At 38.3% G+C, this 255,466-nt stretch overlaps 1 protein-coding gene and 1 long non-coding RNA gene across 4 annotated transcripts; one reads left to right on the top strand and one right to left on the bottom strand.

Moving 5' to 3' along the window:
• The first annotated feature begins 52,921 nt into the window (after positions 1–52,921).
• On the top strand, positions 52,922–57,988 carry LOC120878098. 2 transcript variants are annotated; one of them, XR_005724457.1, is made up of 3 exons: positions 52,922–53,004; positions 55,489–55,569; positions 55,892–57,988. It is a non-coding gene; the product is annotated as an uncharacterized LOC120878098 (long non-coding RNA). The 2 variants fall into 2 exon arrangements; XR_005724456.1 differs by lacking the exon at positions 52,922–53,004 and having other exon boundaries at positions 55,105–55,569.
• A 1,563-nt stretch (positions 57,989–59,551) lies between these two features.
• RUNDC3B (RUN domain containing 3B) lies at positions 59,552–230,769 on the bottom strand. Of its 2 annotated transcripts, XM_040260685.1 has the most exons (11): positions 230,651–230,769; positions 206,015–206,130; positions 162,170–162,303; positions 152,928–153,013; positions 143,474–143,563; positions 141,648–141,728; positions 121,407–121,575; positions 113,394–113,551; positions 87,500–87,646; positions 78,935–79,056; positions 59,552–61,903 (listed from the first exon to the last, which is right to left on the bottom strand). In XM_040260685.1, exons 1-11 carry the CDS (start codon positions 230,767–230,769, stop codon positions 61,758–61,760), a joined length of 1,368 nt encoding a protein of 455 aa, XP_040116619.1. In that variant the 3' UTR covers positions 59,552–61,757. The 2 variants fall into 2 exon arrangements, with proteins under 2 accessions (XP_040116619.1, XP_040116620.1); XM_040260686.1 differs by lacking the exon at positions 87,500–87,646.
• Positions 230,770–255,466: the final 24,697 nt, after the last annotated feature.

A 255,466-nucleotide genomic window follows, 5' to 3' on the forward strand; every position in this document is an offset into this window, starting at 1 on the left:
AAAAAAAAAAAAAGGCTAGGAAATTGCAATGCATCTGGCTAAGACCTTCAAACCCTTGGGGTATTTTGGCAAAAGTAGTCAAGATGATAAAACTCAAAGAAGCTAGACAATGCTCTCCTCTCTTCCAACTAAGCTTCTCATAGCCCACTATGTCACTGGAAAACAGTCATCCAGACCGCTGAGAGGATTATTTTCAATGACTTCCTGAGTTGGGTTAAAAATGTTCCACATTAGTAATTGTCAATAAGCTTGTGTTCAGGGTCACAAGGAATCTTAGGGCAGTAATTAAATTCATCAAAGACAGTTGAGTTTTCTTCAGTGTTGGGATATCTGAAGGGGAAAGTGGAACAGTCACCATGAAACTGAGGACATGAGAACAGTAACGGCCTAGGGTATAGTTTTTGATCTTTAAAATTTTTTATTATAAATTCAAACTTACAGAAAAGTTGCAAGTAAGGAACTCACATATACTCTTCACCCAGATTTATTAATTGTTTTTATTTTGACCTACTTGTCTTATTATCATCTCTTTCTTACTGCATGTTTGTGTGCATGTATAAAACACAACACAAACATACATACCAGTTTTTTTCTGAACCTTTGAGAGTAAGTTAAGGATATTATGGCCCCCTGACCCTTACATACATTAGAATATAATTTCTTTTTTTAAAATAATGTTATTGGATTGTAGGTTGCTTTACAATGTTGTGTTCATTTCAGGCGTATAGAAAGCAAAATGTATTTTCTAAGAAGACAACATTCTCTTACTTAATCACAAAACAATTATCAAATTCAGTAAATTTGACATTAATACAATAGGGGCCCACAGTCAATATTCAAATTTCCTCAGTTGTACTGACTTGCGAACGTTGAGTTTACCTGACATTGAAATGTATTATAATTATTAAAACAGAAGTTTACAAGTTACACAGAAAAACATAAAAACACAAAAAGGCATTAATATAGGACAGAGATTCTAGGATAAACGAATTATTTACTTTCTTTAATAAAATTAACAAAATTTCTTTGAAAAATCTGATACACCAAGTAGGAACATGGGCCCCTTCTCATTTCCTAAAGCAAACTCTAGGTTGGTTGAAGTATAAACAGTTGTCTTCATTTTTAAAAAAGAACCTAGTAAATGCTTACATTGAGGATAAACATTTGAAAACATTTTTAAAATTACTATTGGAATAATACATTTTTAAAAGAAAATACATGTCAGCAGGAAAAAACTCTTCAGAAATTCTGTAACTCAGAGATATTAACTGTTCACATTGTGATTTAACAGTTTTCTTACTGCTGAAATAATGAAAAAATGCCTAGTGGTACAGTTGATTGCTTCAATTTCCCCTTAAACCTCTCTCCAATAAAAATCAGTAAAGCTATAGTTTAAGAAAGAAATAAACTGCAATGAAAAATTTATGATATATGGTAAAACTATTATATTACTATTTTATAAATTAATTATCTATCAGAGGCTATGAACATGCATATCTTTTGAGAATAAATGTAGATTTGTTAAAAAAGAGTCAAGAAATGCTCAATTTCACTTATATATAAATTAAATATAAGCTACACCATACACTTATTGATTAGAAAAGACAGATTAATATGATAAAAGCCAGTAAATTACAGTGAAGAAAATGTATATTTATATATTCCTGCTGCCACTGTAAATTATTAAAAATCTTTCTAGAGAGTTTGTTCAACCTTTATTCAGCAAATAATAAATACCCAATATGTGCCAGTCATTGTATGAGTTAAGCAATTATTATTGGAGAAGAAAAAATAAAACATACTCTTCAGTCTGGTAATTCTGTCCTTCTATTATGATTGTCCTTCAGTGTTCTTTGCACGAAGCCAAATAAGAGTACTCAGCAGGTGGGAAATGCTGAAGTACATTATGGTATTGATATGTAGAGTAAAACATCATAATGCCATCAAAGTGATATGTAGACTAGGTAGGTAAATGGAGAGTTAATTCAGATTTAATAATGGTAAGCAAATATCATCAGTTCAGTTCAGTTCAGGCATTCAGTCGTGTCCAACTCTTTGCGACCCCATGAATCGCAGCACGCCAGGCCTCCTGTCCATCACCAACTCCCGGAGTTCACTCAGACATCCATCAAGTCAGAGATGCCATCCAGCCATCTCATCCTCTGTCATCCCCTTCTCCTGCCCCCAGTCCCTTCCAGCATCAGAGTCTTTCTCCATAGAGTCAACTCTTCTCATGAGGTGGCCAAAGTACTGGAGTCTCAGCTTTAGCATCATTCCTTCCAAAGAAATCCCAGGACTGATCTCCTTCAGAATGGATTGGTTGGATCTCCTTGCAGTCCAGGGGACTCTCAAGAGTCTTCTCCAACACCACACTTCAAAAGCATCAATTCTTCAGCGCTCAGCTTTCCACTCAGTCCAACTCTCACATCCATACCTGACCACTGGAAAAACAATAGCCTTGATGAGATGGACCTTTGTTGGCAAAGTAATGTCTCTGCTTTTGAATATGCTATATCGGTTGGTCATAACTTTCCTTCCAAGGAGTAAGCGTCTTTTAATTTCATGGCTGCAATCACCATCTGCAGTGATTTTGGAGCCCCCCAAAAATCAAGTCTGACACTGTTTCCACTATTTCCCAATCTATTTCCCATGAAGTGATGGGACCAGATGCCATGATCTTCGTTTTCTGAATGTTGAGCTTTAAGCCAACTTTTTCACTCTCCTCTTTCACTTTCGCTTTTGGGTTCCTCTTCACTTTCTGCCATAAAGGTGGTGTCATCTGCATATCTGAGGTTATTGATATTTCTCCCGGCAATCTTGATTCCAGCTTGTGCTTCTTCCAGCCCAGTGTTTCTCATGATGTCCTCTGCATAGAAGTTAAATAAGCAGGGTGACAATATACAGCCTTGATGTACTCCTTTTCCTATTTGGAACCACTCTCTTGTTCCATGTCCAGTTCTAACAGTTCCTTCCTGGCCTGCATACAGATTTCTCAAGAGGCAGGTCAGCTGGTCTGGTATTCCCATCTCTTGAAGAATTTTCCAGTTTATTGTGATCCACACAGTCAAAGGCTGTGGCATAGTCAATAAAGCAGAAATAGATGTTTTTTCTGGAACTCTCTTGCTTTTTCGATGATCCAGCGCATGTTGGCGATTTGATCTATGGTTCCTCTGCCTTTTCTAAAACCAGCTTGAACACCTGGGAGTTCCCAGTTCATGTACTGCTGAAGAGTGGCTTGGAGAATTTTGAGCATTACTTTACTATCTTGTGAGATGAGTGCAACTGTGCAATAGTTTGACCATTCTTTGGCATTGCCTTTCTTTGGGATTGGAATGAAAACTGACCTTTTCCAGTCCTGTGGCCACTGCTGAGTTTTCCACATTTGCTGGCATATTGAGTGTAGCATTTTCACAGCATCCTCTTTTAGGATTTGAAATAGCTCCACTGGAATTCCATCACCTCCACTTGCTTTGTTCGTAATGATGCTTTCTAAGGCCCACTTAACTTCACATTCCAGGATGTCTGGCTCTAGGTGAATGATCATACCATCGTGAATATCTTGGTTGTGAAGATCTTTTTTATATAGTTCTTCTGTGTATTCTTGCCACCTCTTCTTAATATCTTCTGCTCCTATTAGGTCGGAGAATATTCCATCCATGAAAAACAGTATATATAAGATAATAAAATCAAAAGAGAGAATAGACTTTATTTTTAGCCTTGCACATTGCTCTTTATTTCCAATTCTGATTTCTAACCACTGAATTAAGTTAAATATTAGCTAAGGTTTTTTTCTTTTTTTGTCTTGTCAGCAAACAGATTTTATTGAGCTATATTCTAAAAATAATATGTAAAGTTCTGATAAAGATTATTTAAAAGATGGTTTTACCAATGTTGGAAACACCCCAATTAAAATAATAGATTCCAGTGTATAAATTGAATGGTAATAATTTAAATAAAAGATTAAAGCATTCAAAATATAAGATCTTTGTTAACACAGCAGCAGAAATAGCTGATAATCCCATTAAAGTGTCTTTTAAAAGAATAAAGATATAAATACTGCTGCTGACTAAGGTTCGTGACATTGTAAGGAGACAGGGATCAAGACCATCCCCATGGAAAAGAAATGCAAAAAAGCAAAATGGCTATGTGGGGAGGCCAAACAAATAGCTGTGAAAAGAAGAGAAGCGAAAAGCAAAGGAGAAAAGGAAAGATATAAGCATCTGAATGCAGAGTTCCAAAGAATAGCAACAAGAGATAAGAAAGCCTTCTTCAGCGATCAATGCAAAGAAATAGAGGAAAAGAACAGAATGGGAAAGACTAGGGATCTCTTCAAGAAAATTAGAGACACCAAGGGAACATTTCATGCAAAGATGGGCTCGATAAAGGACAGAAATGGTATGGACCTAACAGAAGCAGAAGATATTAAGAAGAGATGGCAAGAATACACAGAAGAACTGTACAAAAAGGATCATATGACCCGGATAATAATGATGGTGTGATCACTCATCTAGAGCCAGACATCCTGGAATGTGAAGTCAAGTGGGCCTTAGAAAGCATTACTATGAACAAAGCTAGTGGAGGTGATGGAATTCCAGTTGAGCTATGTTAAAGGCTGTAGCATAGTCAATAAAGCAGAAATAGATGTTTTTTCTGGAACTCTCTTGCTTTTTCGATGATCCAGCAGATGTTGGCGATTTGATCTCTGGTTCCTCTGCCTTTTCTAAAACCAGCTTCAACATCAGGGAGTTCACGATTCACATATTGCTGAAGCCTGGCTTGGAGAATTTTGAGCATTACTTTACTAGCGTGTGAGATGAGTGCAATTGTGCAGTAGTTTGAGCATTCTTTGACATTGCCTTTCCTTGGGATTGGAATGAAAACTGACCTTTTCCAGTCCTGTGGCCACTGCTGAGTTTTCCACATTTGCTGGCATATTGAGTGTAGCACTTTCACAGCATCATCTTTCAGGATCTGAAATAGCTCAACTGGAATTCCATCACCTCCACTAGCTTTGTTCATAGTGATGCTTTCTAAGGCCCACTTGACATCACATTCCAGGATGTCTGGCTCTAGATGAGTGATCACATCATCATGATTATCTGGGGCATGAAGATCTTTTTTGTACAGCTCTTCTGTGTATTCTTGCCACCTCTTCTTATATCTTCTGCTTCTGTTAGGTCCAGACCATTTCTGTTCTTTATCGAGCCCATCTTTGCATGAAATGTTCCCTTGGTATCTCTAATTTTCTTGAAGAGATCTCTAGTCTTTCCCATTCTGTTCTTTTCCTCTCTTCCTTTGCACTGATCGCTGAAGAAGGCTTTCTTGTCTCTTTTTGCTGTTCTTTGGAACTCTGCATTCAGATGCTTATATCTTTCCTTTTCTCCTTTGCTTTTCACCTCTCTTCTTTTCACAGCTATTTGTAAGGCCTCCCCAGACAGCCATTTTGCTTTTTTGCATTTCTTTTCCATGGGATGGTCTTGATCTCTGTCTCCTGTACAATGTCACACACCTCATTCCATAGTTCATCAGGCACTCTATCTATCAGACCTAGACCCTTAAATCTATTGCCTACTTCCACTGTATAATCATAAGGGATTTGATTTAGGTCATAATCTGAATGGTCTAGCGATTTTCTCTGCTTTCTTCAATTTAAGTCTGAATTTGGCAATAAGGAGTTCATGACCTGAGCCACAGTCAGCTCCTGCTCTTCTTTTTGTTGACTGTATAGAGCTTCTCCATCTTTGGCTGCAAAGAATATAATCGATCTGATTTCAGTGTTGACCATCTGATGATGTCCATGTGTAGAGTCTTCTCTTGTGTTTAGTGGTCCATCTGAAAACAGTTCAAAATACTTGCCTTATTTTGTAGCAGTACATCATCTTTATCTGTTCATAAAAGTGAATGGGTGCTTCTCTGGAAATAAAGTTCAATTTGTGTGTGTTTCTTTAAGCATATAAATAAGGAACATATTTCAAGGCTGCTGAACTCATGGGCCTGGCTCAGTGTTTCTAAATCTCTCACTATTGTCTTTACTAAGGTGAAGCTTCACAGGATGAACCTTATCTTGGGACACTTTCAAGGTTAGTGCTGATGTCATCTGTCATAACAACACAGTATAAAAACTAGTCAGATGACTCTATGTAAATAGATTTCAAACACACAAATATCATAATCATTTTTGACTTCAGAAAGTTTAGTCATAAAATGTGCAAGTTACTTAACAGTCTATCCAAATTGCCTCTTGAAATATTTTTTGAATTGACCTACTTTATTTTTCAGTTTTTATTGAAATATAGTTGGTTTACAATATGGCATTAGTTTCAGGTGTACAGCAAAATGATTCAGTCATACATATATATGTGTATGTATATATATTATATATATATCTGATATATATATATATATGTCCTCTTGAAATTATATAGATGAGCTATATGAACCTTATTTTCTCAGGCAAATGTATACTTGAATCCTAAGTAAACACAACTGCCTTGTATGCTATAAACTGTACTTAATTCAGGCTTTGTGGTTTATCATATTAACATTTTGGCTTATTTTATATAATGTAATTTAATAATTAATGAGAGAATATGATAATTATTCCTCATAAATTTTTGTACTGACTTACATTGCTTTCTTGAAAGTGAAGTCTCTCAGTCGTGTCTGACTCTTTGTGACCCCATGGACTGTAGACTACCAGGGTTCTCTGTCCATGGAATTTTCTAGGCAAGAATACTGGAGTGGGTTGCCATTTCCTTCTCCAGGAGATCTTCCTGACCCAGGGATTGAACCCGGGTCTCCCGCATTGTATACAGACGCTTTACCGTCTGAGCTACCAGGGAAGTCATATATTAAGTCTCAAGGAACCAAAATATAATACATAAGGGACTTATAGTTGGTTGGTTAATTAGAGGTGACTTAAATCAGGAAATCATAAAAACAAATACATGCATTCATTAAACAATTGATTTAAAACGTGTCAATATAGATTTTTTTTTTTAGCATAAAGTTACATATGATAAGGGATATTTATGAGGAAGAACTCCTAGTCAGCCCTAGGACCGAGGTCCCAAAACTTTCTAGGATGTGTACATTCAGGATAGTAGCCCTTGCTGTGCTAAACAAACAGAATTACTGACAAGTGTTTCATGATGTGAATTCCTTGCAAGTTTTAATTCATATTTGGATGCATTCTTCTTCTTCTAAGTCGCTTCAGTCGTGTCTGACTCTGTGTAACCCCATAGACGGCAGCCCACCAGGCTCCTCCGTCCCTGGGATTCTCAAGGCAAGAACACTGGAGTGGGTTGCCATTTCCTTCTCCAGTGCATGAAAGTGAAAAGTGAAAGTGAAGTCACTCAGTCATGTCTGATTCTTAGCAACCCCATGGATTGCAGCCTACTGGGCTCCTCCATCCATGGGATTTTCCAGGCAAGTACTGCAGTGGGGTGCTTCTTTCAATTTTAGCAATTTGTGTTGTCAAACACAGAAGCTGTAAGGCCCCTTGAAGTCTATGCTTTGGACATTGAACAAGCATTCATTCCTTCACATCTTTTGCTTAAAACTAGTCATGTGTCCTGCCCAGATTTGAGGAGGTGGAAAAACACAGTCCATCTCTGAATGGGAATAGCCACAAAGTGCTTGTGGCCATTTGTTATCTACATAGTTGCTACAGATGGTTTATAATCTACCGAATTGACTCCATACATTGCAAGATAACTGATATGTTTTTCAGACAATAAACTATGTCTTTAAGAGGGAAGTCCTTCATTATTGCACTCTCCCCCCCGTGATACTGGTCAGTCAGTCGGCTGGTCCATCTGGTCAAAAACCAACTGTCTTTTAACAATGAAAGTTGAGTTTTGTAATTCTCTGTCCTTTGAGGAGCATAAGGATGTAACACTATTACTGTTTCTCCTCTCTGATTACCTAGCCTGGAAGCATAATATTTTCCTTTTGTAGCCCCTTTCTACATTTATCACTGTCTCTTGTCTGGCACCATGTTATTGTACTTAGCTATTTATTTATATGCTTTCTCTCTCTCTCTCCTAAGAGGCAAAACTAATAAATGGCTCATGTTTACTCTATAACACCCACTCCAGTGCCTGCACATAGTAAAGCCTGAATAAATTTTTACTGAATTGATTACCATGGCCTAGCTCATTGAATAATACAGTTCTACATTAGAAACAAATAATTAATGACCATATCCACTTTTGGCTGAATAGATAGCAACTGTTCTTCAAAATAAATAATAGGTTTTCAGTATAAAATTTTAAAGAAGAATAGAAAAGCCGACTTGATATTTTGATTTTTTTAAAGAAAGTCAATAATCACAAAGTTTTGTACCTATGTCCCTCTTCTACTCATAGTGTTTCCATACTGGAGGGGCAGGAAAAGAATGAAAATAGTGATTTAATGAAATGATCCCTCAAAGTTTCCATTTATGCTTTTTCCTCCCAGAAGTCAAAAAGTCTAATAGATGAGTGCTTCCTCTGCTTGGGCCTACCTTTCATTCCTGTGCTGTGAGCTTAATCACACAGTCATGTCCAGCTCTTTGTGACCCCATGCACTGCAGGCCGCCATGCACTGTAGCTCCCCCAGGCAAGAATACTGGAGGGGGTTGCCATTTCCTTCTCCAGGGGATCTTCCTGACCCAGGGATCAAACCTGGGTTTCCCCCATATTTGGCAGATTCTTTACCATCTGAGCTACGAGGCTGTTTTATATTTATTGAAACATAATTGATTCATCTGGTTATTAGTATAAGGCCTGAAGAAGAAAGACCACATTTTTTTTCCCCAGGTGGCTACACAATTGACTTGGTACCATTAATCTCATAGTCTGCCTTTTCTCTACTGATAGACAATGCATATTTATCACACACTAATTCTTAAAGGAGATCAGTCCTGGGTGTTCTTTGGAAGGACTGATGCTAAAGCTCAAACTCCAATACTTTGGCCACCTCATGCGAAGAGTTGACTCATCGGAAAAGACTCTGATGCTGGGAGGGATTGGGGGCAGGAGGAGAAGGGGACAACAGAGGATGAGATGGCTGGATGGCATCACTGACTCGATGGACGCGAGTTTGAGTGAACTCCGGGAGATGGTGATGGACAGGGAGGCCTGGCATGCTGCAGTTCATGGGGTCGCAAAGAGTCGGACACAACTGAGCAACTGAACTGAACTGAATTCTTAAAAATGTATGTCTATTCTGGACTCTCCGTATGGTGCTGTTGATCAAGTTGTCTGTTCATGTGATAGCTTCCCGTGGATTTTATTGTTTTAATTGCTGTAGCTTTTTATGTTTTAGTATCTAGTAGAGCTATTACCCAGATATTTATTAATTTTTTCAGAATTTTTGTGAATGCTTTTTTTAAGAAGATTGATGAATCTTTTAAAAAGATTCATATACCATGAAGTTCACCCTTTTTAAATGCACAGTCATTGGTTTTTAGTATTAATATATTCACAAGATTTTGCAACCATCTGCATGATCTCACTGCAAAATATTTTCATCATTCCAAAAAAAACAAAACCCTTGTACCCCATAGTACTCACTCTCTATTTTACCCTCACCCTTGTGCTTGGCAACCACTAATCTTTCTCTCTCTCTGTATTTTCCCATTCTGGATATTTCCTATAAATAGAATCATACAAGGCATGGTCTGTTTTAACTGACTTCTTTAACTTAGCATCATATTTGCAAGGTCCATCCATATTGAAACACGTATCAAAATCTCATTTCTTTTCCTGGCCCAGTGCTATTCCATTGTATCGATATACCACCTTTTGTTTATCTTTTCATCAACTGAACATTTGGATTGTTCTCACTTTTTGGCTATTATGAATCTAGCCTTTCATTTTTATGTTTTTAACCACTTAGGTGATTTGGGCCACACCCTACATACCATGCTAACAATGTGGTTTTATTGCCTCAGAGTAGGTAGGTAGTGGTCTTAAGAAGTTGTTAGTCTAATAGGATAATGAATATTAAAAGAATAACTATTGTTAATGACATAATGTGAATAATTTGATGGACATTTTCCAGCCCATTCATAAACCCATCAAGCTAATGACATGTGAGTTCACTGAACTACTTAGGGGGTGATTTGTAGATTTCAGTATCCATAAAAACCACCCAAAGTATTTGTTAAAAATCACAGTTACTGGCCCCACTCTAGAGTTTGTGATTGAGATGGTCTTTGAGCCATAATTTAAACCATCCAGACCTCAGGATATGTTTTCACCTAAGGTGCCTGCACATAGTCCATCATAATTACAATCACAGTAATTACAGAATTCTAGGCAGTTCAGAAGAAATCATACAGAAGTGCTCTGGAGAAGGCCTTATGTGGCAACAACTTCTGAACATGCTTCTGCTAAAGTCTTTAGCATATCATATAACTCAGAAGCAGGGCTCCTCACATGGTGTGAAAACATTAGAGAAACTCCAGAGTTATCCATCTTCATCCTGGGGGATTGGCCTCCTGCCTGGTCCAGAATTTAAGTCCCCTTGGCTTCCCTGGTGGCTCCGCGGTTAAAGCATCTGCCTGCAATGCAGAAGACCTGGGTTCGATCCCTGGGTTGGGAAGATCTCCTGGAGAAGGAAATGGCAACCCACTCCAGTATTCTTGCCTGGAGAATCCCATGGACGGAGGAGCCTGGTGCACTATAGTCCATGGGGTCACAAAGAGTCGGACATGACTGAGCAACTTCACTCTCACTCTGTATCCATTCACATGTGAGTGATGCCTTTGTGCCCTGATCACACAGGGATGGTAAGCTGCTCTCCATCAACCACAGACACCCCCATCTGCGTGCTTCACTGTGTGTTGATCAACAGTGCAAGGATGGTATAACCTTGCTGCCCTTCATGCCTGTCCTCTTCCCCTCTAGGCCAGGGAAGGCCGGACCACCATAGTGATAGCACACCGACTGTCTACAATCTGAAATGCAGATGTCATCGCTGGGTGTGACGATGGAATCATTGTGGAGCAAGGAAGCCACAGAGAACTAATGAAGAAGGAAGGGGTCTACTTCAGGCTTGCAAACGCGCAGGTATCTGCTTCTTGGGAAGTTTTTCTGTTGTTTTTTCTTTAATATAGTATTCTTTCTTTATTAAAATATCACATAGCTAATGCTGTACTGAGAAATGAGAAGTATCAGAAAGATGCCAAGTATACATCTGAGACTTTAATTCAGAGTTGTTGAAAGAATTTTGAAAGAGAAAGGTGGGCAGGAGGGGAAATAAAACGCCAAAAACATTTTGAACTTGTTGTTTAGGACAGTGATTCTTAATTGCCTGTTCAAACTAATGGGTCCTTCCCCCAGTAGATTAAGGATGGTCAGAGTAGTGGTCAGGGTAAGAGACTGATGCCAGGATCTCTGGTAGTTGGGAGAGGTCCTGTGAGACCTTAAAGTACTTCCCAGATCATCCTAATGAAGCCAATAGCAAGACTCATGGCTCTTGGAAGTGAATAGTTCAGTGTTTTGTTTTTTGTTTTTGGCTTGCGAGATCTTAGTTCCCTGACTGGGGATCAAACCCTGGGCCCACAGGAGTGAAAGGGCCAAGTTATAACCTTTGGGCCTCCAGGGAATTCCTGAGTTTGGTTTTCCTTTAAAACAACAACAACAACAACTATTCACTCTATTTCCTAAAGCAGGTTCTATTGATAATTATTGATTTGCCTTATTATTGAAATTAGTCATGAGCAATTTTGCAAAATAAATAATTGAAAAATATTTATCCTGCAAACACAATTCTTATATTCATTGAAGTTAATACATTTGCTTTGATAACTGTAACTAATGTGTACATATTTTTGTTAATTTTTCTTCACATTTCAGATACACATCATCTAAATACTATCATTTTATGTGTCTTCAGCAGTAATTACATTAATGTGTAATAAACTGCTTGATCATTTCTCTAAAGTTGACTACATGGCTTGTTTCTAGTAATTCTCTGTTCTAAATATCGTCCTTTGGGAGCACATGGCAGGGAGGGGGTGAGGGTGGGTTCCAAAAAAGTTAGGGCAAAAATTTATTTTGTTTTCTGACAAGTAATTTAATTTAACTCCTCTGAGTCTCAGTTTCCACATTTGAAATACAAAACCTACCATGTGAGGCTGCTACAAGGTTAAGAAATAAGCACCTGTTTAGCTCAGTTCAGTCGCTCAGTAGTGTGTCCAGCTGTTTGCAACCCCATGAACTGCAGCACGCCAGACCTCCCTGTCCATCACCAACTCCCGGAGCTTATTCTGACTCGTGTGCATTGAGTCAGTGATGCCATCCAACCATCTCATCCTCTGTCGTCCCCTTCTCCTCCTGCCTTCAATCTTTCCCAGCATCAGGGTCTTTTCAAATGAGTCAGCTCTTCACATCAGGTAGCCGAAGCATTGGAGTTTCAGCTTTAGCATCAGTCCTTCCAATGAACACTCAGGACTGATTTACTTTAGGATAGACTAGTTTGATCTCCTTGCAGTCCAAGGGACTCTCAAGAGTCTCCTCCAGCACCACAGTTCAAAAGCATCAATTCTTCCGTGCTAAGCTTTCTTTATAGTCCAACTCTCACATCCATACATGACTACTAGAAAAACCATAGCCTTGACTAGACAAACCTTTTTTAACAAAGTAATGTCTCTGCTTTTTAATATGCTATCTAGGTTGCTCATAACTTTTCTTCCAAGGAACAAGAGTCTTTTAATTTCATGGCTGCAGTCACCATCTGCAGTGATTTTGGAGCCCAGAAAAATAAAGTCAGCCACTCTTTCCACTGTTTCCCCATCTATTTGCCATGAAGTGATGGGACCAGATGCCATGATCTTAGTTTTCTGAATGTTGAGCTTTAAGCCAACTTTTTCACTCTCCTCTTTCACTTTCATCAAGAAGCTCTTCAGTTCTTCTTCACTTTCTGCCATAAGGGTGGTGTCATCTGCATATCTGAGGTGATTGATATTTCTCCCAGCAATCTTGATTCCAGCTTGTGCTTCTTCCAGTCCAGCTTTTCTCATGATGTACTCTGCATAGAAGTTACATAAGCAGGGTGACAATATACAGCATTGACATACTCCTTTTCCTATTTGAAACCAGTCTGTTGTTCCATGTCCAGTTCTAACTGTTGCTTCCTGACCTGCATATAGGTCTCTCAAGAGGCGGGTCAGGTGGTCTGGTATTCCCATCTCTGAAGAATTTTCCAGTTTGTTGTAATCCAAACAGTCAAAGGCTTTGGCATAGTCAAGAAAGCAGAAGGAGATGTTTTTCTGGAACTCTCTTGCTTTTTTGATGATGCAGTAGATGTTGGCAATTTGATCTCTGGTTCTTCTCCCTTTTCTAAATCCACTTTGAACATCTGAGAGTTCACAGTTCACATATTGCTGAAGCCTGGCTTGGAGAATTTTGAGCATTACTTTACTAGCAGAGATGAGTGCAATTGTGCGGTAGTTTGAACATTCTTTGGCATTGCCTTTCTTTGGGATTGGAATGAAAAACTGACCTTTTCCAGTCCTGTGGCCACTGCTGAGTTTTCCACATTTGCTGGCATATTGAGTGTAGCACTTTCACAGCATCATCTTTCAGGATTTGAAATAGCTGAACTGGAATTCCATCACCTCCACTAGTTTTGTTCATAGTGATGAGTACCACCTGAATATACTAGAATAAAAGCACTTTAAAAGGGCGAATTTCATGGTATGTGAATTTTGTCTCAATAAAGCTGTTATATCATTTTTTTTTTTTTTGAAAAGCACCTAACACAAAATAGATCCCTGACAAATGGTAGTTACTGGCTCTAAACTTGAAGGTTACATCCATCTGGACACACAGCTCAGCATTTTGTTCTTCCAGATTTCAGGAAACCAGCTCCAATGAGAAGAATTTAAAGTCTCTGATGAAAGGCCTGCCGTGGGTTTGACTCATCCCATAGTTAGGCGTTCTCTTCATAAAAGCCTGAGGAGTTCCCAACAGTATCAGAACGGCTTTGATGTGGAAACCAGTGAACTTGTAAGTTGTTTTTCAATTATCTTTCATTGTTTGGTTTTGCTGGTAAAGTCCGTAGCCTTGCAAGTACATTGTAGGCACAGAAGATTCCCACCATGAGCCATACCCTTCTTAAAAGAAGGAAATATCCAACAGTAATTGTACTTGTCAAAATTTGAAATCAGTTCCAATTAACAATGGATTTTCAATGAAAAGGGATCCTGAAACATAGTCTTTGTGCTTAGATGCTTAAAATTAAAACGAGATATTCCATTCATTTTTGAGATCCAGAGTAATACAAGGCTGGTCCAAAGCAAGAGACCCTAATATTTGCAAAATCTATTATGTAGGATTACTTTTGATTGACTATGCTAGGAAACCCAGAGTAATATCAGTTTAAGAAAAATAAGCTTTTATTTCTCTTTCACATTTAAAAAAAAAAAAAAACTTACAGGTGAGAAACCCAGGGTTACAATTGTAACTCCACCATGGTTACCATGGACTCAAGCTTGTTTCATATTTATTCTCATTATCCTGGCATGTAGCTTTCATTCTCAGTAATCTAAAATGACTCTGGAAGCTCCAGCCATCACATCTATGTTCCAAGCAGTAAGAAAAAAACAAAGATTTTCCAGACATCTCATACAGTACTTTAAAAAAAAAAACAACTATGTCATTGGCCATAACTTGTCCATACTTAATATAACATGTCCATACTTAGCTACAAGGGAAGGTAGAAAACTGAACCTTTTTGCTGTATGCATTGCTATTCTGAGTGAAACTGGAATTTTCTTACTAGGAAAAAGGACAGAATAACCAGAAATAGCCAAAGTGTACATTCTTTAATATTTCTCACCTGAAACCTTGGGGGTTTTGTTTTTTTTTTTTAGATCAACATCTTGCACTTTACAATACAAATTTTTACACAAATCTCATGTTTACAGTACAAAAGGCAAAGGACCTCAAGAGAAGTAACTGGGATGTTATTAATTCAAGTTAACAGAAGCTTTTATAATAGAAAGGGAACACGTTCCAAGAAAAGATATTTTATGATTTTAAGAAACGATATAGGAGTGTATTTTGATGTTACTCCCTGATAGCTTAGTTGGTAAAGAATCTGCCTGCAATGCAAGAGACCCTGGCTCAGTTCCTGGGTCAGGAAGATCCCCTGGAGAAGGGAAAACGTACCCACTCCAGTATTCTTACCTGGATAGTCCCATGGACAGAGGAGCCTGGTGGGCTACATCCAGTCCAAAAAGTCACAAAAGAATTAGACTTGCCTTAGCAACTAAACAACAGTTAATAAAAGCTGAGTGTATTTTACCTCTTGTGTAGGTCTGAAGAAACTGATCCTACTGAGAGTTCATTGCGTCTGTTTTTCTCTACCCACAATGTTATTCACCTCAGAGATAAGAAGGGCTCTTTTAGCAGTCTCAATCTTGGTGTATTTATGGAAAGAGAATAACATTGTATTATTGTGGTACAATATTATTGTAAGTAAGATAATCAGTTTCTCCCTTTTTGGCTGTGAAGTATTTGCTTCTCATTTTCTCATTTGTCTGGATAGTTACACTGTTACATCTTTAGGGTCTGGTATTTTAGAGGAGCACTTCTCTTGGAGAAATGCAAAGAGAGGTAGACAGAAAATGCCACAATCAATACGACTCTTTGGTGCCATCATAGAGGGATAAACGGTGTGCCCAGGGTGAGGGGGAGATTAAATCTGATTAGAAGGACCGTTTGCTTGTGAAAAGCAGCTGAGCTCCTTTTTCAGGCTGGAGGCCAGGTCTAAAAGATAGGGCTAACTAGGGAGGAAAAAAACCCCTAAAAATGCAGAGGAGAGGGGTGGTTTGAAAGCAAAGGGCTGAATAGAAACTATTCCTATGTCCGCTATTTCATAGAGACACAATTGTGACCTATTTAAACAACTGTAAGGCCACGGGTTTCCTTGGGCACATATGGTATCTAGTTTACTGTGAAAACACCTCTATAATCAAAATATTCTTTTTATTTATTTATATATATATATATATATATATTTTGTCACCCCACATTCCAGTACTCTTGCCTGGAAAATCTCATGGGCGGAGGAGCCTAGTAGGCTGCAGTCCATGGGGTTGCTAAGAGTCAGACACGACTGAGCGACTTCACTTTCACTTTTCACTTTCATGCATTGGAGGAGGAAATGGCAACCCACTCCAGTGTCCTTGCCTGGAGAATCCCAGGGATGTGGGAGCCTGGTGAGCTGCCGTCTCTGGAGTCGCACAGAGTCGGACATGACTGAAGCGACTTAGCAGCAGCAGCAGCAGCAGCACAGCCTGTGGAATCTTAGTTCCCTGACCAGGGATTGAAAACAGACCCTTGGCAGTGAAGGTGCTAAGAGAGTCTTAACCACTGGACTGCCAGGGAATTCTCTAGAATATTCTCCTTTATGTGACTTAAATCCCTCATGCTTGACCAAACATCAGGTTCAACACTTGCTGAGAAGCTGGTATGTGCCAGGCATTGGGCTGTTCCTAAGGAGATAAAGTGTTGGTCATTCAGTTAGTCTCTCAGTCGTATCCAACTCTTTGTGACCCCACGGACTGTAACCCACCAGGCTCCTCTGCCCATGAGATTTCCCAGCAAGAATACTGGAGTGGGGTGCTGTTTCCTTCTGCAGGGGATCTTCCTAACCCAGGGATCAAACCTGGGTCTCCTGCATTGCAGGCAGAGTCTTTTCCATCTGAGCCATAGTGAAAGCCAAGACATGAGCCAAGACATCTTAAAACAAAGCCACAGAGATGTGTAAACAAACAAATGGGGGGAAATCAAAAAACAAGTTAAGCTATGAAGCAGAAGTCTGTAGCGAATGCAAAGTAAAGGTAGTCTGCCCTACCATTAGTAGCGGTGAAAGAAAAGGGCGTGGGTACTTTAGTTTTGTGAGTTAGGACATGACACGGATAAGGTGTGAGGCAGGGTTCTGGGGTGAGGAGACCAGGCCCAGGTCCTCAGATGAATCACGGTGCCTTGTGTTGGTGGGGACGCTTAACTCATCTATTCGTGGGTCTTACCTTGTGTGACCCCAACATCATGACTTGAATTTTAGGGCATCTGGTGCCCAGATCCTGCTTCCGCTCACTTGCTGAGGCTGGGATAGAGAAAGGCTGGTCACACGGCGAGGACTGCTTCTTGGGTGATGGACTCCCCCAGCTCAGGCTGTGCAGTCCATTTGCTGTCGTTCAGTCACTCGGTCACGTCCGGCTCTTTGCGACCCTGTGGACTCCAGCATGCTAGGCTCCCCTGTCCCTCACTATCTTCCGGAGTTTGCTCAAACGCATGCCTATTAAGTCAGTGATGCCATCCAACCATCTCATCCTCTGTCGTCCCCTTCCCCTCCTGCCTCCAGTCTTTCCCAGCATCAGGGTCTTTTCCAGTGAGTGGACTCTTCGCATCAGGTGGTCAAAGTTTTGGAGCTTCAGCTTCAGCATCAGTCCTTCCAGTGAGTGTTCAGGGTTGATTTCCTTTAGGATTGACAGGGACATAGTTAGCATCTTGTCACACCCTGTCTGACCCTCCCATGGTCTGCTGTGGCCGAGGCGTTCCCTCCGCCCAGCTTGTAAGTTCCTGGAGGCCAGGCCAGGCCCCCTCCGGGTCCACGCTCTGGTGCCTGTGGTGTTGCTGCCTGTCCGTCTTGATGTGTGTGTGTTCTAGGACGAATCTGTGCCACCGGTGTCTTTTCTGAAGATCCTGAAACTGAACAAGACAGAGTGGCCCTACTTAGTGGTGGGAACCCTGTGCGCCGTTGCCAACGGGGCGCTCCAGCCGGCCTTCTCGGTCATCTTCTCAGAAATGATAGCGGTGAGTGTGGGAACACCACTGGGTGGCCTGAGTGAAATCACTTAATCACGAACTCCGTTCTCATGCCCACCCGGTCCCCTCCGCAGTAAGGCAGCCTCCAGTGAACTTAAGCCAAAGGCTTTCATTCCCCGTGGAGGAAAGCTGCAAGGCAAAAGAAAAAGCCGGCCAGTTACGCTGTCAAGGAAATTGGAAACTGTAAGATCCCTGGAGAAGGACATGGCTACCCCCTCCAGTAATCCTGCCTGGAGAATCCGATGGACAGAGGAGCCTGGCAGGCTACAGACCATGGGGTTGCAAGAGTCGGACACGACTTAGCGACTAACCCCCACAAAAGACCCCTGAAGGAGGCATTCTATTCGCTCTCCTCGTTCGGGTAACTGGTGTCAGGCTGTGATCCTCACCCTGTTTGTGGAGAGGAGATGCTCACCTCACAGGGTGGTTGGGTGGTGGAGATGGGGGAAGAGTTCACATCTCAAGGGTTGAAGAGGCCAGGCTCTGGGCTCAGACCGGCCTCGCCATTTAATTGCTGTGCTAAGTCGCTTCAGTCATGTCTGACTCTTTGCAACTCTGTGGAGCCCAGCAGGCCCCTCTGTCCATGGGATTCTCCAGGAAAGAACACTGGAGTGGGTTGCCATGTCCTTCTTCAGGGCACCTTCCTGACCAAGGATAGAACTTACGTCTCTTACGTCTCCTGCATCTTAAAGGGGTCTTTACCATTAGCGCCACCAGGGAAGTCCCCAGCTGCTGCGCAAACTTGGGCAAATGCTTCACCTTGCTGTACCTCAGTTTGTTCATCTGTAAAATGAACCTACCTCCTAGGATGGCTGATGATTAAGAGATGATAAAAACTATACTCCAATAAAAACTTTTAAAAAGAGAAATGATATAAGTAACGATTAATATACAGAAAGCATTTAAGAGTGTCTACCTCAAAGTAAGTATTAAAAAGTGCTATCCACTACATCATTGTTCAGTAATCCTTACAAGGCTTGGAGAGGCTGAGACACAGAAGGAAAACTCCTACAATCCAGTTGTTAAATTCCCTGAGGGATGTTTATCAGAAGTGATCAGAAATATCTAAGGCTCCATAAAATCCAACATTTATATTTTATGCCCTTAGTTAATCTCTAATGTTATTGGAGAGAATTTTTGTTAGAGTTGAATTATTCCTCATCATATAAAAAATTTATTATGCTTCTGAATTGGAAAGTTGGTCTACCATTAAGACCACAAATTTAAAAATAAATGAATTAGGGAGAACCCGCCAACTGTTTTTACAGTACAGAATAAGGCAATCCCTGACTCTCTTGCAATTCAAAAACAGTGTGGGCTGTATTTATATGGTGGGGGGGTCTCTCCTTGGTGTCAAATGGAGCTTTTAGAGATTGAGTAGAAAACAAAATAAACCAAATCCTGCCCTCAAACAGTTTACTTTCTATTGGGACAGATGCATAACACACACACAAAAAACAAGTATATTACATGTCACAGGATCACAGCCATTTTAAAAGCAGTCAGGCAGTGGAGGGGCTGGCACTGGGGGTGCTGTTTCGTGCAGTTTGGTCAGGAGAGACCTCTTTGGGCCGAGGCCCTGTGGGGTGGGGGGAGGCAGGTGAGGGGCGGAAGAGTTCAGGCAGAGGGAGCAGCAGGTGCAGAAGAAGGGGAATAAACATGGCGGTGCAGCCACACACAGTCCACGTGCAGCGTTCCAGCCCATGGCAGTAACCACGCACAGTGAATCCCCTACATACGAACCTTCAGGTTGTGAACTTGCAAAGGTGCAAACTCACATGCCAGGCCCCGTATGCCAGCTGTTCCACTGCTGTACTTTACAGGGTTCTGTACTATAAGATCAACAATATTTCCTTTATTTTTTGTGTTTGTGTTTTATGTATGCATTATTTGTACAGTAATTATTATAAACCTGTTACTATGCAGCTGATTGTGTTTGTTGGAGTATCTAGACTAACTTTGTTGGATTTACAAAAAAAACAAATAATTTGATTTAAAAATGGATAGAAGACCTTAATAGACATTTTTCAAAGATGAGGTACAAATGACCAACAGTATGTGAAAAGACACTGAGCGTGACTAATCATCAAGCAGAAGAAATCAAAATCCCAAGGTTATCACTTGATACTCTTGTTAATCGCTCAGTCATGTCCAGCTTTGCAAGCCCATGGACTGCAGCATGCCAGGCTTCCCTGGCCTTCACTATCTCCAGGAGTTTACTTAAACTCATGTCCACTGGGTCCATGCACTGAGTCAGTCCATCGTCCATCCAACTATCTCATCCTCTGTCTCCCTCTTCTCCTGCCCTCAGTCTTTCCCACCATCAGGGTCTTTTCCAGTGAATTGGCTCTTTGCATCAGATGGCCAAATTATTGGAGCTTCAGCTTCAGCATCATTCCTTCCAATGAATATTCAGGGTTGATTTCCTTTAGGATTGACTGGTTTGACCTTGCTGTCCAAGGGACTCTCAAGAGTCTTCTCCAGCACCATAGTTTGAAAGCATCAATACTTCAGTGCTCAGCCTTCTTTATGGTCCAACTCTCACATCACATCCATACATGACTACTGGAAAAGCCATAGTTTTGACTATATGGACCTTTGTTGACAAAGTAATATCTCTACTTTTTAATATGCCAAGTTTGTCATAGTTTTTCTTCAAGGAGCAAGCGTCTTTTCATTTCAAGGCTGCAGTCACCATCTGTAGTGATTTTGGTGCCCAAGAAAATAGTCTGTCACTGTTTCCATTGTTTCCCCATCTATTGGCCATGAAGTGATGGGACCAGATGCCGTGATCTTAGTTTTTTGAATGTTTAGTTTCAAGCCAGCTTTTTCATTCTCCTCTTTCGTCTTCATCAGGAGGCTCTTTAGGTCCTCTTCGCTGTCTGCCATTAGGGTGGATCTGCATATCTGAGGTTATTGCTGTTTCTCTTGGCAATCTTGTTCCCAGCTTGTGATTCATCCAGCCTAGCATTTCACAGGATGCACTCTACATGTAAGTTAAATAAGCAGGGTGACAATATACAGCCTTGACATATTCCTTTCCAATTTTGAACCAGTCCTATGTTCCATGTGTCCGTTTCTGACTGTTGCTTCTTGACCTGCATTCAGGTTTCTCAGGAGGCAGGTAAGGTAGTCTGGTATTCCCGGGTTTTTAAGAATTTTCCACAGTGTCGTAATACACACAGTTGAAGGCTTTCGCATAGTCAGTGAAGCAGAAGTAGATGTTTTTCTGAAATTCGTTTGCTTTTTCTATGATCCAGCACATATTGGCAATTTTATCTCTGTTTCCTCTGCCTTTTCTAAATCTAGCTTGTATGCCTGGAAGTTCTTGGTTCACGTTCTGTTGATGCCTACCTTGAAGGATTTTGAGTGTTCCCTTGCTAGCATGTGAAATGAGTGCAGTTGTGTGGTAGTTTGAACTATTCTTTGGCATTGCCCTTCTTTGGGATTGGATTGAAAACTGACCTTTTCCAGTCCTGTGGCCATTGCTGAGTTTTCCTGGCATACTGAGTGCAGCACTTTAACAGTATCATCCTTTAGGATTTGAAATAGCTCAGCTGGAAGTCCATCACCTCCACTAGCTTTGTTCTTAATAATGCTTCTTAAGGCCCACTTGACTTTACACTCCAGGATGTCTGGCTCTAAGTGAGTGACCACACCATCATGATTGTCTGGGTCATTAAGGCCTTTTTTGTATAGTTCTGTGTATTCCTGCCACCTCTTCTTAATTGCTTCTGCTAGGTCCATACCATTTCTGTCCTTTATTGTGCCCATCTTTTCATGAAATGTTCCCTTCATATCTCTAATTTTCTTGAAGAGATATCTAGTCTTTCCTATACTTGTTATGATGGCCATAGTTAAACAACCAAACAGGTGCTGGTGAGGCTGTGGAGAAATCAGAACCCTGTGCTTTGTTGGTGGGAATGTAGAATGATATGCTATGGAAAACAGTTTAGAGATGCTCAAAAAATTTAAAATAGAATAGCTATATGATCTAGCAGTCCCTCTTCTGGATATTTATCTAGAAGAACTGAAATCAAGATCTTGAGATTTGTACTCCTGTGTTCATTGTAGCCATCTGCACAGTTCCAGAGGTGGAAACAACATAGATGTCCCTTGATGGGGAAATGGATGATTAAAATGTGGTATATACATACCATAGGGTATCATATACTCCTCCTGAAAGAGGGAAATCCTGTCAGATGCTGCAACATGAATTACCTTTGAGGGCATTATACTGGGCAGAATAAGCCAGTCATAGAAGGAGCAGCACTTCATGATTCTAATCATAAAAGGTTCTGAAGTAGTCATATTCTTAGAAGATGAAAGCAGAATGGTGGTCGCCAGGGACTGAAGAAAAGGGGAGAGGGTTGTTAGTAATGAGTATAGAATTTCAGTCACAAGATGGAAAAGTTCTAGAGATGTGTAAAATAATGTGCATATAGTTAACAGTGCTGTATTGTACACTTAAAAGTTTGTTAAGGTAGAGTTCATGTTGTGTTTTTTACCGTAAAAAATAATGAAGAACTTTATCAAAAAGATGCTGTAAAGAATGTAGAAAGATAAATCATAGACTCAGAAGAGAGAAGTCACACAACCTGCAAATAATTTGTACTAAGAATAAAAAAGTCCTTAAACCAGTAAATAATGTAAATACACCAAGAGAAAAATGGACAAATGGGACTTCCCTGCTGGTCCAGTGCAAGGGGTGTAGTTTCAGTCCTTGGTTGGGGAACTAAGATCCCACATGCCATGGGGGCTGGCAGTCAATCAATCAGTAAGAAAATAAGACAAAAGATATGAATGGACATATTACAGAAAAGGCAATACATACTGCTAATATTAATAATATGAAGAGATGTTAAACATCATTAATTATCAGAAAACATAAGACGGTAATAAGATAGCATTTAGCACACATTTGTGGAAAATTTTTAAAGTTCTGATGATAGTAAGTATATATTGATTTACTATCTTCTGACTTGGATATTGCTATAATCCTTTTACTAAATCATCTCCGTTTATTGCTTGGTTGAGTAGATGTCATCAGGTAGCTTTCATTTCTTCCCCCAAGAGGAGCTCATTGATTACTCATGTTTGAGAATGTTTACTGCCAGAGTCCAGCCCCGGTGGATCCAGGGAATTCAAAGCAGGGATGGAGTCGGCATCCTAGGAAAGAGCTATTTAATTAGAAATATAAAGAGAGATTAGAAAAAATAGTATAGTAAGAAAATTAGTGGAGAAAAGATGCTGAATAACTTGGTTTATGTGGAAAGCCAATAAAACTCCAAGATAAGGAGTTTGCACCACCTATGTAGGCCACCAGCGCCCACTTGAATAGCAGAGGGTAGCCCACCTTGGGCTCCCTCTCGCGTGGGTCTTAGAAGCCAGGGCAAGTAAGTAGACATGGCGAGCCTCCATGGTCCAGATGGGAATTCAGCCAGAAAAGAAGAGAATAAGAAAAGACCACATGGGGGAAGCCAGTGTTTCCAAGAACTGGTCCCGTTTCTTTATTTTTCAGGTCCACTTATATACTTTTAGTTATACATAGAGATAAATGCAAGAAACAGAGTCCCGGTCAGCTGCTCAGACCCTTATCAGCATATCTTTGTTCTTACAAGGGTCTTACATTTGTTCACTGATATCTTCTGGTCTGATTAACATTTTATGGCTCCACCTTTCTTTCTATTGATAAAGGTTAATCAATCAGAAAACTTGTTTCCCCTTAAGATCTATTTAGTCTTAAGATAGTGATAAAGTTACATTTTTACATAGCAAGGACACTGTGATTTATAACAAAGAAAGAGGAGTACAGTGATCTATAACAAAAGAGAAAATTCATTAACTCAAAAAGTCTAGTATTGCTAACATCAAAACTACTATATTTCTTTTTCTACATTCCAGTTACATTGATTAACATACTCCCAGGTGCCTAAGGATATGGAAGCCTGGCAGCAATCAAACTCAGCAATGAAACCCTGCACCAACATGATTTTTATCTTTAGAAAAACCCTATGCTAACTAAGACTTTCAAAATACTCCAAACTCTCTGTGCTGTTTATGGTTGAGAGGTTGTAAACAATCATGTATGTAGTAGCAAGAGTGTGGATAATCCTGTCACAAAAGCTAGTCTGACAGCAGAGAGGTTTGACCTGAGACACCCTTGTCACACCCAGGAGATTTATTATCTGGAGTCCTAAGTTAACTCCTTTACAGAGAGAGGTGGTGGGGGATAGCCCCCCGTAAAGTCAGAGGTGTAGGTGAGAGCATAAAGCAGTAAAGTAGGCAGACTCTGGTTTTGGGGGTAGATGCTTGGGAACAGGGGGTCTCCTGAGGCTTGATCCCGCCTTTGCGTATGCCGAGCCTCCTTCCTCATGACCTTTGCCACAGGCAGAGTTTCTCATGCTGGCTCCCAGCAGTTTACCATTTATACTTGAAGACCACCTTGACCAGGTAGAGTAAATCATTAATACTAACTTGAGTACAGAATGCAGGGAAAGTATAGAAAAGAGAATTTTTATAGGGAGTTGAGGAAGGAAGCTATTCCTGTGGAACATTTGTTTGTGACTCCATAAGTTAAAGGAGACATTAATGTCATCTTTCCCACTAGTCCATGTGGTCCCTGAAAAAGGGATGGTACCTGCCATATAGAAGAGCAGATACAACTAAAACTGTAAGTTGGTTGATTAAACTGGAGGAATTTACAGCACTAGAGAATACGTTTTAAGTTCTTGACAGTCCACTAAGATTATATTAATAACTTCTCATTTTTTCTTCATATTTTCTGAATCTTTGGGTTTCTTATCCATTTGACCCCCAGTATTTTGAAAAGGAGACTGATTTTTCAGATATCATAAGTAGATTCATGTTATAATCTTTAGAGATGGCTGATAATGACCTTTTTCTGAAATATATATATGTGTGTATATATATATACACACACACAAATATATGTTAAGAAATGAAAGTTCAATGACTTTAATTTTTGGTTCTAAAAAGTTACATCTAAACTTTGGATTTTTTCCCCCTTACATTCTAAACAATTGGTAGAAATATATAAATTATTTTGGCTTTAGTTTCAGGTGAGAATATGCAGGTTGCCATCTTGCAGGATAGGTATTAAAGCATATAGGTCTTTTAACCTTTCAGGAGGAGGTGTATACCCGAATTTTAGCGTATGTATGTTATTTTTCTACTTAAAAGACCTGTGTTCAATGTGAGAAATAGATTCTTAGATTTGAAGATTCTACATACATTTTGGGAATTAAAAAAATTTGTTGTGTGATGCTTAAATTATCTTAAGATACTTAAGTACTTAAACTTAAGATACTTAAGTACTTAAACCTAGACTTAATAGATTATTAACATGTTAATATATTTATTTTTTCTGAAGTAGTGTAAGCTACACCTGTTACAACATTTTAGCCCTTGGTATGTCAGTATGAACCTCTTTTAAAAGTTTCTTTTTTAATATTTGAATATCTTCTTTTTTATTGGATTATAATTAATTTACAATGTTGTGTAGTTTCTTCTGTACAATAAAGTGAATCAGCTATATGTGTACATATATCCAAACCCTCCTGGACTTCCCTCCTCCTCACCTCTTTCCCACCCATTTAGGTCATCACAGAGCTCAGCTTCCTGTGGTTTATAGCAGGTTCCTACTAGCTATCCATTTTACACATTTGTTGTTGATGTCCAGTCACTCAGTTGTATCTGACTCTTTTTGACCCCCTGGACTGCAGCACACCAGGCTTCCCTGTCCTTCACCATCTCCAGGAGCTTACTCAAACTCATGTCCATTGAGTTGGTGATGCCATCCAACCATCTCATCCTCTCTTGTCCCCTTCTCCTGCCTTCAATCTTTCCCAGAGTCAGTGTCTTTTCCAGTGAGTCAGTTCTTTGCATCAGGTGGTCAAAGTGTTGGAGCTTCAGCTTCAGTCCTTCCAGTGAATATTCAGGATTGATTTCCTTTAGGATGGACTGGATTTATCTCCTTGCAGTCCAAGAGACTCTCAAGAGTCTTCTCCAACACCACAGTTCAAAAGCATCAATTCTTCAGCACTCATCTTTCTTTATGGTCCAATTCTCACATTCATAGACAACCACTGAAAAACCATAGCTTTGACTATATGGAGATTTGTTGGCAAAGTAACATCTCTGCTTTTTAATATGCTATCTAGATTGGTCATGACTTTTCTTCCAAGGAGCTTTTCTTTTCATTTCATGGCTGCAGTCACCATCTGCAGTGGTTTTGGAACCCAGGAAAATAAAGTCTCTCTGTTTCCGCTGTTTCCCCATCTGTTTGCCATGAAGTAATGGGACCAGTTGCCGTGATCTTAGTTTCTTGAAAGTTGAGTTTTAAGCCAGCTTTTTCACTGTCCTCTTTCTTTCTTCAAGAGGCTCTTTACTTCCTCTTTGCTTTCTGCCACAAGGATAGTGTCAACCGCATTTCTGAGGTTATTGATATTTCTCCCGGCAATCTTGATTCCAGCTTGTGCTTCATCCAGCCTGGCATTGCTCATGATGTACTCTGAATATAAGTTAAATAAGCAGGGTGATGATATGCAGCCTTAATGTACTCCTTTCCCAATTTTGAACCAGTCCATTGTTCCATGTACGATTCTAACTGTTGCTACTTGACCTGCATACAGATTTCTCAGGAGACAGTTGAGGTGGTCTGGTATTCCCATCTCTTTAAGAATTTTCCAGATTTTGTTGTGATCTACACAGTCAGAGGATGAGATAGTTGGATGGCATCACTGACTCACAATGGACATGAGTTTGAGTAAACTCCGGGAGTTGGTGATGGACAGGGAAGCCTGGCATGCTGCAGTCCGTGGGGTCACAAAGAGTTGGACATGACTGAGCTGACTGAACTGAAGTGAACACAGTCAAAAGATTTAGCATAGTCAATGAAGCAAAGTAGTTGTTTTTCTGGAATTTCTCTTGCATTTTTCAACACTTGCCAGCAGTTGTTGGCAATTTGATCTCTGCTTCCTCTTCCTTTTCTAAAACCAGCTTGAACACAAGGAAGTTCACGGTTCATGTATTGCTGAAACCTGGCTTGGAGAATTTTGAGCATTACTTTACTAGTGTGTAAGATGAGTGCAGTTGTGTGGCAGTTTGAGCATTCTTTGGTGTTGCCTTTCTTCGGGATTAGAATGAAAACTGACCTTTTCCAGTCTTGTGGCCACTGTTGTTTTCCAAATTTCTGACATATTGAGTGCAGCACTTTCACAGCACCATCTTTTAGGATTTGAAATGGCTCAACTGGAATTCCATCACCTCCACTAGCTTTGTTCATAGCGATGCTTCCTAAGGCCCACTTGATTTCACATTCTAGGATGTCTGGCTCTAGGTGAGTGATCACACTGTCGTGGTTATCTGGGTTATTAACATCATTTTTGTATAGTTCTTCTTGTATTCTTGTCACCTCTTCTTAATATCTTCTGCTTCTTTTAGGTCCATACCGTTTCTGTCCTTTATTGTGCCCATCTTTGCATGAAATGTTTCCTTCATATTTCTAATTTTGTTGAGATCTCTAGGCTTTCCCATTCTATTGTTTTCCTCTTTCTTTGCACTGATCACTTAGGAAGGCTCTTTTATCTCTCCTTGCTCTTTGGAACTCTGCATTCAAATGGGTATATCTTTCCTTTTCTCCTTCACCTTTAGCTTCTCTTCTTTTCTCAGCTATTTGTAAGGCCTCCTCAGACAATCATTTTGCCTTTTGCATTTCTTTTTCTTGGGGATGATTTTGATTACCACCTCCTATACAGTGTTACAACCTCCATCCATAGTTCTTCAAATACTCTATCAGATCTAATCCCTTGAATCTATTTGTTACTTCTACTGTATAATCATAAGGAATTTATGTCATTTCTGAATGGTCTAGTGGTTTTCCCTACTTTCTTCAATTTAAGTCTGTATTTTGCAATAAGGAATTCATGATCTGAGCCACAATCAGCTCCCAGTCTTGTTTTTGCTGACTGTATAGTGCTTCTCCATCTTTGGCTGCAAAGAATATAATCAATCTGATTTCGGTAATGACCATCTGGTGATGTCCATGTGTAGAGTCGTCTCTTATGTTGTTGGAAGTGAGTGTTTGCTATGACCAGTGTGTTCTCTTGGCAAAACTCTGTTAACCTTTGCCCTGCTTCATTTTGTACTCCAAGGCCAAACTTGCCTGTTACTCCAGGTACCTCTTAACTAACTACTTTTGCATTCCAGTCCCCTTTGATGAAAAGGACATCTTTTTTTGGTGTTTGTTCTAGAAGGCCTTGTGGGTGTTCATAGAACCATTCAACCTCAGCTTCTTTGGCATTGGTCGTTGGGGTATAGATTTGGATTACTGTGATATTGAATGCTTTGCCTTGGAAACAAAACAAGATCATTCTGTCATTTTTGAGATTGCACCCAAGTACTTCATTTCAGAGTGTGTGGTTTGTTTTTTTTTTTTTTCCTGAGTGTGAGGGCTACTCCATTTCTTCTGAGGGATTCTTGCCCACAGCAGTAGATATAATAGTCATCTGAATTAAATTTGTCTATTCCAGTCCATTTTAGTTCACTGATTCCTAAAATGTCAATGTTCACTCTTGCCCTCTTCTGTTTGACCACTTCCAATTTACCTTGATTCATGGGCCTAATCCTTCAGGTTCCTATGCAGTATTGTTCTTTATAGCATTGGACTTTATCTCCATCACCAGTCACATCCAGAGCTGGGCAGTTTTTGCTTTGGTTCTGCCTCTGCCTCTTCGTTCTTTTTGGAGCTATTTCCCCACTCTTCTTCAGTAACAGTTAGGACCTACCAACCTGGGGAGTTCATCTTTCAGTGTCATATCTTTTTGCCTTTTCATGCTGTTCATGGGGTTCTCAAGACAAGAATATTTAAGTGGTTTGCCATTCTCTTCCCCAGTGGACCATGTTTTGTCAGAACTCTCCACCATGACCCGTCCATCTTGGGTGGTCTTACGTGGCATGGCTCATAGTATCATTGAGTTAGAGAAGGCTGTGATCCATGTGATCAGTTTGGTTAGTTTTCTGTGACTGTGGTTTTCAGTCTGTCTGCCCTCTAATGGATAAAGGTAAGAGGCTTGTGGAAGGTTTCTGATGGGAGGGACTGGCTGTGGGTGAATCTGGATCTTGCTGTGATGGGTGGGTCAGTAAATCTTTAATCCAATTTTTTGCTGATGGGTGGGACTGTGTTCCCTCCCTTTCAATGCCATGACCCCACAGCAGGTCATTGTTGACCCATGCCTCTCCTGGACACTCTGGGATGCTCCTAGGCAAATTTGGCTCACTCTCTTATGGGGTTACTGCTCCTTTCTCCTGGGTCCTGGTGTGCACAAGTTTTTGTTGTACCCTCCAAGAGTCTGGTCCCCAGTCCTGTGGAAGTTCTGTAATCAAATCCCACTGGCCTTCAAAGTCAAGTTCCCTGGGGATTCTCAGTCCCTTTGCCTGATCCCCAGGTTGAGAAATCTGCTTTGGGCCTTAGAACTTTTGCAACAGTGTGAGAACTTCTTTGCTATAACTGTTCTCCAGTTTGTGGGTCATCTGCTTGGTGGCTGTATGGTTGGGCTAATGGCAGCCTCCTCCAAGAGGCCTTAGGCCACATGCTGTGCCTCCCAGGTCTGTTGCAGCCAGAGCCCCTGTCCCCTCAACAGGCGACTGTTGACCCATGCCTCCACAGGAGACACTCAAACACTCAGGCAGGCATGGCTCAGGCTCTTGTGGGGTCTCTGGGTCCTGGTGCACACAAGGTTTTGTTTGAGCCCTCCGAGAGTCTCTGGGGTATGGGAATTGATTCTGAACGTGATTTCTCCCCTCCTACCATCTTGTTGGGGCTTCTCCTTTGCCCTTGGATGTGGGTTATCTTTTTTTTGGTGGGATCCAATATTCTCCTTTCAATAATTGCTCAGCAGCTAGTTGGAATTTTGGAGTTCTTGCAGAAGATGAGTGCATGTCCTTCAACTCTGCCATCTTAGAGGTCTGTTTTGATGCCTGGAGTTTTATAATGTGGTTTGGAATCAGGGATAATGATAACCTCTAGTTTTGTTTTTCTTTCTCAAGATTGTTTTGGCAATGCAGGATCTTTTGTATTTCCACACAAATTTTAGAATTTATTTGTTCTAGTTCAGTAAAAAATGCCATTGTCATTTTGATAGGAATTGTATTGAATCTATAGATTGCCTTGTGTAGTATGGTCATTTTAACATTATTCTTCCAATCAAAAAACATCTGTTTGAGTCACCTTCAATTTGTGGTCTTATAATTTTCTAAATTCAGTATTAATATTTTACCACCTTGTTTAGTTAGATTTATTCCTAGGTATTTCATTCCTTTTGATATGATTGTGAATGGGATAATTTCCATAGTTTTCCTTGTTGATAGTTTTTAGTGTTTAAAAATGCAGTAGATTTCTGTATATTAATTTAGCATCTTGCAACTTTATTGAACTCATGAGAAGCTCTAGTAGTTTTCTACTGGCATCTTCAGGATTTACTGCATTTAATATCATGCCATCTGTAAATGGTGACAATTTTACTTCCTCCTTTCCAGTTTGGATTCCTTGTATTTTTTTCTTCTCTTCTGTGGCTAGGACTTTGAAAACTATGTTGAATAAATCATGTTGAGTGATGAGAATAGGTGTATCCTTGTCTTGTTCCTGATCTTAGCGGAGATGCTTTCAACTTTTCACTGTTGACTGTGATGTTAGCTGTGGGCTGGTTGTGTATGGCTTTTAGTGTGTTGATGTATGTTCCCTCTCCAGTTAGTCTACACTGAGCTTACAGCCGTTTGTCAGTTATAGCTCATAGCATTTCTGTTGGTGCTGGTTCTAACTTCAGCCTTCTGCTCTACTGTGCAGTCCGTGAGTCTCTGCATTTGACAGTCTCTCTAGGCTCAGACGGTAAAGCGTCTCGATCCCTGGGTTGGGAATATCCTCTGGAGATGGAAATGGCAACCCACTCCAGTACTCTTGCCTGGAAAATCCCATGGATGGAGGAGCCTGGTAGGCTACAGTCCATGGGGTTGCAAAGAGTCAGACACAACTGAATGACTTCACTTTCACTTATCAGTATTCAAGGTAGCAGTTTGACCAGTGACCTCAATTCTCTGATTATTCTAAGAGGAATTGATTTTTCAGTTTATTCACATTTTTTTCTTGTTGTGAGGATGGAAGTGATGCTTTCAAGCTCTTTACATGCAGAACCAGAAATCAGAATTATTCTTTGGATTTATTTTGGTCATTGCATGCTACTTAGGTGGAAACATGAATTATTGATTTTAAGCCTTTCTTTCCTCAACTCCACATTTAAAGCTGTGAATTTCCTTCAAAGTACTAAATTAGATATGTTCCAAAGATTTTGATGTGTTTTCATTATCAGTTGAAATATTTTCTGATTTTCTTTGTAATTTCTTTTGCCATGGATTATTAATTTTCCAATAATTGGATATTTTCCTAGATACCTTATTGTTCCTGATTTCTAATTTAATTCCAATCTAGTCAAAGGAATATACTCTTAAGTTTTCAGATTTTTTAATGTATTGAGTCTTTTTTTTTTTTTTAATGTACTGAGTCTTGTGTAATGGCCCTATGTATCATCTGCCTTGGTGACTATTTTGTGCTCTTTAAAGTCTATATTGTATTCTGCAATAGTTGGGTATAGCGTTCTATGAGCCATTAGAATGTCAGGGTGGCTGATGCTTTGTTTAGATCTGCTGAAGTCTTAGAGATTTTTAAAAATTATTCTATTATTCTCTGATAGAGGATACAATAATCTTTAGATAGGATTGAGGATATGTCTGTTTTCCTTTTTAGTTCTCTCTGGTCTGCCTCATAGGGTTTTGAACCTCAGTTATTAGGAACATACACATTCACTTGATATGTTTTTCTGATACATCTTTATTATCTTGAAGTCTTTTATCTGAATGTAGTATAGCCACCTTTCAGCTTGCAGCTTTTAGCTTTCTCATAGTAGTGTTTATGTAGCCTGTCTTTTTCCATTCTTTTACTCAAAGATGGTGATACAGTTCTGTCTTGTTCTGTCACCCTCTGTGACCCCTTGAACTGCCAGGCTCTTCTGTCCATGGGATTCTCCAGGCAAGAATATTGGAGCAGGTTGCCATTTCCTACTCAGGGGATCTTCCTGACCCAGGGATCGAACCTGCATTGGCAGGTGGATTCTTTACTGCTGTCGCCACCTGGGAAGCCCTAGAGACTCCACAGATAGGATGCAGATGGCTGTTAACGTAGTAACTTTTAATCAGAAAGTTTAGTCCGATTAAAGTTTAATATAACTTTTCATATGGTTGGAGTATTAATCTATTTTTGTATATTTTTCTAATTGTTCCCTTTTTTCCTCCTTTCCTGTTGTTGGTTTGAATTTTAATAACGTTTATTGATTCCTCAATTCCCGTTTCTAGGCAAACGGTTCTTCAAAAGTGTTTCACACTGGGCATATCTCATGTGCGTGGCATTGTCTGTCCTTTGTTCCTGATCATCTTTTCAAGGCTGTTCGAAGAGTGAATGACTTTGGAAGATACAGGCATCCTTACTCCCCGTTGTAAATGATTTGGTCCCCTGCGGTCAGGTTTCTTCCCCTAGAGTGCATCCACTGTGTGTTCAGGTGTCATCTAGCTGTCTTCACACTGCCTGTGGAAACTGGGGCTCAGGATACAGGGATCAGAATGCCGAGACTCTGGCTGCTGCTGTTGCTGTGACGATGAACTTTATGTCTCACCCCAGAGAGTTTCGTCCTTACCTGTGCTCTCATGATGCCATGCAGGCCGACTTGCTGACTCGCAAGTGGAGTGGATCTCGGGCCCCTCATGTCCTGGTACCTTTACCCCCTCCTCTTCGTTTGTGTTGTTGCCTCACAGATGGCACATCCTCGTACTTTACAGATGCCACGGTTCACAGAATTTTCAATTTAAATAGTCTTATGTCTTTTAAATAGTTAAGAAAGAAATACATATTTTACCTGTAACCATATATTTACCACCTCTTTTGTCCTTCCTGCCTTTCTTAAGATGGTAGTTACGTGGTGCCACCATGACCCTTGATCCTAAAGAACTTTCCAGGATTTCTTTAATGAAGGTATTTTGGCAGTGTAATCCCTAAGTTTTTGTTCTATAGAAGTGTCTTTATAAAGCATTTTTGACAAGTGTTTGGCAGCATACAGAATTCTGGCTTGCTTTTTTTTTTTTTTTTTTTTTTTAGCACCTTAAATGTGTCATTACATTGTCTTTTGGCCTTTCATGTGTCTGCTGAGAAGCTGGTCTTCATTTAATCATCCTTTTCCTATATGTATTTTGTCATTTTCCTCTACTGTTTTTTGTTTTGTTTTTTACTCACTTGGGGTATTTTTTTGCGGGGGGACCCTGTCAACTGATACCTTTCACTAATTCAGGGAGGTTTTTGCTCATCATTTCATCAGGTAATTTCCTATTCTGTTTTCTTTCCTTTTCTCTGTGACTCTATATTTCCCCTCAGGTCTCTGAGCCTCTGATCATTTTTCCAAAGTTTTGTGTTTTTTTTTAATTTGGCCATGCCACATGGGTTGCTGGATCACAGTCCCTGACCAGAGACTGAACTGGACCCTCGGCAGTAAAAGCATAGAGTCTTAATCACTGGACCATGGAGAAGTTCCCATTTTCCTTCATTCGTTTTCTCTTCCTTCTTCCAATTTAATTTTAGATTTGTCTTCAGTGACTCCTTGATGTTTCCTTTCTGCTGTTAAGCTCACTTAGTTAATTTTTCATTTCAGTTTCAGAATTTTCACTTGGCAGTTTTAACAGTAATTATTTCCTTGCTGAATTCCAAATTTGTCCATGCACTATGGACCCATCATCTTTGTAACCCTTGCACATGTTTATAATAGGTGTTTTGGAGTTCTTGTCTGCAGATAGCATCATCTTAGTCATCTCAGTGCTGGTTTCTGATGACTACTTTTTCATTTGTTTCTTTTTATGTCTAATGAATTTTGACTGGATAGTGAACATTATGAAGAATGCTTTGTAAAGACTCTGGGTTCTTTTATATTCTTCCCAAGAGTCTGTTCTGTTCTAAAAGGCAGTTAACTTTGGCTAGATTCAGACTTCACACTCAGGCCCCACTGGGGGGCGGGCTGCAGCTGAAATTCCCACCCCATCTGCCATCCACGGGGTGTCTGGTTTGTTTTTGTTGTCTTCTCCTGGGGCTGCACAATTGAGTGGTGAGCCACATCTAGGGGCTGACTTTGTCTCTAAATTCAAGGCCTTAGGTCCTCTCTCTGGAGAAGAAAATGGCAACCCACTCTAGTGTTCTTGCCTGGAGAATTCCATGGACAGAGGAGCCTGGAGGGCTACAATCCGTGGGGTCGCAGAGTCAGACGACTGAGCGACTAAAATGGTAACAACAACATGTCCTCTGTAGCCTCTTTTCCTAGGATTTCCCTTCTAACTTTCTGATTAGTCCACGAGCCTGAACTCTGGTGTTTGCTATCTCAAGCAAGTAAATGTACTGTTCCTTGCAGCTCCCATGGGCAAAAAGCTGTAAATGTGCAAACCTCATTCATGGCACTTTGACTTTTAACAGAAGCTTCCCTCTAGCTTCTACTTGCTTTTTGTTCTTCCTGAGAGGTTTCAAATATTGGGTTTAAATAATGTTCTCTCAGATTTCATAATTGGAGAGGAGAGTTATTCTAACTTTATGCCATCCCTCCACTTCCTTTTTATAATAATCTTCAAAACACATTGCTTCTTAGCCCTAAGTAGAACAATCCCAAGCTGAGTAATTTTATTTTGTAATTGTTTATTTTGTAAGCAGGAACTGTCATTTAGAAATACTTTATTTGTGTCTGAAAGTTGAAAAAAATTCTTTTTTCCTTTTTAAAGAATGGGTATATATAAATCTAGGAAGCTTTTATTTTAGAAGTAAATGCTTAAAAGAATCAAATACCAATTATCACTATAAGCTTTTTTGTATATTTTGACCACTTTTTTCTATTACAATTTTAGGATGCTTTTTTGAAAATCATTCTAAATGAGAGCATTAAATCCCTATGGAGTGGCCTTCCTCCTACATTGTAAGTTGAAATTTAGTATTTTTCTTACTTAGTGATGGTGGTGGCTTTGTTTTGCCTTATCAGTGTGATGGGACAACATTATGCATTTTAATATCAGAACTTCTCATTTTCTAGAGCATTGTTTTGTGACTTTCACAACTACCCCACATTTGATGAGTTGCTAGAAGGACTCAGAGGATGTATACTAATGTCTGTGGTTTATTACTGCAAAAGGCATGAAGTGGAATCAGTAAGGAGAAAAGGCAAGAAGTGGAATCAGTGAGGGGAGGGGCCCAACAGGAGCTGGCCGGGTGGAGTCCTCCCAAGATCCCGCTTGTGACATGCAGGGCGCATGCTGCCTCTCCCAGCCCAGGGCCGCCGCGGCAAGTGCAGGGGTTCAGCCTTACCGGCACTTGAATCTGAGTCTAGGGTTTGCACTGGGGGCTGATGATATAGCGTGCTGTGTTCATGACTGGCTGTGGTTACTGAAACTCCAGCCCCCCAAAAAGAAGTAGATGTTTACCAAAACTCACATCATTTGCACAAATCAATGCAGGCAAGCTGGTTTAGTGCTCTAGACATACAGAAAAGCCTTGTTACAAGGAGTATTTCGAGGGCTAAATTTCTTGAAGATGACCCAAGGTCAAGTAGACAAATAGGCCCTCCTGAAGATAGTGGATTTGGGGCACAAGCATTCTTTATTTTTTCATGTTCAGAAATTAAGAAATTAGTGTTCATTTGAGTTTTTATGTTACTAAAATAATGAGAGGTATTGTGTTATTTATACCTCTTTTCCATATAATTAAATTCTGTACTAACTAGCTATTACATGAATTCATATGACAAGCTGCTGCTGCTGCTAAGTTGCTTCAGTCGTGTCTGACTCTGTGTGACCCCATGAACGGCAGCAAGCTAGTAAGGCTGAATGTAAAAATTCCAATTAATACCTTGCCTTTCTCTGCCTCGTTTCTTTCTGATTTATCTTGTTATGGAGCACATTAGTCAGTTTTGAGGCACATACTCTAAACAGTGCCTAAGGTTGTAAGGTTGATGATAGATCCAGGAGCAGCAGTCAGTCCTGTTCCTAAGTTCTCATCACCACACTTCACTGTCAAGTATTAGGCGTTCCCACGTGTGGTCTGTGATAGTCCTTTGGTTAGACCAGAAACAGAGACTGGTTTCTTGTTGCGTTAAATCTTTATGACATGATAGTACCTTCGACTTTGTGTTTAATTAATAACTCCCTCTTGATATTTTCATTTGAAAGAATGTCATTGGAATTTGCTTTGAGTATATATAATTCTGGTGACATTATTTTCCATTATAAGCAGGTATGACATGGTCCACAGTTCAAAAGTATTTTATAATTTTATATATTTTTTACAAGGAACTTTTACAAGATTTTTTACTTTAGTGATTTTCATGTTACCGTAATGTATGTAGTTGGGAATGAAGACCAGACACAGAATAAGTCAAGATGACTTATTTGTCTTTTCATATTTATGACCTGACTGGATGCTCTAAACTTACCTTCTCTACTACATTACAAATCTCTGGAGAGCAGAAACCTACTTTATATCTTTTTGTTGCCTAAGTTCAGTTCAGTTCAGTCACTCAGTCATGTCCGACTCTTTGCAACCCCATGAATTGCAGCACGCCAGGCCTCCCTGTCCATCACCAACTTCCAGAGTTCACCCAAACCCATGTCCATTGAGTCGGTGATGCCATCCAGCCATCTCATCCTCTGTCATTCCCTTTTCCTCCTGCCCCCAATCCCTCCCAGCATCAGAGTCTTTTCCAATGAGTCAACTCTTCACATGAGGTGGCCAAAGTACTGGAGTTTCAGCTTTAGCATCATTCCTTCCAAAGAACACCCAGGACTGATCTCCTTTAGATAGACTGGTGGATCTGGTGGACTGGTTGGATCTCCTTGCAGTCCAAGGGACTCTCAAGAGTCTTCTCCAACACCACAGTTCAAAAGCATGAATTCTTCAGCGCTCAGCTTTCTTCACAGTCCAACTCTCGCATCCATACATGACTACTGGAAAAACGATAGCCTTCTAAGTTAAACACTGCTAATTCTTAAAGAAAAATTGATCTCATAGCTGATTTGGTGTGGTTTTCAGCTTCTGTAAAATAGAAGCATCTTCATTTTGTACTTCCCAGGTGGTGCAGTTGGTAAAGAACCCACCTGCCAGTGCAGGAGACATAAGAGATGTGGGTTTGATACCTGGGTCAGGAAGAGCCCCTGGAGAAGGAAATGTCAACCCAGTCTGGTATACTTGCCTGGGAAATCCCATGGACAGAGGAGCGTGGCAGGCTGCAGTCCATGGGGTCTCAGAGTCTGACATGACTGAGCACCTATGCACTATGGCTGTCTCTTGTGCTTCATAATAACTAAGAGTATGTTTCTGCCTTTTGATAGTGTTGTACCAATCTTCTCGTTTGTTCTAACAGAGTGATGGCAGTTCCTGCCACCGTTATTTATTTTACCTGCTATGATCAATTAACTGGTCTTCTGAGATCTAAATTAGGAGAAAATGAAAGCCACATACCAATTGTTGCTGGAATCGTGGCTAGACGTAAGTAATAAATTCACAATATTTTCATTCTGATTTCTACTTAAAGCTTGCTTTAAAATGTTTACATTCGTGGAGAATTTCAAGTAGAGTATTGGTGACGGTTTGTTTTGCATCGTAGTTTGTCCTCATATGTCGACACCTATGCTCTAGCGGTCACATTGTGTGGAACTGCCATCAGAACCGGACAGGATCAACCTGTCCCATTAATTCTTGGACAGAGTTTCAGATTTGAGATTGTAGACCTTAGATTCTAGATTTTAGGATAATAACAGAGTCTAATTAATGCCAGAGTCTTTCATCATTTTCTGTATACACTTTGAGATTCAGAGTTTAATCAGAAGGACATTTTTCTCTGTGTAGTGGGAGTGAGGTTTATAATAGTTCTGGTTGATGTATAATGGCTGTGGAACTGCTCTTGAAAGAGTAAGGTATGTGAAATACCTTTATCAAGGAAAAAAATATGAGCCAGTATGTTGCCATCATGAGATACTAGACACAGTTTGCAGACATTTCAGAATAAAATTTTAAAATATAAAAATGCATGAAATATTCATTTCTGCATGCATGTTTTCGTAATGCATGGCTTGCTTTTGTTGTTTTCGCTTGTTTTGTACCAGTTGGCGCAGTGACTGTAATAAGTCCACTGGAATTGATCAGAACCAAGATGCAATCTAAGAAGTTTTCTTACGAGGAACTGCATCGATTTGTCAGCAAGAAAGTATCTGAAGATGGTTGGAATTCCCTCTGGAGGGGCTGGGCTCCTACCGTTCTTAAAGATGTACATTCCCAGGTAGGACTTATCTGCTACATTTTAAGTAGCTTTGTATATGCTACTTTTAAATCAAGTAAATTCTAGACTCTTTAAGGCTAAAGGTAAATTACTGTCTTAGGTGATCCCACACACCTCGTTCAGTGTGGCTCTCAGATCTTGATGAGTATTTATTTAATGGACGGTTTCTGTTTCAAGCCTGGTTTTCTTTTCTCTTTGTGTTTTCTTTCTTTTTAAATATCAATTGGTGAGTACTCACATTTGGGTAATGCAAGCTACCTTTAAAATTATTGTCAAGAAGTCATAATTAGTAAGATATGTAAAGTACTACAAATCAAAATATCATAACATTTAAGACCACCTGTGAATTATATTGACACCTACTTTTTTCAGTTATTAAAAATCTCCCCCACTTGAGTGAGTGTCTTATAGGGACTATTATAAATCATTTCAAGATTGTGCTAATCATTGAATTATGAAGAGGGAGAAAATCATGAAGAAATACAAAATTAACAACTTATAGAATGTGCATACTTCAGTAGTACTTCTCTTGTGAAACTGATGTTTCCATTTAAAACCTGGAAGAAATAATTCTTGAGAACTGTTGTATTAACATTCCACATTCTTTTTTTTAATATAAATGTATTTATTTTAATTGGAGATTAATTACTTTACAATATTGTATTGGTTTTGCAATACATCAACATGAATCCGCGTTCCCCATCCTGAACTCCCTCCCACCTCCCTCCCCATACCATCCCTCTGGGTCATATCAGTACACTAGCTCCAAGCATCCAGTATCATGCATCGAACCTGGACTGGCGATTCATTTCATATATGATATTATACATGTTTGCATGCCATTCTCCCAAATCATCCCACCCTTGCCCTCTCCCAGAGTCCAAAAGACTGTTCTATACATCTGTGTCTCTTTTGCTGTCTCACATACAGGGTTATCATTACCATCTTTCTAAATTCCATATATATGCGTTAGTATACTGTATTGGTGTTTTGCTTTATGGCTTACTTCACTCTGTATAATCAGCTCCAGTTTCATCCACCTCTTTAGAACTGATTCCAAAGTATTCTTTTTAATGGCTGAGTAATACTCCATTGTGTATATGTACCACTGCTTTCGTATCCATTCATCTGCTGATGGACATCTAGGTTGCTTCCATGTCCTGGCTATTATAAACAGTGCTGTGATGAACACTGGGGTACATGTGTCTCTTTCAGTTCTGGTTTCCTCGGTGTGTATGCCCAGCAGTGGGATTGCTGGGTCATAAGGCAGTTCTATTTGCAGTTTTTTAAGGAATCTCCACACTGTTCTCCATAGTGGCTGTACTAGTTTGCATTCCCACCAACAGTGTAAGAGGGTTCCCTTTTCTCCACACCCTCTCCAGCATTTATTGCTTGTGGACTTTTGGATAGCAGCCATTCTGACTGGCGTGAAATGGTACCTCATTGTGGTTTTGATTTCCATTTCTCTGATAATGAGTGATGTTGAGCATCTTTTCATGTGTTTGTTAGCCATCTGTATGTCTTCTTTGGAGAAATGTCTGTTTAGTTCTTTGGCCCATTTTTTGATTGGGTCGTTTATTTTTCTGGAATTGAGCTGTAGGAACTGCTTGTTTATTTTTGAGATTAGTTGTTTGTCAGTTATTTCATTTGTTATTATTTTCTCCCATTCTGAAGGCTGTCTTTTCACCTTGCTTATAGTTTCCTTTGTTGTGCAGAAGCTTTTAATTTTAATTAGGTCCCTTTTGTTTATTTTTGCTTTTATTTCCAATATTCTGGGAGGTGGGTTGTAGAGGATCCTGCTGTGATGTATGTCGGAGAGTGTTTTGCCTATGTTCTCCTCTAGGAGTTTTAGTTTCTGGTCTTACATTTAGATCTTTAATCCATTTTGAGTTTATTTTTGTGAATGGTGTTAGAAAGTGTTCTAGTTTCATTCTTTTACAAGTGGTTGACCAGTTTTCCCAGCACCACTTGTTAAAGAGATTGTCTTTAATCCATTGTATATTCTTGCCTCATTTGTAAAGAATAAGGTGTCCATAGGTGCGTGGATTTATCTCTGGGCTTTCCATTTTGTTCCATTGATCTATATTTCTGTCTTTGTGCCAGTACCATACTGTCTTGATGACTGTGGCTTTGTAGAAGAGCCTGAAGTCAGGCAGGTTGATTCCTCCAGTTGCATTCTTCTTTCTCAAGATTGCTTTGGCTATTCGAGGTTTTTTGTATTTCCATACAAATTGTGAAATTATTTGTTCTAGCTCTGTGGAAAATACCGCTGGTAGCTTGATAGGGATTGCGTTGAACCTATAGATTGCTTTGGGTAGTATATTCATTTTCACTACATTGATTCTTCCGATCCATGAACGTGGTATATTTCTCCATCTATTATGTCCTCTTTGATTTCTTTCACCAGTGTTTTATAGTTTTCTGTGTATAGGTCTTTTATTTCTTTAGGTAGATATATTCCTAAGTATTTTATTCTTTTCGTTGCAATGGTGAATGGAATTGTTTCCTTCTCTTTCTATTTTCTCACTATTAGTGTATAGGAATGCAAGGGATTTCTGTGTGTTGATTTTATATCCTGTAACTTTACTATATTCATTGATTAGCTCTAGTAATTTTCTGGTGGAGTCTTTAGGGTTTTCTATGTAGAGGATCATGTCATCTGCAAACAGTGAGAGTTTTACTTCTTCTTTTCCAATTTGAGTTCCTTTTATTTCTTTTTCTGCTCTGATTGCTGTGGCCAAAACTTCCAGAACTGTGTTGATTAGTAGCAGTGAAAGTGGGCACCCTTGTCTAGTTCCTGACTTTAGGGGAAATGCTTTCAATTTTTCACCATTGAGGATAATGTTTGTTGTGGGTTTGTCATATCTAGCTTTTATTATGTTGAGGTGTGTTCCTTCTATTCCTGCTTTCTGGAGAGTTTTTATCATAAATGGATGTTGAATTTTGTCAAAGGCTTTCTCTGCATCTATTGAGATAATCATATGGCTTCTTTTTATTTTTCAATTTGTTAATGTAGTGTATTACATTGATCAATTTGTGGATATTGAAGAATCCTTGCATCCCTGGGATAAAGCCCACTTGGTCATGGTGTATGATCTTTTTAATGTGTTGTTGGATTCTGATTGCTAGGATTTTGTTAAGGATTTTTGCATCTATGTTCATCAGTGATATTGGCCTGTAGTTTTCTTTTTTTGTAGCATCTTTGTCAGGTTTTGGTATTAGGGCGATGGTTGCCTCATAGAATGAGTTTGGAAGTTTCCCTTCCTCTGCAATTTTCTGGAAGAGTTTGAGTAGGATGGGTGTTAGCTCTTCTCTAAATTTTTCATAGAATTCAGCTGTGAAGCTTTCTGGACCTGGGCTTTTGTTTGCTGGAAGATTTCTGATTACAGTTTCGCTTTCCGTGCTTGTGATGGGTCTGTTAAGATTTTCTATTTATTCTTGGTTCAGTTTTGGAAAGTGGTACTTTTCTAAGAATTTGTCCATTTCTTCCACATTGTCCATTTTATTGGCATATAATTGCTGATAGTAGTCTCTTATGATCCTTTGTATTTCTGTGTTGTCTTTGTGATCTCTAATTTTATTGATTTGATTTTTCTCCCTTTGTTTCTTGATGAATCTGGCTAATGGTTTGTCAATTTTATTTATCCTTTCAAAGAACCAGCATTTGGCTTTGTTTATTTTTGCTAAGGTCTCTTTTGTTTCTTTCGCATTTATTTCTGCCCTAATTGGTAAGATTTCTTTCCTTCTACTAACCCTGGGGTTCTTCATTTCTTCCTTTTCTAGTTGCTTTAGCTGTACAGTTATGTTATGCATTTGACTTTTTTCTTGTTTCTTGAGGTATGCCTGTATTGCTATGAACTTCCCCCCTTAGCACTGCTTTTACAGTGTCCCACAGGTTTTGGCTTGTTGTGTTTTCAGTTTCATTCGTTTCTATGCATATTTTTGTTTCTTTTTCTATTTCTTCTGTGATTTGTTGGTTATTCAGCAGCATGTTGTTCAGCCTCCATATGTTGGAATTTTTAATAGTTTTTCTCCTGTAATTGAGATCTAATCTTACTGCATTATGGTCAGAAAAGATGCTTAGAATGATTTCAATTTTTTTGAATTTACCAAGGCTAGATTTATGGCCCAAGATGTGATCTATCCTGGAGAAGCTTCCATGTGCACTTGAGAAAAACATGAGATTCATTGTTTTGGGGTGAAATGTCCTATAGATATCAATTAGGTCTAACTGGTCTATTGTATCATTTAAAGTTTGTGTTTCCTTGTTAATTTTCTGTTTAGTTGATCTATCCATAGGTGTGAGTGGGGTATTAAAGTCTCCCACTATTATTGTGTTATTGTTAATTTCCCCTTTCATACTTGTTAGCATTTGTCTTACAGATTGTGGTGTTCCTATGTTGGGTGCATATATAATTGTTATATCTTCTTCTTGGATTGATCCTTTGATCATAATGTAGTGTCCTTCTTTGTCTCTTTTCACAGCCTTTGTTTTAAAGTCTATTTTACCTGATATGGGTATTGCTACTCCTGCTTTCTTTTGGTCTCTATTTGCATGGAAAATCATTTTCCAGCCCTTCACTTTCAGTCTGCATGTGTCCCCTGTTTGAGGTGGGTCTCTTGTAGACAACATATATAGGGGTCTTGTTTTTGTATCCATTCAGCCAGTCTTTGTCTTTTGGTTGGGGCATTCAACCCATTTATGTTTAAGGTAATTATTGATAAGTATGATCCTGTTGCCATTTATTTTGTTGTTTTGGGTTCGAGTTTATACACCCTTTCTGTGTTTCCTGTCTAGAGAAAGTCCTTTAGCATTTGTTGGAGAGCTAGTTTGGTGGTTTTGAATTCTCTCAGCTTTTGCTTGTGTGTAAAGCTTTTGATTTCTCCTTCATATTTGAATGAGATCCTTGCTGGGTACAGTAATCTGGGCTGTAGGTTATTTTCTTTCATCACTTTAAGTATATCTAGCCATTCCCTCCTGGCTGAAGAGTTTCTGTTGAAAGATCAGCTGTTATCCTTATGGGAATCCCCTTGTGTTATTTGTTGTTTTCCCCTTGCTGCTTCTAATATTTGTTCTTTCTGTTTGATCTTTGTTAATTTGATTAATATGTGTCTTGGGGTGTTTCACCTTGGGTTTATCCTATTTGGAACTTTCTGGGTTTCTTGGACTTGGGTGATTATTTCCTTCCCTATTTTAGGGAAGTTTTCAACTATTATCTCCTCAATATTTTCTCATGGTCTTTCTTTTTGTCTTCTTCTGGGACTCCTATGATTCGAATATTGGGGTGTTTAACACTGTCCTGAGGTCTCTGAGATTGTCCTCATTTCTTTTAATTCGTTTTTCTTTTTTCCTACATGATTCATTTATTTCCACTTTCTATCTTCTAATTCACTAATCCTATCTTCTGCCTCCATTATTCTACTATTTGTTGCCTCCAGAGTGTTTTTGATCTCATTTATTGCATTATTCATTATTGATTGACTCTTTTTTATTTCTTCTAGGTCCTTGTTAAACCTTTCTTGCATCTTCTCAATCCTTGTCTCCAGGCTATTTATCTGTGATTCCATTTTGATTTCAAGATTTTGGATCATTTTTACTATCATTATTTGGAATTCTTTATCAGGTAGATTCCCTATCTCTTCCTCTTTTGTTTGGTTTGGTGGGCATTTATCCTGTTCCTTTACCTGCTGGGTATTCCTCTGTGTCTTCATCTTGTTCATATTGCTGTGTTTGGGGTGTCCTTTCTGTATTCTGGCAGTTTGTGGAGTTCTCTTTATTGTGGATTTTCCTCATTATGGGTGGGGTTGTCAAGGTTTCTTGGTTAGGGACGCTTGTGTCAGTGTTCTGGTGGGTGCAGCTGGATTTCTTCTCTCTGGAGTGCAATGAAGTGTCCAGCAATGAGTTATGAGATGTCAGTGGTTTTGGAGTAACTTTGGGCAGCCTGTATATTGGGGCTCAGGGCTGTGTTCCTGTGTTGCTGGAGAATATGCATGGTATGTCTTGCTCTGGAACTTGTTGGCCCTTGGGTGGTGCTTGGTTTCAGTGTAGGTATGTAGGCGTTTGATGAGCTCCTGTCAATTAATGTTCCCTGGATTCAGGAGTTCTCTGGTGTTCTCAGGATTTGGACTTAAGCCTCCTGCTTCTGGCTTGCAGTCTTATTTTTACAGTAGTCTCCATACTTCTCCTATACAGCACCATTGATAAAACATCTAGGTTAAAGATGAAAAGTTTCTCCACAGTGAGAGAAACCCAGAGAGGTTCACAGAGTTACATGGAGAAGAGAAGAGGGAGGAGGGAGTTAGAGGTGACTCGAATGAGATGAGGTAGAATCAATAGAGGAGAGAGCAAGCTAGCCAGTAATCACTTCCTTATGTGCACTCCACAACTGGACTTCTCAGAGATGTTCATGGAGTTTTACAGAGAAGAGGAAGGAAGGAGACAGAGTGGCCAGGAGGATAGAAGGGGGAAATTAAAGGAGAGAGACAGATCCAGCCAGTAATCAGTTCCCTAAGTGTTCTCCACTGTCTGGAACACACAGAAATTCACACAGTTGGGTAGAGAAGAGAGGGGGTAGGGAGGAGACACAGGCGACCTGGTGGAGAAAAAGGAGAGTTCAAAGGGGGAGAGAGCAGTCAAGCCAGTAATCTCACTCCAAAGTATTACCCAAGTAATAATGGGTACTGAAGATTGGGTTCTTAAAGGTACAAAATTGATAACAAATACCAAAAAGCAAAGATTAAAAATCTAGAGTTTGGAATTTCCAAAATACAATATTGAAGAAAAGAAGAGAAGAAGAGGAAAAAAAAGTCACAAAAAGTATAAATATATATATATATATATATATGAAGTTTGCTTTTAAAAAATAGGGTCCTTTTATTTTGCAAAGTAATAGTAGGTTATAAAAGTGTAAATTAAAGGAGTAATAGAGGACTTAAATTTTAAAAACTTAAAAAAGATAATGATCATAAAAATAGTAAAAATATATCTAGGACTTTCTCTGGTGGTTTTGTGGGTATTGTGGGGTCAGTTCATTTTTGGATAGTTCCTTGGTCTGGCTTATATTTCTCAAGATCTATAGGCCCCTTCCTATGTAGTCAGTAGTAAGGACAGGGTTTTAATCTATTGCACCTGTCACTTCCAAGGCGGTTCCCTCTGTTTTAGCTTCTTCTGTTTGCTGGTTTCTTCAGTGTCTGATTTCCGCCCTGACACAAAGGGGGCGGTGGTGCACACATTTTTAGGCTCACTTGTTCAGTCACGCTGGGGGGAGGGAGGGAGGGATGCTGCAAACAAATAACACTGGCGAGTGCTCACAGTGCCTCAGCCACACTGGGCCTGCCCCTGCTCACAGCGCGTGTACCCTCCCTGCCCACACTGCTCAGGCTCTAGGTTGCTCTACCAGGAACTGACCGAGGCCGGCCCTGGGTTGCATCCACCTCCCAGGTCTAAGCCGCTCAGGTTCAGGCATTCCAGTAGTCCTCAGAGGCGCAGACTCGGTTGGGCCTGCGTTTTGTGCCCTTCCCAGGTCCGAGCAGCTCAGGTGATGAGGTGTTTGGCAGGCGCAGTCGCTGCAACTTATCGCCTCCCGCATCCCTGCCGTTCGGTTTTCTGGGTGTACAACCTGCACACCTTCTCAGGCAGATGTTGACCGTCCAGAACCCCAAGAAGTCTTAGTTAGGAAAGAAGCCTGCTAACAGTTTTGTAGATAATGTCTCTCTGGGGCTGTGATTGCCCCCTTCCGGCTCTGGCTGCCTGTCACCGGCAGGGGATGGTCTGCAGCCAGCTATCTCTGTTCAGTCCTTTGCTCTGTGCACTGGCCTGGTGGTGTCTTAGGTTAGGGCTGGCTTTTTGCGTGATAGTTATCCCACAGTCTGGTTTGCTAGCCCAAGTTAGTTCGCTCAGATTGCGCTCGGGGCATTCAGGCCAAATCCTTACTCTAAGCAATGCAGCCTGTGCCTCCCTGCCCAGCCCCCGCTTGCTAGTGGCAGGTGCAGGCATCTGTGCTGCTTCTCCACTGGGGTAGTTACCGCTGGGCTCATAATCTGTGGGTTTTGATTATTTATTTATTTTTCCTCCTCGTTGTGTTGCCCTCTGTGCTTCCAAGGCTCGCCACAGACTCGGCTGTGAGAGTGTTTCCTGGTGTTTGGAAACTTCTCTCTTTATAAGACTCCCTTCCCAGGATGGAGCTCCGTCCCTACCTCTTTTGTCTCCTTTTTTGTCTTTTATATTTTTTCCTACCTCCTTTCGAAGACAATGGGCTGCTTTTCTGGGTGCCTGATGTTCTCTGCCGGCATGCAGAAATTGTTTTGTGGAATTTACTCAGCGTTTAAATGTTCCTTTGATGAATTTGTGGGGGAGAAAGTGGTCTCCCCGTCCTATTTCTCCACCATCTTAGGACCGCCTCTCATTCCACATTCTTTCTCCCTTTGATTTAATCCTTTCTTTGGACTCCTGTTCACAGTCCTGTATCGTTCCCTTTCCATTAGTATTTTTCTTCAACTTTTGTGTTCAGCTATGCTTTTTAGAAACACCATGGACTCCTAGACTAATACTTTTTCATTTTAGTTTTGATGTTTTATACATAAAAAGTAGTAAGAATATAAATTACCAAGTGCACTAATACACACCTGTGACATCACCACCTCTGTATATGAATTAGAACACTGCAGTTTTTAAAATCATGAAACCACATATGTCCGCCTCCACTGTCACATCCTTAGTGGTAACTTCTTACCTGAATTTTTATCATTTGATTTTAAATGGTAGTTCTACCACGTATGTATTATTGCTTAACAGCGGTATACAGTTTTGCCTATTTTTGAGGTATAAAATTTATCTTACTTGGAAATACTCCTTTTGTTTTATATGTGCAACTGTTTTGTTTTCAGTCTTCATTATACATGAATAAACAAGTAGGGAAAACCACTAGACCATTCAGGTATGACCTAGATCAAATCCCTTATGATTATACAGTGGAAGTTAGAAATAGATTTAAGGGACTAGATCTGATAGACTGCCTGATAAACTATGGACAGAGGTTCATGACATTGTACAGGAGACAGCGATCAAGACCATCCCCATGGAAAAGAAATGCAAAAAAGCAAAATGGCTGTCTGGGGAGGCCTTACAAATAGCTGTGAAAAGAAGAGAAGCGAAAAGCAAAGGAGAAAAGGAAAGATATAAGCATCTGAATGCAGAGTTCCAAAGAATAGCAAGAGGAGATAAGAAAGTCTTCTTCAGCGATCAAGGCAAAGAAATAGAGGAAAACAACAGAATGGGGAAGACTAGAGATCTCTTCAACAAAATTAGAGATACCAAGGGAACATTTCATGCAAAGATAGGCTGGATAAAGGACAGAAATGGTATGGACCTAACAGAAGCAGAAGATATTAAGAGGTGGCAAGAATACACAGAAGAACTGTACAAAAAAGATCTTCATGACCAAGATAATCACAATGGTGTGATCACTCACCGAGAGCCAGACATCCTGGTATGTGAAGTCAAGTGGGCCTTAGAAAGCATCACTATGAACAAAGCTAGTGGAGGTGATGGAATTCCAGTTGAGCTATTTCAAATCCTGAAAGATGATGCTGTGAAAGTGCTACACTCAATATGCCAGCAAAATTGGAAGACTCAGCAGTGGCCACAGGACTGGAAAAGGTCAGTTTTCATTCCACTCTCAAAGAAAGGCAATGCCAAAGAATGCTCAAACTACTGCACAATTGCACTCATCTCACATGCTAGTAAAGTAATGCTCAAAATTCTCCAAGCCAGGCTTCAGCAATACGTGAACCGTGAACTTCCAGATGTTCAAGCTGGTTTTAGAAAAGGCAGAGGAACCAGAGATCAAATTGCCAACATCTGCTGGATCATCAAAAAAGCAAGGGAGTTCCAGAAAAACATCTATTTCTGCTTTATTGACTATGCCAAAACCTTTGATTGTGTGGATCACAATAAACTGTGGAAAATTCTGGAAGAGATGGGAATACCAGACCACCTGACTTGCCTCTTGAGAAACCTATATGCAGGTCAGGAAGCAACAGTTAGAACTGGACATGGAACAACAGACTAGTTCCAAATAGGAAAAGGAGTACGTCAAGGCTCCTGCTTATTGTCACCCTGCTTATTTAACTTCTATGCAGAGTACATCATGAGAAACACTGGGCTGGAAGAAGCACAGGCTGGAATCAAGATTGCCAGGAGAAATATCAATAACTTCAGATATGCAGATGACACCACCCTTATGGCAGAAAGTAAAGAGGAACTCAAAAGCCTCTTGATGAAAGTGAAAGAGGAGAGTGGAAAAGTTAGCTTAAAGCTCAACATTCAGAAAATGAAGATCATGGCATCTGGTCCCATCACTTCATGGGAAATAGATGGGGAAATAGTGGAAACAGTGTCAGACTTTATTTTTTTGGGCTCCAAAATCACTGCAGATGGTGGTTGCAGCCATGAAATTAAAAGACGCTTACTCCTTGGAAGAGAAGTTATGACCAACCTAGATAGCATATTCAAAAGCAGAGACATTACTTTTCCAACAAAGGTCCATCTAGTCAAGGCTATGGTTTTTCCAGTAGTCATGTATGGATGTGAGAGTTGGACTGTGAAGAAAGCTGAGCACTGAAGAATTGATGCTTTTGAACTGTGGTGTTGGGGAAGACTCTTGAGAGTCCCTTGGACTGCAAGGAGATCCAACCAGTCCATCCTAAAGGAGATCAGTCCTGGGTGTTCTTTGGAAGGAATGATGCTAAAGCTGAAACTCCAGCACTTTGGCCACCTCATGCAAAGAGTTGACTCATTGGAAAAGACTTTGATGCTCGGAAGTATTGGGGGCGAACAGAGGATGAGATGGCTGGATGGCATCACCGACTCGATGGATATGAATCTGTGTGAACTCCGGGAGTTGGTGATGGACAGGGAGGCCTGGTGTGCTGCAATTCATGGGGTCGCAAAGAATCGAACACGACTGAGCAACTGAACTGAACTGAATTTAGGCATAGTGTGTGACTGTTCATGAAATACTTGTTTTTCTTCTTTTGGAGTTTTACATCAGTGTTCATGAGATGTGACTCTCTCCTTTCCTCTCGTGTTCTTTTTGGGTTTTGAGATCAAACTCCTACTTTTTACTGATGTATAGTTTTGTTTATAAGACTCAGAATATTACTGAGAATTTGGTTACTATTTTTACAAATTTCACCTAGTATTTGTCTAAGCAGCAAGCAAAGTGTGTCAATACTAGAATTCTCTTTTCCTTTAATATATATTCTTCAACTATTTTCCATAAAGTCCACATTTCATTTCTAAATGTGTTCATTCTATTCTGTTTTTGTAGCAACATACTGGAATAACTATGAAGTCTTAAAGAAGTGTTTGTGTGCAAAATCTGGCTTATATGAACCAACATTTATGATCAACTTTACCTCAGGGGCATTGTCTGGTTCTGTAAGTTTATTCTTTTGTTGTTATATTCCAAAATAGTGATAATTGTCTTACTAAAACAGAACAAAATATTATGTAGCATTTCATGTCTATTGAGATAGAACAGCTTTAGGGTAGTGCATCCTCAAAATGCTAAGTATTTACTACCCGATTTTGAAGATACATTATCAGTACTACCCATTAAATATTTTAAAATGCATTTTATATGTCTTTATTATATTACAAATATATCTTTCTGAAACTTTTGAACTTGTTAGATCATTAGTTATGATAATGAGTTTAGATAGTACTTTATTACACAAAGTATTTGGCAGTTTGGTCATTAAATACCAGTAGATCTTGTTAGTTGATATCCCTGATGCTGGGAGGGATTGGGGGCAGGAGAAGGGGACGACAGAGGATGAGATGGCTGGATGGCATTGCCGACTCCATCAACTCAAACTCCATGGACATGAGTTTGAGTGAACTCTGCGAGTTGGTGATTGACAGGGAGGCCTGGCGTCCTGTGATTCGTGGGGTTGAAAGAGTCGGACACGACTGAGCAACTGAACTGAAGTACCCAGTGACCATTTTTGGGTAGTAGGGAGTTCACCTTTGGCCACTCCTCCACATAATGAAAACTCATGTAGTGGGCCTTTATGCAGATTCTTATCACCATGATCTTGGACACACAGAGCTTTCTTATCCCCACATAGTTAGAGAATGAATTTGTGATGACACAGTGTTGTGCTGACATATTGGAACCAGATAGAGAGAGTGAAGGAACACAGTGCAGTCATGGGGACTGGCAGAAAAATACTGGAGTCACTGTCAGAAAACCTAGGCACACTCTCAGAGATTGTGAGATTGTGTTCAAAATTGAGACGTGAAGATTCTCGGGTCTGGTATATGTCAAATTAACCCTAGTGGGGTATAAATATATTGAGGCTAAAGAGCAATTCTTTGTAGCAATTTGAGAAGTTAGAATACCAGCAAAATCTTTATGATTCATTATTTCTATTTGTGAGGTGATTAAAAGTACCTTACAAATTTTATTTATATCTTAATCCACCATGAGTGATGCAAAACAAGTACCACTTTATGTTTATCCATAACAATTGTAGAACCAATTCTGTACTTAGTGCTTTATGTAAAAAAAAAAAAAAAAAAAGTTGGATGGCTGTAGGGTGTTGTCCCAGCTTTCCAGTAACGAATGTTGTTTTACTATTTCTTACCTAACAAAGAAAAAATATTTTTTAAATCTTTAATAATTTAGAAAATATTACTGCCTTTTAACTGTTAAACAAATAAAAATGTGTCTGCAACAGGAAAAGCACATCAGTGGGATAATGTCCAGGCTTTCTGTTAGAAAACCGAACAGCCTAACCCTGTTATTCTGCAGAGTGTCAGGCTCATCCCGCATTGTTGCTGCCTTTGATACTCCCATCAGCCCTCCCTATCCAGGGGTTCTGCATCTGCAGATTGAACCAATTTGATTCTTGGCTGTTGAATCCACAGATGTGGAACCACAGACACAGAGGACCAACTGTGCTATGCCATTTTATATAAGGGACAGATACTCCGCAGGTTTCAGTATCTGCAGCCAATACACCTCAGATACTAAAGGACAACTATATGTGTTAGATTAGGGAGAAACGATAATTGATTTTATCTTACCTGAGATGTTTGAAACTGGTTTCAAGAACTGAAATCTCCTTACATTGATGGGTGAAATAAAAATAAATGACTTTAAAGGTTATTTTATGAGCATAAGTTGGGAAACAGAAAATAGAGACTGTTTTACTTTGTATGACTGTTATATAAAATATAAGACATTCTTAAGGGAATTTGTTTTTCAGAAAACCTTTCTTGCTTAATTAAGGCATTATGGAAATAACTGTTAAATTGATTAATTTGAAATTTTTTGTTATTTTAACTGGAGGCTAATTACAATATTGTAGTGGGTTTTGCCATACATTGACATGAATCAGCCACTGGTATACATGTGTTCCCCATCCTGAACCCCACTCCCAATCCCATCCCTCAGGGTCATCCCAGTGCAGTGGCCCTGAGCACCCTGTCTCATGCATCAAACCTGGACTGGTGATTTACTTCACATATGGTAATATACATGTTTCAGTGCTATTCTTTCAGATCAACCCACCCTCGCCTTCTCCCACGGAGTCCAAAAGTCTGTTTTTTACATCTGTGTCTCTTTTGCTGTCTCGCATATAGGGTCATCACTACCATCTTTCTAAATTTCACATGTATGTGGTAATATACTGTATTGGTGTTTTTCTGACTTACTTCACTCTGTATAATAGGCTCCAGTTTCATCCACCTCATGAGAACTGATTCAAACGTGTTCTTTTTAATGGCTGAGTAATACTCCATTGTGTATACGTACCACTGCTTTCTTATCCATTCCTCTGCTGATGGACATCTCGGCTGCTTCCATGGCCTGGCTATTGTAAACAGTGCTGCAATGAACATTGGGGTACACGTGTCTCTTTCAATTCTGGTTTCCCCAGTGTGTATGCCCAGCAGTGGGATTGCTGTGTTGTATGGCAGTTCTATTTCCAGTTTCTTAAGGAATCTCCACACTGTTCTCCATAGTGGCTGTACTAGTTTGCATTCCCACCAACAGTGTAAGAGGGTTCTCTTTTCTCCTCACCTCTCCAGCATTTATTGTTTGTAGACTTTTTGATAGCAGCCATTCTGACCAGCGTGAGACGGCACCTCACTGTGGCTTTGATTTGCATGAAATGTGTTTAAAATGATTTGGGAACTACATTTGATAAATACGTTGAAACCCACAAAGAAAATCTGTGTAGCACTAAAAGTTCAAAAGTCCATTTTCTTTAATTTTTTAACAATTTTAAAAACATTTGGAAAATTTTAAATGCTAATTACTAAGTAATTTCTGCTTTAAAATACATATGCCTTCATCTGTAGTAAAGGAATAGTGGAACACACAGGAGAATCAGAAATTGTGAATACTGGTTTTGCAGTCAGAGGTCTGGTTGGAATTCTGCCTGCCAACTAGTGTGGTGTGACCTCAGGAATATAGGGGGACTGTTCTCTTAGTCCTGAACTTTGGGAGAAATGCATAAGACTTTATCTGTTCTCTTCAATAGGAGCTTCTCTTTAAACATCTCTGGTTTCACTTTCTCAGTTTAGTTATGATTTTATTACTGTCTTTACTAAGTAATATGCTAATTAGAGTATAAAATACTTTGGGAAAAATTTAATCAATTTTTGTTTGCAGCTGTTGTAACTTTGCAATTTGATGTGGTAAAAACATAAGAGCAGATACAACTTTGGATATATGAAAGCCAGAAAAGTAAGTTTAATTTAAAATGTGTCTAAGATGCCATGAAAAGTATTTTCTTTCTAGATAGTTAGGAATAGCTAAGATAGGGAAGACAAGATTCCCCCTGCCCCTTGGTTGCCTTCCTCTCTATTTAACTCAAACTAATGTACTGCTAGAATGGAGTACCCAGAAAAACCTCTAAACCTAAGCAAAAATTTTAAGAAAATTTAAAGACTATATTAGTATGCATATACATATTCTTTTTCTTTTCTATTTTTTAGCTTCCCTTTTGATGTGGTTTTTTTTTTCCCCTTGCCTGTTATCCCATCTACTACTATATAACCTGTAATCTCGTCTAGAAAAATTGTCCTGGGGACTTCCCCTCTAATGCAAAAGGTGCAGGTTCGATCCCTGGTTGGCGAGCTAAGATCCCACCCACATGCCTCCTGGCCAAAAAACCAAAACGTAAAACAAGCAATACTGAACAACATCACTAAAGAATTTAACAATGGTCCATATTTTTTTAAAAGTACTATTAGTTGCTTCTACTAGATTCATTCTGTTTTTATTATAGAAAGTGTAGCAAGCCCACTGGAAATAGGGCTTTGTTTCTGAAACATAAAATTGTTAGGATTTGATCAATTGGATGGTCAGTAGAAGACTGTTTATTGTTGTCTGTGCTTGAAATATTAATATCACACAGTGTTTCCTTACAGTGTATGAAGCTGCTTTTCCCCTGTAGAAAGAGCTCTTGGACGTTGGATCTTTAGGCAGGGCTCTGCCATGGCTTCCCTCCAGTTGAGAAGTCTTGTTCGTCTTCTTTTACATTCATCTCATCCTACTGTTAAAATACAGATCAGTTTGGAACTTGAGGAGAAGGCAATGGCACCCCACTCCAGTACTCTTGCCTGGAAAATCCCATGGACGGAGGAGCCTGGTAGGCTGCAGTCCATGGGGTCGCTAAGAGTCGGACACGACTGAGCGACTTCACTTTGACTTTTCACTTTCATGCACTGGAGAAGGAAATGGCAACCCACTCCAGTGTTCTTGCCTGGAGAATCCCAGGGACAGCGGAGCCTGATGGGCTGCCCTCTATGGGGTCGCACAGAGTCGACTCAACTGAAGCTACTTAGCAGTTGGAATCTGAGCTCCATAAGATTAGAAATACCCAGCTACTTAGCCTCCTTTCTTTACTAGTTGTTTCCAAAACTGAAAACATTTAAGAAAGGAGTATAAGTTGTCAACATGCAGTGTAAAGCTTTTGTCACTGTTTTAGAGGGTTAAATTTCAGTCATAAATACTTTGTTCTTGGTTTTAAAATGTATCCTTTCTGTTTGGTTGCTCTAATCACTGTAGTTTTACTTACACTATTTATATAGATAGTTTAGCTTCTTAAATGACAAGGCCTCATTTATCTTCATAGAGAATCTGATATGATAATGAGCCCCTCTTCATTAAGTTGCAAATTCTACAGAGCTGTTACTGAATGATCCCTTTCCCTAATTTTCCCTTTTCTCCCTAGGCATACGTACTAAAATGTACTTTAATCCTAATGACTCAGAGTTGTCATCACTGTACACACTGATTACTGTAGTTTCATAACGCAGCTCTCAGAAACTAGTGAGACACTTAGGAGTGTTGGCCTATCACACACTGGGCTGGGCAAGACTGAAATCTTCAGCTGTCACAGTGCTGAAGTGTTAGGATGGTAGTGGTAGGATGCCCACCTTTTAGCAGATTTTTTTCACCTTTAGTGTCTGTAGTCTGCGGGCTAAGCCAGCTGCTTAGAATCGTTATGTACAATGAAGCTGAGTGAACTTTGTATGTACAGCACATTCATGAGGTTTATATTTGAATCTGAGTAACATCTATTTTTGCTGTTTTCAATAGATGTATAAATCTGTTTCTTTACTGTGTTCCAGACACTTGAGCAGTTGCAAATAAGTGAGATGTTACTGTTAGCTACAGGAAAACTCTTCCCTTCAGAGGAGACAGGACTGATTTATTTCAAGATTAGCACATCTATTCAGAAGGATTCTAGTAAGGTGGAACCTCCCTAGGGAGAATGAGCTATTTTCCTTAAAGCTTCTCTTTGGGAAAAAAAGTTTTTTTTAATGAATGCATAAAAGTACAATGAAAAATGGCTTCACTTGGGGAACCCCATGAAAATTCCTGTACATCTTAAAAATTTTTCATTATGAAAGATTTTTAAGATATGGAAAAATGTATAAAAGATACACACCACCAAGCTTAAACATCAGTTCAGGAGAGACTTTCTGTATATTCCTCCTTGATTACATCTAGTCCTATGTACTTTAAAAGTGCCTTTAAAATTTCTTTTTAATGAATCCAACTATTAAAAATAAGATTTAAAATAGTTCTTTATGTAAACAGATCTGTTCTTATTATAATGAAATGATATATCCCAAAGCCCATAAACACGCTTTGATGTGTATTTATCTATATTAGAAATTAAGTGGTAATTTTTAATAGCATTATTTCTTTAACATTTAGTTTCTATGCCTTTGCAAATGTCGACCTGGAGTATAATGAAGAACACTGTTGCTAAGAATGGATTTTCTGGATTATTTACAGGTAAAAATATTTCCTTTACCAAACTGTTGACTAAAATATTTACTTTTCCTTTTAATTGCCTTTCAGTAGAAAATTTTTGAAAATATTCCTCATTTACTATTTCCTCCTAAATATCACTGCTGTAAGTTTAAAAATTTTAAATACCAGTTACTTTTGAAGTAATTTGGAATTAAAGTGAGGAGTGAACAGTTTGGCTTGTTCTTTGACACCAGTTATGGGACAGTGTTTTATTATGTTACTTCACTTAATTTGATAACTGTCAGAATGAAAAAATAAATTACATTTTGAAATGTAAGGTAAAATTTTTCTCTTCCCTTTTTAGGACTGATTCCTCATTTAATTAAAATTGCTCCTGCTTGTGCTGTTATGATCAGTACCTATGAATTTGGAAAGTCTTTCTTCCAGAAACAAAATGCTCAAAGACAGCAATACTAGAGATGCTGTTTCAACCTGAAATAACCACCATGACCAAATAATAAGAGCAGACTCTTAGGCAAGAGCTTTTTTCACCTTTTTTGCTATTATCTTACAGTGGTTTTCTATCACTCTAACTTCAATTTTTTATCCTACTTTTTGAGAATTTGAAAAAGGTATTCCAGAAATCATAACCATTGAGCATTGTTGTAAAGAGAAAAAATTATTCTACACTGAAAGCAGTAATCTCAGAGTTTGGTACAGATTTCTGTGTAACTTCATCCTGTTGGGAGTGTCAGAGATGTCAAACATTTTTGCAGTTGTGTGCTGAATGATGTACAGAGTCTAAGAGAATTCCCAAGTCTTTTATACACGTTTAAATCATGGACTTAGATACTTAAGTGAAAGCAATCTTTAATTATTCACATCATTTACCAAATATTGCCTATCAGTTATTTTCTTTAATTCACATATATTTGGGTTTTTTTTTCTTTCCCACGTTGTTATTGTTTTAAGGCCTCATGTGTATTAAGATTTCTCTGATCTGAGGTATGGCTATCTTATGTTCATGAACCAAAAATATAACTTGTGTGATATTGCTGCTATTTTTGATGTCTAAAGACTCTGTATTATCTACTGTTTCTGTGAGAGAGAGTGTGCAGTGACCGTATTCAGTGCTCACTTCAGTCACACCTGGGTGTGCAGTGGGAAAGCACGTTGTATTCAGGCCAGCGAGAAAGCCGTTTCAGCACAAGAAAGGCCTCTGGTTTCAGCTGTCTTGTCATCAGGCATTACCATTTGTGAAGTGCTCTCGGTCACGTCTGTTCACTTGTTCTAACACCACTGAGACAGAGTATGTTCAAGATGTCCCTTTACTTTACACATCTCACACGAGAGTGCTAGACCAAGAACTACCAAGCCAATTTCCTTGAAGACAGAGCTTTTGGTCACTGGAGGCGAATGCCTAAGAAGTTTAGTTTATGAATGTAAGAATGAAAAAGAATATGATTTCAAGACAATATTTTTAAATATTTTTGTTTTTCCTCAGTATCTGTATACTCTAAGAAAAATGACTTTATTGCAGTCTATCTGTATTTTATGAAAATGTGAAACATTTTTCCCCTAAAATAGAGTAATATATATTTAAGTGACATATCTCTAGTGTTGGTACGAATTAATGTATTTTCTAATATAGTAGAAAACTATTTGTGTTTCACCAGAAATAAACTATATAGGGTTTATATTTAAGTTTTTTGTATTTTATCCTGTGTTGATTTACCTTAAGTTTGCAACATATATATCCATAAAAATATAAATATTTATATTTTCATTGAAATATTTTGTGCTTTCTTAAAGCTACCACTGTGCTTCTAGCTAAATACTTTCATATAAAATTATGTTAATGCTATACTATCAACATATATATAAAACACAATGGAAGTTTATCTTGAACACTGAATTTAACAGTATTAAATTTAAATTTACCTTTGTTCTGCTGTGCTTCTTTTGGGTAACTAGTAGAAAAGGGCAGAAAAATTTAGGTTTTGAACAACAGTCTCAAAAAACAGTTATGTATTTCAAGTTAATGTCACTTATAAACAAACAGAAGGGAAACTTTCATCCTCTCCTTACCCCACTACTGACTGCATTGTGGAAAATTCTTGTAACTAAAAGAGCTTAAATAAATCTAATTCCCTGTAGTTTTTGTAACATACATTAGATGCAATGTATCTGAAAGAAAAGAAGTCTGAATTTAGGCTTTGTCTATACTTAAGTGGTAAAAAAGCATTACTAGTAGGGACTAAAAAAGGTTTGGCTACAAATTGTATTCTTGGTAATGTTTCTAAATGCATTCTGTTAATGTTAAAATTTCTAACATACACATTTAATTTCTTATGTGTGTAAGTTTTTTAAGAAAAATGTCTTATTCAAGTATTACATGTTTGCTGCCTTTCATATAATTCCATATTACTTTTTTAAAATAAAGTTATTTCTAGGAAAACTATTCACTATGTTTATTTAGCCACATTTGACTCCTTTAATTCTAGCCTCTTTTTTTCCCCTAGGGCACAAATTCCAGGGATATGGGAAAGTTTGATGTATTACTTTTTAATTTTGTCCAAATGAACTTTTAAAAGTAAATAACAGCTGTTATGTTTTAATCCATCACTCCACATTTACTGAGATGAGTCCTTTTACATGGTAGGCAGTATAAAAAGCACTGGAGGTAAGATACTGCAGCTACTCTCATTGGTCTTAAGGTTTCAGCTGTGATTGTCAGGAATAAACAAAGGAAGTAATGGAAAAGCTGAAGAATTCTCCCCTGGCCTGGGGTGCACAGGCTGGTCAGGAAATGGTTCTTAGGACAGGCAGTCCAAGGCAACATACCTGGAGGCTGGGAGTCTTCAATCAGGCAGTGGTACTTAGCACCAGTGGCTTGAGCAGAGTGTACATGCCCCGTGGTAGATCAGATGGGAAAAGGAGTCCAGGGGGCCTCGTCTGCCAAGGAGGAACAAGAAGGCAAGAGAAAACCAAGGAAGTATTTTGGGCCCAGCTCTGAAAAGTTAACAGAGTTGTGTTTTGTTTTTCTCTCAAGACCTATTTTTTTTTTAACTGAAAGAAAATAGGATAGCATAGGTTAGCCTAGAATTAAACAGAAAACACCAGAATGTGTCACATATTATGACCAAGTGTTGTATAGTGAAGCTGGTTTTAGAAAAATCACTGGCAGGATGAAAAATGGGACTTATGATCAGGTGACCTATTTAAAAACAAAACTTTTGGTTCATACTAAAGTATATTTTTAAAAGGTACCACCATGGCATTGGTATAATTTTATCTTCCCCCTCCTATCTGTGGGGAAAAAAAGCTAAAGCAAAATAGAAGTTGCTTTGCTTAAAGAGCAAAGTGGACTAGGTAAAAGAAATTAAGGGCCCTGATGTTCAAAGCAGTCATGTGACATTTCCAGAGTAATCCAGTGTATGAGTTTATCAAAACCAGAAACTGTAACCAAGAATGGGAAATTTAACAAAGAATTTACATAAGTTGTAAATCTGAGAAACATTTTTAACCACTTGAAAACTTGTATGTACATCTAATAAACAGGACGTAAAACCAACTTAGTCTACTTGGATGTTTAAGGTTCCTGTCAGACACGGTTAATAGTAGTTTGCATTTGGTACTTACCACTTCAGAACTTATAGTTTTATTTAATGTTGACTTTATCCTGATGCCATCACATAGGTGCTGAGAGGATGGTGGTGGGTCCATTTTACACGTCAAAAACAAACAGGGTTGTTACATAATTAAATCACAACTCAGCCAAAACCACTACTATCCTGTACCACTTGAGTGAATGTTGTCAATTTTAAAGCATATTATGTCATTTTTTAGAAAATAAAAAGTAATTTGAAACAAAATGAAGATTTCTCCAAAATCATTTTCATATTAGTATTTGAGGTGTTAATATACACTTACCATATTTGTTGAAACAAAAATTCAGTGTATACCTTGAATCAAATAACATTCTGTCAAAAAAAAAATAAGACGACTACTGCATGGTACAAAATGTTTAATATACATGCAACAAGTATCGTACATCAGGGCAACAAAATACGCATGGAAATAGTAGCATACAGTTCAGCATTCTATTTAGGGGAGGGTGTGTGAACAATGAACACTACTGAAGATCGAGACATACCTCATGCAAACATTAACAGATTGCCTCTATAACTAGCATGGAATGAACTCTGTAGAAACCTGAAGTCACGTTAGCAGCTCAGTTTTATACCAAGAGCTCCAAGAAAGGAGGAAAAGTCGCTGTCCTCAGATGCCATGTTTCAGTCTGCGTTCAGCAGCGTGTTAAGATGCACAAGATTCGGTACACGTTAGAACAAATCTGAAAATTTTGATCAATTATGGAATCCTGTATTTCCTTTCTATACTATAAAAATGTATGGAAAATGTAACAATGATTTTCTTTAATTATTGAAGGATAATGTCATTTGAGAGTGGACCATGAATGAAAGCATTTAAATAGTCTGTTAGGAAAGCAGCAGCAACAGTGCTTAAGGCTAGCCTAAAATTTTCGAAGTTCCTCCCGCCCTTAATCGTCTCTCATTCGCTCCTCCCAAGGTTTCCAGTAATCTTGTTTTAACCTTCCTTCCATTCCCCATGCTGAATTACAAATTGCTGTAGATACATCATTCACAATAAGGTATATACAGAATTAAGACTAGATTGATGGTACCATTTCTCAAGAATATGTGCATTACTACAAGTACCAAAGACTTAAGCTAAAGGAAGAAAGCTCTGAGTATGTTCTGATACATCTAAATAATTTTAGGGCTTCCAGGTCTTCTTTAGCCCTGAAATGACATTGTTTGAACTTATGACTAGCCTTGTTACTGTTTATTATCTTAAATTCCGAATAATGAGAGTCAAGTATTGCAGAGAACCACCACACTCCCACGTTTCTAATACACAGAATGACTGTGGTGAGTGCTGCTTTTCTCTCAATATTTTAGGAGGAATGTTCTTTCAATAGTCAAAGTTACTAAGTTTGAATGTAATGTTTTATTAACAAATAAAAAATAGCATACAAAGTCCCAGATAAGTATTATAGTAGCCTCTCCATGTAAACAATGTATAAGAGATCTTTGGCACAATTGACCATGTTTTCCTGATATTACTCTAGAAAATATACTTCATACATTTCCTCTTTCAATATGGTAGAATTTGGGGGGACCAAATGACATCTCAGAGCTTTTTAAGAAAACTAATTTTTAACTAGTAATTTCTAAGGTCAGTTTTAAAATGAGATTATGGCATGATTAATGACAGAAGTTGTTAAAGCACATGAGACACAACTCATTCTTGCACACGAGAGAAAACAGTACTGGATGTCAGGCATGCTGTTAAGTGTGGTGATTAGCCTGCTGATCCTTATCTTAAGGCTTCTCAAATCCTTAAATGAACTTGATATCTTTCCTGATAAAACTGTTTTCAACATCTGTTCTACATTTTTCAGTTTTTCCAATTTATGGGACATAAATGTGATCAATTTTAAAACTGGTAAACTTTAAAGGAAATTTTGGAAAACAAAGTGTTATTCATTTTACCTAAATGGCCTAAAATAGTGTAAAATACTTTCCTTGTGCCCCAACAAACTTAGTAACTGCCTAAATGCACATCCTACAAAATTTATAAAATGCTGAATGGAATGTTAGGTTGATGCTAAATGGTAACTTACAGACAAACTGAATAAATTGCTGTGAAACTGCAGCTGAGAACCTTTCTCCTCACTTCAAAGACAAGGCATTTAAACATCAGAACCTGGGAAGGAGTTCATGAAGTATGAAATAAGTCATTTTTAGAAAATGTAATCATTGAATAAGAGAGCAAAAGAAAATACTTAAATATCTAGAATAAAACCTTGAACTCAGTCTCTGGCAACTATGATACATTTAAATATATGAAAATCAGCTGAATAATAAATATGTACAATTTGCAATGGATTATTAGAGGATATCTGAAAGTTTTTTAAGCCTATTTTTAAACTTCAGTGACAAATATAATCATTTTTAAATGAAAAATGGCAGCATTTTTTTTTCACCCAGAAGTTTACATGGAATGGACTGAATTCTCTAATATAAGCAACAGAATTCCAGACATGTCCCAGAACAATATAAAATTCCAAAGATTTTCCCAGCAGTCAAACTTACATATGTGGAATATTTGCAACATAAAAACTTCTGGCTTTTACATACAAATTTTCAGGATGGAGTCAGACCTGGGCTTGTCATCTCTGTTGTAGGACTCGCAAGGTAGTCATTCGATTTTAGGCTTGTTAGAGATTTGTAACTTGCCACTGATGTTAGAGACCCACAGAGGCCAAGTAATGAGGGTGTATCTTCTTTACCTGAAAATTAGGATAAGGTAACAAATATTTAATTGCTCTTGAAGCTTGATACTAGTAAGATCCTAAAACCATTAAACTTTACATATTGTATAAAACAGTGCAAACATACTGTAAAATCAAACATCTGTATGTTGACTTTTGATCTTCCAGTAGTTTCAATGCTACCCCTTATAGAAACATTACAATGGGATTATTTGTGCTTCTTTTAAGATTCTAGATACGGAAGCTTGAGATATTCTGGAACAAATATGGAATTCACCTTTTGGGGGGAGAATATGGTCATATCCAATTAGTAAAGAATAACAAAAAACTATAGCAACAACACAAGTGCCCAGGTGACAGAAATACCAGGAAATCCACATGTGGGTAAAGGTGAAGTGATGCAGAAGCAGCAGAACTGCTTCAGTTCAGTTGGAGGCTTGACCTGGGGAACATCTGTCCACTGACTGAATAAACTTATTCAGCATCTACTCTGCACCAGGAATACGGTTACCTGCTAGAAGTCAGTCGGTCCCTGAAGGAGGAGAGGCAGAGGTCTGTGTCCATGCCTGGGGAAAACACGTTCTCTCCCGAGCAGAACAAGTTTCAACCCCCACTGTGCACATGCTTGCTCTAAGAGGCCGGCCTAAGGCTGTGAAAGGCTAGTAAGGTGAAAATCAGTTTTCCAGAGAAGATGGAAAGCTTAGGCTTCACTCACATGGTTACAGAAATGTAAACTGACCCAGATGCCAGAGGTTTCTGAATATCATACACTGTTTCAAACAGCCCCTCTGCAGTGCCTTCACTGTCATGCTATATGATCATTGTGGGGCACTCTCCTTTATTAAAAAATCACAGAGTGAGAAAAGACATGGAGTTTGTTGTAGTTGTCATATTCCCAGTGCTAGCACACAGGAGACCAACATTACATAATTATATAATGAATGACTCAGTAAGAACTGTGCTGGGACATGAAAGAATGCCTGTGTTCTTTACAGCCATGTGACCTGAGGAAAGGCATTTTCTCTGAGCCTGCTCCTTCCTTTGTAAAATGAGGACACCAAAAGATGACTATGTTCACTACATGGTTTCGCTAATAAAATACAGGAAGATACAACACTGTTAGGAAAACATATGGAAGAATAATTGTTACATTCGGGTTTTAAATGTTATCATATTTTGATGAAGGAATTCCCTGGTGGCTCAGATGGTAAAGCATCTACCTACAATGCAGGAGACCTAGGTTCAATCCCTGGGTTGGGAAGATCCTCTGGAGAAGGAAATGGCACCCCACGCCAGTACTCTTGCCTGGAAAATCCCATGGGCGGAGGAACGTGGTAGGCTACAGTCCATGGGGTCGCAAAGAGTCGGACACAACTGAGCGACTTCACTTTATTTTGATTATAACATTTGTTATCATCAAAAGATACAGATGTTCCTTTTAAGGTCTAAGCTTAGAGACCTATTTCAGGCCATTTAGAGTTCTTGCTAAATGCTCCAAGAACTCAAATGCTTGAATGGTTTCTCCCAAATTCCTAATTCATCATTGACCTATAATATTGCAAAGATATTTACTGCTAATTACATACACACACACAAAGGTGCAATTCAGTGGCATTAATTACATTCACACTATGTGCAACCATCACCAACCACTATTTCAAAAAATTTTCATCATGCCAAACAAAAACTCCTTACCTCTTTAAACAGTAACTTTCCTTTCTCCCCTTCCCCTCAGTCTCTGGAAACCTCTAATCTACTTTCTGTGAATTTGCCTGTCCTAGATTCATTCTTAAAAGTGGAATCATACAGCATTTGCCCTTTTGTGTCTGGCTTATTTCACTTAATGTAATATTTTTTTCAAGGCTCATGCATGTGGTATGTATTCCTTTTCCATGGCTCAATAACATTCCATGGTGTGTATATATATGACATTTTGTTACTCCACTCATCTGTATGGACATCTGGGTTGTTTCCACCTATCAACTACTTAAAATAATTCTGCTGTGAACACTGGCATCCAAGTATCTGTTTGAGTCCTATTTTCAATTATTTGAGAGTATATACTTAGATTACACATATTTTTAAAATATACAGATTATAACATAGTAATTGCAAAGACTAAAAGTCTAACATAAAGATATAAAAATACAAAATCAAGTAATGGAAACCTTTTATGTATGAATTACAAAGTAAAATAAATTTAAGGTATATTTTTCTTTTAAAAACTTCTTAACTCACTAGTGAAGAGGCTAGAAACAGTGACCAGTCCAGTCATAACAGGGACCTCTATGGCCCAGATTATGTTCTCCAGTATCATTTTCTAGTGTAAGGAAACAGGACTTCTTGGAGAAGCAGCTAATCCTGAGTATGGGCATGAAATGTACCAAAGAAACTCAGAACATCTTGTTTTCCACAAAGCAAGGAAGCTGTGACAGACTACCAGGATGTCGAAAGGAACCGTCTTTTAAAGGGTCTCTCAGTGTGCAAAGAGGTCAGTGACCTCCTAATGCTGCTGCTGCTGCTGCTAAGTCGCTTCAGTCGTGTCCGACTCTGTGCGACCCCATAGACGGCAGCCCACCAGGCTCCCCCGTCCCTGGGATTCTCCAGGCAAGAACATTGGAGTGGGCTGCCATTTTCTTCTCCAATGCATGAAAGTGAAAAGTGAAAGTGAAGTCGCTCAGTCGTGTCCGACTCCTAGCGACCCCATGGACTGCAGCCTACCAGGCTCCTCTGCCCATGGGATTTTCCAGGCAAGAACAGTGGAGTGGGGTGCCATTGCCTTCTCCGACCTCCTAATGAGTGTACTAAAAAAGATGCATTATTTATACTGTATTCTTCCCAATGAAATTAAAAGACACTTACTCCTTGGAAGAAAAGTTATGACCAACTTAGACAGCATATTAAAAAGCAGAGACATCACTTTGCAAACAGGTCTGTCTAGTCAAAGCTATGGTTTTTCCAGTGGTCATGTATGGATGTGAGAGTTGGACTATAAAGAAAGTTGAGCACTGAAGAATTGATGCTTTTGAACTGTGGTGTTGGAGAAGACTCTTGAGAGTCCCTTGGACTGCAAAGAGATCCAATCAGTCCATCCTAAAGGAAATCAGTCCTGGGTGTTCATTGGAAGGACTGATGTTGAAGCTGAAACTCCAATACTTTGGCCGCCTGACGAGAAGAGCTGACTCACTGGAAAAGACCCTGATGCTGGAAAAGATTGAAGGCGGGAGAAGGGGACAACAGAGGATGAGATGGTTGGATGGCATCACTGACTCAAAGGACATGAGTTTGAGTAAACTTGGAGTTGGTGATGGATGGGGAGGCCTGGCATGCTGCAGTCCATTGGGTCGCAAAGAGTCGGAGACGACTGAGCGACTGAACTGAACTGACTGATTTTTCCCAAATATATGTAACCAGAATATACTAAGAATGAATGACTAGAGAAATCTAAATTGTCAGGGATTTAACAAAACAGTTGGCTGGGTGCATAAAATACATAAATTTTAAATGAGAGAAAAAGTTGGGGGGAGGGGCATGGTGCTCTGCTAGATGAAAGGACACCAAAGAGATTGAAAACTAAATGCTTTGTGTGATCCTTGACTGGATAAAAAAAAAAAAAAAAGCAATAAACAGTCAGAAAATTAAGAAACATTTCCAGTTACAGTAGCATCTAAAAGAGTAAAATACTTAGGAATAAAGCAAAAGTATGAAGGTGTGTACACTGACAACTACAAAGTAGTTCTGTAAGAAAGTTGAGGTTAAAATAAATGGAAAAACATCCCTTATTTTGATGGACTGGAAGATAATATTGTTAAGATGGCAATGTTTCCCAAATCTAAATGTAATCCCCATCAAAATTCTAACTGCCTTTTTTTAGAAATGACAAGTTGATTCTAAAATTCATATGGGGGCCTCCCTGGTGGTCCAGTGGTAAAGAATCTGCCTGCCGATTCTGGAGACATGGGTTCAACCCCTGATCCAGGAAGATCCCACGAAACGACTGAGCATATGCACCACAACTACTGAGCCTGAGCTCTAGAGCTCGGGAAACACAGCTACTGGGGCCTGAGTGCCCTAGAGGCCGTGGTCCACAGCAAGAGAAGCCACTGCAACGAGAAGCCCGAGCACTGCAACTTGGCAGTACCCCCACCCACCCAAACTAGGGAAAGCCTGCATGCAGCAATCAAGACCCAGTAGGGTCAACAATAAATAAGTGAATACAAATTATATTTGAAATAAAGTCATAGGAAATGCAAAGGATCCCAAAGTGAAACAATCTTGAAAAAGAACAAAGTTGTAGGACTCACGTGTCCTGATTTCAAGCTTACTGCAAAGCTACAGTAATTTAAGGCAGTGTGATATGGACTAAGGATGATGTGGCGCCATAACAGACACACAGACCATCAGAACAGAACTGAGACTCCAAAAATGAACACACACACGTACGGCTAACGGATTGCAAGAGTTCTAGGACCATTCAGTGAGGGAAAGAAGAGTCTTTTCAAAAAATGGTCCAGGAACAACTGACTACATACAAAAAGAATAAAACTAGAACCTTAGTTCACACCATATACAAAAATACATATACCTTGGATACATAGTTCAGTTCAGTCACTCAGTCGTGTCCAACTCTTTGTGACCCCATGAATCACAGCACGCCAGGCCTCCCTGTCCATCACCAACTCTCAGAGTTCACACAAACTCATGTTCTTCGAGTCAATGATGCCATCCAGCCATCTCATCCTCTGTCGTCCCCTTCTCCTCCTGCCCCCAATCCCTCCCAGCATCAGGGTCTTTACCAATAAGTCAACTCTTCGCATGAGGTGGACAAAGTACTGGAGTTTTAGCTTTAGCATCAGTCCTTCCAAGGAACACCCAGGACTGATCTCCTTTAGAATGGACAGGTTGGATCTCCTTGCAGTCCAAGGGACTCTCAAGAGTTTTCTCGAAAACCACAGTTCAAAAGCATCAATTCTTTGGCACTCAGCTTTCTTCACAGTCCAACTCTCACATCCATACATGACCACAGGAAAAACCATAGCCTTGACTAGATGGACCTTTGTTGGCAAAGTAATGTCTCTGCTTTTGAATATGCTATTTAGGTTGGTCATAACTTTCCTTCCAAAGAGTAAGCGTCTTTTAATTTCATGGCTGCAATCACCATCTGCAGTGATTTTGGAGCCCCCAAAAATAAAGTCTGACACTGTTTCCACTGTTTCCCCATCTATTTCCCATGAAGTGATGGAACTAGATGCCATGATCTTCGTTTTCTGAATGTTGAGCTTTAAGCCAAATTTTTCACTCTCCTCTTTCATCAAGAGGCTTTTGAGTTCCTCTTTACTTTCTGCCATAAGGGTGGTGTCATCTGCATATCTGAGGTTATTGATATTTCTCCCGGTAATCTTGATTCCAGCTTGTGCTTCTTCCAGCCCAGCGTTCCTCATGATGTACTCTGCATATAAGTTAAATAAGCAAGGTGACAATACACAGCCTTGACGTACTCCTTTTCCTATTTATAACCAGTCTGCTGTTCCATGTCCAGTTCTAACTGTTGCTTCTTGACCTGCATATAGGTTTCTCAAGAGACAGGTCAGGTGGTCTGGTATTCCCATCTCTTGAAGAATATTCCACAGTTTATCATGATCCACACAGTCAAAGGCTTTGGCGTAGTCAATAAAGCAGAAGTAGATGTTTTTCTGGAACTCTCTTGCTTTTTCGATGATCCAGCGGATGTTGGCAATTTGATCTCTGGTTCCTCTGCCTTTTCTAAAACCAGCTTGAACACCTGGGAGTTCCCAGTTCATGTACTGCTGAAGCCTGGCTTGGAGAATTTTGAGCATTACTTTACTAGCATGTGAGATGAGTGCAATTGTGCGGTAGTTTGGGCATTCTTTGGCATTGCCTTTCTTTGGGATTGGAATGAAAAATGACCTTTTCCACTGCTGAGTTTTCCACTGCTGAGTTTTCCACATTTGCTGGCATATTGAGTGTAGCACTTTCACAGCATCATCTTCCAGGATTTGAAATAGCTCAACTGGAATTCCATCACCTCCACTAGCTTTGTTCGTAGTGATGCTTTCTAAGGCCCACTTGACTTCACATTCCAGGATGTCTGGCTCTAGGTGAGTGATCACACCATCATGATTATCTTGGTCATGAAGATCTTTTTTGTACAATTCTTCTGTGTATTCTTGCCACCTCTTCTTAATATCTTCTGCTTCTGTTAGGTCCATACCATTTCTGTCCTTTATTGAGCCCATCTTTGCAAGAAATGTTCCCTTGGTATCTCTAATTTTCTTGAAGAGATCTCTAGTCTTTCCCATTCTGTTGTTTTCCTCTCTTCCTTTGCACTGATCGCTGAAAAAGGCTTTATCTCTCCTTGCTATTCTTTGGAACTCTGCATTCAGATGCTTATATCTTTCTTTTTCTCCTTTGCTTTTCACTTCTCTTCTTTCACAGCTATTTGTAAGGTCTCCCCAGACAGGCATTTTGCTTTTTTGCATTTCTTTTCAATGGGGATGGTCTTGATCCCTGTCTACTGTACAATGTCACGAACCTCTGTCCATAGTTCATCAGGCACTCTATCTATCAGATCTAGACCCTTAAATCTATTGCTCACTTCCACTGTATAATCATAAGGGATTTGATTTAGGTCATACCTGAATGGTCTAGCGGTTTTCCCTGCTTTCTTCAATTTAAGTCTGAATTTGGCAATAAGGAGTTCAGGATCTGAGCCACAGTCAGCTCCCGGTCTTGTTTTTGCTGACTGTATAGAGCTTCTCCATCTTTGGCTGCAAAGAATATAATCAATCTGATTTCGTTGTTGACCATCTGGTGATATCCATGTGTAGAGTCTTCTCTTGTGTTGTTGGAAGAGGGTGTTTGGTATGACCAGTGCGTTCTCTTGGGAAAACTCTATTAGCCTTTGCCCTGCTTCATTCCATATTCCAAGGCCAAATTTGCCTGTTACTCCAGTAATACATATAGCTATACTTAATACATATACCTTGGATTAGGCAGCATTTTCATAGATGTGACACCCAACAAAAACACAAGCAACCCAAAGAAAAACTAGATAAACTGGACTTTGTCAAAATCGACAACTTTGTAAGTTAAAGAATATTAGCAAGAAAGTGAAAACACACACCTCAGAAAGGGAGAAAATACCTGCAATTTGTATTATCTGATACAGATCTACAATCCAAAATAAGCATAAAGAACTATCACAACTCAACAATAAAAAGACAATGCAATTTTCAAATGGTCAAAGGATCTGAGTAGACATTTCTCTGAAGGTGATATACAAATGGCCAATAAGCACATGAAAAGATGTTCAACATTATTATGCATCAGCACAGTCCATGTCAAAACCATGAAATTCCACTTCATACCTACTGGGTGGCTATTTTAAAAGACAGACAATAAATGGTGTGGGTGAGGAGAAAATGAAATCCTCCCTGCTGGTGGGACTGCAAAATGCAACTGTCTGTTCAAAAAAAAAAAAACACAAGTTTGGCAGTTCCTCAAATGGTTAAACATATGATCCAGCCAATTCTGTTCTTAGATATATACCCAAGAGAAAAATATAAATTCACTCAAAAACTTGTACATGAATGTTCATGGCAGGAGCATTCATCAAAGCCCCAAAGTGGAAACAACCCAAATGTTCCAATGGCGAATGCACACACTGCGGTGCAGCCGTACAACGGAAGGTTATTTGAGCATAAAAGGAAATGAAGCAACTGATGGATGCTGTGGCGTGGAAGAACTGTGAAAACATGCTAAGTCAAAAAAAAAAAAAACAGGCCCAAAAGAAGCCACACTTTGTATGATTTCATTTTATGAAATGTTCAGAACAGAAAAATTTAAAGAGAAGATAGATTAGCAGTCACCAGGAGGAGTGGGAAGGAGGAATTGGGACTGAACCCTAGTAGGTACAACAGGGCTTCTTTACTAGGTGATGCCCATGTTCTGAAATCAGACAGTGGTGATGGTTCCACAATGCTGAATATGCTAAACACCATTGAATTGTATGCTTTAATATGGTGAGTTTAAAAATTTTGTTTTATAAAATGATAGATTTTATGTTATAAGAATTATAATGAAACAGGTTTTTATTTTTTAAGTCTAAAAGAACTTTTAAAATGAAAGTGCTAAGAGATATGGACAAATGTGTTATAGTTTAATTGTTGGCATTCTATTTTTTTCGGGGGTTATTTTTTTTGGTTAGACTTGATGAAATATGTAGCTGTTAGCATAATAGCAGTCACATATGAAAGGCTTAATACATGCTTCCTAAAAAAAAGACAACTTTTCAATCTTCCTATCAACAACTGTGGTACATTTTTAACTTATAAATTTTTTTAAAATTTAAATAATCAGTAGGAATGTAGTAGAATTTCCTTTTGTTTTATACCTCTTTACTATATCATTCATTAAAATAAATCCTTGAGGAATGTAGGGGCCTATACAAAGGCATAAAAGGTTCTTCTGTTTGAATAAAATTTTAGAATACAAGCACATATTTCTTTTCTCCAAGTAATAAGTAACAAATCTCTATTTCTTAAGACTTGTCACATAGAGATGTTAATACTTTTAACTAAAAATGTGAAAAATAAGTAAAAGTAATGGTCATTTACAGTTCTATCACTAAATTAACCACTTCAAACAATACATTTGATGTATTTAATTTCCAGCATTTGTTTTTAGAAGGGAAAAACATCTGTTTGAAAAAATGACATATTCATTATAAAAATTTAATCAATGCAGCAAAGCACAAAAAGAAATTTTAATGAACTTACCATCCAGCTTACATTCAACAAGAAAAGTAGGCATAAGGAACATTATAAAATTCGGATGATGTCATGAAAGTCTTTAAATTAAAAATTGTTCATTTTTACTGTGATGCAATGTAAGGAACAGCCAGGAAAAGAAATGGTGAACTTCCAATGCATTTTTTTCCTGAAGAGTCAGTATTTTTCAAGAGTAATCCATGTTGAGAGAGCATGAAAAATGTATAGCTACCCATCAAGTTTGAGTGGTTTCTAACATGTATCAATTTTAGAATTATCTATTGAACTCTTAAAATTCAACAGTTTAAAAAAAAGGAATTCAAGTTGAGAACAGACTAAGACAGGAAGAGATATTTCACTGGAGGATACTGATGGCAAATAAGTTCACGAAAATGAACATTACTGCCATCAGGCATGCTCAGTGGCTCAGTTGTATCTGACTCTTTGTGACCCCATGGACTTTAGCCCAAGAGGCTCCTCTGTCCACATAATTTCCCAGGCAAGAATACTGTAGTGGGTTGCCATTTCCTCCTCTAGGGGATCTTCTTGACCCAGGAACCGAACCCATGTCTCCTGAGTCTTCCTTCACTGGGAGGCAGATTCTTGACCACTGAGCCACCTGGGAAGCCCATCAGGGAAATGCAGATTAGACCCATGGTGAGACAGTGAAAGTGAACTCGCTCAGTCGTGTCCGACTCCTAGTGACCCCATGGACTGTAGCCCACCAGGCTCCTCCCTCCATGGGATTCTCCAGGCAAGAGTACTGGAGTGGGGTGCCATTTCCTCCTCTAGGGGATCTTCCCGACCCAGGGATCAAACCCTGGTCTCCTGCATTCCAGGCAGATGCTTTAACCTCTGAGCCACCAGGGAAGCTGCATACCTGTAACAATGGCTAAAATAAAAAACTGTGACAACACTGAAAGACGGTAAGGATGTGGACAAACTGGATTGCTCATACACTGCTGGTGGGAATACAGAACAGAACAGTCACTCTGAAAAACAGTTGGGCAGACTCTTAAAAACCTAAACATGCAACTACCAGGCAACCTAGCAGCTGTACTCCTAGGTATTCATCCCAGAGAAAGTAGGACTTAGGTTCACACAAACACCTATAAATAAAGGTTCATAGCAGCTTAGTCCATTTCAGCTGCTATACCAGAAATATCATAAACTGGGTGGCTTATAAACAACAGAAATTTGTTTTTCACAGTTCTGGAAACTGGGAAATCCAAGCTCAAGGTCACTGCAAATTCGGTGTCTGGTTATGGTCCATCTCCTGGTTTCTATAGTCTTCTCACTCTGTCCTAACAAGACTAAAGGGGGAAAGGAGCTCTCTGGGGTCTCTCTTTAAGGGCACTAATCCCATTCATGAAGCCTCCATCCTCATACCTAACCATCTCCCAACACCCACCTTCTAATACTCTCATACCAGACATTTGGTTTCGACAGATGAATCTAGGGGAGCACAAACATTCAGTCAATGGTAGCAGCTTCACAGTCCTCAAGTGTAAACCAACCTAAACATCCCTCAATGACTGGTTTCAAAACAAAACAAAAATGATACAGCACATCCATACCATGGAATATTCTTAGGAATAAAAAAAAGCAAAAATAAAAATAAAGAAAGCAATAAAAAAAATAGACGTAACAACTGGGACAGATCTCAGGGGAATTATGCTGAGTGAAAAAATCCAATCCAAAGAGTCCATGTACTATCTTAATGCTCTTCATGATGTTATTATACAACATTCTTCATAATTTCATGACATATTACAGTAACATAGAACAGATTAGTGCTTGCTGTGGGTTAGGGAAGGGGCAGAGGTAAGGCATGGCTGGAAGGGAGGTGGGTATGGTTATAAAGGGCAGCATAAGGGATCCCTGTGGTGAAGGAACTGTCCATGTCTGAACGGTGGTGTGTATACAGGGACCGACACATGTAAAATGGCACAAACTAAAAACACACACGACTGAGTACATGTAAATCTGAGTGAAATCAGTGGATTATACTGTCAATTTCATAGATGCGATATTGTACAGTTTTGTAAGATGTTGCCCAGGAGGCAAACTGAGTGAAGGGTATATGGAGATCTCTGTATTATTTATTAAGTTGCATGTGAATCTACAATTACTTCAAAATAAAAAGTTAAAATTTTAAAAGGGGGTAGCTAGAGAAATTCTTCAAAGTGATAAGCATTAAGGGAAAAGTACAGAATGTAAACAAATATTAAGTGGACAGAATAACCTTGGGCATACATAGTTTTGTACTACTTAAGTATATCTCCAGGGTAAATTTACTGGATTAGAAAATAAAAGCATATGCAGGATTGTGTCAACTTTACACTAACTTGGAGAAAACTCGAAAGTATTTCTTTCCATTCACGGAGTCTGCTTTTGTATTTCTTAAAAATGGTTATAGCTCTCCTGAGATAGGAAAAAATTTAACAAGAAATGTACAATGCCTAAATATTTTTTATCTTCTCTGCTGTTTAAATAGTTTTTCTTTTTCCATACTAACAGAGTCACTGGTTATTTGTACCACATGCGAAGGCTACTGATTTCTGTATAATTTTATATCCTGTTACTTTAGAAGACTTTTACTTTTTAAACTTTGCAGTTTATTTCATTTTTGAATTTTGTTTGTTTGTGGCTGTGCTGGGCCTTTGTTGCTGCACACAGGTTTTCTCTAGTTGCAGCGAGCAGGGGGCTACTCTTTGTTACAGAGCCCAGGCTCGAGGAATGCAGGCTTCAGGAGCCTGCAGCATGTGGGCTCAGTAGTTGTGGCACACAGGCTTAGTTACTCTGTGGCGTGTGGGATCTTCCCGGACTAGGGAGTGAACCCGTGTCCCCTGAAGGTAGATTCTTAACCACAGAGAAGCTCCAAGACTTTTTTTTTTAATTGTCTAAATTAGTGTTATTTATCTGTGCTTCCCAGGTTCACACTATAAACTCTAAAATCCAATTCTCATGTCCCTAGAAGTTTCTTCTTTAAATGCACTGGCTAAACCTCCAGGATAATGTTAAATAGTGGTAGAAACAATGGGTATCTCAGCATTTCCCCATTAAGATGCTGGTTTTAGGACAGATATACACACATATATACATATTCATATAAGGTAAGTATTACTGAGGTCTTCTGTCTTGAATGTTTATCACACAAGTGTTGAATTCTGCCCAGGGTTTTCTGGCATCTGTGGATGATAGATCTTTCCTCAGATCTATTAATATAGTGTATCATATTAATAGATTTCCTAATACTGAGTCAATCTTTTGTTCCTGTTCACAGTGTATCATTTCTTTATGCGGTGCTAGATTCTGTTCACTAGTACATTATTTAAAACTTTTATATCAATATCTGTAAGTGGAATTGACCTATCATTTTTTAATTTTTCATACTGTATTTATCAGGTTATACTTATTCCCTTAATTTTTATTTGCTTTCTTCCCTTTATGATTGAATTATCTGGGTCTCTTTTAATTAAAAAATAAGGTTTCTTGATTTATTAAGTAAATATCTTTTCTATTCTCTGTCTCATTAACTTGTGATTTTATCTTTATTATTTTATTCTTTGTGGTTTTTTATTTAGTTTTTGCTTCTTTTTCTAGTTTTAGGGGCTGGGAAAACTCATTTATTTTCTTTCCTTTTTCAGTTCAGTTGCTCAGTCATGTTCGACTCTTTGCGACCCCATGAACCACAGCATGCCAGGCCTCCCTGTCCATCACCAACTCCCAGCAATTACTCAAACTCGTGTCCATTGAGTCAGTGATGCCATCCAACCATCTCGTCCTCTGTCGTACCCTTCTCTTCCTGCCCTCAATCTTTCCCAGCATCAGGATCTTTTCAAATGAGTCAGCTCTTTCCATCAGGTGGCCAAAGTTTTGGAGTTTCAGCTTCAACATCAGTCCTTCCAATGAACACCCAGGAGTGATCTCCTTTAGGATGGACTGGTTGGATCTCCTTGTAGTCCAAGGGACTCTTAAGAGTCTTCTCCAACACCACAGTTCAAAAGCATCAATTCTTCGGCGCTCAGCTTTCTTTATAGTCCAACTTTCACATCCATACATGACCACTGGAAAAACCACAGCCTGACTAGACGGACCTTGTTGGAAAAGTAATGTCTCTGCTTTTTAATATGTTGTCTAGGTTGGTCATAGACAAGTAAATCTCACAAAGTCTGCTATGCTAAGTCTTCATTGGCATTTTTTAGAAATTCGTAATTTCAACTTATATTTCTCTTTCACCCAAGAGTTGTTCAATAGATGGTTTATTTACCCCCAGGTGAAAGGCCTCTTTAAGGAAAAAAATTATCAAATACTATAATTCTTTTGCATTTTGATCAGAGTACTACCTGTAATGTATGTACGTCCATCAGGGATACTGGCCTGTCATTTTCTTTTCTGTGTGATACCTTTGTCTGGTTGTGGTATCTGGGTGATGCTGATCTCATAGAATGAGTTCAGAAGTGCCCCTTCCTCTTCAGTTTTTTGGAATAGTTTCAGAAGGAGAGGTGGTGACTCTTCTCTAAATGTGGGTAGAATTCACCTGTGAAGCCATCTGGTCCTGGACTTTGGTTTGCTGGAAGTTTTTAAATTATTGATTCAATTTTATTACTGGTAATGCATCAGTTCGTATTTTCTATTTCTTCCTGGTTCTGCCTTGGGAGATTGTACATTGAGGAATCCATTTTTTTTCTTGCTCATCCATTTTACTAGCTTTTGTAATCTATTATGATCCTTTGCATTTCTGTGGTGTCAGCAGTAACTTCTCCTTTTCCATTTCTGATTTTATGGATTTGGGTCTCATCTTTTTTTCCTTGATGAGTCTAGCTGAAGGTTTATCAGTTTTGTTTATCTTTCCAAAGCAGTACCTGAATTCTTAAAACCAATACAGTATTCTTCAGGGTAATTAGGTTCATAAAGAAACTGAGCGTGAAGGTACAGAGATTGTTCATGTACCTCCTACCCCTACACATGCACAGGCTCCCACTATTAGCCTCCCCCACTAGAGTGCACACTTATTACAACGGAGGAACCTACACGAACATACAATCACCACACAGAGTCCACAGTTTATATTAGGGTTCACTCCTAACACAGACCATCCTATGGGCTGCACAATGTATAATGACATGTTTCTACCATTTTAGTATCACTGGAGCCACTTCGTGGCCCTAAAAATCCTGTATGGGCCACCCACTCCCTCCTCCTCCACTCATTTTCTTTTTTTTCCTTAACAAATTTTACTTGATTATTATTTTTGGCCACACCACACAGCATGCAGGATCTTAGTTCCCTGACCAGGGATCGAGCTCCACACTCCCAGCAGTGGAGGAGCAGAGTCTTAATCACTGGACCACTAGGGAAGTCTCACATTTGTTTTAACAGTATAAAAATATTCATTATTAATACTATCTTATTGATATTAAAATGCCTAAAATTAGAAATTAGGTTAAAAGTTTGAACAAATGTATTTTTATATGAAAAATCATCATAAAGAAATCCACTCATAGTATTCACTAGGTTTTCTAAACATATGCATGCTCTAAAAAATGACAGTTTACTCTTTTCGATCGACATTAGTGCCACTAAGACGCTCTAATATGCTAACTTTATTGTCAATATCATCAAAGAAAGATCCGTTTGTATTTAATATACACTGTTTATTAAACTAGTAAAACAGACTAAGGCCCTTCAAGAACATGTCAACAACTATCTTAAAAGAAGTAGGGGAAAAAGAAAAAAAGAAAAAAAATAAGAAAAAAAAAAAGAAGTAGGAAATTCATTTTATCATAATTTTCCCATTGCCTGAGACTTCTGGTTAACTGAATTTTTACTTTATACTACCAGTAATTTGTTCTTCACAGTCTATGACACTTATTTATTATATATACTTATTCTATCAATTAATATTTAATGACTATCTATAATTCATCAGACTCTAACAATATCCTGGTGAAAATATGGATAAGATACCCCACCCTCATGGGTGGTGAAAGCATTTGTCACCCAATCATGTCTGACTTTTTTGACCCCATGGACTGTAGCCCACCAAGCTCCTCTGTCCATGGAATTCTTCAGCCAAGAATACTGGAGTAGGTTACCATACCCTTCTCCAAGGGATCTTCCCAACCCAGGGATCAAACCCGGGGCTCCCACATTGCAGGCAGATTCTTTACTGTCTGAGCCACCAGGAAGCTACCCTTATAAGCTTACATCTTAGTGGGGAGTTACAGATAAGAATCATAATGTATGGCAATATGTATTGTAAAGTGACTGGGATGGGGTGGACTTGGAGACAGGTGGTGAATTAAGGTACAGCAGCCAATGAAAACTACTTTAAAGAACTGATATTTGTCCACAGACCTGATAAAGAAGTTGCCATGGAACGATTTTAAGAAAGGAGTTTCAGGGCAGTAGGCAAAGGAAGTGTAAAGATAGCTGAGGCAGAAACCAGCCTGGAGGGACAGTCTGGAGGTCAGTTTGCTATGGTGTGGAGAACAAACCAAAGAATGGACCGATATGAGGCAGAAGCTGCTAAGGACCAGATCATAAGGAAGCCACAAAAAGCAGTTTGGATTTGACTCTGATTGGTACTGAGAGCAGTTACAGAATTTCAAGGTGGGTGGCAAATAGATTCTGATTTATGTTTTTTAATGATTACTAGGTCCGTCTAGTCAAGGCTATGGTTTTTCCTGTGGTCATGTATGGATGTGAGAGTTGGACTGTGAAGAAGGCTGAGCACCAAAGAATTGATGCTTTTGAACTGTGGTGTTGGAGAAGACTCTTGAGGGTCCCTTGGACTGCAAGGAGATCCAACCAGTCCATTCTGAAGGAGATCAACCCTGGGATTTTTTTGGAAGGAATGATGCTAAAGCTGAAGCTCCAGTACTCTGGACACCTCATGCAAAGAGCTGACTCACTGGAAAAGACTCTGATGTTGGGAGAGACTAGGGGCAGGAGGAGAAGGGGACAACCCAGGATGAGATGGCTGGATGGCATCACGGACTCAATGGACATGAGTCTGAGTGAACTCCGGGAGATGGTGATGGACAGGGAGGCCTGGCGTGCTGTGATTCATGGGGTCGCAAAGAGTCGGACACGACTGAGCGACTGAACTGAACTGATCACTAAATGGAGAATGGATTGAGAGGAGGCAGGAATGAGAGAGGAAAGCAGTCCATCCAAGAGGCTTGATTCAGGTGGCCTAGACCACAGAAGTAGTAATGGAGAGGATGAATCAATACATGCAGCATGCATTGCATGGGAAGCAGACAGAACTTGCTAACAAACTGACTTGCAGTTAGAGGGCAAAGAGCAGCGTCTAGGATAATGCCTGTGGTGGTGTCATTTACTGCAACAAAGACGACAGAGAAGAGAGGAGGCACAGAAGAAAACAGTTCCTTTGAAGTAAGGAAGGGTCTGTCTTTCCCTAGACCTCACCCATCACCAAGTGTGGAACTGAGAAGAACAGAGGAAAAATATGTGAGCGTCAGATTATTCCAGCACCAGCTATCCAATCCAAAGTGTTAGAGTCACACACCTAGCCTACACCTGGGGGGTGGGTGTGGGAAAGGTAAGAATTTCAAACCAGCTATTCTACTGAAGTTTAAAAGCAAGCAGACTGTGTCTCAGAAACTGAAATGTGATCATACGATTGAAAGTGGCCTCAAAAGTTATGAAACTGGATCAACATGTTGTTCATGAAGATGCAACTCAATGCAAAGAGGGGTGGTTAGAAAACAGCTGAAAGCAGTAACAGGAAAGAAGACTCTGTTTATTTCCCAAGTTTTTCAGCATATTCAGAAAATGAAGTACCAAAAGGAACTCAAGAATGAGTAATCATCAGCTGGATCAAAAACTGCTGAGAAGTTTAACAGAGTGAAAACAGAGGACTGATGTCAACAATATGGCAGCAGTTGATCACCTTCATAAAACGCATTTTGGTAAGTAGCAGAGACTCAAAAGCCAAACTGGAAAAAAAAAAAAAAAGAAAGAAAGAAAGCCAAACTGGGGGAAAAAGCCAAATTGGAATGGGTAAAAAAGAACACAGGAAGTGAGGAAATAAAGGTTAACAGCTACAGAATATCTTTTGAGAAGTTTATCTACAAACACATGAGATAAAAACAAGAGTTGACCCTTTTTAATCATAATGGCAGCTTAATTCCTAGCATGCTTCACAGAAATGTCACTATTATTCTTTAGCAATTAAAATACATACAGTGCAGGAAAACATAATTTTCAAATAGATTTTTTTTCTTACCTTCACTGATTAAATTTAATGTGTCTTGTTTTCCATCTCCTTCTTGTGACTGACCTGGATCCAGTGAAGTCTGAGAAAGGCTAACCTCAGCTGATAACTGGTCAAGGCTCTGATAACTTTTTCTGTAAGACAAAGGTGAAAGACTACTTTAACTTATTCCCACAATTAAAAAAAAAAACTTCTAGAGATATTCTTTAATGGTTTTCTCCAATTTACTGAATTTCAGGTTCACTTCTCCCCATCTGCCCCCTAAACTTCATCTGCATCATGGTGGCAATAGAAACTGTTGTATCTTTCCCTCCGCCCTCTTTGGAGGTTGTTAAATCCACTAAAACAGGAAAAGAGAAACAACCTGTCAAACAAATTCAATTCCTTTTGATGATCAAGTTAGTAAAGAAATAGGCACTTCTGGTCATTATCAACTGTCATTATCAATTGTGCACTGATATTGACTGGTCATTATCAATTGTGCAGAAAATCTCAAGTCTCTCAATATACAAATGAAACTGAAACTGACATAACTTTTGTTATGAGGATTGTGTCTCCTAAGCACAATACCTTGGGTCTATTACAGATGATTTTTACATAAAAATAACAAATTATTGTTATCATTCCTGTCACTGAGAAATTTTAAAAATGTTGGGTTGTAAAATACCTGTTTGTGTTAATACACCTTCAAGATGATTAACCTCCTTCCATCATCTATTGACAACTGTGAGCCCATTTTCTTTTTTTTTTAATTAATTTATTTTTAATTGAAGGATAATTGCTTTATAGTATTGTGTTGGTTTCTGCCAAACATCAATAGGAATGAGCCCATTTTCTATTAAAGTCACTAGAAATAAATTATAACAGATGAAAATTCAGTTATGAATGAAAAGTTAATGAATGTAAATGTTCAAATCTTCCTCATATTTGTTTTGTCAACATAAAACCAACTCAAAGAGATATATGCGGCTATGGTATTACTGACATTTCAGGTATGTGACAAAGTTCAGTATTATTTCTAAATATAAATGATCCAGGAAGAGGAACACATTTATTTCCAAAGGTAGTTCAAACCCTATCTAATTTCCTAGAAGTGTTATAATAATATTGTAGAAAATATATATAATCTAAGTGACCTATTACATAGCTCTTGAAATGGCAACCCACTCCAGTATTCTTGCCTGGAGAGTCCCATGGACAGAGGAGCCTGGTGGGCTACAGTCCACGGGGTCGCAAAGAGTCGGACACGACTGAGCGACTTCACTTCTCTATTCATACACACAAGAGGAGGCTCACAGATTTAGCTGGTGTGTGTGTATTAAGTATACGGGGGATGCAGCTGGCACCTATTTGTTTTTTCCTTTAAGAAATGAGGTGAAGGTGAGGTGACAGAATAGCTTCCTAGCTAACAATGTGAGCACTTTCTCACTTTACAACAGTGATGACTTTTCAAATGTTGAGAGTATAAAAGTTCTTACTCAGAATTTTAAATAGCAAGATAGTCTCTGTAGGAAACTTCAGAGATAATTATAACAGATAACACACATATATAACATGTAACAAAAAATGATACCCAGAAAGAAAAACACCAATGACAGTATACTAACACATATATATGGAATTTAGAAAGAAGGTAACGATAACCCTTTATGCAAGACAGCAAAAGAGATGCAGATGTATTGAACAGTCTTTTGGACTCTGTGGGAGAGGGCGAGGATGGGATGATATGGGAAAACGGCACTGAAACATGTAAAATATCATATGTGAAACTAATCGCCAGTCCAGGTTTGATGCATGAGACAGGGTGCTTGGGGCTGGTGCACTGGGATGACCCAGAGGGATGGGATGGGGAGGGACATGGGAGAGAGGTTCAGGATGGGGAACACATGTACACTCATGGCAGATTCAAGTCAATGTATGGCAAAACCAATACGATATTGTAAAGTAAAATAAATAATTTTAAAAATGATACCCAATATTTATATTTATATAGTACTTATCAAATGCTAGGCACTGTTCTACATGTACATATATATTAACTTCCTTAATGCTCATGGCTACCAGAAGAGGTTGGAATTATTATCATCCCCACTTTATAGAAGAGGACTGGGACACAGGAGATGAGATTTGCACCTGGTTGCTAAGTCACTTCAGTCGTGTCCGACTCTGTGCGACCCCATAGATGGCAGCCCACCAGGCTCCCCCGTCCCTGGGATTCTCCAAGAACACTGGAGTGGGTTGCCATTTCCTTCTCCAATGCATGAAAGTGAAATGTGAAAGTGAAGTCGTTCAGTCGTGTCTGACTCTTAGCAACCCCATGGACTGTAGCCTACCAGGTTCCTCTGTCCATGGGATTTTCCAGGCAAGAGTACTGGAGTGAGGTGCCATTGCCTTCTCCGTTGCACCTGGTAGCCTGGCTCTAACTCTCCCCCAATAATTACTACACTATCTCCTCCCTAGTGTAAGAAGAAAAGATTTGGCTTCCTATTAGAAGCCCTTCTTAAACAGCAGTTCAGTTTGCTAAGACAGATATGGAAACTATACTGTATTTAATCAAAGCACTGACAATTTCCCTTGATTTCCAGTAAAATTTTATTTCTTTAGCTATAGCAGGAAGGAGGAATGGAAGAATTTAATAAAGGAAGGTATAAATAAGTTTCTTTTCCAAGTTATTTTTCTGTGTCTAACTGGTAGAAGACTTGCTTTTTAAAATGAAGGGCTTAGGATGTTTCTGATGCTGCTATTTCACTATAGGAAACTTGTTCATATTGATATTATTCAACTAAAAATGTATGCATGGAAATATTTACAAACAACAAAATACCCAGAATTAAAAAGTCTCTGTGACTAAGGACTGAGAACTTGGTGGCACACATTTACAGGCTCTCCAAGACTGGGTCACCCACTGAGGGAGGAAAGTGCAGGAAGACATCCTGTAAGGGGCGTGCTTCCTGTGTGACCTGCTGAAGTACCTTTCAGAGAATCGCACTTCTACATCCAGAGTGACTTCAGGACCTCTCTACCCTTTAGGGGATAATCCTTGAGTTTACAGGCTTTATGTACCTCACCAAATGCCAATGGAAATAAAAATAGAATTTGGTAGACAATGATATTTTGAAGCAAAAATAAAAATTCCAAGCCAAAACTAAGCACCTTATTCATAAGATATTATGAATAAGCTATGAATATGAATAAGACATTATGAATATCTTATCAGTACTATACATCTTCCTTGCATGAACCTATTTCCCAGCATCTGACAGGAATCTAGTTCGGCTGCTTTCAGTAATGACAAAGAATGGCTTTGGTTACCACTTTTTTTTTTTTTTTTTTTACCATATTTGCAATGTAACTGGCAACTCCATCCAACAAACATTTTGTTGTCATGGAGTAAACTATCTATTGGAGTTGTGTCTTTAAAAGTCTTATCTTGGAATCCTATACTCACTAAAACCACACTGTAAGATTTAAGGGTATCCCATAGCTAAGTCAGGTTTCCCTGGTGGCCTCAGATGGTAAACTGTCTGCCTGCAATGCAGGAGACCCGGGTTCGATCCCTGGGTTGGGAAGAGCACTGAAGAAGGAAATGGCAACCCATTCCAGTATTCTTGCCTGGAAAATTCCATGGACAGAGGACCCTGGTAGGCTACAGTCCATCGGGTCACAAGGAGTCAGACACAACTGAGCGACTTCACTTTCTTTCTTTCTTTTTTTTTTTTTTTGTAGCTAAGTTGGTAAAGAATCTGCCTGCAATGCAGAAGACCCAAGTTCAATCGCTGGGTTGGGAAGATCCTCTGGAGATGGAAATAGTAACCCTATCCAGTATTCTTGCCTGGAGAATCCTATGGACAGAGGAGCCTGGCAGGGTACAGTCCCTGGGGTCGCAAGAGTCAGACATGACTTAGTGACTAAACCACCACCATCACCAGATACACCAAACCAGGTAACAGTCTGTTCCTATTTCTCAGAGTTGAATTTTTTAAACAGCAAGAGCTTAATCAAAATAGGAACCCAGATAGTAAGAGTCATGCGTTGACTATATAAAAGTTCGCAGTTTACTCTATGCCATTACATTGTTAAATATAATTTAAAATTGTAGGAACTGTTGTGAGCACTTGAAACATAACAAAATTCACAGCATTCAATTTCTTATTATAGCAACATTTAAAAACCACTCAAATTCAAACTCCTATATATAGAACTGGGTACCAAAATAAAGGCAAATTAAAGGAAACTGAGTGATAAGTCAATTCAATTATAAGTAAATTTTTCTACGATCTTATACTTCATATCAATGCAGACACAATGTTGTGGCTAATCTACATTACCTATTTGCCCATTAGACATCTTGAGGTCAGTAATAAGTTACATTATCTGGTAGTCACTGGACAACAGAGAGTGTGATAAACAGAAGAATAAACTATCCACATGTAGAAAATAGAAACAAATATATCCACACAATCTATACACAGAGGCACATCACTGTACATGGAAACCGTTCTTTTTATTCTTGGTTTTATTTCCACAGAAGTATGTTTAAGGAAAAAAGTAAGCATTTGTTACAGCAGAACATCTATAAACTTTTAATTTACTGAAAATGGAAGGATGCAAGGGAGCTTAAAAGAGGACAAAATGTAAGTCAGGCCAATACAAAATGTAATTTATAAAAGATTTCTACAACCTCACTGCTTTAGACACACATGAGAAGGAGAACCTGGAATACACATGAAGTGATTATATCTAATGCCCTGGAAATCATTAAGAAAAATAGGCCTAAGTAGTAGATCATAAAGGACATAAAAACCTCATAATTCTTAATAATTTTGTGAATGGCAGCTAAATTGGAAGACAATAATAAATTTAGAAAACTAAAAAAAAAAAATGTAAGTAGAAAATATCTATCTGGTGACAATGGATGTGATCTGGGACTAATCTAGGAAAGCTCTGTAATAGGCAATCTAACAAGATTACATACCAGATATTTTACAAGCTCATGTGACCTAGACTTTGCATATGAAGATATATGTTAAAACAGAACTTAGTGGAAAGAAAAAAGAATCAATTGCTTGGTGTGCGTGTTAGGGAGTGTGCCTTATATATTTATTTACTGTTGAGCTTTTACAGTAATGCCTTAAATGCCTGTAATGCCTTAAAATTTTTTAAAATGATACGCCTATGTTTGAAATAAAGGAAGGGGTATAATAAAATCCCACATAACTAACCTTGTCAGTCTAAATAATCTAGAAACAAATTTGAAATGATATGTTTAAAGCTTTATAAATAGTGTAGTAAATGGAAATAAATTTAAGATCTCTTGTGAAAGGGGTCCTTCCATGATAAGGTGATCACAGCCAAGTTATCCAACGGGTCATTTTACCACAAAATTCATTACATCAAACCGTACACTCTCTTTCTTCTAAAACCCAAGTGGGCAAATACATTTACAGAGCCTCTGGAGAAATTACCTACAGACCTTCCACATCCTTAGCATGAAATTTCAATGATTCATTACAGGGTCAGTTTCTTTCTCCATATTGTTAAGAGCGCTAATATTCCCTGTTAAGGAGGCTCTGGCTACCTCCTTCATGATTTGCAGTTTCTCACAAATGTTTGTTGGACTTATTTAAGACACTGATAAAATGAAGAGGAAATTGGTGATCAGCTCAGTTCTATAGCTTTGGCCTGTATTATAAATTTGAGGAGAGCCAAAACTGTATCTTGATGAAAAGCTATGATGTGTCTCAAACATGATTTATATACAGTACTACTCTGTTCTGAAAATCCATTTCTACATGAAAAAGTTGGTATTATTAATTTCAAACAACTGGGAATTTGTTGGTTATTTTAAATTTAGATAGGGCTTTAACAGCTCTCTAAGAAATAGCAGGATATCAGGTGAATGGTACTGTCCAAACATTAAAGATATAAGGCTATATAAGAGTCCAAACAGAAAAGATTATATAGACTATAAATAAATAGACTTATCAGAAAGGGATCAGGTGCCAGGCAATTTACTACCTCAGATGACTCTTACAATTCCGTTTAAATAAGCATTACCCCCACCCCAGTATTACATGTGCAGAAACAAAAAGCAAGGAGTCATGCTTAGTGTTAAACAGCAAGGAAGCAACAGAAATACGTTCAAATCCTGACTTTAAACTCTAGGTACAGGGATCTCAGCACTGCACCCCAAGTGCGTACTTTTGTTCAGGGATATCAGTTTGGCAATAGGGTCACAGAAAAGCAGTGCCAACATCAGAGGTCTGGCGAGATTAAAGACTGATGATGCCAGGAAGGAAAGGGTATCCTTTCTTAACCTAATGGAGAAACCAAGTCAAGAGGGACAAAATCTGGGTCCATTCTAAACAGGCAGTTTCGCTGCATTCTTTTCTGAGACTGCAGTCTGCAGTTACTCTTGTTGCTACTACAATATTTTGTAGAAGACAGCCACTATTACTACATGCAGAGGTAACCCAGAAATAAATCTTCCACTTGGATGTCCTCACTGGTTCCCCAGTGGGCAGCTCTATGGGCAGGCAGTGGTATGTACATGCCTTTCTGCTAAAATATTTTACCACCCACTATGTAAAGTGACAACATAGATATTGCAATAAAAAGCACAGTTACTAGTCTTTTGTCAGGATGTAGTAATATTTTTGCAGTTATAAAGCAGGAGCATCTTATGTTATAGATAAGTATACCAAGTATTGCTATAGCCAGTCCAGGTTTGATACATGATACAGGATGCTTGAGGCTGCTGCACTGGGATGACCCAGAGGGATGGTATGAGGAGGGAGGTGGGAGGGAGGTTCAGGATGGCGAACACGTGTATACCCGTGGCAGATTCATGTTGATGTATGGCAAAACCAATACAATATTGTAAAAGTAATTAACTTCCAATTAAAATAAATAAATTTATATTTAAAAAAAGAAAAAAATTCAAGTTTTCAATTATAAATCAGAAATACAAATAAATATTTTTGCCTACATTAAATGTGTCAAAGAAAGATAAAATTATATCCTAGCATAATAAGATATATTGTAGTTATTTATACCTTTCATAGGATATAAGGGGAACTAGGTTCCAATTCATGAAAGACCCAGTCAACACCTTGACTCATGCTCAGTGTGGTGCAGGAGATGATGAAGAGAGTTCTACTGATTCATTTTGTAAATAACTGGCTCCCTATTTATCTCTAACAATCAATGAAACTAACAGGCAAGTAAACATAAAAGCCTCCAGCAATCTTTTTTAAACAACAAAAGGTAAAAATTTATTTTGAGTTCTATCTCTGAAATGAGAAAAATCACAGAGGAAAGCAGGCAGAAATTAGGTCTGTGCTAAGGCATTCCTTGTAGAAATGCCAGGCCACTAATTACCTAGTGAAAGGTGGCCTATGAAGCACAAAAAGAAGTATATTGCTCTACCAGTGAAGGGCTTCCCAGGAGGCTCAGTGGTAAAGAACCTGCCTGCCAATGCAGGAGACACACGATACGTGGGTTCACTCCCTGGGTTGGGAAGATCCCCTAGAAGAGGAAATGACAACCCACTTCAGTACTCTTGCCTGGTTAAATCCCATGGACAGAGGAGCTTGGAAGGCCACAGTCCATGGGGCTGCAAAGAGTTGGGCACAACGGAGTATGCACGCACTACCAGTGAAATTTTTAAAAGGGCTCTTAAAAAAAGAAAAAGAAAAACAGAAAAAAAAAAACAAAGAGAGAGAGGGGGATGAAAAAAAAAAGAAGAGAGAAGAGAGGGAGGAGACAGGGAAACAGATGAAGGAGGGACAAAGGTAAGGGGAGAGAGAACCAAAGGAGACAGAGGGGGAGCAGGGAAAACTATCAGAAAAGTCAGCTGAAGATATAACAATAAAGACACTGAAAACAATTACCATGATGGGAAAGTGACTAAAAGCCGAAAGAAGGTAACACAATTTCCAAGTTCTGAAATGAAGACTACCTAAAGAAAGACAGCCTAAGATTGTGCGCTCTCAACAGGGGAAACAGTTTCTAAGTGAAACCGTCCTGAATCCTGGGACAAAGAAATAGGAAAAGGATCTTGTGGCCGTGGGTGGAGTGATTTTATCTCAATATCCCCCCAAAATTAGATTTATTGAAAAATGAACAGAACTCTTTCAGACCCACCAAGAACAAGTAAATTTCTTTCTACCCTTTTATGACATGGAATTTTGTGTTCAAGCATGAAAATTAGTTCTAATGTAAAAACAAACACCACAGCTAGAATTCAAATACAGATGGCTCATTAAAATACAAGCTCACTGACATAACTGAAGGACTGGCTGAAGATTCAGTACAGGAGAAGTAGGTAGCTAATGTAATACTACCTAAGCGTTTCTCAATGTCTTTACTTCTCCAGGGTGCCTTGGCTTTGTAACATTACCACATTCACAGCCTTAATATAACCTTACCAAGCCAAAATAGTCTTAAATCCTACTTTTGCTCTGAGCTAATAATGAATTCAGAAAAGTATTAGAAACCAAAGTGGACAGTCATATGTTTCGGTACAACTAAGTTTGTAATTAGTTGGGGGGGAAAAAAAAAAAGTGTTACACTTACTCATACCACTGTTTATTGTGTTTTCGGTAAAGCAACGTATCCAAGGCAACAGCATTGACATCCAGAGCTCCTGGGGAAGGCCACTGGTTGGTGAGGTGGGCAGTTAACTCTTGTCTCGATCTTAAATCATTATTCTTTAGCACAGTCCTGTGAATATTAAGATGGTGAGTGCTTTTGTCTTCACTGTTCTGCAATGGCAGAGGAACCTAACGGTATCAATTTAGGCCCCCAAATGCACCTTTTAAAAATGGTATTAACAGACTGGGGACAGAGCTACAGGAAGGCTGGTTGGGCTAAGACTGCTCTGTCTCCTGCAGTATGTGTTTCTCATCCTTTCTCTACCTGCTGTAACAAATCGCTACCTGTGAAATTCAGGCTTCCTATCTTTTCCCCAGAGATATTATAACGGACTAAGGGACCCAAGCTGCCCTTGACATCTTAACTAATAATAATGGTGATATCTTAAAAGCTACAGGTGATCAGATGCCAATAAGAACCATATAAGAGAGTGGAGATTCCATCTGTATGATTATCTAGCTTCAAAATTCACAATCTTGAAGTAATAGTAAACAAAAGAATTAAATAAAATATAGAAAAATATAAAATAAAAACTATGAGGTTCCTGTAACTGTTCTTGATAGAAATGACTACCAGTAAATCTTTATGAAAATAATTTCCTCAATGACAACTGCATTGAACCATATACTCTATCAGAAATTTTCTACAGAATGAAGCCACTGTAACAACTCATGGTTTTATTTTCATCTTTTGTAAAGCTATTACTCATTAATACAACTTAGAAAAGAACTAGCTTTCTGCCAATATTTCAATTTCACAAAACTAATTCAACATTTGAACTGTTAGTTCAATTAAAAGCATAATTCTTTTTGCAAAGCTCTAATTCTACCTCTAAAATACCTTGAAATATCACCTAGGCAACCTGCATTCTCAAGCAGGAGTCCAGGACTTTAGTGTCCCAAGGTTCTGAGCAATCAGCTCAGAAGCAGGAAGTAAAATGTGCTTTCCACTAACTTTCAGAGACCACAGTCCTGTTGTGGGTGGCAGACAGTCATCAGTGTACTAGCTAGCAAGACAATCCTGCACTAGAGAAGGCCAACCTGCACAACACCACTGGCTATTAACCATGACTCTAATGGAGTAATCCCACTTTTAAATGTTTCTACAAACTACAAACAAATATTCCAATTTTATAGAGATCTGATTTTATCTGTGTGCATTTAAAATATTTGTACCACTATGTCCATAAAGAAACATTATTTGATGTAAACAACAGACTTTCTCCTAAAATTGGAATACTAGAAATGAAATAGGCAGAGTTCAGTGAGAATGTCTCCCATTAAGATACTACCTTAGGCAAGGTTCAACTATTTCATTTCACTAGAGAAGGAATGAAACATTTTAAAAAGACTTCTAGAGTACTTTAACATTAGTTTTTACAAAAACAGTAGAGAGGGATTAGAAAACTTCTAAGACTGACAAAAAAATTGTGTAAAGCAGAAATGGTGGTTACTGGCCAGAGAATCTATTAAAATCAACTATCTTTATTTTGGGCTCTATTACTACATTTTTCTCTTTCACATACTCTTTAGGGTTTCCAGTGGTTTTCACTGGAAAACAGAATCTCGAAGGCATAACTGGCCCACAGGAAATATTCACAGCAGAATACAAGAAAGGCACATAGGCATCTGAGGAAAGGACAATGGCAAAACTCAGTTAATGAAAAGTAAGCGCACCACCTCCACTTCAGAATATGTTGTGGAAAGTGAAAACTTTTACACCACATAGAATGGAAAAAGGGATTGAATTTTCACAGAACTTTTTACACACTATTTGCCCGTGGATAATTTTTGCCCATTGATGAATTAGATATTGTCTTTTTCTGTGGGAACCTGCCTGTCCTCTGGAACAGGATGTAAGAGATTTCAGTGTATTGAACAGGCCTAGTTTTTCATCCATGTCACACTGGTTCCCACCATCTGTGAGGAATGTGGACAGAGGAAATCCTAGCGCCTGCCCTGCGGCGGTGGAAAGGAAAGCTTCCTGGAGGATCCTGGTATGGGGACCCTTGCTCTTACCACCCCCGTACACTAGGGGGCAGGCAAGTGAACTGGTTAGGTTGGGAACCCCACCCCTGAATTCCAAATCTTGACCAGAGTTCTCTTCGGGTGATAAACAGACAAGCAGTTTATTTGTTCTAGCAGTGAGGTCCTGACCAAAATATACCAGTAAAGAGACATTCCTATTTCCCAACCGTCTGAAGGAGCTCGACCTGCTGCTAACATTTAAGGTTAATAATTCTACAGAAAGATGCACTAAGAGAAAATTGTTTAATTTACTAAGAAAGTAGAAATAATATATGTATTCCAACTAATTTTTAACAGCCTTCCTGTAGCATTTACCTCTGAATTGGTGGATAACTAATTTCTCTTTAGATTCTCAGTAGGAATTATTTAGGAATTTGGCCACACCCACACAATTCAGTCTTATCCTCCTCAGCTTTACTGAAGTATAATTGATAATTTAAAATTGTATATTTAAAGTAAACAACTTGATGATTTGATATACAATGTGAAATAATAACCACACTCAAACTAATTAACACATCCAACACCTAACATAGTTAACTTCTTTTTTTTTGTGATGAGAACACTTAAGATCTACCCTGTTAGAAAATTTCAAGTATACAATAATGTTAACTACAGTCACTTTGTCATACATTAGATCTCCAGAATTTGTTCATCTTACATAATTGAAACTCTGTACTCCTGAACTTTATCTCCATAAATCCCTGCCTCTCCAAGCTCTGATAACAATCATTTCATTCCATTTCTGTGAATTTGACTTCTTTGGAGTTCACATATAAGTGGGATCATACAGTTTTTGTCTTTCTGCATCTAATTTATTTCACTTAGCATAATGTCATCCATGTTGTCATGAATGGTAGGATTTCCTTCATTTTTAAGGCCACATTATCATCCATTGTATATGTTTGTATATAGACACAGACTCTTTATATATCACATATTCTTTATCCATTCACCCATGGACACATGGACACTGAAATTACCTCTATCTCTTGGTTACTATTACTAATGCTGAAATTAACATGACAGTGTGCTATCGCTTCAAGAGAAAGGCTTTAATCTCCTAGGCCTTCCCTGAATTCCAAAGAGATTCAAGCAGTTTTGAATTTAGGGAAATGAGGGGGTGCAGATACAAAGGAAAAGCAGTCAAGAAACAACAGCTCACATAAACAGAAAATTATAGCAGACTGACAAAAGAAATCAAAGATGATACAAACAATTGGGGAGATATATCATGTTCCTGGATTGGGAGAAATGGACACTGTGAAAATGACAATCCTACCAGAAGCAATCTACAGATTCAATGCAATCTCTATCAAATTACCAGTGGCATTTTTCACAAAACTAAAACAAAAAAATTTCAAAACTTGTATGGAAACACAAAAGACCCCAAAAAGGCAAAGCAATTTTGAGGGAAAAGAATGGAGCTGGAGGAATCAACCTCCTGACTTCAGACTATACTACAAAGCTACAATCACCAAGACAATATAGTACTGGCACAAAAGCAGAAATATAGACCAATGGAACAAGATAGAACGCCCAGAGATAAAATTACACACCCATGGGCACCTTGTCCTTGACAAAGGGGGCAAGAACATACAATGGAGAAAAGACAGTCTCTTCAATAAGTGGTACTGCGAAAACTGACAGCTACGTGTAAAAGAATGAAATTAGAACACTTCCTAATACCACACACAAATATACACTCAAAATGGATTAAAGACCAAATGCTAAGACCAGAACCTCTAAAATTCTTAGAGGAAAACACAGGCAGAAGGCTTTTTAACAAAAACTACACCAAGATCCTCTATGAGCCACCTTCTAGAGTAATGGAAATAAAAATAAACAAGTGGGACCTAACTAAACTTAAAAAGTTTTTGCACAGCAAAGGAAACTATAAAAAAGGTGAAGACTACCCTCAGAATGGGAGAAAATAACATCAAGTAAAACAATTGACAAAAGATTAATCTCCAAAATATACAAGTAGCTCATGCAGCTCAATACCAGAAAAACAAACAACCCAATCAAAAAGTGGGCAGAAGACCTAAACAGACATTTCTCCAAAGAAGACATACAGATGGCCAACAGTCACATAGAAAAATGCTCAACATTGCTCATTATTAGGGAAATGAAAATCAAAACTACAATGAGGTATTACATCATACCAGTCAGAATGGCCATCATCAAAAAATCTACAAATAATAAATGCTGGAGAGGGTGTGGAGAAAAGGAAACCCCTTGCCCTGTTGGTGGGAATGTGAATTCATACAGCCACTATATATAACAGAATATTGTTGCTGTTGTTCAGTCACTCAGTTGTGTCTGATTCTTTGTAACCCCTCTGGACTGTAGCCTGCTGGGTTCCTCTGTCCATGGGATTCTCCAGGCAAGAATACTAGAGTGGGTTTCCATTTCCTTCTCCAGTAGAACAGTATGGATATTCCTTAAAAAACTAGGAATAAAACTACCATATGACCCAACAATCCTACTATTGGGCATATACTTCGAGAAAACAGTAATTGAAAAAAACACATACCCCAGTGTTCACTGCAGCACTATTTACAATAGCTAGGACATGGAAGAAACCTAGATACCCATCAACAGATGAATAGATAAAGAAGCTGTGGTACATATATACAACGGAATAGTAAGCCATAAAAAGAAATGCATTTGAGTCAGTTCTAGTGAGGTGGATGAACCAAGAGCCTATCAAACAGATAAGTCAGAAAGAAAAAAACAAACTTCTTATATTCACATATATATAGGGAATCTAGAAAGGTGGTACTGATAAGCCTACTTTCAGGGCACTAGTGGAGACACAGCCACAGAGAAAAGACTTATGGACACAGTGGGGGAAGGAGATGGTGGACCAATTGAGAGTAACATGGAAACATGTATGTTACCAAATGTAAAATAGATAGCCAGTGGGAATATGCTGTATGATGCAGGGAGCCCAAATTTGGTGCTCCTTGACAACCTAGAGGGATGAGATGGGGTGGGAGGTGGGAGGGAGGTTCAAGAATGTTGATGTATGGCAGAAACCAACACAATATTGTAAAGTAATTATCTTCCAATTAAAGACAAAACACTAAAAAAAAACAGCTCAGTGATAACAGAGTCTTAATTCCTCCTCAAGGGATATACCTAACAACCTGACACATATTTTTGAGTTGTTCTGTAGGAACTAAGATCCCCACCCAGGTGGGGGATGGCGATGACATACAGGTACAAGCACTGGACCTCAGACTGGCTGAAAGGTCGATGATTAAGATTCCTGAAATACCACCCTGTTACATTACCACTAACCAATGAGAAGAAGGTCATGGCCCCTGCAACCCTCATCCCAACTGTTGCTTTTAAGACCACTATGCCCTGGCCAGCCAGTAAGATGGATCTGAGACAAACCTCTGTCTTCCTTCCATCTTCTTGGTCAGCACCCTTTTGATCAACAAACCTTTCCTTGCTCCCAAGTCTGACTGTTCAGTTTGTTTGGTCTCACTGTGCATGGGGCACATGAACTTGGGTTTGATAACAACCCTAATTTCCCTCCCTTTGGGTAAATACTCAGATGTGTGACTGAGGGACCACACAGTAGTTCTACTTTTAATTTTTTCCCGGATGATGAGTGAAGTTGAACACCTTTCCACACATACCTGCTAGGGAATTCCTATGCCTTCTTTGGAGAAATGCCTATTCAAGTCCTTCACCTATTTTAAAAAAAAGTTATTTTTGCTACTGAGTTGTATAAGTTCCTTAAATATTCTGGAAATTAATTATGTAAGGCAGCAATATCTGCCACCCTAAAAATGTGCCTCTTTGGCATGAGAATTAATTTAGACTGATTGTTTTCAGGGAGGAAAAGACAGCTCAAAAGTCTGTCTTATTTTACATTCCTGTTAGCTACCTAAAGAATTTAGATTCTGTTCCAGGAATAGAGCTATTACTGAAAATACATACAAAGAATATGTAATCCAAGTCTATGTCCCAACCACTGATGCCAAAGAATCTGAAATTGACCAGTACTATGAAGACCTACAATACCTTCTAGAACTAACACCAAAAAAAAAAAAAAATACATCCTTTTCATCACAGGGATTGGAATGCAAAAGTAGGAAGTCAAGAGATAGCTGGAATAACAGGTAAGCTTGCTGTCGGAGTACAAAATGAAGTAAGGCAAAGGCTAACGGAGTTTTTCCAAGAGAACACACTGGCCATAGTAAACATCCTCTTCCAACAGTACAAGAGACAACACTACACATGGACATTGCTGTTGTTCAATCACTAATTCATGCCCGACTCTTTGTGACCCCGTGGACTACAGCACTGCCAAGGCTTCCCTGTCCCTCACCATCTCCCGAAGCTCACCCAAGTTCATGTCCATTGAATTAGTGCTGTTATCCAACGATCTCGTCCTCTGCTGTCTCTTCTCCTTTGCCTTCAATCTTTCCCAGCATCAGGGTCTTTTCCAATAAGTCGGCTCTTCCCATTACATGGCCAAAGTATTGGAGCTTCAGCATCAGTCCTTTCAGTGAATATTCAGGGTTGATTTCCCTTGGGATTGACCAGTTTCATCTTCTTGCTGTGCAAAAGGGCTAAGAGTCTTCTCCAACACCACAGTCTGAAAGCATCAGTTCTTCAGCACTCAGCCTTCTTTATGGTCCACTCGAACATCTGCACGTGACTACTAGAAAAACCAGAACTTTGACTATACAGACCTGTGTCAGCAAAGTGCTGTCTTTGTTTTTTAATAAGCTGTTTAGGTTTGTCAAAGCCTTCTTTCCAAGAAGCAAGTGTCATTCCACGGCTGCAGTCACTATCCCAAGTGATTTGGGAGCCCAACAGAAACCTTGACACTGCTTCCATGTTTGTGACTCCTATTGGCCAGGAAGTGATGGAACCAGACGCCATGATCTTGGTTTTTTAGTGCTGAGTTTTAAGCCAGCTTTTCCACTCTCCTTTACCTTCATCAAGAGGCTCTTTAGTTCCTCTTTGCATTTGGCCATTAAAGTGGCATCATCTGCATATCTGAAGTTGTTAATATTTCTCCCAGCAATCTTGATTCCAGCTTATACCTCATCCAGCCCAGCATTTCACATGATGTACTCTGCATAGAAATTAAATAAACAGGGTGACAATACACAGCCTTGCTGTATTCCTTTCCCGATTTTGAACCAGTCAGTTGTTCCATATAAGGTTCTAATGGTTACTTCTTGACCTGCATACAGGTTTCTCAGGATGCAGGTTAGGCAGTCTGGTGTTCCCGTTTCTTTAAAAATTTTCCACAGTTTGTTGCAATCCACACAGTCCGAGGCTTTTGCAGAGCCTAAGTTCCACTTGACTTCACATTCCAGGATGTGTGGTTTTAGGTGAGTCATCATACCATCATGGTTATCCGGGTCCTCAAGACCTTTTCTGTATAGTTCTTCTGTGTATTCCTGCCACCTCTTCTTAATCTCTTCTGCCTCTGTTAAGTCTTTACTGTTTTTGTCCTTTATCATGCCCATCCTTGCATGAAATGTTTCTTTGGTATCTCCAATTTCCTTGAAGAGATCTCTAGTCTTTCCCATTCTATTGTTTTCCTCTATTTCTTTGCATTGTTCATTAAAGAAGCCCTTCTTATTTCTCCTTGCTATTCTCTGGAACTCTGCATTTTTCCCCTTCTCCCTTGCTTTTCATTTCTCTTCTTTCCTCGACTATTTGTAAAGCCTCCTCAGACAACCACTTTTCCTTCTTATATTTCTTTTTCTTTGGGATGGTTTTAGTCACTGCCTACTGTACCATGTCATGAACCTCTGTCCATAGTTATTCAGGTACTGTCTACCAGATCTAATCTCTTGAACCTATTCATCACCTCTACTGTATAATCAGAAGGCATTTGATTTAGGTTATATCTGAATGGACTAGTGGTTTTCCTGACCTTTTTTATTTTAAGCCTGAATTTTGCTATAAGGAGCTGATGATATGAGCCACGGTCAGCTCCAGGCCTTGTTTTTGCTGACTGTATAGAGCTTCTCCATCTTTGGCTGCAAAGAATGTAATCATCACTCTGATTTCAGTATTGACCATCTGGTGATGTCAATTTATAAAGTCATCCCTAGTGTTACTGGAAGAGGATGTTTGCTATGACCAGTGCATTCTCTTGGCAAAACTTTGTTAGCCTTTGCCTTACTTCATTTTGTACTCCAAGGCCAAACTTGCTTGTTACTCCATGTATCTTTTGACTTCCTACTTTTACGTTCCAATTCCTATGATGAAAAGCATATCTATTTTTTTTTTTTAGTGTTAGTTCTAGAAGGTGTTGTAGGTCTTCATAAAATTGGTCAGCTTCAGGTTCCTTGGCATTAGTGGTTGGGGCACAGACTTGGATTACTGTGATGCTGAATGGTTTGCCTTGGAAACCAACCAAGATCAGCCTGTCATTTTTGAGATTGCACCCAAGTACTGCATTTCAGACTCTTTTGTTGACTATGAGGGCTACTCCATTTCTTCTAAGGGACTCTCGCCCACAGTAGTAGATATAATGCATGAATGCTTAATTGCTTCAGTTGTGTCCGACTCTTTGTGACCCCGTGGACTGTAGCCCACCAGGTTCCTCTGTCTATGGGATTTTCCAGGCAAGACTACTGGAGTGGGTTGCCATTTTCTTCTCCAGGGGGTCTCCCTGACCCAGGGGTCAGACCTGTGTCTCCTGCACCTCCTGCACTGCGGGCAGATTCTTTACCACTGAAGGTTATAGTTGATACAGTGGTCATCTGAATTAAATTTTCCCTTTCCTATCCATTTTGGTTCAATGATTCCTAAGAAGCTGACGTTCAATCTTGCCATCTCCTGCTTGACCACATCCAATTTACCTTGATTCATGGACCTAACATTCCAGGTTCCTATGCCATATTGTTCTTTACAGCACTGGATTTTACTCTCACCACCAGACACATCTAGAACTGGGCATTGTTTCTGCTTTGGCTCAGCCTCTTCATTCTTTTTGGAGCTATTTTTCCTTTCTTCCTCAGTAGCATATTGGACATCTTTCAACTTGAGCCAGTCTCTTCTTTCTGTGTCATATTTTTTTGCCTATTTATATAGTTCATGGGGTTCTATTGGCAAGAATACTGGAGTGATTTGCCATTCCCTTCTCTGGTGGACCATGTTTTGTCAGAACTCTCCACTATGACCATTACCATCACATGGACATCACAAGGTGGTTAATACAGAAATCAGATTAATTATGTTCTTTGCAGCCAAAGATGGAGAAGCTCTATACAGTCAGCAAAAAACAAGACCTGGCACTGACTGTGGCTCAGATCATCAGCTCCTTATAGCAAAATTCAGGCTTAAATTGAAGAAAGTAGGGAAAAACCACTTGGCCATTCAGGTATGACCTAAATCAAATCCTTTATGATTATACAGTGGAGGTAATTAATAGATTCAAGGGATTAGACCTGGTAGACAGAGTGCCAGACGAATTGCAGACAGAGGTTCATGACACTGTACAGGAAGCAGTGACTAAAACCATCCCAAAGAAAAAGAAATGCTAGAAGGAAAAGTAGTTCTCTGAGGAGGCTTTACAAATAGCTGAGGAAAGAAGAGAAGCAAAAGGCAAAGGAGAAAGGGAAAGATGCAGAGTTCCAGAGAATAGCAAGGAGAGATAAGAAGGACTTCTTACATGAACAATGCAAAGAAATAGAGGAAAACAATAGAATGGGAAAGACTAGAGATCTCTTCAAGGAAATTGGAGATACCAAGGGAACAGTTCATGCACAGATGGGCTTGTTAAATGACAGAAATCGTAAGGACCTAATAGGAGCAGAAGAGATTAAGTGTTAAAGTGTTGCACGCAGTATGGCATCAGATTTGGAAAACTGAGTAGTGACAGGACTTGAAAATTTCATTTGTCATTCCAATCCCAAAGAAGGGCAATGCCAAAGATTGTTCAAACTACCATATAACTACACTCATTTCACGTGATATTCAGGTTATACTCAAAATCCTTCAAGCTAGGCTTTAGCAGCACATGAACCAAGAACTTCCAGATATAAAAGCTGGGTTTAGAAAAGGCAGAGGAACCAGAGATCAAATTGCCAGCATTCACTGGATCATAGAGAAACCAAGGGAATTCCAGAAAAATATCTACTTCTGCTTCATTGACTACACAAAAGCCTTTGACTGTGTGGATCACAACAAACTGTGGAAAATTCTGAAAGAGATGGGAGTACCAGACCACCTTACTTGTCTCTTGAGAAACCTGTATGCGGGTCAAGAAGCAACAGTTAGAAACAGACATGAAACAATGGACTGGTTCAAAATTGGGAAGGCAGTAAGATAAGTCTGCATATTGTCACCCTGTTTATTTAATTTCTATGCAGAGTATATCATGCGAAATGCTGGGCTGGATGAATCACACATTGGAATCAAGACTGCTGGCAGCAGGATGGGATTGGAAGTGGGAGGGAGGTTCAAGACGGAGGGGACATATGTATACCTATGGTTGATTCATGTTGATATATGGCAGAAGCCAACACAATATTGTAAAGCAATTATCCTTCAATTATAAATAAAAACATTAAAAAAAACTGCCAGAAGAAATTTTTCACAACCTCAGATATGCAGATAACACCACTCTAATGGCATGAAGAGAAGAGAAACTAAAGAGCCTCTTTAAGAGGGTGAAAGAGAAGAAGGAAAAAACTGGCTTGAAACTCAACATTAAAAAAACTAAGATCATGGCATCCAGTCCCAACACTTCATGGCAAATAGGAGGGCAAAAAATGGAAACAGTGGCAGGTTTTATTTTCTTGGGCTCCAAAATCACTGCAGATGGTGACTGCAGCCATGAAATTAAAAGACACTTGCTCCCTGGAAGGAAAGTTAGGCAAAGACACCACTTTGCTGACAAAATCTGTGTAGTCAAAGGTACGGTTTTTCCAGTAGTCATGTGAGATTTGGACCATAAAGAAGACTGAGAGCCAAAGCACTGATGCTCATGAACTGTGGTGTTGGAGAAGACTCTCTGAGAGTCCCCTGGACAATAAGAAGATCAGTCAATTCTAACGGAAATCAACCCTGACTATTCAATGGAAGGACTAATGCTGAAGCTGAAGCTCCAATACTTTGACCACCTGATGCAAAGAGACAATTCATTGGAAAAGACCCTGATGCTGGGAAAGACTGAGGGCAGGAGGAGAAGGGGGCAACAGAGGATGAGATGGTTGGATGTCATCAGTGGCTCAATGGACATGAGTTTGAGCAAACTCTGGGAGATATTTGAGGACAATGGAGACTGGTGTGCTATATATACTTCAAGGGTCTGCAAAGAGTCAGACACAACTTAGCGACTGAACAACAACCAGGAATAGAGCTATCACTGAAGATACCTAAAAAGAACATGGGCCAGGTATGTGAGGGGGAGATCAGGGTTGACCATGTCCCACTATTTCTGCATGGTCAAGCAAACGTCGTTTACCAAATGTTTTCCTTCTTATCTGAATGTAAATTTCATCCCTCCACTTAGCATTTCTAAACCACTGCTCCCAACAAATCACCTTCTTTTGTCTTTAGCTGCAAATGGCATTTAAAGCAAGGGTTTCAGCCAGAGTACCCTGGTGTCAAAAATGAAATCACACATTTTTTTTGGTACCCTCAATATTACACTCATTATTCTAAATGAAAGACAAAAAGAAAATTTCCAGTTTGGTCTCTTTCCTTCCTTTCAGAGATTAGGCTCAAGTCTACTGTTACTTACAAGCTCTTTTAAAAGGTGTAGAATCCATACTCTATATTTTGATAGCAGTGCTCAGTCAATTCAAAGCTATTATTCTGTTCATTTATTTGATTCCTTGTTCTGTGTCTCCATACTTCAGGGTTATCCTTTCTCCCTCATTTTGCTCCTTTCCCCATTCACCTCAGATGCTGTGCTGATGTTCATGATGAAGTTTTACTTACAGCCTCTAGTTATACATAAGGCATATAACACTTGGAACTTACCATTTAATATCTGTGGCTCCAAGTTTTCCTAAGTAACCCCAGAGGTCCATGATATGAGGCAATTTTTAATGTTGATAAGCTAACACATTTGAAGCCGATGTTTACAAGGCAAGTTCTGATGGCAAGTCCAGCAAATGCCCAAAACCCCTGCTGCACACTTTTGCTATCTTCTATGTATTATTTATTTCCTGATGTACTATAATTCTCAGGATATAGTCCAGCGCTATTTGTGACAGGGCACACTGAGAAAATCTTACGCTATAATCTTCATGAAGATAAAGGATCTAATCTAGCATGAGTAAGGGGCTTCCCTGGTGGCTCAGTGGTAAAGAACCCGCCTGCAATGCAAGAGATGCAGGTTCGACCCCTGGGTCAGGAAGATCCCCTGGAGGGGGACGTGGCAACCCACGCCAGTATTGGACCGACTGAAGCAACTGAGCACACACACATGTGCAGCACAAGTACAGTAATTCAGAATTTTACTCAAATGAGCAGAATGACTAGGGTAGAGAGACTGAAGTTCCAGACAGGGAAAGCCACCAAACATGAGGTGTGGATACACTTCTCCTCTTTTCCTCTCCTAGGAACACAGGATAAGAGCTACCTCCTTACAGCTGAAACAGGAAGGAAGTGGGTAGCGCATAACCTTTAAAATAATGACACAGCCTGAGGACACGACATACACTGATCAGAACCAAACAGGTCCAAGATGGCAGATGGGTCCACTTCCGCTAGACCTTGAGCCTCAATGTACATTCATTGTAACGCATCATCAAGCTAAATGATTCACCTCCAGGCACCATGACAGTTCCAAGGCCGATCATCAAAGACCAAAAAGTGAGTGGTGGCCCAGTTCCTGGAAATCTTTGCCCTTCCCCCCAATAGTTGGAATAATCCTCCCACTTAGCCTATGAAATTACCCAGCCCATAAAATCTAACCACAGGAGTATCACGAGGCTCCTCTTACCTTCTGAGATGGCCCGCACTCTGTGGAGTGTGTTTGTCTCTAAATAAATCCACTTTTTACCCATCCCTCTGTCTTTCACTGAATTCCTTCTGCAACAAAACATCAAGAACCAGAGCTTCATTAGGTCCTGAAACCAGGTGTCTGATCTCAGTTGGAAGAGTGGGTTTTGGCCAGGTTTCAGTCCTGGCCACGTGGGTTAGAGTACCACACTGAACAGTTTCACAGCCTCTCGTAGCTCCTTGGGAAGAGGAACAGGACCGTCACCCAGGCACTGTTTGTTACTGTTGGTGTCCGTGACTGCCGACTGCCTAAGGAAAACTCTATGAGGGCAGGAACCCTGTTTTATTCACTCCAGAATCACTAGCTACTAGAACAGAGCCTGGATCTTCATGGCATTCTCAGCATTTGTCAAATGAATGAATATAAATGCCAGAGAAGTTACAAAAGCAATTTTGTACCAAAAGAAGTAATAAGAATTTACTCTTTATTCATTAAAGTTTACCAGAATTGGAAAATTTACATAGCATTTTGAAAATCCTAACTTCTTCATAATTTCAATTTAAAATTTTCTTTAGTCATGTGTTTTGCTTTTTGTTAAATTTAGTCACAGACATGGGATAAAGATCACTTTTCAGTCATTCAAAAATTATAAATTATCTACCTATTTTTGTAAATGTTTGTAGTGATTCTTTGCATCACTTTACAGTTATTTCCCCTCGAATAAAACACTGAAAGAAAAAGCCTACCTAAGGAGCCAGGTATTCAAATATTATTATCTACCTATGAAGTATTCTTGCCCAAAAAGTTAATCCCAAATCTAAAAAGGTCTCTTAAATACTTTTCAATGTCTACATGTTTTAAAGAAATTGAAATACAATTGATTTCCAATACTCTATTAGTTTCAGGTATACAGCATAGTGAATAACTATTCACTATTTTTTGAATTATACTCCATCTATAATTAAAGTATTGGCTATATTCCCTGTGCTGTACATTACATCCTTGTATCTTATTTATCCTAGTTGAACTTTTCACCTTTACTTAAGAGTATCCTTTGAAAAGAAACATTAATGGGTAATTTAGAACCTCAAAAGACCCTCAAATGCCTCCTTATTTATTTTTCTGGCTGTGTTAGGTTTAAAACCAGGCCCCCTGCAGTGGAAACATGGTATCTTAACCACTGGACCACCAGTGAAGTCCCTAACCTCTTTTTTTATAGTAATTATTTCCTTGTTGTTCTTTGCCATCTTAACTACTGGAACCGCCAGGGAATTCCCTCAAATGCCTCCTTTTCCCTTTCATTGTAAAATATAAGATAAACTCTGGATCCTTAGAGGAATGACTGATTCCAGGACCAGAACTATCCAAGATCAGCCTGTGGTATCTTGTACCAGAAAGCAAGAAAGTTAGCAATGACAAATGTATCTTGTCAGAAGTATACAGGAATTAACATAAAGGCATTTCCATTAGTAAAGATTGGACAATCTGAGCATCAAAAAGAAAAATAAATTTAAGTGATAGAAGGACATTGAATATATGCATTTCTGCTGTAACCCAGAAACAAAACAAAACAGTGTTCAACCACACAACGAAAATAACTAGCCTGATGGGGAAAGGGCTTCACTGGTGGCTCAAATGGTAAAGAATCTGCATGCAATGCAGGAGACTTGTGTTCAATCCCTGGGTCAGGAAGATCCCCTGGATGAGGGAATGGCGACCCACTCCAGTATTCTTGCCTGGAGAATCCCCATGGACGAGTCTACAGTCCATGGGGTCACAAAGAGTCGGGTATGACTGAGCAACTTTCACTCACTTATGGGGAGAACAGGGCTATGGGATGACAACTCAAAGCCTATTCAACCTGCTAACTAGACCACTAAGAAAAACTGTGACAATCCTAACTAAACTTCAAACCTAATGTGAAATATTTGTTAAATTCCTATTAATTAAAGAAATGTTACAATAACTTTACAATGACAACAGCTTTAACAACGACAAACAAGTAAGAGCTACTTGATGGAAGATGGTCAAGGCTCCCGAGGTTGAGGTTTGCCATGAAGGCAAGGAAAAAACCGCACAAAGCTGCCTTCAGTTCAGTTCAGTTCAGTTGCTCAGTCGTGTCCAACTCTTTGCGACCCCATGAATTGCAGCACGCCAGGCCTCCCTGTCCATCACCAACTCCCGGAGTTCACTCAGACTCACGTCCATCGAGTCTGTGATGCCATCCAGCCATCTCATCCTCTGTCGTCCCCTTCTCCTCCTGCCCCCAATCCCTCCCAGCATCAGAGTCTTTTCCAATGGGTCAGCTCTTCACATGAGGTGGCCAAAGCACTAGAGTTTCAGCTTTAGCATCATTCCTTCCAAAGAAATCCTAGGGCTGATCTCCTTCAGAATGGACTGAAATCTGCCTTACTACAGGTCAATCATCTCCAAGTCCTAGCTCAACTTAGCTAGAGGAGAGCAGAGTGAAAATGTATTATGTACAGTTAGAGAGCGCCCTCTATTGGTGGTCTGAAGTATTTGCCTGTATTCAATTCAGTCAGTCATGTCTGACTCTTTGGGACCCCATGGACTGCAGCACCACAGGCTTCTCTGTCCATCATCAACTCCCGGAGTTTCCTTAAACTCATGTCCATTGAGTCGGTGATGCCATCCATCCATCTCGCTTTCTCCTCCTGCCTTCAGTCTTTTCCAGCAACAGGGTCTTTTCCAATGAGTCAGTTCTTTCCATCAGGCAGCCAAAGTATTGGAATTTCAGCTTCAGAATCAGTCCTTTCAATGAATATTCAGGACTGATCTCCTTTAGGATGGACTAGTTGGATCTCCTTGCAGTCCAAGGGACTCTCAAGAGTCTTCTCCAACACTACAGTTCAAAACCATCAATTCTATGGCGCTCAGCTTTCTTTATAGTCCAACTCTCACATCCATAAATGACCACTGGAAAAACCATAGCTTTGACTAGACGGACATTTGTTGTCAATGTAATGTCTCTGCTTTTTAATATTCTGTCTAGGTTGGTCATAACTTTTCTTCCAAGGAGTAAGCGTCTTTTAATTTCATGGCTGCAGTCACCATCTGCAGTGATTTTGGAGCCCCAAAAATAAAGTCTGTCACTTTTTCCATTGTTTCCCCATCTATTTGCCATGAAGTGATGGGACTAGATGCCATGATCTTCCTTTTCTGAATGTTGAGCTTTAAGCCAACTTTTTCACTCTCCTCTTTGACTTTCATCAAGAGGATCTTTAGTTCTTCGCTTTCTGCCATAAAGGTGGTGACATCTGCATGTGTGAGGTTATTGATATTTCTCCCGGCAATCTTGACTCCAGCTTGTGCTTCCTCCAGCCTAGCATTTCTCATGATGTACTCTGCATATACGTTAAATAAGCATGGTAACAATACTCAGCCTTTACGTACTCCTTTCCTGATTTGGAACCAGTCTGTTGTGCCATATCCAGTTCTAACTGTTGCTTCCTGACCTGCATACAGATTTCTCAAGAGGCAGGTCAGGTGGTCTGGTATTCCCATCTCTTTCAGAATTTTCCACAGTTTGTGGTGATCCACACAGTCAAAGGCTTTGGCATAGTCAATAAAGCAGAAATAAATGTTTTTCTGGAACTCTTCTGCTTTTTTGATGATCCAGCAGATGTTGGCAATTTGATCTGTGGTTCCTCTGCCTTTTCTAAAAACCAGCTTGAACATCTGGAAGTTCACAGTTCACGTACTGCTGACGCCTAGCTTGAATAATTTTGAGCATTAATTTACTAGCGTGTGAGATGAGTGCAATTGTGCGGTAGTTTGAGCATTCTTTGGCATTGCCTTTCTTTGGACATTGGAATGAAAACTGACCTTTTCCAGTCCTGTGGCCACTGCTGAGTTTTCCAAATTTGCTGGTATATTGAGTGCGGCACTTTCACAGCATCATCTTTCAGGATTTGAAATAGCTCAACTGGAATTCCATCACCTCCACTAGCTTTGTTCGTAGTGATGCTTTCTAAGGCCCACTTGACTTCACATTCCAGGATGTCTGGCTCTAGATGAGTGATCACACCATCGTGATTATCTGGGTCATGAAGATCTTTTTTGTACAGTTCTTCCGTGTATTCTTGCCACTTCTTCTTAATATCTTCTGCTTCTGTTAGGTCCCTACCATTTCTGTCCTCTATCGAGCCCATCTTTGCAAGAAATGTTCCCTTGGTATCTCTAATTTTCTTGAAGAAATCTCTAGTCTTTTCCATTCTGTTGTTTTCCTCTATTTCTTTGCACTGATCACTGAGGAAGGCTTTCTTATCTCTCCTTGCTATTCTTTGGAACTCTGCATTCAGATAGATTTATCTTTCCTTTTCTCCTATCCTTTTCACTTCACTTCTATTCACAGCTATTTGCAAGGCCTCCTCAGACAACCATTTCGCTTTTTTTGTGTTTCTTTTTCTTGGGGATGGTCTTGGTCCCTGTCTCCTGTACAATGTCACGAACCTCTGTCCATAGTTCATCAGGCACTCTGTCTATCAGATCTAATCCCTTGAATCTATTTCTCACTTTCACTGAGAGATCTTAAGGGATTTGATTTAGGTTGTACCTGAATGGTCTAGTGGTTTTCCCTACTTTCTTCCATTTAAGTCTGAATTTGGCAATAAGGAGTTCATGATCTGAGCCAGTCAGCTCCTGGTCTTCTTTTTCTTGACTGTATAGAGCTTCTCCATCTTTGGCTGCAAAGAATATGATCAATCTGATTTCGGTGTTGACCATCTGATGATGTCCATATGTAGAGTTTTCTCTTCTGTTGTTGGAAGAGGGTGTTTGCTATGACCAGTGCGTTCTCTTGGCAAAACTCTTTGCCCTCCTTCATTCTGTTCTTCAAAGCCAAATTTGCCTGTTACTCTATGTGTTTCCTGACTTCCTACTTTTGCATTCCAGTCCCCTATAATGAAAAGGACATCTTTTTTGGGTGTTAGGTCAGGAGCGGTGGCTGCACTTTGCTGGAGCATCCATGAGTAGATACCCCATGTCCAAGGTCAGAGAAACCCCAGCAAGATGGTAGGCGCTGGAGCTGCTGTGAGGAGAGACCCCATGTCCAAGGGCAAAGGAGAAGCCCCAGCAAGATGGTAGGAGGGGCAAATTTGCATTTAGAATCAAACCCCATTTCCACCAGAGACACTCAGAGGGCTCAAACAAACCTTGTGCACACCAGCACCCACGGACCCCACAGAGACTGAGACAGAACTGTGTCTGAGCGTCTCCTGTGGAGGTGTGGGTCAGCAGTGGCCTGCCACAGGGGCAGGGGCTCCGGGTGCAGCAGACTTGGGTATGGCATAAGCCCTCTTGGAGGAGGTTGACATTCACCCCACCATAGAGCTGCCAGAACTCACACAGGACTGGGAAATAGAATCTTGGAGGGCACAACAGAACCCTGTGTGCACCAGGACCCAGAAGAAAGGAGCAGTGACCCCACAAGAGACTGACCCAGACTTGCTGGGAGTGTCCAGGGGTCTCCAGCAGAGGCGTGGGCTGGTGGTGGCCTGCTGCAGGGTTGGGGGCGGTGAGCGTAGCAGTACATGCATGGGATGTCTTGAAGTAGGCCGCCATTATTTTCATTACTCCACCATAGTTTGAAAGTGAAAGTGAAAGTGAAGTCGTGTCCAACTCTTGTAGCCTACCAGGTTTCTCTGTCCATGGGATTTTCCAGGCAAGAGTACTGGAGTGGGTTGCCTTTTCCTTCTCCAGGTTCCCAATCCAGGGATCGAACCCAGGTCTCCCGCATTGCAGGCAGACGCTTTACCCTCTGAGCCACCAGGGAAGCCCAAAAGTAAACAGCAGGGAGGGAACACAGCTCCAACCCATCAACAGAAAATTGCATTAAAGATTTACTGAGCATGGCCAGTAAATCAGAACAAGACCCAGTTTCCCCCTCAGTCAGTCTATCCCATCAGGAAGCTTCCATAAGCCTCTTACCCATCTCCATCAGAGGACAGACAGACTGAAAACCACAATCACAGAAAACTAACCAATTTGATCACATGGACCAGAGCCTTGTGTAAGTCAATGAAACTATGAGCCATGCCATGTGGGGCCACCCAAGATGGACGGGACATGTTGCAGAGTTCTGACAAAACGTGGTCCACTGGAGAAGGGAATGGCAAACCACTTCAGTATTCTTGCCTTGAGAACCCATGAACAGTATGAAAAGGCAAAAAGATACGACACTGAAAGATGAACTCCCCAGGTTGGTAGGTGCCCAATATGCTACTGGAGATCAGTGGAGAAATAACTCCAGGAAAAAATGAAGAGACAGAGCCAAAGCAAAAACAACACCCAGTTGTGGATGTGACTGGTGATGGAAGCAAAGTCCAGTGCTGTAAAGAGCAATACTGCATAGGAACCTGGAATGTTAGGTGCATGAATCAAGGCAAATTGGAACTGGTCAAACAGGAGATGAAAAGAATGAACATAGACATGTTAGGAATCAGTGAACTAAAATGGACTGGAATGGGTGAATTTAACTCAGATGACCATTATATCTACTACCATAGGCAAGAATCCCTTAGAAGAAATAGAGTAGCCATCACAGTCAACAAGAGAGTCCTAAATGCCCCAACCAGTAACGCTGAAGAAGCTGAATTTGAATGGTTCTATGAAGAAATTCCTGTAGAAATGGTTTTATCTAACAATCTGGTACCTGGCCTTTTTCTCTTCTGTATGCATTTTCCTGACTTTCCTTTTCTTATATGGATAATAGAGTATGTAATATCAGTTCAGTTGCTCAGTCATGTCCGACTCTTTGTGACCTCAAGAACCACAGCACGCCAGGCCTTCCTGTCCATCACCAACTCCTGGAGTCCACCCAAACCTATGTCCATTGAGCCAGTGATGCCATCCAACCATCTCATCCTCTGTCGTCCCCTCTTCCTTCTGCCCTCAGTCTTTCCCAGCATCAGGGTCCTTTCAAATGAGTCAGCTCTTTGCATCAGGTGGCCAAAGTATTGACATTTCAGGTTCAGCACCAGTCCTTCCAATGAACACCCAGGACCGATTTCCTTTAGGATGGACTGGATGGATCTCCCTGCAGTCCAAGGGACTCTCAAGAGTCTTCTCCAACACCACAGTTCAAAAGCATCAATTCTTTGGTGTTCAGCTTTCTTTATAGTGCAACTCTCACATCCACAGATGACCACTGGAAAAACCATAGCCTTGACTAGATGGACCTTAGTTGGCAAAGTAATGTCTCTGCTTTTCAATATGCTCTCTAGGTTGGTCATAACATTCCTTCCAAGGAGTAAGCGTCTTTAAATTTCATGGCTGCAATCACCATCTACAGTGATCTTGGAGCCCAAAAAATAAAGTCAGCCACTGTTTCCACTGTTTCCCCATCTACGTGCCATGAAGTGATGGGACCGGATGCCATGATCTTAGTTTTCTGAATGTTGACCTTTAAGCCAACTTTTTCACTCTCTTCTTTGACTTTCATCAAGAGTTTATTTAGTTCTTCTTCACTTTCTGCCATAAGGTTGGTGTTATCTGCATATCTGAGGTTACTGATATTTCTCCCAGCAATCCTGATTCCAGCTTGTGCTTCCTCCATCCCAGAGTTTCTCATGATGTACTCTTCATGTAAGTTAAATAAGCAGGGGGACAATATACAGGCTTGACGTACTCCTTTTCCTAGTTGGAACCAGTCTGTTGCTTCCTGACCTGCATACAGGTTTCTCAAGAGGTGGGTCAGGTGGTCTGGTATTCCCATCTCTTGAATAATTTTTCACAGTTTGTTGTGATCCACACAGTCAAAGGTTTTGGCATAGTCAATAAAGCAGAAGTAGATGTTTTTCTGGAACTCTTTTGCTTTTTCCATGATCCAGTGGATGTTGGCAATTTGATCTCTGGTTCCTCTGCCTTTTCTAAAACCAGCTTGAACATCTGGAAGTTCAAGGTTCATGTATTGCTGAAGCCTGGCTTGGAGAATTTTGAGCGTTACCTTACTAGTGTGTGAGATGAGTGCAACCGTGCGGTAGTTTGAGCATTCTTTGGCATTGCCTTGCTTCGGGACTGGAATGAAAACTGATCTTTTCAGTCCTGTGGCCACTGCTGAGTTTTCCAAATTTGCTGGCATATTGAGTGCGGCACTTTCACAGCATCATCTTTCAGGATTTGAAATAGCTCAACTGGAATTCCATCACCCCCACTAGTTTCGTTCGTATTGATGTTCCCTAAGGCCCATTTGACTTCACATTCCAGGATGTCTGGCTCTAGGTGAGTGATCACACCATCATATTATCTGGGTCGTGAAGATCTTTTTTGATCTTCTGTGTGTAATATATGTCAGCCTAATTGTAATTTGATTTTAATAGCTGTTACCTGCCAAAAATATATATGACCAGGAACTGCCATGATTTTCCCATTTTTAACTGGGCTATGATGATATCATTGCACTCTGTTAGAATCCACACCAGTCATCCTAAAAGCTGTGAGCCAGGGTGACACAGCATCAGTGACTTCTGGTTTTCAGGCCAACAGATCACACGATTACTACTCACCATGAACTACACCAAACTGGCTGTTGAACCAGAACAGTGGCCTAGTTTTAGCAATGCATGATTCTTCACTCTGCTAGTCAAGACTCTTCACTAGCTTCTCTAGGGAGTCCTCTAAAACATTTTACTATTCCTATTTTTCAAATCATGAATAGAAAAATTTCATCAACTAGAAACAAATCATTATACATTTTATCGATAATAATCATGACAAGGTGTTTAGCTCTTGTATCCTGTTCTGAGACTGTTCTCAAAGTCTGCAATGAGTGTTTCACAAAGAATCACTTGTACAGCAGACAGAACATCTCTCTGAATGCCTATCACAGATCTATAATATTATCATAAATATTCATCCAACTACCATTGAGCCTGCCTGCCAACGCAGGAGACTTTTGAGACGCAGGTTCAATCCCTGGGTAGAGAAGAACCCCTGGAGAAGGGCACGGCAACCCACTCCAGTATTTCTGCCTACAGAATCCCCTTGAACAGAGCAGTCTAATAGGCTACAGCCCACAGGGTCGCAAAGAGTCGGACAAGACTGAAGTGACTTAGTATAGCATAGCACACCATTTAGAAACTCGATCTCAAAAGTGAGTTCCTTGATACTCAGGGATAATACAATCAAGTCCAGACTCACTGTCTGACCTGTACCATTTAGGCATGTTAAGGTAAAACATTTTAAACTCAATATTCATCTGAGTGAATCTATTAAGGAGATCTTAAGGTTTCTACAAGCCAAAACAGACTAATAATCTTGATTACCTTCTTTGTCCTAACAGTATTAAACATGATATGACTTAATACTTATAATAACCCACAACACAAATATTATCTCCACGTTACAAATAAGGCAACGGAGGCTCCAAGAAAATAATTCAACTGAGATTGAGCTCATAATAGGCAAGGACAGAGCCAGTATCTGAGCGCAGTCCTGATCTGCGATGAAGCTGTGGAATGCTCCTCTATGATATCATGTACTGCCCAAACTACACAATGTTCAGATTTCACAAGTATTTAAAGACATTATTAAAGCATATTTTAACAGTAATTTAAAAACACATCTAACCTTTGAGAAATATATAAAAAGTTAAGTGGCAAATTATCTTAATCACCCAGGAAAAGATAATTAACATAATGTAGAAGCAAATATTTCATACTTCATATTCCATTTAATGCTCCTCTTCTAACCTTTGTCTTTATATGTTGTATCTTTGACTGCAAACCTTCCTGTTGGAAAAAAATCTCAGTGACATACGCAGGAAAAAATGTCCACTCTCTCCCTACAGTTTCAAGAATGCCAGAGATTATCTGTACCTTAAATGTGACACCTGTGGTGGATTCATGTCAATCTATGCCAAAACCAATACAGAATTGTAAAGTAAAAATTAAAAATAAATAAATAAATTAAAAAAAAAAAAAAAGCTAAAAAAAAAAAAAATAAATGTGACTCTGATAGCACAGCAAATCGTAAACATTCTAGAAGACACCTTACTCTTCTACTAAGTGTTCTGTAATGCTTTCTGTATAAAGGGATCTTGTAAGGCACCAATTTACAACAAATCCAGAGACTGCAACCATGTTATGTGAAAATAAATCTCTAATCTCTAAATTTAATAACCTAATTCTCATCAGTGACTTTAACTTTTTATTTTTTGCTCTAGTAACTTAAAGAGATCAACTAGATTAATCTAGTAATTTAAAGAGATTAAAACTTTAATTGATTAGTAACAATCAATTAGTAATTTATTAGTATTGAGATTAGTAACTTAAAGAGATTAAAAACAATTGTAAGGTTTCTTTGCAAAACCAGAAAGATTGACACTTCTATCAGAGCAATAAGATAAAACCTAACTCACAAATTCTTTTTTAAACTAAAAAGTTTGAGACTTTCCTTTAAATTATCAGAAGTAAAATAAATGTGATGCATTCAAATTTAATTCTTCAAATGGAAATATAAATAAAAACCGACTACATAATTATTTTTAGGTTAAAAGCATTTAGACAAACTACCAGGATTATTTGCAAAAGAAAAATGACTTTCTTAATCTTTTAATTGTAAAGAAATAACCAGAAATCTCTATTGTTTGCTCCATAATATTTTTCCCTCTGCTTATAGTAGTGAGGGACACTACAGGATTAGTGGTATTAATGTGCTCCTCAGTGAGAGAGACATCATAGGACACATTCTCTTTACAATATTTTTTTTTAAATCTTAAGAAACAATAAGTGAATGTAATTCTTATCAAGACACAAATTCCTAGAAAGACTAAATTTTTATGTTTCTTAATAAAACTTTTTTACTTAAAAAAAATCATTTAATTTTCTTAGTCACAAAGTATCTCCATGCAAATTATGTGTTAGTTACAGAAGGAACCGCAGTAACTATACAGAAGAGAAAAACATCTTAACCAAATGATTAAAATTAACATCACTAATAAAAGGCCAACAGACTTCATGGACCTCTGGGTGTGACACCCCAAGAACATACTGCTTGCTTACTATTCCAGCCCCAAATGGATAAGCTCATTCTAATTACAAGAAAAAGTAAACAAACTCAAACTGAGAGACAGTCTATAAAATTTCTAGCTTGTGTTTTCAGAAATACCAGTCTGAATTGAGATAACCACTGAAACGCTAACGTCAAAAGTAACTGAAGATACTGAGAGTCAGTGCAGAATGTGATCCTGGATTAGATTCTGTACCAAAAAAACGAAAGCAATATGAAACATTACTTGGACAACTTATGAAAGTGAAATATGAGATACAGGTAAAATGGAACTATTCTACTGATGTAAATTTCTTAAAATGAGAGCTGAACTGTGAGTGTTTAGGATAATGATATTGTTCTTAGGAAAAACACACTGAAGTACTATGTGGTATGCAACCTTTCAGGTAGTTCAAAAAATAACATGTCCATATATACAAGGAGGAAAGAATTATGACATGTGGAAAATGCTGAAAATTGATGAATCTAGGAAATAGCATATAGAAATTATTTTTTACTATCTCTGCAACCTTTCTGAAAGTTTGAAATTATTTCCACTGCTGGGCATACACACTGAGGAAACCAGAACTGAAAGAGAGAAGTGTACCCCAATGTTCATCACAGCACTGTTTACAATAGCCAGGACATGGAAGCAACCTAGATGTCCATCACCAGATGAATGGATAAGAAAATTGTGGTACATATACACAATGGAATATTACTCAGCCATTAAAAAGAATGCATTTGAATCAGTACTAATGAGGGGGATGAAACTGGAGCCTATTATAGGGATTGAAGTAAGTCAGAAAAAAAACACCAATACAGTATACTAACACATATATATGGAATTTAGAAAGATGGTAACAACGACCCTATATATGAGACAGCAAAAGAGACACGGATATAAAGAATAGACTTTTGGTCTCTGTGGGAGAGGGCGAGGGTGAGATGATTTAAGAGAACAGAATTGAAACATGTATATTACCATATGTGAACTAGATGACCAGTCCAAGTTCGATGCATGAAACAGGGCCCTCAAAGCTGGTGCACTGGGACCACCCAGAGGGATGGGATGGGGAGGGAGGTGGGTGGGGGGTTTGGGATGGGGGACACAGGTACACTCGTGGCTGATTCATGTCAATGTATGGCACACCACAGTATTGTAATTAGCCTCCAATTAAAATTAATTAATTTTTAAAAAAGAAAATTTAAAACCATCCTTAACATTAAGTAAATATTAACATGAGGAGGTTTTCACTATAAACAACTAATTGATAAAATTGTTTGACAAAATGGTATGGCTGGTAAAAGTGCTTTAAACTAGTACTTTAAACACTACTATAAGGAGCTATGCCAGATTGTAGATCAATACACAGTGTTCAACAACAAAAAACTCTTGCCATGAAAAAAATGTCAGCTCTACTAAATTGTACTCAGTGACATTCTGGCACAACCTGGTAACAAAAAGTTTATCTAGTGGCACTGTACATTCAATAGTACAGTGTACTTTGAATGGATGATCTTATACGCCATCTTTTTGCAATCACTAAAACCTTAAAATTATGCATATGCATTTGGAATAACACACACCACATTATCACAGTTAACTCTAGGTAACACAACCGAAGGTGCTTTTATCTTCCCATATTTTGGAATGTTTCTACAGTGAACATGGATTAGTTTTACAAGAAAAAAGGAAACTTTTTAAAAAGACTAAGTGAAAAAGAACTAAATAGCAGGCAATCAGATTTCTTGGAACTTGAATCCTACACCAAACATGACATTTTTCTTAACTTTACATACTGCCATAATTTTTCCAAAAGGACTCACTTACAGCTGATCTTGAAGCTCCACAATTATATATTCTAATTGTTCCTTCTCCAGTTTATGAGCCAGGTCAGAATCTTCAATCCTCTGTAGTAGTATTTTATTCTGAGCGACAGATTCGGACAGCTGGTTCTCTCGAAGTTGTAAGAGTTCTTCAAGATAACCCTGGAAATAACAAGTGCAAAATTCTAATATGTATCTTGAAGATAAATGCTGAGTAGATTAAATGTTATTCTTAGCTATGTTGTAATGAAATTATTTCAAAGTATCACTGAAGAAATGGTAAATAAAACCATTTTAACTGAATTAAAAATTTAACATATGTTCTCCATTATTTAAAGTTCTCTAAAGTTCAGTGAGATGGCTGGATGAGATGAGATGGCTGGATGGCATCACTGACTCGATGGACATGAGTTTGGACTCTGGGAGTTGGTGATGGACAGGGAGGCCTGGCGTGCTGCAATTCATGGGATCGCAAAGAGTCGGACATGACTGAGCAACTGAACTGAACTGAAAGTTCAATAAAGTATGTTTATAATTTAACATACACCTGAATTAAAATATTATAATTTCTAAGCTCTGCGACAGTGATAAACACTCTAAATGGCTTCAGGCTTCAAAGCAGACTTAATTATAGAATGATTAATTAAAAATCTGCCTCTCAGTGATTACTTTTCAAAAACAGTTAGTAACATTTTAGCATTAGCATATTACAGGAAAGCAGTATAATGTCTAGGTTAGGCCTACAGCGTAAGGGACTGTCTCATGTCATACTCCAGTTCTACTACTTATAAACTAAGTGTCCTTGGGTAAATTATTTAATCTCTCTGGGTCTTTGTTTCATCATCTAAAAATGTGGGAACAAAAAGGGTATCTAGCTGGGAAGATTAAATGAAAGGTAAAGTGTTTAGAATACTATTAATACCTGGTACCCTGTATGCAATGTACAATCCGTGGCTATAATTATTAGCAGACACCTAAAGACAGATTCTCTCTTATCTTTTAACTCATTTATTGGTTCTTTGTCCTTCTGCCCTACTTTCTAGGAGTGTTTATTTACTTTATTCTCCAAACTCTTATACTAAATTTCTGAACTTAGGAAATCTGATCTTTAATTTCCAACGTTTTCACGTCTTCTGCTGTCCCCTTCTCATGGCATTCTATAATTTTTAGACACAATCTGCTTTCTTCTTAGGATATTCATTAGACTCTTTTTTTTTCTTTAAGTATTTTTCTATTCTATTTCTTATCCTTTTCACTTGCTTAACATTAGAAAACTACTTTAGCTATTCTGGCTTCCTAATACATATTAATAGCAACTAGTACTGTTCCTGTCACTTTCTTTTTCAGATTTTTTTCCTGTCAATTCTCAAATATTGGTTTTCTCCATAATAAAATCCCCAAAATTAAAAATAATTTTAATTTTTACAAATGAAACTGTTATATGTGTACACAGCTTAGTTTAAGCTATGCATGATTGTTTGTAAACATCAGTAATTAAACAGCACAAACTCCCAGCACCTGGATTCACTGCCAGTACTTTCAGAGTCACATGCTGTCTCTCTGACCCCATCCCCTGTTCTCTGCAGAGACGACAACATCCTGAGATTTGTGTTTATCACCCCCTTGCTTTTCCTCCAGCATCACCACAAATGTGTGTCTTCTTAAACAATATACTGTTTAGTCTGGCTGAGTTTTATCCATAGTCTTTTGCAACCTGCTGTTTCATCTAGTGATGAGTCTCACCACAGTTGCTGCCTTTACTCCCAACAGTGCATAGTATTCTGTGGTATGAATACTGCCGCTTGTTTACTCACTCTCCTATCAATGGCCATTTAGATTATTTTCCATATTTCTTAATATAAACATTACTGTGAGCAGTCAGTTATATGATACCTGGTACAGACATCTGAGAGTTTCTGGGAGACATGACTAGGAGTAGAGTTGCTGGGTCACAGGCCTTAGATATCTGCACACTTACTAGATAATGCTGAACTGTTCATACCACAGGTTTTAACACTAATCATATCCCATTTGACTTCATGTGACTTTATATTAGTATCAAAGTTATACTGAATTCATAAAATCAGCTGGAAACTACTCCTTCTTTTCCTCTTCTCAAGAGCAGCCAGTAGAGAACGGGAATTACTGCCTCCTGAACGTTTGGTAGCATGTACCTCAGAAACCAAACAGGTCTGGTGATTTGAGAGGAAGGAGGGAACAGATTTTAAACTACTTGTTTAATTTCTTCAATGATTATAGTTCTGCAAGTTTTGAGAAGTAGTATTTATAAAAACTCTTCATCTAAATTTTCTAAGGTACTGACATAAAATTGATAAAATTATTAATAATTATGGGAGGGGTCTCCCTGGCATTTATAGTTTTACTATCTATTCTCTTTTATTTTTATTTTTTGAGTTACTATGTTCTTTATTTTTATTTATTTATTTTTTTAATTTTACTTTACAATCTATTCTCTTTTAATTCTTAAAATCGTCTATCTATGCCTCAACTCTGAAACTTAATTATGGTTGATTCTATTTAATTGGTTTGTACAGATAATCAGCTTTTGGTTTAACTGATTATGTACCTCTGTTTATTTCATTAATATCTGCTATTATTTTTATTATTTTGAACTGGTTTGTTGTTTTTGTTTACTTCTTGGATGCTTAGCTCTTTAATTTTCATTTTTTTCTAGGATAAGTAATTCTCCAAGTACTGTGCAAGTTGCAACTTGGTACTATCAGTGTCCATTATTTTCATTCCTGTTCATTTCTAAGTATTTTCTCATTTCTTTTTGATCCATAATTTAGAAGACTTTATTTTTTTTAAATCTCCATTGCTGTACTTTAGGTGGTAGTAACCTTTTTCTATTGAATCTAATTTTATTGTATTGTGGTCACTATTGAATCATTTTTTGTATTTGCTTTCTGACCTAGTATAGCCCATAAAAAATGGAATAGTTGTCCCATGTATGCTTTAAAAGAATGTGCATTCTAATTGTTAGCATTTACCGTATTTTTTAAAAATGTTTTATTTATTTTGGGCTGGGCTGAGTCTTCACTGCTGCGTGGGCTTTCCTCTAGGTGCCGAATGTGGGGGTACTCTCCAGCTATGGTGCATGGCTTCTCTTGTGGTGGAGCACGGGCTTTAGAGTGCACGGGATTCAGTAGTTACCCCCCAGGATTTAGAGCACAGACTTAAGAGCTGAGGTACATGGACTCAGTTGCTCTGAGGCATGTGGGATATTCCTGGATCAGGGATCGAATCCAGATCTTCTGCACTGGCAGTCCACTAATAAAAATTGTAAGCAATGCATGATTGACTGGCAGGTGGATTCTTTACCACTGAGCCACCAGAGAAGTCCTGACCATAATTTACTTCAAGCATACTAGTTGCGTTGCTCAAGTTCATTACATCCTTACCAATTTTTTGTCTGTTTTATCTGTAATTACTGGGATGTTAAAATTTTCTACTATTATTATTGATTTATTCATTTCTCCTAGATATTCTATTAATTTCTATTTCATAGTTTTCATGGCTGAATTTTTAAATGCATGTAAGTTTAGTACTGTTATAGATTGCTGGTGAATTCTTCTCTTTTAAAAAGGCAATACCTTTCTTTAGTCTTAATAATACTTTTTGCTTTGATGTCTAGTGTGAATTTTACCAATATAGAATTATTTTGGTTAATATTTGCCTACTCTATTTTACCCTCCTAGTTTCAACGTTTTTTGAGTCACTATTATGCATGTCTATTACAGACAGACAGCATGTCACTAAAACTTATGACTTAAAAAATAAATTTAAGGCAAAAACCACTACAATATTGTAAACTAATTAGCCTCCAATTAAAATAAATAAATTTAATTTAAAAAATAAAAACAAAAAAATAAATATAAGAGTTTGTCCTCTTTTTAATTAATTTTTTAAACTATTATTTTTTTGGCTTCTCCATTTTAGTTTGTGGGATCTCAGTTGCCTGACCAGTGGTTGAACCAGGGCCTTGGGCAGTGAGAGCACAGAGGCTTAACCACTGGACCACCAGGCATTCTCAAGAGTTTGTCTTAATTGTCAAGCTTATACCTTTCCGTTTTATGGCAATGCTGACTCTTGGTTGTATTGAGATTTCAGTTATTTTGTGTGTTTTTTTTTTTAAATACTATCTTCATTTTTTATTTGCTCTTTTCTATTGTAATATTCACATTTTCTTTCTTTCTTATCTTTCTTATTATCAGTTTAAAAGCTAAATATTCTATTTCTATAACTGCAATTTTGGAAACAGGTATATACCTTAAAAAGGGTGTCTACATTCCTTTTACACTACACTACTTATAATACATAGGTCCTAAGAGGCTTTAACTTCAATCACTCTTTCTCAGCCTTTCTGATACTATTAAATAGTGTTTAGTTCCATTTTACTTTCCAGGGAGGGCTGAAGCCAGATCTAAATGTTGAGCTGCCGATATTTTGTAATTTAGTCATTAAAACACTGCTATTATTAACAATTAAATTATATAAACTTAGTTAAGTAAATTATATTGAAAAACAAGGATCAAGTAAACTGTATTAAAAAACAACTACTCAAAATAACTACTACTTAAAATAACTACTACTCAAATAGTAGTAGTTGAGTAGAAATTAACTACTCAAAATCCATCACTTCCCAAGTATTTTACAATAGTACACTATCACTATTTGTGCTCTTCAAGTCACAGTCACTGTATTTCTCTGGGAGAAAAACTATATAATTGTGTGCTACTGTGCATCTCTCCCTTATCTTGCATTCAATAACATCGAACAGGTAGTTTTAAGTTGACCATGATGGGAGTATTTATCCCAGAGAAATCAGCAAATGAAAGCAAATCAGAGCTCATCGACTTTTCCCTGCAAAACCAGTTCTTAAGCATATTCCAGAACACCACTGCCACCCCACACTGGCATTAATACTGCTGCTGCTATCTCATGTAGTCAAGGTTTACCAATTTCTGTGCTTACTCTGCCACTGTGCATCTCATTCCTGTCTTCGAGGTTCAGTTTCCAACTTGAATGAGAGTGGGCCTAGATTTGCTGTGCCCTGTTGGTATTAAAACACAGGTACCTAGGTTAAGGGTATGGCCCCTCACCACCACCACTAAAGTTTGCAATGTCTTTAACTCAATTCACCCCCACTTGTTTTTAGGCCCTTCCTTCTTTATACAGTCCTTCAGTTCAGTTCAGTCGCTCAGTTGTGTCCAAGTCTTTGTGACCCCATGGACTGCAGCACACCAGGCTTCCCTGTCCAGAACCAATTCCTGGAGCTTATTCAAACTCATGTCCATTGAGCCTGTGATGCCATCCAACCATCCTGTCCTCTGACATCCCCTTCTCCTCCTGCCTTCAATCTTTCCCAGTATCAGGGTCTTTTCAAATAAGTCAATTCTTTCCATCAGGTGCCCAAAGTATTGGAGCTTCACCTTCAGCATCAGTCCTTCCAGTGAATATTCAGGACTGATTTCCTTTAGGAGGGACTGGTTGGATCTCCTTGCAGTCCAAGGGACTCTCAAGAGTCTTCTCCAATGCCACAGTTCAAAAGCATCAATTCTTTGGCACAAAGCTTTCTTCATAGTCCAGCTCTCACATCCATACATGACTACTGGAAAAATCATAGCTTTGACTAGACAGATCTTTGTTGGCAAAGTAATGTCTCTGCTTTTTAATATGCTATCTAGGTTGGTCATAACTTTCCTTCCAAGGAGTAAGCGTCTTTTAACTTCATGGCTGCAGTCACCATCTGCAGTGATTCTGGAGCCCCCCAAAAATAATGCCCCACTGTCTGCATTGTTTCCCCATCTATTTCCCATGAAGTCATGGAACCAGATGCCACAATCTTAGTTTTCTGAATGTTGAGCTTTAAGTCAACTTTTTCACTCTCCTCTTTCACTTTCATCAAGAGGCTCTTTAGTTCTTCTTCACGTTCTGCCATAAGGGTGGTGTCATATGCATATCTGAGGTTATTGATATTTCTCCCAGCAATCTTGATTCCAGCTTGGGCTTCTTCCAGCCCAGTGTTTCTCATGATGTACTCTTCATATAAGTTAAATAAGCAGGGTGACAATATACAGCCTTGAGGTACTCCTTTCTCAGTGTGGAACCAGTCTGTTGTTCCATGTCCAGTTCTAACTGTTGCTTCTTGACCTGCATAAAGATTTCTCAAGAGGCAGGGCAGGTGGTCTGGTATTTCCATCCCTTTCAGAATTTTCCAAAGTTGGTTGTGATCCACACAGTCAAATGCTTTGGCATAGTCAATAAAGCAGAAGCAGATGCTTTTCTGGAACTCTCTTGCTTTTTTGATGGTCCAACCAATGTTGGCAATTTGATTTCTGGTTCCTCTGCCTTTTCTAAATCCAGCTTGAACATCTGCAAGTTCACAGTTCACATACTGTTGAAGCCTGGCTTGGAGAATTTTGAGCATTACTTTGCTAGTGTATGAAATGAGTATAATTGTGCTGTAGTTTGAGCATTTTTTGGCATTGCCTTTCTTTAGGACCGGAATGAAAACTGACCTTTTCCAGTCCTGTGGCCACTGCTGAGTTTTCCACATTTGCTGGCATATTGAGTGCAGCACTTTCACAGCATCATCTTTTAGGATTTGAAACAGCTTAACTGGAATTCCATCACCTCCATGAGCTTTGTTTGTAGTGATGTTTCCTAAGACCCACTTGACTTCACATTCCAGGATGTCTGGCTCTAGGTGAATGATCACACCATTGCGGTTATCTGGGTCATGAAGACCTTTTTTGTATAGTTCTTCTGTGTATTCTTGCCACCTCTTCTTAATATTTTCTGCTTCTGTTAGGTCCATGCCATTTCTGTCCTCTATCGAGCCCATCTTTGCATGAAATGTTCCCTTGGTATCTCTAATTTTCTTGAAGAGATCTCTAGTCTTTCCCATTCTGTTGTTTTCCTCTATTTCTTTGCACTGATCACTGAGGAAGGCTTTCTTATCTCTCCTTGCTATTCTTTGGAACTCTGCATTCAAATGGGTATATCTTTCCTCTTCTCCTTTGCCTTTTACGTCTTTTCTTTTCTCAGCTATTTGTAAGGCCTCCTTGGACAACCATTTTGCTGTTTTGCATTTCTTTTTTGGGGGGCGGGTGGTCTTGATCACTGCCTCCTGTACAATGTCTTTAGTGAGCTCTTATTCTTTGAGAGAGAAGTTCTGTATGAAACTTTTTCAAAATTTTATTCTACTTGGCATTTTCAGATTTTTACAGTGTAAAGGCTTTTAGTTATCTTAGTCTGACTTCTTGCTGGTATCTGGTACCGGAATTCTTTCACTAGGTATTAAAGCTTTCTTTGTATACCTTAACTAGTAGTTGTTTGTCTACAGGAAATCTCTTCATATTTGTAAATTTCCTTTGTAACCATTTTCCTCAGTGTATTTTTTATTGTTCTAATATTTCTATTGATAATTCCACTAGGCTTTTCCTAAGTAGCTCATCTATGAATAACAGTAATTTGAAAGGAAGGGAAGAAAGGAAAATAAACAATACATGAAAATTAAGAGTATGTTATAACTCAAGATGCTAGTTTGTATCCCAGTCTGCTATGTACTCCCCTTTGCCTACTATAGTGCTTAACACACAAAAGCTTCTAAAATACCTGATTTTAAAAAAAGGAGAGAGAAACACATATATGGAATTTCTTAAGCAATCACTATTACTACATTTTCATAAACCAAAGAATCTTTTATAAAATTAATCCTAGAAATTAATACTTCAAACATATAAATGAAACAGCATATAGGAGGGTAAATGGGTCAGTGTTATATTAAAATGTAAAATTAGAAGAAGTTTAGCAAACAAAAGCCTCTCCTAAAATTGGGCCTGATTTTTAATTAAGAGGAGGACAATCCAAGAACAGAAAGGAAGTAGCAGTAGGTAAATACTTCTGTTTAGCTAAAAGATCTTTTGGTAGTGACAGTCTAAAGGCAGTAACTAGAGGCGAAATGAAATGACTTCTGATGACTGAGACACACCTTCTGTTCCAGGGTGAGCTGATACTTCTGTTTGACTCTCTTACACTTGTTGAACCAACTGTTCTCATCCATGATGACTGGAGGCCCAGCCTTCTCTGGAGTGCTGCTCTCGCTGTCACTGCTTCCCAGAGTCCTCAGCTCTTCCTCGTCGCTGCTGATACTATCAGAACTGAGAAGATCAACATTTTATAAAGAAATAAATTTCACAGTATGTTCCACGTTGGTTTTTTAGAAATACTTCAGCATTTGCAAGTTGCTGGTAAATAAGCTTCAAAATGTTCAGCACCAACTATACAATAATAATGATATTATCATCAGGCCTACAGATGCTATAGAAGTTCAAGTGAGGTTTACAGATCTAAGGCATTAAAACAGGAAAACTATGAGAATGTCCCAAAGAGAGGGGGAAAAAACTTCTAAAGAAGAGAGCCAGAAACTCCACATTGCTGAGAAGAGTTTTCTCACTGGGTTGTTTTCACTGACTGTTCAATCTCCATTGTAAGGCAGATAGCACATCACCAGTGTGCTGCCAGTGGGGGTATAATATCAGCGCACTGCTCATGATCAGCTTGGCTTTGACTAAAAACAAGAGGTTCAGAAAACCAGTTATACCTAAACACTTTCTACTGGGGGGAAGAAGGAGAGACACGGGTGAAGCAGAGAAAAAATCCATTACAATCCATATGTAAAATTCCTTATGATATCAGTATGGTAGAAAACATAGAACAAGGTGGGGAAAAAGTAGGACAGAACCTAAATAATGGAGAAAAAAGCGTGCTAAGAGGACTGTCTAGTTTTGAAGGAAAATACACTTTAAAAGGAACAGGGAAAATAAATTTTAAAGTATCAGCAATAATAGTAACATTCAAGAAACAGCAAAAAAAAAAAAAATAGTCTCTATAACCCTCAAGGTATACAAAAAATTCTAATCTATCAAACAGAGGAACAAAATAAGAAAATACAGTAAGTTGAAAACAAAAAATAAGATGGTAGAATAAGCACTAATACAAAAGAAATTACAAAAATCTTAAATAGGTTAAACTCAACAGCCAATTCAGATGTTCTGGTTAGATTAAGGCAAGTAAGTACCAACAGTAAGCTATCTATAAAATACACATGAATACAGAAAAATGAGAAATGCTGGGGTGGAAGAAGCACAAGCTGGAATCAAGATTGCCGGGAGAAATATCAATAACCTCAGATATGCAGATGACACCAGCCTTATGGCAGAAAGTGAAGAGGAACTAAAAAGCCTCTTGATGAAAGTAAAAGAGGAGAGTGAAAAAGTTGGCTTAAAGCTCAACATTCAGAAAACGAAGACCATGGCATCTGGTCCCATCACTTCATGGGAAATAGACGGGGAAACAGTGGAAACAGTGTCAGACTTTATCTTTGGGGGCTCCAAAATCACTGCAGATGGAGATTAGACAAGACTATTTGCTCAGTCGTGTCCGACTCTTTGCGACCCCATGGACTGTAGCCCACCAGGCTCCTCTGTTGATAGGATTCTCCAGGCAAGAATACTGGAGTGGGTTGCCATTTCCTTCTCCAGGGGATCTTCCCAACCCAGGGATAGAACCCAGGTCTCCCACATTGTGGGCAGATGCTTTAACCTCTGAACCAGCCAGCCATGAAATTAAAAAAGACACTTACTCCTTGGAAGGAAAGTTATGACCAACCTAGACAGCATATTGAAAAGCAGAGATATTACTTTGCCAACAAAGGTTTGTCTAGTCAAGGCTATGGTTTTTCCAGTGGTCATGTATGGATGTGAGAGTTGGACTGTGAAGAAAGCTGAGCACTGAAGAATTGATGCTTTTGAACTGTGGTGTTGGAGAAGACTCTTGAGAGCCCCTTGGACTACAAGGAGATCCAACCAGTCCATCCTAAAGGAGATCAGTCCTGGGTGTTCTTTGGAAGGACTGATGCTAAAGCTGATGCTGGGAGGGATTGGGGCAGGAGGAGAAGGGGACGACAGAGGATGAGATGGCTGGATGGCATCACTGACTCGATGGACATGAGTTTTGAGTGAACTCTGAGAGTTGGTGATAGACAGGGAGGCCTGGCGTGCTGCAATTCATGGGGTCGCAAAGAGTTGGGACATGACTGAGTGACTGAACTGAACTGAACAGAAAAATTAAAATTAAAAAGATGGAAACACACCTGGAAAATATGAACCAAAGGAACTCAGAAATTATAATTTTATAAGTTAATATAGATATAATAGTAGAAAATACAAGGATCAAAGAAAGATATTCTATTTCTTTATCCTCCACAATCTGCATTTGCATCTGTTGGGTTCCTGAGACAGGTCAAAGCACACTGCAGAGTTGAATTAGAGACTGCTACATAAAAGTTCAACCCAGGTGATGTTCTTAGCTAATGATCTCAGAAACAAACCAATGACCAAACATGCCAAATGAAGTCCGCCTGTCACACCTGTGGCTCTGGGAAGCTGATAATAAAGTTTCAGTTTTGAAAAAAAGACAAGCAGAGCTCTTAAAACGATGGTATTTGACATTAAAAATTAAATAAATTAGCTAAAAAGCAGATAAACTTAAGAGAATTAGTAACGTTTAAGGTAGATACAAAGAAATTACAGTATTAAAGATTGTCAAAATGGTAAGAAAAAAAACTGCTGAAACAGGCTAGCAAGTACAGCATAATTATCCTTCCAGAAGGAGGGTAATATAAGCATATTTCGAGAAAACTAAAATTTAAGGGATTTACCAACAAATTCTCACTTAAAGAAACTTCCTAATGATTGTAATTTATGAAAAGGGAAACTGAGTTAAGAAGCACTAAGCAAAGAAAATAGTGAACTTGTGGGTAAACCTAAACAAACTGAATATAGAACACTAACAATAATGCCTAGTTTTATGGAGTTTTAAATAAACCAACAACAAACCTACGATTCTGGACAGTAACAGCATATGTCAAGAATGAGATGATTATAGAGTTAAAATAGTACAAGGTCCTCATTTATCTGGATAAGTGGTAAAGATATTAAATTTAGCCCTTTGTTAAGGTTTAGATATGCATAGAAAAACTAGTAAAAGTACCACCAGTTAAAAAAAAAAAAAAGCCTATAAAAGAAGCCTAGTAAAAGAAGAGTCAAAAAATTAAAAAGTATTAAGAAAAAAATGGGGGGAGAAAAATTAACCCCCCCCCCCCCCCAAAAAAAAAAGAATCATAATAAGAAGACAGAAAAAGTAGAAAAGAATGTAGGACAAACAGAAAGTAAAAATGTGTTGTGTGCTATGCTAAGTCACTTCAGTCGTGTCCAACTCTGCAACCCCATGGTGTCAGGAAGCATTTAACAGGAGGCTTCCTGTGTGCTGTTTTGGATCTGTCATGAATCCTCTGTCCCTTATTAATTCCTGAATATTCAGGAATTAAGTGGAGTAGCAAAATACTCCCGGGGTTTAGGAATACATGCATTTCCTTCCTTAGTTTTTCCATATGTGACAAGTAACTATTTACGCCCCTCTTCCTTTTTATGAACCATACGGTAAAAGTGATTTTTTACAACCCTCTCTTTGATATGGATCACCTTATGTTTTCCTTGATAATTTGTAAGTCTGGACTTTTCATTTTTATCTTTGCTGAAAATAGCTACCTTGTAAGACAGTATATATACTCACACGATGTTGAATAAAACACTTTGCTCCATCAGAGCTTGGGTCCCCGTGTCTCTCTCTCTCTCTCAGGCTAATTCTCTGGAGTGCAGAGGCTCACTGGGCTCACTCTCCTGCCCGGGCTTCTAAGACCCTCTCAAGAAGGCGCTCTGTGCCTTCACCCTCTCGACAGGGCGCCTGGTGCCTTCGTGAGCAGTGCAAGCCCCATACCAGGGGCTTTATTGGTTTTCTGCATAAACCAAGGAATATCAGCCTCTTTCTTTCTCCTTTACTTTCTTATCGTTGACTCCAGACACCAGGTTCCGGTCCATTAAAGAACCTCAACACCATGGACTGTAGCCTGCCAGGCTCCTCTGTCCATGGGATTCTCTAGGCATGAATACTGATGGGTTGCTGTGCCCTCTTCCAGGAGATCTTCCTGACCCAGGGATCGAACCTGCATCTCTTATATCTCTTGCATTGGCAGGTGGGTTCTTTACCACTAGCACCACCTGGGAAGCCCTAAGAAAGCAATAGAGTGGATATCAACCCAAAAATATCAGTAAATACCCTAAGCACCTCAGTTAAAACATAAAGCCCATTAGACTCAAGTTTTTAAACTCAAGAACTATTTTTAAAATGTGTGTGTGTGTATACTTTAAGAACACCAAGGCATGAAACATTAAATGAACTCTATTTTATCAGTTCTTACTGTACATTTTTTCACATATTAACACACCTGAAATCAGGGTACAACTTACAACTAATGACATATAACTACAGCTGTCAAACCAATTTCTCACATACTAAATGGAAGGTATGTCAGACTAAATATAGTTTTTTAAAAAAGACACTAGAAAAATATTAATCTAAACAAAACTGGTTAGACATACTAAGTAAACTTCAAGGAATTTTTTTAAATTACTACATATTACATCAGGATGAATGAAGAATTCTAAACCTGTATGCATCTGACAAGTTAGTTTTAAAAATATGCAGTAAAAATCAAAGGACCTCAATGAAAAACTGACAAATGAAATACCATAGTGAAGAACTTAATACATTTAAATAATTAAAAAGATGAAAAAAGGATAGGTGAGAAAGGACATAAAATACCATTAACAAGCATAATCTAATGAATATTGGACCCACTCACTGGAATACCACTGATGCTAGATTATTTCTCAATAAATTTCAAGGAACTATTATAATAACTATAATATTATGTAGACCTCATTCACTAATCATAACCCAAACAAAGGCACTGAAAATATCTGAAAATTAGAAATTATATGCCAAATAACCTTTGGTCAAATAATTATAATGGAAACTGTACTTTAAACAACAAAAATAAAAAATAACATCAAACTTTTAGGATGCAGCTGAAATAGTACTTCAAGGGATGTTTATAAGCCTTATTTACTCATAAGAAAAGAAGTAAATTTAAGTTTTGAGAAAGAAAAGATCATAAAAGCTCTCAACAAACTGGGCATAGGAAATATACTTCAACATAATACGGGTTATTTACATTGAGCCCACAGATAACACCATATTCAATGCTAAAAAGCTGAAAGCTTTTCTTCTAAGATTAGGAATAAAACAAGACTGTCCACTCTCATCACTTATATTCAACATTGGAAGTCCTAATGAGAGAGCAATTAGGCAAGAAAAGGAAATAAAAGGCATCCAAGTAAAAAAGGAAGATATACAACTGTCACTATTCACATATCACATATTATATATCAAAATCCTAAAGACTACCCAAAAAACTGGAACTAATAAACAAATTCAGTAAAGTTGAAGGATAAATACCAATATACAAAAATCTGTTGCATTTCCATATAATAATGATCAACTATCAGAAAGAGAAATTAAGAGAACAATGTCATTTTCAGTTGCATCAAAAAAGAATAAAATATCTACAAAAAATTTAACTATGAAGGTGGACGACCTGTACACTAAACACTATAAGATGTTGATGAAAAACTGCAGAAGACACTTAAATGGAAAGATAATTTTGTGTTCACAAATTGAAAGACTTAATATTGTTAAAATGTCCATACTACCTAAATCAATCTACATATTTAATGTGATGCCTACAAAAATTTCAATGCATTTATCACAGAAATAAAATGAACAATTTTAAAATTTGTATGGACATTCTGACTGATGTGAAGTGGTACCTCATTGTGGTTTTGATTTGCATTTCTCTAATAATGAGTGATGTTGAGCATCTTTTCATGTGTTTGTTAGCCATCTGTATGTCTTCTTTGGAGAAATGTCTATTTAGTTCTTTGGCCCATTTTTTGATTGGGTCGTTTATTTTTCTGGAATTGAGCTGCAGGAGTTGCTTGTATATTTTTGAGATTAGTTGTTTATCAGATGCTTCATTTGCTATTATTTTCTCCCATTCGGAAGGCTGTCTTTTCACTTTGCTTATATTTTCCTTTGTTGTGAAGAAGCTTTTAATTTTAATTAGGTCCCATTTGTTTATTTTTGCTTTTATTTCCAGAATTCTGGGAGGTGGATCATAGAGGATCCTGCTGTGGTTTATGTCAGAGAGTGTTTTGCCTATGTTCTCCTCTAGGAGTTTTATAGTTTCTGGTCTTACATTTAGATCTTTAATCCATTTTGAGTTTATCTTTGTGTGCGGTGTTAGAAAGTGATCTAGTTTCATTCTTTTACAAGTGGTTGACCAGTTTTCCCAGCACCACTTGTTAAAGAGATTGTCTTTACTCCATTGTATATTCTTGCCTCCTTTGTCAAAGATAAGGTGTCCATATGTGTGTGGATTTATTTCTGGGCTTTCTATTTTGTTCCATTGATCTATATTTCTGTCTTTGTGCCAATACCATACTGTCTTGATGACTGTGGCTTTGTAGTAGAGCCTGAAGTCAGGCAAGTTGATTCCTCCAGTTCCATTCTTCTTTCTCAAGATTGCTTTGGCTATTCGAGGTTTTTTGTATCTCCATACAAATCTTGAAATTATTTGTTCTAGTTCTGTGAAAAATATCACTGGTAGCTTGATAGGGATTGCACTGAATTTGTAAATTGCTTTGGGTAGTATACTCATTTTCACTATATTGATTCTTCCGAGACCCCAGAAATAAACCCATGTATATATTTATGACAAAGGAGTTAAGAACATACAATGGGGAAAGATAGTTTTTCCAACAAATGGTGCTGAGAAAACTAGTCAGCCACACACAAAGAATGAAACTAGACCTTATATCTTATACCATATGCATATAGTATATCTTGTATTGTATACCATATGTGTATCTTATACCATATGCAAAAATCAATTCTGAATTGATTAAAGATTTGAATACAAGACCCAAAACTGTAAAAATTCTAGAAGAAAACAGAGTGGGTTTTGTGTCACAGTGGGTTTTTTTACATCAATACTGACAATGATTTTTGGATTTGACAGACACACACACAGTCAAAAAAAAAAAAAAGCAAAAGCAAAAACTAAGAAGTGGGCCTACATCAGACTAAAAGTCTCCTGCATAGCAAAGGAAGCCAGTGATAGAATGAAAAGGCAACCTTCTGAAAGGGAAGAAATATTTGCAAATTATATATCTGATAAGGAGTTAATATCCAAGAGAACTCAACTGCAAAAAAAAAAACAGAAAACAAAAAAACCAATGTGACTGAAAAATAGGAAAGGAATGGAGTGAATATTTTTCCAAAAAAGACATAGAAAGACATACAGTCAACAGGTACATGAAAAGGTACTCAACATCACTTATCATCAGGAAAATGAAAATCAAAATCACAAGATATCACTTAACATCTATCAGAACGCATGCATGCATGCATGCATGCAAAGTCGTTTCAGTCATGTCCAGCTCTTTGGGACCCCATGGACTGTAGCCTGCCAGGTTCCTCTGTCCATGGGATTCTCCAGGCAAGAATACTGGAGTGAGTTGCCATTTCCTTCTCCAGAGGATCTTCCCCATCTAAGGATCAAACCTGCACCTCTTAAGTCTCCTAAATTGGCAGGCAGGTTCTTTACCACTAGTGCTATCTGTCAAGAATGGCCATCTTAAAAAAAAAAAAAGAATGGCTATAATCAAAAAGATAAGTGAGGACAAGGAGGTGGATGTGGAGAAAAGGGAACCTGTGTCAACTGATTATGGAAAATCAATTGGATTTTTTGGAAAACAGTAGGAAGGTTCCTGAAAAAAACTGAAAATAGAACTACTGTATGGTCCAGCAATCCCACTTGTAGGTATGTATCAAAAGGAAATAAAAGCAGAATCTTGAAGAGCTATCATACTCTTCTTTATTGAAGTGTAAGGAATCAATATATGGATGGGACCTAAGTGTCCATCAGCAGATGAATGGATAGAGAAGATGTGGTGTGTACATACATACAGTGGAATCCTGTTCAGCCACAAGAGGCTAGGAAATCCTGCCACTGGCAGCAACATGAAGAATCTTGAGGACGTTATACTAAGTGAGGTAAGTCAAAGACAAATATTGAAGGTTATCACTTACATGTGAAATCTTAAAAGTAAAACTTATAAAAATAGTGAGTAGAAAAGTGGCTCCCAGAGGGTAGTGAAGACTAGGGAGAGGTTGGCAAAAGGGTACGAACTTTCAGCTGTAAGATTAATAAAGTCTGAGGATCTAATGTTAAACATAGTGATAATAGTTGATAACACTACTGAGTAACTGAAATTGGTTACAAAAGTAGAACTTAAATGTTCTCCCACACACATAAAAGGTTAAATATGTGAGATGATGGATATGTTAGTTAATGACATGGGGAAAATCCTTCCACAAGGTGTACATTATCAGAGGTAGAAAGAATGTATTCAGTTGTGTCTGACTTTTTGTGATCCCATGGACTATAGCCTGCCAGGCTCCTCTTCCATGGGGCTTCCAGGCAAGAATATTGGACTGGGTTGCCATTTCCTTCTCCAGGGGATCTTCCCAATCCCAGGGATGGCAGGTGGATTCTTTACCACTGAGCTATCTGGGAAGCCATATATTATCAAAATACGGTATCAAATCATCATGATGTATACTTTAAATAACTTAAAATTACCTGTCAATATCTCAATAGACCTTATTTTATAAAAAGGTAAGAAAAGACCATCACAAACCCAAAGAAGGTAAAACAAAATATTATATAATAACAACATAAATAATATATAATCTATAACCACCCAAGAGTAGAAAGGAAGAACTGATAATAAGGAAGTTCCTTGTGAGGACAAGGAGGAAAATAAATACTAACTATATGGATCCACTGTGGAAAATTCTGAAAGAGATGGGAATACCAGACCACCTGACTTGCCTCTTGAGAAACATATATGCAGGTCAGGAAGCAACAGTTAGAACTGGACATGGAACAACAGACTGGTTCCAAATAGGAAAAGGAGTACATCAAGGCTGTATATTGTCACCCTGCTTATTTAACTTCTATGCAGAGTACATCATGAGAAACGCTGGGCTGGATGAAGCACAAGCTGGAATCAAGATTGCCAGGAGAAATATCAGTAACCTCAGATATGCAGATGACACCACCCTTATGGCAGAAAGTGAAGAGGAACTCAAAAGCCTCTTGATGAAAGTGAAAGAGGAGAGTGAAAAAGCTGGCTAAAAGCTCAACATTCAGAAAATGAAGATCATGGCATCTGGTCCCATCACTTCATGGGAAATAGATGGGGAAACAGTGGAAACAGTGTCAGACTTTATTTTGGGGGGGCTCCAAAATCACTGCAGATGGTGACTGCAGCCATGAAATTAAAAGACGCTTACTCCTTGGAAGGAAAGTTATAACCACCCTAGATAGCATATTAAAAAGCAGAGATGTTACTTTGCCAACAAAGGTCCATCTAGTCAAGGCTACGGTTTTTCTAGTGGTCATGTATGGCTGTGAGAGTTGGACTGTGATAAAGCTGAGGGCCAAAGAATTGATGCTTTTGAACTGTGGTGTTAGAGAAGACTCTTGAGAGTCCCTTGGACTGCAAGGAGATCCAACCAGTCTGTCCTAACGGAGATCAGTCCTGGGTGTTCATTGGCAGGACTGATGCTGAAGCTGAAACTCCAATACTTTGGCCACCTGATGTGAAGAGTTGACTCACTGGAAAATACCCTAATGCTGGGAGGGATTGGGGGCAGGAGGAGAAGGGGACGACAGAGGATGAGATGGCTGGATGGCACCACTAACTCGATGGACGTGAGTCTGGGTAAACTCTGGGAGTTGGTGGTGGACAGGGAGGCCTGGTGTGCTGCGATTCATGGGGTCACAAAGAGTCAGACACGACTGAGCGACTGAACTGAACTGACTGACTGATAGGGATCCAAGGAACTGTATGAACACTTCATGGTACCTCATTAGTCCTCATGATAACCCCATGAAGTATTGCTGCACTATCTAATAAGTTCATTCAACAAAGGAAGAAAATGAGAATAAGAGATGAAAAATAGTTGCTTGAGGCCACCTCAGTCAGGGGAACTGGTATCACTCTTTTAGGGAGAATGTTCCGTGCAGGCTTCCTGACTATGATGGTACTAAGCAGAGTCTTAGAGAAGATGAGCGAAGTAGCCATGCAAATACCTTGAGAGTGACTGTGTTCCTAGTAGAGAAAACAGAAAGATGTATATGTGGGCTGGGTGTGCTCAAGGAATAACAAGGGGGCCAGTGTCACTGAAGCACAGTGAGTAAGAAGGCAGGGAATAGGGCGTGAGGTCACAGAGGAACTGGAGGCCAGGTAAACTTGGGAACTTTGTCTTTCACTTTGAGTCAGAAGGAAAGCAACTACTGGAAAGTTTTGAACAGAAGAATGAAATTCTTTGACATATTCCTAAAGGATCACTCCGGCTGTTCTATGGAGAAAAAATGACCGGAGTCAGAGGTGAAGACTCTTGCAAATCTCCATATTTAAGTTTAGGAGGTGATAGTGGTGGTGCAAAATTTACTGACGGATTATGGAAGAGAGAATTCAACACTCACCCCAAAGTTTTTGAGCATAAGCAACTGGCATGCTAGAACTACCATCCTAGGGATGGCAAAGACTAAAGCAAGATGTGAGTTTTTTTCAGAGGTGGCGGTGGTGGGATTAGGAGTTATTTATTGTACATGCTTCATCTGAGGTGCTTATTACACATCCAGGTGGAGATGTCAAGTTGGCAGCTGTGTGTATGAGTCCAGAGTTCAGAGTAGTGTTCTAGGCAGAAGCATACATATGGGAAAGAGCAGTATAGTGTTTAAAGCCATGAAACTGGATGCAACTACTTACTGTAGACAGAGAATACAATTCAGAACTGAGCTTGGAAACAGTCCAACATTTAGAGGTTGGGGAAGTGAAGAAAGCAGTGAGAGAGAGTAAGAAGGAGCAAACAGGAGGAAAAGTAGTAAAGTGCTAAGAGGAGGAGTTGTGTGTATCCAACACTGCTCAAAGGTCAAGTAAGGTAAGGAAACTGACCTCTGGCTTTGGCAAGGAGACATTCCTGCTGACTATGAAAAGAGTAGTTTCAGTGGTAGGTATTAAAAGCTCATTTGACTAGTTCAAGAGAAGTGAAAGTGTTAGTTGCTCAGTCGTGTCTGACTCTTTGCACCCCATGGACTGTGGCCCTCCAGGCTTCTCTGTCTGTGGGACTCTGCAGCCAAGAATACTAGAGTGGGTTGCCAGTCCCTTTTTCATGGGATCTTTCCAACCCAGGGATCAAACCTGGGTCTCCTGCATTGCAGGCAGATTCTTTACCATCTGAGCCATCAAGAGAGAAAGGAGGAAAAAAAAAAAAAAAAGGAGGCACAGTTCTGTCATAAAAGAAAGGGTACTAAAGAATAGCTTAGAAGTGTTGAATGTGGGGTTGGGAAAATTTCTTGGTTCCCTTTTTTAAGAAGGGAAAAATAACCACATGCTTAAACGTTATGACGTGCAGGAAGATCTAGAAAAAGGAAGGTTAATGGAAAAGGACAACTGCCAGAGCTAAGACCGAACAGAAGAGAGATGATGGGGTGCAGTACACAGGGCAAAAGACTGGCCTTTGGTAGAAAAATGCTTAGCTTATCCCTTCTAAGAGGGGAAAAGGCAGGGTCAAGAGGTCCAGGAAGGACTGTTTCCAAGACCCCCCTGAGAGAGCAGAGTCCATGGAAGTGCAAGTCTCTTACATGGCCAAATCCTGTATACATTTGATCCACAGTTGGTTGATTCACAGATGTGGACCCTGCAGATATGGACAGCCAACTATATATGAAAAGCCACAGCTAAACTATATAAGAAAAGCAATTTAACAGCATACTTGATCATTTACAATCTTTTAAACTCAGCAATTCTGTCTGTAGAAATTTGCATCTTTAGGAAATAATCATTTTAAATATAAATACTTAACTATAAACATTCATGTCAATGTATGGCAAAACCAATACAGAATTGTAAAGTAAAATAAAAAATAAATAAACAAAAAAAAAGTGAAAAACTGAAGGCATTATAAAAGACCAACAGATTTTTGGATCGTAGACATTCTGACTGGTGTGAAGTGGTATCTCATTGTGGTTTTGATTTGCATTTCTCTAATAATGAGTGATGTTGAGCATCTTTTCATGTGTTTGTTAGCCATCCGTATGTCTTCTTTGGAGAAATGTCTATTTAGTTCTTTGGCCCATTTTTTGATTGGGTCGTTTATTTTTCTGGAATTGAGTTTCAGGAGTTGCTTGTATATTTTTGAGATTAGTTGTTTGTCAGTTGCTTCATTTGCTATTATTTTCTCCCATTCGGAAGGCTGTCTTTTCACTTTGCTTATGTTTTCCTTTGTTGTGCAGAAGCTTTTAATTTTGATTAGATCCCATTTGTTTATTTTTGCTTTTATTTCCAGAATTCTGGGAGGTGGATCATAGAGGATCCTGCTGTGGTTTATGTCGGAGAGTGTTTTGCCTATGTTCTCCTCTAAGAGTTTTATAGTTTCTGGTCTTACATTTAGATCTTTAATCCATTTTGAGTTTATCTTTGTGTGCGGTGTTAGAAAGTGATCTAGTTTCATTCTTTTACAAGTGGTTGACCAGTTTTCCCAGCACGCAAACTAGTACAGCCACTATGGAGAACAGTGTGGAGATTCCTTAAAAAATTGCAAATAGAACTGCCTTATGACCCAGCAATCCCACTGTTGGGCATACACACGGAGGAAACCAGAATTGAAAGAGACACATGTACCCCAATGTTCATCGCAGCACTGTTTATAATAGCCAGGACATGGAAACAACCTAGATGTCCATCAGCAGATGAATGGATAAGAAAGCTGTGGTACATATACACAATGGAGTATTACTCAGCCATTAAAAAGAATACATTTGAATCAGTTCTGATGAGATGGATGAAACTAGAGCCGATTATACAGAGTGAAGTAAACCAGAAAGAAAAACACCAATACAGTATACTAACACATATATATGGAATTTAGAAAGATGGCAATGATGACCCTGTATGCAGGACAGCAAAAAAGACACAGATGTGTATAGCGGACTTTTGGACTCAGAGGGAGAGGGAGAGGGTGTGATGATTTGGGAGAATGGTATTGAAACATGTATAATATCATGTAAGAATCGAATTGCCAGTCTATGTCTGATGCAGGATATGGCACGCTTGGGGCTGATACGCGGGGATGACCCAGAGAGATGTTGTGGGGAAGGGGGTGGGAGGGGGGTTCATGTTTGGGAACGCATGTACACCTGTGGTGGATTCATGTCAATCTATGCCAAAACCAATACAGAATTGTAAAGTAAAAATTAAAATAAATAAATTAATTAAATAATTTTAAAAAAAATAAAAAAAAATAAAAGACCAACAATCATCAGCTACTGCTAGACTTTTTTGGCCTAAAATCCATTTAAGAAAAGATCTTTAAAGTTATATCAAGCAGTAACTCAGAAAAATTTATATCTTATCACTGATAGACAATTTAAAACTTAATTAAACCTATTTTAAATATGAAATATATTTTAGGATGTTTTCCATTAACATATTTCACATATTTAGCTTCAGAAGCATAAAACTCTATTTTAAAAGAATAACTAATATTTTTAAAGTTCAACTTGACCAGCAATCAAGTAAATGCAAACCAAAAACAACAACAGCATATTTTTTATTTAGAGCATTAGCCACACCTTTAAGACTTAATTGTAAATGACAGAGGTAGGCTCTGTCACATATTGCTGATAGGATCTAAACTGGTACAGCCTATCTGGTGGGCAGTTTGACAGCAAGCTTGAAAAGTTTTAACAACATATATACTATTTATCCAAGAAATTCTACTTCAAGGTTTTAACCTAAAGAAATAATGATGGTTCTGCATAAAAAGATGTAGTGCAAGGCCATTAACTGCAATACTATACAAGACAAGGAACTGAACACACTTCAAAAGTCGAACAATAACTGAGTTAACACACTATAAAAAGAATGAAATTCTATTCATGTTAGGAAACGATGCAATAGAATGATGGCTAAGAACATCGAAAAGTGTTCATTATATAGTATTAAGGGAAACAGATACATGTATATCACAATTCCATTTTAATCAAAGAAAAAATATTTCTATGCACAGAAAAGGCTGAAAGTGATCCGTCAAAATGTTAACAATGCTAGTGGCTGCTCTGTAAACATAAGATTGTGAGTGACTTAAGCTTTCTTCTACTTTCTACCTTTCTGTATTTTCTAATTATTCTATAATAAATACCTACTTTACAAATAAGTTAAAAACAGTAATATGGGGAAGAATAGACTCTTATACCAGAACCTGGAATGTCAGGTCCATGAATCAAGGGAAATTGGAAGTGGTCAAACAGGAGTGTAAGAGTGAACATCGACATTTTAGGAATCAGAGAACTAAAATGGACTGAAATGGCTGTATTTAACTCAGATGACCATTATATCTACTATTGTGGGCAAGAATTCCTTAGAAGAAATGGAGTAGCTATCACAGACAACAAAAGAGTCTGAAATGCAGTACTTGGATGCAATCTCAAAAACAGAATGATCTCTGTTCATTTCCAAGGCAAACCATTCAATATCACAGTAATCCAAGTCTATGCCCCAACCAGAAAAGCTGAAGAAGCTGAAATTGAATGGTTCTATGAAGACCTACAAGACCTTCCAGAACTAACACCCAAAAAAGAAGTTCTTTTCATTACAGGGGACTGGAATGCAAAAGTAGGAAGTCAAAAGATCCCTGGAGTAACAGGCAAATTTGGCCTTGGAGTACAGAATGAAGCAGGGCAAAAGCTAATAGAGTTTTGCCAAGAGAACACACTGATCATAGCAAACACCCTCTTCCAACAGTACAAGAGAAGACTCTAGACATGGACATCACCAAATGGTCAATACCGAAATCAGACTGATTATATTCTTTGTCAAAATCAGACTGATTATATTCTTTGCAGCCAAAGATGGAGAAGCTCTATACAGTCAGCAAAAACAAGACCAGGAGCTAACTGTGGCTCAGATCATGAACTCCTTATTGCCAAGTTCAGACTTAAATTGAAGAAAGTAGGGCAAACCACTAGATCATTCAGGTATGACCTAAATCAAATGTCTTACGATTATACAGTAGAAGTGAGAAATAGATTCAAGGGATTAGATTTGATAGACAGAGTGCCTGAGGAACGATGGACAGAGGTTTGTGACATGTACAGGAGGCAGTGATCAAGACCATCCTCAAGAAAAAGAAAGGCAAAAAGGCAAAATGGCTGTCTGAGAAGGCCTTACAAATAGCTGAGAAAAGAAGAGATGTGAAAGGCAAAGGAGAAAAGGAAAGATATTCCCATTTGAAGGCAGAGTTCCAAAGAATAGCAAGCAGAGATAAGAAAGCCTTCCTCAGTGATCAATGCAAAGAAATAGAGGAAAACAATAGAATGGGAAAGACTAGAGATCTCTTCAAGAAAATTAGAGATATCAAGGGAACATTTCATGCAAAGATAAATATAATAAAGGACAGAAATGGTATGGATCTAATAGAAGCAGAAGACATTAAGAAGAGGTGGCAAGAATACACAGAAGAACTGTACAAAAAAGATCTTCATGACCCAGATAATCACAATGGTGTAATCACTCACCTAGAGCCAGTCATCCTGGAACGTGAAGTCAAGTGGGCCTTAGGAATCATCACTATGAACAAAGCTAGTGGAGGTGATGGAATACCAGTTGAGCTATTTCAAATCCTAAAAGATGATGCTTGAAAGTGCTGCACTCAATATGTCAGCAAATTTGGAAAACTCAGCAGTGGCCGAGGGCTGGAAAAGGTCAGTTTTCATTCCAACCCAAAGAAAGGCAATGCCAAAGGATGCTCAAACTACTACACAATTGCACTCATCTCACAGGCTAGCAAAGTAATGCTCAAAATTCTCCAAGCCAAGCTTCAGCAATACGTGAACCGTGAAATTCCAGATGTTCAAGCTGAATTTAGAAAAGGCAGAGGAACCAGAGACCAAATTGCTAATCCACTGGATCATCAAAAAACCAGGAGGGTTCCAGAAAATATCTACTTCTGCTTTACTGACTATGCCAAAGACTTTGACTGTGTGGATCACAACAAACTGTGGGAAGTTCTTAAAGGGATGGGAATACCAGACCACCTGACTTGCCTCCTGAGAAATCTGCATGCATGTCAAGAAGCAACAGTTAGAACTGGACATGGAACAACAGACTGGTTCCAAATAGGAAAAGGAGTATGTCAAGGCTGTATATTGTCACCCTGCATATTTAACTTCTATGCAGAGTACATCATGAGAAATGCTGGGCTGGATGAAGCATTAAGCTGGAATCAAGATTGTCGGGAGAAATATCAATAAGCTCAGATATGCAGATGACACCACCCTTATGGCAGAAAGCAAAGAAAAACTAAAGAGCCTCTTGATGAAAGTGAAAGAGGAGAGTAAAAAGGTTGGCTTAAAGCTCAACATTCAGAAAACAGATCATGGCATCTGGTCCCATCACTTCATGGCAAATAGATGAAGAAACAGTGGAAACAGTGGCAGACTTTTTTTGGGGCTCCAAAATCACAGCTGATGGTGACTGCAGCCATGAAATAAAAAGACACTTACTCCTTGGAAGAAAAGTTATCACCAACCTAGACAGCATGTTAAAAAGCAGAGATATTTTGCCAACAAAGGTCCATCTAGTCAAAGCTATGGTTTTTCCAGTAGTCATGTATGGATATGAGAGTTGGACTATAAAGAAAGCTGAGTGCCAAAGAATTAACGCTTTTGAACTGTGGTGTTGGAGACTTTTGAGAGTCCCTTGGACTGCAAGGAGATCCAACCAGTCCATTCTAAAGGAAATCAGTCCTGAATATTCCATGGAAGGACTGATGTTGAAGCTGAAACTCCAATCCTTTGGCCACTGATGTGAAGAACTGACTCATTTGAAAAGACCTTGATGCTAGGAAAGATTGAAGGCAGGAGGAGAAGGGGACAACAGAGGGTGAGATGCTTGGATGGCATCACCGACTCAATGGACATGAGTTTGAGTAAACACCAGGAGTTTGTGATGGACAAGGAAGCCTGGCTTGCTGCAGTCCATGGGGTCACAGAGTCGAACATGACTGAGCGACTAAACTAAACTGAGACTCTTATAATTAGGCATCAAATAGAATTTTTAAAACTGTGTCTAATACAGGTACATTCGGGTGGAAGTCATTCAATTTTTAAAATATTGGCTCTTTATGACTATTAGGATAGTTTAAATCTTTCTAAAAAGAAAACCTCCATGGTCAGTAATGCTAGCTGGGTTATGACTAGGTTGAATTGATTATTTCTCTTCTTGTTCTTGTATCCTTTATATAACAAGATGGCAGGAGTCCTCTGTTATATAATGACTACAAAGGAATAAATATGTATTTGGATTACTGCATAGAAAGAGGAAATTGCGAAAAAAACTGGACAAATGGTGACTAAGCAGCTGGAGACACAGAAATACACATCATTAAATTCATTCTGAGGGTACCAGGTGAGAAGGTTCCATGACTTCATCTTTTTAAAAGCACTGTAATAATCACTACCTTCTCTTATTTAAGAAGAAAGGAAATTTTGCATTTATGATTATCTTCATATTTTAATTTAAATTTCCTAGATCACTAAAAACTGCCTTTCTATCTGCACACTGATGACCAAACTCCTGTCTCCGAACAGTCATTTTGCTCTCTAATTTCAGATCTGTGGCCCACTCTGCACATATCTGCTGTGTCTGTGGACAGGCTACTTAACCTCTCTGTGTTTCAGTTCTTCACTTAAAAATAAGGACAGTGGTGCCCACCTCACTGATTTTTGAGATTAATGAGTTAACAGAAGTAAAGCACTTAACACATAAAGTAAAGCACTTTACTTAAGTGCTTAAGTAAAGCACTTAAGCACTGATAAACATCCAATAAATAGTATTACTCATATTTACTAGTATTATTTTGAACTGTTAGTTATCTCCACAAAGTGTCCTATAATCCAATAAATCCCCAAACGGTGATCATTTTATGCCTGCATCTTGTTTCTTTTCTAGATCTAATGTAACAGAATTATCCGTTTCCCAAGGGATCCTAACTTAAGTTAGAAATCTTTGTACCACAATACTCTATTCCTCCTTCTCCTTCATCATCTAAAAAATCTTCACACTCCTAGATCTAAAATCATAGTGACTTCTCTTACTAGACAGTGATTATTTTGGGTACAGGGATTGTATACCTTTACAGAAGTTTACAGAGTTCCTATACTCTTGACATCTAGGAAGAAACCTAGGAAAGTTTTTTTCCTGCCTTCAGTTCAGTTCAATTGCTCAGTCGTGTTTGACTCTTTGCGACCCCATGACTGCAGCATGCCAGGCCTCCCTGTCCATCAACAACTCTCGGCAATTAATCAAACTCATGTCCATTGAGTCAGTGATGCCATCCAACCATCTCATCCTCTGTCATCCCCTTCTCCTCTTGCCTTCAATCTTTCCCAGCATCAGGGTCTTTTCCAATGAGTCAGCTCTTCGCATCAGGTGGCCAAAGTATTGGAGTTTCAGCTTCAACATCAGTCCTTCCAATGAATATTCAGGACTGGTCTCCAGGATGGACTGGTTGGATCTCCTTGCAGTCCGAGGGACCCTCAAGAATCTTCTCCAACACCACAGTTCAAAAGCATTAATTCTTTGGCACTCAGCTTTCTTTATAGTCCAACTCTCACATCCATACATGACTACTGGAAAAACATTGCCTTGACTAGACGGACCTTTGTTGGCAAAGTAACGACTCTGCTTTTTAATATGCTGTCTAGGTTGATGATAACTTTTCTTCCAAGGAGTAAGCGTCTTTTAATTTCCATGGCTGCAGTCACAATCTGCAGTGATTCTGGAGCCCCAAAAAATAAAGTCTGCCACTGTTTCCACTGTTTCTTCATCTATTTGCCATGAAGTGATGGGACCAGATGCCATGATCTCCGTTTTCTGAATGTTGAGCTTTAAGCCAACTTTTTCACTCTCCTCTTTCACTTTCATCAAGAGGCTCCTTAGTTCTTCACTTTCTGCCATAAGGGTGGTGTCATCTGCATATCTAAGCTTATTGATATTTCTCCCGACAATCTTGATTCCAGCTTAATGCTTCATCCAGTCCAGCATTTCTCATGATGTACTCCGCACAGAAGTTAAATAAGCAGGGTGACAATATACAGCCTTGACATACTCCTTTTCCTATTTGGAACCAGTCTGTTGTTCCATGTCCAGTTCTAACTGTTGCTTCCTGACTTGCATACAGATTTCTCAAGAGGTCGGTCAGGTGGTCTGGTATTCCCATCTCTTGAAGAATTTTCCACAGTTTGTTGTGATCCACACAGTCAAAGGCTTTGGCATAGTCAATAAAGCAGAAATAAATGTTTTTCTGGAACTCTCTTGTTTTTTCAAATATTCAGCGGATGCTGGCAATTTGATCTCTGGTTCCTCTGCCTTTCCTGCCTTAGCACTCAATAAATGCATCTTCTGTGTATGTATACACATACATCTATTACTTACAGACATATATTACTCACTCTCCCTTACAGTTTTTGCCTGATCATAACATTTCAGAAGTATATAATTATTTAGGAAATAAATTATGAAAGCAGATCTTAAGAAAAGTTTTAGATTTCATCTGATTAATTTTTAATACTGATGAGATTGTGGGAAACCTCTAACTCTCACACCATGTTGGTAGTAGGATAAATTGATACAACTCTAAGAATAGACTTTAAGAGTCACAAAATTTTTCATTGTACTTACCTAAATAACTCTATAAATTCACAAAAGAAACAAAATAGAATTATTTGCACAAAAATGTTCATTATTATTTTAATTTTAATGGAGATAACATGAAAACCAATCTAAGTAATGAATTATAGTTTTGAAATCTCAATGGACTAGTATAGAGCTATTAAGGTTATTATATTAATACAGAAGTAAAAATAGATGCTGTTTTTAAAACCTATATTTATGCCACGGTTATAATTATATAAAAACTATATATATGTGTACTAAAAATACAACTGGAATTTATATTTTTGAATGATTTCTGGTACGAAAAAAATAAATGTTCTATAAAAGGTAATTTTAATCGGATGAATATATTATATAAAACATTCAACTATAAATTAAGATTACAAAATATCAAATACCTTTGGGTAAACCTCAAATATGGTATATAGTCTATTACAGCAGGAAGGTTGCCATCCAATCTTTCTCCCTTTAGGCAGAAGCTAAGACAACAGACAATAAATATATTAATACATAAAAATTTAAATTGCAGTGTTATAAACAATCTCTTGATAGAAACATTTGTTTCATCAATGATAAAAAGATGAATTTTTTATTTGTAATTTAAATGTGGCTTGTTATAACCACCTCAATAAAGACAATTCTACCTTCAATATCAAGGGCTTACAAAAATGATTAACACTATTACATACACACATCATGCAAAAGTAAAGTTTACTGAGAAATCTGTACAAATACTATTTATATAGTTCATTTTATCTTGGTCTTTATTAGACTTCAAAGATGTCACTGGAGTATTTTCATATGAAGAGTTGTTGTTCTCATTTACATACAAATTCTCAGGTGACACTGAATATTTCCTAAGAAGGTCTGACTGATTAGAAAAATCTTCATATATGAACTACCACATTTTGGTTCCTCTGGGAAGTTTTCCTGCTAACATACTCTAACATATTAATATCAAGGGTACAGGATGTATTTTTCCAGACTTGAATAAGGAGAGAATCAAAGTGGCCACATTTCATATGGGCTTTCCTTCATTTTCAAAACATTACTAATGTGTCAGTAAGATATTTGCTTTCTACACAGTATCAATGGGCTACAACAAACCGAGAGTTTATATTATTATCCCAGTTTTGTTTTCAACCAAAAAATAATTGTAAAAGATTTAGACAGAGCCAGCAGCATACAGTAAAAAGTTAACACCCTTAGAGAAATCATGAAGACAGCCTTCATGCTGTATTCACCATGTTCATCTCAATTAAGTTAGTTAACCTAATCCCACTTTATCAAATTTCAAATAAAGTTATAAAGAGAAAAGTATTTTGAAAAAGAAGTGACTTACTAGAAAAAAGTAACTTGAGTGAAACTGAGGAACTTAAGGAACTGACTGAATTAACCCTTCCTCAGTTAATTTCTTAAGTTTAAGACAGTCTCTTTTTCGAGAGCCTTATTTTTTAGTTCAAGACCTAAAAGCATATTTTTAAGTTTTATGCTTATTTGTTAACAGTGGATTTTTAAGTGATATATTTCAATGAAAATATAATCCTTAATTCTCAGGTTTGAATTCTTATTATAGACAAACCTTTTACTTTTAGTACAATGTAAAATCTTAGATCAATAAATGAAATGCAGAAGGATGCTCCCAACAACCTACGGAGAACTTAGAATGTCCATTTTCAGTACTTACAATCTTAGTTTGGAATCAACTCACCTTGTTGATAATAAAAGCAAATATTAACAAAATTTTTAATACTCCAGAAACAAAATAAGAAACATAAGGCATCTAAGACAGCCTGTCAAGATTCTCTTTATCTCATCACATGAGAAAATGAAAATCTTTCTGGCTATGAATCAATATTAGTATATTTCTTTTTCATTTTAAAACAGTAGTGGAAAAATACTAAGAGATACGATCTAAAACCTTCCTTCAGTGCTACCAGAATATATGATTTTTCTGGTCGGTGGGGAGGTGGTCCTAGCTTTCTTTTTCCCAAGCCAGAAAGTAAATAAGTTTCGTCAGTTAATTCCTTAAGTTTAAGACAGCCTCTTTTTTTTAGAGCAAATCTATTTATAAAACTGATCTCATTATAAAGGGAACAACACAAATCAAATCAATATCCAACTGCATGCTTTACTTAGAAAACTGAAAGAAAAGAATCATAAGCAGAAACTATTATGAGGTAGAATAATTTTAAATCAGAATACATACAGTTAGATGAAGTACCTGAAATCAATAGCATTGAGTCCAAGGAGCATGCCAGCAAGCATATTTGCTTCCTCACCCAAGACAATTGCTCCATCTTCATAAAATCTCCTAAAAAATGAAATGGGTGAATATGTATTAAAAACAGACTGAAGCTTCAGCTACACGAATCAATTAAAGCCCAAGCTAGAGTAGAAAGAGCTAAAATTTATTTAATTTGTCAAAACAAGAACATACCTAGATCACTTAAATCTTGCAGATACTTAACAGAATAAAAAAGCTGCCCTTGTAACAAGGAAAAAAGTCATTCTAAGTGTTTATATCTCTCTTAAAAAGAATCTTCAAAGTGACTCCTTTAGTAGGCCTACAGTGTCTAGCATTTTTCCAAGACTGAAGCAATATATACGTAAACTGAAAGGTGGTAAACAGTCATTTAAACTGGTCTCCTTTCAAAACTATGTAGATTACTTTCTATTAATATACACAGAACAAACACAAACATACATTTTTTTTCTGTAATTCCAAGGGTTATTAACCAAACTAAGAACTAGGAAGATGTGATTAATAGTAATTTATGCTAACCTTTAACAATATAATACTATAGGGCAGATGGGCTACCTAGGTGGCTGCATACAAAAAAGAAAGTGCTCACTGTAACTCTGATAAAATGTAAATGTGAATCTATCTTTGTTAATTCTTGTAAAGCCTTCTGTTTTGGTTAATGTTAATTTTTATAATATTAAAGTTTATTTTTAAATATTTAAAATAAATATTTTGAAAAAATATCATTTAATATGGGCTTAAGGTATTTTTCCACAAAATAATCTAAAGATTATTGAATTCATTTTCAAATAGTATCAAAAACTTGCTTATGTTCAGTAACAAGGATAATAAAATTGTTATAACTCTTTATGTTATACAATGGCAAGGAACACCACTCTATAAACCCACTAACTAAAAGGAAAGCATCTTGGTAAATGAAATTTGTCTTGCTCTTTTCCATATTCTTGAGCTTATAAAGCGGAGAAGGCAATGGCAACCCACTCCAGTACTCTTGCCTGGAAAATCCCATGAACGGAGAAGCCTGGGGTTGCTGTCTATGGGGTGGCACAGAGTCGGACACAACTGAAGTGACTTAGCAGCAGCAGCAGAGCTTATAAAGACTGCATATAAAGCCTATATTCTCATATTACTATCATCAATTTTGAATAGTTCATAGTTTACCAAATACTTTTATAATCATACTGTTTGGTACTTGCAAAGCTGATGAAATAAATGCAGAAGCAAATTGTCATTCATTTCATTATCAAGAAGAGAGACAGGTTTAAACAGTTTGCCCAAGATGATGTTGATAAACTTATCAAGGAAGAAAACCAATTTTTTGGTTTTCTAAGTTCTACATCTTTTCTACTGAACCATGATACTTCCTATAAAATAAAAATATTTAAAGAAAATTTAACCTCTGTTACAGTCTGTAAGAAATTTTACATGAATAAAAAGTACAAAGGAAAATACAACTATTTACCCTCTGACAGATGTAACGCTACAAACAAATGTGATGGGAAGACTAGCTTGGATTAGATGCTGTTTCTTAGAAATATGTAAATTTACATTTCTTGAAAATGCAAATGAATAGTTACCACTTACATAAAAGGAGAAAAACTTAAAGTTTCAGCCTAACAAAGATCAGTAAAATAAATGGAAGAAATTCCTACATATTCAACTGAGGTGTTCCACAAAATGGTAAAGATATTTAGACAAAACTAAACATCTGAGATTTTGCCACTGCCTCAATGGCTAAATTGGCTGTTGACAGAATATTTGATCAACTCCTTGAAGAACTATGATTCCAGTGGTTCTAGACCACCACTTCCTAAGGGACACATGCATTTATTCTGGCGTTTGACATCAGCAATCACCCATAATTCCCAGTACTTCCCTATATGAGAATAGGTCTATATTTATTTGCCACCTTGAGCTCATCATGTTTAAAAGTACATTCCAAGAGTCACATCAAAACTGTTTTTGCTTGCTTTCCAATGTTAATATTATACTAGGAACTAATGAAAAATACCTAAAACAAAGATTAAATGGTTTTAGAACCATTTTTAAGCAAGCTTAAAGATAATTTATATACCCTATGTTTTATACATCATTTTCTTTTACTGAGTTTTTCTGGCCTTTGTTTTACTATTGATTTTTTAAGCTAACCTAGGGGCTTTCCTGATAGCTCAGTTGGTAAAGAATCCACCTGCAAGGCAGGAGACCCTGATTGGATTCCCGGGGCAGGACCATCTGCTGGAGAAGGGAAAGGCTACCCACTCCAGTATTCTGACCTGGAGAATTCCATGGACTACAGTCCACGGGGTTGCAAAGAGTCGGACACGACTGAGTGACTTTCACTGTCACTGTCATATAATACACTAAATGTGAAATTAATTCCACTTAAAACCATATCTGAAATATAATATTACATAGACCTGATTTAATATGCCAACAAACAGAAGAGGAAAGGCTAGTTAAGAGAACTGTCCACTGTATGTTGAACTTTTCATTATTAGATCTGATTAAGAAAACAAATAAATGCACTTAAAGAAATCTATCAACATTTAGGTTTCACTTATAATATGCTATTTTATGTCACTTGACATTTTATACACTATCATTTAATCAAAGATACAAGTCATCCATGCGTATTAAAGAGGCAGAAGCTATTACAAAAAATTGTTTTATTCCCTTAATCAAGCCAATATATCAATAATTCTGACTGAAAATTTAATTTTTGTTATCAATATTTTCAAAGACTTCTAAAGACTGTAAACTTTCAATCTCTTCATTTTACCTCACAGAAAAATTGGAACATTAATAAAGCTTGCTTATATAACCAAGGTTATGTAACCAATGGGCCAAGAGTAAAGGCTAAGATGACTAACAATAGGAAAGTATACACTAAAAAAAATTCCCTTTTGTTGAAAATATTTTTTGTCCTAAGGAAAATATTTTTATGAGAAGGATCGAAACAAAAACAGCATATTGGCTTGCAAAAATGGATTATAAATATTGAAAGTAGCAACATGAAAAATAAGTTTAAAACTTCTATTTAAAGAGTTATATGTTCAACTGTATCTTTCAAGTTTTGGATTTTAGAAACAAAGGAAAATTGTCAGCAACTATTTGATATTACTCTGATCTGTAAGAAAAGTCCTCACTTTCTATCAGGTGTACTCTTTCCAATTATTTGTATGTTGACTAGAAAAATACTAGACACCAGAAAGGTACTTAAAATAACACTCAAATAAGAATAATAATCTTTTTCTCAACACATATAATTTTTTTTAATTTATTTATTTATTTTTAATTTTTACTTTACAATTCTGTATTGGTTTTGGCATAGATTGACATGAATCCACCACAGGTGTACATGCGTTCCCAAACATGAGCCCCCCTCCCACCCCCCTCCCCACAACATCTCTCTGAGTCATCCCCGCGCGTCAGCCCCAAGCGTCAACACATATAATTTAATTCCAACTGAAATACGTCTACAATGCCATCTTTAGTGCTTATTCTGAAGGACTATTTTAAAACCTTTCAGGTATTTCAGTAACAAATATCCTTTGGATGGGAAGTGAACCACCAGAATTGATGATGTTGATACTGAACAATATCATGCTTCAAAATTTATTTTGAGAGTCCTAAGTTATTCTACACACTAAAAGTGCAATACTCAAATATGAGAAAGCTTATTTTATAAGCCAAAGAAATTCCATTATCAATATCTTGTTCTCTTCCCCAGTTTAGTCTTTATTTAAGAAACTTGAAGTAGGGGTAGATAAGATTCTCCCTCATGACAGACAAAACAACTTACAGCATTACAAAGAAATGTTCTATTCTATTCAAAGACAAGCTGAATCAGAAAGAAAAGATAGCCAAAAGGGTCAATCTCCAAACAGTCTTGCTAAGAATGTAAGATTCTCTATTTTATTAACAAGTACATCATGTAGCAAGAACTGTGTTATATACGAGAGATAAAACGATAAAGAAGGTAAACATGACCCCTCTTTATGAAACTTACAGTCTAGGGGAGAGGACAGGCAATAAACAGAAGAAAGAGACAATCAGAGATGGCAAGCAGTATAAAATAAGGAACTAGGTTGTTGAGGTGGAGAAAAAGTAAAGATGAATCCAACTTTGAAGAAGGGCTTTGGGAAAGATATTCTCGAGTAAGTGTTTATTCTGGGACCTAGGCCCAAAGAAGTCTGAAAACAGGGCTTTGGAGGCCATATAACAATAATTGTGAACATGTACTGAGCGCCAGGCATAGTTATAAGTGCTTTACATGAATTATCTTGCTTAACTTCACCAACAATTTTTATGCCATAGAGGGAGTAAGAAATTTACCCATGATTCCACAGCTAGAAAGTGGTGAAACCAGAATCTGACTCCAGGAAATGTGTTTGCAGAGCCTGCTGGCTAAAGTAATGAGAAAGCATTTCAATGTTTAAAGCAAGAATTGACAGGATCCCTTTTACAATACTTTTTAAGACGACTGGCTGGATGCTGGGTGGTCACTGGCAGGGGTGAAACTGGAATCTCAGTCGGGAGGCTAACAGGGGAGGATGTAGGCAAGAGATGAGAGAGGTACGCATTACTACTGCAGCCATAATGATAAAAGTAAATGGGTAGATTCGAAATAGATTCTGGAAATAGGATCAAAAAGACTTGCTAATGGAATGGCTGTAATGAATGAAGGAGAAAAAGGAATCAAATATGAATTTAGATTTTGACTTCATCGGCCATTTAGGTAAGGCAATGAAATGACTTTCAAGAACGGGGTGAACAGGGTTAGACAGGAGAAGAATCAAGAAATCTGAACTAGCTAGAGATTTAAATGTGGTGTCATGACCACCCAGGTGGTATTTAAAACTCCAGAGATACAATGAGATATCACATCCCACTGGTCAGAATGGCCACCATTAAAAAAAAAAAGTCTACAAACAACAAATGCTGGAGAGGAGGTGGAAAAACGGGAAAAAACCTCTTGCATTGTTGCTGGGAATGTAAATCGATACAACCACTATGGAAGAAGTATGGAGATTCCTTAAAAAAACTAGGAATAAAACTACCATAAGACCCAACAATTCCACTACTGGGCATATACCCTGAAGAAACCATAACTGGAAAATACACATGTACCCCAATGTTCACTGCAGCACTATTTATAAAAGTTGGCACATGCAAGCAACCTAGATGTCCATCAACAGATGAACAGATAAAGAAGCTGTGGTACATATATACAATGGAATATTACTCAGTCATAAAAAGGAATGCATTTGAGTCAGTTCTAATGAGGTGGATGAACCTAGAGCCTATTAAACAGAGTCAAGTAAGTCAGAAAGAGAAAACAAATACCATATGTTACCACATATATATGGAATCTAGAAGGATGGTACTGATTAACCTATTTTCAGGGCAGCAAAAATGGAGAAGGCAGTGGCACCCCACTCCAGTCCTCTTGCCTGGAAAATCCCATGGATGAAGGAGCCTGGCAGGCTGCAGTCCATGGGATCACTAAGAGTCAGACACGACTGAGCAACTTCACTTTCACTTTTCACTTGCATGCATTAGAGAAGGAAATGGCAACCCACTCCAGTGTTCTTGCCTGGAGAATCTCAGGGACGGGGGAGCATGGTGGGCTGCTGTCTATGGGGTCACACAGAGTCAGACACGACTGAAGCGACTTAGCAGCAGCAGTAGCAGTAGCAGCAATGGAGATGCATGAAATGTTCCCTTGGTATCTCTAATTTTCTTGAAGAGATCTCTAGTCTTTCTCATTTTGTTGTTTTCCTCTATTTCTTTGCATTGATCGCTGAAGAAGGCTTTCTTATCTCTCCTTTCTATTCTTTGGACCTCTGCATTCAGATGCTTATATCTTTCCTTTTCTCTTCTTTTCACAGCTATTTGTAAGGCCTCCTCAGACAGCCATTTTGCTTTTTTGCATTTCTTTTCCATAGGGATGGTCTTGATTCCTGTCTCCTGTACAATGTCACGAACCTCCATCCATAGTTCATCAGGCACTCTATCAGATCTAGTCCCTTAAATCCATTTCTCACTTCCACTGTATAATCATAAGGGATTTGATTGAGGTCATACCTGAATGGTCTAGTGGTTTTCACTACTTTCTTCAATTTAAGTCTGAATTTGGCAATAAGCAGTTCATGATCTGAGCCACAGTTAGCTCCTGGTCTTATTTTTGCTGACTGCATAGAGCTTCTCTATCTTTGGCTGCAAAGAATATAATCAATCTGATTTTGGGGTTGACCATCTGGTGATGTCCATTATGGAGTCTTCTCTTGTGTTGTTGGAAAAGGGTGTTTGCTATGACCAGTGCATTCTCTTGGCAAACTCTATTAGTCTTTGCCCTGCTTCATTCCATACTCCAAGGCCAAATTTGCCTGTTACTCCAGATGTTTCTTGACTTCCTACTTTTGCATTCCAGCCCCCTATAATGAAAAGGACATCTTTTTTGGGTGTTAGTCCTAAAAGGTCTTGTAGGTCTTCATAGCAGAAGACATTACTTTGCCAACAAAGGTCCATCTAGTCAAGGCTATGGTTTTTCCAGTGGTCATGTATGGATGTGAGAGTTGGACTGTGAAGAAAGCTGAGTGCCGAAGAATTGATGCTTTTGTACTGTGATGTTAAAGAAGACTCTTGAGAGTCCCTTGGACTGCAAGGAGATCCAACCAGTCCATCCTAAAGGAGATCAGTCCTGGGTGTTCATTGGCAGGACTGATGCTGAAGCTGAATCTCCAATACTTTGGCCACCTCATGCAAAGAGCTGACTCATTGGAAAAGACCCTGATGCTGGGAGGGATTGGGGGCAGGAGAAGGGAACGACAGAGGATGAGATGGCTGGATGGCATCACCGACTTGATGGACATGGGTTTGGGTAAAATCCAGGAGTTGGTGATGGACAGAGAGGCCTGGTGTGCTGCAATTCATGGGGTCGCAAAGAGTCGGACGTGACTGAGCAACCGAACTGAACTGAACTGAATGGAAATGCAGACACAGAGAACAGACTTATGGACGTGGGGTTGGGGGAAAGAGGGGGTGAGATGAATGGACAGAGTAGTATGGAAACATATACACTTTATGTAAAATAGATAGTGGGAATTTGCCAAATGACTCAGGGAACTTAAAGTGGGGTCTGTGACAACCTAGAAGGTGGGATGGAGTGGGATGTGGAAGAGAGGTTCAGGAGAAAGGGGACATTATGTATACCTATGGCTGATTCATACTGATGTATTGCAGAAACCCATACAATATTGTGAAGCAATTAGCCTTCAATTAAAATTAAATAAATTTTTAAAAAAATCTCCAGCGACAGGTGCAGTTGTGAGGAGAGAAAGAACAGCAGACAACAGAAGACTGAGCACAGAGAATACTGACACGAAGAAGCTGTGAACAGCAAAAGAAGCCTGAGAAAGAGCGAGTACAGAGGGAGACAGAAAAGCCAGGAGTGTTATGTAGGTAAAAAACAAAGAGGTTTTTCAAGAAAGAAGAAAGTTTTGACTCTTTCAGCTGGACTATGGAGTACAATGGGGACAGAGAGATGTTCATTACATTTGGGTAACTTGTGCATTATTGGTATTCTTTTAAAAATCATCTTTGGTGGAGTGGTAGAGGCAGAGGCCAGACAAGGATGAAGAGTGACTCTGAGGAAAGGAGATGACAACAATGTGTATTCCCACTGTTTCCCCATCTATTTGCCACGAAGTGATGGGACCAGATGCCATGATCTTCGTTTTCTGAATGTTGAGCTTTAAGCCAACTTTTTCACTCTCCTCTTTCACTTTCATCAAAAAGCTATTTGGTTCTTCTTCACTTTCTTCCTTAAGTGTGGTGTCATCTGCATATCTGAGGTTATTGATATTTCTCCCGGCAATCTTGATTCCAGCTTGTGCTTCCTCCAGCCCAGCATTTTTCATGAAGCACTCTACATATAAGTTAAATAAGCAGGGTGACAAGATACAGTCTTGACGTACTCCTTTCCCAATTTGGAACCAGTCTGTTGTTCCATGTCCAGTTTTAACTGTTGCCTCTTGACTTGCATACAGATTTCTCAAGAGGCAGGTAAGGTGGTCTGGTATTTCCATCTCTTTCAGAATTTTCCACAGTTTGTTTTGATCCACACAGTCAAAGGCTTTGCCACAGTCAATAAAGCAGAAATAGATGTTTTTCTGGAACTCTTCTGCTTTTTTGATGACCCAATGGATGTAGGCAACACCTAAGCAAAGATACTGTCATCTGTACCAGCTAGTCAGCTAAAACAATGTGTCACATTAAAGACCCAGATTTTCTCAAAATCCAAAATGTCAAACATGCCATCAGGACATGGAAATTAAGATTTTAGATATATGATTTCTGTATATATATGCCTAATTTTCTCTGTCAGAACTGGCCTACAGTCACTGTCTTCCTTCAGAAATATGATTAACAAGGTAGACGTATGTATGGTAATTTAACTGTCGAAGTCAGTGCTGCCTTATAGAACCTTCTGCCATGAAGCACTGTTTTGCATCCGTGCTGTCCAATTTGGTAGCCATGAACCACAAAGGGCCAGTGAACACCTGAAGTCTGATAAAGCAACTGAAGAACTGATTCAGTAATTTAATTTCTATTTAATTTACTCAGTGGCATGTGGTTAGTGGCTACTATACTGAACAATACATATGTAGGATACTGAAATTATTTAATATTTTCATTTACAAATACTTTTGAAATGGAAAAAAAGTGACTGCTTTAACAAAAGCCTTAAATATAGATTAGCAGAGCACAGCTGAGTGGGCATGACTGTTGTCCTTATATGAACCTTTTCTCTATCATCATAAAGTGAAGGTCAATCAGTCGTGTCTGACTCTTTGCAACCCCATAGACTTTACAGTCCCTGAAATTCTCCAGGCCAAAATACTGGAATGAGTAGCCCTTCCCTTCTCCAGGAAGAATCGTCATAAAAAGTTAATAAAGCCCTGTTTTGCACAAGGTACCATCTCATAAATCTATACAACCTAAGGAGAACATTGGTATAGACTGCCCCAAAAACCAACTGAGCAATCATTAATTATATAAGAATTAAAGAAGTGAATGAAATAAATGTGGTGTGGAAAGAGGAAAAAAGCAATAGGAAGTCTGTGGTGAGAATGAAATTTCAAGTGCTGAAAAGTAAGAATCAAAACTTTTCAGAAAAAAGATATTCCAGGCATAATGTGAGGCCTGAAAAGATAAACCAAGCTGGAACTACGTTTAGTTGAAAAACTGTATTTCCCTGAGAAGACAGTGGATTTATCTGAGACGTATAAAAAGGGGAAATAAAATAGGTGAGGACTTGAAAAACAAATAAGTCTTTATTCTATTTTTACTTCTAAGTCTTCAGGTGACTCTCTTAATATATATTTGAAAATTAAAAGGACTTTTAAACCTGGTTGTTTTGAAGTCTCTCAGAGCTGTAGAGATGTATTCAGACAAATGTTTTTCCATGAGTGCTACTCTGATCCAGGCTCTACCCTAAAAGGAAGAAGAAAGAATCAAACATAAAGAAAAAATTAGAAATTAAAAAATTTTGTGTTCACTCAAAAATATAAGCATTTTAACATGCAAAGAATAACTCACTCAAAATGTGTATTTGATAAAATGAGGTAAATTTTAATTATATATAGTATATACTTTGTTTCTCTAAAGGTGTAGGGTAGAACATGTCCAATGAACTTTCTAGCTTCTGAAGGGACAGAACCATCAAAATTGAGTTACTTGGGTTAGAGACTTCTTGTGAATTATATAAGGAAATCACAAGACTCATCTCTTTATTTCAGTGCCCAAATCAACACGCTAATTGAAATAAGTCCCCTTATAAAACAAGAGGAAAGAGTCCATTCTCATTAATAAAAATAATCCTCACACCACTTGTTTAGTCTTTCCAAAGGGAAGTTTACACAACAAATAGTGAACCAAATTTCATTATTTATCATTTATCCAAATCATGAGTCACTGAATTTGGTGCCTCCAGAGCATTCTAAAAGATATTACCAGAAATTTAAACCAGAAAAAGAAAAACACAACAAAAAATATCCCAGAAGCATATCCTAGAATAAAATGACAGAAACACACAATTCTAACAAAATATGAATAATCTTACTTTCAAAAAGGGGTAACAGCATTCAGTAGTTGGGACTAGTCAGTAAAGTTTTTTTCATAAGCCAAAGCATTTATTCTGAACTTTTTGTTTAGAATGAAAGAATACTCGTTAGTGAGAATTTTATAATCCTATTATGTTCATTTCACTCAACCCTTTCACACCTCTCCAGAAAATCTATGAAGATTGTCTATATAAAAAATCAAACCACTGTAATAGTAGCTAAGAATAAAGTAAAACTAACCAATATATATATGATGGTCAACTACCAGTATAGAAAAAAAGCATTGAGATGCCTACACTTACAGAAATGTCTACAGTTCTAGTGATTTCCTCAAACTGTTGGACAGGAAGGATTGAAAACAAGTTAATCCAGACAGTGGCAAAGCCTGGCAGGCTAAAAACTGCTGTACTGTTTGGAAATAAAGGAATGACATGGGTGTGGTTTAGCACGCCAGTCAATCTGCCCACCAACCTCAAAACCCCTTAGCTTGCCCTTGTGCTCAGTCAACTGCTTCTGCTGAGTGAGCCTAGGGGAACCTACAGTTAGTTGTAGCTGACTGGAACAGAGGAAGGGAAGAGGCACACAACAGCCCTCAGTCTCAAGTTTCTTAAAATTTCATCTAAAAGACAGAGACTAGCAGTAGTGGCTTGAATCAAAAAGCTACATCCTCACACAGAAGTAGGGAAAGTTGCCCTGAAGAGAAAGTGTGCTATTGTTAGATAAGAAACGAGGGGGAAAGCCTTGCTTCCTGATTTATCCACTTCAAGCCATACAAAGCTGGGCTGCACCTAGTTTCCTGTCTTTGGATGTTGTGCAATTCTGTTACCCTGTTGTAATAAATGGTGCTGATTTTTAACGGTTTCTTTTCTTTCAACAAAAGCAACAGAATATTTAAAGCTTGTTGGAATCATCAACAGGGAAAAGCTGAAAAGTAGGTATCAGATTTTAGACTGCATCAGTTAGTGGTGAACCACTGTAGGTTGTTGTTATTGTTTGGGAGACACAAATATTAGCCTGTTTGCCACTAAAGGTTTATGGAAAAAAAATTAATAAAAGTAGTCAACACTCCTTAAGAATGTAATTAATAAATGCTTGCCTCTGTATTAGACACATTAAGATATTTAACCCTCCTGAGAACTGTGTCAGTTACAATACTGTCCCTACTTTACTATATGAGGAAACAAAAAACAGACACAACGAGAAGGCAGGAGACTCATCTCACCACCAAACTGACCAACCTAATAGAATTACTGTCCATACCCCCTACCTTCCCTATTTCAGGGAGTGGACTGCAACTGTGTAAGAGAATAAAAAGACAAATCACAGAGTGGACAAAAGTATCTGCATTCTATGTAACTGACAAAAGACTCTTGTCTGTAAAATCCAAAGAATTCTTACAAATCTCTAAGAAAAAGATAAGTCCATTTAAAAATGGGCTGTAAGGGGACGAGTTTAAACCAGAGAGTCAATTTCTTTAGTAAACATCAGAATACTTAGTTTTCTTCCTTTTTGTGTTAGTTTTTATAAGTGGCATTTTTTCAAAGAATTTGCCCATTTCATTTAAATTTTTTAATTTACAGGTGTAAAGTTATTCATACCTTCTCTTAGGATTTTTAATGTTTGCAGTCTGTGGGGTTTACACTTCTTCATTACAGATATGGGTAATTTATAACCTCTCTTTTTTTTCCTTCTAGTAGCCTTGCTAGAAACTTATCAGTTACATTAATCTTTTTTAAAACACCAACATCTGGTTTTGTTGATTTTCTTATAGTGTACAATTGTTTCAGTTTATTTGAACTTTTATTCTTCATTACTTCTTTCCTCCTACTTTGGGTTTATTACTTTTTTAAAAAGTTTCTTGAGATGAAAGCTTTGATAACCGATTTTCTGCCTTTTTCTTAAAATACATAAAAGCCTACTTAAAGTTATCTATTCTCCTTTAAGTACAATTTTTATATATTTTCATTATCATTACTAAGTATGTTTTAATTTCATGTGCAATTTCTTCTTTCATTCATGAGTTATTTAGAAATTCTTCTCAACTTCAACTTATATAAGCCTAGTTAACTCTTTGTTATGGATTCTACTGTGGTTACAAAACATCATATTTGTTTATATTTCAATCCTCTGAAATTCATTGATGTGCATTACAGCTTACAGCTTAGCAAACGATCGATTATTGTAAAGCTCATTAAGACTGAATATTTTGTAGTTTCCCATTTTGATTTTCTTATATACTCCAGTTCTCTAGTATTAATCTTTATTTATGTTTTCTTCATATTATAATTACTTAATAGTCCATTATCTACATCTCCCATAGGTCTGTTTCAATTTTATTTTTTACATTTCTTAGTTTTGTTCATTTAACCTTGTTTCCTGATATGCTTGGTGATTTCTAATTAAATATTAGACATTGTGGAAGAAAATTTGCACCAACTCTAATGCTACCTTTCTCTAGAGTAGATTTACTTTTCTTATGGTAGACAAGTGTATTCGAAAACAACTTTGTACCACTTAAGGGCACCACTTTTAGGCTTTTGGGGTGCTGGTTTTCATCTGAATTTCCCTAACTCCCAAGGAACAGCCTTTCTGGGGTCTCAAAAGCCTGGAGTGTTTACAGGGCCCCTTCAATTTGTTTCACTTCCAGGTTTGGGGCCATCACAGTAAAGAACTAGCAACAGGAAAAGTGGAGTGGTAGTTAAAAGAGGAGGTAGATTTATGAATCAGTAAGAGAAAATGAACATAAAAGTGGCCTCTTTGCAATACTGTATCTTACTGTAAAGTTCCAGTATTTGGTAACTCTGGTGTATCTGTGATTAACACCCTCTCTCTCTGCCTCTGCCTCTTTCAGTAGAAAGTCTGGCTTACCACCATCTAGGACAAAGCATGACAAAGTAAGCTTCTGAACAAGGAAAAAGTAAGAAGAAGATGAGACCAGGAAAAACTAGGCAGAATTAGGGACAAAAATCATCAGAATGTATTAAGGGCTACATTCACAGTTCTGTCACAGTATAGGTGCTCAATAAAAATTTATCAGCTGGAGGGATGCATGGATATATGAGTCGATGTGATTAGTATATTCAGAAGTTATAATATGTTACATTTATACTGAATAGAAGGAATACATAGGGTAAGCAACCAAAAATTAGGAAAGCCTAACAAATCCTTAAATAAGAATTTTAAAAATAAGAATGCTCTTAAAACCAAAGAAAAAGAAAATTCACACAAGACATCCAGGAAGAAGGAAGAACACAATAACAGTAGAGAGTTCATACTTTCAGGCCAGAGACTGACTAAAGGGGAAGAAGGCTATCTTGAACTTGAAATCAGCTGGGATGCTAAGAAAATCCAATGGAAATATCTGCAACATAAACAACAATAGTAACTAAGGATCCAGTACAGTGGACCTTCTGTCAAAGGTCATGTATTAATATCATGCTTACAAGTAATTGGCCCACATTAGCAAATAGGGAAGATGGATAAGTTCAGAAGCAAGCAAAATAGGTACCTGTTGATATGAAGTTATTTTTCTCAGAAAGCTAATTCTAGCCTAACACCTAAATAAGCTGATGTACAGAAATCCTATGTCCCTAAATTCCTGCATATTATACTTTTTATTTTTGGCTGCACTGGTGGACCTGCAGGATCTTCGTTCCCTGACCAGGGATCAAACCCATGCCCTCTGCAGTGGAAACAGAGTGGTAACCACTGGACTGCCAGGGAAGATCCCTTGTGTACTGTAGAAAGAAGAGCTGCAAATATGGCTGAAATGTACAGATTACAGTCACAGTCTTCAATTAAAATATTCTATTTCATTGACAGGCTACGAATAGGCCCTGGAAAAGGAGCTCAACTAGTCACAGACTAAGCAAAGAAAGGGAATGTCTACCTTTTACAGGTCTCAGATTACAGTGACTAAGTTCACATCTCTTGTGGCAGCAAGTTTCTACAATGTGAATCTCAGCTGTACAGTGATACAAAGACACAGGCAATCCTGATTCAATCAATCAATTTAGAGAATGTCTCTGGACTGAATCAATCATTGCGCCACAGGGCATCCTGTCTTCCACTATTTAAAATGTTCACATAACCCTAAAAGTGTAATCAGAATGATCTGGTTTCTTAAATAGAAGTCAAAAATGAAGATCATAGTTTTGGTCCCAAGCCTACTGAGTTACACACTGTCTGAAATGTAAGTTTGGTGCTCAGGTTCTGATACGTTTTTCCAAGTATCAAGGCTGGATAAGAGTGTTATACATACTAGCAGTCACTCCGAACTGCAGTTCAAAGGCTCAGGAAACCTGCCAGCTGAGATATCTGTTTAATCCTTCAATCCTGACACTTGGCAGATGTGATTCACTGAGTAGATTAACTACTTTGCTCTCTGCACTACAATGAAGAAAGACAGGCGTAATCTTTGCCTGCAGACTTCTCCAGACAAGTAGTAGATCTTTCTTCCCCCACAAGTATCAATAAATGGAGGCTTCTCTGGTGGCTCAGATGGTAAAGAGTCTGCCTGCAATGAGGGAAATCTAAGTTCGATCCCAAGGTTGGGAAAATCCCCTGGAGAAGGAAATGCCAACACAATCCAGTATCCTTGCCTGGGGATGGACTCTGTTTGAGGCCTGAGCAAAACAAAGATATAAAAACAGGATTTAGAACGTAATTTTATTCTGTGGTGTTTTGATACTCAATACCAGTTTTTTATAGAATAAATATTCACCCATCTCTGCTGGGCAGCATCTTGCTGTGTAGGGCCTACTCCCAAGGCTTATTAAGAGAGCTGGTCAGCTGGAGTTTGGGATTCTTTGGTCCACCCAGGTCAAGAGTGCTACATTTCTAGTGTTTCTTACCTTCTCAATTACCTTTTATACTTTGGTATATGCTAGTTACAGAAATATATTCTCCCCTATATTGAAGGGGGTTAGAATACACTTGTCATGTTAATCTCTCCTGCTTTTAATTTGAAAATAAGAAAATAAAGTTTCTGTATCACTGGGGTACCTTCTATGAATATAATCCCTTATGATTATACAGTGGAAATGACACACAGATTCAAGGGATTAGATCTAATAAACAGTGCCTGAAGAACTATGGATGGAGGTTCCTAGCATTGTATAGGAGGTGGTGACAAAAACTATCCCCAAGAAAAAGAAATGCAACAAGGTAAAATGGTCATCTGAGAGGGCTCATAAATAGCTGAGAAAAGAAGAGAAGCTAAAGGCAAAGGAGAAAGGGAAAGATACACCCATCTCTAAACAATAGCAAGGAGAGATAAGAAAGCCTTCCTAAGTGAACACTGCGAAGAAACAGAGGAAAACAACAGAATGGGGAAAATTAGAGATCTCTTTAGGAAAATCAGAGACACCAAGGGAACATTTCATGCAAAGATGGGCACAATAAAGAACAGAAATAGGATGGACCTAGCAGAAGATATTAAGAGGTGGCAAGAATACACAGAAGAACTATACAAAAAAGATAAATAACCATAATGGTGTGATCACTCACCTAGAGCTAGACATCTTGGAATATGAAGTCAAGTGGGCCTTAGGAAGTATTACTACAAGCAAAGCTAGTGGAGGTGATGGAATTCCAGCTGAGATATTTCAAATCCTAAAAGATGATGCTGTGAATGTGCTGTACTCAATACAGAAGCAAATTTGGAAAACTCAGCAGTGACTACTAGACTGGAAAAGGTCAGTTTTCATTCCAATCCCTAAGAAGGGCAATGCCAAAGAATGTTCAAACTACCATACAGTTGTGCTCATTTCACATGTTAGCAAAGTAATGCTCAAATCCTTCAAGCTAGGCTACAACATTACATGAACCGAGAACTTTCAGATGTATACACTGGACTTAGAAAAGGCAGAGGAACCAGAGATCAAATTGCCAACATCCACTGAATCACAGAAAAAGCAAGAGAATTCCAGAAAAACATCTGCTTCATTTACTATGCTAAAGCCTTTGACTGTGTGGATCACAACAACTGTGGAAAATTCTGAAAGAGATGGGAATACCAGACCACCTGACCTGCCTCCTGAGAAACTTGTATGCAGGAAGAAGCAACAGCTAGAACCAGACATGGAACAACAGGCTGGTTCCAAATTGGGAAAGGAGTACTTCCAGGCTGTATATTGTACCCTAGTTGTTTAAATTATATGCAGAGTACATTATGTGAAATGACAGGCTAGATGAATCACAGGTTGGAATCAAGACTGCCAGGGGAAATATCCATAACTTCAGATATGTAGATGACACCACCCTAATGCCAGAAAGCAAAGAGGAACTAAAGAGTCTCTTAATGAAGGTGAAAGAGGAGAGCAAAAAAGCTGGCTTAAAATGTAATACTTTCAAAAAACTAATCTCATGGCATCTGGTCCCATCACTTCATGGCAAATAGATGGGGAAACAATGGAAACAGTGACAGACTTTATTTTCTTGGGCTCCTGAATCACTGTGGACAGTGACTGCCCCCATGAAATTAAAGACACTGGCTCCTTGAAAGAAAAGCTACGACAAACCTAGGCAGTGTTTTAAAAAGCAGACACATCACTTTGTCGACAAAGGTCTATATAATCAAAGCTATGGTTTTTCCAATAGTCATGTATAGATGTGAGAGTTCAATCATAAAGAAGGATGAGCGCTTAAGAACTGATGCTTTTGAACCTTGATGCTAGAGAAGGCTCTTGAGAGTCCCTTGGACAGCAAGGAGATCAAACCAGTCACTCCAAAAAGAAATCAAGCCCAAATATTCACTGGGAGAACTGATGCTGAAGCTGAAGCTCCAATATTTGGGCCATATGATGTGAAGAGCCAGCTCACTGGAGAAGACCCTGATGCTGGGGAAAACTGAGGGCAGGAGGAGAAGAATGAAATGGGTGGATGGCATCATTGCTTCAACGGATATGAGTCGGAGCAAACTCTGGGAGACAGTGAAGGACAGGGAAGCCTGGCGTGCTGCAGTCCATGGGGTCACAAACAGCTGGACATGACTGAGCGACTGAACAAGTCTTTTCGTCTTAACCTACAGAAGCCAAGATACAAACTCAGTTAAGATGCAAAAGAGAATTCAAATTGCACATTTTTAAAACCTGTATTCAATCAGACAATTAGAAAGTAAATAAATAACAAGTTTAATAGTTCAAGAAAATGGAGGCCAAAAGACCACTAAGATAACAATTGTGACAAAAATGAAATCTGCTAAAGTTAAAAAGAAACAAAAAAGATTTAAACATCTATGAGAAAAACTTTACAAAAAAACTAATCATAGTTGACTTAGAAATGAAGACATTTATTGACTTAAATGTATTCTCTATTGGCTCAGACAGTAAAGAGTTTGCCTGCAATACAGGAGACCCAGGTTTGATCCCTGGGTCAGGAAGATCCCTAGAGAAAGGAATGGCAACCCACTCCAGTATTCCTGCCTGGAAAATCCCATGGACAGAGGAGCCTGGTGGGCCCCAATCCATGGAGTTGCAAAGAGTCAGACATGACTAACACACTAACTTAAAAATATTACACATTCCATTTAACAAGATAAATACATTTTTGTTAATATTAACGTTATCAGAAAAGTCTTTTAAGTCCTACGAAGCCATCAAGCTTGTGAATACACTCTAAGTTTTCCAAAATTCTAATTTTTACCTGAAAGCTTTAATTTTAATGTTGGCAACAAATATTGTCAAGCTGTTTTTCTTGTCGGAACAGACTTACTTCACTCATGTTTATTTAAGGACTGTCTACAAATGCCTAAGTCAAAAAAGCTATAGTTTGAATGTTTTTCTTTCAAGTAAAAATACTATTACACAACAAAAGCATCTAGCTCAGCTAACAATTCAGACGACTGCATGAGTACTTTTCCTTGAGACGACCACCATATTTCAGTACGCTGCAGAAATGCTTTATGCATACTTCCCATCGTGTCACTCAAAATACTAAAAAGAAAGACTTTCAAAGGTCGAGATTTAATTAAATTAATAATGTTTACCATTATAGACATTAAGTGAAACTGGCTTTTTTTTAAGACTGAGTGCATGACGAGGAAGAACTCAATGACCACTAGAATAGTTTGATTCCACTGTTTTAATTTATGCCAAAGCATCAGCAATTTTACCTACCACTGCTTCTGCACCAGTAATGTGAATATCATCCCAGTTCAACAGGCAAAGCACATTCTGGAATTATGTGAAGAGAGTCTGACATGTGGACTGCCAGTGCAGGACATGAAGAGCTGCTGAAACTTCACAGACTGGGAAAGATTTCACCGTGCCTCTCAAAAAAGAAACTCACAATGACTAGCTTCATGCCTTCTTGCTACTTATAAGGCAACAGTGAAGATTTAAGAGCACTCTAAAATAACTAGTAGAAAAAAAAATTAAGCCTCTGAAAGATGTTAAATTTGGTTAAGGCTTAATTTCAACAAAGAAAAGAAATATTGCATATAGCAAAGAGCTTGAATTCTCTATTGGATCAAAATGCTTAGGCTGAGAGCACACACACACCCTGCACATTACTACTGATGTCTTACCTTAGCTCTGGAGGAACTGACATGTTCCATATTTTCAATGCTGCAGATACAGTTCTGTGAAACTTTCCGGCAAGCCACTCTGATATAGTCCCAGAAGCTACGAGGACTTCCGTAACCAAACCAGGTTACTTGACCTTCAGGAGACAAATTGTAACACAAAATAAAAAGAAAACCAGACTAGTAACTCAAAATGCAAGAACAACAAAATAAAGGGCAGTAGAGTGTGAGATTGTGGAAAGGACACTGATCTTGGGGTCAAAAAGCCTTAAGTCTGGTCCCTTTCTAACTTTACCTACTTGTGTGATTTGGGGCAATCTATTTAATGGATCTGGAACGTAGTTTTCTCAACAATACATTCAAAGTAAATGAAGCAAAGAGGGCCTAGACATTAAACACAATTGTCTGCATGTTATATCCTATTATTCTAACACAGTCTTTCAGAGAGCACACAGTTACCCTTCCTTGTGCTTCTAGTTAAGCATTCATTTAAATCGCATCTTTGCTGTTTACTGGCTGTGTGACCCCAGCCAAGTTAATTAACTTTTCTGAACACCACTTTTCTTGACACTAAAAGGGGACTAATTGGAGTAACCACTTTATGAGTATTCTCTGAATCAAATACAACAATACCTGAGTAATGCATGAGTAGTCCTGAGTAATGCCTGAGTAATGAGTATTGAGTATATGAGTAATGAGTATTGAGTATATGAGTAATGAGTATTGAGTAATGCCTGAGTATTCAGAGTATGAGTATTCTCTGAATCAAATACAACAATGCCCGAGTAATGCCTGAGCAGTCCTGGAGCATAGGACTTGGCACATTAAAGTACTGTAAAATAAGAAAGATAATAAAAAAGAAAAACAAAATGTTACCTCCTAAACCTTTCTCTTCTTGGAAAAACAGAAAAAAATTTAAAAGGCAACACTTTTTCTCCTCTTCAGAGGAATACTTCGAAGAATGAAACAATGTGTAGCCCATAAGTACCTAGCAACTTCCGGAAGGTACATTGACTAATCATTACCACCCATTCACTATCATTCTACCCAAACCTTCATCTGTCATTCACTTACTCACTCCTAGTCAACAACCCATGACAAGTCCTTGGGCACTTACCATTCTAATCTTCCAGATCTGGATAACTTCGTCTGTGTTCAAGAACAAATGTTCTTTTGTGTGTATTAATATTTCAATGCAGGACTTTGGTATCAAGATGTCTGCGTGCTACATTATAAACATCAAATATTCTGGACAAAAATATTTACTTTTATAAAAATACAAAAGCATTGACACATCCCTACTCAAACATCATTATATAACTCAAACGTCTCTTCAGTAATGAAATCTTACTGCCAAAAGATAGAAATCTATAGGAATATTTATAATCTTCCTTCTTTCCTTCAGTCTCTCCCCATCACTTTTCTTTGCTCCTTCTCCTCTTTAGTTAAAAATACTTCCCAGAACATGATGTCAGTATAGTCTGTTTTTAGGGCAATTTTCATGTTATCAATTTGTTAGCCATTTGGAGAAGAGAGGATGTCTAATGTTAAGAATATGGGCTTTTGAGTCAAGAGGATCAGAACAGATCACTTTCTAGACATGCAATCTTAAGCAAATGACTTTTCACTTTACCAACCTTTCTTCTATAAACTGATAATAATGGTAGTATCTACATGATAACACTGTTGTGAAGAGATAATGTATGTGCAGCAATTACTATATAGCCTAATACAGATGTTAATAATCATTATTACTTTTATAATTATTATCATAGAAAGAGTTAAGAGATCCAAGCTCCCCTTGCATTACAAAATAGCAATGAAATGCACAGTGAAGTTTTTCCCATTATTTGTTAAGAATCTAGAAAAATCTTTAAAATTTACTCCCTAATCCAACCTTTTCCCATATCAACCATGCTAAATTGACCTCCCTAAAATCTAGTCTTGGTTAATTTCTTTAGCCTCTATTAATTGAGATCATCCCACAATTTAAAAATGAGGACTAGCAACCACACTTCTCTCAATAAATGGAGTACCATACACTGGAAGCAATCTTGAAGGGAGAATCACAAGGTTTCTCTGGTAACTTTATTTTAAATCTTCTCATAAGTTTGATGTGGCTGAGGAAAATAATTTATGAGAAATTTCAAAGTAGAGTTGTTTAAAATTTTAAAAATGTAACAAAGTCCCCTATTGATGGGTAGGGTGACTCAGTAATCCCACTACTGGGCATATTTCCAGAGAGAACCATAATTCAAAACAACACACACACCCCAATGTTCCCTGTAGCACTATTTACAATAGGCAGGACACAGAAGCAACCTAAATGTCCAGCAATAGGGGAATGGACAAAGAAGCCATGGTACATATATAGAATGGAATATTACTCAACCATAAAAAGGAATGAAACTGGATCATTTGTAGAGACATGTATGGACCTACAGGCTATCATACAGAGTACGGTAAGTTACAAAGAGAAAAATATCATATATTAATGAAATTAAAGATGCTTATTCCTTGGAAGAAAAGTTATGACCAACCTAGATAGCATATTCAAAAGCAGAGACATTACTTTGCCAACTAAGGTCCGTCTAGTCAAGGCTATGGTTTTTCCTGTGGTCATGTATGGATGTGAGAGCTGGACTGTGAAGAAGGCTGAGTGCCGAAGAATTGATGCTTTTGAACTGTGGTGTTGGAGAAGACTCTTGAAAGTCCCTTGGACTGCAAGGAGATCCAACCAGTCCATTCTGAAGGAGATCAGCCCTGGGATTTCTTTGGAAGGAATGATGCTAAAGCTGAAACTCCAGTACTTTGGCCACCTCATGTGAAGAGTTGACTCACTGTCAAAGACTCTGATGTTGGGAGGGATTGGGGGCAGGAGGAGAAGGGGACGACCAAGGATGAGATGGCTAGATGGCATCACTGACTCGATGGACGTGAGTCTGAGTGAACTCCAGGAGCTGGTGATGGACAGGGAGGCCTGGCGTGCTGCGATTCATGGGGTCGCAAAGAGTTGGACATGACTGAGCGACTGAACTGACTGAATGCATATATGTGGAATCTAGAAAAATGGTATAGATGATCTTATTTGCAAAACAGAAACAGAGACACAGAGAACAAACATATGGACACCAAGGGGGGAAGAAGTGGGTTGGGATGAATTGGGAGATTGGGATTGACATCTATACACTACTGGTAACATGTATGAAATAGATAAGTGATGACAACTTACTATATAGCTCAGGGAACTCTACTCAGTGCTCTGGGGTCACCTAAATGAGAAGGAAATCCCCAAACGAGAGGATATATATATGTGTACAGCTGATTCTCTTTGTTGCACAGTAGAAACACAACATTGTGAAGCAACTACACTCCAGTAAAAATTAATTTAAAAAAACACGGTCCCCTTTTGGGGGAGAGGAAACAAAGATACGGAAAAACTAAATATCTAGGCTTAGGTTATACGGAGAAGGAATGGAGGCTAAATCCTTGAGACTCCTATTCTCTGTATGATATGCTGTCTATAGGACTTTCACCCAAGAGACAATGATGAGATTTCCTAGATAAGAAACTAAAGAAATTGAGAAGCTAAACAACTAACAGCATGACAGGTCACCATGACTCACAGGGCCTTACACTGAGGCTGAAACTCCAATACTCTGGCCACCTGATGTAAAGAGCTGACTCTTTAGAAAAGACCCTGATGCTGGGAAAGACTGAAGGCAGGAGGAGAAGGGGATGACAGAAGATGAAACGGCTGGATGGCATCACCAACTCAATGGACATGAGTTTGAGCAAAGCTCCAGGAGATGGTGAAGGACAGGGAAGCCTGGCGTGCTGCAGTCCATGGGGTTGCGAAGAGTTGGACATGACTGAGTGACTGAACAACAACAAGTATACCCGCAATAGTATCTTCACAACACTTCCACCTACTCAAGAAATTAGATGAGAGCATGACTGGCTTGATTCTGCCTGCCTTACTCTTTCATGTGCATCGTTTTCAAACTGAATTTGTTAAATCAAGACTCTGAATTTTTCACATTCAGAAGGATGTGCATTGATTAAGAGAAGGTGAGGTCGTTTGTTAGAAACTCCAAATGAACTCTCATGTAAATTGTCCATATATCCTAGGATTTTAAGAAAGTAATTTTTGCATCTATTTAAATGCTTGAGGTTAAAAAGAATAACAGAAGTGTTCAATTGGTTATTTGAATTATTATTACTTGAACATCGCTTGTACTTAAGTACGATTAACTGTTAGCAAAAGATGTACTTGGGGTTATTAGTCTGTAAAACCTATATTCAATAGGAAAATTAAAAAACAAACTTACAAGCTGACCATGCCTTTAAAAATAATTGCTGACGTAATAAATAATCACTCCAAAGATAGTCTCATTTCCTTTAAAAATAACTACAAAAGCAAATCACATAGCAAGGAACCGACTAGCCTATATTTTGAAGACATTTTATTCAGAAGAAACATGCTATCACTAATTGAATTCTCTTTTCAATGTTGGCAACAAGTACAAATGTATAAAGTGCTTTCAATTTTATATGTATTTTTAGAAGTTGACTTTTTCCAAAGTTAAACTTTTCAATACTTATTTCCAACCCACTGAACTGACTCTAATTCATTTCAGGCACAGAAATAAGAGGTAAAAGTTTGCTAGACTAAAAGGTGATCTGCTACTAACAAGCTACATGATGTCTTTCCCACTAAACTGCCTATTTTCAAGCACCTTAAAATGGCCTGTGATCTCTAAGGTCTAACATTATTTTAAATTGCTCTTTTACATTATGTAACTTGAATAATGTAGATATTCACATCATGCAGAATATTTGTGTTTTGCTCTTATTTTATGGCCAGATGAGACCTTCTAAAAACTTAAATTTCCAAAGTGGTTCTCTATTTAGTAGTGGATGACGACACGTCATCTTTTGGTAATATATAAATGAATCTGTTAAATGACCTTCTCTCTCCACTCTTTGTATTGTGCTTAGTTATGTGAAGAGCTGGTCTCACAAGCTGAAGTTTTGTTAGTGCCACAATACATCACCTGGATGACAACATCCAAGACTATTACCTGGGGCCTGCCATTTATCTAGACAAGTGATAAAAGACAGCGCCATCAAATTTTAAAAAGCCACTCTAATATCACTGCTGCTTGGAAGAAAAGCTATGACAAAACTAAACAGTGTTTAAAAAGCAGAGACATCACTCTGCCAACAAAGGTCCACATAGTCAAAAGGTAGTTTTCCAGTAGTCATGTATGGATGTGAGAGCTGGACCATAAAAAAGGCTGCATGCTAAAGAACTGATGCTTTCAAACTGTGGTGCTGGAGCAGACTCTTGAGAGTCCCTTGGACAGCAGGACATCAAACCACTCAATCCTAAAGGAAATCAAGCCTGAATATTCATTGGAAGAACTGACGCTGAAGCTGATATTCACTGACTACCTGATGCGAAGAGTTGACTCATCGGAAAAGACCCTGATGCTGGAAAGACTGAAGGCAGGAGGAGAAGGGGACAGCAGAAGATGAGATGGTTGGATGGCATCACCGACTCAATGGACATGAGTTTGAGCAACCTTTGGGAGACAGTGAAGGACAGGGAAGCCTGGCGTGCTAGAGTCCATGGGGCAGCAGAGTCGGACACGACTGAGCAACTGAACAACAAAAATATCACTGCAACAGTTTCAGATACTTAAAGGAAACTAATTACTTGTGGATTTATATTGTTGCCAATATATTTAGATTTTTTAACTTTGCACTGTAGATTTTATAGTGTGTGTGTGCGTGTTCAGTTGCTTCAGTTGTGTCCGACTCTTTGTGACCCTATGGACTGTCACCCACCACAGACTCCTTTGTCCATGGGATTTTTCTGGCAAGAACACTGGAGTGAGTTGCCATTTCCTCCTACTGGAGGGATCTTCCAAACTCAGCGATTGAACCCATGTCTCCTCTGTCTCTTGCACTGCAGGCGGATTCTTTACCACTGAGTTGCCAGGGAAGTAGGAATCTTACATTTCTTCCTGCTAATTTATGAAAATTAGTTTAAAATTTTCTAAACAAAGAAAATTCCCATTTATGCAAAAGATCAGATTCTTGTCCTTTAAAAAAAAGGCACTACTATTAGTTGAAGTTCACATTTACTAGACCACCCAGTGCTGAAAGTACAATCGTGACCTTGATTAATTTTCTAAAGTTTCATGTTAATGTTCTATAAAATATATATATATATATAAACACTTAAACTAACTTTAATTACACTTTCAGCTGATGTGAATAAGTCTGAGTCTAGATGAGATACTCAACTGTACTTATACCGCTAGCTCTATGTTACTTATAAGATGCCTCAAATAAATCATTCAGCAACTATGAGTCACAGTTGCTGCTGCTGCTGCTAAGTCACTTCAGTCATGTCCGACTCTGTGAGACCCCAGAGACGGCAGCCCATCAGGCTCCCCCGTCTCTGGGATTCTCCAGGCAAGAACACTGCAGTGGGTTGCCATTTCCTTCTCCAATGCATGAAAGTGAAAAGTGAAAGTGAAGTCGCTCAGTCGTCTCCGACTCCTAGCAACCCCATGGACTGCAGCCTACCAGACTCCTCCGTCCATGGGATTTTCCAGGTAAGAGTACTGGAGTGGGGTGCCATTGCCTTCTCTGATGAGTCACAGTTACCAGTCTATAAAATGTAATCATTATCCTTTGGTACTGACAATGTCTTGTTCACTGGTAAGGAATTTATCACAAACTTCTAAACTATACCACAGTTTATACCATAAAAATTAGCCAATTCTTAATCTCCCAAAACAACAAAGAAAATGAAGATAATCAGGTTCACCAGAAATCTGAAAACTGAATTTGACTTATAGGCTTTTTTATCCTAGTAATTTTACCATCTTTCAAAGCAGAGTACAAAGGTTTTGCTTTCTTCTTCTGCCAGCATTTTTGATATAAGGCTTAGAACACTGGTAGACTGAATTAAGAGCATGAAGGCTGACATCCACACAGAGTCACATATCAAAGCATAGGCCTGAAGAAATCAAGTGTAATGTTTCAGCAGTGACTAAGGTTATACATAAGCGACCTAAATTGTTTAAAGTGATTGTGGGGATCAGGATTGAGGAAACGAGAAAATACTGTTTTTCTATTTCTACCTGTCTTACTATAAGTGATCTTTACTATAAGTGATCTTTATTTTTTTTAAAGATCACTTTTCTAAATGAAAAATATAATAAAAGGCCAGGTCATTAGCATGAGGCCTAGCAGTGCTTTGTATACAGCAGGAACACAATAAAAAAAGTTTCATATAAGTGAGTTAAGGCATATATTTTACCTTGAAGAAAGGAAACTAAGGAATATAATCCCACTAGAGGTTTAAGACCAGTAGTGACTGTTGATCGCACCCATGTATGTTTTACTGAGTAACTTTGGAAAATTCATAGCTTCCCTGAGCCCCAGTTTGCATGTAATCCAAATATTACTACACAGCACTTACAAACTGAGAAAATAACCAGTAAGTCTTATATTAGTGAGTTATAGTAAAATATAAATAACACAGATACACATGATTAATAAAATTGTGCTTAAAACCAGGAAACTTAATAGAAATATAGAGGGGGTCATGTAGGAGAGTAAATGGAGTATTATATTGTGTGGGTTAACAAAAAGCTTTTAATTTAAAAATCAGCATAAGCATAGTTCTGCCCTCTGGATTAATAAAAGCAGAAAGCTTTGCAAAACCCATGCAATGTACTAAGAAAGATCACTTAACTGATACAGCCCTCCCCAGTAAGTCAATTCCATGCTCCCGTGCAGCTCAGTGGCGGGAGACATCACCAGCATAGAGTACCTTGGAGAGGTATTTGCAGATGAGACAGCCATCGGCAACTTTGGGAACTCTCTTTAAAAAAAATAAACAACAACACAGAGATATTTGAGAAACCTGACATGAAGTTTACAAAAGCAAACTGAACAGCCCCAATAAGACAGCTACAAATAATCTTGATGCAGTAAACACCACTTACATCTATTACATAAGATGAACTCAATTAAGATGAACAGGGGCTCTACTCAGCATGGAAATCAAACTGGTCTCTGGTAGCCTATTCTGTTGGAGAGGCTGTGTGTGTGTTCCCTGTTTATTTTCATCTTCATTACTGCTCCCTAAACATAACAAGCTGATAATGAAAGAATGCAAAATGAACAAGAAGCCTGCTGAATCTGCGAGCCTTGCACCTCAGAATGTATACAAATGGCTAGGAAAGTTGCTCACTTATTGAACTATATGACTCAGAAAGTTAACTTTAAAAATAAATGTTCTTTTTTACTGTTAAACTTTTCAAAAAGTTATAAAATTCATTTTAAGGAGAAGTTCTCTCTTTTATTGGTTTAAGAAGAGATAAAGTTTGCATAATTTTTTCTGAATCATGAGAATAGCACTTAATTATTTAGTAAAATAATCCTTAGTTTAACCAATGTTGACTAAATGCCTACTTTATACAAAAACACTGTTTTTCCTACAGCTTCCAATTATTGTTTAACAATCGCCATCTGGAAAAGTATTATAAATTCTTGCCTATGTTTTTTGGCAATTCCCAGTAGAATTACACAGGAACACTCCAAAGTCAAATTTCTGAAGTCATACTCCCCACAGATGGTATCTTCTTTCATAAGCAAACACTGAAATTCCAACAGGACGTGGTCCCACACCTTTCTAAATACTTAGACCTTTTATGAAACTAAACAGAAGCAAGCAACCAAACATGGTCAGTAATGTATTAAAAAAGTAAAAGGAAGGAGATATATATAGTTGTGCTATTGGCTACGTCTATGTCTCTACTATTCAGCTCTATCCTCCTATATCCATTTGCATCGTTGCAAACAAATATTAAATTGGAAACATATCCAAAAGGATCTATAACCAAAGTTACCCTAGTTGAAGCCTATATTAAAATTGAATGCTCTTTCTACAACAAACAAAACGAAAATCTCTCTGCATTAAATGTAAATCAGAACAGAATGCTTTTTGTTAAAAATGTTAAGAACACCAATTTTTAATGTTTAAACCACTTTTACTAGCTCTGCCTTGAAGGTAGTGTATCTTATCTGTAGTCATTTACATAATCAAAAAGTTATCAAAGTAAAAACAATTTTCAGGGAAACTGCTTAAAATAATTTTACTTAAAAAAAAAAGTTTCGAGTAAGATTCATCATGTTTATATTTATGTCATGGTTTAATCAATACCCAGTACAAAATAGGAAACAACTACTGAATCTATTATGAAGCTCAGTTTATACTTTAGGGCTTTTTTCAGCTATTAACACATTAGCCTTTATGACCTGGTTATGTGTAATATTTTGATTCTGGCTGTGGAACACCATCTGACAATTTTAACAACTAAAACATTTCCACTTATTTGTAGGCATTAATTGCTTTGATCATAATTTAATATCTCACTTGAGGTCACTTATAAGCAACCAGCAGTGTCCAGACCAAAAGACAATCCACCAGATTCCAATGATCTGTAGTCACAGTTCAGCACCCATCTCATTCTGTAGATGGAAAGGTGAGGCCCAGAGAGTGCCCACCTAGACCCAGCACATCTGTTCCCTGCATCCTCATGCTCATCTACTCCTTCAGCTGTAGACAAGATCTGACAGACGAGAGAATCAGTCGACTGGCTTTCCTGGTTGAACGTGAGTTCTTACTACAAATGGGAAAAATAATGGCGCAGTAAACACAGAGTATGAATGGGGTAAATATTTTCACATAAAATACAAATCCTTAGCTTAGATGGTGCCAAAATATATATATATGTATATATGAATGGCAAAGCTTACATTATTTCAAAGTGGCTCAAGGAGTGGCTTGTTAGTAGAAAACATTCTCATTTTCAACTGAAATTAAAACTTTTTGTTTTAAAGTATACAATAATATTTATTTATATATTTTATTTAAATTATTTATAATATATAAAAGACATAATACATATACAATATACCTGAACAAGAATATAGATATATTAATATGCAAATACATAAAATGTATTTACATATTCCACATGTAATTTATGTTACACATTTCATAGGTAATTAATATATAATAGTATATATTCAAATTTATTATATATATATAATGTTATATATTTAACATTAAATATATAATGTTAGGACAGATGAGACAAGACCAAATATTTAAACCAAACAAACTGAAAATGTTTTGTTCAAGAGCAAAAGTCATTCAAATGGACCATTATAATTATATAATATATGGTGATACTAGGCACTAGTTTCTAAAATTTTATCCAAAAGAAGAATCTACTCAGAAATGGATATGCAATAAAAGAATGCTTAATTATACTGAAGATATAGTATTTTCTGACTTGGAAAGTACATACTTTTCAAAAACAAATAACTGTAAGTAAATCAACTTTATGGTCTTTATATTAATGTGGAAAATGGCCATCATACAGAAAAGACTACTGCTTAAACAAATCAATCAGCCTTGGTGATAAGACTGAATGTAATACTAATCCATAAATACATTTATTCTTCCCTTTTTTCATGTTAGCCCTTGTTACAACTTTAGCTTTCTATTTATTGATTCCTTTGATGACTGAGCTACATTATCATGATTGATAAAGTCTGACAAATGCTAACTATGTAAAACGTGAACCTTTGCCCCTGCTGTATTTAGTCTTATTTTCTCTTTGTGCGTGTATACTTTTCTAATAAGGCTACAAGTAGATGATTCTTTTATGTAATTAAAGATGGATTCCTGAAAAGATCCCTAGATAGATTTGTAAATTGATTGTCATTTATAAGGCAAATAACAAGACTGATAATCAATGATCAGACAGTAAGTCAGAATTTTCACAAGTTTTCTTTTTAAACTGGGAATACCAGATAAAATATACTCTATTCTGTCATTAATACTAATAATGTTCAAGTTTGTATTGCTTGAAATTTTGAATATTTAACCATGTATTTGTATGTAAGAGAAAAATCACTCAGTGAAGCAATATTTACAACTGCAATATGCACTATAATTCAGCTAACAATGAAACAGTATCTTTTCTATGTAGCCATTTTCCACTTTTTAGTAGCTTCTAAAATTAAAATGTTATATATAACTTATCTTAAACTTCTTAAAAGTTTGCTTTAAAATGCCATTTACAGGTAAATGTAGGTACACTGAAATAGTATTTGGTTATTTGATTCAACAATTTTTAAAAACTGAGCACCAAAATTATGCAAATACTTTACATTTGATAAGTCATAGTGACTTTAAAGAAAAAGACTATAGGAAGAATTTTAACCAAATAAAAATATTAGATCATATGCAAGAACAACTCATGGAAATTAGAAAATCAGAAAAATGTAGGAACTGAAATTATGATGCTCTCCAAAAATGAATGAAAGTCCATTGTGCAATATTTTCCCTTTTCTACAATATGAGAAATATTTACTTCCTTTAAATGAGCAATATTTGAGCATTAAGTGATCTAGACTGTTGAAGTTATGTAACAAAAATTTTACCAAGAAAAAAACTTTCCACTACTGAAAATAAACAAAATATGATTTGATAATTACAAGTACTGTAAGTAGCTCTATGCTAACTTGCAAAAATCATAAGATCCAACTGGGAATGTCCTATTATTTTTCTGGCAGAGACTCAAAGGACTACAGACATAGGTAAACAAACACAAACATGAATTACCATCAGAAACCATCATTTCCTGCTAACTCCAAGAACTGGACTACCTAATAGAATCACAAACTTTTTAAACTCTATCCTATATTAAACACACACACACACACAAAATATCCTAGGCAATTCTATCAATACTAGCTATTATTTAATAAGTCTTTTCATAATGCTTTCTCCCATGTAGTACTCCCTTCTCAGAACCCAACTCTAAACTGTAATTCTTTCATTTGAAGGACTTTTGAAGAGAAGTTCACAAAAAATGAACTTGAAAAACTCTCTAGGGGTAACCAGGTTTAAAACCATTAATAAACCTCTCCTGTAAATAAGAAAATGCTTAAATGTGAAAGTTTAAAATTCCTTGAAAAGTATGGTTTGGTTCTAAAATATAAAAACAGTTTTGTTCCTATCTCCAAATAAATATAAAAACTTGAGATATCTTTCTTGCTCTTCACCTAAAAACACCTACAACAAATAACACTAATTAAGAGTAGTATGACAATCACATAGCTTCAGACAGGAGCAAATCACCAACTATGTGGCCACTGTGTGTTTCAGAATTTTAAACATTCAAAACCATATACAGTATGAAACTAAGACAAGAAAAATATTTCAGATGTTTCAAAACAGAAATAAACTTTCAAGTGAAACATAAGAATAAAATAATAATAAACTACCAATAATAATTATGTAAGAAGGACTAGTATCAAGGGAGAAAAAAGTCATTGATCAAAATGGGCTATAAAATAACAAGCTCCACATAATGTACATAATTCTTTTTTATTCTAGACTAATTTAAAAAATTTATTCCACAAAACAAATGAAGTCATAATCTGGAAGTTAGGAAAAGAGATGAATAAACATGAACATACATTCAATCTCATTTGTAAATAAAAACAAATTAAAATAACAAATGTTGTATATATTTCATATTAATAGAAGACCAAAAATATTTTCCCCTTACCAAATTAAAAATAGTAAAATAATAGTATAATGAGCATATGAGAAAATAACCATATATACTATTGTTGGTGCAACCTGAGAGATGATAGATAATATAGCAACATACATTAAACATAATACATATATATCATAATGTACATACCCTTTAATTTCAGTAATTACAATTCTAAGAATGCATTAGCTACTATCATTAATAGAAAACAATTTTAAAGAATTAGAAAACTGTGAACATTTTTTTCAGTGATATATGACAGCATGTTTATGAAAGAGAAATTTGGTAAAAAATTTTGATAAGTAAATATGACATTATGGTTCATTTATACAACTGAATATTATATGTTTAAAATTAAATGGCAATATAAATAAGAGAAGACAGATGCTTAAAAATCTGTACATGACTTTTCATAACAGTACTATTATAATAAGACTGTTGCTGTAGAAAAAATGGAAACAATCTAAATGTCCATTAAATGAATAATAAATACACAAAATGTGGTGTATTTATAGAATTGAACATTATTCAGCCATTAAAAGGAATGAAGTTCTGGTAGCTGTACAAGAAGGATTAGCCTTGAAAACATGCTAAATTAAAGAAGCCAAACATAAAAGCCACACACTTTATGACTTCATTTACATGAAATGTGCAGAAGTAAATCCATAAGGACCAAAAGTATATTAGTGGTTTCTAGAAAATGGGGTGGGGGGGTTGGGGAGAGTAAAGGAAGTGACTGCTCAGTGGATACAGAGGCTCTTTTATAATATAATGAAAATGTCCTGGAACTGACAGCAGTGATAGTCGCACAACACTGTGCATATACTAAAATCCAGTATATTGCACACTTTACATCGGTTAAAATAGTGAACTTTATGTTATAGGAATTTAATCTCAAGTCTTTAAATGCTCATAAAACAAAATGACGTGGAAAAATATAGTATGACTAATGGCAAAACACAGGTCATAACAAAGAAAATACACATATTGTCTATGTATACATATTCAGATATGATAGATATACAGAAAGTTGCTAGCCGCAATTATATCTGGGATTTCTGGAAGGTTTTATTAATACTTCTAAGGTTTTATATGTGAACCTACCGTCATTTTTACATGAAGTAGGAGTAAAAGGGAAGACAGAGAACTGATAGTCCAAGAAGATGAAAGTATACATATACAGAAAGGGGTTAAATTAAGGAATCGTGCTAGAGCTTTATCATTTTCTTCCTTTCTTTCCTTTTTTTAAAAACACAGTAGAACATTAACAAGAATATAAACAAAGTCAAATAGTCCACATGGCCTTTATGGGATAAAATCTTAAAATGAAGAAAGAGGTTTTTCAAAAGGCATCAGAAAAACAAGAAATGATAAGGGCTATAAGCTTAGGAATACATAAAAGTATAGGAATATGTTTTTAATCAAAAAAGATATATGAAGAAAAGGAAACTTGAATGACACTTCAATGTTTCCAGTTACATTTTTTAAACCATACCTACAAACTGAAGTTCTCTGTTTTTAGACTCTACATAGCTGCTTATTTACTACTTGAAGTTTAAATTTACTATCCTACATAGAGGTTAATTTTATTTCCTATACAATTTAAGGGGCTCAATGGTAAAGAATGGTAAAGAATCTGCCCATCAATGCAGGTTCAAACCCCGGGTCAGGAGGATCCCCTGGAGAAGTAAATGGCACCCCACTCCAGTATTCTTGCCTGGGAAATCCCGTGGACAGAGGAGCCTGGCGGACTACAGCGCATGGAGTTGCAAGAGCAGGATACGACTTAGCAACTAAAACATACAACTCAAGGCACTGAACGAAAATAACCGTCTACATATAACCCTGGATGTTTCAAGAATGTTTGGATGTTATGATTTTCTGAGATACAAAATCTGCTGAAGGTTTCCTGCATTTCCAAGTATATCATGGAAGTACATTCCAAGAACAGAGTGGCCTTGTCCATTGTCTAAAAGCTGAACTCTGGCAACCTTCAGAGCCACTTTCTTTTCTTGCATCATGTTTTTTTGGCCTGAGTAGGTGAGTTTTATTTGGGTGAGTTGTGTTCAAATGTTACTGCAGAAACAATTCAAGTCTCATTTTATGTGCAAACTAAGACTCAAAAGTTGGAAAACTATCAAAAATGAACAAAGAAAATTCAAGAGCCAAATGGAGAGGTTTATCTTTACCACTGTTTCTAATAGTGTTTACACCACACTTCAAAAGGTGGCCTCATGGGGAGGTAACTATTTATTATTTAAGTCAGGAAGAGCTTTGAGGTTCAAGCCAGTGTTCCTAAACAGTGCTTAGGTATCAAACAGTTCAACTGGATTGCAGAAATTCTAAAATGTCAAGTCACAGACATTCTACCTTATTTTAAGAGTCTAAATTCAGGTGCTATCACAGAAAAAAAATAAACCAAAAAAACAGCCCAGAAATTAGTACTCAGGGGATCAAGTGGAAATTTCTCAAGAGTTTTGTTTTTCAACAAATATTCACTATGTGCCTACCATATCCCAAGCACTGTTCCAGAAATATAGGCAGTATCAATGAAAGAAACAAAGATCTTTAGCCTAACGAAGCTTATACTTTAGCAGAGGTAAAGGAATACAATAAACAATAATCATGAAGATGGCGGATGAACAGGACGGGGAGACGACTTTCTCCCCCACAAATTCATCAAAAGAACATTTGAACGCTGAGAAAATTCCACAAAACAACTTCTGAATGCCAGCAGAGGACATCAGGCACCCAGAAAAGCAGCCCATTGTCTTCGAGAGGAGGTAGGAAAAAATATAAAAGATAAAAATAGAGACAAAGAGGTAGGGATGGAGCTCTGCCTCGGGAAGGCAGTCTTAAAAAAGAGAAGTTTCCGAACACCAGGAAACACTCTCACTGCCGAGTATGTGGTGAGCCTTGGAACCACAGAGGGCAACATAACCGGGAGGAAAAATAAATAAATAATTAAAACCCACAGATTACGTGCCCAACAGTAACTCCCCCAGCAGAGAAGCAGCAAAGATGCCTGCATTCACCACTAGTAAGCGGGGGCTGGGCAGGGAGGCGCAGGCTGCATTGCTTAGGGTAAGGACCAGGCCCAAATGCCCCGAGGGCAATCTGAGGGAACTAACTTGGGATAGCAAACCCAAGGGTTAACTACTGTGGGATAACTACCACATGAAAAGCCTTAACCTAAGACACAAAACAAAGATCATGGCATCCAGTCCCATCACTTCATGGGAAATAGATGGGGAAACAGTGGAAACTGTGTCAGACTTTATTTTTTGGGGCTCCAGAATCACTGCAGATGGTGACTGCAGCCATGAAATTAAAAGACGCTTACTCCTTGGAAGAAAAGTTATGACCAACCTAGATAGTATATTCAAAAGCAGAGACGTGACTTTGCCGACTAAGGTCCGTCTAGTCAAGGCTATGGTTTTTCCTGTGGTCATGTATGGATGTGAGAGTTGGACTGTGAAGAAGGCTGAGCACTGAAGAATTGATGCTTTTGAAGTGTGGTGTTGGAGAAGACTCTTGAGAGTCCCTTGGACTGCAAGGAGATCCAACCAGTCCATTCTGAAGGAGATCAGCCCTGGGATTTCTTTGGAAGGAATGATGCTAAAGCTGAAACTCCAGTATTTGGGCCACCTCATGAGAAGAGCTGACTCACTGGAAAAAACTCTGATGCTGGGAGGAATTGGGGGCAGGAGGAGAAGGGGACGACCGAGGATGAGATGGCTGGATGGCATCAAGGACTCGATGGACGTGAGTCTGAGTGAACTCCAGGAGATGGTGATGAACAGGGAGGCCTGGTGTGCTGTGATTCATGGGGTTGAAAAGAGTCGGACACGACTGAGTGACTGAACTAAACTGAAGACACTGCCAGGCCCGCTCACAGAGAAAATGACTGAGCAGAGCTAGCTAGCTGCAGACCGGCCCATCACCCTCCGATGACAGGCAGACGAGGGCAGCCAGAGCCAAAAGGGGGCAATCACAGTCCCAGAGAGGCATTATCTACCAAACTGCAAGCAGGCTTTGTTGCTAACCAAGACTTCTTGGGATTCTGGACAGTCAACTTCCGCTTGAGAAGGTACACCAGTTGTACACCCAGAAAACCGAGCAGCAAAGACAGGGCAGGCGGTAAGTCGCAGCGACCGCGCTCGCCAAACACCTGGTCACCTGAGCTGCTCGGACCTGGGAAGGGCACAAAACGCAGGCCAAACCAAGTCTGCACCTCTGAAGACTACCCGAGTACCTGAATCTGAGCAGCTTAGACCTGGGAAGTCCATACAACCCAGGGCCGGCCTCAGACAGTTCCCAGCAGAGCAACCAAGAGCCGAAGCAGTGTAGACAAGAAAAGCACAGACGCTGTGAGTGGGGGCAAACCCAGTGTGGCCGAGACACTGCGAGCGCACACCAGTGTTATTTGTTTGCAGCGTCCCTCCCTCCCCACAGCGCAACTGAACAAATGACCCTAAAATAGTGTCCACCACTGCCCCCTTGGGCCAGGGCGGAAATTAGACACTGAAGAGACCACCAAAGAGAAGAAGCTAAAACAGAGGGACCGCCTTGGAAGTGACAGTGCAACAGATTAAAACCCTGTAGTTAGCACCGACCACATAGGAAGGGGCCTATAGATCTTGAGAAATATAAGCCGGACCAAGGAACTAACCGAAAATGAACTGACCCCACACGGCCCACAACACCACCAGAGAAAGTCCTAGATATATTTTTACTATTTTTACTATCATTCTTTAATTTTTTTTTTATTTTTAAATCTTCTGCTGCGGCTGCTGCTGCTGCTAAGTTGCTTCAGTTGTGTCAGACTCTGTGCGACCCCATAGATGGCAGCCCATCAGGCTCCAGCATCCCTGGGATTCTCCAGGCAAGAACACTGGAGTGGGTTGCCATTTCCTTCTCCAAAGCATGAAAGTGAAAAGTGAAAGTGAAGTCGCTCAGTCATGTCCGACTCTTAGTGACCCCATAGACTGCAGCCTACCAGGTCCCTCCATCCATGGGATTTCCCAGGCAAGAGTACTGGAGTGGGGTGTCATTGCCTTCTCCATTATAACCTACTATTACTTTGCAAAAAAAAAAAAAAGAGGGACCCTATTTTTTAAAGCAAACTTCATATATATATATATATATATATATATAAAATAACTTTTGTGATTTTTTTCCTTTTTCTTTAATATTATATTTTTGAAAATCCAACCTCTATTCTAGATTTTTAATCTTTGCTTTTTGGTATTTCTTATCAATTTTTTACCTTTAAGAACCCAATCTTCAGTACCCATTTTTATTTGAGAGCAAGATTACTAGCTTGACTGTTCTCTCCCTCTTTGGAGTCTCCTTGTTCTCTACCAGGTTGCCTCTGTCTCCTCCCTCCCCCTTCTCTTCTCTACCCAAGTCTCTGAATCTCTGTGTGTTCCAGATGGCAAAGAACACTTAGGGAACTGATTACTGGCTGGATCTGTCTCTCTCCTTTTGATTCCCCCCTTTATCCTCCTGGCCACCTCTGTCTTCTCCCTCCCTCTTCTCTTCTCTGTATAACTCCATTAGCATCTCTGAGCGGTCCAGGCTGTGGAGCATACATAAGGAAGTGATTACTGGCTAGCTTGCTCTCTCTTCTTTTGATTCCACCTCATCTCATCCTGGTCACCTCTATCTCCCTCCCCCTCTTCTCTTCTCCATGTAACTCTGTGAACCTCTCTGGGTGTCCCTCACCGTGGAGAAATGTTTCATCTTTAACGTAGATGTTTTATGAACAGTGCTGTATAGATGGAGAAGTCTTGAGGCTACTGTAAGAATAAGACTGAAAACCAGAGGCAGGAGGCTTAAGTCCAAATCCTGAGAACATCAGAGAACTCCTGACTCCAGGGAACATTAATAGATAGGAGCTCATCAAATGCCTCCATACCTACACTGAACCAAGCACCACCCAAGGGCCAACAAGTTCCAGAGCAAAACATACCATGCAAATTCTCCAGCAACACAGGAACACAGCCCTAAGCTCCAATATACAGGCTGCACAAAGTCACTCCAAACCCACTGACATCTCATAACTCATTACTGGACACTTCATCGCACTCCAGAGAGAAGAAATCCAGCTCTACCCACCAGAACACCAACACAAGCTTCCCTAACCAAGAAATCTTGACAAGCCACTGATACAACCCCACCCACAGTGAGGGAACTCCACAATAAAGAGAACTCCACAAACTGCCAGAATACAGAAAGGCCACCCCAAACACAGCAATATAAACAAGATGAAGAGACAGAGGAATACCCAGCAGGTAAAGGAACACGACAGATGCCCACTAAACCAAACAAAAGAGGAAGACATAGGAAATCTACCTGATAAAGAATTCTGAATAATGATAGTGAAAATGATCCAAAATCTGGAAAATAAAATGGAATCATAGATAAATAGCCTAGAGACAAGGACTGAGAAAATGCAAGAAGGGTTTAACAAGGACCTAGAAGAAATAAAAGAGAGTCAATATATAATGAATTAGTGTAGCAGAAGATAGAATGGTAGAAATAAATGAACCTGAGAGGAAAAAAGAAAAACAAATTAAAAGAAATGAAGACAATCAGAGACCTCTGGGACAATGTTAAATGCCCCAACATTTAAATCATAGTAGTCCCAGAAGAAGACGACAAAAAGAAAGACCATGAGAAAATACTTGAGATAATAGTTGAAAACTTCCCTAAATGGGGAAGGAAATAATAGCCCAAGTCCAAGAAACCCAGAGAGTCCCAAACAGGATAAACCCAAGGTGAAACACCCCAAGACACAAATTAATCAAATCAACAAAGATCAAACACAAAGAACAAATATTAAAAGCAGCAAGGGAACAACAACAAATAACACACAAGGGAATTCCCGTAAGGATGACAGCTGATCTTTCAATAGAAAATCTTCAGGTCAGGAAGAAATGGCAAAACATACTTAAAGTGATGAAAGAAAATAACCTACAGCCCAGATTATTGTACCCAGCAAGGATCTCATTCAAATATGAAGGAGAAATCAAAAGCTTTACACACAAGCAAAAGCTGAGATAATTCAAAACCACCAAACCAGCTCTCCAACAGATGCTAAAGGACCTTCTCTAGACACGAAACACAAAAAGGGTGTATAAACTCGAACCCAAAACAATAAAGTAAATGACAACAGGATCATACTTATCAATAATTACCTTAAACATAAATGGGTTGAGTGCCCCAACCAAAAGACAAAGACTGGCTGAATGGATACAAAAATAAGACCCCTATATATGTTGTCTGTAAGAGACCCACCTCAAAACAAGGGACACATACAGACTGAAAGTGAAGGGCTGGAAAAAGATGTTCCACGCAAATAGAGACCAAGAGAAAGCAAGAGTAGCAATACTCATATCAGATAAAATAGACTTTAAAACAAAGGCTGTGAAAAGAGACAAAGAAGGCCACTACATAATGATCAAAGGCTCAATCCAAGAAGATGTAACAATTGTAAATATATATGCACCCAACATAGGAGCACTGCAACATGTAAGATAAATGCTAACAAGTATGAAAGGGGAAATTAACAATAACACAATAATAGGGGGAGACTTTAATACCCCACCCACACCTATGGATAGATCCACTAAACAGAAAATTAACAAAGAAAAGGAAACACAAACTTTAAATGATACAATAGACCAGTTAGACCTAATTGATATCTATAGGACATTTCATCCCAAAACATTGAATTTCACCATTTTCTCAAGGACACACGGAACCTTCTCCAGGATAGATCACATTCTGGGCTGTAAATCTAGCCTTCGTAAATTCAAAAAAACTGAAATCATTCCAAGCATCTTTTCTGACCACAATGCAGTAAGATTAGATGTCAATTACAGGAGAAAAACTATTAAAAATTCCAACATATGGAGGCTGAACAACACGCTGCTGAATAACCAACAAATCACAGAAGAAATCAAAAAAGAAATCAAAATATGCATAGAAATGATGAAAATGAAAACACAACAACCCAAAACCTGTGGAACCCTGTAAAAGCAGTGCTAAGGGGAAGGTTCATAGCAATACAGGCATACCTCAAGAAACAAGAGAGAAGTCAAATAAATAACCTAACTCTACAACTAAAGCAACTAGAAAAGAAAGAAATGAAGAACCCCAAGGTTAGTAGAAGGAAAGAAATCTTAAAAATTAGGGCAGAAATAAACGCAAAACAAAAGAGACAACAGCAAAAATCAACAAAGCCAAAAGATGGTTTTTGAGACAATAAATAAAATTGACAAACCATTAGCCAGACTCATCAAGAAACTAAGGGAGAAAAATCAAATCAATAAAATTAGAAATGAAAATGGAGAGATCACAACAGACAACACAGAAATACAAAGGATCATCAGAGACTAGTATCAGCAATTATATGCCAATAAAATGGACAACGTGGAAGAAATGGACAAATTCTTAGAAAAGTACCACTTTCCAAAACTGAACCAGGAAGAAATAGAAAATCTTAACAGACTCATCACAAGCACGGAAAGTGAAACTGCAATCAGAAATCTTCCAGCAAACAAAAGCCCAGGTCCAGACAGCTTCACAGCTGAATTCTACCAAAAATTTACAGAAGAGCTAACACCTATCCTACTCAAACTCTTCCAGAAAATTCCAGAGGAAGGTAAACTTCCAAACTCATTCTATGAGGCCACCATCACCCTAATACCAAAACCTGACAAAGATGCCACAAAAAAGAAAACTACAGGCCAATATCATAGATGAACATAAATGCAAAAACCTTTAACAAAATTCTACCAATCAGAATCCAACAACACATTAAAAAGATCATACACCATGACCAAGTGGGCTTTATCCCAGGGATGCAAGGATTCAATATCCACAAATCGACCAATGTAATACACCACATTAACAAATTGAAAAATAAAAGCCATATGATTATCTCAATAGAAGCAGAGAAAGCCTCTGACAAAATTCAAAATCCATTTATAATAAAAACTCTCCAGAAAGCAGGAATAGAAGGAATATACCTCAACATAATAAAAGCCATATATGACAAACCCACAGAAAACATTATCCTCAATGGTGAAAAACTGAAAGCATTTCCCCTAAAGTCAGGAACAAGACAAGGGTGCCCACTCTCACCACTAATATTCAACATAGTTCTGGAACTTTTGGCCACAGCATTCAGAGCAGAAAAAGAAGTGAATCCAGATTGGAAAAGAAGTAAAACTCTCACTGTTTGCAGATGACATGATCCTCTACATACAAAACCCTAAAGACTCCACCAGAAAATTACTAGAGCTAATCAATGAATATAGTAAAGTTGCAGGATATAAAATCAACACACAGAAATCCCTTGCATTCCTATACACTAACAATGAGAAAACAGAAAGTGAAATTAAGGAAACAATTCCATTCACCATTGCAATGAAAAGAATGAAATACTCAGGAATATATCTGCCTAAAGAAACAAAAGACCTATATATAGAAAACTATAAAACACTGGTGAAAGAAGGACATCAAGAGGACACTAATAGATGGAGAAATATACCATGTTCATGGATCGGAAGAATCAATATGGTGAAAATGAGTATCCTACCCAAAGCAATCTATAGATTCAATGCAATCCCCATCAAACTACCAACGTATTTTTCACAGAGCTAGAACAAATAATTTCACAATTTGTATGGAAAAACAAAAAACCTCGAATAGCCAGAGCAACCTTGAGAAAGAAGAATGGAACTGGAGGAATCAACCTGCCTGACTTCAGGCTCTACTACAAAGCCACAGTCATCAAGACAGTATGGTACTGGCACAAAGACAGAAATATAGATCAATGGAACAAAAATAAAAAGCCCAGAGATAAATCCACACACCTATGGACACTTTATTTTCCACAAAGGAGGCAAGAATATACAATGGAGAAAAGACAATTTCTTTAACAAGTGGTGCTGGGAAAAATGGTCAACCACTTGTAAAAGAATGAAACTAGAACACTTCCTAACACCATACACAAAAATAAACTCAAAATGGATTAAAGATCTAAACGTAAGACCAGAAACTATAAAATTCCTAGAGGAGAACATAGGCAAAACACTCTCCAACATAAATCACAGCAGGATTCTCTATGATCCACCTCCCAAAATATTGGAAATAAAAGCAAAAATAAACAAATGGTGCCTAATTAAACTTAAAAGCTTCTTCACAACAAAGGAAACTATAAGCAAGGTGAAAAGACAGCCTTCAGAATGGGAGTAAATAATAGCAAATGAAGCAACAGACAAAGAATTAATCTCAAAAATATACAAGCAACTCCTGCAGCTCAATTCCAGAAAAATAAATGACCCAATCAAAAAATGGGCCAAAGAACTAAACAGACTTCTCTCCAAAGAAGACATACACATGGCTAACAAACACATGAAAAGATTCTCAACATCACTCACTATCAGAGAAATGCAAATCAAAACCACAATGAGATACCATTTCCCACCAGTCACAATGGCTGCTATCCAAAAGTCCACAAGCAATAAATGCTGGAGAGGGTGTGGAGAAAAGGGAACCCTCTTACACTGTTGGTGGGAATGCAAACTAGTACAGCCACTATGGAGAACAGTGTGGAGATTCCCTAAAAAACTGCAAACAGAACTGCCATATGACCCAGCAATCCCACTGCTGGGCATACACACTGAGGAAACCAGAATTGAAAGAGATGCGTGTACCCCAATGTTCATCGTTGTACTGTTTGTAATAGCCAGGACATGGAAGCAACCTAGATGTCCATCAGCAGATGAATGGATATGAAAGCGGTGGTACATATACACAATGGAGTATTACTCAGCCATTAAAAAGAATACATTGGAATCAGTTCTAATGAGGTGGATGAAACTGAAGCCTATTATACAGAGTGAAGTAAGCCAGCAGGAAAAACACCAATACAGTATACTAACGCATATATATGGAATTTAGAAAGATGGTAACGAGAACCCTGTATGCAAGACAGCAAAAGAGACACAGATGTATAGAACAGTCTTTTGGACTCTGTGGGAAAGGGCAAGGGTGAGATGATAGGGAAAATGGCATTGAAACAGGTATATCATAAGTGAAACAAATCGCCAGTCCAGGTTCAATGCATGATACAGGATGCTTGGGGCTGATGCACTGGGATGACCCAGAGGGATGGTATGGGGAGGGAGGTGGGAGGGGGGTTCAGGATGGGGAACACATGTACACTCATGGTGGATTCATGTTGATATATGGCAAAACCAATACAATGTTGTAAAGTAATTAGCCTCCAATTAAAATAAATAAATTTATATTTTAAAAAAAACAACAGAAACAAAAAGGTTTAAAAAAATATCCCCTACTTTTAATCAGAGGTGATTAGTAATTTGCCCAAGGTCACAGAATTTATAATGGGTCAAGTCAAAGCTAACAGCCAATTTTGTTTGACTCTATTCTAATACTTTTATCATAGCTTTGCTTTCTCTTTCAGAATCCCTTTAATCATAAAACACCTAATAACCTGAAATACAGTTTTGTATAACATACTTTCTTGGGAGGGGGGTTCAGGATGGGGAACACATGTACACCCGTGGCAGATTCATGTCAATGTATGGCAAAACTACTACAATATTGTAAAGTAATTAGCTTCCAATTAAAATAAATAAATGTATTAAAAAAATTTTAAGCAAAAAAAATAATAATAATGAGTAAATCACATATGTCAGAAGTTAAGACTTTAGAAAATAAGCAGGACAGGGAAAAGAGGTCAGGAATGCTTCAGGTGAAAGAAGGTGAGGTGAGTTCTAATTTAAAATATGTTGGAAGGGTTTATACTTCAATGAACAGTTTTGAAACAGATGGGGAATTAACCATTCAGATGGAGATGTGCAATGGTGTTCTATGATAGCAGTGTCTGGTTACTCAAGAAAAAGGAGAAGACCAATAAGGCTAGAGCACAGCAATTTAAAAGCAGAAAGAGGATTCTCTGCGCATAGTGTAACTAGAGAACAATGTTGAAAACTGAAGCAAAATCTAAACTCAAAGTGAGTCACCAAGCCCAAAGTTAGGAAGTTTAATTAGCAGATTACTTCATAGGAAATTTGATACATCAATAGTATCTTATTATATTTGGCCATTTGATATATCAATAGTATCTCATTATATTATATTTGTTCCTCTTTTCTTTAATTAGTAGTATATTACTAATTGATAGGCGTTAGTCCTCTATGATACTCAGAGCTTTTTCATTTTAATCAGCTATTTTTCATATAACCTTTACAAAATTCACCACTATATCCCATCTCCATATCACCTAGTTGAAGTTTTCAAGATGTTTTATCAAGATTGTTTCTGACCACTTTACTGCTACATTTGGTATTTTTCTTAAACTGTCTGGTCTATAATACACTACTACACTCAAAGTCACAGATGACATTTTAAAAATGAAATTTAAATTTTTATTTGAGGCACTTTTGTCTTTCTTGTGTGGACCCCTCTCTGAAACAAGAAGGCAGAAAGGATTATTCACTCTTTTGTGCTACATCACGCTCATTAATACTTCTGCTATGACTCAACCATACTAATCTACATCACTGTTTGTTAATGTACCTTCCCTTTGCCCTCCAGAACTGACTTCATGCGAAAGCATGCCTTATTAATTTTTGTATCCCATACGGTAGCAGAAGATCTAGATGGATTGTTAAATAAGAGAATGAATGGTATAAATGGGGTGGGTGGGTGGGTGTGGGTGTGGGGGTGTGTGTGGGGGGTGTGTGTGTGTGTGTGGGTGTGTGGGTGTGGGGGTGTGTGTGTGGGGGGGTGTGTGTGTTGAAGATTAGGGGAAAAAAGAAAAAAGAGGAAGGCATATGTGCAATGTCAACTTTAAAGCATGTGCTCCAGGAAAAGTATAGGGAACTCACACTATGACTTGTTGCCAAAGCAGAGGAACAATAAAGAGTTATATTTAGCCAAGAAAAATGTGAAGGGGTGATGGCTATCTTCCTTGGGGTTTCTTTCTACTATGTTAGGAAACTTATTCAATTTCCTAAGGTAACCAAGAATCAAGGAATGGTAATTTTAAGTATTACAATGAAAGAGTGGGATCTTTGCCATTTTAAAATGTTTTAATGGGAACTGACAGAATTAGAGGAAGTTATAAATATATATTTTAATGTACAATAAGTTTGCTGTTGGTATTCAGAGTGCCCAGTCTCTCGGTTGTGTCCGACCACTTGTGACCTCATGGACTGTAGCCTGCCAGGCTCCTTTGCCCATGGAATTTTCCAGGCAAGAATACTGGGTGGTGTGCCAATTCCTATTCCAGGAAAGAACCTGCATCTCTTGCATCTCCTGCATTGGCAGGTGCATTCTTTACCACTAGCACCACCTGGCAAGCTGAGTTCTGTGCATTTTTTAAATGCAAGCAATCGTGTAACCATGATCACAAGATACATAACAGTTCTATGACCCAAAAAAAACTCCTTCATGCTGACAGTATATAATCAACATCTCTAATCACTAATCCCTGATAACCACTGAACCTCTTCTCTGACATGACAGTCTGGTCTTTTCTAGAATGTCATACAAATGGAAGCATACAGTCTCTGACCTTTAGAGTCTCACTTCTCTCACTTAGCATAATACATCTGACATTCATAAAGTTGTTGTGTACAGAGAAGATGTTTTTTCCCTTTTTTTTTCAGTTTGTATGTATTGTGTTGTTTTATCTAGTCATTACATGAAGGAGATTTGAGCTGTTTCTAGTTTTTAGTGATTATGAATACGGCTGTTATAAACAGATCTTTGTGTAAAGGTAAGTTTCCATTTCTCTTGAGTAAAGAATTAGCTTTTGGGAAACCATTTTGCATTCCCACCAGTAACACATCAATATTTCAACTTCCCCACATCCCTACTAGAAATGGGTGTAGAGTCCAGCAGTGCCTGTGGTTTTAATAGCACTTCCCAAGTAACTAATGATACTGAACATGTTTTCATGTGTGTTACATGCCTTTTGAGTATTTTCATTGGTGAAGGGTCTGTTCAAATCTTTTGCCCATTATTAAATTGGGTTAGATGTTTTAATATTATTAATTTTCATAGTTCTTAGCATATTTTGGATATAAGCCCTTTCTCAAATATGTGATTAGCAACTATTTTCTCCCAGCCTATGGTTTGTGTTATTCTCTTAAAAATGTCTTTTGCAGGACAAAAGTTAGTAATTTTGCTGAGGTCTACATGTCATTATTTTTTGCTTCATGGATTACACTTCAGTTGTTTTACCTAAAATCTGTTTGCCTAATTAAACATAACAAGATGTTTTATGTTTTTAACAGTTTTTATGTTTTTACATTTAGTCTATGATCCATTTTGAATTAATTCTTGCATGTGGTGTGAGGCAGACTCAAAGTTCATTTTTTGTATATAGAACTATGGATGGAGGTTTGTGACACTGTATAGGAGGCAGTGATAAGACCACCTCCAAGAAAAAGAAATGCAAAAAAGCAAAATGGTGGTCTGAGGAGGCCTTACAAATAGCTGTGAAAAGAAGAGAAGCGAAAAGCAAAGGAGAAAAGGAAAGATATACTCATTTGAATGCAGAGTTCCAAAGAATGGCAAGGAGAGATAAGAAAGCCTTCCTCAGTGATCAATGCAAAGAAACAGAGGAAAACAACAGAATGGGAAAGACTAGAGATCTCTTCAAGAAAATTAGAGATACCAAGGGAACATTTCATGCAAAGATGGGCTCAATAAAGGACAGAAATGGTATGGACCTAACAGAAGCAGAAGATATTAAGAAGAGGTGGCAAGAATACACAAAACAGCTATACAAAAAAGGTCTTCATAACCCAGATAACCACGATGGTGTGATCACTCACCTAGAGCCAGACATCCTGGAATGTGAAGTCAAGTGGGCCTTAGGAAGCATCACTAAGAACAAAGCTAGTGGAGGTAATGGAATTCCAGTTGAGCTATTTCAAATCCTGAAAGATGATGCTGTGAAAGTGTGCACTCAATATGTTAGCAAATTTGGAAAACTCAGCAGTGGCCACAGGGCTGGAAAAGGTCAGTTTTCATTCCAATCCCAAAGAAAGGCAATGCCAAAGAATGCTCAAACTAGCACACAATTGCACTCACCTCACATGCTAGTAAACTAATGCTCAAAATTCTATTAGCCAGGCTGCAATACATGAACTGTGAACTTCCAGATGTTCAAGCTGGTTTTAGAAAAGGCAGAGGAACCAGAGATCAAATTGCCAACATCTGTTGGATTATCGAAAAAGCAAGAGAGTTCTAGCAAAACATCTACTTCTGCTTTACTGACTATGCCAAATCCTTTGACTGTGTGGATCACAACAAACTCTGGAAAATTCTTCAAGAGATGGGAATACCAGACCATCTGACCCGCCTCCTGAGAAACTGTATGAAGGTCAAGAAGCAACATTTAGAACTGGACATGGAACAACAGACTGGGACCAAATCAGGAAAGGAGTACATCACGGCTATATATTATCACCCTGCTTCAGTTCAGTTCAGTTGGACAGTGAGGCCTGGCGTGCTGTAATTCATGGGGTCGCAAAGAGTCAGACATGACTGAGCGACTGAACTGAACTGAGATGGAATCACCAACTCAATGGACATGAGTTTGAGTAAACTCTGGGAGTTGGTGATGGACAGGGAAGCCTGGCATGCTGCAGTCCATGGGGTGGCAAAGAGTCAGACACAACTGAATGACTGAACTGAGCTGAATCCCATGGTTCTAGCACCATTGATTGAAAAAGATGATCAATTCACCAGTGAATGCCTTTTCATCTTAGTAAAAAACCAATCAGCCATATCTTTGTGCCTCTATTTCTGGACTCTACTCCATTCTACTTCCCAGGTGGCTCAGTGGCAACAATCTGTCTGCCAAGCCAGAGACCCAGGTTCAATCGCTAGGTTGGGACGATCCCCTGAGAAGAGAATAGCAACCCACTCCAGAATTCTTGCCTTGGGAAATCCGATGCACAGAGGAGCCAGTTCATGGAATCTCAGAGTCGGACACGACTTAGCAACTTATGTATTTATGTATATATAAAAGCCTTTACCAGCAAGTGTAAGTAAGTGTTAGTCGCTCAGTCCTGTCCAACTCTTTGCCACCCCATGAACTGTAGCCCTCCAGGCTTCTTTGTCTATGGGATTCTCCAAGCAAGAATACTGGAGTGGACTGCCATTGTGTTCTCCAGAGGATCTTCCTGATCCAGGGATTGAATCCAGGTCTCCTGAATGGCAGGCAGCTTCTTTACCGTTTGAGCTACAGGGAAGTCCTAATATTTATTTTACTTTAATATTTAATTGAAATTGTAATTACTGATAACACACCCTTTAATCACTATTTCCTGAAAGTTTTCAAAATCAGAGACTGAGTGTCCAACTTTGTTCTTCCCTTGTGAAATTGTTTTGCCTATTCTAGTTACCTAGTCTAGTCATTTACAGAGTCAGTTTAATTATCTACCAAAAAAGCCTGCTAACATTTTGAGAGGACACTGGATCTATAGTCAATGTAGAGAGAACTGACATCTTAACAATATTGAGTTTTAGAGGAATTATTAGGTCCAAAATGTCACTAATCCTAAGGCTAAGCAGCACTACCCTGCTGTAGACTTCTGTAGATCCCGGCTACACACTGAATGTTTCTGTCTCTCCAACAATGAAACCTAATGCCCAGTGTGATAGTGTTTGAAAGTGGGGCTTTGGGGAGGTTATCACATCATAAGCCCTCATGAATGGGGTTAGGGCCCTTATAAAAGAGACCATTTGTTTCATTTGTTGGAAGGTTTTCAACTACTTATTCAATCTCTTTAATAGATGCAGGACTAGGCAAGTTATCTATTTCTCTGTTAAGTCTTGTTAGGATTTAACAAGACTTTGAAGAAATTGATCCATTTCATCCATGCTGTCAAATTTAAGAGTGGTTCATAGTATTTACTTATCCTTTGAATGTAGGATCTATAATGATATGCCCACTTTCATACCTGATATTGGTAGTTTACGTCTTCTCTTTTTCTTGCTCACTCTGGACAAAGAGTTAATAAAATTAAAATGTATTAATGCTTTAAAACAACTAGCCTTTCATGAGATTGGTTTTGTTTTTAGGTTTTTAATTTCATCAATTTCTGTCTTTATCTTTATTATTTTGATCTTTCCACTTGCTTTGGGTTTAATTTTCTCTTGTTTTTTTAGTTTCTTCAGGTGGAATCTTGAATTATTGGCTTTAAACCTTTCTTCTTTTCTAATACAAGCTTCCTTATTTAATGCCTAACACTGCTTTAACTTCATTCCATAAATGGTATGATGCATTTAATTTTTCATTCAGTTCAAAATACTGTCTAATTTTCCCTGAGACTTCCTCTTTGAAATATGAATTACTTATGATTTTTTTTAATTCCAAAATAGTTGGTGATTTTTCAGATGCTTCTGTTCTTAATTTCTAGTTTAATTTTGTTACAGTCAGAGAACATACTTTGTATGACTTTAATCCTTTTAAATTTGTTAAGGTTTGTGTTATGCCTCAGAGTAAGATCTTTTAGAATGTTCCATTTGCCCTTGAAAAGAACATACAGCCTACTGCTGTTGGGTGGAGTGTTTTATAAATGTCAATTTAGTCAGTTGGTTCAGATCCTCTATATTATTGCTGTTGTAATATTTCTACATGCTGTTTTATTTTTTATTCTTTATATGCTGTAATATTTTTATGCTGTTTTATATTATTGTTGTTATGTTATGCTGTTCAGATCTTCTATATTACTGATATTCTGTCTATTGACCTACTGGTTATTACAGGAGTGCTGTAGTTGATGGGGCTTCCCAGATGGTACAGTTGGTAAAGAATCCACCTCCCAAAGCAGGAGACTCAAGAGATGAAGTTTCAGTCCCTGGGTCGGGAAGATCCCCTGGAGTAGGAAATGTAACCCAACCCAGTATTCTTGCCTGGAGAATTCCACGGACAGAGGAGCCTGGCGGGCTACAGTCCATGGAGTTGCAAAGAGTCAAACACAAATGAACAACTTAGCATCCACACAGGCTTACTGTAGTTGATAAGTAAAACTGTAGTTTTTTTTTTTTTCTGGTCCACATTGTGAGGCACGTGAGACCTTATTTTCCTGACCAGGGATCAAACCCATGCCCTGCAATGGGAGTATGGAGTCTTAACCACTGCACCAGAAGGAAGTCCCTACTTGTAGATTTTTCTATCTTTAATTCTCTGGTCAGTTCCATCAGCTTTTGCTTTTTGAAGCTATGTTAAATGTATGTATCTTAGGATTTTTTATGTCTTTTTATTATGTAAATGTCCACATTCAATTATATCAATTTTTATTGTTCTGGAATTCACATTATCTGATATTAATACAGTCACTCCAACTTTCCTTCAATTAGTTTTTGCATGGAATATCTTTTACTTTTAAACTATCTGTATTATTATAGTAAAGTTTTTTTAAATTTTATATGTTGAGTTTTTTCCCCCAAAATGAGCTCTTTTAATTGGTGTGTCTAGGTCATTTATATTTAATGCCATTAATAATACAATTGGAGTTAGTTCTACCAGTTGACTGCTTTCTCTTAGCCTTTTTGTCCCCCCTGCCTTCTTTTGGGTAATTTGAATATTTTCAGCATTCCATTTTTATTTAGCTGTTAGATTTTTTTCTAGATCTCTTACTATTTTTATAGTCACTGACTAAGGATTACAATGTAAAACTTAACCTTTGAGATATCTGGGACATTAAGCACACCAACATTTACATTATAGGGGTCCCTGAAAGAAAGAGAGAGAAAAGGCCTGAGAAAAATATTTTTTGGGATTATAGCTGAAAAATTCCCTAATATAAGAAAGGAAACACTGACTCAAGTCTGGGAAAGTACAGAGAGTTCCATACAGGATAAAGGCAAGGAGGAACACACCAAGACATATTGATCAAACTGAAAAAATTAAAAACAGAGGAAAAAAAACTAACGGTAACAAGGCAAAAGCAATACATAATTTACAAGCGGTGGTGGTTTAGCTAAGTCATGTTCAATTCTTGTGACCCTGTGGACTGTAGCCCACCAGGAGCCTCTGTCCATGGGATTTAATCAGAAGAGAAAACAAGAAAAAGAGGAAGAGAAAAAAGATCTCCAAAAACAAATGCAAAATAATTAAGAAAATGGCAATAGGAACATTACTTTAAATGTAAATGGATTAAATGCTCCAACCAAAAGACACAGACTGCCTGAATGGATACAAAAACAGACCCATATATATGCTATCTACAAGAGACCCACTTCAGATCTAGGAACACACCCAGGCTGAAAGTGAGGAGACAGAAAAAGGTATTCCATACAAATGGAAATCAAAAAAAGCAACAATAGCAATATCCTTCTGAAACTCTTCCCAAAAACCGCAGAGGAAAGAACACTCCTAAGCTCATTGTAAGAGGTCATCATCACCCTGATATCAAAACCAGACAAAGATACCACAAAAAAGAAAATTACAGACCAATTATCACTAATGAACATGGATGCAAAAATCCTCAACGAAGTACTAGCAAACCAAATCCAACAATACATTAAAAGGATCATACACCATGATCAAGTGGGATTTACCCTAGGGAAATAAGGATTCTTCAATATATGCAAATCAATCAATGTGAGACACCCCATTAGCAAACTGAAAAATAAAAACCATATGATCATCTCAATAGATGCAGAAAAACTTTTAGCAAAACTCAACACCCATTTATGTTAAAAAAAAAAAAAAAAACTCTAGTGTGAGTACAGAGGGAATCTACCTCAACAAACAAAGGTCATATACAACAAACACACAGGTAACATCATTCTCAATGGTGAAAAAATAAAAGCATTTCCTCAAAGATCAGGAACAAGACAAGGGATGTTTACTCTCACCACGTTTATTCAACATAATTTTGGATATCCTAGCCATGGCAATCAAGGAAGAAAATGAAATAAAAGGAATCCAAACTGGGAAAGAAGAAGTAAAGCTGTCACTGTCTATAGATGATATGATAGTACACACAGAAAACCCTAAAGACACCACCAAACTACTAGAGCTCATCAGTGAATCTGGTAAAGTTGCAAGGCACAAAATTAGTAAGCAAATCTCTTACATTCCTATATACTAACAATGAAAAAGCAGAAAGAAAAACAACCCCATTTACTGTCACATCTGAAAGAATAAAAAACGTACGTAAGGAGGCAAAAGACCTGCAGTCATAAAACTATGAAACACTAATGAGAGAAATCAAAGACGACAAGCAGACAGAAGATATACCATGTCCTTGCATTGGAAGAATGAAAATACTGTCAAAATAATTATACTACCCAAAGCAATCTAGACATTCAATGCAATTCATATCAAATTACCAGTTGCATTTTTTCACAGAACTAGAACAAAAAAAGTTTTCAATTTGTATGGAAATACAAAAGACCCTCAATAGCCTAAACAATCTTGAGAAAGAAAATTAGAGCTGGAGGGATCAAGCTCCCTGACTTCAGACCATACTACAAAGTATACTACAAAGTATTTGGTCATCAAAACAGTATGAGACTGGCACAAAAAACAGATAGATTAATGGAACACAACAGAAAGTACAGAGATAAACCTATGCACCATGGTCAACTAATAAGACAAACGAGTCAAAAATAAAATAATGGAGAAAAGACAGTCTCTAATAAGTGGTGCTGGGTAAACTGGACAGCATGTAAAAGAATAAAACTAGAACATTCTTTAACATCATACATAAAAATAAACTCAAAACTGATCAAATACCTAAATATAAGATCCAGACACTATAAAACTCTTAGAGGAAAACAGGCAGAACACACTATAACATAAACTGCAACAATATCTTTTTGGATCCACCTCCTAAAGTAATAAAAACAAAAATTAACAAATGGGACCCATTTAAACTTAACAGTTTTTGCACAACAAAAGAAAGCATAAACAAAATGAAAACCATTTTCACAAAATGGGAGAAAATATTTGCAAACAAAGAGACCAACAAGGGATTAATCTCCAAAATACACAAACAGCTCATGCAGCTCAATATAAAAAAATAAACAACTCAACCGAAAAATAGGAGGAAGATCTAGAGACATTTCTCCAAAGAGGACATACAGATGGCCAAAAGCACAGGAAAAGATCCTCAACACCACTAATTATTAGAGAAATACAAATCAAAACTACAATGATAACCTCATACCAGTCAGAATGGCCAACAACAAAAAGTATACAAATAATACTGCTGGAGAGGGTGTGGAGAAAAAGGAACCCTCCTGCGCTGTTGGCAGGAACATAGACTGGTACAACTATTATGGAGAACACTATGGAGGTTCCTTAAAAGAATTAAATATAGAACTACCATATGATCCAGCAATTCCACTTTTCCCCACAAATCTGGAGAAAACCATACTTCCAGAAGATACATGCACCCCAATGTTCACTGCAGCACTGTTTACAATGGCCAAGACATGGAAGCAGCCTAATATCCACCGACAGAGGAATGGATAAAGAAGTGGCACATACACAATGAAATATTACTCAGTCATAAAAAAGAATGAAATAATGCCCTAAATCGTTTCAGTGAGTAATAACCAGGAACAGACTTCACTGTCAAATAGAAAATAAACTTTGTAACTACAGGAACAGAAAAGTATTTAAAAGCCAGGGCTACAGGATACAAACGGATGAATTTATGTGTAAAAAGCAGGGAAACTCGGAAAAAAGGGGGATCTAAACTTTAAAATATATACATAATATATGATATACTGTATTACCTAAATATGAATTTACAGTGATTATATATTATTATTGTGATATAATATCCATATATATATATACACACACATCTGAGTATTTTTCATTTTTAAGAAGTTTTATTGGCATATAGTTGATTTATAACATTGTGTTAGTTTCTGTTTGTACAGCAAAGTTAATCAGTTATACACATAGCCACACTCTTTTAGATTCTTTTTCTATATAGGTCATTACAGAGTACTGAGCTGAGTTCCCTGGCACCACTGTTACTTATTTATCTTTTATTCAAAATCATCTTTTCAATTCTCCAATCTCTTTACTACACATAAGCAACGCTCAAGTTCTATAGATATGTATACCTTTTTTCCCTACCATGACACATGGTTTGTGGGATCTTAGTTCCCCAACCAGGGATTAAACCCAGGATGGTGGCAGTTAAAGCACGATGTACTAATCACTGGACCACTAGTGAATTCTCCAGTCCTATAGATTCTGCTTGCACAGTACCTCTGTGTTTTCATTTCAGTTCCCTCTGCCATCCAGTTCAGACTCTCATTACCTTTCAACCAGACTTATCTTAACAAACATTTCTGACTCCCTACCGCTAAGCTCTAACTCCCAGAGTGTCTAGATATTGTTTCCAGATTAATGTTTTGATTCTGATACATTCTTCTGAAACACTTTGAATAACTTCTTACACTATTTTGTCCAACTTTAAACTTCATGTATTTGTTAGCCATCCGTATGTCTTCTTTGGAGAAATGTCTATTTAGTTCTTTGGCCCATTTTTTTATTGGGTCGTTTATTTTTCTGGAATTGAGCTGCAGGAGTTGCTTGTATATTTTTGAGTGTGGAGATTCCTTAAAAAATTGCAAATAGAAATGCCTTATGACCCAGCAATCCCACTGTTGGGCATACACACAGAGGAAACCAGAATTGAAAGAAACACATGTACCCCAATGTTCATCGCAGCACTGTTTATAATAGCCAGGACATGGAAACAACCTAGATGTCCATCAGTAGATGAATGGATAAGAAAGCTGTGGTACATATACACAATGGAGTATTACTCAGCCATTAAAAAGAATACATTTGAATCAGCTCTGATGAGATGGATGAAACTGGAGCCAATTATACAGAGTGAAGTGAGCCAGAAAGAAAAACACCAATACAGTATACTAACACATATATATAGAATTTAGGAAGATGGCAATGATGACCCTGTATGCAGGACAGCAAAAAAGACACAGATGCGTATAGCGGACTTTTGGACTCAGAGGGAGAGGGAGAGGGTGTGATGATTTGAGAGAATGGCATTGAAACATGTATAATAACATGTAAGAATCGAAATGCCAGTCTATGTCTGATGCAGGATATGACACGCTTGGGGCTGACGCGCGGGGATAACCCAGAGAGATGTTGTGGGGAGGGGGGTGGGAGGGGGGTTCATGTTTGGGAATGCATGTACACCTGTGGTGGATTCATGTCAATCTATGCCAAAACCAATACAGAATTGTAAAGTAAAAATTAAAAAAATAAATAAATAAATAAACTTCATGTAATTCAAAGTGGTTCAAAAAGTAATCCCAACTTACCTTTCTACCCTTATTTTGCCCTTCTACATACAGAATTTATCTGGGCAAAGCAAAAGCAACTCCTCAGTATTTCCTGGACATAACTCATTTCCTCTCTCCATGCTACCTATGATTTATTCCTGATATTCAAATGCCTGCATCTTGACCTAGACATCTCAAATGAAATCTCTTTCAGAAGTTTTTTCTTGATCCCTGCCAACAGAGGAAGCCTTGCCATTTTTGACTCTTCTAGAGATCTGGGTATTTTTTAATTACATGACAATAGAAACTATCTAAAAGGAACTAATGAATACTTACTATTGGTGCCAGACTTGTTTACCTCACAACATCACACACTTTGACCATTAAGTTTAACTGCTCACTCAAATCAACAACAAAGGATGACGATAACTTTCAAAGAAGAAAAGAAGACAAAAGTTTGGAACTCTAGAGACAGGAAAAATTTATCCTTGGAATGGAAAGCAGGAATTAAGGAAAATCTTCTCTCCTCCCAACACAAAAGTAGAAATACTAGATAAAATATAATAAATACTCTTTTAAACATGGCAAACACATGGGGAAAAAACTCACAGAAATCCTTAAGGGGCCAAAAATGAAAAATAAACAGAAAATAAGAGACTCTATAAAAACCTTAAAACTGAATGCATCAAAATAGACTCAAAATACAGAAAGCAAAAATAGACATATCTATAAAAATAACTTAAGAAATTCATCAGAATAATACTTTAAAACTTCTATTATTAATAGATCAAACTGACAAAAATGTGACTCAAGTATTTGAAAAACATAATCAAGAATTGGAGAATATATATTCTTCTCAATATAGAACATTTATTGAAACTAATAATAGAACATTTATTGAAACTAATCATACACTAAGCCATTAAGCAAATCTTATAAATTTCAAAAATAAAAGTGAAATGTAAAAGCTATTTTCAGAAACATTAAAAATAAACTTCCAAATAACACAGATGCTAAAGAAGACATAATAAAAAGTAAAAATTACTTTAAAATGAATATTAGTGAAAAGAAAACATATCCAAACTTCTAAATGTAGCCAAAGAAGCTACATGGAGAGAAGGTTAAAAATCAACTAAGCCAAAAACAAAGTTATTTATTAGTCTACTTGAAAGACTAATAAAATTAACAAACTTCTGGCAATAGTGCTCATGAAAAAAAGAGAAAAAAACTACTGATCAATATTGGTGGTATAAAAGGGGACATCTGTGTAGAAAATAATACCAGGTAGTCACTAACAGAGCTTTTGCTTATTCTTTAACAGCAACCTGAATTAAATGCAGGTAGCCCTCTGTATCCACGGATTCAACCAACCATGGATGAGAAAAAAAAATTTAATTCCAGAAACTTCCAAAAAGCAAAGCTTGAATTTACCAGGTGCTGACAACTACTTATATAGCATTTACACTGTATTAGGCATTTTAAGTAATCTACAGACAATTCAAACTACACAGGAGGGTGTATGTAGGTTATATGTAAATACTATGCCATTTTATATGAGGGACTTGGGCATCTGCAGATTTTGGTATCCAGGAGGTCCTCAGGACCAATCCTCCAAAGATATCTAGGAACAACTGTATACCATATCCTTCAGACAAGGTGGATGGCTGGTAAACAAAGAAGACAGGGAGTAGGTTTTTTTTGAAAAGCAGAATCTTAGCTTTTAACAATGCCATAAGGATGAACATGTGACTTATCTTTAGATCTCTTCTGTGAGCTTTGACTTTTTTTAAACCATTCAGTTGAATTCATCTATTTTAAGTGTGTCAAAATGAAAGGAAAAATGGCAACTAGCTAGAGGTTAAATAATTAAGAGGATATAGAGGAAACTGACAACTGTAGAAAAGAATATATAAATCAACAACCTAAATAGACTGATAAGCATTAAGCAAGTAAATTAGCCATTAAACTGCATTGGCATATGCACACTGTCTTGTCCCTGCCCCACTCGACCTAGAGTTTTTACTGGCAAATTCTCCCTAATAGATTTTTTCAAGATTATGGGAAATTCTTACAAAGAACAATAAAACACCTTCATTTATTTAACGAGGTGTATATAATCTTGATAACAACAAAAAAAAGTACCAAGTACCAAACAGAAAAATGATAAATTTTGCCCATAAACTCAGAATCAAAACTTACCATTCGGGCTTCCCTGGTGGCTCAGTGGTAAAGAATCTGCCTGCCAATGCAGGAGACAGGTTCAACCCCTGGTCTGCGAAGATTCCACATGCCACAGAGCAACTAAGCCTGTGTGCCACAACTACTGAGCTTATGCTCCAGAAGCCAGGAGCCACAGCTACTGAGCCCACGTGCCACACTACTGAAGCTTGCACCCTGGAGCCCAACAAGAGAAGCCACTGCAACGAGAAGCCCACACACCACAACTAAATAATAGCTCCTGCTTGCCACAACTAGAGAAAAGCCTGCACGGCAACTGAGAATCAGCAGAGCCAAAAAGGAAAAAAAAAAAAAAAACCCTAAATCTTATGAAGCATATTTAAATAATACATGAGGTCCAAATTAGATTGTTCCCAAGGATATATGGATGAATAACCATTAAAAAACTACTGGTGCAATTATTCACATTAAAAAATTAAAGACTACTGGTTCCAGAAAGGATAAAGTAGATGCTCTCTCCTGCTAAATACAACCCTAAACCTTGACATTATATAGAAAACAAAGCGAAGAAGCTTCTGAAGGTGGAGAATTTAAAAAAAGGACCTTGGAACTCAAGAAATGACACAGCAGGTTAAGTCCCTTTGTAACCTGAAAAACAGACTTGCTTTCTCCTCTTGAATGTTCTCAATTACATTTGATGGTGGAAAGAAAAATTGTAACACTGTCTAATGTGGTTCTAAATGTATGTACAGGAAATAGCTAAAATAATTCATAAATAGGGAAGAGTAATGTTCATGAAGAAAGGTAAAGTTTTTAAGTTTCAGATTGGAAAATAATGATACCAACAGACCGTGACAAGTTATGTATATAAATACCTAGAGCAACCACTACTATACACATACACACACACACAAAGAGATACACTCAAAAACACTATCGATAAGTAAAGATGGAATTCTAAAAAGTTTTGAAACTATTCACAGGAAATAGGAAAAAGAGAGAGAAACTAAAAGCAGAGGAAACAAACAGAAAACTAAAAAATAAAAGGAAATTTTCTTGAGTCTATGTTTACATCTTTTGCCAAATTTCAGAAAATTTCAGTCATTATTTCTTTGAGTACATTTTCAGTTTTGTCCTCTTTCCCTCCTTCAAGGACTCTGATGGCAAGAATTTTAGACCTTTTATTATGATCCCACAGGTCCCTGAGGCTTTCTGTTTAAGTCTCTTCTAATTTTAGATTATTTTGAGTCTCTTTTATTCAATTAGGAAGTTTTGATTGCTTTGTCTTCCAGTTCACTGATTCTTTCCTCTTCCCCCTCCACTTTCCTACTGAGCCTAACCTTAGAACTTTTCATTTTGGTTTTGTACTTTTCTGTATCAAGATTTCCACTTGTTTCTTTTTATCTTCTATTTCTTTGCAGTGTTTTTCTATTTTTTCACTTGTTTCAAGAATGTTTGTAATTGCTCAGTGAAGCGTTTTTATCATAACTGATTTGTGATTTGTATCAGTAATTCTAACACCTTTTACCATCTCAGTGTTGACATCTATTGCCTTTTGTTACACATCTTCCTGGTTCTTGGTACGAAAAGCCATCTTCAAATGAAACCTGGATATGTTCATACTGCGTTATGAGACTATGGATCTTATTTAAACCTTCTGTTTTAACTGGCTTTCTGTGACACTGCTCCAGCAGGGGAAGGTCATGGGGTGGAAGGCACCGCACTTCATTACTGACACGTAGAGGGAGAGGTCCAAGCTGCCTGGGGGCCTTCACTGACATTTCAGGGAGGAGTCCTCATTACCCTTGGGTGGAGGTGGGAGTACAGGCTGGCTGACAATGCACTGGGAGCAGCCTCATCACTGCTGATGGTCAAAGACATAACTCTCTAATACACCTCATCGCTGCTGGGTGGGGATCAAAATCCAGGCTCTCTATAAACACAGTATGGGAACAGGTGAGAAGACAAGGCTCACAACCAGCAAAGAGGGAAGAACTGCCAGCTCTCTGCTTGGTTTTCTCTGATACCACACTGTGGTGGTGCTGAGATACTCTGTTCTCATGAGGATGGAATTCTAAGTTCTCCATTCAGCCCTCTTCAGGTCTGGGTTGGGGTAATGCCAGTTTTTCTGTAGTATTTGGCTAAAATGGAGTAGACTTCATCTATCTCTAGAATGAATGATAAGGGGGACTTTCCTGGTGGTCCATGGGCTAAGACTCCCAATGCAGGGAAGCCAGGGTCCACCCCTGGTCAAGGAACTAGATATCACATGCTGCAACTCAAGCGTTTCCATGCCACAACTAAAATCCCACATGCCACAACTGAAAGATCTCACAAAAGGCAAATGGCTTCCCTGGTGACTCAGACGGTAAAGAATCTACCTGCAATGCCAGAGACCTGGGTTCAATCCCTGGGTAGGGAAGACCCCCTAGAGGACGGCATGGCAACCCACTCCAATATTCTTGCCTGGAGAATCCCACGGACAGAGGACCCTGGCGGGTCGCAAAGAGTCAGGCATGACTAAGCAACTAACACTTTCACACTTTCATATGGCAGCTAAGACCTGGTACAGCCAAATAAATAATTTTTTTTAATAAATGAAGAGGATGATTAGGAAAATAATACTTTATTCACCTAGAGTTAGGCAACTGATTTAGAGAATCTAAAACATAAGACAAGCAACAGTTAAGTTTTAGAAGCTTTGGGATTTTGCTTGGCCTTTACTTAAACATAAAAGTGTGATGTGGGAATCAGAAAGTCACTGTAATCTCAAACTCCAACCAACACAGAAGTTAGCCTATCTGAAGCGCTTTACTCAGCTCTGAGTACCAGATTTTAAGATCCAGTAAACCACTGATAAACCCGAAGAATGAGACTACAGTGGTTCCAGAAGACTGAAAGAACTAGAGATACTTCACCTGAAGAAAGAAAAGGGGAACTAAGGAAAAAGGATTATGTAATGGCCACTTTTAATATGTATTAGGCTCACAATTTTAAAAAAAGGCAGAAAAGCACGGTCACCTAAGTTGACTTCTTATATTATATATCAGAATTTTCTAACAATCTGAACTGCCTAAAAAATAATGGCCTGCTGTACCATCCTTTGTTCCTCGATATCAGAAGTATTCAAATGAAGACTGTATGTCCACCAGCTGGAAATATTGCTTGGTGGATTGCTTCAGTAGGAGACAGACTAGTGATTTTTAAGCTATGATTAATGGTGCTGCCTGAAGTGGTACTGTGGAGGTGAGGTGTGATTGCTGCTGAGCTGGAAAAATGCCTGATATTCCCACCCAGCTTCAACAAGACCTTCCACTTACATATCCAGCATCTGCAGTGGCTTTTACTGGGGGAGGTGGAAGTGAGTTGGAGAAAAGGATTATGCTTTAGAGCAAAAGTTAAAAAATGACTAAAGACATGAACTAAGGCCTCTTTGAACTTTCCATACTGTGATCAATTCTTGGTTCTCAGCTATATTCCAGAAAAGTAAGATCATCACCTTATTACAGATACTGCAGATGACATTAATATATGTGATTTTAAAAGTCTTGTTTTTTTTAACAATGGGGCTGTTAGAATGAATGAAGCTCTCTTTGCTACCTGTGTCAGTACAGCCTATAGTGGGTCTGGGGTGAATTTTTGTTTTTCCTCTGAAAAAGACTGATAAACTAAATGCCTTTTTATTAAAATAATAAAAAGTAGCTACAGACAAGTAAGCCTTGTAAACCCAGAAAATTATACATTTTAAACTTGTACTTCTATCAAGGAAAGAACAGAAAAAATTAGTTGTTACATTAACTAAATTCTAAGTGAACACACTATATTATCAAAATAATTATATAACTTTTGCAAAATTAAGGGCAATTTGTTACATATCAGAATAGCAAAAAATGGGCAATACTATATGAATCTTTCTAGACACCTGAATCTTCAATAAACTACCTCATCATGAAAGTTACAGATCATTTCATGATTCATATCCATACTAACAACAGTGACCATCATAGTTGATCTACAGGAACTTTTTTAAAAGCATGTTTTAAATTATTAATCTTACCAAGCTTAAAAAATTCACAGATTTCAGAATCATCGTTCTTACTGTCATTCTAGTGGAATTCTTATCCATAAAATAACTAGAGATTATATTCTCAACACAGCAGTCCACTGGCTTCTATAGAAATAACATTTATGATGAAGAAGTCAGTCTAAGGTCTACGATGTATATTTTGCTGAGGCATGATTCAGAAGATGGCAGAGAGATGTGCCACTTATATGGTAGTGAGTCTACCCCGTCACTCAGCATGGCGAGATCAACATGGTTTGTTTTCTTTGTAGTTTATGTATTTTGTGAACAAATTACATGCTAAATGGTAAACCAAATCAAGGGAATTCTTATGATAAAACCTTTGTGGAACATGAAGATACCTCAAACACCACTGTATTTCATATGTTTTAAAATATTATTTGTAAATTAACATATAATATGTAAAAAATGATAACAACACAATATAGTAACTATGAAAATATTTCAAAATATTTTCAGACACTTTGCTTTCATAAAAACTTATTTTCTCATAAAGGGTAACATGGAAATTTTAGAAAATATTAAATAGCAAAACTAAGAAAAATAAATAACCCTTTCAATATACAGAACAATGAACTTTAACAGAAAAGCACCAGTGATTTTTACGGATCCCAGTTTAAGATGCAAAGGGCTGAATGAATTCAGATTTTGTTACCCCATTTAACATTTAATTAAATTCAATCATTTATTATAAGTCTACAGAACTGCTCAACTGATGTAAACAATTATAGTAAAACTTGATGCTTTCAGCACTAAAAAGCAAAAAACAGAATTAACTTTCAGATTAAATTTGAGATGCTCATAAATTATATCACCAAAACATTGCTTATCTGAAATTACTATACCATTAAGATAGTAAAGATAATAACTTAAGTGAAAACATCTAATGATCAAATTTCCTTTAGTGAAACTAGGCAACTGAATTAATGTGATAAAGTTATCATTTATTACTACTAAAATTTATATACTACATACTATTTCTTGATGTTATCAGCTGTATTTTACAGATGTATATTTTTAATTTAAAAGTCATATGTCTGAAGGAACACAGTTTTCATTTTTTCTTTTAAATTTTAAGAGATTTATATATATGTTTCTGACATAAATACATTTACTGATTTTTTTTAAGTCCAGCATCTCTTTTATATAGCTCTTTTTAAATCTACTTACTGCTAAAAAATTTCCAAAGATTTTGAATTTAATGCAGAAAAGATTAAGCACACAATGCCTGGTGCTCCTCTGTAAACTGACTAAAATATCAACTAGTAATCTTCGAGGATGAGTTACCTTTTAATTTAAGCTTTTATTTTAATTACATATAGAATCTGCTTCTTGTATGTGGCAATTAATATTCAATATTTTTAATGCATCCTGGAAATGGGTATAAATTCAAGAATAGATTCTTTACCAGGGACATAGCCAAAAGATCAGGTATTCTAAAATCAGTGTTTTGTTTCTCAAGATGCTGCAGTCTAAATCACACTAAACGGTATAATTTCTAAAATCTCAGGCTTGTTAACAATAGAACTGTTGGAAGAGTAAATGATACCTTAGCGCAATTACCTTTCAGTCGGTGACTTAGAATCTGTTCCAAAATGGCTGCAAAGTTGTTAAATTCAGGAGAAGAATCATCAATTGTCTCAAAGCAGGACCGATCAATCAGGGTCTTCACAGAAAACCTACGGGGGTAAAAAAAAAATTATTATTGCTTTTAAGTAAACGTGATTCATTCACCAAATAGGAAAAATGGGAGGAAAGCAATCTAGAGAAATATTACAGAAATGTTTTAAAAGATTATATGCTATGAAAACTCCATTTACTCAAATTCACTCTGAACACAGAAAATTTACAGAAATATCAGCCTTTTTGACTTATATATTTACTATCTGTTGACTGCATTAAGACTTAGAAACTTAGTCCACTGTCCTCAGAGCCATTAAAATCAGAATAAACAAAATGACCTAAATTATTAAGTCCAGAGCCATAATACAACCTATAAGAGTTTAAGCATCAAACCAAAATGCTTTTAAGAGTTTTGGAGAACAAAATTGATTAAGATAGGATTTGAGTATTCATGAAGTGTAGATCCCAAGTTTTTATGAACTACAACAGGAAAACTTATAACTCTGTAAGTACACTATATTTTTCCTTCTCTTCAGAATGTCCTTTGTCTCTATTTCTGACTGCCAAATACCAATGCATTTCCCAAGACTCAGCTTAAATGCCATGTTCTCAATGAAGAATTATCCTCTACATATTCCTAGCTCAAAGTAGCATCTTGTTTGTATCTCCTTTAAGAGATGTTTACAACTTATCTTACTGCTATTACTTGTGTTGTCTATTTCTATCTTATTAGAATACAAATCCCTTCAGGGCAAAAGCATATCTTTTGTGTTTATATCTTCCTTAGCACATAGGACAATGACTTGAAAGATATACTCTGTAAGTACCTGTTGTTATATTTGTAAGACCTATTTTGAGGGAATGGCAAAAAAGGCCAATGTCACAAAAAAGAAAGTTCTTGATTTCTAACATGTATACCTTCCTGGAACCAAAATCAAAATCAGGATCTGGAGCAGTTCTGTTGTCCCTAGCACTTCCCTCACACTATCCTTGTATCATTGGAAAAGACCCTGATGCTGAGAAAGGCTGAAGGCAGGAGGAGAAGGGGACGACAGGGAACGAGATGGTTGGATGGCATCACCGACTCGAAGGACATGAGTTTGAGCCAGCTCTGGGAGATGGCAAAGAACAGGGAAGCTGGCATGCTGCAGTCCATGGGGTCGCAAAGAGTAGGATACTAATAAGCAACTGGAACTGAATTGATCCCTTGATAAGCATACTATCCCTTTACAGTCACACCCTATGAAGGATGAATGTCTAAGACAAGACAAGCAGCAGCGTAGGAAAAGGAGCAATGATGAGAGCTATTAAATAATTAGAAAGGTAAACTATGGACATCCCAGGTGGCGCAAGTGGTAAAGAACCTGCCTGCCAATGCAGGAGACATAAGAGGTGCAGGTTTGATCCCTGGGTCCCGAAGATCCCCTGGATGAGGGCACGGCAACCCACTCCAGTATTCTTGCCTGCAGAATACCATGGACAGAGGAGCCTGGCGGGCTACAGTCTATAGGCTTGCAGAGTCAGACACAACTGAAACGACTGAGCACACACACGGGAGATAAAGGAGTACAAATTGTTCCTTAGTTTTTAGGCTTACTGGCAATGCTCATTCAACCAGGACAAAAAATACAACACATAAGTATAAAGGAAAATATAAAGATATTTGTTTATATGAGTTAAATACAGGCAGTCCTCCCTTTGCACATGAAAATGACTGTGCAAACTGAAATCATGCAGTGTGATCACAATAATCAATAGAAAGAATTACAATTATTCTCTGCCCTTCACAAATTTTTGTCAAAACATTAAAAACTCTCTGCTGGCTATAATGTACAGGGAAATGAAAGAAATAGACAAACATTATTTAGTACACTGTAATTTAAAACATGAGCAATATTGAGAATTAAAGCGTCTTCTTTGTAAAAAAAAAAAAAAAAAACTTACCTAGAATAGTTTGAAAAGTGTTTACTTTCTTCTCATTGTATAACTTAAAATATTAGTGAGTGTGAAGAAAGCTGAGCACCGAAGAATTGATGGTTTTGAACTGTGGTGTTGGAGAAGACTCTTGAGAGTCCCTTGGACTACAAGGAGATCCAACCAGTCCATTCTGAAGGAGATCAGTCCTGGGTGTTCACTGGAAGGACTGATGCTGAAGCTGAACTCCAATACTTTGGCCACCTCATTCGAAGAGTTGACTCATTGGAAAAGACCCTGATGCTGGGAGGGATTAGGGGCAGGAGGGGAAGGAGACGACAGAGGATGAGATGGCTGGGTGGCATCACCGACTCGATGGACATGAGTTTGGGTAAACTCTGGGAACTGGTGGTGGACAGGGAGGCCTGGCGTGCTGCAATTCATGGGGTCTCAGAGTCGAACACGACTGAGTGACTGAACTGAACTGATGTTGTCTAAGCCTGGGAAAACTGTCCTATGCTTTTCTAAGTTTGAATCAGTTCCAACATTTTACCCTGTGAATTTTCAAAGCAGTGAGAATCTCTGAGAGGCCCTATACTAGTATTATTACACCTTTCTGTCATAACCACGTTGTTCATTTATATCAATGTTTCCTTCAATAATTTCCTCTGGCTGATTATCTAAATTCTCTTGAATGGCAGCAGTTAGGGCTTCCCCGGTGGCTCAGATGGTAAAGAATCTGCCTGCACTGCAGGAGACCCAGGTTCGATCCTTGGGTCAGGAAGATCCCCTGGAGGAGGGAATGGCCACCCACTCCAGTACTCTTGCCTGGAGAATCCCATGGACAGAGGAACCTGATGGGCTACAGTCCATGGGGTCGCCAAGAGTTGGACACAACTGAGCGACTGACACTATCACTTTCAATCAACATTCCAATGATCAACCGTTTCTTCTATGGTTCCATTTAACTTCCATTCAAGTTTTACTTCCAGCATTATCACTTTCTGTTTCTTTGCCCCAGTGTCATCATTGTTGGCCAATTTACTCTTAATTGTGCATTTCCACACAATGGCATGTGGGTTTACAAAAAGGAGACAAAGAAACAACATACCTGCAGGTTTTGATTTCTGTGTTGAACCAGTAACAGATGCATAGTGACCAATCCTAGACAGACTCTGAAGCAATGATATGACTGGTCACTAACCATGATGTGCATTTGTTATTCAAACAATGATCTGTGAACTAAAGAGCTACCAGCAAAATTTTATTTTATGCAACTACTCACAATATAGAAGTCAAAGTGTTAGCCACTTAGTCGTGTCCAAGTCTTCATGCCCCATGGACTGTAACCCACCAGGCTCCTTTTTCCATGGAATTTCCCAAGCAAGGACACTGGAGTGGGTATCCGTTCCCTTCTCCAGGGGATCTTCCCAACCCATGGATTTAATCCAGGTCTCCTGCACTGCAGGCAGGCTTCTCTTGTACTCAGCTGGTAAAGAATCCATCTGCAATGGAATTCAGGGAGACCTGGATTCGATCCCTGGGTTGGGAAGATCCCCTGGAGAAGGGAAGGGAAACCCACTCCAGTATCCTGGCCTGGAGAATTCCACGGACTGCATAGTCCATGGAGTCGCAAAGAGTTGGACACAACTGAGTGACTTTCACTTTCACTTTCTTTCTTTACTGCCTGAGCCACCAGGGAGTTGCTGTTGCTGTTGTAGGGACTGGTATTATTAAATTAAATTCTAGTAACCAAATCAGTGCAAACAGGAACTGTGCAAAGTGAAGACTGCCTTACAGTCTTCAAACCAAATAAATCCATTACATGTTAGCATAAATATTTTTATTAAAACTATATTTTTCAAAACTAAAAGTGGTAATAGTATTATTTAAATCTTTGCAAATATCTTTAGTGTTGTATTTAATAACTAGACATCTCACATCTGTTTCTGCATTCAAGCTATTCTAATATCATACACCATGTATTTTCTGGAAAACTCCACTACACTTGTTTAAAAACAGGAACTAAAAAGCATATAATATCCCAGACATGTTAAGAAAATGTTACTGATGTTTCAGACCTCTGAAAGGGTATGAGTTCAGCAGCACACTTGGAGAGCCACTAGCCCACAATATTCTTTGTATGGAATGAAATAACAACGCAACTAGAATGGTAGTAATTACACATCCTTGAGAAACTAGTCACTCAATTTTCAGTCTTCTTTGGTTCAGACAAATAACTCTAACCAAAAAAGGCTGAGACAGATTAATGTTCAGTGGAGAAGGCAATGGCAACCCACTTCAGTACTCTTGCCTGGAGAATCCCATGGACGGAGGAGCCTGGTAGGCTGCAGTCCATGGGTCTTGAAGAGTTGGACATGACTGAGCAACTTCACTTTCACTTTTCCCTTTCATGCATTGGAGAAGGAAATGGCAACCCACTCCAGTGTTCTTGCCTGGAGAATCCCAGGGACGGCGAAGCCCGGTGGGCTGCCATCTATGGGGTCACACAGAGTCGGACACGACTGAAACGACTTAGCAGCAGTAGCAGCAGCAGCAGCACAGTACTATTTACAGCAACTGGAGCTCCATGGAGGAGCAACTATGTAAAAGACACAGACAAAAAATGAATAACTATGAAGTAATTGATGGAAGTTTGTCTCTTGTATCTAATAGACAAGTTAGATAAATACTACGTGTAATGCATGAGTATCAATAGAAATAAAAACAAAGTAAACCAAAATCAAATTATAGCAGGGACTTGAAATCCACTTTTGTTTCCTCTGCCCTTTTCATTGACAATACACTAGAAAAGTGCTGTCAATCTTCACCAAAGTTTTAACAATAACAAAAAAGTTTAATGTTCTTATTTCGTAAGAGAAAGAAATGCTAAGTGTTCCTAAAATGAATCAACAAAAGCCATATAGTCTCCACCTCCATCTTTGACCTAAAAAGAAGGAAACTTCTGAATGTTTCTCTCTAATCTTTAATAGAACAGAATGGAATATCTAACTCTGTAATCACATTCAAGGTAGCAGTAATCTCCCTCAATTTCAAAAAAGTATAGCATCACACAGGTGAAATGAACAGAAAATGATATTTAAAGATAATAGAGTGCTTATTTCACCAAATAGAGCTAGAACTCAATTTCCACCTGTAACAGCCTTGTAAGATTTCAGCCACTACTGTCCTCCAGGAATAACATAAAATTACCTAACAAATGTTCTTTGTAAAAGTGATAGGAAGGAAAAGTCATGGATAGTAACAAATATATTTTTGTAGCATCAAGAGCCCTGTACAGATCAATCAATAGTCAATAAAATATGAATCTATCATGTTGTTGTAGTAGATTATTGCCTATAGAAGACACTTATGTGCATGACAAAAATCTAAAATGGTGAATCTTGGAGCATCAGATTACTTGTAAGTCAATATATGACTAAAACTAAAACAAAAGCAAAGTGTAAATATCCTAAAGCATATCATTAGACACATTTTCTGTTATTTTCAAGCATGAAGATATTTTAAGGCTGAGAATGCATTTCAAATCATTTCTACTATAACAAGGTTAATAATGAAGAAATTACTGTTTCCCAGCATTGCTTCATCATTTATAGCCTGCTCTCCTCCTGTCAACACAAATCAAAACTTCAGAAGGCAAATTAGTTCTTTAGAGTCCACGCTTTTACTTCCAGCTAGCCAAGACTTCCCATTCAGCATTTACTTCTCCAGAATTATGTGGATAGCTCCATTATGCCAGAATAGTGAGAATCCTTTCCTCCATAATCCAGTAACTAAGACATGTTATAAAAACCAAATCTGTAAAAAGAATTTCAGTACATCTAAAAAATATCACACAGATGCTGAGCTATTTCCTGATAATGATGACATTAATATTAGTCATCTATTTCCCAAAGAGTACTGATTTTAAAATAATGAAATGACAATTTGATGAATGCCTAAAAATACCAAATCAAGTCTAAGTAACAGCTTTCACATAAGAACTAAAAAGTAAAAAAATTTACATAAAAGTATCTTTTAATTAAATGCTATTTTTTGAAATGTCTCTGTCTTAAAAGATTCTCTTTCCTACCTTCAATGTTCAAAGAAATTTTTGTTAATTCAGAAATTTAAAAAATGATTGTGACTAAAACCATCAAATTTAAGAAAGCAGGAACTACCTTTTTCCCTTTGGAAACATATCAAAAAAGATGTTTACCAAAACTACATTTTAAAAACAATCTTCACTAAATGAATTCCTCCCACAATAAACAAGGTTCTAAAGTAACAGTAACAACAAATAATTAAAGGCAAAAAATGTGACAACAAAGTCAAAAATAAAATAGCTTTTCCAGAAAAAACTAAAAACAGAGTTACATATGATCCATCAATCCCACTCCTGAGCATATATCCGCAGAAAACATAATTTGAAAAGATACATGCATCCTAATGTTCACAGCAGCACTATTTACAATAGCTAAGATGTGGAAGCAAGTAAATGTCCATCAACAGATGAATGGATAAAGAAAATGTGGTACATATATACAATGGAATATTACTCGGCCATAGAAAAGAATGAAATAATGCTATCTGCAGTAATATGGATGGATCTAGAGATTATCATACTCAGTAAAGTAAGCCAGACAGAAAGACAAGTATCATATGATACCATTCATACGTTAAATTTTTAAAAGAATGATACAAATGAACTTATTTGTAAAACAGAAAGAGACTCACAGACATAGAAAACAAACAAGTTACTAAAGGGGAAAGATGGGGAAGTGATAAATTAAGAGTTTGGGATTAATAGATACATACTGCTGTATATAAAACAGATTACCAACAAAGACCTACTGTACAGCACAGGGAACTATACTCAATATTTTGCAATAATCTATAAGGGAAAAGAATCTGAAAAGGAATATCTACATCCATATATCTGAAACTAACAGAATTTTATAAATCAACTATACTCAACAAAAAAAAAAAGAATCTCGTTGCAGGTCCCCCCAAAATAACTTCATGAAATATCTCACTCTTTATTAGAAAAGAAACTATTTAAAAGTAGAAATTCATCTTTAATATTTAAAGGCCCTGTATTAGTAATATACAAAGATGTATTCACATACACAGAAGAATCAAGCAGGAAAAAAATATATTTCTATCTCTTTAAAACAAGCTTATATAATCTTAACTATTTGTCAAACATGCATCAGAAAAATATTAATTTCACAAAATCAGATTTTCTTATCTGTATTTTTATATTCCTTAATATGGAATTATACCTGAAGATAAACAAAAGTACATAAAAGCATATAAAATCATTACATTTCAAAACCAAAAGGGGTTCAGAATAGCTATAATCATTTATGAGTGATATTTTAAAAAGTCACAGAAGTATCCAAATTGTAAGAGAATTCTTTCCACTACTACCACACCAAATTTACAGGATTCCTTATAATGTATTATTATTGCAAGTAGTCTTTACCAAGGGGTGGGTAACTATCCTCTGCCATTGCTGTATCTATTACCTATAATCTGCAAGAAGATGGCTGCCAAGAGATATGAGACAATCCACCCCAAATGTGAAATAGTGACTGTGGATGATAATAAGCACTGTATCCAGGTATCTGTTCATTGGAAAGCCTATTTCTTTTATTTTATACCAGAAACCCCTCCCAAATCTTTCTGAATCAGCAATTTGCCTTATTTTCTTTTAAAGTCTTATGAGAGTTAAGAATTTCCAACAATCATGTGTTTTCCCCCTTTATCTTTCCTAAAATTTAAATCTCCTTTATAAGTAGAAGAAAACTTTTCACATACCCATTTAGCAGGAGTCTCAGACTATTGTCCATAGGCAACAACCAACCAGTTGCCTGTTTCTATAAAGTTTTATTGAAACACAGAAGAAAAAAGTTCCAACCCTCTTCTCTGGAATATACACCCTCTACCTCAAAAGTCTCTTTTGACAGAGTTTACCACTTTTTTTCTTTATAAATTTTGCTTAGTATAAAAAAAAAAAAATGAGAGACAGAGAGAGAGAGGTATATTTTAAAATATTTTCCCCATGTGTACTATCAAAATTGCTTGTAAAACAGAATTGTTAATCTAAACACCTAAAACTGAGATAGCATATTAACATCTTGTATTGCTGCATAAGCAGACTGACAACAGCAGATTGCACCACATGAAAAATAACCTGAAGCACTATCTTCCAACAAAAGGACACGACAATTTTTTAAACATTTTTAAATTTTATTCCGTTATTGAAGGATAACTGCTTTATAGAATTTTGTTGTTTTCTGTCAAACCTCAACATGAATCAGCCATAGGTATACATATATCCCCTTTAGAAGCTCCCTCCCCATCCCACTCCTCTAGGTTGATAAAGAGCCCCTTTTTGAGCTTCCTGAGCCATACAGCAAATTCCTGTTGGCTATTTTACATATGGTAATATAAGTTTCCATGTTACTCTTTCCATACTTCTCACCCTCTCTTCCCCTCTCCCCATGTCCATAAGTCTATTCTCTATGTCTGCTTCTCCATTGCAGCCCTGTAAATTAATTCCTCAGTACCATTTTTCTAGATTCCGTGTATATGCATTAAAATACAATATTTATCTCTTTTTGACTCACTTCACTCTCTATAATAGGTTCTAGATTCATCCACCTCATCAGAACTGACTCAAATGCATTTCTTTTTATGGCTGAGTAATAGTCCATTGTGTTTATGTACCAATTCTGTATCCAGTCATCTGTCGATGAACATCTAGGTGGCTTCCATGTTCTAGCTATTGTAAACAGTGCTGCAATGAATGGGATACATGTGTCTTTTTCAATTTTGGTTTCTTCAGAGTATATGCCTAGGAGTGGGATTGCTGGGTCATATGGTGGCTTTAATCCTAGTTTTTTAAGGAATCTCCATACCATCTTTCACAGTGGCTGTATCAATTTACATTCCCACCAACAGAGCAACAGTATTCCCTTTTCTCCACACCCTCTCCAGCATTTACTGTTTGTAGACTTTTTGACGATGGCCATTCTGAGCAGCATGAGGTGATATCTCATTATGGTTTTGATTTGCATTTCTCTAATAATGAGCGATGCTGAGCGTCATGTGTTTGTTAGCCATCTGTATGTCTTCTTTGGAGAAATGTCTGTATAGGTCTTTTTCCCACTTTTTGATTGGGTTGTTTGTTTTTCTGGTATTGAGTTGTACGAGCTGCTTTTATATTCTGGGCTTTTGTTTTGGAGGAGATTTTTGATCACAGTTTCAATTTCAGTGCTTGTAATTGGCTTGTTCATAATTTCTATTTCTTCCTGGTTCAGTCTTAGAAGACTGAACTTTTCTAAGAATCTGCTCATTTCTTCCAGGTTATCCATTTTATTGCCATATGGTTGTTCATAATAGTCTCTTATAATCCTTTGTATTTCTGCATTGTCTGTTGTAACCTCTCCTTTTTCATTTCTAATTTTGTTGATTTGATTCTTCTCTTTTCCTTGATGAGTCTGGCTAAAGGTTTGTCAATTTTGTTTATCTTCTGAAAGAACCAGCTTTTAGTTTTATTAATCTTTACTACTGTTTCTTTCATATCTTTTTCATTTATTTCTGCTCAGATCTTGATGTTTCCTTCTACTGATTTTGAGGGGTTTTTGCTCTTTTTCTGGTGGCTTTAGGTGTAAAGTTAGGTTGTCTATTTGACTTTTTCCTTGTTTCTTGAGGTAGGATTGCATTGCTATAAATTTCCCTCTTAGGACTGCTTTTGCTGCATCCCATAGGTTTTGAGTTGTCATGTTTTCATTGTCATTTGTTTCTAGAAATTTTCTGACTTCCCTTCTGATTTCTTCAGAAACCTGGTGGTTATTTAAAAACGTGTTGTTTAATCTCCATATGTTTGTATTTTTTAGATTTTTTCTTGTAATTGATACCCAGTCACATAGCACTGTGGTTGGAGAAGATGCTTGATATGATTTTAATTTTCTTAAATTTACTGAGGTTTGATTTGTGACCCAAGATGTGGTTGATCTGGAGAATGTTCCATGTGCACATGAGAAGAAGGGGTATTTTTCTGCATTTGGATGGAATGTCCTGAACATATCAATGAAATCTATTTCATCTAATGTATCATTTAAGACTTGTGTTTCCTTATTAATTTTCTGTTTTGATTATCTGTCCATTGGTGTGAGTGGGGTGTCAAAGTCTACTATTATTATGTTATTGTCAATTTCTCCTTTTATGTCTGTGTTTGTCTTATGTATTGAGGTGCTCCTATGTTGGGTGCATAGATATTTACAATTGTTATGTCTTCCTCTTGGATTGATCCCTTGGCCAATATGTAGTGTCCTTCCTTATCTCTTGTAAACTTTAGTTTAAGGTCCACTTTGTCTGATATGAGGATTGATACTCCAGTTTAAAAAAAAAAAACACAGAACTTTCTTTTGAAAGTAAAAAAATACTTTGCTTCCCATTTGCATGGAATATATTTTTCCATTCTCTCACTTTCAGTCTATATGTGTCTTTAGGTCTGAAGTGGGTTTCTTGTAGACAGTATATATACGGGGTCTTGCTTTTCTATCCATTCAGCCAATCTGTTTCTTTTGGTTGGAGCATTTAATCTATTTACATTTAAAGTAATTATTGATATATATGTTCCTATTGCAATTTTCTTAATTGTTTGGGGTTGATTTTGTAGATTTTTTTTCTTCTGTTGTATTTCTTGACTATATAAGTCCCTTTAACATTTGTTGTAAAGCTGGTTTGGTGGTACTGAATTCTCTTAACTTTTGCTTGTCTGAAAAGTTTTTTATTTCTCCATCAATTTTGAATGAGACCCTTGCCAGGTAGAGTAATCTTGGTTGTCGGGTTTTCCCTTCCAGTACTTTAAATATATTCTGCCATTCCCTTCTGACCTGCAGAGTTTCTGCTGAAAGATCAGCTGTTAAGCATATGGAGTTTCCTTTATATGTTACTTGTTGCTTCTCCCTTGCTGCTTTTAATATTCTTTCTTTGTGTTTAGTCTTTGTTAGTTTCATTAGTATGTGTAGGACAAAAGAATGTTTTACAACTTGTTTAAAATTAGAAAGTATTCAAACAAAAAAAATTTTCCCATCTTAAATTAATTCATTTGATTTCTTATATGAAATAATTTCCAATTAAAGTCAGCTTAATAAAGAATACTTTCACTGGACACCTGTATCACATATCACTTTGGAATTCAATTCTTCTTTGTCCAAAGACAAATGAAAATATTCAAGTAATGTATTTTAACATAAGTAAGGTATCGAGGCTTCCCAGGTGGCTCAGTGATAAAGAATCTGTCTGCCAACACAGGAGATGAGGGTTTGATCCCTGGATTGAGAAGATCCCCTGGAGAAGGCAATGGCAACTCACTCCAGTATCCTTGCCTAGGAAATTCTATGGAGAGAGGTGCCTGGAAGGCTACAGCCCACAGGGTCACAAAAAGATTGGGACACTATTTTGCAACTGAACAATAACAACAACAGGCTACCTAGTAATCTAGATAGACAGTTCTACTACTGAAGCTATTAGATGTTTTAATTTCAATGCTTATTTTTTTCAGTTTTTAAAGGTTATATCCACTGATAATTACCAGAAAATATGTGCTATATTCCTCATGCTGTACAATATATACCTGTAGCTTACTTTATACCTAGTATAAAATGTATTAAAAAAAATTTTTAAAGCATGTACCTCTTAATCTCCTACCCTTACACTACCCCTCCCCCAGTCCTCTCCCCCACTGGTAACCACTGGTTTGCTCTCTGTATCTGTGAATCTAAAGCTATTCGATGTTTAAAACCCCCTCATTAGAGATTATTCATAAGGGTGACTTTTTTTTTAAGAAGTAAGTGAAGTAAGTTCTTTAGTTTACCTTCGATCTTGTTTTAGAACTATCCACTGCTACTATTCTTCACTAGTTGGACATAATTACCTCATTTGACAAACATCCCTACTATGTACTAGATGCTGGGAATAAAATAGATGCTCAATAAACTATCATTCCTGGACTTGAGAAATGCACATTCCAATAGAAGACAAAAAGATAGTTGGATTACAGCATAATGAGCACCATATTTATTAAAAAGTATTTTGGGATGAGGGGGGATAAATGGTTCTAACATTACTGGAGAAGCAGTAAAACTTAAATTTGGATTTACTGTAATAAATCGAGGGTCAAAAGGATAGAAATCAAAATATAAAGAGTTGATCCTTGAACAACACAAGTTTGAAGTGCGTTAAGTCCACTTATACATGGACCATTTATTTCCCATTTATACTACAGTAGTATATTATTACGCTTGGTTGAATCTGTAAATGTAGTCACAGTTTGGAGGGCTGACTGCATACACATGACTGTTAAACATGGATTTCTGACTTGGGGAAGGTAGGCACCCCTAAGCCTCATACTATTCAAGGGTAAACTATACAGAAAATGAAAAAGAATATATAACCAACAAGTTCATATGGAGAAAACTATAAGGAATAAATGAAATAACAAAAAATAATGATACATAAGACAAGAAAAGAGAAACAGGGAACATAAATAGTAAAACGGGAGTCACAAAGCCAAAGGTAATAACTTTAAATATAAATGCACTAAATTCTCTAAATAAAAAACTAGATAAAAGGTAAAATTAAATTCTATCCTGCCTACAAAGAGACACTTTTAAGGACCCAGAAATACTGAAAGTTAAGAATAAAAAGTATAGCATATAAACATTAACTGAAAGAAAGCTATTTTAACTATGCTAATAGCAGAAAAAACTAGACTTTAAGGTAGGAACACTGTTAGAGATAAAGAAGGACGTTTCATGATAACAAAGGAATGAAATCACTAGGAAGAGATCACAATTCTCAATCCGTACCACCTGGTAATCAAACAACAAAATATTTTAGCAAATAAATGACAGAACTAAACAGAGGAATAGACAAATCTACACTCAGATCTGACAGATCTAACACATCTCTCTTAACATCAGGCTAAGCATACAAAAAACTAGGAAGGATAGTGAAATTAGGAACACAATGGCATCTATAAAACATGCAATCAACAATGAGACAATACAGTCCTCCCTTGATATCTGCAGGGAATTGCTTCCAGGAACCTGAAGAAACCAAAATCCACAGATGCTCAAGTTCCTTAAAGTTGGCCCTCCACACTGCTAGATGTGGAACTGGTGAATACAGAGGACTGTTTATCTTCTTTTCAAATGCATATGAAAGAGTTACTAAAATTGATCAAATGTTGCATTGCAAATCGAGCATAGATAAGAATTCAAAACTTTAAAATCTTTTCAAATACTCTCTGCACAGTGGAATTAAGTTAGAAATCAATAACTAAAAATAGAAAATCTTCAACTGTCTGAAAGTTAAACAGTACCTTTTAAAATAAACAATGAGTCAAAGAAGAAATCCCAACAGAAAGTAGAACACATTTTAAATTAATTAATAATGAAGATACAAATTTTAAATCTGTGTCTGACTCTGCAACCCCATGGACTGTAGGCCACCTGGGTCCTCTGTTCATGGAATTCTCCAGGCAAGATTACTGGAGTGGGTTGACATTCCCTTCTCCAGGGGATCTTCCCAACCCAGAGATCAAACCCAGGGCCTCATGCATTGCAGGCAGATTCTTTACTGTCTGAGCCACCAGGGACGCCCCTTGTTTGCTATCCCAAAGCAATGTCAAACAAGGCAATCTGTGGTCTGAAAATGCAAAGACTGCAAAGAAGAAAGGCTGAAAAACAATGATCTAAACTTCCATCTCAAGAATTAGAAAAAGAACAGGAACTTAATAAAAAAGCGGAAGGAAGGAAATACTAAATATGATAAAGAGAAAGCAACAAATTAAGAAATATACAGAGAGGAAATTAACAAAGCTAAAGGCTGGTTCTCTGAAGATATTAATAAACTTTATATACTCCCAGCAAGAAAAAAATGGGGAAAACAGAAATTACCAAAATCAGGAGAGAAAAATGGGAAATGACCAGACTTTTAAATGATAAAAAGATATTCAGAGGATATTGAGAGAAACTTTAAATTTGGTAACATACATGAATGGGTATATTCCTTCAAAAACTCACTGAAACTGATAAAAGAATAAACGGGAAATCTGAATTGTTCAGTATCTATTAAATAAATTGAGTCTATTACTAAAAGACTTCCCACAAAGACAATTTGTGGTTCAGATTTCTTCCCTGGTGAATTCTTCCAAAAGTTTAAGAAAGAAATAACATTAACTGTACACAAATTCTTCTACAAAACAGAATAAAAGAACATTTCCCAACTTGTAAAGTCAGATAATCTTAATGACAAATCTAGACAAGGACACTATAAGAAAGAACAATCACAGATCAACCACTTTCATGAATGTGCAAAAATCCCAAATAAAATATCACCTCACTTAATGTACTACTACTACTAAGTCACTTCAGTCGTGTCCGACTCTGTGCGACCCCACAGACGGCAGCCCACCAGGCTCCCCCATCCCTGGGGTTCATCAGGCAAGAACACTGGAGTGGGTTGCCACTTCCTTCTCCAATACATGAAAGTAAAAAGTGAAAGTGAGGTCACTCAGTCGTATCCGACTCTTAGCAACTCCATGGACTGCAGCCTACCAGGCTCCTCCATCCATAGGATTTTCCAGGCAAGAGTACTGCAGTGGGATGCCATTGCCTTCTCCATCACTTAATGTAAAGATACATTAAAAAGATAATACAGCACAACCCAGTTTATTTATTCCAGGGTTAGCATCAAAAAGTCAATCAATGTGATTAACTACATAAAGAGAAAAAGGGAGAGAAATCATACGTTGTTCTTGAAAGAAAACGTATTTGATAACATTTGTTGTTCAGTTGCTAAGTTGTGTCTGACTCTGCGACCCCGTGAATTGTAGCTTGCCAGCTTCCCTATCCTTCACTATCTCCCGGAGTTTGCTCAAACTCATTCAGCATCCACTTACAATAAAAATTCTCAGCAATCTTTTAGTAAAAAAGAACTAAGAAAAACCTACTGCAAACATCATACTTAGTGGTAAAACTGTTAATGCTTTCTACAACACTGTGGTCCCAGGCAGTGCAGTTTAAGACAAAAAAGAAAGGCCGTAAAGTTAAAAAGGGAAGAAATAAATAGGTAGAAAACATGACAATGTTTTCAGGATGCTAAACACACACACACAAAACTGCAGAAAATCTATTAGCATTAATAAGCACATCTGGTAAAATTGCTAATTACAAGAACAATATTTTTTAAAGTCAATTTAATGTCTATATATCAACAAAAAAGAAAAAAGTTTTTAAATTATAATAGATATTAAATATGGAAGAACAAATCTCAAAAGATAAAATCTATATATTCAAAACTATGAAACATCTTTGAGAAAAATTTCAGAATAATTACAAATACATGAAGGGATGGAGATTTTTTACTCATGGATTGCATTTAAGTCTTGTCAAGATGCCACATAATGTATAGATTAAATGCAATCCTAAAAAAAAATTCCAGCAGATTTTTTAAATGGAAATTGACAAGTTGATCCTAATATCTAGTTTGCAAAGCCCAAGAATAGCTAAGACAGTCTTGAACACAAAGCTGGAGAACTTTTATCTCCAAACACCAAGACATACTATAAAGATATAGTTATTATGATATTAGCTCAAGAACAGATAGACTAATGGAACAGAAGAGGGAGTCCGGAAGCACACACACAAATGATGCCATCACCTTGTTGTTGTCCAGTCGCTCAGTCACCTGACTTATGATAAATGTGACACTTGAGTGTAGTGAGGAAAGCATGGTCTTTTTTAATAAATGGTACTAGGGGAGATCCCCTGGAGCAGGCCATGGCAACCCACTCCAGTATTCTTGCCTGGAGAACCCTATGGACAGAGGGGCCTGAAGCGCTTCTGTCCACAGGGTAGCAAAGAGTCGGACACGACTGAAGCTATTTAGTACATGTCAAACTGAGTTTCCTAAGGAAAATATTTAATCTTGACTCCTATATTTCAGAGCATAAACAAAAAACAAAGTACAGGTGGACTGTTGATATAAATGTAAAAGACAAAACTAAATCTTTTAGAAGAAAACAGAAGAATATTTTCATTACCTTGGAGTACTAGACCAATTTCTTAAGCAAGCCACAATAAGCACGAACCAAGAAGGAAATTTATGATGGACTACTTCACAATTATGAGTTTCTATTTATCACAACATAAAGAGAATGAAAAATCAAGCCACCAAATGGGGAAAGATACTTATATCACATAGATCCAGCAAAGATCCACATAGAATGTACAAAGAATTACACAAAACATCAGACATTGCAAATGATAAATCACTTGAACTGGCATGTCACAAAAGAGACTCTCCAAATGTCCAACAGACTTATGGAAAGGTGCTTAACTTCAACAGAGATCAGGGAAATACATTTATATAAATCCCCATGTGACACCCCATCAAACACACCAGAATCGCTAAAGTGAAGACAGAAAAATTTTAAGGGTGAGTGAGGATTAGAGACACTGGAATTCTCATACAGTTGACACTCGAGCAACATGAGTTTGAACTGCATGGGTCCACTTAATCTAGGCTTTTTTCACTGAATACAGTACTACACAGTCAGTGGTTGGTAGAATCTAAGAATGCAGAACTGCTGATACAGCCCACTGTGAAGCTGCCTGCAGATTTTAGGCCATGTTCAGAGTCAGCACCCCTAACCCTACTCCATTGTTCAAGAGTCAACTGTGCACTGCTCACTACTATGCAGCCTGGTACAATGCCTTTGGAAAACTGAAGCCAAACATCTACACACCATATCACCCAGGAACTCCACTCCTAGGTATATATCTGACAGAAGTAGGTACATACATTCACCAAAATACATATTCATGAATAGTCAATTAGTAATGGTCAAAGAGTGAAAACAATGCAAGTGTCTTATTTAGGCAGAATGGATAAACTGTGGTATATTCACATCACAGACTGGATTTATTGAGTGTTGCCTCACTGTGAATTTGAAATGAATGGAATAATATGTATCTTTTCCTATTTAGTTTATTTTGCTCAACATTGTGTTTGTGAGATTCATCCTTTTTGTTGCACATAGCTGTAATTTAATGTTCAATGCTGTATCAAATTCAAAGAGGCAAAACTAATGGTGCTGAAAGCTAGGAGTATGTAGTAACTGAAAGAAGGGAAGGAAGAGATTTCTGTGGCTTTGCATAGTGTTCTCTTTTGTTAGTAATATTGTATTCCCAGGACTCATTTATCTTCAAACTGGAAGTTTGCACCTTTTGTCACCTTCACCTTTTTGCTAACCTCCCTCCAATCTGTTCTCTGTATTCGTGGGTATGGTTTCTTTAAGATTCCACATATAAGTGGGATCACATAGTACTTGTCTTTCCCTGACTTACTTCACTTAGCATAATGCCCCCAAGGTCTATCCATGTTGTGGCAAATGGCAGGATTCCCCCTTTTTATGGCTGAATAATTTTCAATTGTGTATACATACCACATTTTCTTTATGCATTCATCACCTGATGGGCAGTTAGGGTCTTTCCATGTCTTGCCTATTGCAAGCAATGCTGCAATCAACATGCAAGTGCAGGTAGCTTTCTGAAACAATGATTTCGTTTCCTTTTGGTAATGCGCTTTTTTCTTGAACTAGGTGCTGGATATAAAGCTGTGTTATTTTTGCAAAAAAATCATTGTACACCTATGCTGTGTGTACTTTTCTATATGCATATGATACATCAATAAAAGTCTATATTAAAAAATGGAAGCAAAGTGTAGCTAGAAACAAGACTAAACACATCAGTATGGTATTCTACATATGTTTTAGAGATTGGCCACAGATTTAACACTGCTGTTGCTGCTGCTAAGATGCTTCGGTCGTGTCCAACTCTGTGTGAACCCATAGACAGCAGCCCACCAGGCTCCTCTGTCCCTGGTATTCTCCAGGCAAGAATACTGGAGTGGGCTGCCATTTCCTTCGCCAATGCATGCTGCTGCTGCTGCTGCTAAGTCGCTTCAGTCATGTCCGACTCTGTGTGACCGTATGGGCAGCAGCCCTCGAGGCTCCTCTGTCCACAGGATTCTCCAGATAAGAATACTGGAGTGGGCTGCCATTTCCTTCTCCCGATTTAACACTAAGATTTCTAATAGCTGTACGAGAAAAAGAGAAGTTGCCACCTACACATTTATGCCCAGTAGATATAAGTAAATCAACTGCCTAAAGATACAACTCTTGGCACTAAAAAAATAAAAAAGATATTTCTCATAGAAATCTTCACAAAAAGAAGACTTTTTTGACATAATAAACAATGTTCTTGACAACAATTTCAAGAAGATCCTCTGTGAAGGCTTCCTCTGCTGACACTTGATGTAGGCTGCTGGAATCTTACCAAAGCAAGACAGGGGCAAAAGCAACTGGAGACAGGACAGGGCAAAGCGATGCAACCTACACATTCAGCTGCTCTCTGGGCGGACCCAGGGATATAGTTTATAAACCTCTAAGACTAATACAATAGCGGATAAGCTTCACATGTTTCCCCCTAAATATCGCATCTCTCAGCCAAGTTCCAACATTTATCAATAAGCAGAGAGGTTAAAACAATACCCTCTAATAAATGTGTAGCGGACAGCAATTCTCCGTTTCCAGTTGAATATGAAACCAGTTAAGCTGGGGGAAGGGATAAGGATCTTCTGTGAATGCTGAGAATTCGACCTGTGACTAGTAAGATGATCATCCTACCTCCACTGGGATCATCTACGATTAGGGCTCTAAGACTCTTTAGAAATGAAAGTGAATCTTCTCCAAAGCCATACAGTAACAAGTAACGTTGATCAAAGTCCCAACCCAAAGTTCTACTACGTATCAGCTCAGTTCAGTCGCTCAGTCATGTCCAACTATTTGCAACCCCAGGAATCGCAGCATGCCAGGCATCCCCGTCCATCACAAACTCCCGGAGTTTACCCAAACTCATGGCCATCGAGTCAGTGATACCGTCAAGCCATCTCATCCTCTGTTGTCCCCTTCTCCTCCTGCCCCCAATCCCTCCCAGCATCAGGGTCTTTTCCAATGAGTCAACTCTTCACATGAGGTGGCCAAAGTACTGGAGTTTCAGCTTTAGCATCAGTCCTTCCAATGAACACCCAGGACTGATCTCCTTTAGGATGGACTGATTGGACCTCCCTGCAGTCCAAGGGACTCTCAAGAGTCTTCTCCAACACCACAGTTCAAAAGCATCAAATCTTCAGTGCTCAGCTTTCTTCACAGTCCAACTCTCACATCCATACATGACCACAGGAAAAACCATAGCCTTGACTAGACGGACCTTTGATGGAAAAGTAATGTCTCCGCTTTTGAATATGCTATCTAGGTTGGTCATAACTTTCCTTCCAAGGAGTAAGCATCTTTTAATTTCATGGCTGCAGTCACCATCTGCAGTGATTCTGGAGCCTGAAAAGTAAAGTCTGACACTGTTTCCACTGTTTTCCCATCTATTTCCCATGAAGTGATCGGACCAGATGCCATGATCTTCATTTTCTGAATGTTGAGCTTTAAGCCAACTTTTTCACTCTCCACTTTCACTTTCATCAAGAGGCTTTTTAGTTCCTCTTCACTTTCTGCCATAAGGGTGGTGTCATCTGCATATCTGAGGTTATTGATATTTCTCCTGGCAATCTTGATTCCAGTTTGTGCTTCTTCCAGTCCAGCGTTTCTCATGATGTACTCTGCATATAAGTTAAATAAGCAGGGTGACAATATACAGCCTTTTCCTATTTGGAACCAGTCTGTTGTTCCATGTCCAGTTCTAACTGTTGCTTCCTGACCTGCATACAGGTTTCTCAAGAGGCAGGTCAGGTGGTCTGGTATTCCCATCTCTTTCAGAATTTTCCACAGTTTATTGTGATCCACACAGTCTACTATGTGTAGCATTGATTAAAACAGCTTCAGCCAAAAATATAATCACGATAGGCAAGGTATGAACAGTCTGCTAAAGCATTCTCAAGCAAATAGTAACAAGAAAAGTAAGTCACTGCACTTAAAGTTATTTAGACGATTATATCAACAATGATATTCAGTAACATTTCACATATCTGCATTTTAACCACCTTGTTCAAGTACAGGAATATATCTTTCTTTCCCTGATTATTCAGCACCAGACGTTAAGAGGTTCAGAATGCTAAAGCTCACTCACTGAACTTAGGTGTCTCAGTGCTTTTTTTTTTAAACACTGGATAAATTTACTTATCTGCTTTCCTAGTTCACAACCAACTATAATGAGCATGTCAGGATGGGAGGCACAGAGGAAAGAGCTGGTAGAAACAGGCAGAGGTGCAGGAAATAACTGCTAACTTGGTAGAAGAGCCAGCAAATGCAAAAGCAGACCAAGAACACTAAACACACCATGGGGCCATGTAGCAAACAGCTCTGTGTACCTCAGGAGTCTCCAAGGGCAACCACTACACAGGGTATATTCACAGAAACAGATCCAGAGTAAAGTCACTTTTAAGGATTATATGCAGAGTCTTTTTAAATAAGGTAGGGAAACGTATAATGCTTTTTAAAAAGCAGGTTATCCACAATGCTTAAAATAGTATTCTTTATTGTATTATAAATCTGAACACTTAAGATTGTAAGCTTCAGTTAAACAGAAGACTGCACTCCACAAAAATTGCTGAGTAAAGCACTGCAGTTGACTGGAGAATTTTATCTCAAACACTAGTTACAAGAAAAATACGAGAATCTCATTTCCCAAATACATTGAGAAAATGAGGCGCTATTCAAATGAGGTTCTCTGAATTAACATTCAAGTTATGAAATACTATCTTGACCTATAGAAAACTATGTACACGTTATTAAAAGTACTTTAAATTTGAAAATCATCATTTGTCTCTACTATGCTTACTTCATCACACTATCTCCTTCAATCTTTCATTAGTCCTTTCCATACACAAGACAGGGAAGTTACGGCTTTATGTGGGGAGTTTCTCTTAATGTATTGGTTTAGAAGTTTGCCAAATGTAATTTAAAAATATTTATACACCTATATTTAAATGTATATCTTAATAATTTTTCATAAACTATTATTGACCCACGGAAAGGGAACTTATATTTTAATTCTCCTTCTCGCCAGAACTAAAATCAAAAGAATATTTAAGTTTTTCTATAACTTATGAAGCTTAAAAAAGTAACTAGTACCTGATTTTCTGGGATGAAAAATGCAGGTTAAAAAATCCTCAAGGATTTTAACAATTTTTATAAATGGTAGAGAATATGCAGAGAAAATACTAGTTTGTACATAGAAACAAGTCAGTTTATGAATATTTTAGAGTTGAATGTGAAACATTTAGAGACTTAGACAAAAGAATGATCTACTTTCTATCACAATCTGTAAAAAAAAAAAATGATTAAAGACTACTTATTTGCTGAGATAAGTACTGTGTTTTCAGTGTACAATACATAAGTGTTCATGAAAAAACTGATGAAATAATTACACACACAATCACAATGAACCAATATTCAATTCCTAACTATCCTACCTAACCAAATAACTCACTTCCAAAGTTCGAACTGTAACACTGTTCTTAATATGAGGTGTTTTTAAACCAAAAGAATTGTGTAGTTATGTGATAAGGCTGTAAACCTAAACTGAGAGTATGCCTAAATGTTTAAGGGGTAATGAAAAGCATTAGTGTATAAGTATTGATGCATATCACCTGTACTGATTAACCTGCAAAGAACTTAAACAGATTCAAATATCTTCCCACCCACAACTAACACATATACCAGAACTCAAGTCAAGGGTGGGGGGAGTTTGTTTTGCTTTGGTTTGGCTTTCTATACTGTTCCATTGTTCCAGAATACCAGTAGAGAATCAAGGTATCACAATATAGATGGCACAATTCAAAATGTTCTTGTTTACAGAGAAAAAAGCACATACCTCACCTAGCTGCTGCTGCTGCTGCTAAGTCGCTTCAGTCATGTCCGACTCTGTGCGACCCCATGGACGGCAGCCCACCGGGCTCCCCCATCCCTGGGATTCTCCTGGCAAGAACACTGGAGTGGGTTGTCATTTCCTTCTCCAATGCATGAAAGTGAAAAGTGAAAGTGAAGTCGCTCAGTCAGTCAGTCGCTCAGTCGAGCCCGCCTCTTAGTGACCCCATGGACTGCAGCCCACCAGGCTCCTCCGTCCATGGGATTTTCCAGGCAAGAGTACTGGAGTGGGGTGCGATTGCCTTCTCCCCTCATCTAGCTACCATTCAGCATTTATCTACTATTACCCTGCTCATATTTGGAGAAATTCATAACTAAGTATGAACCAACCCATTCTGCTTGAATGAATTCTAGCTTTTTTTTTTTTTTTTTTTTTTACTAGTTTTAGGGCTGTCAGTGAAAATTACCAATGATTCTGTCCAAGATTATTTTACAGATGAGAAAATTGAAAAACAGACTTGTTAAAGGACACAATTAATTAATAACAAAGTAAACTTAGATCTCAATTATATTTTCACTAAACCAGCTCCTTCCCAACTTAAATACGAAATCACGTCTGATCTGCTACATAAAAATTTAAAAATAAATTAACAGATGTGGGTGGGATACCCAGGTTCCTGTAATTCTGAAAGAGAGAAAAGCAACAAATTCACAAATACTGACTTGTTTCTTTTGCAGAATTCGAGGTGGGGATACTTAAAACACCCAAATGGCGTACAATGACTTTTCCCCAAAAACTAAAAGCCTTTAGACAAAATCTATCAAATAGGTTTTATTACTAGAAAAGGATAATTGATATGCACCAACTATTTGAACATGAAGAACAGTATTAGTAACATTATCCACATAAATAAATACACAAGTTGAAATCTAAGCCAGAAACTGAAATTTATTATAGCTACAATAATGAAATTTCTTTTAGCTACAATACTAAATTTATCATAAACTGTAACTAAAGTCAGCATGTATGCACATCCCAGAGTAGAAAAGAATAATTAGACAAACACAACAAAAATTCTGCTAACCTAGACAACTGTCCAGACAAATCAGTGACTGAAATTTCTTAAACATGTAACTTAAACAAGGTTTAGATATGTCCCTTTCTTTTCCTGAACTGCCTCTGCTGCCATGACAAAAATGGAGACACAAAACAGTATCCTCCACTGATTTTTTTATTCATCAGTTTTTATTGTCTTTCAAAATTGGTAGAGTATAAAACCTCTCGCAGTGTTTTACCCCAAATCTTCAACACCCACCGTTCTGAAGACTGCCACAGTGATTGAGAGCAATTTATGTCAGCCCAGGTGTTTGATGTTCCAGGTTGAAATACACGGGTAATTAACATCATCCTACAAACACTCAAAATCACTTCAGCTGCCACGAGTAGGTAACAAACTCTCCCAAACAAAAACTGTTTGTAAGAAAGTTAGCCTTGCTTACTGTTCTATTTACCTAACTTAAAAACACTGCCTAGATGTAAAAAAAATTTCATACAACCTATCTTCCTCAAAAGGTTGCATCCTAAACAGCACAAATGTCAATTCAAAAGATTCCGTATTAATATTTTACTGTTTATAACTCCAAGTGCCATAAAAGTCAGTGAGGCAGGTCTTCCTCCCAGAGGGGTGAACAGCTGTTAAGTCAAAAGCAATTTTAAAAAAAACAAAACTGCCCCAAATTACTGAATATAAGTCCGAGTATAAATATCTATATTCTGCTTAAGATGCTAGACACATCTTTATATAAGGAAAAGAAAAAAAAATGTAAATTGTAAAGGAGGGAAAGGTCTCCTCATTCTCTTATTCTTACAGGATTTTTGATGGCTGAGGAAGAGTTTCATGCAACAAAGTACTTTTACAACTCAATGACGTTCCTAAGAAATGAATGCTTAAGACTACCATGGATTTAATACCCAGAAACAAGACTTAAACAAAATGTGAGCATGTGAAAAGTCAGTCATTTCTGAATACAAGGCTGGTTGAAAGTAATTTCTAAATACATTTTTTAAAGTAAGGGAATACTACGATTATAGTTACAAAACAAAGAAAGGCAAAACTTGAAATAAATCACCGACTAGGTATCCTCCACAGTCCCACTCTTGATATCAACTGCAGAAATATCAGTAACACTGCAATTTAGAGGCAGAGGACAAGGAATCACACACACGGGGCCAGCATGTAGCAGGCACTCACTATCTGTGGCACGAAACGACAATATATTATGTGCAAACAATCAAAAACAGAAAACAAAACGCACTCCGATTTCGAGGCAACACAGTCAACAATTACTTGACGAAAAGCTGCCGCACGGCTTAACGCGCACTGAAAGGAAGTAGCTCTTCCTCCCTGCCCTCCTCTTTCACTCAGACGCTAGACTGTACATTGAAAACAAATCCTCCCCCAGCCCCGCCCCAAGCCCTACCCTCAGCGTCTCCCAGCGCTGAAACTGACGGAAAGTCCGGGGCCTTGGCGGCGCCCAGACCGGCCCCACTCAGGACGCCCCGGCCGCGGACACGCCCGGCGCGGCGGCGGCGGCCCGGGCTCCAGCCGGCGGTCTCCGGGACCCCCAGGGGCGAGCGCTGTCCCCAGCCCGCGGCGCCGGCGGCCCCCTCCTCTGTCCCCGAGCGGCGGGCCGCGCCGTACCTGCACACCGTGATCAGGTTCCTCCTCTCCACGGCGGCGTTGCGGGCGCTCAGGCTCTTCTTGACGCCGCCGCCCCCGCCGCGGCTCCCTCCCAGGCCCCCCAGGCTCCGGGAGGCCATGGCGGGCTGACCCCGGGCCCCTTTGTCTCGTGCGACCCCGCCCGCCCCCACCACACCTGCTTCCCTGGGCTTTTGCTCGGCTTGCGGCCGTGGGGGCGCGGGAGGGTGGCAGGGAAGGAACGGGGACGGTGGGAGGGTGTGGAAAACGATGGGGGACTCGCACCCGGACCCTGGCGGCTGGCGCACCGCACCAGAGCTCTACACACATACACACACTCACGCGCACACACGAACGCACCACTCCCGCCCTCGCGCGCGCCGCCAGCCGCCGGTCTGTGCGTGCGGTTCGGCGTCAGCCGCTCCCCTACTTCCCCAGGGATCTCGGCGCCGCGCACGCGCGTGCCCGCTGGCCCCGCACGCCCAACCACCCGCACTCAGCCGCCACTCGCGTCCCAGCAGCGGACGCCACGGGGAGCCACAGGCCTCATGCGCGCAGCACCGCCCTCTCTGCACCTATCGTGCCAATGCCTCCCCAGCTGGAGCCAATCGCCGCGCGCGAGGGGCGGGGCTGCCCCGCGGACCTTAAAAGCTACCTGCTAGAGCCCGCCCCGGCGCGTGGGCAGCTGTCAAGAGGCCGGGCTCGCGCTCGCCACCCTGGTGCTGCAGACAGTCCGCACACTGGGGAGCAGCGCCGCAGCTGGCCTGGGGATTGTGGGATGCGGTGCTCACGAGTGCCCCGGGAACATTGCCGACCCTTTCCCGGAGCCCAGCTAATGGCTGGGATCGCTAGCTCTAACGGCTGACCCTATTGCCGGAATCCGACTCCCCAGCCTAGTGGCATCCGTAGCTACAACGCCGAGCCTGCACTAGCTCCTGCTCGCTCACCTGACCCAGGGCCTGACTTCCAGGAAGGGAGCGGATTTTGTTGGTGGTGTGCGTGTGTGCGCGCGGGGGTTTTGGTGGTGGTGGCGGGGTGTGTATGTGTGCGCGGTGGTGTGTGTGTGTGTGTGTGTTTGTGTCTGTGTGCGTGTGTGCGTGTGTGCGTGCGCGCGCGCTAACGACGTCCCCTGGCCTGATAGACAACTACAAATAGCCCAAGGAGGGAAATTGCCCGCAGAACATCCCTCCTGGGGCGTCTGCTCATGAGATTTTGACGCCACTTCGCTCCTGTCCTAGCCCTCAGCATGGCCTGCAGCCCGGAGTGACCGCCCACAGAAGAAGTGCGCCGCAAGTGGACACTGCACGTTTCGCCCTTCTCCAGTCCTGGGCAGTGACCCCGGAGTTACGAGCGGGGGGCTGCGGGCCTCCGGGCAGATCGGCCTCGGCTCGGCTGGGCTGCTCCCAGAGATGAGGCAAGGAGTGCTATCCACAGCGCGACAGCTGGGAACCTAGCGCCCACTTTCCAGAGGTTCTCCACCCTTGACGTTACCAACAGGGAGGTCCTGGCTTTGACCCCGAGTTCCCAGGCGCTCATCTAGGTTGGCCATTCATCTTTCTTTGCATCAGTATGCCCAGATTTTAGAGTGAAGTCCTTACTCACAGTGTCCCTGTGATACCTAGCTCGGTGCTGTGCAGAAAACTGGTTTTCAATAAATGTTCGTTAAATGTAACTTGAGGTTGCATTTGACATTATTTTACTCTAATTTTACAGTTTTGGTGGCTCCAAAATCCATTAAACTTTCACCTCTGGTGTTGACATTTCTGTCAAAGAATAATATAGAATAGATACAAAGATATAGTGTAGGTATCTCTGTACTTCTTGTATATTATACAATGTACTACAGGAGGTTCTGTTACTGTATGTTGAATGCTTTTAAAACAGAGCTTTGTATATTAAAGCTGTCAATTACTAATTTCCAAGGTTGTAAAAAATTTTTAATCTCTGTTTGAGATCATCAGGGCAAAGACTGAGCCCTTTCATCCACTAGGCCTAATCACAGTATTAATAGAATGAAAAGACCATGTATAAAAAAACTGTCACAACTAATTTATTACAATGAATATTCAGACATTAAAATTATAATAAACAATATAGACTTTAAACATGATCTTTCACATAAAAGTAGGTTTTTCCAGGTCAGTGCACTGGTTGCCAAACATTTCTTGTCTGCTGTGATGAATGACATAGAGGTTTGTAAGGAAGCTTATCCTACTCAAATCAAAATTGTTATTTAAATACAGATGAAAACTGCATAGAGAAAAGAATGGGAAGTTATCAGTTATCAAGAAAATTCCATGCTGGTTTGTCCTGCGGAGGGAGAGAACACACATGTCTGAAACCCTTATCAGGAAGACAAAACTGAGTGGTCACGTCAAATAGAGAAAAGTGAGATGTCATTATTCTTAAAACTGGCTTCCTAGCCTTTCGAGTACATTTTCATGTTACTTGTACTATGAATTTACAGTTATGACTGAAGACTTAGTAAAACTCCATCTTACATGATTAGGTAATAATGTTATTTTCCAAAAGCTACCTTTACTGGGATTCAGTTGACGGCACTTGCTGCACAAGATTTCACTTAAACCTTCTTTTCTATGCACAGTGTGTCGTTAAACTGCCACATGGGGGCCTTATTTGATAAAGCTTTTTTCTTAATTACCTTGAACTATATGTTGTGGGTCTCATTCTTTATTCAGATCAGTAACCTGGGAAATAATGAATTAATTATATTCCAGTGCAAAGTACAATACTACTATAGAAGCACGTGAGTTTTCACATTATGTTTTGAACTATTTTGGCACCTATTGCAATTCTTTATTAATCCAAGAATTGGCACAAAGGTTATTCAGAGATGTAAAAAGACACAGTAAAAATAATGAGAACAGTAAATGCCGAATTTAACCTACAAGGACTTCATAGAATTCAGTGGGTAGATTATACTCACTCATCGTTTCCCCAATCTTCTTGTTTTCCCCATCAAAAAAGACCAAAAAACAATTTAGAAAGACGAAATTCCAATTATAAGACATAAAATGTCCTCAAATCTAAAATATTATAAGCCAGAGAGGTTACCAAATCATCATTTATAATCTCAAAGAAGTGGACTTTCTATGTATACCCAAGCCCAGCACATACAGAAAAGATTGATAAAACTGAAGACAACATTTTTTAATCTGTGAAGCAAGTTTCATCATAAACACAAAGGAAAAGTAACAGAGTGAGAAAACATATTTGAAATTCACATCATGGACAAAAAGCTGCTGCTGCTGCCGCTGCTAAGTCACTTCAGTCGTGTCCGACTCTGTGTGACCCCATAGACGGCAGCCCACCAGGCTCCCCCATCCCTGGGATTCTCCAGGCAAGAACACTGGAGTAGGTTGCTATTTCCCTCTCCAATGCATGAAAGTGAAGAGTGAAAGTGAAGTTGCTCAGCCGTGTCCGACTCAGCGACCCCATGAACTGCAGCCTACCAGGCTCCTCTGTCCATGGGATTTTCCAGGCAATTTTCTTTTGTACACAACTTTCCTGCAGATCAATAAGCACTGTTTCAGTAGAATAACGAAGGTGGAAGCCAAGTAGAAGACTAAAAGAGTGGGAACTGAGAATCACACAACTCTTTTAAAAGGTTATTATAAAGGGGGAGAAAGGAGGGGAGTGGCCTACGGAAATGTTGAGTAAAGGGATGTTGGTATTCTATCCCTACTGTCGTGTTGTTTGTTTTCATGGAAATGACGTGAGCACATTTTAAAGCTGATGGAATGAATCCACTGGTAAGGAAATGTTAGTAATGCAAGAGAGAAAAAATGATGAGAAGTGAGAATATGGAAAAGCAATGGGATCCAATGCATAGGTAGATGGATTGAGCTTTGGCTAAAGATACTAATTCTCAGTTGTAACCAGAGAGAAATGTGGGAGCCCAGGTGCAAACATAAGTAATTTTAAGCTTTTATTATTAGAAAGATGAGGAAGTTCCTATCTGGTAACTTCTGTTTTAACTTCAAAATAGAAGACAAAGCCACTTGTTGAAAAATTCAAACAGTCCATCTTACACCGAATGGTAAAATAAGTTGACTAATGAAATTTAGGACTCCTCATCAAGGTCTAAGGACCAATTTAAGATTGATGAGGGCTTCCCTGGTGCCTCAGATGGTAAAGAATCTCCTGAAGTGCGGGAGACTCAGTTGGATCCCTGGGTTGGGAAAATCCCCTGGAGAAGGGAATGGCAACCCACTCCACTATTCTTGCCTGGAAAATTCCATGGATAGAGGAGCCTGGCGGGCTACACAGTCCATGGGGACACAAAACCGGGCACAACTGAACGACTAATATATTTTCTTTTAAGGTTCATGATGATGAATTTATAGTGAGCCCTATCTATCCTATTGCGTGATTTTCCTTGATATTGTTAGTGTCGTAGTCATCTCAGGCTGCCAAAACAAACACCATAGTCTGGAAGGCTTAAATGATGCAGATCTATTTTCTCAAAGTTAGAGAGGCTGAGAAGTCCAAGATCAAAGCACCAGTTTGGTTCCTGGTGAAAACTCTTTTTGGCTGTAGATGGCGCCATCTCCCTGTGTGCTCACAAGACCTCTGTGTCCTGAAGGCGGGGTAGCGGATGAGAGAGAGCAAATTCTTTGCTGGTGTCTTCTGGTTTCCCTGGTAGCTTGGACCCTAAAGTGTCTGCCTACAATGGGGGAGACCGGGGTTCGATCTCTGTGTCGGGAAGGTCCCCTGGAGAAGGAAATGGCAGCCCACTCCAGTATTCATACCTGGAAAATCCTATAGACCGAGGAGCCTGGTGGGCTACAGTCCATGGGATCGCAAAGAGTTGGACACGACTGAGCGACTTCTCTTCACTCCACTTCACTTCTCTAAAGTGAAAGGTGAAGTCGCTCAGTCGTGTCCATTGCGACCCCATGGACTGTGGCTTATCAGTCTCCTCCATCCATGGGATTCTCCAGGCAAGAATACTGGAGTGGGTTGCCATTTCCTTCTCCAGAGAAGGGCACTAATCCATCATTGGGGCCCATCCTCATGACCTCATCTAACCCTAATAACTTCCTAGAGGCTCTGTCTCCAAATACTGTCACACTGGGAGGGTAGGGCCTCAGTGTATGAGTCTTGGGGAACACAACATTCAGCCCAGATGATTAGGCTGCTGGCATGGAAGTAATAAGGGAAATGTTGATTTTATTCAGGAATGAGATTTTTATGAGAGCGTAGGAGAAAAGACAGAAATACAAGGAAATTTGGGATATTAACAGTATGATTCTAAAGAGATTCTTAACGCATTTTACACTGGACACAGAGGGAAAGATGAGAAGAGAGAAACGATGGGCTGGGGTAGAAAAGAAAGATCAAAGGACTGGATGATCTTTTTTTACTTGTTCTTGCCCTGTTTATAGTGCCTATAGAGTTATAGTATAGAGAGATGTTGAAAATGTTTTATTCAAATTATATTCATCATTATTTTCCCTTATTGGTCTTTCCCTGGGTCGTTTTAGAAAGGCCTTTGCCACTCCCAAGAATATTCAGAAATGTTATGGTTTCTCTTTTATATAAAAAACAGTCCATCTATTTTTTTTATTTAAAAACTTATTTCTGTAAAAATTGATAGGTGCTGTGGCTCCAGGAAGACAGACATCACTTTCATTACATTTAACATCTAGCACATTTTTTTTAATATCATAAAATATTTTTTAATAAAAAGTTCATCTATGTGGAATATATGAATGTGTGAAATTAGGATATATGTTTATTTTTTCCAAATGGTTAGCCATTTGTCTAAGTGTACTTATTAAATGATTAATCTTTTCCCTACCAATTTGAAATGTTAAATTTGCCAACATCTACTTCTGCTTTATTGACTATACCAAAGTTTTGACTTTGTGGATCACAACAAACTGTGGAAAATTCTTTAAGAGATGGGAATACCAGACCACCTGACGTGTCTCCTGAGAAATCTGTATGCAGGTCAAGAAGCAACAGTTAGAACTGGACATGGAACAAAAGACTGGTTCCAAATAGGGAATGGAGTATATAAAGGCTGTATATTGTCACCCTGCTTATTTAACTTCTATGCAGAGTTCAGTTCAGTTCAGTCACTCAGTCGTGTCCAACTCTTTGAGACCCCATGAATCACAGTCGCCAGGCCTCCCTGTCCATCACAAACTCCCGGAGTTGACTCAAACTCATGTCCATCGAGTCGGTGATGCCATCCAGCCATCTCATCCTCTGTCATCCCCTTCTCCTCCTGCCCCCAATCCCTCCCAGCATCAGGGTCTTTTCCAAAGAGTCAACTCTTCGAATGAGGTGGCCAAAGTATTGGAGTTTCAGCTTTAGCATCAGTCCTTCCAATGAACACCCAGGACTGATCTCCTTTAGGATGGCCTGGTTGGACCTCCTTGCAGTCCAAAGGACTCTCAAGGGTCTTCTCTAACACCACAGTTCAAAAGCATCAAATTCTTCAGTGCTCAGCTTTCTTCACAGTCCAACTCTCACATCCATACATGACCACAGGAAAAACCATAGCCTTGACTAGACGGACCTTTGATGGAAAAGTAATGTCTCTGCTTTTTAATATGCTGTCTAGGTTGGGCATAACTTGCCTTCCAAGGAGTAAGCGTCTTTTAATTTCATGGCTGCAATCACCATCTGCAGTGATTTTGGAGCCCCCCAAAATAAAGTCTGATACTGTTTCCACTGTTTCCCCATCTATTTCCCATGAAGTGATCGGACCAGATGCCATGATCTTCGTTTTCTGAATGTTGAGCTTTAAGCCAACTTTTCTCTCTCCTCTTTCACTTTCATCAAGAGGCTCTTTAGTTCCTCTTCACTTTCTGCCATAAGGCTGGTGTCATCTGCATATCTGAGGTTATTGATATTTCTCCTGGCAATCTTGATTCCAGCTTGTGCTTCCTCCAGCCCAGCATTTCTCATGATGTACTCTGCATAGAAGTTAAATAAGCAGGGTATTTACAGTACTCCTTTTCCTATTTGGAACCAGCCTGTTGTTCCCCATCATGAGAAATGCTGGGCTGGGTGAAGCACAAGCTGAAATCAAGATTGCTGGGAGAAGTATCAATAACCTCAGATACTCAGATGATACCATCCTTATGGCAGATATTGAAGAGGAGCTAAAGAGCCTCTTGATGAAAGTCAAAGAGGAAAGTGAAAAAGTTGGCTTAAAACTCAACATTCAGAAAACTAAGATCATGGCATCTGGTCCTATCACTTCATGGCAAGTAGATGGAGAAACACTGGAAACAGTGAGAGACTTTATTTTGGGGAGCTCCAAAATCACTGCAGATGGTGACTGCAGCCATGAAATTAAAAGACATTTACTCCTTGGAAGAAGAGCTATGACCAACCTGCTGCTAAGCTGCTAAGTCACTTCAGTCGTGTCCAACTCTGTGCGACCCCATAGACGGCAGCCCACCAGACTCCCCTGTCCCTGGGATTCTCCAGGCAAGAGTACTGGAGTGGGTTGCCATTTCCTTCTCCAATGCATGAAAATGAAAAGTGAAAGTGAAGTCAGTCAGTCATATCCGACCCTCAGCGACCCCATGGACTGCAGCCTACCAGGCTCCTCCATCCATGGGATTTGCAGGCAAGAGTACTGGAGTGGGGTGCCATTGCTTTCTCCGTATGACCAACCTAGACAGCATATTAAAAAGCAGAGACATTACTTTGCCAATAAAGTTACATCTAGTCAAAGCTATGGTTTTTCCAGGGGTCATGTATGGATGTGAGAGTTGGACTATAAAGAAAGCAGAGCACCAAAGAATTGATGCTTTTGAACTATAGTGTTGCAGAAGTCTCTTGAGAGTCCCTTGGACACCAAGAAGATCCAACCAGTCCATCCTAAAGGAAATCAGTCCTGAATATTCATTGGAAGGACTGACGTTGAAGCTGAAACTCCAGTACTTTGGCCACCTGATGTGGAGAACTGACTCATTTGAAAAGACCCTGATGCTAGGAAAGACTGAAGGAGGGAGAAGAAGGGGACGACAGGATGAGACGGTTGTATGGCATCACCGACTCAATGGACATGAGTTTGAGTAAGCTCCAGGAGTTGGTGATGGACAGGGAAGCTTGGCATGCTTCAATCCATAGGGTCACAAAGAGTCGAACAGACTTAGCCATTGAACTGAACTGAATAATGTTAATAGTAATTTTACATTTGCAATAAATATATGTGCTCATGATAATAAATCCACAGAGACAATGCACATAAATGTTTCACAGCAACTTTTTTCAAGATATCTCTCCAGACACAAAATAAAGATATATGTACTTAATTTTATCCAGATGGTCTCATGCTATACACAGTCAATATGTATTTTCACTAGCTGTTACTATTTGTGTTTGTTTATAACATTTTCTGCCTTCCAAAAGTTTTGTATTTTTATGCAGTCAAATTTATGTTTTTATTTTTATGTTTTTTTTCTGTTTTTATGCTTAGAAAAACTTATTTATGCTTAGATTATAAAAATGATTAACATTTTGTAATATGTTTTTCCTTTTTGTTTTTTGTATTTGTATATTTGATACTTATAGATCTTATCTTGCTGTAAGAAACAATTGATGAAAAAGCCTAACTTCCAAGTGAGTGATGCTTTAACATTGGTATTAAATAATGCATTCCTTCCCATGGACATGAAATGCTACCTTTGTTAGGCTCTAAATATTTACATATATTTGAGTCTATTGCTGGATTTCCTATTCTGATCCAGTGATTTATCATTTGTAAGCTAGTGGTACCAAAATCTGATGCATTGAGTGAAGCCTTCTAATTTTTTTTTAACTATCTAGTAGGGCTTGTGTGTTAGTCACTCAGTTGTGTCTGCCTTTGTGACCCCATGAACTGTAGCCCACCAGGCTCCTCTGTCCATGGAATTCTCTAGGCAAGAATACTGGAGTGGGTTGCCATGTCCTTCTCCAGGGCACCTTCCTGGCCCAGGGATCAAACCCAGGTCTCCCACATTGCAGGTGGGTTCTTTACCTTCTGAGCCACCAGGGAAGTAGGACTTATTTCCTAATTAAACTCTTTCAGAAAATTCTTAAGTAACTTTAGTGTCTATTCTTCCCATTAGAATAATTTTGACACATTCTTCCCCCCAAAAAACTATGGGGATTCTGATGAAAATGCACTGCATTAATAGATTAGGTTAAAAATATAAACATCGCTACAATATTTGCAATGTTCTAAGAAAGGTATGTGTCTTCAGTTCCTTGAATATTGTTTTATTTCACTCGGTGGAGTTTTTGTTATAAAGTTCCAGTGATAGTATGACTAGGCTTTTAACTTTCATTATATGTCTAACTATTAATGGTTAGAATTTTTTGTAGGAAATGTACTTCCTTTTGCACAGTTATCTTTTTGAGTGTGCTTATTGTTATCAATGGGCTTCCCAGGTGGTGGTAGTGGTAAAGAAGCCACTTGCCAAAGCAGGAGACATAAGAGATGTGGGTTTGATCCCTGGGTCAGGAAGATCTCCTGAAGGAGGGCATGGCAACCTACTCCAGTATTCTTGCCTAGAGTATCACATGGACAGAGCCTAGAGGGCTACAGTCCATGTAGTTGCAAAGAGTCAGACATGACTGAAGTGACCTAGCACACACGCACACAGTTATTAATATATTTTCAGTCAATTTTCTTAGTTTTCAAGTAAACAATTATATCACTTGAGTTTACTCCTATAGCACTTTATAATATTGACAGACACTTGGTAAGTATGCAGTGAGCATTAGATATAATTATTATGATTATTATTATTTACATTGGTTATTAGAATGATTAAATTGTCCATGATGAAGTAAGTAGGTTTACATTTGGGAGTCTTGGCAAAATTATTCTAAATTTCATCTGTAAATCATATAAACATGCAAATGTAGCCTAGATCACCAGGTAAAGCAAGAGTAACAAGGGAAGACTTGCTTTACCAGATAATAAAATCTATTGTAAAGTATAGAAAAACATATTATAGAAAGTAAGATACTAGCTCAAAAGCATAAGATTAATAATGAAGTTAGTAAAGTAACACACAAATCTCTCTAACATCCAGAATTCATTTTTATTGTTGTAGCTACACATTTGAGGAAACAAACTCACTCAGAAGGAGTCCTATCTTGGGTGAAGGGTGATTGGTGGAAAACTATATTTACCATTGTTACAGTTGCCTTGATAGTTCTGCTTTGTGGACCCTGCATTTTACAATGTATTATGAACTTTGTAACCCGAAGGCTGATGTCATTCTCCCAAATTGGCAGTCAGAGAGCCAGGGTGCAATATATCCCTATGAATGATGCTCATAATATGAGTTAAGAGTGTTAGGCAGTTAGAATAGGAAAGAGGAGTCCAGAATGGCAGTGGCTAAAAGACAAGGAAGGGAAAATAGAACAAAGGAAGGTCAGAGGACCGAAGTGAGGACCTCCGGTAGAACAAACAGCACTCCTGGCTAGCCCAGTTTACATAGGGCAGACCCGGGGCGGGGGAGGGCAAGGAAAAAAACACATAAAAAGAGGAGCCAAAGGGCCAGGGCTCCCCACTCTTCCCTTCACGTCCTTGGATTGGCATGTCCCCACGCCTTGAGGATGTATTTTCCTGCTATTTTCTAAATAAAATTGAGCTGTAACATTGATCTGTCTAAGAGCTATAACACGGTCTGTTTGAGACCCAAGAGCTATAACACAGTCTGTTTGAGAGCTATGATATGCCGAGGGCTCTAACCATTGCTTCAAATTTTTGTTGAGATGAGACAGAACCAAGAATACACTCGCCTGACAAGAGCATCAAGAGGAGGGAATGAAGGAGGAAACAGAGCTGGACTCCATCTTAGGCCAGCTGTGAACATTAGGCTATAAGCATGGTCAACCTCCCAATAGACTCTGAACATTGTGCCCGGTGTCTATAGAGACGGCATACCAATGGAAAACCAGACCCCCCGGATAAAAGAGCCTCAGAACTTGTACCTAGACTTTTCTGTTGCCTAAAAGAATATGTTAATTATCTCTGTAGCAGAGCAAAGTTGTAAATCCCATTGTGCTTATTGGGGTATGACCACAGGCCTATTGATAAATGTCCACTGTTTAACATCTAGGCTTATGACACAAGTCATTGGTAAACTTTGATCGTATCTCTCTTTTGCCTTGTCCAGACTAGTTTCAAGGAATTCGGGGGGGTGGGTTTGAGGATGTACACTTAGGGCATATAAAATTTCTACTAAAACTGGTCAGGGTCCTTGGCTAAGAGGAGACTCTGCCTTGGGCCTGCCAGTGTAATAAACTGCACTCCACTATCTGCATTGTCCTTCTGAGTGAGTTTGTTTCCCAGAACGCGTGGCTACGACATTATAGCTATAACTGGGTGACTGCCAATTCTATAAAGTAATTTTCTGTAAGTTATCTTAGTCAACTTATACAAATGTAAAGCTTTTCAAAATAATCATCTTGGGGATATTTGGCAAAAGTTAAATATCAGTGAGAAATAGGTTACTCACAAACTTCCAAAAAGGATTTTAAGCCATGATGTCAAAGATATATATATATATATATATATATATATAGCTTTAATTCTTTCTGCAGATAGACTAAATGAGACTTCTTAAGCTTAAAACAATTTTCAAGAGAATTCTCCTAGAGAGATTCTTTAAGTCAAGAGAATTAAAATACATTTGGTATCACTTGACTATGCCCACAATTGAATTTTGCATATACATGTTTAAAATGTATCAAAAAGGCCATGATAGTAATGATTGCCCCCTTGAATTATCAGGGTCAAATTAATCATATTGTTAAGGAACTCAGGTTTGGCTGCTTACCACTCAAAAGCCAATACTCAGGAGACAAATGTTGGTTAGAAAAGAAATTTGCTTTATAGCCTGGCAACCTGGGGAGAAGGTAGACTTCAAAAACCCAACACTGAAGATCCAGCTCAACAATAAGTTTTTTTAAAAGAGAATCCTTTGGGGAGGGGGGTCTTCATTATTCTCCACTCTATGCAGACTTTCTTCTGATTGGTTGGTGGTGAAGTAACAGGGTGAAGTTCTAAGAGTCTTGTGCTTAGCATGAAGAGTGGAGGCCTTAGTTCCTGCAGAAAAACTCCAAGGTATTGTTACTATCCTTAGAGGAGGAACCAGGACCCTGCTTTATTGCTGTAGTGTTGTTTCTGGAGTGTTCCGCCTTTGTTTCTGCCTTCCCTGCTGCTGCTATGTAGTCACTAAGTCACGTCCAACTCTATGCGACCCCATAAACTGTAGCCTGCCAGACTGCTCTGTCCATGGGATTCTTCAGGCAAGAATATTGAAGTGGGTCACCATCTCCTTCTCCAGGGATCTTACCGACACAGTAATGAACCTGAGTCTTCTGCTTAGTTGGGCAGATTCTTTACCACTCACCAAGCCACCATTCCCTCCCTTCCCCTATTATCAACTATTTGACTCTGCCCTTTGGAACTCAGAGAAGGTCAAGGAGGCTGAATAAAGCCTATATCCTACGAACAGGAAGCAGGAGGCACAGAAAGATCCTAAGACCCCAGACTCCCACTCAGTTTTAATTCAGGGAACTGGGCAGCTATGGCTCTGATAGTTGATGCCTGTCAAAATAGGGCATAGGGCCTCCTCAGTTTGGAGAATAGACACTGAACTGGAAGCATTTCTGAGTTCCAAGTCCTAGATCTGAGTCTTGTATGATTAAAATCTCAATCCCTTGGTCTGTCATTTTGATGTAACACACCCAGTTAGAAGTAGTTGGAGGAGTGACAACTGGAATTTTAATAGACAAAATAAATCTCATTTCTTTTCAGAAGAATAGGCCTGAAACCCAATCTGAACCTGGCACTTTGAGGAGACTTGTAGCCTGGTAGCCAGTTGTTTAGTTTTATCAAAAATTTGCAGTTACTAGCCGCCTGCAGACATTGTTTTGACAATGTCTAGGCTTCCCTGATGGCTCAGACGGTAAAGCGTCTGCCTACAATGTGGGAGACCGGGTTTGATCCCTGGGTTGGGAAGATCCTCTGGAGAAGGAAATGGCAACCCACTCCAGTACTCTTGCCTGGAAAATCCCATGGATGGAGGAGCCTGGTAGGCTACAATATATGGGGTTGCAAAGAGTTGGACACGACTAAGCAACTTCACCTCACCTCACCTCAGTGGCATCCAAGTCTGACCCAACTCAGAAAGCTCAAGGATTAGTCTGAAATTACACCCATAGTGTCGCCTAGTGATTTCCTTGGATGTCTGAACCATAGCTATTCAATCTTTTTTTTTTTACTTTTAATTGTAATAATCTCCTTAATAGCCAAAGTAGATGTCACTGTTAATAATGATGTTAGTTTTTCTCTAGGCATGAGAAGATGCAAGAGTTGGGACTCATAAAATCTCCTCCTGAAAATATCTAACTCTCTGAAGGCCTGTTCTGCTAGTTTTCCCCAGAGCACAGAGTGCCTCGCTCCTGATCTCCGCCCTGCACTCCTTCCGGGGGTGTTGAAGGTCAACAGCTGCAGTGGCCATGATTTAATCTTTGTAGAGGTAGGTGGCAAATGCCAGTTTCTAGTTGGCAGAGTCCCCTCATGAGGAGAAAATGATGTTTCAATGAACACTAAATCCCAGTTTGTTAATGAAGGTCTGTATTTACTAAGACTCATTTCCTGGATAATTCTTTGCTGTTAGGGTGTAGTAATGTAGAATTTAATTAGATTATTAGAAGACACCCTAAGTTTGTTTCTGAAGCTTATCTCAGTAAGCTTGAGATAAACTTGACTGTTATGGGGGGCATTTCATGACCATGTAGAAGGTATTTTAAACTTTAATTATCATGCTGCTGCTGCTAAGTCACTTCAGTTGTGTCCGACTCTTTGCGACCCCATAGACGGCAGCCCACTAGGCTCCTCCAGGCAAGAATAATGGAGTGGGTTGCCATTTCCTTCTCCAATGCATGAAAGTGAAAAGTGAAAGTGAAGTCACTCAGTCGTACCCAACTCTTAGCGACCCCATGGACTGCAGCCTACCAGGCTCCTCTGTCCATGGGATTGTCCAGGCAAGAGTACTGGAGTGGGTTGCCATTGCCTTCTCCATAAATTATCATAGCCTGGTGTTATCTATGTAAATCCATCCCATACTTGTGGGAGATTTCCTTTTAATAGACTAGAGGATTTGGTGAGACTTAGCTCATCATTCTGATTAATTTGAGTGACCCTGAAAAAAAAATTAAATCTATGGCCAGAGTCAGAGCAGGCATTATTAATTGGCCAGGTGAGGTGATTCCATCTAGTAATATCAACAGTGACCTGAACATGAGTATAATTTCCCTTTTAAAGTATATTTGTTCACGTCCAACTGGTTACAGCCTTGGAGTAGAGAAATTCACCAAGGTAACCCAGAGCTTGACACAGGTAATTGGCCACAAACCCAACAATTGGATTGATTTCTAAAACTAGCATAGGATCATGTCTATAATAGGTCCAATAAGTTAAGAAAGCATTATAAATGATCATATGAATCAGGTCCAGCATCTTGAGCAAGTTGTCTACTTCTGATGTCATCTTCCTCTTGTCCTAGTATAGTGCAGTTTCCTCTGAGCGTCGTTTTAAGGTAAATTCAGGTCAGCAGTCCTCTCTATAGACTAGTCCAGTGTAGGGGCCTTTGGAAGTGGGAATTAATCTACGAGCAATTTCCCCTTTAATTTCACTGTGCATAAGCTAGCTAAGAGTACCTGATAAAAAGGTTCTTCCATCCATGTTGGAGACAGTCCCTTATGTATTTTTCCAGTTCTGGTTGCAGGTCGTGAGGCACCTGATCTTCGTTCAAAGATAGATTAATGAAATAAGCTTCAGAAACAAACTTAGGGTGTCTTCTAATAATCTAATTATATTCTGCATTACTATACCCTAACAGCAAAGAACTATCCAGGAAATGAGTCTTAGTAAATACAGACCTTCATTAACAAACTGGGACTTAGTGTTCATTGAAACATCATTTTCTCCCTAAAATCACCCTCATTTTTACCAGATATAACCAAATTAAGACTACTTTGTTTATGAAATAGGTTTGGTCTCAATAAACTTGGCCTGATGATTTATATAACCATAATTGATCACAGACTTTTTCCTTTGCTGAAACTTCTATAGTCTTAAACAGAATTTTTTTTTAAATTCATTTATTTTACTTGGAGGCTAATTACTTTACAATACTGTGGTGGTTTTTGACATCAGCTCAGTTCAGTTAACTAGCTCAGTCGTGTCCGACTCTTTGCAACCCCATGAATCGTAGCACACCAGGCCTCGCTGTCCATCACCAACTCCCGGAGTTTACTTAAACTCATGTCCATCGAGTTGGTGATGCCATCCAGCCATTTCATCCTGTCGTCCCCTTCTCCTCCTGCCCCTAATCCCTCCAAGCATCAGAATCTTTTCCAATGAGTAAACTCTTCGAATGAGGTAGCCAAAGTATTGGAGTTTCAGCTTTAACATCAGTCCTTCCAATGAACACCCAGGACTGATCTCCTTTAGGGTGGACTGAATGGACCTCCCTGCAGTCCAAGGGACTCTCAAGAGTCTTCTCCAACACCACACTTCAAAGCATTAATTCTTTGGCACTCAGCTTTCTTCACAGTCCAACTCTCACATCCATACATGACCACTGGAAAAACCATAGCCTTGACTAGATGGACCTTTGATGGAAAAGTAATGTCTCTGCTTTTGAATATGCTGTCTAGGGTGGTCATAACTTTCCTTCCAAGGAATAAGCGTCTTTTAATTTCATGGCTGCAATCACCATCTGCAGTGATTTGGGAGCCAAAAAAATAAAGTCTGACACTGTTTCCACTGTTTCCCCATCTATTTCCCATGAAGTGATGGGACCAGATGCCATGATCTTTGTTTTCTGAATGTTGAGCTTTAACCCAACTTTTTCACTCTCCTCTTTCACTTTCATCAGGAGGCTCTTTAGTTCCTCTTCACTTTCTGCCATAAGGATGGTGTCATCTGCATATCTGAGGTTACTGATATTTCTCCTGGCAATCTTGATTCCAGCTTGTGCTTCTTCCAGTCCAGCGTTTCTCATGATGTACTCTGCATATAAGTTAAATAGGCAGGGTGACAATATACAGCCTTGATGTATTCCTTTTCCTATTTGGAACCAGTCTGTTGTTCCATGTCCAGTTCCAACTGTTACTTCCTGACCTGCATATAGGTTTCTCAAGAGGTCTAGTATTCCCATCTCTTTCAGAATTTTCCACAGTTTATTCAACATAAATCAGCCATAGGTGTACATTTATCCCCCCATCCTGAATCCTCCTCCTACCTCCTTCCCCACCCCATCCCTCTTGGTTGTCCCAGAGCATCGACTTTGAGGGCTCTACTTCATGCATTGAACTTGCACTGGTCATCAGTTTTACACATGGTAACATACATGCTTCAAAGCTATTGTGTCAAATCATCCCACCCTCACCTTCTCCCATAGTCCAAAAGTCTGTTCTTTACATCTATGTTTCTTTTGCTGTCTTGCGTATAGGGTCATCATTAGCATCTTTCTAAACTCCATATGTATGCATTAATATACTGTGTTGGTGTTTCTCTTTCTGACTTACTTCACTCTGTGTAATAGGCTCCGGTTTCATCCACCTCATTAGAACTGACTCAAATGCATTCTTTTTTTATCTTAGTAATATTCCATTGTGTACATGTACCACAACTTCCTTATCCATTCTCCAGACTGAACTTTTAAAATAAAACATTTCACAGCTAAGAAAACCATGCCAAAGGCTTATCATAGATTTTGCCTAATAAATCTAGGTGAATTTCCTCCCTTTTCAAGGTCTCAAAAATTCCTTGAGATTTCTGTACCTTTTAATGAGATAATCTTCCTAAATTATCTGACAAAGTTATTGGAAACCTAAGAGTTTCCAATTTTTGGAGAGGTCAGAGAGAGAGAAAAGATAAATATTTCAATTTGTCTATACAGTATAATTTTACCATACTACTGTCATAATTGGTTTGAGGGGAAGGTTTTCCATACTTCTGGAAAACACATTCAAACTAGTAATTTTTTCAGATAGAAACCATACAAGTTATAAGCATATTCACTAGTTAATTCGGCCCTTTTGTTAACCTTTGTGAAGTCATCAATTTTCCCATGAGAATACCAGGACATATCAGAATTTTAGGAACTCCATGTAATTTCTAGGATATCTATATTAGTAACATGTACCATAAAATATAACCTAAAAGGATATATTACTCTTTGATAATATAATATTTCCCAGGTAATTTTATATACCAAATGAACCTACTTAGCTTAGTATCTTTCTTTCAGATGTTTCAGGGGCCCTTTGTAACATCCCAAAGTTAGCTGAAGTCAAAAGAACTTTAATAGAATTTGATTTAGGAAATTTTGTCCAAAAAATCAAAAGGGTCAAGAACACGTAGTTAGATTTAGCCAATACTAGTGGGTGTATCACTTAACTTGTTGATATTTTATAATGGGTGTATATACCAAAGCTCAAAGTCTAATGAAAGTTGATTCTACCATCTTGGACCTAGTTGGTTCTAACCAGTTTTCCTGTGGCTGAGTCATTTCTAACAAAGTCTATTTACCCAATTAACTATAATCTAATTTTAGAAAATCTTGATCATGCATAACTCACTCATTTCAGTACTTTTTCATTTCTTACACCTTCTTTTACTGAAAACACTTCCCTTAAAACTTTTTCCCCATTGAATTCCTTTTCTTGTTGACAAATTTGTGACAGATAGAATACAGTCGCATTTGACCTCTACTAATCCTAGGTACAACAGAAGTATTATACTTATTGATGGTTCTAAAGGCATGTCTGTATTACCAGATATTAATTTAATACTGAATATTTCCCAGTTCACGTTAACCTGAAATTTATTTAGCTTAATCTGGAATTGTTTCCTTTGTAAGCACTTACTTTTTCTTAAGCCAGTTAAATAGAGCTCATTTACAAATTAATTTCAACAGTATTATCTAGAGACAAAGACACATACTGAGACATAGACATATACAGACAGATACATCATGAGATCTAGCTTCATTTCCTAAACTTAGTCATTAATCAGATATTACAATGTAAAACTCACTAGTTTATAAAGAAAAGTTGGAATAAATAAAAACTTTTAAGGCATCTTCCTGTTTTTCCCTCCATCTCAGGAGTTAGAGATGGTCTAGATAAGTGTTCCTGAGAGCCATGGTTTCAAGGCACAGCATCAGAATTCTAAAAAGTCGTTTGATCAAGTTTGCTTTTACTAACTGTATATGCAAAAATAACCAGTTTTGAAACTGAATTTTAAGACTTTTACCTAAACCAACTTTCTCTGAGGTCTAAACAAAATGGTGACCACACAAAGCAAAATGGCCATCACAAATCACAACCCAAATCACAGAGTATAAAACACATACATAGACCCAGACATCCTAATCAGACACTCCCTTAAATAAAAGATAACAGTCTTTCAGAAAGCCACCTATCGAGACGCAGAAGTTGAGATCCAAGTACTAACAGAATAAATGAAAATATCTCAGGTCTTCAAAGATTTCAAAGGGGAGAAAAGAGACCCGGTTGAAAGAAGAGGGGTAAGGAGGCGGAAGAGAAAGGGGAAAAAAGGTGGCCTTATAGACTTCTCTTGCCGTCTGCAGATATCCAGGCATTACGGGACTTTACCTTGGGCCTCCAAGGAAGGGAGGACTGGAACTTGGCCCTACCAGAAACAGACCAGACCAGAACCTAACCGAGTCCAAATCAGAAACCAGACAAAAACAGAACCAGAATTCAAATTCTTGGCCAAGCTGAGGTGATATTCTTCCAACTCTCAGCCCAAGCTGAAGCCCTTCAACTAGATTCTTGTGCCCAGGACTGGGGGACTAGGAAAAAAAGGGTAAGATAAGAAGGGTTAAAGAGGGAAAAGATAGAGGGAAGGGGAGAGAGGTCCATAAAGTCTCTTGTTCCTTACCCAGTCAGGGCACTCTGGCCAGTTGTCTGTGTTGGGAGCAGACCAGGGAATAAAGGGTCCTGGTTGTGGCCGCTGGGTCTATTCCATCGGCAGGCAAACTGGTCCCTGAGTACCCCAAGTGATCAGGATGTCAGTCACAGTGATGAATCCCACCAGAGTCGCCATTTGTTGCAGAAAGGGGGACCCCTTCCAGAGCCCAAGAGTGGGCTCTTGTCTAACACTTGGAAATGAATTGTCCAAGGAAACACATGTGCTGACAAAGCAAGAGACTTTACTGGGAAGAAGCACCTGGGTGGAGAGCAGTATGGTAGGGAACCAGGAGAACTGCTCTGCCACATGCTCACAGTCTTGGGTTTTACGGTAATGGGATTAGTTTCTGGGTTGTCTTTGGCCAATCATTCTGACTCAGAGTCCTTGCTGGTGGCACATGCATTGGCTCAGCCAAGATGGATGCCAGAGAGGATTCCAGGAGGTGGTCAGAAACGTGGGGTCTCCTTTTGATCTTTCCCAAACTCTTCTGATTGATGGTGGCTTATTAGTTCCATGTTTCTTACTAGGACTTCCTGTCATGAAACAACTCATGCAAATAGTTACTACGGTGCCTGTCCAGGGTGGGCGGTTTCTGTCAGTATGCTTCTCCTAACAGTTGCAGCAAGAGGGGGCTACTCTCTAACTGCAGAGCGTGGGCTTCTCATTGTGGTGGCTTTTCTTGCTGCTGAGCACGGGTGCTAGGCTCACAGGCTTCAGTATTTGCAGCACACGGGCTCGGTGGTTGCAGCTCACAGGCACTAGAGCACACGCTAAACAGCTGTGGCACACGGGCTTAGTTGGTCCATGGCATGTGGGATCTTCCCGGATCAGGGATCAAACCTGTGCCTCCTGCATTGGCAGGCAGATTCTTCACCACTGAGCCATCAGGGAAGCCCTGTTTCTGTGTTCTTTTTTTTTCTTAAGATCATTAATTACTGAGAACAGTTCAAGGTCGAGCATTGTGACCAGGCTTAGATCACAAAATAATTTAGGCCTAAAATGGCTTCTCCTATGTCAAGAAAGCCATGTCTCATCCTTTCTCCAGGGATGCTCAACTGTATTTGGTTGCAGGAACAGGACTCCAGAAAGTACTATTACCATAGAATATAATGTGAGCAGCGCCTCTGGAGCTGAACAACACTGTGTCCCTATAGGGATGTCAGGGAAGGAAGTAATGATTGAGCTGAGGTGTGAAGGAAGAATTGGGCTTCCCCAGTGACTCAGTGATAAAGAATCTGCCTGCAGTGCAGGAGCTGTGGGAGACACAGTCTTGATCCCTGGGTCAGGAAGATCCCCTGGAGGATGGCATGGCAACTCACTCCAGTATTCTTGCCTGGAGAATCCCATGGACAGAGAAGCCTGGCAGGTTGCAGTCCATAGGGTTGCAAAGAGTCTGGACACAACTGAAGCCACTTAGCATGAACACACGTAAATGAAGAATTAGGAATTAACTAGTTAAAGGAGCTTAAGATGAGAGAAGGAATGTAGGCTGAAGGAAGAGCATATACAAATGTCCCAGGGCTGGAGGAAATGCATTCTGCCTGAGGTCAGCGTGGCTGGAGCTCTTAGAATAAAGAGAAGTAGAGGGTATTTTTGGACAGAAGACCAGAAAGGAAGACAGCATTTGCTTTACACAAACTCCTTGATCTCAGGAAGCATTTTGATCTTTATCCTAAGAGTCCTGAGAAGCCCTTGGAACTGTATGTAGCAAAAGGCTGACCAGAGCAGATTTGTATTTTGAAAAGACACCCTGGCTGCCTTGTGGAGAACGGTTGAAACAGCAAGTGCTGCCACATTATGATTTGGTAGCACTTAGCCCCACTCCAGTACTCTTGCCTGGAGAATCCCATGGGCAGAGGAGCCTGGTAGGCTGCAGTCCATGGGGTCGCTAAGAGTCGGATATGAACTGAGAGACTTGACTTTCACTTTTCACTTTCATGCACTGGAGAAGGAAATGGCAACCCACTCCAGTGTTCTTGCCTGGAAAATCCCGGACCGGGGAGCCTGGTGGTCTGCGGTCTTTGGGGTCACACAGAGTCAGACACGACTGAAGCGACTTAGCAGTAGCAGCAATGTTTCATTAGTTTCCCTAAAGACTTAGGGTTTCATACACTTTCTGATTGAAAACTCTATTTCTTTCATGCCTTAGTAGGTTCCTGATAATAGGTGCCAGTACTGTGTACTTTCATGTCCTGAAACAACTTGTACTTTGTAGAAGAAAAACAAAAACATTTCATTTGAGGGGGGGTGGATTATGTTGCTGTGGCTTTGCTTCATATGAGAAAACTACACCTTGTCTTTCTTCAGTGTTTTCTAACCATCAACACAGTAAATGAGATTGTTGTTACAAATGCTCTCCTTTATGATATATAGGAATCCCTACTTGACATACAGTCAGTCCTCATTTAATTTTGGTTGATTGTGTCATTATAATTTTCTATCTAAAAGGAAAAATAGAGAATAGACAAGAGTGTGGGAAATTCCCACACTCTTGGGAATTTCCCACACTCTTGGGAATGGATAAATAATTTTTAAGGCAAATGCCTGAATGCAGGATTGTCCTGGTTATGGCCAAGCTCCCTCCCCACTTAAGTGAAATTTAGTCATCAGACCAGTGTCTAAATCCATTTAACAGAACCCCAGGCCAGAAGAGCTAGATAATCTAATTTTTTGATTCCCTGTTTGCAGCGTCAAGCAGAACTGTAACTGATGGAATGGATTAAATAGAACATATAACCCAAATCAGCCCATATCCTGTTCCCATGGGCTTGTCCTCTGCTCTGCTTTGCCACCCATATACCTCCTTCCTGTATTAGGCAGGATTCTCGGAAGAATCAGAAATGATAGTGTGTGTGTGTGTGTGTGTGTAGAAATTAATTATGAGGAACAGACTCACATAAACACAAAGGTTGAGAAGTCTCACAATCTATGCAAGCTGGAGACCGGAAAGCAAGTGACGTGATTCATTTCCATCCAAAGGCCTGAGAACCAAGGGAGACAATAGTGTAAATCTCAGTTTGAGAACAGGAGAAGGTGAGATGAGAAGTCCCGGCTCATCTCTGAGGCAGGAAAAACAAAAAGTGACTTCCTCCTTTGTCCATCTTTTGTTTTGTTCAAGCCCTCAATGGATTGGATGATGTCCACCCACATTGGGGATGGCAATCTACTTTACTGAATCTACCAATTCAAATGCTAATCCCATCCAAAAGACTGCACAGGCAGACCCAGAAATAATGTTTAATCTGGGAACCCTATAGTCAGTCAAGTGGACATACAAAATTAACGATTACATCACTCATTCCTCTCACAATATGTTTTGGTTTTCTTTCTTTTTAATTGAAGTATAGTTGATTTACAACATTATGTTAGTTTCAGGTGTAGAGCAAAGCGATTCCGTTTTTATATTCTTTCTCATTATAGCTTCTTACAAGATACTGAATATAGTTCCCTGTGCTATACAGTAAATCCTTGTTGTTTATCTATGTTATACATAGGGTATATCTGTTAGTGTGTATCTGTCAATCCCATACTCCCAATTTATCCTCTACCCTGCCTTCCCATTTGGTAATTGCAAGTTTTTTTTTTCCATATCTGAGTCTGTTTCTGCTTTATAAATTAGGTCATTTGTACTATTTTTTAGATTTCATATATAAGCAATATCATATTTGTCTTTGACACTTCACTTAGTGCAATAATTTCTAGGTCCATCCATGTTGCTGCAAATGGCATTATTTCATTCTCTCTTATGGCTAATATGCCATATATATAATATACATATACATATATATATATATACATACACACACCACATATTTTTCATCAACTCACCTGCTGATGGATATTTAGGTTGCCTACATGTGGCTATTGTAAACAGTCCTGTTATGAACATTAGAGTGCACAATTTTTTTTGAATCAGAGCTTTCATCTTTTCTAGGTATATGCCCAGAAATGGGATTGCTAGATCATAAGGTAGCTCTATTTATAGTTTTTGAAGGAACCTCCATACTATTTTCCATAATGGCTGCACCAATTTATGTTCAAATCAAACTATGTAGGTAGCAGGGTTCCCTTTTCTCCATGCCTTCTCCAGCATTTACTATTTGTAGACTTTTTGATGATGGTCATACTGATCAATGCTACTTCATTATAGTTTTGATTCACATTTCTCTAATAATGGCAATGCTGAGCATCTTTTCATGTGCTTATTGCCCACCTGTAGTCTTTGACTATACCACCCTGAAAGTGCTCAATCTCATCTATGCCACACTTTTTGTTACCTTTTGAATGAAGGATGCAGTGAACATGACCCACTGAACCTTTCTCAGACAATTTGACTTTACCATGAAGTTGTGTGATAGCTCTCGGCATGGTCCTTAATGTATTAATACTATGTGACTTGTGAAAATTATGTAATTTCTAAATACTTCTATTCTCTGATTTCTAAACATGGGATGATGATGACAGCACTTTTTTCATAGGGTTTGGGGGAAGATTAAATGGAAAACAAGAGAAGCTCTTAAAACAGGGTGTGGTGTATAGTAATTGTTCAACAAGTGTAAGCTATTATTTTTAATGGTTCTTCCTAGAGTAGGTACCAGAACATCAAATCTGGATTCAGCCAGTTTCTCCAAAATTCTATTACATGGTTTGGCAAGAGTTTTATAAATTTGACTTTCACATTGATTTTTTTTTCAACACAGAATTGTACCGGTTCCATATCGAACAGAACATCTATCTTTCTTTATCAGACAAATTCATTATCTGAAGTGTCCATAATATAACAATCTGTGCTAAATTTAACTATAAAAATGTTATTGTATGGCAAGACTATATTTATTCAATTATCATGAATTTCTTCACATCAAGGACAAATTTTTATTCGTTGTTATCTGCCACAGAAGCTGTGCCACATAGCACAATGCCTTGCACATAGCATACAATCAAATATTTAAACAGAAAATGACATTATCATACAAATTCTTCATTCTAAATGACAATTCCTTGTAATCTGATAAAACTCTATAGAAGTCAAAAACTAAAAGCACAAGTTTTATCTTCAATAAAGTTTGTAAGACAAAAAAGTGTCATACTTACAGAAATACATCATGCTACTTATAGAATAAAAGAACATATATATTTGTAAATTTTGGAAATAATAATTCACATTTTCTTCACCCAAATATTCAGGGCTTTTCATTACGTGCAAGCAGTATTATACAATTGTAATTGTATGGTAAAAACAATCTTGTATCCTGTGTTTTTACTTATTTACATGATAAACTCTTGCTATGTTACTCCACGGTCCTCTTACATATGAAAGTAGTCACAAATCAAATTTACTTTTGTTCCTATACTGTTGGATAATTATTTTCCAGCATATCATTTGTATTTCAAACAACATTGTAATAATCAAGTCTGTCATAAAGCTTTTAGTATTTAGAATTATTTTTCTAAGACCAGTTTCCAGGAGTATACGTTGTTATTGTTCAGTTGCTGAGTTGTGTCTGACTCTTTGCAACCCATGAACTGTATGTAGCATGCCAGGCTCCTCTGTCCGTGGGATTCTGGAGAATACTGGAATGGATTGCCATTTCCTTGTCCAGGGGATCTTCCCAGACCAGAGATTTAACCCACGTCTCCTGCATTGGCAGGCAGATTCTTTATCACCGAGCTCTCAGAGAAGTCATATATATGTGTGTGTGTGTGTGTGTTAAGTTCCTTCAGGCGTGTCCAACTCTTTGTGACCATATGGACTGTAGCCCACCAGGGTCCTCTGTCAATGGGATTCTTCAGGCAGGAATACTGGAATGGATTGC

This window comes from Oryx dammah, unplaced genomic scaffold (genome assembly GCF_014754425.2).
Source record: "Oryx dammah isolate SB20612 unplaced genomic scaffold, SCBI_Odam_1.1 HiC_scaffold_18, whole genome shotgun sequence".
Taxonomy (NCBI): Eukaryota; Metazoa; Chordata; class Mammalia; order Artiodactyla; family Bovidae; genus Oryx; species Oryx dammah.

Bases quoted from the DNA above. Each gene is read 5' to 3' on its own strand.
- RUNDC3B (XM_040260685.1), bottom strand. From the start codon at position 230,769: ATGGCCTCCCGGAGCCTGGGGGGCCTGGGAGGGAGCCGCGGCGGGGGC. The intron at 141,729-143,473 runs GTACTTCATCTA...CTGTTGTCTTAG, and splicing joins CTCAATGCTATTGATTTCAG to CTTCTGCCTAAAGGGAGAAA. The intron at 121,576-141,647 runs GTATTTGATATT...TGATCTTCTCAG, and splicing joins TATTTGAGGTTTACCCAAAG to TTCTGATAGTATCAGCAGCG.